Source organism: Falco rusticolus, chromosome 2 (genome assembly GCF_015220075.1).
Source record: "Falco rusticolus isolate bFalRus1 chromosome 2, bFalRus1.pri, whole genome shotgun sequence".
Lineage (NCBI taxonomy): Eukaryota > Metazoa > Chordata > Aves > Falconiformes > Falconidae > Falco > Falco rusticolus.
This window is the reverse complement of record NC_051188.1, coordinates 121,012,779-121,223,718: the sequence shown is the minus strand read 5'-3', so window position 1 is coordinate 121,223,718 and position 210,940 is coordinate 121,012,779. Positions and strand designations below refer to the sequence as shown.

Here is a 210,940-nt window from a genome sequence, read left to right as displayed (position 1 = left end):
TAGCTCTATTTGTCTCTTCACTTTGACTGTAATATTAATTTCTTAGCTTTTAATTTGTCAGTGGGAGACATGCTAGCACACGGAAGAAGATGCTGGTTTTGGCAGTTCTGGTGGTGCAACTTTTCTTTCCGCTTCACTTTTTGCTTGTGCCTTTTACCTGTTCTCTTTTTCTTCCTGACTCCTTTCTGGATGAATCAGATGTCCTGGGAAACCCAGATTTTATTCCCAGCTATGCCAGTACCTGCTGAGTGACTACATTTATTGGTGGGGGCGCATAGAGGGGATGCAACAAGGCTCTGCACTGCCTGTCCAAATCATGCGGTATGGAAATGCCATTTACTTTCCTGAAAACGCGTGCCGAGTGCTGATGTAGGCCAGCCCTAATACAGTCAGCATTTCTATCTCCTTTCAGCACAAGGGGAATGTTGCTGCAGAGGACAGACCTCCTCCTCATCTTGCATGGCTCTGGCCCATGCCAGCCAGCATCCCCCAAACCACCTGCAGGTCTAGCTTGAGGATCGGAATCAGTTCCCAGGACGCTATATATACATACACATATATAGATATATGGGGATGCCTTGCCTGGAGGGAAGAAAGGTTTGCTGGCATGGCTCTGAGCTGTGCAGAGCACTCAAATCACCGGCTCTAGCCCTTATCAGGTAAATGTATCTGGGTGTCTGAGCTGGGCCATTGCCCTAGAGCAAGTAGAAGACTTGTCATTTAACACCTTGATAACTGAAATGTTTTACTGGGTGGAAAATGATAGAAGTAATGGCGTGCTACTCCACCAAAACTTTTTTTTTTCCAAGTGGAACAGAAAATGTTGAAGTTCTAGCAGTAGACAAGTAGTTAATGATTTATTCATCACAAAGTTATGAATGTGTAATACCATTTTATAGCAGAGCAGACAGTCTGCACCACAACATGCCTTCACTCCACTGGGACAGAGTGTTGGTTGGAGTTGCCTGTTGTGTGGTAACCGTGACCCTTTGGGTGCTGTGTATTTGGCAGCTTGTTCTCAGGTTTAGAGCAGGTAAGAAATATAATTCTACTCCATTTGAGCCCTATTTGAGCTCTTTGGGTTCTTTTTCCTTTCCTTAAGTATTTAAACACAAATGCTGATAAACATTAATACATCCATGCTGTGCGCTTCTTAGGTGTAAACATTTTTCTTCTTACACTGATGTTTAAAGAAGCACCCCAAACTTTGTGTTCTGCTATAAAACAGAATAGGATGAGAAAGAGTGTCTGGAGTATTTCCTTAAAACGTGTTTACACTGTACATGATTCCTTTCAAAGCTTTGAGAAATGTCTTGAAATTTTCTTACTCTTCCAGTAGAAATCTGATTTCTTTTTCAAAAGACAACTCTAGCTAGTCTAGTAAATTATGTTTTAAAAAGGAAACATTCAGCTTTATATACATTTGTAAGTTTGCATGCATATAAGCAAAACATGCTGTACAGCACCTGTTCACGTTTTCGTTACAACCTGCATTATAGAAAAATTTATTGAAAGAATATTGCTTTGCATACTGGTAAAGAGATACTGGTTTACGTATTCTACACCTGCAAATCAGGTCAATGCACCCTTGTAAGACACTTCTGTGTACAAACTTGGAGCAGAAAACTGGTCAGTGTTTCCTCTGAGCAAAATACTCACTATATTGACATGATACAAAATCGTGCATGGACCTATATTCAAAATTTATAGAAAGAATCAGACCTTCCTGGCTGCTTGTCCAGCAGGAAGTCAGGTGTGACTGGATATGACTGGAGACCAGGAAGCCTAGGGAAAAGGTCACATGAGGACACATCAGTTTAGATTTTCTTCAAGAGATTTGTCAGATGTTTGTAAGCAGGGAACATACCTAAGGCCAAGAAATGGCACATAAGTAAACAGTAATTATTTAACACACTTCAGTAATAATCTACCTTTGCTAATATGTGTATGCCCAGCGCTTTGTTTGACTCGATGGAGCTAAACCCAGATGAGATGGGAGTTAACTCTCAGTGCAGCTTGGGGGTACCTCTGCTTATGCCTGGGATTTAGCAAACGAGCAAACGAGCTGCTAGGATCTGGATTTAAACTGCAGCTACTCAGGGGTGGAGAACACCTCCATGCCCACCCGAAGCATTGCCTGTTGTGCACAGTGGTAGTGTTTCTTCTTTATTTCAGCTTTAACCACGAGTATTAGCATTACCAGTTCCCATGATGTTTGATTAAAAAAACCCCAAGGGTTCATGACGACATAGTATTATGCAAAAACCTTCTAGTTTTAGTTTAAAAATATATATGGTCAAAATCAATGTGACTCTTGAGGTGATTAATGTCTGCAAAACTTAAAAGTCAAAGACAAATAAAAAGAAGATGTTTTCTGAATCTTAAAATAAAACCAGAACAACTCCATGATTTTAAGTCAATGCCACAATTACTGCAGCCTGATGAGTTTTACTGTGTGGGGGGTAGGCATGACTGCATTAGTCAGCTCAGGAATTCGTATTTGTGAAAGACAGATTTCCCTCTGAAAAAAGAAAAAAAACCAAAACCTGCTTTACAATGGTACATGAGACCTTGAACAGTAGGTTAAGAAAAGTTACCAGCAAGGACTAAATAGAGCCACAGTTTCGACCAGCATTAACAGATCCTGCGAGCATCATGTCCCTGTTACAGAGGGACTCTTTTGGGCTAGGCAAAGGTAAGGCTGATGCTCTGCTGCATGGGCAGCACGGCAGCTGTGTCTGCTGTGCCAGCTTCATGCTTTTCTGTTGTGTTGCTTTCAAAGGACTCCCAGCCCTGCCTTCCTTCTCACCTTTCCCTTTTCCTAACGCTCCTGCAGCTGAGAGGCAGTGCCCGCAGACACCCCACGCCAGCCCCACTGCGGAGCGTGCCCCAGCTGCCCCCTGACCCCCAGCAGGCAGCCCAGGCTCTGTGCATCCACACTAGTTCCACGGTCCCCTGTGCCAGATTATCCTGCTGGCACCGTCTGCCTGCCTGGCTGCTTCGAGCACGTGTCCACCAAGCAAGGCAGAGGCTCGGAGCTGTGCCACAGGTTCCCCAGAATTTTGTGGGTTCCCAATTCAAAGAAAGTGGGTGAGCCCCGGGGGCACTCCTCTGCCTCTTGGCCCCATGTGCCACACACCTGCCTGGCAGGCGAGCAAATGCTGCTGGGCAATGGGGCAACAGCTGCCCCCCAGACACCCACCTCCCCCAGACACAGCCTCCTCCGCAGCTGCTTAGCTTGGGCCACCCAGAGCTCAGTTGCTGGAGTAGTTTTCCTTTCCCTTCTGTAAGATTTCCAACTGAGAGACAACGTGTTTTGCAAAGCTGATGGCTAGTGGAGACGTTACCCAGTGACAGATAGATGTTATTCCACTATCATCATAGACATCCGGCTGTGATGTGGCTGAGACAGCCTGAAACACAAATGCTAAATAGCAACAACATGAGCAAAAGCCAAGTGATGCGTGCCAAAACCAGAATTACCCCTGCCACGTGGCACATCTCCTATAGTTTGCAATAATATTCCAGTTATATGAATCCCATTAAAAAGTAAGAAGTTGGGCAATCTTTTTAGTTTACAGTCAGAACATCAGAAATAGACAACAGCACATGTGTTCCTGACAGCCCTGTTTACTATTTAATTTTCTGGCTTTACTCTATTTGTCAGCACCGCAAAACACAGGCACCGGCATTTGCCAGGTCCAACGGCAGTCCTCATCTCCAGTTTTCTGCATGATTTCAATGTACACACTGTGCCCAGCGCTCAGGTGCACACTTTCCACCATGAACCTTATGGGAAGGGATCCCAGCTCCATCCTTCACCTGGGGACTGGGTGAAATTGACCGTGAGGAAGCCTTGGCCATGGACATCCCCCAGGTCTTAGGCTCATCTTTCAGAGCTTGAGGTCCATCAGCTCCTTCCCTGTTGAATTTTCTGCTGCAGAATACCCCTTAGCCACTCAAGATTTGCCAGTCTTTTTAAGAAAACTTAACATTTTCAGAGCTCACCAAATGCAGCAAATACCATGATGTATTCAGAAATTTCTAAGACTGCAATTTCTCTGCTATTGCTTATACTGTGCTTTTTTGTTCCCTGAAGCTGTGGCAGCCTACCTGGGACAAACCCGACAATTTCTGCCAAAAGACGGAATAAAAATGGGCTTTTATCCTGGAGTGTGTGTAGAGGCTATGGCTGAGATTGGGGCATGGGTTTTATCTGCTTTACCCTATAATGTCTGTCTTAAACGAGAGTCCTCTGCTGTAGAAGAATGGCTGCAGAAGCATGGCCTTAGAATCTCTGAAGATCTGCACAATCCAGGCCTGGTATCAGAATAGGCCTGTAATCAGAACTGTACTGAAGTTGCTGTGCTGAAGTTAACAAGAAAGATAGCCTTGAGCTATTCTTGAATCCTGAGACCAAGTAATTATGTTGTGCCAACAGGCCGTGGCTGTAACAAGCTACAGCTGCTGGGAAAGCAGGTGCAGGGCCAAGAAAGATAGGGAGCGGTATGGGAAAATAAGGAGTAACAAACTACAAGGCTGAAGCATAGCAACACAATTAGCTACATGGATAGAATGCTTATTTTAGTCATGATAATTAGGGGTGTGAGAACCGCGCACGTTTAGAGACTACTAACCAATTATATTTCTGCTTTACGAATATGCATGTGTATCGGTTCTATATAAGTAGTGTTAGAAACTAATAAAGTTGAGCAAGATGCATAACTCATATTGAGCGTCTTCTTGACCCCGGTGAACCCTTCTTCCAACACGCTGCCTGATTCTTGGATGCGTGAGTACCCTCGTCTTGTTACCGTCCTGGATCCCTCAGCACCTGCAGTCTGGGGACTTCTTGCTCTTGTGAAGTCCTGCCAAAGTAATCTGGGCTTTCACAGGTTTCACAGGTTCAACTTCTGGACTTCTGGAGCTTCCCGCTTGCCCAGCAGCTGCACAAAACTGCGTCTACCCACAGTGTTGTGGGAATGCAAATTCATGTCCGAAAGCTTTGACCCCACATCCACGCCATCTTGCCCACTAGGGGCAAGGAGGGACTGGTGACTGAGTGTATGGGTGAGCCTGTGGCTCAGGTATTTTTTAGTTGAAGCTCCAAATAAATCAAGTTTCTTTCTTTCCTTCATCAAATTACATAGACACATGCTTTTACATATGTGTTAATGAATCTATATCTATATCTATATCTATATCTTGGTTCTTGATTTATACAGGCACGATGGAATCTATGGTACCTCTGTGCTTCTGCCTCAGCGGCGGTGTCCGTCAGGATGGAGCCCATGTGCGCCCAGAGGAGTGGCTGGGATGTCTTTGTGAGACAGGGCAGTACAAGCCAGGCAGCATGGGCAGCCGGTGTCATTTCTGGGACATCCCCTGGTTTGGGAGGCCCCTGATCTTTCTCCCCTGCCCAGACCTGCTCAGCAGGGTTGGATCTGCTGCCAGTGATGTGGCTTTTCTTGCCAGGTGAGGCCGTACCCCTCACCCTCTTCTGTTGCTCTTTCAAATGAGTTATATGTCTGGGGAAGACATTACAGGTTTCAACTGTCTGTGGCCTGTTTCTTGCCAATTTGGCCTTGGTTTGAATTCCTCTGTATGAAGATCACAGTGACTTGAAAACCTGATTCAGACCTCAGTGGCCAGTGTTGCTGTGTCTGGATCTGCTGGTATTTAGGGGACACTGCCCACCTCAGCAGCCTGCAAGCAATGCCTGTCCTCAGCTCCTGCTGCCACTGGCACTGGGTGTGGATGGGTCACATTCCCTGTGCCTGGCACAGCACTGGCTGACTGGTGTCAGCCCCCCCTCAGCCCTGCTCCGCCGTCACTGGCGGGTGCTCCCAGCTGATGCTCGCAGGGTGCTGGGCCACCACGCATCTCCAGAGCTGGTAGGATGCCCAGCTCATGCCTTCCAGGCCAGCAGCCCACACTGTGCCCAGTGTGGCACATAGATACGCCGACATGTGTCAGGTGCACCTGTGTCAAACGAGCTCACACGTTTGGTCAGAAGGATGTCAAAAGAGCTGCAGCTTATCCAGGAAAATTTTGTTGGTGAAGACCAGGTACATAGAAACTGCAGGTCTCCTGTGCCATTTCCCTTATGGCAGGGTGGGTAGCACATCCAACAAACAATGACAGATTGGATGGGTTCATGATGGATGGGAATGTTTGGGCAAATGTTTTGGAAAAGTTGGCTTAAATAAAATAATCACAGCTGGGATTTCAGCACTGGAAACAAACCATTGTGATGACTCTGTAATTCCCTATGTTCACTCCTCTGGTATTTTGTATGGGATTTACTGAGAATTGCCTTAAAGAATAGAATTTACTAACTGAAGCTACTAAAATACATGAAGTAAGAATGTTTGGACAGGCATCATTAACTTGAAAAAATAACAAATGTTATTGCATTTACAAAATCTGAATTTTAGTCTCTTTTCCTGAGGAATGTTTATACTGCCCACCTGTCCGTTGTTCCACCTTCCTGGCAACTTGCTGACCAGTTCCAACTAAATTCACTAGGTGGTTACAGGTCTTAAAGTTCTTGAGATCTTATGAGTTTTGCACATTTAACTAGCTGGGTACAGAAGATCAACCCTGTAAGTCCCTCACTAGAGAAAAAGGCAGGGAGCCTCACTGTGGCGATGAGGAGGCTGGGGCCACATGGCCGGCCAGCCCAGCTGAGCCACTAAGATACACAGCTCTAAACTACCCGTGGCATTTCTCCTCTCCACCAGCTAGCAAAGTAAATATGTATATTTTAGGTACTGGGAATCTAAAGGTGGATGTAGGACACAGAAGTGGGGGGAGTGAGGTGGGATGGGGCATGGAGTGTGGCAACGTAGTGCTGGAGGTGTTGGGGGAGCTGAAGGGAAGCGCAGCAGGCTGTTGGGGTACAGAGGAGGTGACCTACTTTACTGCCAGCAGGTGACAGCAGGGTATATAGGGTAGGCAACTTCTCTAAACCTATTATTTTTGTTCCAATGTTGATGGAAAATTTCCACTTGGCTCATATTTAATTCCTTTTGTATATGATGTCATGGCTACTTTCCTTCACAGACTATGACAAAGGGCCTGGGTTTCTTCCCACTTGTGGCTGCTTTGTTTGTGGCTGCTTTGTTTGTTTCTTTAACTCTGGAGCAATTCTACTGAGGTTAGAATATTTGCAATAGATTTGAGATTTGCATCAGCAGGGGAAAAGGTACCAAACAATTTTATTTCTTTTGACAGTTCGCATCCAAGTAGTATGGATATGCATATACACCATCCCAAAACACTTTAAGATCAAGGCTTGAATAACTAAAAAGATTAAAAAATAAAGCTTGAATAGATACTCATGTATGAATGCATATGTATTCATGCATGAATGTAGCAACTTATTCCTGGGTCTCATCCATAAGAAGGAAGGCAGGGTCACCACAAAAGTAGTCAAACCCATGAGTCTAGACAGGATTCATTCAAGACTGCTCAGTGACCTGGCCAGTGTCATGGTGGGGCTGCTTTCTGTCACCTCCGGTGATCATGGGAGGCCACAGAGAACGGAAAAAAGGCCAACATTATGCCCACCTTTCAGAAAGGCAAGGAAGGGGCCTGGGGGGACATAGGCCAGTCAGGCTTGCTTCAGGCCCCAGAAATATTGTGGAGCATGTACTCTTGCAGTCTGTTTCCATGCATGTGAAAGATGAGAAGAGGCTTGGGAACAGCATGGATTTACCAAGGGCAGATCTTGCCTGGCCAGCCTGGCTGCCTTCGGTATGAAGCAACTGGCCTGGCAGACAGCTGGAGGGCAGCAGGTGTAACGTACCTTGATTTTAGAGACACCTTTGACACCATCTCCCTTGGCATTCTTCTTTGGCCGGTGAAGATGTACAAGTTGGGTGAATGAACCATTAGCTGGGTTAAAAATTAACAGCCAAACTCAAAGGGTGGCAGTCAGTGACTTGTTTGGAACATTGTAAAAGTAGAGCAACCTGCTGGTCAATACCAGGGCCAATATCATGTAAGATCTTCAGCAAAGACCTGAATGATGACACAGCGTGCCCTCTCAGCAGATCTGCAGGTGATGCTAAATGTGGGGTGGGCAGAGGTATTGTTGACACAGTTAAAATGGCAGAGTTTCAATGCAGAAGAACCATGAGAAACCTGAGGATCGTGCCAATAGAAACCTCACAGTGTCCAACAAGGACAAGTGCCCATCTCCATGGTGCAGACCAGGAACTTGCTGGCTGAGGAGCAGCCCTGCTGGGAAGCACCTGGGAGTGGTGGTGGGTGCCAAGCTGGACATGAGCCAGCAGCATGTGTTCATTGCAAACAAGGCAGCTGTGCTCTGTGGAGCGAGACAGGTCGATGGACGCTGGTACCCTCCCCTTCCTGGCACTGGTGAGGAGGCACCACCAGGGAGTCTGTGCTCAGCTTTGCCCCCTGTGCCTGAAGCTAAAAAGCCTTGGGGAGGGTCCAGCAGGATGCAGTGAGGACGGTGTGGGGCTGAGGGCAGAAGATCCGCAGGGCGCATCGGAGGGAGCTGGGCTTGTTCGGTGCTGTGCAGAGGAAGCTGAGGGCAGAGCCCATAGCAGCCTCAGCGGAGTGGGAGTTGCAAAGACCATTGAATGTGAACTCTTCTGGGTAGCGGCAGGCGGCAGCAGTCATAAAGTGCAGTTTGGGAGGCTGAGACTGAGCACAGAGAGACATGTTTTCCTTAGAAAGGCAGTGTGTCACTGCAGCACATTTCCCAGTGAGGATGTGGAGCCTCTGCTTGGCCTTGATGCCCTCCAGACATTCCTGCCACCTCACACTTTGGAGACATCGTGCCCTACTGGTCACCTCCTGGCAAGTGAGGTTCAGGTATGGGGTGCTGTAAGGCAGACCTAACCTTTGCAGAGCCATGCATCCTTATTTGTTCATAACTATTTCTGCAGAAAGAAAGTATCATCATGTCATGGCAAACTGAACCCTACAGAAAACAAGACCCACAGAAAGTTAAGTGACTTGGCAAGGAAGCCTGTGCCAGAACACGGGGAACGCTCCAGGTCTCCTGAGCCCCCCCCAGAACCCCGACCATAAGCATGCTTCTTAGTCCCGCTAATGGGACACAGTCAGCTGAAATGTAGTCCACATTAGCAAAACCAGGATGTTGCAAATCCTAATACCAAGCACAAACTTTCTGCCTGTGTGCTGTAGTATTTTTTCCAAGTGTTTGCAGCACTGCAACGTAAATTTGTATTAAGTTATAGTGGTATGGCGTGACATGAGAATGCAACAGGCTGCCATACTGTGTCAGGCCATGGGTCCACCGTGCTCATCACCCTGCCTTCAGACACAGGCAGTACCAGGAGCTCAGACATGGCAGGGGCTGGGATGGCCACCCTGTCCCATTCCAGCAGGCAGCAGGGCAGCTGCTTCCTGCACCAGAAGCCACATCCAACCCATCATGGTTTAGAGTCAGCAAAGGACCATCCCCCACCAATTGTCCAAACCCCATTTGGAGCAAATGTGTATTTCCCCCCCTGCTGTATTCTGGGGCATTAGGTTACCAAACCTGATTTCTGTCTGGGTAACAAGACTCTGGAAGTGAAGCTTTATAACCTTTTACAAAATTTCTAGGAACGGGGCAGTGAAAATAAGATAGATGGGAAAAAATACGGGCTTTTAGGGTTTCAGTGACTTCATAAGTATCGCTTGTAGCAGCTCAGCAGCTTGGGTTTAGACAAGATTTACCCAACTGCTTTTATTTCATTATAGGGCAAAAGATTCAATGAGCTTCTGTTCTCTCAGTACTATTTTAATTTTGAAAATTGGTCCTTGTACTAGAAATATTTGATCTGATATATGGAGGTTTTTTCCTTCTGTGCAGTTTATTTCCGTGAAGCCAGTACTTGCGCAGTGAACACTTCTGAAAGCGTTATAAAACCCCTTACTTTTGAACAGATTATTGTTGGTAAATACAGTAACTCCAAAGAAAAATGCAAACCTGATACTGTGAATGGCATGTGGGTTTTCCTTCCATTTCTACTTCCCCAGAGGAAATGTAAGGTTTGTGAAAGTCGTCAGGTTACCAGAGCGGATGCGAGGTCAGTGTCTGAAGGCAGAACAGCACAGCTCAGGAGTGCAGATCTTCCCGCACAGCTTTCCACCTCAAATGCAGAGAATTTAAGGAACGCACACTGAGTTCTATCTGTGCCTGTCTGGGATGGGGCTCAGAGTCAGTATCTGCTCCTGAGCAGCGTTTTGACAGAAAATCTATTTATATACTACTATTTAGCATTAGGATTCAGGATGCTTTCCATCAGCTAGGGTTCCATGAACTGTCTCAGCTTTCAGAGACCTTGCAAAGGAGTAAGTGCTGCAGGGCTGCTCCATGAGCCCTTCGCATTTCTTTCAAGACATATAAACTGTTTTTCAGGGCATGATAAAAAGTCTTTCGGATAGCTCAGTGCTGATGCCTGTGCCTCCCGTTTAAGAGAGGTGTTTCTGCAGCTCTAGCGTAAATAAAGCTATCTGAATTTGACATGAATAATGTCAGCCACTCTAAGATTGTGTATACAAGTATAAAACATGTTCTAAAAAGAACAATAACTAGTTAAATAATTGATGAGCACTTGTAACACCGAAAGACAAATACGTTACATGCAAACGGAAAATAACACCTGATAGAGTGTCACACCCACAGTACAGTTTTAATTCCCAATGAGGGCATGTGTATGTGAGCGAGTGCTTCTGTACTAAATGCGTGTATTTCTGCTTTTACAAACTTACAGCTAACACTTCAATAGCAATCCAGATGTGTTCCAGAGAAGGAAGAACTCCTACTCTAGAGCCCCTGCCCCCTCCCCCCCCCCCCCCAATTCTGAATTGTAATAAAAATCTGGACTCCCTAGCCTCACAGGTAATCTTAAATTACTATTTAAACAGTGTCTGAGATTCTGCATCATCCTAAGGAAAAAAAAAAAAAGTGATAGGAAATTGAGGCAGGAAATATATTTGTGCTACATTTCTTAGTAGAAAGAAAACTGAAGAGCCAAAGTCTTTTTTCAGTGGCATTCTTGGCACATGTCTGCTTTGCCAATGGTCTGAATTTCTGGTGGTGATTATTTTATTTTGCTTGGGTTTGCCTGAAACAGCATCCTATTTCATACTTCAGTGGCCTGCAGTTTCCTCAGTCAGGTTCCCAGTTCCCAGCAAACACCTCTGAATGGAGGTGATTCCAGCCCCAGATCCCAAATCAGCGAGTGTTGGGAGAGTGGTCCACCGGAGTCAAGAAATTACTCAATATGAGTTATGCATCTTGCTCATCTTTATTAGCTTCTATATATAGCTTCTTATATAGCCTCAATACACAAGCATGTTCCCAAAGCAAATATATTATTGGTTATTAGCCCCTAAGCACGCGCTGCTCTCACACCACTAATTATCATGATTAGAACAAGCATTCTGTCCATGCAGCTATTTGCGTTAGCTATGTTTTAGCCTTGCGGTTTGCTACTCCCTTTATTCCCATTCCGCTCCCTATCTCCCTTGGCCTTGCACCTGTCTTCCCTAACAGCTGCAGCTTGTTACAGCCACGGCCTGTTAGTACAACAAAGTTACTTGGTCTCAGGATTCAAGAATAGATCAAGGCCACTTTCTTGTTAACTTCAGCACAACAACTTCAGCACAATTCTAATTCCAGTACACTTCTAATTTCAGGCCTATTCTAATTCCAGGCCTGGATTGTGCAAACCCTCAGGGGTTCCGTGGCCACGCTTCTGCAGCCATTCTTCTACAAGCAAGAACATGGAAGGGCTGCGGAGCAGCCTGGTGTGAGGGAACGTGCTGTTATGCTGATGTGAAGCAGGTGACGTGAAGTGATGCTGGCACTGACACATTAGGAAGTCAGGAAAGAGTAAGAGTGAAGCCTTTCAATTCACTCCTGTGATCAGCTGGCCATGGACAGAACACTTCTGTCCCTCAAGAATGCAAATTCCAACACTCTTGTATGAGTGACAAACTTTTCTCCATAAAATCCACAAACACCTAAGCCTTGCTTTAAGGCTTAGCTCTGCCACATCTACAAAGCATAGAGAGCTGAATGGGACTAAGCACATTGTAGGCAGTGACAGCTTCTCTTCTGCTTCTGTGCTTCGTTTCTTTATCACTAGTCCCAATGGAAAAAAAAGCAAAAAAAAAAAAAAGCAGCAGCTCCAGTCCCTTCAAATATGAGAGGAGCCTTTCACCGTGCATTTCTGCCCCAGGATGGCACCTTCACCGGCCTGGATCACCCGCTGGGAAACCCTCGAGCTCAGCGTTGTGCCTCCCACACGCAGCCTTCGCCAAAGGGCTCAGATGTCCCATCCCCCCTGAAGTGCAGTCTTTACCGATACAATACTGATGGATACCGTCAGCAGCAGCTATTCTCATGCTACCAGGACACACCGCCAGGTGGCGACACAGGCTCACGCTGCCGCCGTCTCAGCGGGGTCTCGTCTCCCGCCGCGCGGCCACGGCGCCACCCAGCGAGTGCCCGGGCTGGGGGACACGGGGGTGTCCCGACAGTGACTGGGCTGGGGGACACGGGGGTGCCCTGGCAGTGCCCGGGCTGGGGGACACGCTGCCACTGACGGGGCTGGGGGACACGGGCAGGGGTACCCTGCCAGTGACCAGGCTGGGGGACACAGGTGGGGGTGCCCTGCCAGTGACCGGGCTCGGGGACATGGGTGGGGTGCCCTGCTAGTGACCAGGCTGGGGGTGCGGGGACACAGGCGGCGGTGCCCTGCTAGTGACCCCAGCCGGGGCTTGGAAGGACTGTATTCCTTCTGAATCCTAACCCTCCCTTTGAAGCCAAGGTCATGATGAGAGTCGGAAGCCAGAACAGTGGAACTCGGTGTTCACCATGTGCTGTCCATTCGTGGCACACATGCAGATGTTCTTAAGTCAAATAGTATCATCCCCAGTAATTATAAATGCAAATTTCCTTCATCCCCGCGCAACACGTTCACCTTTCTTTCCTACCATTCTGAGCTTTATAAACACTTCAAAGCTGCATGGTTGAATTAGCCTTGATTTGATAGCTTCCCAGCATAAACAATTTGAGAACAATTTCGTAATTGAAGCCATCCATTTAAGCTATTCATTGACTGGATCAGAAAAGGGATGATTTGATACTGTCTGGTTGGTCTTCATAGCCTACAAAGGAAATTCTCCTGATATTTAGCAGATTTTCCACCTCTTTACGTCCTATTGTTACCTAGCTATACCTTCATGTAACACAGGGGTCCTCAAACTTTTTAACCAGGGGGCCGGCACGCGGATGAAGTGGCAGGACGTCATCTGCGGCTGCTTGGTTTCCCCCCCCAACCCCCGGCGGGGGCGGGGCAGGGGGGGTCTGTAAATACCGGGGGGGTGGATTGGGGATCCTGGGGGGCCGTATCCGGCCCATGGGCCATAGTTTGAGGACCCCTGATATAACATATAGCTAGTGCATAGCTTTTTTTGTGTTTAGTCTTTTAGGATACTATAGATGTTTATGTTCTACCCATCAAGCACTAACTGACTCAAACTGGACCCAACCAGTGCTTCTTGCAATTCCTATTGGTATCTCCAGCACCAGAACATTCCTTCTGTTTTTCTACATTTATTCCAAGCTCATGCTATAACGTACTGAAGTGCAGATAATGTTCTCGGCGCAGGTGCTGAGCACTGTGTTGAGAAGCATGATTATTGCAGATGATACTTCTCGAGTTCCTTTGACGGCTTTTCAAAAAATCCCGTTCTGGTTATTTAAGCTACAGGGGAAGGTGCACAGAAGTTTATTAACTCAGAAGCCCAATGACCTCAAGCCAAAAGGGAGGTCCTGCTGCTGTCTGCAGCTCCCTCATGGCAGGTGTGGAGAACGATGGGGCCAGGCTCTTCAAGGTGTGCAGCTTTAGGGGGAACGGCAACAAACAGCAACATGGGAAATGCCAATTAGCCATGAGAAAGTGTTTCCGCCTGACACTGGTGAAATACAAGCAGATTTCTGAGAGAGGCTGTGAATACCCCGGGTGAGACTCGAGCAGCCTGGTCTCAGCCAGCCTTGCTGGGCTAGGGGACCTCCAGGGCTCCCTTGCAACCCAAGCTGCTCTGGGAGCCCATGACATCATTCCCTGGGAGAAGATCCAAATACTGTGCATTTGACATGAACAGAAACAATTGAGACCACCAATTATTTGTACATTTTGATTTTATGTGAGAATGTTATAAAAGTGATGTCTCTTTTTCCTTGTCTCATTTTCTTTCTGTCTAATGGCACTTTCCCAACCGTGAAGCTGCAGATTTCAGCAACTTCTCGGCTAATTGCAAGCAGCACACAAACCCTCATCCCCACGCCAGAGCAGCTGCCCACACAGAACATCTCGGCTGCTGCCAGCGGCGCGGGGCAGATTCCAAACAAGCCAAATGTTTCAGGAGACTCTCAGGTGGGACTCACTAAAACTGAAGAATTTTGTGGCTTAGTATTTGGGATATCAGTTCTGCCTGCCTCTATCAGCAGAAGGAGCACCCTCCTTCCTCTGAACTGGACACACCACCACAACCAGATGCATTCATTTTGCCTTTTAGCAGTTATTTAAGCAGCCTTGAGTGCATGCTTGTAGAATCACTGCTGGGTCAGTTCTCAGACCCGAGTGTAGATTTGTTTCTTATCAGTTGTTTAGACTTGCACATATCTGAAATTCTAATACGAGCATCATTTGATGTTTAAGTTAATAATTTAATCCTTACTGCCTAAATTAATAAGTGTGGTATTTATGAGCTCATTAGCACAAAGCTTGTGTTAGCTCGGATGGCAGCCTGTACTTCATTTGCTCTGCTGTGTGCACTTTCAAGTGATGCCTATTAAGTGTTTCTTACTTTGCCCATCCACTATGTAGCACACAGGGCATTTTATTTCAATTGCATTTGAATATTGTGCTTTTTCCTGCTTGTCTTGGGCATCTGTGGCAGTGATGGCTGCAGTGAGTTAACTCTTGGATGCCAACGAAACAGAATTCAAGCACAATAATCTTGTCAATGTTACAACAATTTATTTTTAGATGTAGTCAACTGCATTTTCCCTTCTGTTTCAGGATGAAAGTGGTTCATGGACAAGTCAGAACATTTTTCATGTTAAACTCCAATATACAACTTCATTGATGCAGTAGATTTATACCAATATAAACAATTTTGGCTGGATTCTTCTTCTTTGGAGAAATGATGAGGATAGAGAATCTGGAGAACCAAATCAGAGAGGAAGCTCGGAAGTGGAACGTGTAGCCGTATATTAACAAATAATGGTAGCTTTCATCCCACTCATTATTTCAATGCAGCCTCATGAAAACAATGGAGTAATTTTCTTTGAGTGGCACCATTTCACAGCCAAACATTGCAATCCAGTCTGCTCCACTGAAATTAAGCTCCTCTACAATTCTGTTTTTGGCATAGCGAAGTAAGTCTGTGTGTGTTGTTGGATTTACCTGGACAAGGCGGTATGTACCATAAATCCTAATGCATCCACTGCTGATTTCTGCAGACACAGCACTGGGATATTATCAGTCAACCAAAGTAGAAAAACAGGATTGGTGACCTCAGTACTGAAGTTCAGATACTGTTCAACATTATGAATATCAGAAAGTTCTTTCACCTACAGAAAACTGCAGCTGGGAAAATTTTGGAAGAATACTCACTAAAAATTTTCTTTGGAAGAAAGAACCCCTTATCCAATATTAACAATTACATTTTTTTTTATGCATGCTGGTGCTGTGCTGTGGTACAAGAAATGCACACATCAAATGAGCTGGATAATCTTATTTATAGATTAATGCACATGTACATGTAATGGCCAGAATGCTTTTGGTGTTTGGGACTTTTAAATTTGTTTTCTAAAACTGAGAATGCAATGAATCTTTGACCACACCTCCAGAGACATCAAGATCAAGAGCTAGTACATATGTACCCTGCCTGAAATCCAAAGACATCAACCATTTCAACTCAAATTACTACTACTGTCAGGTGTCAACCAGTACATATCCTCACACCTGCATACTGGGATAGTCTTTAATGGCATGGTCACATGGGATTTTTCCAGATGTCCATTACTTACACTCTGCAGTGCTCAAAGGATAAATTGGCCAGGAGGGAAAAAAAACCCACCAAAAGCTTATAGTTCCTCTGCTTCTTTTGCTGCAGAAGCTAGCGGGTGTGGGGGAGCTGAGCTTGGAACGTGTGCCTTTCTATGACATGATAAAAACCACAAGAGTTTCAGACTAGGCATCTGAAACCAGCTGACTCGTCCTCGGTCTCTCTGTATAGTGACAGTAGCATGAAGACATCACAGCAGGAGAGTATAGCAAAGGTGAAGTTTGTGGAGCGCTTGGGCATCATAACATTGAACATCACTGGTATACAGGCCCACAGGGAAATGAATAATTCAGTCCTCTCACCAGGGTTAGAGAAGACTCGAAGAGATAAATCGGGCCATCTCACACACCTAGCAAGGACAATAAACCCCCACACTGAATAGCTCTTTAACTGGTCACTGTCCTTTCTGTTCACAGTTTCAGACAACAATCCTGTGGGAAAACAGTGTGATAATGTGATTAAAGCCTTTATCATAGCGCCTGTATAGCATAACACTTCCCTCAAGAGAGCTAGATTGAATACAAAGCTTGTCTTAAAAAAAAAAAAAGATTTCGTCAATATTAAGTGCACAATTGTGACATTTTGTAGATATGAAGTTACATTAGTCTCTCTTGATGATCAACTCAGAGAGATATCAAGTAAGTCTCTCTTGACTGTAAATAAAAAGTATAAAATCAAGAACAAGATCCATTATATAAACTAGGATTTTTGCTTCCTCATTTAAGTAACAATTAAGACCAGTGATTTAAATCACTTAGATAAATCTCCCTAATTTGGTAGAAGAGTGCAAAAGAAATAAGAGTCCAAAAGTTGGATCTGAAGGCAAAAGTCCAGCCAACCTCTTTCATCCTCTGACTTCCTAGAAACTGTCAATGTTCCTGGTGTTACTGTTTCTTATTTAATGTTACTAAAAACATGGCCATCTGGTGTGTGCGTACATATTGGGATTCAGTATATTACTTTCCTTACTACCAGTATTTTTCCCCATAAACGACATTAAGAGAGGGTTAATAATTGTTTTCATGCTCTACCTTAGCAAAAATTGAAGATGACTCTCTTGAGATTCATGCAGAGTAGCTCTTCTTTACTTCTTAAACGGATTCTAAACCAATATCCAAATGAAAATCTTCTGTAAATAATGGATGTGTGAAATAGCATAGGCTTCTTCAAAGGCTCCAGTTTCTCTGGTATCTGCTGTCTGTAGCTACTTTTCTGTTTGCCTCTCCAAGGTTCATCAGACAATGGAAGAGTCATCTTTGTCCTGTATCAAAATGACAAACCCTTCCAGTCAAGGATCCACCAGAGTTGCCGTAGTTTCTTTACATAAATCACCTCTGGACACACTGGTGAGGGAAGAACAAGCATGTTGAACCAGCCTATGGTCCCAAGGTGAGCCTCCGTAAGAAATTCTATGTCCTGTTTGAACCGGCGCTGCCTTTGCCCACTGCCTGTCCTCAGGGCTTAGGGACCAAAGAGACACAAGCAGAGAGTGGGGGGTTTTGGCACACTGCCGTGATTTCTAGAAATAAGCAGTTGAAAGAGTTTGTGGGATATATAGGTGACATAAGTGAAGGGTATTTAGATAATGCGGCACAGAAAACATTTTTCAAATTTTGTATTTAACACCTGATGTTACTGATTCAGTACTGCTACGCTGGGATATTTGTCAAGACCAAGTGTGTTCATAAAAGCTTACAGGTATGCCAGAGTGGATTTGTCCTAGCACAGATTAGTCCTAAATCAAGAATGACAAAAGCCAAGTCCCTGGAGGACAATTTTTCTTTCTAGAAGACTAGCAAAATTTTTGAAAACAAAAAGTCAACATGACTGGCAGAGCCCAATACACCTACCAAGGAGAGTCCGTCCATTTTTCATGCTATCTTCTCGCTCCTGCTTCCAGTAAACATCATTGTGTGTTTTGTTTTGACTTCCTCCCCCAGGAACTGATTCCTGCTGTTACTGGTCTTTTGCAGGAAATGCTCTATGTGAATGCCCATTTCCCAAATAAATGAATTCTTAGATAATATTTGCTCATGTTTAGCTTAGTTTCTCCAGAAGACGGTAGTTGGCTGCTCCTTACAATATTTAACAAAGGTTTTAAGCTCAAATGCATGCATATGATAGATCAATAGTTATTACCATGGATCCATAGTTAAGTGATCTGGGAAAGATCAGGAAATCACTGAAACAAATTTATAATTGACTTTTTACTTCTACTTTTATTCCTTATTTTTAATTGAACTACCTAGTGCTGTGAATAGTTGCTTTCAGTACTCATTTGTACTTCAAGCTGCCTGTTGCTTATTAAAAAGCATTTCTAACGGTAGTGCCCCACAGGAGTCTGCAGTCTGAAAATGGCTGCATGCTGTTTGAGACAAGACCCTGCACGAGCCCCACTGTGCTGCAGGAGGGGGTGGGTCACTGCGTTCACCCTTGTTTGTTCCCTATTGCAGTGCAGATTCAGCTGCGGCTGGCAGAAGTTCAATGCTGCCAATACCTGCAGGCTGTTGTTTGGCTGAAGCAGAATTCATTTGGCATGTTGGGTGCCTAGTCAATGTGCATCTGAACTGTAATTGCCTGAATAATTCACAGAAATGGGTAACTTCACCAGCAGTCTTGGCTGAGAAAGGCACACACACAGCGTCACAAGGTTCAGAACGCCCCATTATGCTGTTCCTGGCATCGTTCATAAGGTTTATGGGAAGCCCCCTAAATCCTCTACCAGCTGTCAGCTCCCCTTTCAGAGGACAATTGCCAGTACACACCATTTGCCGGTGCATATCTGTTCATGTGTCTGTAGCCATTTTTTTCTCCTTGCAATCCCAGTCCATATCACCAGAGACCTGGACTGGAGCTGTGTGATTGCACCCGTGTCTTTCAGGACCACGCTGTCAGTGACCAGAGCGCTGCCAGCTGTGCCCAACAAAGAGACCAGGTCTTGAGATGCAGATGCAATCCCACCAGCACCGGTGCTGTCCTGATGGCAGGGCATTGTTCTGTCTTGAATGGAAGAGTCTGGGGGTTTTGTTTCATGTTTGGTTGTTTCCAACAGTAAGAGCAGCATGCAAATGTAAGGGCACAAGTGTGGTGAGCTAGAACCAGTGGAGTTTAAGATGTCCCCGCGCACTTGTTTCTGACCTGTGGCAGAGCTGGTGAATCGGGACATGCCAGTTGTCCCCAGGCTGTGGCTGTGCCCTGTGCCCCCAGTGGCAGGGGAAGGCTGGCACACAGGGTTCCTCTGGCTCAGCGGTGGCAGCCCCCAGCTCTGCACCACTGCTGCTGCAGCCGGTGGTTAAACAAGCGCACGTCTGGAGCCCAGGAGAACAGTAGAGTAGCTTGGGATCCAGGCTAGCTGTGGCCCTGCCTTGTGCTGGGTAAGTAACCCAAAGCACTTAGCATCACTTAGTTCCTTTGCTTATATGTTTATAAAAATCAACCACGCTGTAAATATTAAGCCTGCTACCAGTAAGTTTCATATATTGCCCTCTTGTACCAACAAGACAATTTAGGAACGACTGTCTGTCTGACATTTGTTACTCTCCCAGCGTTTGTTTCGGCCTCTCTAAACAAAACACCCCCTGGGTACAATCACACACTTGTGGTCACTGACTTCAGCAGTGCCAGGATTTCAGATTTTTTTTACTCTGTCTGCATACAACAGCATTTCCATTTTTATAATATTTACTTGGTTTTGTATTTCCCTTTATCTTATGCATGTTCTTATTGCACAAAATTACTATACTCTAGAGAAGATTCCCATCCATATATGCAAAGACAACAGTATTTTCTTTCACTGAACACGTTTACATTTCCTTGCTGCTTTATTGTCACTATATAAACAAAGACTGGTTTTGACTTGCAATTCTTCATAGCATCTTACCTTGGACTTATCCTCAGAAGATAAAATTCAGAATGCACATCAGTACAGAAAGTTAAAACTACTTTTTCCAGTCTGTGTCACCTTGCATTTTTCTATGAATAATTTGATCTGTTATTTTGCTGAATATTTGATTGACATTGTTAAGTCTCTTTTTGGAATTCTTCACAAGCTTCTCTAGTTCTGAGGTCCAGAATGATTTTGTGTGATCTGAAAATTTCTGCACTGGCCAGCAACAGTCACAACTTCACTGAAACATTTTTGTTTCCATGTGCAACTAAGAAACACAAATTTTGCAAAGAAATGGCTCTCTTCTCATCTTATAACTGGTACAAATTGTTTCCTAGGCCTTTCAGATCAAATAAAAACATGTGAAGCCTTTGGAGCATATTTCTTACATTGGTGTTGGATTGTCCATGGCTGGTCTGGTCATTACCATTTTGTTTCAAATATTCACTAGGTAAGAGTGAAGATGTAAACTGGAAGTATTTTACGCCAACTTACAGTATCTTGCTCTGTATATAGTTTGAGGAAAACAAAGAGAGTAGTCCATTTAGAATATATTGCAGTATTATTGATCAGCATAAAACATTAAAAAAAAGAAGAGCTAATCAGGTAGCATAGCTTGAGAAGTAAGTGTGGCTTACTGGTTAAAGTGAGCAAGCCATGTCACTCACCTAGATGAAACTAACCTTTCTGTTAATGTTAATCTTTAACATGAGGAAATATATATCCACATGATTATTAGTCAATAAATTCACCTTCAAAAATGTGAGCTTTGAAAAGAAATTATATAAGAGAATATGGAAGAGCTCACTATGGTAAAAGGCCAAACCTTTTGTAGGAAACACTGGGCATGGCCGCTGACAAAAAAAATCTCTCCATCACGTTGACAGGGCAGCTCACCAGCTCTAAGATAACCAAGGCAGCGTGTGCCACTGAGGATCAAGTCAAGTGTTGCTCCTTTCACCATGGGTTCCCATTACTGTGTCTAATCTCTGTGCAATGTCCCAGGGTGACATTTGTCCCATCTACATGGGGTAAAGGCAGTTCTGCCACCACTGTCGCATTTCATGTCCCCTGCTCTCTCACTGATGTCCCTATTACTGCCCTGGCCAGGCAGCTGACATTACAGACCCAGCACTGTATTACTGCTACACTGGTCCATGATACATGTTGAGGTGTTTAGGTTGTTACTCTCGCTTAATACTAGGCTTTAAACCCATGTAACAGTATTCCACCACCAGCATGACCTCCTTTTTATTGTCCTGTGTGCCACGTACCCTGGCATTACAATGTCTAATTGGTTATCTTTCTTCTAGTCAGTTACCAATATGCCTGTTATATATATATATATATTTTTAAGGCTAGTCGTTTCAGCCTGTCTTATCACTTAGACTTTTAGCATTCATGTAAAAGCATATATGTTGCTCCTCAGTTCTCTTCTTGCTATCCTATTTAAATATTACTCTGCGTTCTGTTGCCTATTTGATAGTTTCTATACTCTGTCTTCTGTATATTACATGTCTGCAGAGAACAGATTATTTCAAAGCACCATGATTATATAGCAATGTAGGCTATGTTTACTGCTTGTGCTACAGTTTTATTGGGACTTAATTCAAATATAATTGCAGCAAGCTTCTTTGATGGACATGCCCACAATTAATGGTGTCATGTGATTCCCCCTTGAACAAGGAGCAAAGTCACACCAACAGAGTCGTAGTTACTGTAGATGAATGCACGTTTCTCATCCTGCTTGCGCTAATGTAGATTTGGAGCAATTCCATCAAGGTTGATGTATTTAAGATTGTAGGAGCTTCCAGGCTCTGCCTTTTAAATGCTTTTATAAGACAGTGTAAGCGGAGGTTTATGATTCTCTTATACCTTGAAGAGTGTTTAGAAATACTTGTCTAATGCTGTTTCACTTCTTAACACTGAATAAAAGGGTTCTAAAAAGAGCAGAGTGGAAAAAAGAAAATGCATCCCAACTGCTGCTGGAAAAGGCCTGGTCGTAAAAGGTGCTGGGTATTCTCTGTTCTAGTTGAAATCAAACAACTGATGGATTTTCTAAGTCATCTGAGGGTAAGGAAGGTGCAGAATTCTGCAAAGAAGTTATTGCTTTGTTTTCTCTCTGTATTAAAGACTGCACACTCTAGCTTGCTTTTAGTATCAATGGAAATGAGGAAATGTTTTACAGTTTCTCTTATTTCCCTCTACTTTTTTCTCCTAAATGTGCTCCTACCAATATTTTAGTGATTCTCTGTTTCTCTATGCTCATTTGTAACATTATCTTAATCTCTGGAATTGAAAACCAAAATGCTAGGAATCACAGCAGCAATGACACCAGCTACTACCAGTGATAGCTTCCTTATGACACCGCCAGTGACACCTTAGACACATCTGACAAGGCAGATCTCCCCCAGACTCCTGGTGTATAGCTGTCCCTGTCCTACTGCACTACTTTTTGTTGGTGACATTTATGTGGACAGCACTCAGCTCTGCACAGCTGAACTTACTGCTGCCTAAAGCCATGAAGCCCCTGCCTGGACGCTTCCTTGTAACCATGTCGGTAATTAGACAGGGTAAGATTTAAAGTTGTATATATGGCAACTTTTACCAAAGTATCGGTACATAGTACATTCCTGGGCAGCTGTAAAGATAGTAGAACAGTAGAGAGCAATTATAATTAGTCTCTCCCTGGTTTAGCGCAATGTGATGTAGTAAATAAATGTCCTGTTACTGCTCACGCTACTGGTATAAACTGAGCTTGTTTGCACTGTCCCGATACGACACTGAAGCTGATAGCTTGTTCACTGGCACAGCAACACAGGTCTGCTGTGTGCTGGAAAAATTTTCACAGTAACCAAGGTATTCAACAACCTGTTTCTGTCAACTAAGTAAAAAGTCTTTCAGATACAGTGATTGCATCTATGGACTCAAATTCCTCATTTAGATATCTCCGAGATTCCTCATAACCTCAGCCAGAGCCCTGCATACAGCCAAAAGCAAGGAGTGCCTAACATTACTTGTTACATGTTATCTGTTAATAAGCAAAGAGCACATTCCTAAGTCAGTGCAGCAGTTAGCAGTAACACTACAAGGAAACTGCTTGGAGGACTAAAGAATGCAGTCAGATGCCTACTAGGTAAAGTAAAAATCACAGCCTCCTTCAAGAAACTCTTCTAACACAGTGTTACAGGAGTACCTGCCTTTTCCACGTTGTGTATTCAGCTTGTGTGCTGTGCTGTTTCTGATGGCACCTAACCAGTGGGTTTAGATCCCGATTGTTTCATAATTATGCTTTGCATTTGGCTGCAGAGACAATTCCTCTACAACTTTCAGAATTCGAACTTCATGTGCAAGCCAGAAAACATTCAGCAAAAGCTGCCTGGCTGTGGGCCACGGTGCTCCACATATATTTGCACAATCGTACAGCATTAGGTTCTTTATCGTCTCCCATCACTAACTACACATGTCCAAAAGAGCATGAGTGACCCACTGCTTTTCAGATCTACTTAGCACAACAGATGCCTGGCCGTCTGGAAGATCTGTTAAGGCTGAAGAAGAAGCAGATTTTAAGAAGCTTGTTTATTTCCCAGATAAAACCTTGTGCGAGAGGCTCCCTCCCACCAGATGTGCTGCTTAGTGAACAGGCAGGCAGGAGACATGGAAGACAGGAAGAGAAGCAAAGGCACTGAGGAGGCAGGCCCACACTGCCATGCTTCTTGGCCAGCGAAAGTTATGCTGGTATGAAATGTAACAGTACTTGGTGCAGAATTTTCTTGAATTAGTTTCTCACTACTGACAAGGGTAGGATTGCACAGCTGCAATGAGGGGGTCAGCACAGCACAGGAACAAGTTTGCCCTCTCACCACTGGTGCTGCCTCTGGAAGCTCTTTTAATAGCAAAAATTAGCAAGTCATGGACATGAGCTGTCCTCAGAAAAACTGTGCTTGCAACCTTCAGTCCTGCCTTTTCTCTAGGCTACAGAAAACCCACTTAGCTTAGTGCAAGGCAGATGAAACACAGCTCTCAAAATCTATGGATTTTAGCAGGCAAGAAGCTATTTGCATGAAGGGAGGTATGCCTAGGCAACCGAACAATAAATTGCTAACATCTCTCCAATTAGTTAGGAATCTCTGCTGTAGTAGTCACAATAACACTTGGAGCTACTTACAGAGAAGGAAAGCTTTAAACCACTGACAGAAGAATATTAAGTTCATGCATTATTACAATATGTGCTATCCCAGACCTTTTGCGATGGCTTATTATTATCACAATTCTAGATTTATTGATGGTATACTATTTTTTACATTTAAGTACTTAAAAGATAACAACAGTCTTCATTCAAGCTAAACATTCACTATAAGAAATTGCAGTTTCCTCACTAAGGATTTAGGACACTCATAACACTTCCCATTGGTCAAATCAATGTGGCATTTTATTTCAAGGTCACCACCAAAAAACCCCTTCCTGTCTTAGTAGCTTCTTTTATACCAAATCATAGACAAAATTATATTCAGGATGAATATCAGGAAAAAAATTCTGCATCAGATGTGGGAAAAAATCCCAGGGAAGTAACTAGAGCTTCATGCCTTGACACCCTTCACAATGATCCTGGATAAAAGCCTACAGGAAGGTATCTGCCTCTGTTTTCCCCCACAGCTCTGCTCGATTTTTGACTTTATATTTGCATAGCACGTATGAAATACTTGGAGTAATGGATCCTTCATTATTACACCACTGAATATTTTCTGCAAAGCTGTTAATTGGAAATATGTGAAAATTCCCCCATTTCCAAATATAAAGCTGCTTAGTATCAGTTTGATCTACTGAAAACTGAGGGCCTGTACACCAGCAGGGATCCGATCTGCAAACTCTGTGCAAAAAGTCCTGAAGTGATTATTACTACACTGATCAATGGATTATACCTGTGATTTAACACTGAAATAATGGACAGGGAACAGAGATTCATTTATTTAAAACTATGAGCCTTTTCTCTCTCTTTTTTTAACCCAGGCTACTCCTGATTAATCCTTAAAATGAGAATTTAGAAGAACAGGTGTAGACATTTTGCAGTCCTGCTTCCCTCTGTGTGTGTCTGACTGAAGTGCTGACAGGGCACAGCAGCCAAATCTAACCCTTAAGGCATGCTCAGGCAGGTCTTACCTTTGTCCTGCCCAGCAGAGGGTAATCATATGATCCTGAGATGTGTTAGCTAATCAATCCATTACAATGTGCAAATGAGGTGACTGTAATTGCAATTGCAATTGTAATTGCAATAGTTACATGGAATAATTTTCCTATTGAAAGTACTCCTTGTATTTTAAGGTGCTAATGTCATTGTTAGTGGTTCGTGAAAATTGTTTTGTGGTTGTTTTTCAAGTCAAATAATACTGACAGATCTTTTCTTGTTTTATCAGCAAAATATTGACTCCACACTTTCATTTACTCTACAGGGAGTTCAGATTCATATTCTGTATACTTTCAGATCACCAACCTTCAAGAAAAAAAACTTTCCCAAGTGTCTCCTGTTTTCTAGGTGCCACTGTATTTGCATTAAAAAAACTTACCACGTTTCAAACTCACAGCCTGCAAAACATTCATAGAAAACTTTCAGCTCAACCCAGACTTTTTCAGAGAGTATTTCCCTGTCTGCCTTCCCTAACTGTGTTAGAAACCTGTAAATATGTGAAACACAATCCTGCATTTTTCATGGTTTGTTCCATGTAGATCTCACAGGCATCTTGAACAATGGACATACCACTCCAGCTGCAGGTAGCTCGAAATAGATCATAAGCCAAGACCACCAGGAGTTCAAAGCAGCACCACATGCTAGCAAGACTGCATGACTGTTAAGAGCAATGCAGTGCTAGATCCTCTTGATACTACCTGCACGATGAGCCACTGAGGAAGGTTTTTGAAAGGAATTGAGGCTATTGCAGTTTTACACTACAGTTCAGATGTATACAGGTTGCTCTATTTATGTCCTTCTCATTTTCCAGGCCTATTGAACACATTTACTTAGCCTATGCACTGTGGCTTTCCTTTCTCTTTTCTAAGAACAATTTCAATTTAATTAGAAAGCAAAAGGTAAATCAACAAACAGAACAGTTCTTGTTGGCTCTGGGTCCAAATTGTATTTACTATTTCTATTATACGTTGGCTTCATCCTTTCAGAAGAAAACCTGTACCTTACAATGTTTTTTTAAATTTCCCAGCTAAAACTTCCTATAAATGGCAATTAGATCAAAAAAAAAAATTAGATGCTTAAAGAAAGAGGATAGGAAAGAAATAATTTATAAATATGTAACATAGGTACTATTCATAACACCCCCAGTACCAGCCTGTGATAAGAAGCACGTTTGCTTTCGGAGGTGGACAGGCATTACCAGAGTAGCAGCTGGAGTGCTTTGGTTAGCTGCACTGGTTAGCTGTTGACTCGGGGCACAGTTTTCTCTCTGTCTCTGTCCTGCAGCTTTATAGGGAGCTTGGAAGATGGGCCTCAACCTAGGCATTAACTAAGTTTAGTTTCTAAACTTAGGCTGTAAGTAAATATAAACCCTCCCCCTCCTCCATGCACCTTTTATTAATATTATTCAGTACAAAAAAGGTGAAAGCAATGTCAAGGGAGAGTGGAAAAGGGTTTCTGGATGTTGAAGTGAGGAGTAAGGGAGAGCACCTCGATGGAAGGAAGCATATGGTGGCTTGAGCACAACCTGTGTGCAAAGTGCCAGCAGATCTTTCCACTTTGTGACTGAGCAAAGTGGTAAGGGCCACTGTAGTGGGTTCTTGCCTAGTGAATGGGAGTAGTGATACTGAGTCACACATTCTCTCCTATGTGAGAAAAAACCCTCAGAAATTTAGTCAGGTAATTTAAAACACCCCTATTTCTTTATTCTGTTCACTGAACAAATATCTTTGTCTGTTTTGCCATCTTCATTTTTAATATGAACACCACGTCGAATTTCAAATAATCTGGTTTAAGAAGTGTGGTCAGATTTCCCTCGTGCTTTCATTTTTTCTGAAGATGAATGTGGTGGGTTTTGAAAGCTTGCAAGCTGCACCACATAAGGCCATGGGCACAATTAAAAGGGATGGCTGAACATCTAGGGAGAACACCTCTGAATCCACTGGGCATCATACATGAGACTTTCTGAGTGTCTTCAGAGACGTGTTGCAGCGGCCCTGGAAAGTTCTTGAAGTCTTAGAAATCTGTGCTCTCCCTATGAAGCAGAAAACAAGTGTCCTCTAGCATTGATAAGCCTCCAAGAAGAGCAGTCACAGTAGGTGCAAGGCTGAAGTTCATCACCACTGCTCCAGAAAAGGCAGAGAAAGTAATAGAAGTTATCTATGAAAGGTAATTTATACTATTTTGCTTGGAAGTTTATGTTTCTATGGGCATCCATTTTTTATTTGTAAATCAAATGTATAATACCTGTCTTTGTCAATTCCTTCAACTCAATTGAAGAAAGAGTATTTTAGAAATTATAGTCAGGTTTAGGAAGGATGATACTTGATTGTGTTGTAAAACACAGCTAGGCATTGTGAGGGTGGCTCCTTAAATGAGTGATATTTTCTAGTTGTCACCATTTTTTCCCCAAACCAAAAGTATTCTCTAAAGCACATCCCATTTAAATCTGAACACAGCTCTTAAAAAAAATTAAAAAAATATTGTTTCCATGTTATGCCAAAAACCCCAAGAAAAATGTGGTCTTGAATTGGAAGTGTGTTGACTTTTTACTAATTAAATTAAAACATCCTGCATCTAAGTATTGCAAATGTTAATAAAATGCTGTTAACAGCCAACACTGAGCAAGTCTCACCCAACATAAAACACTTTCAGCATAACACACCCCCCCCAAAAAAAATTACACATTTTATGGCTTCTGTTTTTCAATCCAGAGAACCCTAATTTCAAAAATGGAACAAAGCAAAAAGATCTTTTTCAGGTCATATGCTTAACTGCTACAGGAACAACAGTTTAGCCCTTATCGCCACATGGCACATATTGACCTTCACAACGCAGTGACCCTTGGTGTTCCCTGTGACACGTGGGCTTTAAGGATCTTGGAGTTTCTTCTTGCTAACACTTACGGAAACACCACTTTGATAACAGGCCTGGAGATGGCTGAAACATCAGTACAGAGGTACCAAATGTGAGCTGCCTGCAGCGCAATGGATGGAAGAGTCCCAGTTTCCAGATCACTTTTCTGTTTTTTTAAAAGTAAAGATTATGTTTATATTGAAAATGCCCAAATAGTTTCGCAGTGTTTTCCAATATTTATCACAGAAGCCCCTGAACCCACCGTTTACAACTACAGCCAGGTGCCACTCTGCGGGTGAGGAGGTGGGGGCGGCGGCCCGGGCCGGCCGCATCCCTCCGGGCACAGTGGCACCAGGCGAAGGCGAACACGGCAACAACCCAACCCCGCGACTCGCTCCCTACCCCACCGGGCATCCCTGCCGGGCGCCCGGGTCTCCCGGCACCGGGGCCTTCCCGGGAGGGCCGCCCGCGGGCAGCGCCTGGCCCAGCCCTGCCCCGGCCGCCGCGGGGCGAGGGGCCGCACCGGTAACGCGGGAAGGCAGCAGCAGCTCGGACCCACCGAGGAACCCGTGGGAGCCCCTTCCCGCGCCTTTAACGAGGGAACCGGGGAACCAACGCTTACTGCCTGCCGGGCAGCACCGGTATGCGGGAGGCGGGAAGGACGGCCCTCCCCGGGCAGCGGCCGCTGGAGGGCGACAGCGCCTGGCCAGGTCTACAGCACATTTCCCGCCGCAGCAGCGCCGGCCCGAGCGGCTGAACACCCACTCTTCTGAGCGAACCCGCGGCTGCAGCGGCCCGCCCCTCGCCTCGCGGCCCGCCCCTCGCCTCGCGGCCCGCCCCTCGCCTCGCGGCCCGCCCCTCGCCTCGCGGCCCGCCCCTCGCCTCGCGGCCCGCCCCTCGCCTCGCGGCCCGCCCCTCGCCTCGCGGCCCGCCCCTCGCCTCGCGGCCCGCCCCTCGCCTCGCGGCCCGCCCCTCGCCTCGCGGCCCGCCCCTCGCCTCGCGGCCCGCCCCTCGCCTCGCGGCCCGCCCCTCGCCTCGCGGCCCGCCCCTCGCCTCGCGGCCCGCCCCTCGCCTCGCGGCCCGCCCCTCGCCTCGCGGCCCGCCCCGGCCTGTGGCGTGGCGCGGCGCGGGCCCGCGCGGAGCATGCGCGCCGCGGCGCCGGGGTGGCGGGGCGGCGGGAGCGCGCATGCGTGCGGCTCGCGCAGGCCCGGCAGCCGCGGCCCTCGCGCCAGCCCCTTCCTTGCCTGCCACGTACGGGCGGCCGCAGCCGGGCGCGCGAGGGACGGGTGGCCTCCTCCGGCGGGACCGGCGCCACAGTAAGAGCGGAGCGGGGCGGCTGGGCTGGGCTGGGCTCGGCTCGGAGCGGGGCGGCTGGGCTCGGCTGCCTTCCCCGTGAGGGAGGCGGGCGGTCTGCGGCCCGGAGCAAGCCCCCTCCCCCGGTTCCAGGGTCGGCGCGGCCCCTGGTGGAGAGGCCGGGAGACCCCTTGGGTCCTCCGGCCGCGCCTGAGGGAGGCTGGGACCGCCTCTCGCCTTCTAGGGCCGGGGGAGCCCGGGGTGGAGGGCCGGGGGAGCGGGGGGTGGAGGGCTGGGGGTGAGGGCCGGGGGAGGCCTTCCCTTCCTCCCTGCGCAGGGGGAGCCAGAGGGGCTGCAGGCTCCTCGCTTCCCGATTTCTGCTCCCTGTCGGCCCACCCAGAGGAAAACGAAAGGACCTCTTCTCTTTCGGCTCCCCGCCCCACCGCCCAGGTACCCTGGAAGACCCCTCATGGCCCCGTCGGGCGGGGTTGGGCAGCTGTGCTGCTGGGCCCTGTCGCTGTGCTTCACCCTGCACCTTGCCGCTGTTCTGACGGGAAAAAGAGAAACAGGAATGCCTGTTCTTCCCTTGCTTAGGCAAGGCAGTTTTTCTCTGTTGCAATGCAAAAAGGGTAGTAAAATCCAGCGTGGTTATAACATCGTGGCTTTAGGTGGGATCCTGAAGTTGTTGACTTAGATTGAACGGTCACTGTCCACATGCACCGTTCAGATCGGTGCATGATGTACATAGGCAGTGAGCCAAGAGGGGAGGGAAAAATCTGTGCCTCCAAAACGCATGCGGTACACCGGGAAGGTTAGAAGGATGTCAGTGGGATTCTTACAAAAAGTAGTCTTCTTTAAACAGGATGACATTACTGTTTTTTTGTTTGGTTCGCTTTTTTCCCCCTCAAGAAAGTAGACACTGTTAAAAAGCTTCTTAGTGAGCTTCTGTGTCATCTGTGAAAAACCCACTTGGGAGTTGTCCATTCAGCTGTGTCACTTCAGTCTGTTCTGTTCACCTGCTTAGTATGTCGCAACAGTCTTTCCTTGTCGGGAGCGAGTACAGACCTTTTAGAAGGCGAACGTTTCATGCCCAGGATGAGGGGAGCAGCTGCCAGCCTGTGATAACCAGGGAGGCTTTGTCTGTTCTCTGGGGTTTGCTTGCTCTCTGCTTCCATCCTGCATGTCTTGTGCCTGTCTGTTCCAGTTTACTTCCAGTTGAATTAGAAGAGGAGAGCCCAATTTCATGTGGATGAGAGGAATCTACTTTTTCTCTCTGGTTAGCAGCAAATCATGTTACAAATCAGTGTGTGAGACAGACGAGGAGAAGAGTGCTGGGTAGGGTACGTGTGTCAGGTGGGAGGGAGGAGCACAGTTTTGTTCTCCACTGGACTGGTCTGTATACTAAATCATTGTCTTGTAGCTCTGGGCATTAAGCACTTGTGCAATCAGGGTCGACTGCATAAACTTCATGCAGCTCACCACATACGCTTTCAGCAGAAACCCCACAATCTTAAACTGAAATGAGGGCAGGTCATGTTTTTAAGTGGTTGTATATTTCTGACTGCATTTCCTTCTTGCCCAGTTCGGTGGCTTGGCCTGTGGGAAAGTGGCATTACTACTCCTTTCCTTTTGGTAGTCTGTCTTAATGCTATGCAGTCTGTCCTTGAAGACACACTGATTAATGCCACAGAAGCTTCAGTCTTAAGATACAAAATTGGCTTCTAGGTTTTTGTATTGCTAAATTAATCAAAGTTTAGGTTCTTTAACCTGGGGTTTCAAGATGGAGACCATACAAATAAATATTTTGGGACTGCTGGGGAAGATCAGTGTCCTGGAAAGGAACACATTACTGTTAATAATTCTTACATGCAGTTACAAAATTTATCAAAAATAAACTACTACTGTTATGAAAGTAAAACTCTGGTTCATGATTTGTTTTGGTTGAACTTCAAACTCTACAATACTAAAAAATTTAAATCTTCATATTACATACAAAAAATGTATCCAAAATGTTACAATATGGATAAAACAGTGACTTTTTTTGGTTGGGTATATTCACTAAGATGTTCTAAAGTGAAAGATGGATGTGAGGTATATAATTCTAAGGAAGGGTGACTGTAAATAAATATTTTAATTTTTTTTTTCTGATGCAGCTCCGTTTTCTGGCACTGATAGTGCATGACTGCTTATGCTGACTCAATCCTGAAGTGAGGTGGGAATTCTGTCCAGTAATCCAGCGTAAGACAGGCAAGGTAATGATAAATTTCTATTTGGAAAGAAGGTGAAAGAAAACCCTGTAGATGGATGCTGAAGTGCTTTAAATAAAAAAAAAAATCCAAACAACTTCTGCAAAACCCTGTGCTTGTACAGCCAACTTAAAGTGTTAATTAGATGTGAGCCAATGTGCTTGAAGTTAAGACTCCTATGTTGCAAAACACGAATAATGCATTAGAGAGCGTTAATGATATTATAAACTTCACTGTTTCATCATAGGGTCTCAGCAGCAACCTGGCTGTGTTAATTGCGTTATATATGTATAGTCTGCAATCAGACTATATCCATCTAACTCCTGTTATGCATGATTAGAAGAATGAGTTCTGTTCAGTAGTTTCTTGCCTCTTTTTTTGGATGTCATTGGGCTAAACAAAGGGATTTGCATGAAGTGTTTGCTTTATATCAATTACACAAAACCTGAGAAATTGAATTCACTCTAGAGATAGCATCATGCTACATCTTTTCAATGCAAAACTGTCATTGAAACAGCAGTTAAATATATGTAGGTGCGTCAAGGTATGACGTATTAAAGGCTTTAGCTGAGTGTCTTGTTTCTCTGGTAGGAGAGCAAAATTCGGTTTTCTCATAACGCACCGTTATAACATCCTTAAAGGTAAGGGAGAAATACCTGCATATCTCTACCAATAATTCTTTTTGCACAAGAGAATGCTTGCGTACATGTGGCTTTGGAAATGTCAGTTTTGATGTGTAGGGCTGCCTGCTTTTAAGATCTCCAGTATTTGTACTTCAGATGTTAAGATAACTGCTTATTTAATTGTGCCTCGTTCCAGATCTATTTTGGCCCTGTCCAAACAGTGAAGAAAGACGGGGACCTTTGATTGGCTACCATGTGTGTGTGTGTGTTTTTTCATTCCTCTGCTTAGTAACTTCTCTGTAGTTTCTGTTTTTCTTTTAAACATAAGGCTTTTGTGTTTTTTAACAAGAGAGATGCCTCATAGAAAGTGATAATTTTTAAATTGTCTTACGTAACGTGTTAAAGATGTAACTGAAGTATATGTTGTGTGTTGCTTGGACACAAGATGGCTTTGTTGCACTTCCTTTTATGTTAGAGTGGTTGTCCACCTATCTTAAAGCTCTGAGAGTAACCAACTGTTCTGACCACATGCACTGCATAACAAATTTGTGGCTCTAAGCCTAATGAGTAGCTAATGTATGGCCTATTGAACAGCTTTTAAAAATGTAAAATCTTGGTTATAACATCTCAGTCAAAATTTAGAAAAAGGAAAAAATGTGTATATTCCTTTCTGGAGGGGAACTCTCAGTGTGTTCTGATCATGCATATAATAAAAAAAATGTTTAGCTTTTCATTTATTTGTTCATGAAATAAGCATGATTCAACTTGATCCCCATAGTAAAGCCACCTTACTACCTATAGTCTTTGAAATAAGATATTTTGTTCTGGCAGTCTTTTCTTGATTGATAAAATAAAACCCCCTTTGCTGGTTGTCATAATTACGGGTGATGTAAAAATAATCTGATAAGGTGATAATGTAACCCATATAATGTTACATATAATGACTGCTTTTGCTGCAATTTCACTTTTCCTGAGAGACATGTATACGTGTATCTCAAAAGCAGATCCTAGGGAATAATAGTTCCTTTATAGCCTTTTTCCCATGGCAGTTTACAGCTGGTATCCCAAGGCTGAAATTTCTAAATGTCACACATATTTAAAAGCTGTCTGACTTTTAAAAATAATCTTTACTTTTGAATTCTGAGCACTGGGAACCATAACTGCTAATTTGAAGTGTCGGATCTTAGAGAGTTCTTTGCTCATGAGCTCAGTTTATGTATGATGCACTTTATTGTTTGAGAAATTAGTACATGATAAAATGCATCCAAGAGAGGTTCTCTGGAGAGCTTCCTAACAGTAATGTTTTCCAGAGATGGGAAGCTTCACAACTGTCATCAGATACATTCAAATAACTGTTTAGTTTGCTAAAATGTTTTTAATGTTTTGTTGTTATCAGGTCTGCAGGCAATAAGGAATCCACCATGAATGGGCAGCTGGACTTAAGTGGGAAGCTGATCATTAAAGCTCAGCTTGGGGAAGATATTAGGAGAATTCCTATTCATAATGAAGATATCACCTATGATGAATTGGTGCTAATGATGCAGAGAGTGTTTAGAGGAAAACTTCTGAGCAATGATGAAGTCACAATAAAATACAAAGATGAAGGTGAGGTTTAATTACTGCTGTTGTGCTGATGTGTTTTATCTATGGACAGAAACTGAAATTCACCTTTTCAAAATTGTCAGGATTCCTTGGCAAATGTGACTGATTTCTTGTGAAATCCTTTGAATGAGACAATAGAATCTCTGTCTCTTGTGGTTATGCTGTCTTAACGTAGTATTACCTCCAGTTTTTCTGAAATACCAGCTATCTGAAAGTTCATTCTTTGCTGTTGCAGGAAGCTAATGCTATGCTATGCAGCTATTGCCTTCTGTCCACTCATTTAACCATTTTTTGATGTGTTTTCAGTGATCAAGTGGGTTTGAAGATGAGGTGTGAATAAACATATATGATTATGTGATTTAACACAAGCTCTTACAAGACTTTGAAAACTTGATTTATGTACTAGTAATTCTTGATTATGTTTTCCTTCATCAGTAAAGATTAGAAGAGACTTTTAATTTGGTCTGAAATATTTATTAAAAGTAATATTACCCTTGGTTTGATGGTTTGAATCTGTTGGACCTTGGTTGTTTCAAAGAAATCTCAATCATTAGTGCTAAAAAAATTGAACCCTAAGAAAGATGGTCTTCCACAGAATGAAAAGGGCCTTGTTTGAGATGTGTAGAAAGAGTTGTGGTTTGGAGGGTTTTTCCTCTTTGAATGTCAGTGTGGGGCATGGATAAGCTACTTAATTTGGGACAGAGAGGTGGTATTCATAAAATGAAACTCAGAATGAAGTGATAAAATCCAAAGTCTCTTAGTCAGATCAAAGACACTGATAATTATCCTGGTGTACAGTAAAAGAGCTACATTACTGAAACGTTCAGGTTCATCTTAATAACATCAGGAAACTTTAGCAATGTCTGTGGTACCTGAAATGTCAAATGACTTTTGTTCATACATCTAGGCAATAAAATTTCACATTGAATGACCCTGAGACAGTTTTTTTCAAGTTCATTAAGCTTTTGAGAGACTCTGCTCATCAAAATTGATATACAATGAAGGGCTATTATTTTGGGTCTTGATCCTCTGGTGGGAGAGAGCTCAGTGGATTTGTGGTAGGTTTTTTTTTCCCCTTCTTATCACATATTCAGTTTCTTTTTTCTTTCTGGAATGAGAAAGGTGGAAGGGAACCAATGGATGCTTTTTCATTCAGTTAAAGCTTATAGTCCCTTTTTTGCATTCTTAGCTTTTCTTTAGTATAGTTCTCTGTGTATGCTTCTATCTGTGTTTTTTTGAAGAAGTGATGGAAGTTTTTTGGTGCGTGATGGAGACTAATTTCATTCTTTGGTTGTCTTTCACAGGCTAGAGACCTCCTACTTTTAATTTTAGTTTTCTTTGTCTCAGAATGTACTCATATTCCACTGTGATGTGAAATTTCAGTGTATGTTATCCTAGCTGATCATCACTACTAAGGATGTTTAAATGCTGTTAATACCAGAAGTCACAAGTGATTAAGGAAGAAGTTAACAGAACTAGGCTTCAAGCTTTGTATGAGGACTGTGGTATTCTTGACTTTGTTTCAACTAAACTAAGATTCTTCTTTAAATTATTTCAGTCATTAGAAGCGTTAGCTAGAATGTATATATTCCATTTCCCTTTTGTTACTTATCACTCCTGACCTGGAGGATCACTTGTCTTCATCGGTTATGAGGAGATACTTCAAGTTGGTCTAAGGATTTCCACTACTTCTACAACCTTCATCTGCGTCTTCTCACAACTCATATGCACACTCCTTGAGTGTTCAGAAGAATGCTTCATCTACCCCTCCTGGCTTTGTTTCTTGTTGTTGTAACATGTCAAGCTAGTGATCTTCAGGCCTGAATATGGGATTTCTTACTTAAAACTTGTAGAAAATATCATGGCTTTGTATGTTCATCAAACTGTCATGATCCTTGAATCTAATACTTTTTTTTTTCTTCAAACTGATATGCTTAATCACAGAGGCTAGGAAACTTTAAATCACGATCCTTCTGTCTCTGGGTTTGTGGACTAAGATAGTCAGAAGCATATTCCTAAGCTATATTTAGGTTATGTGATGCTTTTTTTAATTACCAGGGAAAAGAAGTTTCAGTTTAATTACGGCCTTGTGAAGTTAGGTTTTATATTCAAGCTTGGCATCTTTCAAACTTTGAACTAAGGAAATGCCGCTACTAGGTGTGAAATAATTTTCACGTCCTGCTTAAGGTTCTCGAATATGTCATAAAACACAATGCTCAAAAAAACCCAAACCCCCAAACAAACTAGTGAGGCCTGCCAGCAGTGAATTTGTATGAATTGGATTAGAACTGCGTCTTAAGCACACCATGTTATTTGAGTTACATATGCTAAAGCTCCTATGGAACCAATAGTAGAAACTTTTACTGTTTTTTAATTTATTTTTAAGTTAGGCTGGAATTTAAAACTAGAGTGCTAATAGAGATTGGCTTTTTATTCTTCCCCTTCATTACCTTGCAGTAGAAGTTGATGTCTCTGTGTCAGATCCAATAATGAGTTATTAACTCATACTACGTGTAATCAAGGCGGTGTGCTCATCAGTAATGTTCACTACCTTTGGTAGATTTACCAAAGTGAAGGAAAACTACATTTTTGGTGGTTGTTTTCTGGATTTTTTTTTTTTTTCCAAAAATGGAAGAGGGGGGGGAAAAAAAGGGTAAATAAAGCTAGTAGATGAGGAAGCATGGCTAGCAGGGCCAAGGATAATGAGGCAGATGTTTAATGTCTTAAACATTTCTAATTTATTCTAATTTCTAATGTCATAAGAATGGGAATGCTTCATGATGGTGCAAAATTGATGTGAAAGTGGAAGTCTGAATCCCTTGGTAGGTTAAAGTAGTCACTAGCTTTTACTAAAGAAAAAAAATTATAATTGGCCTAGCAGGGAATATTTAGGGTACATGGGAAATTGTAGAGAGTAAAAGCTATGTCTCTTGTAAAAATGAGAAAGGTAAGTTCTTGAAGTAACAACATTAATAGAGAAAATAATAGAGAGTCTGTTTTACTTTTCAGTAGAAAATAATTAACATTGTATATTCATATCTATGTCATATTAACAGGAATTAGGCTTCATTGACATTCCTTAAAATGAAAAGTTTTGTTTGATAAATCCAATATACTTAAATTGTCAGACTTTTGTGTGCCTCGACATGTACATATTTCTTATGAATCCAAGCATGTGCTCTGCTTGGTGACTGTCAATAGGAATCATAGAACTGACTTTATGCATCTGACAAAATTCTGTACTTGGTGCTTTTCAGCCTTTTTTTCTGCTAGCAATTTAAAATAGAAACATTAATCATTATTTTTAATGCCTTCAGAGATGTTCAAGTAGGTGAGGGAAAATAAGATGGAGTGGTCTGGATTGTTTTGACTGACATTAATCTGTATTGACATTTTCTTTTGGCTGTGCAGGATAAACTGTTTAGAACATGCACCTTTGTTCAGGCAGTGAATCTGAGTATTGACTGGTACGACAGAAAAGCATCACAAGATGGTCTGCCAGTGCTGTGCATTGGCAAGAGAAGTAATTATCATTTATTGTGTTACCAGGAGAATACAGAGTAAAGGGCTTTGTTGTAAGACACCAGTGGATTTTGGTATCAGCATTTAGGAAGGGTTACTGTGAAGCTGGAGGAAGTGTTTGAGCTGAAGGGAGCTCCTGCTGCGCCTGGCCCTTGCTTTACTGCCAACGAGAAAGGGCTGTTTAACACTATGGAAGTTACTTGTTTGGGATCTGATTGTCTAAGTCTTGTTATGGGTCATAACGGCAAACAGGGACCCTATTACCCTCCCCTTCCTGGCACTGGTGAGGAGGCACCACCAGGGAGTCTGTGCTCAGCTTTGCCCCCTGTGCCTGAAGCTAAAAAGCCTTGGGGAGGGTCCAGCAGGATGCAGTGAGGACGGTGTGGGGCTGAGGGCAGAAGATCCGCAGGGCGCATCGGAGGGAGCTGGGCTTGTTCGGTGCTGTGCAGAGGAAGCTGAGGGCAGAGCCCATAGCAGCCTCAGCGGAGTGGGAGTTGCAAAGACCATTGAATGTGAACTCTTCTGGGTAGCGGCAGGCGGCAGCAGTCATAAAGTGCAGTTTGGGAGGCTGCGCATCAGTTGTGGCTGGGAGGGCAGTGGGTCACTGGAGTAGGTTGCCTAGTGGGGTTTTGGAACCTCTGCTCTTGGAGACCTTCCAGTTTCTACTCAGTGAACCCATGACTGATACTGCTGTCAACCAATTTTTTTTGAGATGGTGAAAGTGCAAACAGCATGTAGGATGTAAAAAAATCTTTGGAGACAACAATATTTCTTTCAGGAAAACTTAAGAATTATTTATTATGTCATCAGTTTATTAGTATTTCTAAGATTTCTTATTTTGTTAGAAAGTGTTGTGGTTTAACCCCAGCTGGCAGCTAAGTACTGTGCAAGTGCTGGCTCGTTCCCACTGCCACCCCTAGTGGGACGGGGAAGGAGAATCAGGAAAAAGGTAAAACTCGAGGACTGAGATTAAGAATAATATAGTAATTGAAATAAAATAAACATAATAATAACAACAATTGTAATGAAAAGGGCAGAGAAGGGGAGAGGAATAAAATCTAAAGGGAAGGAAAAAAACCCCAAGGGATGGACTGTGCAATAGCTCACTGCCTGCTGACTGATGCCCAGGCGGTCCCTGAGCAGTGAGTGGCAGGCCCCAGCCAGCTCCCCCTGTTTATATACTCGGCATGAGATTCTAAGGTATGGGTTATCCTTTTGGCTGTCCTGGCTGTGTCCTCTCTCTGTTTCTTGTGCCCTTGCAGCTTTCTTGCTGGCAGGGCCTGAGAAACTGAAAAATCCTTGACTTGTTATAAACATTACTTAGCAACAACTGAAAACATCAGTGTGTTATCAACATTCTCATACTAAATCCAAAACACAGCACTGCACCAGCTATGAAGAAGAAAATTAACTCTATCCTAGCTGAAACTGGGACAGAAAGCAACTTCTTTGAAGACTGATAAGCATTGTTAGGTGTTACTAATGGTACTATACTAAGAAAACCTTCCTTTGCAGAGGTGTTACTTGTTATCAGGTATGACAAAATTAGGATACATAGTTCTTGAAATTTTGAGCTTTTCTCAGTGTGCCATCATGTGTCTTACGGCTATTTGTACTGAACCATTTGTTTATTTGAAAATTTTAACCACAACTTTATACCGTTGGAACTTTGTCACCCACACGTAAGGAGTAGCTCAGAATTTTTAGGCAGTAATCAGTATGAAAAACACTTTTCTGTGTCTGTCCAGAGAGTGTCCTTGTGACAGTGTTGTAGGGAGGAGCATTGGTAGCCTGGAGTTGGCTTTGTTCCAAGCTGTCATTTATCTAATGCTGTTGCTTTTGAAGGTGAAGCTTCATTAGACAGTGTCAGATTCAACTCAGTTCCTAGTCATGCTGCTCTGGAAGGAAGGGGTCGTACTACCCCTTCTCTTTCCCTTTGTCAGTACACACGTTTTCCTGATAATGCCTTCCAACTCTTTCCTTTGTGCTGCCTAATTTGTGTTCATTTAATCTATTAATAATCTGTTGAATATGTTAAAAATGCAGAAAATCTGCCCTGCCAAAGAAGAATAGTCTTGTTTTAACTGTGGTCTTGTTGAGTAAGCAAAGATGTTAATGTGGGTTGACTTGGGTTAAAAGCTGTGAGAGATCAGACTTAATGGGAACTTGGTACCTCTTGGGTATTAATATCATTAAAGGTGTTCAGTGCTTTATGCATAGCCCATGTATCTGAAGAATAAAGGATCCCATACAGTTTAGTATCGTTTCTGTGACTGATGGCAATGTGCAAATTGATTAGGATGCATTAGGATGGGAGTTCCTCTGAAATCTGACACAGAAATAAATGACTTGAGAGTTGAGACTTCATGTCACATTCCTCATTGAAGAGAAAATTCTTCTGAATGCTTGACATATTTATTCTTATTTGTGTTAAGGCTGATAGGTATTTTTACTATTCACATTTACACAGGAACTTTATTATCATTCCCTTGTTGAAAATTGGTTTCACACCTCAATGTTCTGAGTATAACCTGAGAAAGTGTTCTAGTCACTTAAAATTTTCCCTTGTTAGTGTGCGTGTTTTGTTTTTTCAAAATTGAACTGGGATTGCCTTGTGCTATGTATCTTGACTTTCCTGTGTGTTCATGGGCAGCACGGTTGTGGAGCCACTTGGAAGGCATGCAACTTTAACTGGAACCATTATTCTTTCTGGCATTGTACTTTGTGAACTCTCAGCTCTAATGCTTTATCCTGTATGTAGCATAAAAGAATGATGAGCTATATGGACCTTTCAAAGGGCTGATGCCAGAAGGCTCCCTTTAGGAGCCGGTCATGCTTCTGCCCTACCTTCTGCACATAATTTTCCTGCATAATGACTCTCGCACTAAAATCAGAAACTTTTTTCCTAGTTTCAGTTTGATTCCTAGAATCAAATAGGGAAAGTTATTTTTGAGTAATGAAGTAATTTCTCTTCAGCTCTATTGTGAAGTAGTATTGTGAAGTATTTATTCAGTAGTTAATAGGCTTTGCTTTTAATGTAACTTTTTCATGTTCTTTTCAGATGGAGATCTTATAACAATTTTTGATAGCTCAGATCTTTCCTTTGCAATTCAATGCAGTAGGATACTTAAGCTGACATTGTTTGGTAAGTATAGAAGATTGTCTTTTTTTGAAAACAATGTTTATTAAAATTCAGGCAGTAGACTTCACTGGGAGGTGCTAAAAACTTCGTCATTTCAGAAGAATGAGATCAGTAAGCTAAAAATAGTGGATTAATACATGGTATCTGTTTTCTCCCTTGATGTTTCCTGTGGCATCTGAACTTAAGGAAACAAACTATTTCTGTTTGTAAGATTGCTTAAATTATTTGGCATACCTATATATGTGGTCAGTGTTTTTTTCTTAATATTATTTTCCGTGTTGTCTTCCACTCTGTAGCATTTGTGAGGTTTTCTTTGCAGGTACATGAGAAATTTAAGATGGTGATTATCTTGCAGTGTTACTAGTACACTGCTAAAAACTAACATTAATCACTTGAAGTTGAATAGATTTTAACATTTATCCTTTGACCTTTGTGTAAAATAGTTATTTGTTTTCCAGGCTACTATTGGTAAATTAGCACATAGTTCCAAGGAATAGCAAGCAGCCTTTAATTTGGACACTGACCTTATTCATGAATTGCAGCAGTGTTGTGTATGCTGCATTAGTTCTAAAGGGACAGCTTTCCGTAACCATGTATGATACTTGTATTGTTCAGGGTATATTCATGGAAATGAACAAACAATGCAGAAATGTACCGCAGACTTCACTCTGCAGTTCTGTTCTGTGTGTTATGCTGAACTGAGATGACAGCAGAGGAACAGTAAGGTCTAGAATGTATTCAGTCTGTGTTGACTAAACGTTGGTACTTTTAGACTCTACAGAGGAGGATGATGCTAGAAGCAAGTAAAGGTTGGGAATTTTTAATTTTTTCTTTTCAATTTTAAACTGGATGTCAGAATGTTACTACAGTGTTAAATTTATCTAATTATTGTTTTGCAGTGAATGGGCAACCAAGACCCCTAGAATCTAATCAGGTGAAATACCTGCGTCGAGAGCTGATAGAACTTCGCAATAAAGTCAATCGTTTACTGGACTGTTTAGAACCGCCGTCTGAACCAGGGCTTTCCACTAATCTGCCTGAAAATGGTAGGCAGCCTGGCAAAGAATCGTCTGGTTTGATTTGCAGAGTTGTGTGTTGTTTAACAGAGTGAAAAACGGAGGCTTGAATGCCAGTTGTGATCATTCTTAATTGTTGCTTGATGGTTCAGAACTTAATTTTTAATGCTTCAGGTATTTCAGAGGCAGAATTTTTATTCAAATTATCTGGAGTAAAGCACTAAGTCAATTTAGGAATGAAACTTCAAAGTCTTGAGTTTTTGTTGCAATGTATGAAAATGCTGTAACTGACACTTGTGAGTCATGACAACATTTTGGGAGGGATTTGACCTGAATTAATAGTTTGTTGTTGCTGAAGAGGTCTTGGTCCCACCTGAGCAGTTCCACTGCTTACATTGGGCTAGCTCTGGTGCTTGTCTTGTCATGTTGCTAAGCAAGTTTGATTCACTAAAACAGTAAAAAGCAAATTCAGCAAAAATTATATCCACTCTTTCTGCCAAGTCAGGAAATTGAATCCACACATTTTGAGCTCAGACCAGCATCAGAGCTGTCTCAGGGTAAGCAGCACAGGAGTGCAGGTAGGGGTGGGAAGGGATTACTGGGGGAGGGCAAAACGGGTCTTACTCTCTCAGTTTTGAGGCACTTGTCTCCTAGCTTAGGGCTGTTGTACTATAAAAAACTATACCTCTGTGTGCTGAACTACAGATCTTGGATGAGCTGGACACAGAAGATAATGACACAAAGTCATGGGGTACAGTGTTCTGAGTAGAGAGGCAAACAAAGAACTCCAGCCTTTCTTTTAGGATACTTTTGTATTTTACTCTTCAAAGTTTTATTAGTTTTGTTGTTATCCCAGCCCCTGTTCCTACAATGTAACTAATTTCAGTGAAATACCGCAGTTTCTTGTTATAAACCATTTGGAAGGAGGTTAGGTTGATGATCTTAAGAGTGCAATCAAAACTATCCAGGCTAAACCCTATCTGTAGTTGCTTGTTTTTAAAAGAAAAGGTAGCACTTGACTAGGTAAGGGGTTTCTGAATATATATAGATACAAATATATGGATATATCTGTATGGTGGTGTTTCAGTGCCCAAGAATTAATAACTGGGCATTTTGTTTTGTAGGTGCTGTAGATGGTAGGGAAGAAAAGCCTGCTGCTGCTGACTCTAACGTTAAGCCATCTACTCAAGTTATAGCAGCGAGCATGTCTGCGTTCGATCCGCTAAAGAACCAGGATGAAATCAGCAAGAATGTCATGTCAGCATTTGGCTTGACAGACGATCAGGTGTCAGGTAAGGGCGTATCTTACAAAGAGGAAAGCAAAACCAGTTTGGAATTGATGACTCAAATCTTGATTTGTAATACAGCATTTGTATTTTGAATGTGTTAAGCTGTGTTCTGTATTCACTATTTCTTTTCAGAATTCTAAAACCTGTTACGTTATGGTATTGTGGCTGTGTTTGCTGACTTTTGTATACAAAATGTTAACACGTTCCTGTTGGTTTTAGCATTGTGTTTTAGCTTGGGGTAGAAAATGGGTTAAAATACTTTATTTGAATTATTTAATGCTGTGCTATAAAGTAACTTAATTAGTGTCTGCCAGAGAGAGAAAAACAGTATTCACTGCTCTGCCTTAGGGTTTGATCTTGCAGTTCTTGTGCTTCTACTGTTCGGGTCAGTCAGAATATTTTATACAACCCCATCTTTTTTCTTGTTTCATTTCAGAAGTAAATAGTGTCAACTTAGTGTTAACGGAAAGGAATAACATGTATTTATTCTTGAAGAGCTGCATGACTGTCAGCCCTATCTAGTAGTAGAATGCTAAACGTGTAAAAGCTGATTATACTAAACTGAATGCAGTCAACTTAGTACAGGATACCTGAAGTTAGAAAAGCAATATAGAATGTAATAGGGAATGTGATGCAGAATATTGAGACATGATTCTGCACAGAATCTTCATGGGTCTGGCAAGGTTTAATGTAGCATTGAAAGCTGAAAATAAAACTACTGTTAGCTAGTAGGATTTGCTGTGTACTCTCAGCTGTAGAGCAAGTCCATTTCATGTGATGTGTGAAGTAATGATACAGATAGACAAACTTATAGCAACTGGAGCTTGGTGCTACAGTACGACTGCCTTGGCAGAAGTGTACGGTGATAGGAATAGATCCCTGCATGATTGCAACCCTGCAGGATCCAAAGTTGTACCCGCGGACAGAGTGGCTGTCTTCAGATCAGGGTACTAGCCCGTGGATCAGGCCTACTGAGTGATCTTTTCCTCCATGGCACATTTTGGGTATTGTCACAGCATGGTTATTTAACAAACCAGATAAAGGTTTGATGGGAATTAAAAGCTTACAACGGGCTATCCTCTGAACAATGAAATGGCTGAGTATGAAGTACAACTAGCAGAAAATCGGAGCTAATTCTTGAAGAAGTGGGTTTTTCTTTTGGCACAAAGCCTCAGTGTCAGTTAATGCTTTGATTGTAGCATCAGTGATGCTTCAGTGTTTATGTGTCTCCATAATTCTTCTGACAGAAGGAACTGACTTGACAGTGCTTGGAATGTACAAAGAACTTAACAGAGGACCACTGAAGCAGGATATAAGAAATCCCATTTCTAAAGCTACATTCCCACAGTTACGTATATAAAGGCAAAACCAGAAGTAGGCAAATTTCATAAATTTCCCCCCTAATAAGGGTAACATGAAAACATAATTAAGGGCTTGACGGATGCATATTTATATTGTGTAAATATAACTAAATTGAAAGTGAATTTGCAGCAATTCTGCTATTTGTGCTTAACTTTAATCATGTATTTGAAAGTAGTGTCTCATACGTTGCATTCATGTAGCTAAGAGCTGTGAAGATCCAGGTTTAAGCTCCCTTGTTTCTAACAAAATAGTTTGCATTTAATTGTAGTAGATTATACCTGTTCACATGCATATGTCAGAACTTCTCTCTAACATAGAGAAAATCTGTTTCTGTGCTTTCTTTGGGTGCTAGCTGGAATATTTTCAGAATTATCAGAGCAGACAGTTGCTTTTAGACTGAAGCCTGCCATATCCTGTCCGGGAGTGCGATTTTAACAGCTTCCTTGGAGGTTTTCTGTTCACATGCCACATGACTATTGGTAAAACACTGTTGCCTGGGCCTGTGTGGGCCACAGTAGAACACAAGTGCATTTGAATAGTTTCCTGAAGCCTTTCACCTTTGCTCCAGATGAGAAAGAATAGGTACGTAACTGCATGTTCTGTCCAAATGTAGCAAGTCTTCAGTGTACACGTGCAAGGTTAACACTTGAAGCTGTGGAAAAAACATGTTGCCATGGAGGGTTTTGTCCCACAAATGGGTCAGGTTCCTTGGAATGGTGAATTTTAGTGACCTAGAGACAGGTGGAACCACACCCCCACCCCCACTCAAATATTTTCAAAGGACAGTCTACATGTGCAAATATGTTTAGTCTTAGCTTGGGTGTGACACCCTCTTATGTAAATCTGTGGAAAACTGGAAAAAAGGTTAAAACCTTTACAAAGGAATCGTCTTGTACTAGACTCTGTTCATTTCACATACTGTCTTTTGGTTTTGCTTCTGCAGGACCACCCAGTGCCCCTGCGGAAGAGCGATCAGGAACACCAGACAGTATCGCTTCCTCCTCTTCTGCAGCCCACCCTTCTGGTGTTCAGGCCCAGCAGGCTCCGTACCCCGGAACACAGCCACAGACTGGTCAGGTGGAAGGTAAGCAGCATGTTTTTCTACTGTTCAGGGTGTGAGTGATGGTGTTTGAATCTGGGTGATCGGTATCTGTGACTGCCAATTGGCAGACCCAAAGTTGATACCCAACTACAAATTCATCTCTGCCACTAGGCAGAAAAACTTTTTTCCTCACATGCTGTTCAAGATAGAAACGGCAGATGGAGCAGTAGCTTTGTTTAAAAGGGTGAGTGATGTAATAGGAGGAGGATGAGGAGGATTTTCATGGTACTGTTTCCTACTTGCATCTCTGTTCACTTTACTGTAAGGCAGATTTATATATGCTGCACTGTAAATCTATCTGAAGACCTTGGTTCGTCTCATACCCTGTGTGTCGTGTCAAGCTTTCACTCAGCTAACAGTTTGTTGGCTTGTCTACTGTGAATTGAAAATGTTTACTCATAGTTTCTAACAAAACAGAGCCGTTATTATTGCATTGCTGCTTTATTATGTATGGCTCTGTGCTCGTCAAGTTAAACCTTTTAACTATCTCACATGCATTGTGGTTTGCCTGTGTAACCCATGAGAGCCTCAATGGGCTCTCCTTTAAAGCCTGAGGCCTTTACAAAGGAATTTGAAACCAGAGTTCTTTGCCCTTTTACATGTTACTTGACTTGTAAGAATAAACCTGTTCAGAGGTTTGCTACATTTGGGCATCATTTTTCTACTGATATTTGCAAAGAGCACTGAGCCTTCAGACCTGCATAGTTCTGGATGAAACTGTGGAATGACTCGCTTTGGTATTTCTACCTCCCTACGAAGTACAATACAAAGTTATTTCTGTGTTAGCATAGAAGTAAGTTACAACCCTCTGCTGCTTTCTGTACTGGCACAGTGCTGAGACACGAGAGGCATTAGTGAGGGTGATGACAGTATCCACAGTCACTTGGAATGCCTTGCCTGAAGGGGTTCAGTAACATTTTTGATGGAGCAGCTTGTAGCTGGGTATAATATCTAAGCAGGCACCAGTGCAGGTGGTTGCAGCAGAACTTCCAAAACACTTGTTTTGCTGCTTTCAGGCTTTTTTTTTTTCTTTTTTCCTTGCTTGCTTCCCTAAGAATTAGTCAAGTGATACAAAGAGGCAGCAAGAGACATCTTTGTAGCTTATAGATAAAAGTGTTTGGTGTTTGTGTGTGGAAGCTACTTTTGGAAAAAAGTGCTTCAAGGTTCTCCTGTCAGCAGCCAGCAAACTTAATATTAAAAAACCAGACTCTCAGCTACTGAACCTTTATTTTATGAATTTAGTATTTTTACTTTAATACCATAAGGTATGAGGTTTTAAGTGTTGATGTTAAACTAGAGCTGAAACGAAAAAGCGCTTAAACTCTTAAGAGAACTAGCAGCGGTAGGTTGGAATTCTGAATGGATGCTAATACCAGGGAAGGGAAAAAAGTAGTTGTTTCAGCAAAACTCATCTTACTGGGGAAAGAAGTTGTCTAGGTTCATGTATCAGAGTACATGTAATGATTTTTCTAAATTTGGGCTGAAGAAAGTATGGTGTGTGGCTTTTTGGTTGGTGGTGTTTTTGTTTTTTTAAACACTTAACTGAACTGTGCTGTAACTCTGCCCAAGATCTTCTTTCACACATAGAAATACAACAGCACTAATTATTCAAGTTTTGTAGTTTATGCAGTTTTTATTATTGCCACTGAAATATTGAAGTATTGATTATATTTTCTTCAGTCTGGATAAAGATGGTTCAGTTCTTCAGAAGAGATCAGAAGTCATTGCACTCTGTTCATCAGAAATACTAGTGAGGTGCTTATTCTGTGCGTCGTATGCGTACAGTAAATAGCAGTCTCTTACCAAAGCTGGGTAACATATGTGTGATTGTCAGCCTCTTAAGTTTTTTTTCATAAACTAAGTTGCTTTTATCCAAAGTGTTCAAAGACTTATTTTGGAAGATGGAGTACTTTCCGTAATTCACTGTTTGATAGTATCTCGGTCCAGTGGTAATGTGGGGGCCTGTGTTGTCCCATCCTGCTCTCCTGCAGCTGAGATGAGAACCAGTGCAGGGCCGGAGCCCAGCCAGAACTTTACATACGTTTTGCTGGTTAGGTTTTCAACAGCATTAGCTCACACAAATGGAACTGCTGGTGCAGAGCATGTTGTTCTTAGAAACTAGTTTAAAATATTAGTTCATTTCTTAAAAAAACACCTTAAGCAGTGCCTCCCACCCACCTTCCCAGTATTTTGAGTATATAAGTAAAATGATGATGCCAGTCATGCGACAATCGTTCTGATATATTGGGGTTTATTTTTTAATGGCGTTCTTTGCCAATAAATGTTATGGTGGTCATAGCTGGCTATTATTTTTTGTTATTTGTGAATACCAAGTCACCTTACCTCTATGTGCCGATACAAATTAATGGCTTGCCTCCCCTGATAAAAGTTCTAAGCATTAACTAGTTTGAATTAAATCAATGTAACAGAGACATTTCAGCTTAGTGCTGTCTCCTGTGGCATGCCTGGGCTTTTGTACCACTAAATCCAGTCGCTGAACATGCATGAGAACCACTTACAGATGTGGACGTGTTTTTAGATTTTGCTGAAATTGATGTAAAAGTTCCTTCCTGCAAGCACTTAATGATCTTCTATGGAAAAGAATATACCTATTTGGTCTTTTTTTTCTGGATTGAGCTAAAATGGCTCTTTCAGGGTGCAGGAACAATGGTAAATGCTGGCAGATCCATGCCTGCACTGAGCACTGCTAAGTACAAAACCAGACACTGGTGCTGTAGCTCATCTTGTTTTCGGAGTGAAAAATGCAGTGAGGGGAAAACCGTACCGTGCTTAAGGATCCATAGGGTCCCCGAGTGCATTCATGGCTGTAAATTAAGAATGCTTTCTTGAATGGTGCTGGAACACCTCACCCCTCTGCTCCTCCCTAATGCTTCAGCCCTGGTGGAAGACAGCAAGCCGCCTCAGCAGGCTTGGGAAGGACTCCACGCTGTTTCTCTCCCATCCCTTTGCCTGTGGTCTCCAGCAGGTGCCGGTGCCGTTCTGTGTTGCCTGTAGGTAGCTGTCCCAAGGCAGACAGGCAGCCGCTGGGCTGTTCTCCCACACCTCCCTGTAACAACGTGAGTTCAAGAAACAGAAAGCATGCATTCTGGGTTTCTAATACCTAATTATCAAGCTAACAGGCTTAAATTCTCTTCAAGCCTTGTGTTTAGCACTCTCTTCATCCCACAGTAATTGCATACCAAATAATATTTTGAATAACTGCAGCAGTATAAAATACTTTGAACACCTTAGTGTGAATGGAAAATACCGTTGCTTTCAGCTGCAAGTAATGCAGAGAAAAGAAGAAATAAGGAGTTCTTTTAAAGCAGCATGCACAGGGGTCTGGGAGGACTTGGAGCTGAGCCGAGTTGCTTTTCTTGGTGCAGTTCAGAAGATACAGCCCAACAGTGTATTTATAGAGTCTGCTGATCTTTGCAGAACAAATAATAGTACGCTAACACTTTATAATACTGAAGTTTCCATGTCTGCTCCAGTGCAGCAAAGCTTTAGTTTTGAAATATAATTGGTTTTGTTCTTTGACTGTGCCTGTTGGTAAATTGAGGAACAGTGGAAGCGTAATGCCTGAACAGGGCCCACGGGTTAAGTCTAAACAAATATTTCTTGCCAAGAAATTGGAATCATCAAATTTAGGAAAAATGAGCATTGAATTGGAATACCCAAGTTTAAGAATGTATGGTTTTATTTTTGCTTTAGGGTGTATACTCCTGGGTCTCTCAAGAAAACTTGGCTTACAGCAGGTCAGATAATAAGAGATGGATGACGTCTGGAAAATGTGGTCAGAGTGAATAATGTACAGCTCTGCTTACAGTACTTTGATGCAGAAATGGGTCTTAAAAACTTAATATAAACAGACAATCTGAGGACACATTTAACTTTTGAAGTACTTTTAATTTACACTGTAAGTTCGGGAGCAGTTATCAAGATGTTTAAAGATTCCTGCTCCGTTACCCACCAGAATAGCACTAATTAAGGTGGGTGGCTTCTGGCATCCTCTGAAAACATGAAATAGTAAGCCTCACGTACCAGATTGCAACTGTTTATTCTGTTGGTGGTAGATAAACATAATTTAGTCTTCAGAACAGGTTTGTTCAGAAACTAAAATCTGTAGGTTGATTTCAGCTGATAATCAGGTGGAACATATAGTAGTCAAACTTCACCATGTTCAGATTTAAAAAAGTAATTAAAAGTTTTTACATGTTGTGAGAGGGTTTGTTTCTGTGATTTTTGAACTGTTAGGATGTTGCTCGCTGCGTGTTTTTAATATAGTGAGGGTACTGGGCTTCAACTAAACAAGTTTTTATTCTGTAGGTCAGATGTATCAACAGTACCAGCAGCCGGGCTACCCCGCTCAGCAGCCACAGGCCCAGCCGCAGCCCCAGCAGCAGTACGGTGTGCAGTACCCAGGTAAGCGGCTGAGCTGTAGCACCTCTCCTGTCCTGCGGCGCCCTGTGAGCGTCGGTTCCTGAACCTGTGGGGCTGGTCAGGGTGCTGAGCAGCCCGAGTGCCTGCGGTTCCGATGGGAACCGGCGCAATTTGGAAATGACCAGTAAGAGAGCGCTGTAGCTGTCAGTAAATTAAATACCGAGTTAGGGTTCCAGTATCTCAGTCCTACCTGATGGTGACCAAAAAGCAAGCTTTGTTACTGACCAGCAGGCAAGGTGAATCACCTGAAGTATGTGCAGTCTTCAGAATTAACTTCTGCGGTCTTGGGATTCTAGCAATTAAGTGACTAAAACATCCCAATTTAGCTTCCTTAAATATTGGAGGTGTATAAAGATGGCCCCTATTTCTTGCATTGAGAATGATCTCCATGTACAAAATTCAGTGGTGTGAACACTGACTATAGCTGTCATTTAGAAAATCCTTGGCTATTATCAATACTTTAAATTTCAGTGAAACTACCAAGTGACAGGGTTTTTTTAGCTGTTGATTTTGCTGATGCCTCAAGTGAAGGTGCCAGTAGACTTTTAGCAGAAGAACATTTTAGTGCACTAGTGGTTTATATGTGGTCAAGTATGAAAAGCTGGCTTTTGCGTAGACCCAAAATAAACTTTGACTTCACAATTTCAGTTTATTTGCTTTAGAAGCAGCCGGCATCTCATAATGCATAGTCTATGTGAGGAACCGTAATACAGCCGAAGTGCAGGTGTGAACCTGTAACAGCAGATGCTGTAACAAATTGCAAGTTGCTTTTAGAAAATGATACAAAGCTTTTATCATTCCTTGTTTTAAACAGTCTTCCTTAAATTAAACAAAAGCCTCCCATACCATCAAGTGTCTCAGAACAGAGCCTGTGCGGCCCTTTTTTTTTGGTGTGCAACATGTACAGTGAGAGTGCATCAGTTCTGATGTAGATGAGAATGCTTCCAGAGCTTCTGAAGAAATTCCATGTTTATTTTGGATAAGGACCCTAGAAAACTTGGAACTGAAGGTTCGTGCTCCAGCCCTTGTTCCAGTGCACCACGCGAGAGCTGGCTGATGTGGGTCTCTAAATGGTGTCTTGTTCTCTGCAGATTTCTCACTCCCACATTTGTAATTAGAAGAGTGACAGACTTTCTGAAGTCTCATTTCAGAAGAAGTAAGGAGCCTGTTGGAAGCAGAAGGGTTTATCTGCCTTTCCTTAGGCTTAAATCTGAGCGGGGGTGGGGGAAAAAAGAGGAGTTTCCATATGCTTTCTAGTCATATCCTACCATTGTCTAATCCATTATTTTACTGGAGAAGTTCCTGTGAAAGCTGCAGTGCAAGTTTTGCATTCTACTCGACATCATCTTAAGTAAGAATGAAACACCACCAGAACTGATCTGGGGCACCTGTTTCTCATAACTGGTTTCACAATTAACCTGATCTATCAGAAACATTCTTTTTTTCCTGAGGACCTAGCAACAGCAGCTTTTGAGGATCTTGACTCGTGGGATTTTTTTTGTTTTGCTGTTGCCATGAGTAATGTCTCCTTTCAAACCCCTGTGCCCCAAGAGCGGGATCCATTCCTGCTCTTGTAAGCCTACTAGGCAACAGTGTGGCTGTTCACACATGGTAGTAAAAGTGGCTCTTCAGAGGTTTGTCTCATGAGTAAATTTTGATCCCAGTTTCAAGGTGAGTTTACTCCAGTGCATTCTTCACTCCTTACCCTTTCTGTTCAGGGCTGTGCACTTGTAATAATTTGTGTGTCTGGTGTTTAATGCTGACAGGATTCCAGTCACTGGAGAGGTTTCATTGCAAGTAGCTGCAGGTGTGTTTCATGATGGATAAAGTAGCTATTTCTTCATAAAAGGAGTCTGTGTCATTTTTGAAGTGTTCAAGAAGAGAAATTCCTTTTGGGAGCTTGTTTATACAGAAAAGTCAAATTTGGGACATGTTTAAATGCAAGTTTTGCACTGAAGTATGCTGTTCTGCACAACTTTTTCATATTTAAAAAACTGAAAACACCTGTGATGTACTGGAAGGTATGACTTGCATTAAACCCTGACAGTCTTTCAGGACAGTTTAGTTTTTATTTGGGGAAAAAGGCTGCATTCTGCCTCGCTTGCCAGTGAAGGCCTTTGAGTTTTCATGCGACATGATGATAAAGTACTGATTGTCTTTTTTTTTTTTTCATGTGTGTCAGTCAGTCACGGGAGAAGGGTTTCATACTGTTCTCGGTGTTGCTGTGCTGCCAGGGTAGCGTGCCAGAAGCTGGGCAGATGGCCCTTTGCTCTCGGTTTGCCTTTTTTCCGTGCTTAGGGCATTGTGTTGCGTTTGTCACTGTAAACGAAGCAAAGGTCTTTCTGCAGGCGCCCGCGGCTCTCTGCTGTCTCTCACCCACCTCACTCTTTCCCTTCCCAGCAGGCTACAGCCAGCAGCAAACCCCCTCGCAGCCAGCCCAGCAGTTCCCGGCCTACAGCCAGCCTGCGGGGGCCCCGGCCACCGCCTTCCCCGGGCAGCCGCAGTACGCGGGGGGCAGCTACCCCCCGCAGCCCTACACCACGCAGGCTTCGCAGCCCGCGCCCTACAGCGGGCCCCCTGCGTCCCAGGCGGCTCCTGGCACCTACCAGCCGCGGCCCGGCTTCACCCCCCCACCTGGCAGCACCATGACCCCCCCGCCCAGCGGGCCCAACCCCTATGCCCGCAGCCGGCCTCCCTTCGGCCCCCAGGGCTACGCGCAGCCTGGGCCCGGCTACCGGTAAGCAGGTGGGCAGGTGGGTGACGGGCACTGGTGCTCCCATCCCCACAGGCTCCAGGATTTTTACTTGAGATTCTGGGACTGTCGTGAGGCACAACTGTAGCTGTTAATTAAAATCTGCCGGGGGGAGGGGGATGGATGACCAAACAAATCTTTCCTGCTTTACATTGTATCTGCTTCCTAGTGTAATTTGGGGCCAGGTTGTTGGGAAACACTACCTAAATGTCTGTAAAGTGATCGACGTTCTAGCTTGCCTTGCTTGGAGGATACGAAGATGCTAGTTGGAAGTTTAGCCCGTTTATCAGGCTTGTTTTTACTAATACCATGATGTACTAAATTAGATTCGTTCTGGAGGTAAAACTAGATATGATGTATTATAAATTGTAACGCTCACACGGGAAACTAATAAAACCCCTGAATCTATTAAACGCCTGGTCTTGGTTTATAGAACGTAAGTAATGCTGAACAAGATAACTGCAGCGAGACATGCGCTGGGTGGGTGGGTGGGTGCTGAGGGGCAGAGCGGGGCTGCGGAGGGGAGGCAGCTTGCCCAGTGCGCAGAGGGAGAAGCGTGGCTGGTAGGATCACTTCCATGGGCTGTGTGGCAGTGGGTGGGTTTTGCGCCTTCTGCTGCTGTAATGGCCATGTAACCTCTTAGTGCATGGACAGGGACGGATACCTAACGGTGAAGGTGATAAGGGGCTGTATGATTTCTAACAAGGGTGGTGTGTGTGTGGCTTTATTACTCAGAAATTTAAGCTAAATAACATATTTTTTCAAAAGAGCTCTTTGAAAGGAACAGCTTTCCACAGGTTCTTTGCCACCCAGAAAAACTTGGGAGTGCAATTCTAGTGACTCGATTTTTAGCCAAGAAAAAGCAGATCAAGAGCTGTAACGAATTCAGTAGACCATGTAACAGCCAAGGGCAAAACCTTCTCCCAGTTAGTATTTTCCATCTTATGGATTCTAGGAATACATTAAGTAGGGAATAAAAAAAAATAAAAAGAAAATGAACTGGATCAAGCTGGGTGTATTCTCATGAAGACAAATGAGGAAATGGAGTGAGACATTCCTACCCCTTCGGCCCCTTACACACTGCTGCTGCCACAGCGGTTGGACCTGAGACAGCAGGTGCTGTCACGCGGTTTGGCTTGTGCCTGTGTCAGATCAAACTGTGTCCTGAAGTAACAGCATTTGCCACAAAACTAATACTTGTTTTCATGTAAAACACTTAAGAAAAGAAAAGCATTTGATTAAAAAATATTTTATTAGGAGTACAGTGTACCTGCAATGTACTTTATAAGGCATTTTCTATAAATGACTGTTTCTACTATATATATATATGGGTGTTCCTGTTTCATATTTTTTCAATACATTAGTAATGTAATGAATAACACCTTTAAAAAAAACCCTACATCTCTTTATTTAGTTCATAAATGTTCAAGCAGTACAACAAGTAGCTTTGGGAGAGGTTTTAATCAAAATAGCTGTAAAGCACTTTTTAAGTTCAGTTACCACTACTTCCCCTTAGTCTCCAGTGAAAAATGTTTTAAACCCACCTTTTTTTAAAAAATAAAATTAAACCTGACCGACTATCATAACAGGCTTATTTTTGTTTCCTTTCTCTTTCCAAGTCCCCCTGCGCTGTACGTGCACATGGCTTTTGAACCAGTGACTGTCTTTGAAAGCTGTGTTGTCATGAGACACTGCTGCCGTGCAGGCCAGTTGTTGGGGCTTTTCAGTGAATCCCAGGCATGTCCGTGCCTGCCTGCCGCAGCTTGAGGAACCCAAACCCGGCACCCAGCCGCTGCAGGGACGGGCTGGGGGGCTTGGCTGGCTCAGCTGCCCCTGCCGATGTTTGAAAACCAACATGGGGAAAGCCCCACTGGCCTGGTGGGTAAAGCTGCGCGTACAGCAACCTACCGCCATGTCTTGGCAGGGTATGGACTGTTTGTACATGTGAAGAGAAAGCGCTTCAAGTTTACTGGGTGCAGGGTATCAAACATTGCAGGGTCTTTTCTGTAATTTACGACCGGGAGACATTATGGATCCATCTGGACAGGTAGCTTATGGCACTCGGGTTACAAGAAAACCAGTGAATATTTAAAAACTGACACACGTTCCATTCCATGACGACTGCTGTAACTGTGCCTTAAACATTTATTACAACATTGTGATAAATAATATACACACTGTATCTTTTACGATACCCTATAAACCGTACCTCAAGAATAGGGAGCCAGCTTCCCTACATGTTACTCTATGACGTGTCCCTAGCCTGGTTGGGATTTTTTTTAATCTAAAAACAAATTTGTAAAACTGGATAACTACAGTAAGCAGCCTACGCTATTACACAATTAATGCGGTATTGGCATTAGATTTGTATGAGCCCTTGCACACCAGCAAACTCCCCGAGGGGCCAGGTGTGCCGTACACGGCGTCGGGCCTGCGCTGGGCAGCTGCCGGCGGTGGCAGATACTGGGCCTTTGCGCCAGGTTCACATCGCAGCTACCACTTCCCAGGTATCGATGTTCCACACTCGTACCAGCGCACGTAGTTAATGTGAGTCTCCCCGCCTATTTTTCCGAATTTGACAGGTTCCTGACGAACTGCCCTGAAAAAGCCTGCAGGAGAGAGAGCGTGGTGTTTGCACGAGGCCCCCATTGCGCCTCCGATGCCCTGTGCAGTCAGCACGCAACTCGAGCAGTGGGCTACACTGGCCGCTGGGCTGCCACCCCCTGCCCACAAACGGGCCGAGGGCACAGCTCAACAGCTGCAACAGCTGCATTCGCCCCCCAACTCCAGGACATGCGGAAGCGCCTGGGCTGGCCGCAGCCTGGAGGAGGGGTGGGTGAGGCTGCTGCCCCCTCCTCCCCCTCTGGGCTGCTGCTGGGGTCTTCTCGGACGGACCAGGAGGCCGTTCTCCTCTCAAAGTTACCAGGATGAACTAGTCCTGCCGCAGCAGCCTTGGCACTGCAGCGACCCTCCGCTGGGCCTACTTCACATCACCGCCCCACTCCCACGCTGAAGGCCGTACCTCCCGCTCGCGACGGCACAGGCGCCTCCCGCTCAAACCATGCACGTCACGTTCATAAAGCGAGCAACTAGTGCCAGATCCAACCTGATCGCCAGGAACGTACGTGCAGCCAAAGCACGCGAGTGCACACGCAGGGATGCAAGCAGGCGCACGCACTGCACCCCCTGCCAGCCCTGGAGGCCCCTGCCCTGCCCTTGGCCGGGGAACGGGGCAGCAATGGACGATCCGTCTGCTCTCTCCTGGTCACTTACTAGAAATACAAGCTGCAGGACAGGTGGGAGCTTTTTTTCTCTTGTTCCGTTGGGGTTTTTTTGTTTTGTTTTTGGTTTTGTATTTTTTTAGCTCATGATTCCACTCAATTAAATCCAGTTGCTGAACACAAATAGAAGTTAAGTGTCTTTTAAGTGGGGGTAGTAAGTTTTTTATGTAAAAGTTTTTTTTTTATTGACTTTTTAAAAATATTTTGTAAATCTGGTACAACTGAGAGGGCTGCTGTCCCGGCAACGCCCAAGTGGATTCAGACAATCCCTTACACAAACAAAATACCTTTACAAGTGGACGAGGCTGACTGGGAAAAGAAAAGCAAAGCCCTCCTAAAACCTAAAAAAATTACATAAACACCTTTCAGATCATTCACCTACTTTACTTTAAGCACTTCACTTTAATCCCCCACACCTTACCCTGACACACCTCTGGCACTTCTGTGAGGTGCTTTATAAAGGAAGCACCGCGCACAGGAAGGTTTGGTCAACACACTGAAACTGTACTGAAAACCATTCCGCTCTTTTCCTTGGTGAAGTATTTTATGACACACTTAGCACGCAGGTGTCCATCGGCACAGCCCACAGGGGAAGGAACACCTCCCGCTGGCACTGCTGCCCACCTTCCGCTGTCATAAGTACCATTTTCTTATGCTCAAGCCTTGGCAACATGTGAAAAGTACCCAGGCAGGTCTCAGCTGCGTTTAGGACACCCAGTCCCATGCCTACTTAGACCAGAGTGGAATTCTGGGCACCCGGTTCAAACTAGTGCGCACAGAATGACTGCAGCATGAATTATATTTTCCAGTAAGAACTTTTTAGTTTCTCATAGCACTAAACAAAGCCCTTCGATGCCCAGCTGATGATTTACTGCAGTTTAAGTCAACCTTGCTAGTTTGAACATAACACTTCATGCCTCTCTGCAAACTCAAATTTGTGGTTGGGTTTAAATACGTAATACCAACGGTGAATAATCTCTTGGAATGTTTTAAACAGGAGACATGCTGTTTACTACCTAACAGGACCCGAGTCATAACAGTCTTTAATAACTCACTGTTTGTCTTCAAAACCTGCTCGACTCTCTCCTGCCTGCAAAGCTGGTGGTCTCTTCCCATCGCCCACCCCAGCAGTGGGTGCTGAATCCACTGGCAGGAAAAAGAAACACACAAAGGAACTGCCAAGGTCTGCTACAGCAACGGGCGTAAGGAATTACCGTCTTTGACTGGTTGATCTTCTTGCTGTCCTGTCCTTCCATCTAAGAATGAGTCCACAAATTGGCAGTGATCTTCTCCATGGCCCCTCTGGTCTCCTATGTTATAAAATTTTCCTGAAAGCAAAGAAGCAGCAATGTTTAGTGAGGCTATTTCCAAAAAGCACCGGAAGCAACGGGCTGTGCGCTTCGCTCCACGGGCAGCCAAGGCGAATGCCACTGGTTCTTCTCTTAAGACCTGAAGCTGTAATTTGACCAGTACGTACGTACTCACAAGTCGGGGGCTCAGGGGTAAAGACAGAAGTGCCCCATTCCAGGCCAAAATCTATGCCCGAATGTGCTTTTCCCCCCCCATACATTTCATACAGTAAGTGAAACCCTGTTATTACCTAGAACCTCAGCCTGGCTGTATCAAAACCGAGGTAAGTTTTGCTGATGATCCGAAGGGAAGGCAGGTTTGGCTCCCGCCCAGGAAGCCCCCAGTACCTTAAAAGATGTTTCCATAGACGACCTCGCAACACAGCCAAGGCCTGCTTTATAAATCATCATGTTTTTATGACTTGTGTGTGCAGTCTATATCCTTCAACAAACAGATGACCTCGGCAGAGTAACTGCTTATCCAGAGCACGGAGTGTGCCCGCGTATTTATGTGCAGGACTGCTTAACAGGACACTTGACTGCAACTGTAGAAAGCAAGGTCTCAAGTGGCCCATGCAGCGTGTGCTAATGTTACGGGCGGCTCCTCCTGTTAACAAGAGGACTCACTGTGAAGGAGTTTTGATGGAGAGATGTCTTTACTTAATTGATTTGTTTTGCAAGACATTAGTTCAGTTCAGAAGATGGAGGAAGGCACAGTGTGCGCTCTTCCTAAGCCTTGGCAGGAAACATTGTCAGGTAAACTTTCAGTTTTTCCAAACTCCTTTCACATCACTTGTTCTTACTATGTTCAACCTGTGGTTGCGTGGCTGAAAGGAGAGGTGAGGGCATTTACAAACAGGCCCAGCACTTGGGTATCAGCTACGCAGAAATTCCAGTTACTCAGGAGATGTTGGGTGTCCCGTAGCCTTGAAGCTGGGCCAGCCTGGCCATTTGGGAGGTGGTGAGGCAGCCTATAATACTGCTCCCAAAAGTGCAATTCCTAAGAGCAGCCTACCAACAAACTCATATTTTTGTGATCGGATCAATACTTTGCCAAAAATTCTCACCTCCAGTTGACGGTCTCTGTGCACACAGTTCTTCTCTAGCTTTAGAAAATTATTTATTACTATCTAGTTTTGGCTGCAGGCATGTTTTTTCCATAGCAGAACTGGTCAGAGGGAGTTCCTCTCAGAAGTTTTTGGTCTGAAATTAAGAACATTCAGGCTGCCCAAAATGGCTTTTTTTTTTTTTTTTTTTCCATGGCTGTTGAAGGTCACACTTAGAATTTATTTTTTTCCTCTCCTCAATAAATACCTTTTTTTTTAATTTAGGTGGCCTGCTTTTCTGGAATGCCTACAGTGACTGCTCTGGAGGACTGTTAAATGAGGTCAGCAGTAGTTGCTGGTTTATAGAACAGTCCTGGCATGTGTAATGTAGATCAGTTTTTCTTCATGAGAGACAGAATAGAACAGATTTTTATGGCTAACACAAGAGCAGTAACTTTCAGATCCACACATATTCTTCTGGCCCACAGCATAACTTAAGCGTAATTCAAGCAATTGCTATACATAAGCAGCATTCTCAGTGACTATTAAATTCTTACTGCCCAATCCTTTCCATAATAAAGGAACACACTTAAAAACATTTAGCTAATCAATGACTAGATTCATCTTTCTCATTTGGGGAGAGCTATTCTAGCAAAAAGTAATTTTTTTTTCCCCTCCAGTGTTCCCTTATGGGTGGTCTTAAGAAAATTAAAACACTTTCTTTTATACATTATGGATTCTGCAACACTAAAGGTATACATTCATGCTAAGATCCACCACGCAAAGATATGGTTGTTTGCCGCCTTATACAACAGCATTTGTACAATGCACCCAAATTTTGAGATTGTTACGCTGCTTAAGCAGCAAAGCTTTGGAAGGTATCGTCAGCATATGGTGGAACACGGCCCTTGGCGCGGCCTGTCACACGCTGCCCAGCTGGCCCTGGGGGCATGATGGGACAGGGCGCCACAGTGAGATGCATCGTTTGGCTGCAAACTGGAAGTCGCCTGACTCATGTATAGAGGCCTGTGCCATGACAGTCTCACTTAGGAGACCTTCTACATAAATATTTCAGTTCTTTCAACTGGTCAGCACTGGTTGTAACAATTCAAGTGCAAGAACCAGGCTTAGCAAGTATCATGAGTACAATGTAGCTACCATCATCTTTCTCCACCTAAGTCACATCGCCACGCTGCCAGCAAAAGCAAAAACAATCTAATGAAAATAAGAAAATGGGCTCCCAATATATTAAACTTTTCTCCTAAGATTGAAGTAGCTTTCCTTGCAGTGTTAATTCACTTGATTTAGGGCTGAAGTCTAGTCCTGCTGGATTAGCATGGGTATTTCCTCTGCTGGCTGGTTCTGCGATACGCTGTGCCTCACTGCCAGGGTCTGAAATTTGATCACAGCTGGTTAGTACAGCAACAGCTGAATGAATGATACCTCTGTTCAAACCAGTCGCTTTTATTCACTTAATAGCCAAGATATTATTTATGTTTGAGGTATTGTACTTACTATTAACGACAGGGCTTTCCTTCCTTGTTTGCTCATGGGCGAATGGTGCCGGCTGCAAGGCCAGGAGCTCGGAAGGGTCTCGGCGTGGGCTGCCCTACACTCCCCTGCTCTTTGCTTTCCATGTGCCTATGTACGTGAGACCAGAGCCCTGCTCCTGTCAGGTGCTGAGCTCTGAGATGGGGCGACTTTGGGTTATGAAAGTTGATTCTTTCAGCCCCAGTTTCCCCCCATTAATTCAATCTGATGGGATGAACATACTGCCTAACTTGCACTCAAAAGACACTTCCCGAACACACTTGTATTACAGCCCTCGTGCTCCGGGCACCACACTAACACCATTGTGACAGAGTTTTCCATGCAGCTCTGATAAAAGACTGCAAACAGAAGAAAGCCAGAAGCTTGGGATGGATTATTAGAAGTTAACATACTTCTAAATATAACTTGTACAATCTACATGAGACACAAAGTTCAGCTTAACTATCAACTAACTGAAACATGCTTTTTGCAGGCTGTTTCCCCAGCTTACACACAGCATGAGTCCCTTGATTCAGGTCTCAAATCCATCGCACCTTCATTACCTTAAGACATGGAACAAAACTTGAGAAGATAAGGCCAGGAAACTGTCATTAGTAATAAACCAGAATATATGAAAAAGAAGGGGGTGGGGGGGAGGGGGGAAAGAGATTATAAGCAAAAACAGGGAATGCGAAAACAAAACGAAAATGTCAAAGCAGGCAGTAACAACTGTTGACTAGAGTTGAAGTCATGGATTTATAAGCCTCACAGTGATGAAGTAACCAGATGTTTACCAAATGGGATGGGAATGACTGAGTCTAATCCTGGTCTAAAATTAGGTCCTAATCCTCTATCTAAGAGCTATTCCAGGCTACCCTTTAAATACAAATTTGGCATCTTTACAGCATAGGCTGTTCACTGGCAGAGACCTGATCTTTATCAATTTTCTGTATGAACCCCAGGATACTAGCAGGTATTTAAAATCAGGTTATCGTCACAGAGAAGTAACTCCTGAGTCTGAAAAGTTAGTATCAAATACATCAATGATTATGGAGCACAAGCAGTTTACTGTTTATGATTAATCTGCCTGTGGACTACATTAAATATAACTGATAGCACTTCAGCAGAGCTCGTCTTGTTAAAACTATTAGTTCTGAAACTGTGGTGTCTTTAAGGAGTGCATAATGTGGAACAACACTGATTTGAATGTCTCTTACCTGTAAGTGAATCACTGAGGTATATCTTGTATCTCAAAGAATTACACAGCTGCACACCTACAAACTTCTTATACCAAGTCCTCTTTACATATTGCTTCCCTTTGCATTCTGAATAGGTGTCCGAATTGAATGGGATTTCAGTCCAGATAGCATCCTTTCCCACTGCAGGAGAGGAAGGAAGAGGCTGAAGTATGACACTGAGTACAGACTTACATACAACAACTACATTCAAATAAATAGAATTAGACGCCTTGATGGAGCAGAACGCATCACGGCACCAGTCACCTGCATTCTGAACGTGAAAGTTATTTCAGCGAAGCACCAAAGGGTGCAGATACGACTGATGCAGTGAAGTGCTGCTGCTCTCTGTGTGTGGTGCCAGTTTGGAAAAAGATTGTTCTGGGACCTCGATAGGGGGAAAATGCCTGCGTACTGGCAAAACTGGCATTTACGAAGTTCATGACACAGTCACTGTTTTTCAGTGTGTTCAGGGCAGGACACTGAAATTGCAGCAAACTATGTGATTTAACAAATATACACATAAAAACTAAGTATCATGAATTATATGGAAAGAAATGGCGTCCCAGTCTTTGTCAGTGATGGCCATTACAAATGCAAAAGGCAGCCCAAGCTGCTTAAGCCATCTCAGCTCTTCTTCAAAATCCCTGTCCACCTCCTGCCAAAGACAGGGAGAGTCTGGTAGGTGGCCTAAAGCAGAGCTGGATCAAGCCTTCAGAACCAGAAATTTTTTTAAAACACAATGGCAGATAAATAGTATCCTCTGAGTTGTGCTCTGTTAGCTCACTTAGAAAGTGTGGAGGAGCTTACTTGTTTTACAGAGCTTTCTTTTGCTTTAATGACAAGGGTGAGAAAATACGAGGCTGTCCTTGGCTCATTTGTGTACGTTGGTTTGAAGCCACCCCAGTGCCATGGGAGCACGGCATCACCTTGACTGCATTCCGCTCAGGTAAACAGGCAGCCTGGCATGAATTCCTTACCAGGGGTATGGGTGGGAAGAGTGAGATCATGTGTGAATGCTGTTTGATTCCATAACTCATTTAGGTGGTGCAGTACAGCAACCACCCTTGTAATTATGCTATCTCATTTCTGAAGAAATTCATGATTAGAAGATGCTATACATAAAAGGCTTACTTGAAATTGGCTCGCTCACTCTTGGGTCCGCTGGAGGAAGAACACAAACATTCAATCAGACACTGAAAAATACAGTTTCCCAATATTTCAATGGAAAAGCATTGGTAGGTGATTTTCTACAGTTGACATGAATTGCAATTTGTGAAACAGGAAGAGCTTTGGAAGCAAAGTTCATTTTTGTATTAAATTAAATTAAATTAAAATATATGTATTTCTTATGTGAAAAGGCAGTATCAATGAGCTTTTAAAAACTTTACTTTGGGGACAATACCAGGCAAACATGGTTCTATGAAACCAAGTTTAAATCTGTAACAAGTAAAACCCCAACTTTACTGCATCTCTTTTAAAATTTGATTTTTGAAACTTAAATAATACAAAGGACCCCTCCGTAATACTTGCCACACAAGATTTGGCTATGAAAGCCCAAATGGATGTGTGCAATTCAGAAAAAAATAAAACTGACCACTTAATTTGTCCAAGCTAAATAGGAGACAGCACATAAGCCTTGTCATTCATGAAAGCTGCACTTGGAATAAACATTTTTTGTTTTAACAACCTAGGATTACAAAAAGTGTATTCACAGTTTTTAAATATGCGTGGCATAGTCTGAACTCCTCCCTGACTAATCCCTTGCTCAGCCAAACCTCTCATCCATCAGTGGCAGCACTAGATGAGGACTATTCTATTATTACATCTGGCTCGAAACACAGGTTGAGAAAGCCCTTTTAAAAAGGCTAAATTCCATTTTGTGTTTTATATGGTTCTTAAGTATTATCAAGCAATAAACACTTCTACACAAAAGATAGTATCTTGCTTGTATAAAGTCAACAAGTCAACTGTAGGCAGCCTCACGGGGAATGGGAACAGGGAAAGCCAGGGCACTCTCCCGTTCTCACCTCTGAGTCAGACAGGACCTAACGTGGGAACCAGCCAATGGCCAAACCAGGCTCGCATGCACCTCCAACAGATTCAGGAGAAAGTCAATAGGATGGAAGAGGATGTACGGGGACATTGACTCTTCCCAACTGCTATTTCTCAATCCTCATTTCAGCCAGAAGACATCAGTATTATACAGCAGCCTTATTGAACAGGCAATAAAAGTGCCTTTAAACAGCAGCCCAAAGAAGAACCTTATGTTCCTCATCCAGAAGTCGTTAACGGGTTTGACAGATACAAAATGGTTAGGAATATTAATCTGAAATGACTGAGCCTTCTCTAAGGATAAGGTCAGTTTCTTCATAACAAACACCAGGCAAACTCCCTGTGCTCCTTTTTCCCTCCTGCAGCCTGGCCATCTTGCATCCCCACACAGCAAAGCCCTGATCTCGGGCTGATCTTCCAGGCACTACTGTAACACGCTCAGTAGTAAAAAGCCACTCTGGAGACAATAAAGAGCAAGAGCAAATGTGCAGAATGAAGCAGGAGAGCCTTTCATATATCCCACAGCCGGGGATACTAGAGCCACCACAAATGACAGGCCTTTGGAAGTTCTTACCTGATTCGGTACTAAATGCCACAACGTTGCTACTTGGACCTTCACCAAGAGGGTTTCTAGGTTTGACATGGAATTCATAACTGGGGAATAAAACAGATGAGATGAAAATTTTGCAAATCAAGTATTTTTTCAGAGTCTGGAGCAAGCAAACTGCCAACACACACCTTGGCACTACTCGCCTCCTGGAGAAGAACAAAAAGGCCTCACTTCTTGCTCTGAAAACACCGAGACATTTTGTCCTACATGTGCAAGGCCTCTCTGAACACATAATTTACCAGACCTTTTGATAATTCTTTGCACAACACTATTAATGCTTGATGTGATACACCACTGGCTGAAGGCTCTCCCCTCACACGCGCGGCCTCAGTTTGGGCAACGGGAGCAGACCAGGTGAGGTCAGAAGCAATCTGATAAGCAGCGTTTGGGTAAAGCACGTTGCAATTTATTTGCTCATCTTTCATTCATAAGAACACAAACCGCCAATTCCATGCCTCTCAGCCCCACCAACAGCAACAGACAGGGCCAGTGCTGGAACACAGGGCACGTCTTCCAGGACAGGAGCTCAGCCAAGGCAAAGATCCAATTGCCTGAGCGTATGTCAATGGTACATGTATGAAGTAATGAAAAGACAGTGATGTTGCACACCACCAGTCTGTACTGTGGTTACCTCATGATCCCTTTTCATCACAGCTGTGCTGGGAACCAGAGTGCTCTGAAAACAAGACTGAAGGAAAAAACCCAAGCCAGGCTCCCCTGCTTAAGCCTCTCCCGCTCCTCAACACTTGATGAACAGTGACAGACAGGCAAGACAAGCTGGTTTCTAACTCTGCAGCTCAGCTGAAACTTACACTTTCAACTAGAAGCTGTGGGTGAGCAGCTATTGCAAGAGTTGCAAACCTGAAGATGACACCAGACGGATAAGGCAGGAAGGAGAGTTCCAAGGGCGGATGCTGGACGCAGCCAAGATCCTGCACCATGAGCAGAGCCAGGAACAGACGCCATTCCCTTCCTCCTGGCACATGCTATCCCAGCAAGCTGCTTCTCCGCTCTCCCGGCACCAGGCTGGCAGCACCTGGGAACTTCTCACCACTCAGCCATTGCTCAGCGCTGCTCCTGCACGCCCTCCGTGCCAGAGCACCCTGGTGAGCAGCAGGTATGCACCCAGTCAAAAGCACTCTCTTCGTGCCTTCCCCATGAGCTACAAGCAATAATCTGTCCCACACACGCCACCTTCAGAGAGACGTTTTGTACGGCCTGAGTGCACACGTGGTGGATCTCTCTCAGCACAGAGTGTTTTTTTCATCAGCGAGAGAGATCCATAGGATACAAGTCAAAAGGGCTGCAGGCCTGGAAAACGGGCCCTAACAGAGGCTAAACACAGAGCAAAATGGGAATCCCAGAAGTGGGCAATTAAACATCCAGCTCTTGACTTGTGAAGGACCACTCACCAATGATAACTTGGTAGCTCAAGACCATCACACAGCATTGTAACGTTCTGCTGAAATTGTTTCCAAACAGCAATTTTCTAGAGAGAAAAATACCCCATACCATTCTCTGCCTGGTTGGAAATTTGTGAACTCCATTTGCAAGTCCCTACAAGAGACAGAATAATTCAATCCAAATTTTGGATTACCTCTCATTGCTTTTTGGCTCCGGCAAAACCTGAACAGCTCGCTAATTAACCTCAGTGGACTAATCATGCAGTACCAAGCAACTCTTTTCCATCCACAATCCTTCTAAGACAATATTTAACTTTGAAATTGCTTACAGAAGCAATTGCCCTTATTTCTAGGGCTTTCTTTTCTTTTTTAAGGGAAATACAAAGATTAGTATGCTGCACACATACATTGTGGGTAACTCATGGGTATTTCCAAGTGAAACACAGGCTTGTTTTGAGCTTTAAAAAGTCTATTTGCAGTAATCTTAACATCTATTCAAACATGTTACAAGACCATTTTGAGCAACTCATATTACCCTACTGTAGGAGGGAGATGTTAAATAAATAATAAATTAAATGGTAAGTTCTAGACACAAGATCTTACTTATGATCAACTTCAAAAAGTTTAAACAAATGCATTCTTTTCAAAATGGGACCTGAGCAGTTAATATTCACACTGGGCGTGTGGTACAGTAACTTTTTGGTCCAGAAGTATTCTCAGCTGGTAGGAAAGGTTGTTACACAGAGAACTGTAGCAGAGCAGTTGGAGATTCATTCTGAAGAATCACTGAAGCATAAATGAAGATTTGCTAATACGTTGGGTGTTTTAAATTAATAGCTAGAAGATACATTTTGGACAATGTACAAATTAATGCACGCCTAGAGTTAAAAGACTCCAAAGAAGTTTTCCTGCTTCCTTCACAGCAGGAACACCTTACCTAGAGCTATTATTGTAATTTTGGTCATTGATAGCTCAACATGCCATGTTCTGTTGCTTTACTGGGAGTTTATGGTCTGACCTTACGGATTATAATTACCTGTTTATGTCTATTTGTATGAAATCAAAAGGGAAATATCAAAAGGACTGCCTAGGATTTCTGACCTGGAGTTTTTTGATTCCATAGGATTGCCTACAAGGAAAGGACAAAAACTGAGCATGTGAAATGCTCTTACAGAAATAGACTGGGCAGCCACAGGGATTCAGAAGATAATGACGCAGGCAAGTGTGAACTAAAGTTCAAGATCTACAGTCAGCGTATCTGGATCTCACCTGAATATGTAAGGGTTTCACAGATTTTGCAAGCTGGATTTACATGCCTATGTCAGGGAGAAAATCACAAGCTGGACAAGACAGTGGAGGATTTTGAAACAAATTTAAGTATTTTGCTGAATTTTGTACACATATATCACCCCCAAGAGCTGATATGCCCTATTTTTAATTGCATTAGGCAACATTCTTCATAGGAAACAGTCCTGTTCCCAAAAATCTTAAGTTGATGAACTTGGACCTATCAATTCTCTAACTCCATAAAAAGATCAAAACAAGAACTGAAGACTAAATATTTTCAAACAGTGTTTTTCAAATTGTGGTCTATGGACCCCTAGGATCTCTGCAAAAGATCAAACTGCAGCTGGGGAAATTACGGCAAGACTGAAATGAAGAACTAAAATTTACACATAGAGATTTCAGCTCATGTAAACATATAAACAAAACTGGAGAAAAGAAAAGTAATAAAGCAATGTCCGAAGTTTAGTTTAGTCAGTTAGGGGAGCCTTCTATTAATAATGTTAGAGTAAAATTTTTAAACTAAAATATATACAATTCCACAGTTTTGTGGTAGGTGTTTTTAGAGGTGCCCAAGCATCACAAACAAATTCAATCCTGAAACAACAGCAATGGCTGCAATAGTACAAGAACAACAAAGAACCACTTTTGGATATGAAGAGAAGCAACTAATTGACCTGAAGACTGAAAGGGAGAGAAAGGAAAAGTAGACTGAGCTCATGATTTGATAAGAGTTTACAGATCTAACTGTAATTTTAAAGCCACGGTCTAGCGCTCTTCATAGAAAACCATTTAAAGTCTCCTTTTTTGTGTGTTAGGTGAAAGATCTGAAAAATAAAAATAAAATGGTGAAAAGGGGAAAAAACGTTTAGAGCTTCAAGAAAGTATGTAGGGCAAAATTAATAAAGGGAAATAGCAAAGCTATATAACGATTATCCCATGTCTACCTCTTAGCTGGACTTATTCATGAGAAACTGGAGTCTGTATTCCATCTTTATATCTGCATGCGCATGATGGCGAAAACTCTGCTACCCAATATAGTCAGCAGTCTAATGTGTGTCACACCTCTAACATCTATAAGATTGCTATCCTGCAGACTTTGAAGACTAGGCCTCCCAAATCCTCCCAAACTATGTAAGACAATAAAAGTCCTTGTGCAGATTAAATGGACTTGACTTACAGTAATTACTGTGCAGAACGTATTTTTCCACCATAGGAAATCACTATTCCACATGGAACTTTGGCAGACGCAGCTGCTTCTGCATTTTTCAAATCATGCAAAAGGCGAAGAATGAAGATTGCAAAACTGAAAATAGGTGAAGAGAGATTTTCACCATAATAGGAGGACTGGAGCAGCTGAGTAGAGGCCTGGGATTTCAGGTCAATTGCTGAGGAGATGCTGGTGGTTAGATGGAAACCACAGAAGGCTGTCCTTAATGTATAGAGCTTCTCTGTCTCTGCAGTGTGCTTGGACAGCAGTATTAACAGTGCTGCAAAAAAAACTAGGTCTAAGAGAACGGAATGAAAAAAGAAAAAAAAAAAGAAAAAGCGCGCTGGATTTGTTTGAGGAGTCCTTCTGGAAGAATCAAGCTGGAAAAAGTGCTGAGAGAAATGGGAAATGTTTAGCCTCGAACCCCGACATCAACAGCAATTTAGTACAAAAACTTGTGTAATAAAAAGTACAAAAATTCCAGCATTTTATGCCACACTCTGCATTTTAACTTTCACTGTAGTTCCCATCTCTTGACCCTTGCTGTCAACAAAAGCTGACCTCTCTGCACCAGTATATTTTTTTCCTTGTATGTGATCAGCATATTTTGGGTACTAACGGCACTACAAAACAATACCAGATAATGGTAATAACAGCATGAGCAGGTGGGTAGAAATTATTGTGTATGAGTGCACAAAAAGCTTATTCAGTAGAGGGCTGAAGAGTTACTTGGTGTGGTTTTTCAGTAAATTATAGTAAGATTCTCTTTTTTGTTTCATATCTTTTGTAAGACATGAAAAAACATTTGGAGGAAATAATCTACACACATTATGAAAACAGTTTGGTACATGCATATGCTACATTTCATGTTTACTTCACAGTTTTGGTTGGTTGGTCGGTTGGTTGGGGGTTTTGTTTGTGTTTCACCATAATTATTAATTTTTTATAATTAATAATTTTTGGGGGGGCACCTTGGATTTTTTTTAACATGTTCTATTATTTGTATTCCTTGAGACCTCATGGCTGGAAACATACTTTGCCTTGGCACACAATCTAACCCAAAAGTCCAAAAAAGATCACTCAAAATGTTTTTTAAGAGGAGAAAAGTATTTTGGAAATCACCAAACTACTTAAGCAGGTAAAGGATCAGTACCTAAAGGGAAGTTTTACACCTAAAGGGAAGTTTTACAAAGCAAGCGTCACAGGCTTTTTTTTTTTCTTATTCATACTTTTTTTATTATGTATAATTATTATGCAGATTAAAAATCTATGCCAGCAGGCTGGTGGGACACAACCTCTAATGGCTACCAGAACTTCCCCAGAGCTATTTGGTAGTCTTAATGTTTTTCTTACTACCTTCCCATAACTGCCAACACAAACAAGCATGAGAACTGTTTTCAACAACATCAAGACTCTATTTGAAGACCTTGTATAGAAATCAGCGCTGCAAAGCTTCCTGGACACTAGTAGTATGTGCTATGAACTTAACTGCCCTTAAAAAACCCCACTAGAATGAAAGAGGAAATGTACACCTAACCAAAAAAATATTTCAAGATAGGGCAGGGATACAGAAATAGGAACTACATATTTTGGCAGCGAAAGCAGCAGACATAGCAGAAAAAGTCAAAATGATACTGTATCAGATTACTGGAAAAACTTAAAAAAATACATCAATTTTAAGGAGTTAGAAAATTCCAAAACTAATAAAAAACCCCCAACCAAACCTAAAATTCCTTTGGAAGTGGGGAGATAGAATTGGAAGCAAAAAACCCCACCAACATCTGCATTTAATATTCCAGGCCAGGAAAAGTCTATGAAGAAACTGCGTGTCAGTGAAACTGATTTTAACAATGGAGAAAATGCAGACGAGCACCATCATTACTACACAGGAGACAGAACGAAGAAAACCACCACCACAGTAAGCCCGTTTCCATCTCAGGCCATCCAAGGTTTATTACAAACAAGCACCTCAAGGAGGGAAATACTGAAAATTGTGAATAATGACCTTACCTTGACTCAGACATGGCAGATCTGTCTTGACTATTATCAAAGGAGAAGTTACTGCAATACTTCCTTTTTAACGGCAGCTTTTAATGTAAAACTAAGAATAGATGAAGAGCACAGAGTCCTGGGTATGCCAATGAAACTAGGAGTTCCAGCATGAGCAGCCTTGTAAGGAAACTCAAAACCAAGGGACCTATATGACAAGTCAGATGGAACATTACAGGTCTTGCTCCTCAGATGACTGCTTGGAAGCCAGACTGATTGCTTTGGCCAAAATGATTGGTCTTGTAGTTCAGCTTTGACTGTTTTCCAGCTGGAATAAACAGTAAATTTCTCCAAAAAACTGTGACAATTTTCTCAGTACAAAAAATGCAGAATTTCCATGTGGAGAATGAAAAATTAAATTGACAGATTAGTTTATACTAGTGTATCCCCTTCTCTCATTTTACTTTCCTAAGAAATGAATGACATTTGCATTAACATACAAAACCACCTTGGCCTGCATTAAAGAAAATAGGTGAAAATGAGACTTACAAGATCAGAAACTACGTCTAAGATATGATCATGCAATAATTTAGGTTTGAAGAGACCTATGAAGGTCATCTGGTCCACGTCCCTTTTCATGACAGGGCCAGCTTAAAAGCTACATTAGGTTGCTCGGGGTCAATCAACAAGCACAGGAGTTGCAGGCACTCACTGCTTGAACAACAGAGTGAAAACTGAGTAGCTCAGTACTTGGTTCAAACTAACCAGAAGAAAGAAGGATGAATGGAACTTGGCTATTTCACTCATTCAGCAAATGAAGAACTAATTGAAGGAAAAAGATAGCAAAAATTGCAGAAAATCCAGTATGTATTTAAATGTGATACTGAAAAGAAGGCTGAGTGAAATGTGACCTGGATCTACTCTAAAATTCTTGGAAATAACATAAAGGGTAACAAAAGCTAACTACATTACGAAGTCATAATCAACAGCTGTGTATATATGATTACTAGATCACAGAAGCACATCTATAATCAAAACATTTAAGCAGAAGACATCCATAAAACAAGAGAAAGTTTTCCTCTCCAGGCACCAGTTACATCCAATAGCTGTGTAAGAAGGATACATACAGTTATCTAGCTCACACACTACAACCATACTACATACTTTGAGAGATTTCAAGTAGAAGTTACAATCAAAAGCAAAATCCTTGATGACATTAAACAGAATTCTAGACTGGACGTAGACAGCAGCTTAGTGCCAGGAACAGTAGCAGTTTCAAGGACCCTGACCAACCAAATAATGAGTATCAAGATTGGAACTTTCCAGGTTACTTAAACTATGAGAAGTTTTCTAAGATGTGATAGCAAAATGCTGCAAGCACCCTATTTGGCAATTATTTGGGTGAAAAAGATGCCAACATACTCATCCTAAAAGGAAAAATCCTTTAAATGTAGGACAAGGCCTCAAGGACAAGAGTCCAAGTACTGATAGCCTGATGAATAGAGACTTGTTAGAACTTGTAGGGCACAAGCCCTGGGAGCAAAGGAACAAGCTAACTGCAGACCCCTGAGCCGTCACAGTTGAGGAGGCAACCAGACGGACAGAGAAACAAGTAGCCAGATAAGGGAACGGATGGCACCGATATGTAATCAAGAAAGCCGCGTAGAAAGAAACTCCCTAACCTTGGAATAGAAATTATTGCTATGTCAAGATAAACTAGTAAGTTCCTATTGTTCTAACGGTGTGCCTTAAATATCATCCAATCAGTGTTTTTTACGCTTAAGATTTAACCAATCAGTGTGTAATATGTAGAAGGTAGAAACGTATATAATTGTAAGAAAATCACTAATAAAGGGGGACAACTTGCTTGCATCAAGCTGCGTCCCGTCTCTTCATTCGCCGCATTTAAATGAATGTGACGTTGTCAACTGTCAGGTATGCCTTACTGTGAGAGAACAGCATGGCTACAGTGTGCCTTTTCTTGGGCAAAACCCCTAGAGATCTCAGTGCTCCAACAAAATCACATTGTACAGGAGACTTTACAACCTTTCTTTTAAAATAAAAAAGTAAAAAATCAAGCAGTTGCGTTGGAAAGCAGCTGACTGTATCCCACATTTATTTGAAGGGTCTAAGTCCTCACAGTTGGACAGATTTTTAAACCACTGTTTTACTTTCATCTCAGTCTCGATGTCTTGCAACCAAGTCACCAAGAACACATAAAGCTGGCATATATAAGACAAGCAAGAGATATGACAAAATCCCATAACATATATGACTTCATTTGTTTAAAAGCAACCCTCACAAGGTTTTGTATGCCTGAAAGTACATTTTCATTTCCATATTAGCATGAGCCTGTTAAAACCAAATACTTGATAACTGTACCGAAAGTCAGAACTCATTTCTTTGTCAGCCAGTGCATTTCTTCTGAATCTTGTCACTTTTCAGACAGCAAAATGGACACACAGCATACTACATGATAATCCTCTGACTCAGAGAAATTTGCATCCATTTAACTTCTATGTTTGTACTTACTGACAGTACTTACTGTAATTGCAGTCACACATGCAATTTTTCATGAGAGGCTCTAAGAGACTCTCACTGTTTCCTCCCAAACACTGTCCAAATTTCTTAATTATTCAAAAGTCTGGTCATTAGCTCCTGATCTTTAAAGGCTGCCTTGTCAAAATCCCAGCTCAAAGGAAGATGGGTGTCTGGCTTGCTGCAGAGCTTCCCAGAGGTGCAGCAGCATGTTGCATTTGAAAGACGAATGTAAAAGAGAAAAGCAAACAAACAGCATGATCTGGCAGGACCTGATGTGCCCAGTGTTCCCCTGCTGCTTGTTCTGCCCCCTTCACACTGAAAAGTTGTTTGTCTTGCTTCCCTCCTGATGGGTGTGGGGGATTAATTCTTTAGCTTCTGGGCTAGGCACTAACGTATCCTACCTGTTCTACCCCAACGGGGTGACAGACCTTGGGCAATGCGACTGCAGACCATCTTTGCCATGTACTGCTCCTCAAGAGCATACATCTGAAGAATTACAGGCTTGATCTGTCTTGCTGTCACAGGATCTTTCTGGTTTAAATTTACCCATGGAGACTGAGATACCCCATTCACAAACATTTTTACTGCTTTTAGGTCTGTCTGGTTGAGATCTGTCCTGAACTGTCTTCAGCTCTGGATGCACTGAACCGTCAGAGCAGCACAGGGATTCACACAGCCTCACTGATGGCTTCAGGAAAGCTGGAAAAAACAGACTCTCCAATTCAGCTTGTCAGCTTCTCCAAAGCATTTCAAGGCCAAGAGGTTCTTCCCCAGTTAATCCACCATGTGCTGCTAAGCACACACACTTGCTCCACCTCTTCTGCAGCTTTAAGGCTGTTAGGAAAAGTAATGGAAAAGTCTGCTTCCCAGTCTTAAAGTATTACCTGATGAATTTCCAGACATATCAGGGACTCTGCTAATCAATTTACTGAGCTGTTCCATTGGCTCTCTTCCTCCTATTTTCAGTCAGTTTTGTTCACAGGTCCGTTTCCATCATCTAGTGAGCAATTAGCTCTGGCCAGACAGGAGACTTTTAGGGCTGTATGCCATTCCTCACAACGCTGATACTGGCTATGCGATGCCAGCTGTCTTAATCACTTTCTTATCTTCCCTGTATTCAGTGTGCCAGCAAGCCTGGATTCAAATGGTAACAGTAGCAATTCCTTGTGCTTCTGCCAATGCTCTCAAGATGTCCTCAAAATTAGGAAATACACATTTTGAAATGGGAGTTTGATTAACAGAGCCACTCTGAGAAGGACTACATCATTTAAGTCCTATGAGACTCAAGAGGCACGCAGCACTGCAATTTATATCAAATGTTTTTGATTTTGGCAATGGCCTCCTAAATCCAGAAAGACTTTCACTGTCTTTCTCTTTTGAGGCCTGGGGGAGAATAACAGCCACCACCTCATCAGCGAAAAGTCACCCCTTTATATCTTAAGTCAGCCTCCACCAGTCAGTACTGCTATCTTCTCTAGCTACTAGTAACAAAATCCACTCTCCAAAAGACAGCTTTTCTCCATGGTCTTTGGTCTGCTTACCAAAAAGTTCTCTCATAGGACTGACAGAATTGTTACTAATTAAAGTTTAAATCCATCTTACCTGCTTCTGCATAGCTCCTGCCTTCCTTATGACACTTCCAACAGTTCTAGCTGGGTCTGCCTGCCTCCACCTTGGTTCCTTTCTGAACAGAGCAGTCTAAAAATGTTTTTCTCTTCTGGCCACCTGGGCATTGCTCTCAGCATCAGGGACTTTTTGCTTCCATGTCTTTTCTACACTTAACCAAATCCATCCCATTTCTGTCACCATGTATGGCACAAAGAGTTCAAGTGTGTAATGGAAGAGAGTCTCATTAATAACACAGTTCTTTTCAAGGATGCAACTGTACTATTTTAAAGCAGAACTGAAATGGAAACACAAACTGCATAGCCTGACAAGCTCAGCAGCACCTACTGCCTTTCTTAGTCGCTACTCCAGAAACATATTGTTTTGCTGTCTCTTCTTGTCTCTTCTAAGCCTTCTCAACTGATTGAGGAAACTGATTCTTGTTCTCCAATTGCATTGCTAATGTAGTCTAATCACCTCTTAACAAGACAGAACAACATAGCTGCAGCTCACCCTTTCACAAGCCACAAGCCTTTAAGAAATAACAGATATTCTTGATGCAATACACAGCAATTCTAGCCCACTTTAGGAGTTTTGGAGCCTGTCAAAGAAGCTCTTTCTGGGTATCACAATTTCCCCTAGACCTTCTTTTCCAATTCTCTTCCTTTCCCCTCCATTTTCTGCAATGGTTCCTCATTCCTCCTCCTAGGAGCTGCTGGTCACAAGTTCATGAGCTAAGAACCAACACCTAAGATTAAACCACACACTGCCTAAAATTAAAGGTTCAAGATGGGTTCTGTGCAGAATTTTGTGCTGTTCCCAGTTTAAGGATAATAATAGAAAAATATCTGAAACAGAATAAACCAGAAACAGAAGAATCCAGTTACCAAAGCCAAAGGGATGGTTTTACCAAAGGGAAAAAAAAAGTGTCATTCATTACACTTCTGAAGCAATCAATAAGCAACACAAACAAATGTTTTTCTTCCTTGATCTGATTTTTACCACAAAAAAGAATAATTTTTGATTTTTTTTTTTTTAAGAATGATAATGTATATTGGGACTAGTTGCATAAGATGCATTTTTAAATTGCCAGCTGTTTTGAGATACTGAAAGAAAACTACATATACGGGAGGAATGTATCTTTCCTCTCCATGGTGCAATGCAATAGTCAAGCTTCCTACAGTGGCCCAACTTGCATTCCAGTATTTCAGTGAACAACCATCTCAATAAGCAAGCAGCTTATGTCAGTTGTGCTGAGCATCCTTAAACCCCAGAGAGAGACAACTGTACATATAAATCTTGATCTCATATATCAGGCTAATATTTCTTGTGTTCACCTAGTTTCTTTATCTGCTAAATGGAAGAGATTTCTTGACAAAAAGCAGTATATTTTCTTACATTTGACTGTTACTCTTTCTGATAGGAAATTGTCCAGATTTAAATAGGCAGATTGTCCAGACCATAAGTACTCTTGGAAATTTCCTAAAGATTTCTCAGATGTGTCTTACCTGTTAACTTAAAAGAAAGCAAAACCAAAGCATACCTTTTCCCTATCAGAACAGGAGTAAACCCAATTTTGTCTTACATACATATGTATTTTCATTTGAACTGACAGACATCTGACAGTCTAAATTAGTTGGATTAACTTAGAAAATTATTTTATTTAATTACCTTGTGTCAGGTTTTAAGTTTTCCACAGTAGAATGGGTTTGATTTGTAGTGATAATCGATTTCTCCTTTTCACCATCACTTGCTCCATTTTCAGTTGACACAACCTCATACTCTGGAAAATTAAAATAAAGAAAAATTTGCTTAAACAACAGCTCTTGAGCTTCGTCATTGCTCCGTTTTCTCATCTGATTTCCACTCTTACTGTCCAACAGGCCATAAGGACATCTTGTGTGAACCAGTCTGGACATTAGTATGCTAAAATGGTTAGGAAAGAGAGATCCAGTTCCACATTACTGAGTGCCTAGCCCCTTTTCCTTCCTCATAATGAAATTATGGGATAGAGGATATTCAACATCTCACCTCTGCCCAAAGGTACATTAATGACAGAATGCTAAATACAAATAAGTATAAGCTTTCCGCAGTTTGAATGAAAAAGTATCAAAGATGAAAGTACAGTTTCTAAATGATTAAACCTTTATTAACTTAAAATGAGATCTACATTTTTAAGATTTCCAAAGGAAACTGGCCAACTAACTTGGATTGTGCCAGTTTAGAATGAAATAATTTTGCTAAAATTTATTTCTGCATTTGTGTGATTTATAGTCTCACCACCTTCTTTTCATCTCACTGTGATGTATCATCAAGCACAAGCCATGTTCTGAACAGGGAATTAATAACAGATGCTTGGGAAGAAGAAACCGCTTTAGTCATAGGCCTGTTCAAGATACAGTCTCTCTCTAGCAGGCAACCTCTGTCCCGGTTCATAACAACCTCTTCTAATAAACACACTGAGTGTACTGCTAATTTTCCTCTCTCCACAAAGAAATTCACAACCTCCCCAGCCCCTTCCTTTTCCCTTCCTAAACCCCGTCTATAATACCACGTGCAGCCTTGCCAACTGTAAGCCAGCAAAGGAGAATGTTTTCAAAGAACACTTGGAATGAGCATTTAGATCTACAGCACAATGAGTAACGCAGGTATTATACCAGGAGGATAAAGACCATCTATCAACAGTTACTAGAAAACAACTTACTTTCCTGTTTTTTTTTTCTAACAATACTACTAATTTTCAAGTTCTTGTAGGACTTTTTTTTCCCTAAATTTTTTAGTTCGCAATACAAGGAGACCCATTTGTTTCAACACAGAAAGATAACACACCTGCAATGAGATTCAGTGTTAAAAAGGAAAAAAACCCTCTTAATTGTTGCTGGACTGTCAGATCCTCACTCCTAGTAAATGCAGGACATGTGTATGTAAATGAGCATACACACACAAACTGACCTGATTTGACCTCAACTATGGCTTCCTTTGCAGTCTTCTATGCAAAGAGCAGCCATCAATATTGCTGTGTAAGACAATGCAATTAAATGGAAGTGCAGAACAGCCCTAAAAAATTATGTTCTAAAATTCCAAGTTTCTAAACCACAGCAATTCAATTAGAGCAATTATATACAAGTATGCACAAGTGAATGTCACGTTGACTGCAAGAGTTTCAAAAGGGGCCTCTACACAGCATCTTTTTATCTTTACCTTGTAAGAGACTCAGTTATTTAGAGCATATACAGAGCAATGTAAACCTTTAAAACAGGTTTAAAAGTATGCCAGAAAGTCAGCATGAAGGAAGGAATTACTGCCGATATCGAAGATTTCTAAATTTCCATGTTCAGAAGTCCTCCCCCCAGCAGTCACCTGTGAACACGAAAGGATCAACCACTGCCTATTAAAAACAAACTCATGGACCTGCAGGAATGGCTGTCTCAGATGGGGGTGGGGTGGGGAGCCACTAAGTAGAGAGCTTTTACTACTGATCATTTTTTCAAGTGGGACCCCAACGCAATGACCGAAAACATTAGCATTGATAGTTTGCACGTATTTGTGTAAAAAATATCTGTGTTTTCTCTCTGTGCATTTTCTTTTGGGAAACAAAGACCTTTTCCTATATAGCCACCAAGGGCTGAATGAACCATGGAGAAAAAAGATGTGCAAAAGCCCTTATTTGCCCTAATTAAGCCTCATTAGAGAAATCATTTTTATTAGGAAGCATAGCAGAGAGAGTGGATACCCACTGCCTTAGGTACATCCAGATAAAGAACAAGTAGGTAATTTACAGGAATTCATTCCTGCTGCCTTCTGCCAGCCCCAAGTCAGTATGTGATGTGAACTTTTTAATTCATTCAAGTTGGAAAAGCAAGTGCAGCACACACGAATGGGCATGCAAACATGTGCATGCACACACACATGAACAACTACTGAGTGCATCCAGTACCTGCACAAGTCTTGGTGTGCAAGACAACAAACTGCTCTACATTTCTGTGGCAACACAGCAGGAGTAGCAGAGCACCAGCAAAATGGTCTTGGTTCCTGGAATTTGTGGCCTTTATGAAAACAAGGAGGTAAGCCTGATCACTGTTCTCGTTATTATTAGTCAGACCTTTCCGTTACTGAAGTAAAAACTTTTTTTAGGAATACCCAATACAATGAAACCCCTTGTACACTGCTAAAAGTCAAGCAAAGTAACTGTTTCAAAAAAATGGCTCAACAAATTACCTTTTCTGTTTCCACAGTTCTATCTGAAACAGTGCATTAAAGAAAATGTGATGCCTAAATCAGATGATTGAAAAAACATGTATAAAATACAAAAATAAAAAGAGATGACAGAGAACTTGATATAAGTCTGTCTAAGCAAGTCAAGTCATGCTGGTGCCAATATGAAGTAATCACTGTTTTCAGAAAATGCAATTCAACACCTTCTCTTGAATTCAAAAGTGTCTTTGGATGAGTCATGAACTGTGAAATTTTTTGAAGTTAAGATGAAGGAGATAAGCTCAATGAAAATATTTGTAAGCCACAGAGTTTAAACATTTTGTATTATACGTTGAGGGGAAAAAAAATGAAGATGGTATTTATGGGAAAGCTGCTATATTTAGATAGAAGACAGCTAGACTGAAGAAGTTTCTCTCAGTGAAGCAAAATGAGTATTAGTCACATACTCCTCAGAAGGTCTGAATCTTTTTTTCTGGAATGGGGAAGGGTATGCCAGATGTCTCCATTATCACTGAATAGTCTTACAGAAGAGAAGAAACTTCATGGAAAGTTAACTTTTACAAACACTGATTACAACTGAACAGAGAAAGGGTCCCACCTAAAAGCTCAGAAGAAACAGCGAACATTGCTTGCTCTGTATTTCACAACACGCATTGAGAAAGAAAGGAAATAGCACCAGAAGGCAATTAGGCCTTGTTCTCATCATTAGATGATGTGCGCTGACAGTTTTACCAGCTGTGGTGGAAATATTTTTCTATTTTTGCAATACAAATGGTTGTGCCGCAGTGGGTTCATTAGCATACTCAAGGAAAACAGCAGATCTACTTCCAAGAAAACATGCAGACTAAATGACGTTATCTGACCTAATCAAGCTAAGGACTGGTCTGTGGAGGAGGCCTCCAAATGACAACAGCAACAAAAAAACCTCTTCCCGGAACAGAAAGCAGCATTGCAGAACCGCCTGGAATGGGGAGTGTTCACAGAGAGCCTATCCTTAGCCTAATTCTGAGGTTAGCAATAAACTCACACTTCCTTTTCTTCCCAGGATGAAGCACATTTTAGAAAGCAAGCCAAGTAACCATTTTTCTTTCTTTTTGGTACTTTTTATTAGCCTACAGACTCTTTTTATTCCCATTTCAATCCAGCAGAAGGGCTAACTTTCTTCCTTTTTCCCAGAAGAAAAAGGTGCAGGCTACCTTTTGTTTCGAGTGTCCCTTTGGTTTTGAATTTATTATTTTTCAAAATGGTGGGGAGAGCAAGAAAGATTAGGGGCTACATCTAGTAATTATTTTTAGAAAATCAAGGAAGGACTGATTTGGGGAAAAGAGCGGCCTTGCTTGTAACAGTCACCTAATTATACCCCTGCACTGAAATCTCCCACGACATGCATATAGAACATGTGAAAACACCCCACTTACATGCTAAAGTGAATAGTTAATGATCAAGTCTTAGTTCAAGTATTATCTGTTCTCCTCACCTGTAATGCAACACAGCCAAAACACAGGTCATGGCTGTGATGAGCCAGTGAATTTGCAAATCTAAGTTTTGTGTCCATGGTAAAAACAAAATCCATTTTCCTGACAGTACAGAAGAACCATAGTTTTCAGTTGTTAATTGATTTAAATGTTCAATTTTGGTAAGCTTGTTTTGATATACAGAAGTCAACGAAAAATTATGAGTGTTCATTTTGCATGCTTGCCTGTCTGTGTATTGATTCCTGCATGACTCATAAGGATTTATTCTCAATACAAAAACCTTCCTTTGGAAATGAAAAAACTCCCAAACAGCTTCTTTTAACATCGTGAACTTGGTGATCCTGTGGCGGGTACAGCAAGTATTACGCTGGCAGAGTTCTACTGACCTACTAGATGGGTGTAAGGTTTTGTTGTGTCCAGCCCACTGACCAACAACATCCTCAAGTCAAGAAAGATGACTACGTTATATGAATGCATCATTATACTAAAGACTACTGTTGCATTGCTGAACTTCTTGACTAGATCTTACTAGATCCTGTACAGAGAGAAGCCAGAAATTAGGAGAAGATACAGAGTTATACTTAAGTATTTTTTGTGTCATTGCTGACACCAATGATATATTGGTGAAAATCTCTTTCTAATCTAGTGGGATTTTTTTATTCACACTGGAATTGACAGTAGCACAAAATAAACGCACCAGGGTCTTAAACTCCCTTGGGATTAAATTAGTTTTCAAATGGCATAAAACCACTGTGAAAGTAAAAATAAGCTGAAAATACTGTATTCTGACCCAATGGAGGAAAGAAATCAAACCAACCAGTAACAGTGTCATTGTCTGGTTTTTCCCAGTCCAATATGACGAAAGTTGGACAGCCTTCAACAGTCACCACTGTGAGGTTGGTTGGAGGATTTTGTGGAGGACGAGTAGGTTCTTCCCTGCTGCCAGCTTCTTCTTGAGGAAAATGTTCAAGAGAGCTCGTGATAGAGCAAGGCACATCATCATCTTTCTTCATGTACTTAACGTGGGGGGCTAAGAGCAATAGGAAAGAGCCATTATTCAATACAGAGTGTTTTTACAAAATGTCAAGGCCATTTCACCTAGTGCACAACTTCCATCTCAGGGCAGCAAGTAAAAATCTGAACAAGTCAAACTTATATGTTTAAGAAAAAACCCCATATATTCAATATTAAGCTGCTTGTTAGGTTTTTTTATTGTTGTTAGACATGGAATCTGCTCTGACTTTACCCTCTTCCCATTGGGACCACTGATGAAAAAAACACTCTGAAGGTATTAGTGGTTTATTAGACAGTATTAGTTTCAAACACACTGCCTGAAAGAATTCACTTCTGTCATAAAAGAGAACAATTAACTTTAGTCCTTACATAGTAAAATGACACTGCAATTCCATTTGCAGCTTTTGAGTGCTATACTAATACAAAGACATAATGCCCATCACCACTTTGTTTCACCAGAAAGAGTAACAAGTTCAGTCCAGAGTCACTCCAACATTAAACTTGCAGTTTCTAAAGTGGCTGTCAAAATCGTAACCTTGTTCAGTGGTAAGGCACGTTGGTATTGGGGCACTACCTCTGCAGGTATGCTTGCAGGCCCACAGGAAGACTTTCATTTGGTTTGGTGGAACGCACACAGTGTGCAGTCGTACATACAGTGGCACACAGGAAGAGCCACAGCACGTTTGCAGGCAAGACTTTAAACTAGGAGGTAGCAGCAGAGAATAAAGCAGAAGTAAAAGTTAGTCAAGAATATGCTGATGGTCTGCACTACAGCCCTTTCGTCTGACACTGAAGTGAAACAGAATCAACAGTTTTGGCCTTCGAATAACCAAACAAGATAATTTTGATACAAGACAGGTCAGTAGTCATATATTCCCCCAAAATAAAAATACCACAGCTATTAAAATCCTACCTTGGTACCTTGGTTTGCCTGAAGAATCTGTTTCTGATGTAGGGCTTGAGCTGAAGACAGTTGCATCAACTAGGGGAAATACAGATATGATTTCATTTGCAAGAAATAAAAAGTTTCAGTGTTAGAACTGCAGCTTTTCCCTGTTCGTTTGGCATTTTACATCGTGGTAAAGCTCTTCCATGGTAGACCTTTGCTGCCAGATCTGTCTTTTCCTTTTAAGGATTCAATTTTGGCTGTGATGCTAGGTAAACCCCATACTTACCTGCTGGTGTAAAGATAGCCATAATCAAAACAACAGACTTCATTAGTGCTGCTGGATTCAATTAATCCAATATATGCAAAATGCTCTTTAGACTTTTTTAAAAGGATCTTTTTGCACTGTACGGGCTGTTTAGCTTGGAGCTTGCTTCACGTTTATAGAATATACAGCACTATTATGTTGACACATGAACCAAAAATAGCAACAAATTCTGTCTCCAGAGAGTACAACTTCTACAAATTTTGAAGGAAATTGAAGGCAAATCCACTGGTGACAAATATGTGCTAAAGCAGTCAGGATTCATGACACCAGTGTTGCATTAAACAGACACTATACTGAACAGAATCTTCTCTTAGATGCAAATACGACAATGAACCTCAACGGACAAAACACAGTGCATTCACAACAAGCATTTTTCAATAAATTTAGCACCCAGCTTGCTTTACTGAGCACTGAGGGTCACCGGGAGTTCATGAACATTATAAGGAATCAAGGATTTCAGTATTACTGTAAATCTAGGCAAATCAGAAACAGCATCATTTATGACAATGTAACTACAGCTGCATATTTTGGCCCAAAAATTCTAAGCGCACCCTCATCCAAACCCATTCCTGTATGCCACTTTGAGGAGATTTAGGTCTGAAGTTGTAGTTAATTCCCAATTTTATAAAGGGCAAATTACCAGCTGACAGCTCTATTTAATAATTTTTTTCTATTTAAATTGTGGCAGTTTCATCAGATAGCTGGGAGGATATCAACACCATGTTGAGAACTATCAGTCACTATCAAAAATAATTTGAATTTATCAGCATGCAAAAAGAAATGTTTAGGAAAAAATTGCCGTTTCTACTCCTTTCACAGATTTAAAGTAGCCACTGAATAGTATTGAAAGCATACTAAGCATGCATTGATTTCTAGGAAGATGGAAGAGATGTCATGTTCTCATTTACCAAGGTATGTTATCAGAAAACAAACAGATAAATTCAGTCAAGTTAGAGAAGTCGTAAAGTGGCATAAAGGAAATCAGAATCACCCCAGACAGACTACTTTCTATATTAAATATAAAATCCATTGATATAGTTCAGGGAAGGGAAGCAAAAGAAAAAAGGAAACCTTTATGTTAATGAAATAAAAAAAAAAGGAAAGAAAAAAAAAGAAACCAGAACTGTTTTTAGTATGCTTACTATAATACTCTGGAGTTGCAAAAGCTGTTGGTGTCTTGTATGATGTTCCTGTCCTCACAGGTGTTGTTGGTCCAGCAGGTTTAGCTACAGTGACAGGAGGAGGAAATTGTGACAACAAGGCATTCACTCTTTAAAAAAGTGAAACAGCTTTCTGATTTTCTAAACAGAACTTAGATTTGTGACAACTGCCTCATGAAGCAAGTACTTCCATTTAAAATATGATATTCCCTCAAAACTTATACAACAGCTTCCAGCTGGACTTAGGAAAGTTCCAAGTTGTTCTTATTGCCAATATAAGCTTTTCCTGAAACACAGTAAGAAAATTCTTTCCTACTTGGAGATTGTCTTGGAGGACTTCAGTCAGCTAGACCATGGCCTGGTTTAATGCACAGAACCATCCTACACGGGCTGGTAAAAGGATGCCAAATGACCATAATTGACATTGCTGCTTCTCAAATAAAAGCATACATTTCTTCAGGAGTTGTAAAACAGAATAGCTGAAGTCAGCAACTGAAACTTGGGTTCTTCCTTCAAATATAGTTAAGGTCCTTTCATTTCTACTCTCAATACAGCATCTATACTAGCAAGGCTGCAGCTGGAACATGTACAACAATCAACACTTGGTCCTTAACCATGGTCTGCATTAAGAGTTTAACCACAGAACAGTACTGGAGTTTTTCCACTAAATGAAATGAAGATGCCCTTCAAATGAAGGTAAGAAGAACGCAACCAGAGTCCAACTTTTTCAACATTTATAATGCTACATGACCCAAGGGAAAAGCTGTCTTTCTGAATTGATCTATTCTGTAGTAGGCGCCATAAGTTTGAAGAGAAACTGAGTGATAGAGACAATATTACCTCCCATAATGAAATAGCTACTTTAGAAATTATTTTAGATTATGTGACATTGCTTTTATGCCCCAGCTGTTACTACCTAATTAAAAAAAAATAGTTTTCCAAGAGGCAAACTATCCATGGTGTGGGATGTCTTGATTGCTTTCAAAATAGCTGTAAAAGACAAGAACTCCATTCACAAAACACGCAGACACTCCTAGATAACCACTCCATGACTGGAATCAACCTCCAGAAGTCAAGAACTGTATAATATAGTTACCTTCCCCACATATATGACACAGAAGAACATGATGACTGAGGGCAGAACTCAGGTGAACCAAATTTAAAACAACAAAAATCCCTACTTTCCATTAAATTCTTTAATAAAGTGGAAATTTATTAAGATTCTCACTAAAGTCCAGTTTCACAAAGGTTCTGGAACACTCTTCTTTCCTTTTTTTTCTATTCAGGAGACTTTAAATGTCTGCATAGAAACATCCCCATAACACTCATCCACTGGACAAGTAAGAAAGATGCAAGTAAGGAATTAATCACAGTGTTAATGAGAAAGAGAAACAGGACAGAATTATGAAAGGGAAAATCCAAGAACACCAAGGCAAATTTTTCCTGTTAGTACTGTGGAACAGTCTCTCCAGGGAACCAGAAGAAACTCAATTGTGATGTTTAAAACTAAGCTGGATAAAACACTAGGAAACACAGAAAAAGGAAAATCTGCTACTGGCCCCACAAGGAAGAACCAAATCATCTAACCAATTTATTCCATCTTGAATGCCTAGGAAGGTATGGTTAACTGCTGACTACCACATAACCTGGCCTCTAGAGTATGGAAAAAGTGTGAAATTTCAAAACAGTGGTAAATTAATTAGACAACGGAGAAAATTAGCCTAGACTTCATTACAAGCAAAAGAAAATGTATCAGGTCAACATATTTTTTTTGCTACAGCTTAAGACTGACAATGTCTTACATTCTGTTGTAGCTATTACAAAGGAAACACCACCAACCAACACAAGTATGGACACAACATTTCAATCTTGGCTCTGCCATTGAGTAAATATACAGCTTGTTTCATACAGCTTGGAGATTCTTGCTTCTAACCTGCTGCACAAAATACTGAAGAATTATTTAGGTCTTTATTGCCTTAATAGCACACAAAGCCCCAAATAAAACAAACCAAAAAAGCCAACAGAAAATACAGCAGAGCCAAGACCTTTGTATTTCCAGCAAACTACAGAGAGTAATACCAAGAGGGAAGCTTTTTTCATGATGCTAAACATAATGAGGTGGTTTCTGTACGTGGAATAACATTAGCCTAAGGATCCTTACATACAATCTACAGACAAAAGATACATAAGGTTACTGAATTATCAGCTTCAGGATAAAACTGAAATAAAATAGGAAATGTGAAAGTTTTTGTGTGCTCTGACACTGATACTGTAGCACAGGAATGAAGCTAAACCCTTTGCACGTGAAATAACTCAGCTTGCTCTACTTCCCAGTGCAGTTAAGTTTTCTGGGTGCCTATTAGCTCATTTGCAGTGGCTAATGGATGTTCCATATACACGGGACAGAATTTCTTTACAAATAATAAGTTGGGAGTATGCATTTAAGCATAATATTCAATATCTCCCATTTGACATGCACATTCAGTAACTGCAAATGCTATTAGTAGATGCAAAATGTTCTTAAGGTTGATCTTCTTAAAGGATGACTTGGATTATGCTATTTTGCTTTCAGCTCCCTTTCTAGGGATGATTTTGATAATTAGGTTAGGAAAATAAAAGCAAAATGGAGTTTATGTATGAAGACAAGGCCTGTATGTTCCAGAAGACTAGTTTCTACAGATATCACAGATTAAATATATCTATACTGTAAAATTCTCCTATGCCCTGCTAGTCAGTTCAGTATTACCTTACCCACACTAAAACGCGTATGCTGAAAAGGCTGAGATACCTGGACTCCCTGGTTTTCCAGTCACGGTGTTTGGAGGCAGGGGTTTTCTTCGCATTTGTGTAGGCTTGGCAGGAGGTATGGGAGGATGCTGAGGGCCAGGCGATGTAGTTACTGAATGACATTACAAGACAGCATTATTAATTATTTAACCTCAAGTTCCATAAAATCAGAAACCCATTACAAGTTATATTCTAACTTCTCAAACACTGTTTCATGTCTGATTTAGTATCACAAGCTGAGAAGTGAGTTTAAGAGCTGAAATGAACTGTATTTCAGCCTTAAATTCTTCAGAAAGTGTGTGCCATGGAGTTTTAAACCAAGTTTACCTGAAAAAAAGGAGCTCTCTTGGGATTTTGTACGAGTCTTTCAGTGATTCATTTTCTGTGTAGTTACTCATTTCTGTCAACGGTAATTTTTTGGCAGCCAAGAGGATACTTCTTCCCACGATAAACACTCTCCCAGTGTACCTGGAAACATCTTCAGTATCCTACCCACAAAATTTCTAATCTTTTGTACTTTCTAACTGATGCGCTGGTCACCCTCAGCTCAAAGCAAAAGATGTAACAAAAGGGAAATTATCATTAGGGACACATGACTCTATGCCGTTCAAAAGTAAGAAATGAAAAAAAGTCACCATGTGCTGACATGGCTAGAGACAGCTGTTGTGTTGGAAACTCCTGAAGCACCCAGCTAGGTTGCTGCAATGAGCAGTTCCAGCCAATACCTAGTAAATTTATCTGGTAAAGGTCCTTCGACAGTGAAGTCTGAAAGGACAGCCTAAGCTTCTTAATTCATACTCACAAAACATTTTACTGTATTTTCCAGGCAATTATAAAGGATTTTATTATGAAAAGGAAAGACGAAGGAAAAGATTTTTGTTCCACTGTTCACCTTTGCACTTCATTCCTTAAGAAAAAAACCCAGCAGATATGTGCAACACATTTATGTAACAAAAGACTTTTTGTACTTAACAAGGGAAAATCTTCAAGAGTAATGTAATTCTTATAATGCTGCCAATGTCAACAAATGTGCAAGTTGCCTGATACTGAGTTACTGGCTATACAGAGTGCCTTGGGCCCTACATATCAGACCTTAACTCACCCTATAAATAGAGTGACTGTGGGTGAGAAGGGAGCAGATCCAAAGACACATTTGGGAAAGCCTTTTTAGAAATACAACAATCAAATAGGAACATCTCCATCTTTCTCTGCTCCCTTTTCCTTTTGGACTTTTGCAGTCACTTATAAAACAGATTTTTTTTTAAAATCCCTCAGACCAAGACAGGAACTAATACTCTATCTAACTCAGGAAGACGTAATGGTTTTGAAAATAGCACTTGTAGGTTTCATATTCATTCTTAATCCCTAGATGGAGATGAAAAAATATGCCTAAGGACCTGAAAAAGGAGAATACATTTTTGTATGTATAAGTCATCATACCCTAGATATTACTACATGTAGCATCCATGACTCATTTCCCCCTTACCCATGTTTAGGGAATGGGATTGTCCGAGATATTTACGGAGTAAAAACATGCAAGTATTGACTCATCAATGATTTCCATTGTATCTTCTGAACAACACAACCACAACAGTTACATGCGAGTCAAAACATCCCATTCAGTGCACTGTGTCAAGGCAAATCTACTGTAGTGCACTCTGGAAAACCAAGAATCCCTACTCTTCTCTTCTACTATTACCACAATGATTAGGGTGATGGTCTATGATGCTACCAAATCTCATTAACAGTGTGGAGACTGAGCCTGTAAACAGGACACACAATAGTATTTAGGGATTTTGTGATAGCATAGATTTTTGTGAAGACAGTGGCATGGTGAATTATTAGGATTTATTTAGTCACAGGAGTTCTTTGTGGACCACAAATATATTTCATTGAGTCTGTCACTCTTCATGAAAAAGGAGGGTGTGCAGCCTCTTAGGACAGACTCTTAACATATCAAGCTTAATTCTTGTATGCTAACCTATCTTTTTCATTTCTCGTAAGTAGCATAAATGTAATTTTTTCAGTTAACACACACTTTTTCAGAAAAAGTAAATGTATTTAAAAGCAAATACTGGCTAAGTTATAGCAACACCTGATTAATCAGCCTCACTTCTTTGCCTGGTAAGATCATGGAAGATCCTCCTGGAAGCGATGTCAAGGCATACAGATGCCAGGGATGTGATTAGAGACAGCCAGCATGGCTTCACAGGGGCAAATCATGCCTGACTAATCTGGCAGCCTTCTACGATGGAGTGACTGCGTTGGTCGGTAAGGAAAGAGCAACGGATGTCACCTATCTTGACTTCTGCAAGGCCTTTGACACAGTCCCATGCAACAACCTTATGGCTAAATTGGAGAGATGGCTTTGATGGATGGAATATTCAATGGAAAAGGAATTGCCTAGGCAGCCCTATATAAAGACTTGCTGTCAATGGTTCTACGTCCAAACGTGGATCAGTAACAACTAGTGTCCCTCGGGGGTCTGTATTGGGACCAGTACCATTCAAAATCTTTACTGATGACACAGAGAGTGGGATTGAGTGCACCCTCAGCAAATTTGCGGATGACACCAAGCTGAATGGTGCAGCTGATACACTTGAGGGAAGGGACGCCACCAAGAGGGACCCTGACAGGCTGGAGAAGTGGGCCAATGCAAAGCTCATTAAGTTCAACAAAGCCAAGTGCAAGGTCTGCACCTGGGTCAGGGCAAATACCAGCCTCAGTACAGGATAGATGACAGGTGGATTCAGCACAACCCTGCAGAGAAGGAGTTGGGGATATTGGTAGAGGAAAAATTAGATACAAGCCAGCAATGTCTGCTTGCAGCCCAGAAAGCCAATGGTATCCTGGGCTGCCTCCAAAGTGCTGCCAGCAGGTTGAGGGAGGGGATTCTGCCCCTCTATTCTGCTCTCCCAAGACCTCACCTGGAGTACTGCACCCAGTTCTGGAGTCTGCAGCACAAGACAGACAGGAACCTGTTGGAGCGAGTCCAGAAGATGCTCAGAGAGCTGGAGCACCTCTCCTATGAAGACAGGCCAAGACAGTTGGGGTTGTTCAGCCTGGAGAAGGCTCCAGGGAGACCTTGTTACAATATTCAGTACTTAAAGGGAGCTTATAAGAGAAATGGAGAGAGACTTTTTACCAGGGCCTGTAGGGAAACAACAAGGGATAATAGTTTTAAGCTGAAAGAGGACAGATTTAGATTAAATATAAGGAAGAAATTCTTTACTGTGAGGGTGGTGAGACACTGACGCAGGCTGCTCAGAGAACCTGTGGATTCCCCCTCTCTGGAAGTGTTCAAGGCCAGGTTGGACAGGGCTTTGAGCAACCTGGTCTAGTGAAAGATGTCCCTGCCCATGGCAGGGGGATAGAACTACTTGATCTTTAAGGGTTCCTTTCAAATCAAACCATCCTATGATTCTATTTTTCTGAATTTTGATATACATAGTAAAGCCTCATGAAGAGAGCTGAGATCACAGAAGTATACAAGAAAATTACAAAACAGTAGTACCTAATTTTACAGTCATACCCGAATGTCTTTTATGACTACAGTTCAAGGTATTGGTTTACTTCAAAGTTCTAAAAGCTTAACTTTAAACATCTAATGTCATAGGATGAGTAAAAGCAGATGCAGATGTTCCTTCAAATCTATGTGCAAAATAACCTTCCAGTCTCTGCAAATCACAAGCTGGATTTACTTAAGTACACACCACTGCCTGGCTTTCAGCTACTAAAAATGCAGAGCACCATCCTTGTTTTCAGCTTACAGTCTGAATCCAGCTACTGCTAATAGTATATCACACCGGACTTAATCTTTACAAAGTACAATCTTCAGATTGAATGAACTTTAAAAAGATAAAACATCAGAACTGAGCTGTCAAGATAGACTCTTGTCTCTGTGCAGGTAAATTAGGTGCAAAGGAAATTCAGAAGAGATTAGGAGCAAACAGCCGTTTATAAACTAGAGACATATCTTTGTATCTGTGTTTTTAAATGTAATAACATGATTCCAAGGGAAAATGTAACCAAAAAGAGCAGCTGCAGCTGAATAGTAAATGCAAGGGTAAAACCAAAAAGATTTTATTTTCAGTCAGGTTTTCTGACAGTAAAAAAAGCACAGCTAAAACAAGCTCCATTCTTGGTCATGCTTATGAAACAAATCCTCTATATGTAAAGTGTTTACATGTTTGTGTGTACACATGTGGCATGCAAACACACTCTATACTACAACTTCTGAGTTGAAACTGAAAATTTCTAAAAAGCTGACTAGAAACGTGAAATACACAAAGTTTATTTTTGAAGGCTTATTTTGGGAGCTGTTTTTCAGCAAAAATATTTTGAAAATATTGAAAAAAATTTGAAAATACGACTGCAACACTTGCAAGAAAAGTAAAACTGACAAGCCTGGTAAAGCACACGTAAAAAACCTTGTAACCTTATTTACTCCACATTATTATTTTGCTTCAAGCCTAATGTTCTAATTTTCCCAACAATCCTGATATTCAACAAAACTTTCTGATAAATCATTCACTGTATTCTCCCTTGCTATGTAGAAACTATTAGTATGAAAAAATCAGTGTTTACAGTATTGTGGCTGTTTGACCATCAGGATACAAACTGGTAGAGGTCATTTTTAATACACGACGTATGCTGTTGACTAAGTAGTGACTACAAAATATTCTCACTTTTGTCACTTTTAGTAGCATCCTGAAGCCAGGAGAAGGTGTATTGATGAGAATGAATAAGAATTATTTTCTCTTCTTAGTGGAGGTATAGGAAAGATGGTGTTTTTATTTTTCATCACTGTTAACATTTGCTATACTGCCTTCTTTTATTAATCTTACCAGAAATTGGCTTTTCCCAGGTATCACTATATTCCAAAGGTTTTTCCACATCCACACCAATTTGGCTGGCAATATCCTCAGGTGTATATACATCATCTGTGAAACAAAGGAAATGAACTAAGTATCTACAGTGCAGCACCAAGTCACAGAATACTTGTATATCGCATACATTCAAACTCTAGATAACATTAATTGCTAAACTAGCACATATGGCCCACATTTGTTTTTACTGATAACTTAGTAATATCCTTTATCTTCCTATTCAAGTAAGTAGAAAGTGATCTGGGTCTAGTGAGCCTGCAATTTAATTTTAAACTTTCCTTGAGAAAAGTGTATTTTGAAAGAGAGAGTTAATAAGATTAAGAGATAACAGATGAGTTAAACCAAGATTATATGTGGAAAGATGAGTACAGAGAACATTCTAGTTTTTCAGTAGACAGAATACAATGTCCATCGATTCTGGGAAAGGGCAAAGTCTTTGTCCCCAGAATAAGATCCTCAGTTATCCTCCAAATTGAATGGCTAGAGCAATTCTGAACCAAACATATACCGTATTTGGCATACTGGAGGCAAAGTGTACATAAAATTCAGTTTGTATATAAAAGAAAGTCCTACTTAAAAGTTATATAAACACATTAAAAAAACCCTGAAGTAAATGGCATTAAAAAGATCAACACAATTACTCCTAGTATAGAACAACTGCTTCACATGCTGGTATTTATAGGACAGCTAGACTGTTAAATTAATATGCTTTCCCTATGTGAAACAAGTATATTTACTTTATAAAAGTTCTATATATGGTAGAGTGTGAAGATCCATTGCGATTTCATCATGGGAAAAACAAAAAAATACTTGTTTTCATGACATAATAAAAACCCCTTGAAAGTTAATGTATTTAAAAAAAAACTTTAAAATTCTAAAAAAAATAATAATTCTCAATATTGAATTAATTATGAAATTCCAACTCTAGTCCAACATGATCTAAACACTCCAGCCAAAAATTTCATAGTTTATTATCTGGTACTCAGTTTGCTTTGAGATTAAGATAGTATTTTAACAGTATGAAGCAGATAATTTTTCAATTATTTTACTAATTGGCCATTCTTGCTAGGCATACCTTAGGCATCCACAGTGCACAGTATGGATACATTAAATGATTTTCTTAAGATTAGTGAGGCTTGCAGTAAGCTGGGAACAGGACACAGGTCATCTGGTCCCTGTGACGAAAATTTCTAAACACACTAGGTGCTTTTGTATAACTGCAATATGTCTTCAGGTAACTGAAGTGGTTAATTACATCTTCAGATACACAAAGCGCCAAAGTGCTAATCAATGTTTCCTGTGGATGGTGTTCAAGGAAGAAGAGGCATGAGAAGATCAGCATCAGCTTTAAAAAGAAAAATGATCTTGTACACCATGGGTCATAGTCAGAGTATATTTAGCTTCTTAACTTCATCTTACAATAAACACATCAACAAAACATACAGCACATTGACTAAATCATACTAAATCACCCAAGTATCCGTTACAAGTCTAATTTAATTTTGCATCTTACAGTGTCTACAGGAAAGCCTACCTCTGTTCTGCTCCTTACAATCTAATTTAGATTCACAATCTTTTCTGAGTTACATCAGCTAGGAATGAAGAAATATTGTATACATTCTAGAGGGAAGTAGTAATTTTTTTTACCACCACCACCCCTGCGCTCCCCTGAAACTTGCACTGCTATTTTGCCATTAGTAAAGTAGTAATGAAAAATAAGTCAAAGTTTCAGCAAAAAAGCTTATCAAACCACACCACCTCCCTGTTGACAAAAATCTCCTTGTCTTCTTCTTGAATATTTCAATGCACTTTAAAGTTACATAAATGTTAGTGTTTTCAGACAAGGCTACCAAAGAGCTTGCATCACCATAGCATTTGCCTTATGCTAGCTAACATAACTTACTTATTTTAAGCATTTAGACTTACCATGTTCATCCAAACTTAACAGAACTGAGAATAGATGTATTACTTGCATGTGTGTTTGTGTCTTCTTTTACTTCTATCTTTTTTCCTTGAAATATTAATGGGACCTGGAACACCTTAAAACTAACCACTGCATCTTTAATAGCAGGAATACCTTAGAAGGGTGGCCCATTTTAAGAGAACACCTGGAAAAAGAGCCCTTGATAAAACAAACTGAAATACCTTAACGCTTGAGCTTTTCTAGAACTTGGTTATACACCCACAGTTTCAAAAATAAAAAGAAAATAGAAGGCAAAATTAATGGCCATTGTATAATGAAAGCCAACTACCACTTTCTTTCACAAGGGAAATGGAAATGTTGCTCTGTTTGTTTGGTGAAGGTTGTCTGGAAGCTTAACAGATCAGGAGCAGTTTTTAAATGGTTAGGATTAAATAAAAAAAACAAACTCCAAAATAAACCACAACTAAGAGAAGTTATAAACACTAAGACAAATACAAAAAGCCATCTCAATAAAATGAAATTCTAGAGAAAATGGCTAAAAAAAAGCAGAAAATTAAAAGGAATGTTAGTCATGAGGAGGTAATCCCTGCCTCTCTCCCCCAGTCCAGTTTACCACCTGGCACCACAGTTAGCCAGGAGACTGAGAAGCCTGTCAGGAAACCAGCTGCAACCCCACGTGCTGCTGCTGGAAAAACCAAATCCCACTACTTATCATCTGGGCGTGCAGCTGCCGGGCACACTGCACGGGGTGAAACATCTTTGCGCTGAGGCTAATGAGCATAGTCAGGAAGAACTGGAGTACATTCCAAAGCAGTGCCAGCCCAGCAAGGAATTAAAAGATTCATACTGCTCTTCAAACAACAGAGTGCCCATGGCTCTTCAGTAAATGTGCTCTTCTTCAGATAAAGAAAAAAATATGTAACATCTAAAGGTAAGCCTGAAAACATACTGTTCCTTACAGTTTAATTAAGGATTCTGATCAGCTTAGATCAGAAATTAAGGATTCTGGTAAGCTAACTACAGAAAACAACAGATCATTTTCATAACGGAAGATATAAACTTCCCCAACCCCCAAAATCATCCGGATACCTTGAAGTATTATCATTTCTCTAAGATGTCACCTCCTGAAAAGAAACGTTTTGATTTCGCTTAGCTGGGAAGATTCAGATTTATCTTTTCTGTCTTTTCTGCAGACTTAGGAGTTCTCTTTGCAATATGTTATTGCACATTGCTTGGGAGAGATACGGAAGATTTCTTCAATTGATTACCTGAACTCGCTTGTGCAAAATTGTTTTTGTAAGCACAGACAGCCTGGCAGGCTCAGACACTGCATTTGCATATGTCACAAAAATGTGACATACCTGCCTTACAGAACACTTGGGATTTTACTTACTGGTCATTAACGAAGGTACAGACTGAAAAGTTGTGAAAAGCTGCAGTCCTCTTTCAACCTGTCACGAACATACCAAACTCACTGGTGATTTCTCTACACTTCTGAGCAGAGAGGTGCAGACTCAGAAAGATACCAACGAGTTGCTACATCAGCAGGGTTGGGGGCACAAAGAACGGACAGCAGGCAGTAAATACCAGCTCTTCCTTAGTGCTGTGGACACCAGGTTTAGTTTATAAGGGCTCATTTGGCAGGACATAAAATCTAGGTAACACACATATTCAGGATGGTTCTATAACTTAAAGAAGAAAGACTTCTGTAACTGAGCAATGGAAAATACTACTAGAAGTATTGTTTTCCGGAAGAATTCTAAAAGAAGGTACTTATTCACCTGTGAGTACACATAGCATGTGCAGCAAGGTAATAGACTTGTGACGATTTTTGATATCATCTACCACACCAAAGCTCTAGATCTTCCTGGCAACTGGAACTACTATAAAGACATGGAAATAATGACAACTATCGGGCACTCCAACAGGAGCATTTAAAATAAGATTGCTTGAAACAATACTTTGTCAGTCACCTAAAACAGTGTTAAGCACAACAAACTGCATGTAACAATTTACATGTCTACTATTATCTACTGTTATGCTTATACTGCTGATTTCCTTACCAGGCATTTTTTTTTTTTTTCTTCTGTTTAATCTACAGATACCTCAGCCAAGGTTACTGCTATATGAGAGAAGGGAAAAGCTTAACATACTGTCTAACATATGTATTTATGCATAATTTCAGAATGTGATTTCAAAAGCCACTTACTCCTGGAGACCTGTGCGTATTCTGCCTGTTTTGGAAATCAGACATTAGGCAGCTCGCTCACAAGGATACTGCCAACACAACTGAAGAACAAAACTTCCTGACCCGCAACTACTGCCACTGGTCATTTAATACTGTCTGTCTCTGATAGTCCTGGAATTTGATGGGCTCTTTTCACCTGCCAGAAGGACTATAATGAGTCAAAGAGCACAGATCTCTAATGAAGGCGTCCACTCTGTATGTAATACAGAAGAGTATGCCATGTTCTGAACAGGCTATTTTTAATTAATTTTAAATATACAACCATCTCTTTTGAGGTTTTGCCACTTCGAAAAACATGGTGGGCTTCTCAAAATTGTGTGCAGGCATAAATAGCTCAAATCATACTAAAAAGTCAACAACAGGTATTCAATGGCCAAAGGTACTTTGGAAATCCCAGTACAGAGAAATATTACACAGACAAAAAAAGGAATGCATAGAGCAGATGGTATATTACTCAGGTTATCCTAACCTGGCTAGCACAGAGCAACAGTATGGGACACAGTAGCACTGTTAGCAGTGGATGAACAGCCAAGTTTGCTTTGAAGATGTGCATTATTTATTTATTTAAATTGTTTATTATTTTAAACTTGCGTTATAGATGAAGAGTCCTAAAAGTCTGTATTTAATTAACCAATGGCTATATTTTTTAAAAAAAAGATAATGGCTGTATTTTTTTTAAAAAAAGGTATTCGTAGTAACATAATAAATTCATGCTTTATTAAATTTTTAAAACAATGATTCTTTATCCATTAGCACTGACAACATTATTTTGATTGGATGGAAAACCAAGGTACAATTGAAAAAGGATTTATCATAAATGATTCTTCCCCCAGCCAACCCAAAATTTCGAGTAAATCTTTGTGGCTAGGGGTGTATGTTATCTCGGTGTGTAAGAATGTGTGAGTTGAAGTGACAGTTCTCACCCTTCTCTATCATCCATCAACTTCCTTGGTGCTGAAGTATGCAAGCCTGAACAGCACATAGTCCGAATGTGAGCAGGTCCAACATGAACACACCACATGCATAGCTAGTAGCTAGCAAGATACCTGGTTTTAAGGCTTTCTTACCAAGCCTTCTGACTTGAACTTAAACAATTGGGTAACCCTTTTCAGCAAAGTGTTTTCCAGCAATTATTCTGGACCTATCATCTAGAAAACAGCAGTAAACAGTAGCCACATAATTTTGTATCTGCAAGTTTACACTGACTGAGTGTCAATATCAGTCATACTGACAGTCAGGAATTATATAACTTGACCAGTAGCAGCAATTACACACAGCATTCTGAGGAATTAACTTCTATAATCAAGTACAATGAAATATTTTGCAGGGCTTAAGATGATTTGAAGAAGTCACAAGCCTGTCTTCTACTGGTAATTTTAAACAAATGCCAAAACTGCAGCTCTACCTGCTGTTGGTGCAATCCACTTTGGCAGTCCAGGTGCTTTTGTTCTAGCTGGTGCTAGTGTGGTTTTACTAAGAGCTGGGAAAGAGTTTAACAAGAAAAAAAGAAGAAAAAAGGAAAAAAAAAAGAGAAAAAAAGAAGAATAAAAGAAGAAAAAAGACGAAAAAAAAAAAACCAAAGAAAAAAAAATGTTCCATGAAAAGAAAACCCAACAGACTTTTATGTGATGCCAAAAATTCCACATTAGAGATGGAAAAGCAACATTTGCTGCAATGATACACACAGCTTTGGTTTCTTTCTTTTCTGATTTGGAAAAGCTTTACCTCTAGACTAATTAATTTAAAGAAAAATACCCCTTTTTTTCAGCAACACTTAAAATTCCACTGAGAATAGGTGAAATTAATTAATTCATTATCTCCTCCCCGTCCCAAACTGAATAAACAATTATTACCAGGTCTGGTCTGTGATTTATCAGATGGCTTTGGTCTTGCAGAAGTGAGACGTGTTTTATGAGGTGCTACAAGAAATAAGGTTCAGTTTAAATGCTATGTGTAAAAGGAACACAAATAGTGCAGTGTAATTTGCCAGAAAAATGGTCCATGCACCAATGTGATACAGCAAAATGGACATATGAGAATTCTATGAGTTCCAATCCAAAATGCACACTGAGAATGGTAGTTTCTTTAGTGGTCAGATGACTCCATCATGCAGTCTGACCAGTTACATTCATGTTTAGGTTTAGGAAAAGATATAAAATATTTACAGCCAGTTACCCAACTGTATATAGATACAGAGTTAGCTCTGCAAGGTATCCATGGCCTTAAGACATTTAATTAGGTTCTGTAAAAAACAAACAAACAAACAAAAAACCTCAAAATAAAACACCAAACCGAACACTGCCCAAATCAAATATTCAGATTAAAAACATGAAACATTGAAATACTGGAGAGAAAACAACTGGAAGCATTCAATGCAGACACTGTGTAGGGCTGCTGAAGCATACTGTCATCATCAAGGCTAAAATCAGAAGCCTTCAACCTTTTCTTATTGTTGCCTTTCCCTTGCCAAATAGTTTTGATATTTCAGTTGTTAGAGAATCTATGTGAATCACACTGCAAGCTGAAAGCATAAGCAGTAGTCACTGTTACCTTGTGCCAAATTATCAACCTCTATAACTCATTTTTTAAATAAATAGACCTAGCTATTTGATATTAATAACCATTCTACCCACAACACTTAATCCAGGCTCTCTGGAATGTCAGAGAAAATACTTATGCAGGAAAGAACGTATTACTCAGTTTTGACATCTACATTTGGGAAACGTTTTACAGATTTAGATTTAGTATTTTATAGTCAAGAGGTAGAAGTCAGTTACATTTATGTTTGCAACACTATACATCTGAGGATCCAATACACAGCATAATACTGTTTAATAATCTTTAATCTAATAATCTTAATAATTCATATAATCTTTGAGGCAATGCTGATTCAGCCTTGATTTTCAGAGCAATGAACAAAAATCGTTTGATAAGGGGAAAAATAAATATTCATGTGATATATTTTAAATAGTTTTAAAGGTAATAAGGAATAGATCATTAAACCTTAAACCGTACTGATTTTACTTAACCTCTACAGACTCTCAAAACAACAACTTAAGAAAATCCTAGTAATTACCTGTATGGAACCGTGGAATTTCAGTTGGTACTGCAGTTTTGGGCTTGGGTGAAATATGGTACGTTTCATTGGGAACTGAAAGTAAAGATATTATTGCTTATCAAATGCAAATTATTTCCTTTTAAACGTAAGATACCACAGGTGGAAGCGAAATTCAAACTGTCTTTGTGCAGACCATAAACAAAAAGAGCTGGTGCTAGACATCTGGCCTAAAATCATGCTTTTATACAGGTAAAAGACTTCTCTCGACTGGGAAGGACTGGGAAGATACATATCATTAGTAGGTCAGACAAAAGAAAAAAAAGATGATAAGGTAATGTCTTTTTAATATGTCTCCTCAGCCCTGTACATAAAGTACTTATTTCTAGAAAGAATTGCATGAAAGAAGAAATGGCTGGAAAATTAAAACCAGCAACATTTTGTATGTGCATTGGAAAGTGACTAACAATTGAACCTGACATAACAGAAATACCTCAATATATCTTTGATTAAAGCGTGAGTGTAGCCATATAGCAAAAGCAGAGAAAGTAAAGTTTTATGAAAAATAAACTGACATAATATTCTCATTACCCAAAGTCATTTTGGACCCATCAACAACATGAACTGTTATAAGGTTAATTGATCCCAGGTGTGTTGTCCTTGGAGCTAAAAGAAATAAAACATTGTTCTGTGAGAAGTGAAATTAAAGACGTTGGATTTCATTAAGGATCTGTGTCCTTTGTTTCCTACAAGCCCATCTACACATCTGCTAAGACAATTTTAGCAAACAGGAGACAGACACGTGTTCTGATTAGTCTGGATGTGTTTTCACGCTGACAGCCAGACAATGCAACTATTCTGCTGGGCCCCCACCAACTCAGGACAAATGCCCCAGAGGTACAGTTCTGGCAGTCCTTGGTCTTTCTTACACTGGGTGTATTAATTTGCACTTCCCTAAAAAATTTTTTAAAACCCTGTAGTAACGTAGTTATCTTTCAGATGTTCTTCGCTCACTCAAATTTGATTGAATTTAGTGAAAGATATCCAAGTTACTGGATGAAAAGGAGAGAGTGGCAGTCAGAGCCACACACTACATGCCTCTCTGTCTTACAGAAATCAGGTTAAAATATGGAAGCTGGGAAGTAACCTACTTACTAGCATGAAGGGCAGTGGCTAAATAGTATCAAATTTTTTTAACAACTTTCCTAACAGTAGCTTATTTGCATATATATCATTATAATTATTTAAAATCTAAAAGGAAAAGAATAAACCTATAAATTCTGTTCTCTGAAATTCTTTGCCTAAAACTAACTTTGTAGTGGTACCAAAGCATGGCACTTGTTAACTGACATGATTGGAAATAGCTCTTATTCAACCAAGACTTAGGATCTAACTTGGTTACTTAACAGAAAGCCTTTCAAAATAAGGCCTTTAGAAAATAAATCTTTTTCCTGGACTGTTCAGTTCCATTTTCACAGTAATATCTATGGACAGTTCTTGAATTACTAGCGTCTCTGCTTAAATTCTTTTCAGCTATATAAAAACGGGCTAGAAGTCTAAGGGAAAAAACGGGGGAAATGATAAAACCTATTCATTAACTTATTTTCTAAAACTAAGGCGATTAGATCAGAGTAAGAAAGATGAGGAGCTGCTCTTTTTTAAAACCATGTTGTCACCCCTGCTCTAACAATATTTTCTTGTCTAACCTTCCTACTTAGTAATTTTTAAGGAAATAGTTCACACCCAGGGTAAAGCTCAAGTATCATCATCCTTCAGTATAACTCTGCATCCGTAAATCTACTGTAGGTACTGCAAAAATCACTGGTATGAAGATGTATCTATATCTTTAGCATCTAACTATCTTGGACTGAGATTCTGTAACCCAACTTTCAAAAGTACTTGAGAAACTGAAGCAAATATATTAGGGTAACACAATCCCTCAAAGAAAAGAGCTTAGTGAAGCTGGCTACAGTAGTACATATTTAATAAAATTAATCTAATACCTCACATTTTTAATGGCTATACCTACCAATTCAACAAACAGTTGTTAAAAACCCAACCATCTTCACTTCTGCCCTCCATGGAAGGAAACAGATGCATTTCTCAGGCATGCTTCTTGATATAATTTATTAACACGCTGAGCTGAATAATGATCCTAATTTCTGACTACATATGCACGTCCCATGACTGCAGTACAGAATGACAGCAGGAAGTGTAACTAAGGCAGTGCCACAATAACAGTTTGAAAGTTACAAACTTTAAATTACCAGGTTTGGTCTGTGGTATGTCTGGCCCGACAGATGTTTTGGGTTTGAAAGGAATAAGCAGTTTTTCTTTTGGAGCTGAAAGAAACAGAAAAAGATTATTATTGTATTCTTCTGGAGTCATGATCCAATGTCATATTTAGCCCACAGTAAATGCATGACTCAAATGCCTGAAAAAAAGACAATAACAATCCCATGGCTTTCTGGAACCTGAAACAAAATGATTAACCAAAATGCAGAAAAGTCCTAGCGCTGAGCTGTAGGGTAAGTTGAGTTAGTGACTAAAATTCTTGCTCTAAAAGAAAAATTACACCACTGAATTTGGTTGCAGGTCTGATAAATATAGGCTTCCGAACAGACATGAGCTGAAGGCTATTTCTGCTTTACTTCTAGAACCGAGACCCATCTGTATTAAGAATCATGCACATATGTAAGCAAAATGAAGGGTAGTGGAATGATGTTACACGAAATAACACACTGGAGCATGTTCTCTAGCTATTTCTCCTGTTATATAATTAAAAATACCTGTATTTTAACTTTAAGGAAAGTTATTTACCCATTGCTGCCCTTGAATACTCAACGGTAGTAGAAGATTTTGTAATAATTGGTTGTGGAGTTGTCTGATGTATTGCTGTTAAGGAGAAAATGTGAAGAATCTTAGAATATTAAACTGTAATAGAAACAAACTAGCATTTGCACTATTTCTAAAACTTTCAGAATTCCCCAAACTAAAGAGTAGCAGACTATCTTATAAATCAACTACTGACAGATACCACTATATTTCAATTAACTTACCCTATACATCCCTTCTATAACAAAAATGGCAAGAGATACAGCCCTGCATAACTATTTTGAAGACTACTTTGTTTCAGTATAGCACACAACGTGACTTGCTAACCGTACAAGCACATTGCAAAAGACTTCTGTCACATTTTATGGATTAAAAAAAAATACTTAGAAAAGAAGCATCTCTGAAGATTATCAGGAAGTACTCAGACAGAACTCTGTCTATCTAGCCAGTGACATTTGTCAACACCCACATTACTACATATGTAACAGAAAGAAGGAAAAGCCTTTCTGATGCTATACTACAAATCCTACTATTATTTTCAGTGTAGTTTTGACATATGTTGGTTTGTTTTGACTGACTTAAGTGGAATGCATATGTTTCAGCACAAAACCAGCTAAGAATAATTCTGTTAAAAAGCACAAAACCTGGGGCTAAGGGAAAGAATGATTAAACACAAACACACAAAATGAAAAGAATGACTCCATTACCAGGTTTAGTGTGTGGCACTCTTGGTTTTTCAGATGTTTTTGGTTTGGTATGAATGAATTGTTTTTCAGTTGGAGCTGAAATCAAAACAAACAGCACCCAGAACAATAACTGAAAAAACACACTGCTTTCATAGTACAGAAGTATGATCTAATATGTAATAAGGCAAATTATGTAAGGGTAAAGGTGAAAATCAATCAGTTGGAATTCCTGCAATGAAAGGAAAACAAGTTAAATGGCCACTGACACAGACAGACTTACCAAAAATTATATATAAATTTGTGGCTCTGGATGAAGCAGTGAAGAATATAGTCTCAAATAGCATACAGAAAAGTAACAGGACAAAAATAGACTAGTAGCCTACAACTTCCACATCTGCCATACATGAGTATCTGAGGACAGGATCTATTTTTCATTCACCTTCCACCATATCAGACTCGATTTATAAATTAACTTCTTTGTTCTTATGTGGGAACTAGTCAGTACTAAATACTGTTATCTTCATAATGTTCAGTTACAAATTCTTGCCATGGAGGAATCATTTATGGAAAAGGCTATCTTAGCACGTGCTAGTCTGTGATCCACACCGATGTAAGATGTCCTCAAAATATCTGCCTTAGTTTGTGCACTCTTCATGCCCCTTGCACTGAAGAACCATTTTCTGCATATGAATATTGCATCTGATAGCTCCAGATGTGTACAACAGGGCACACAAACTTCATAAAGCTACATAAACAGATATCAAATTAACCTAAGGATCAATGCATACAGGGAATATTTAAATAGAAACATGATTAAATGTATTTTTCATTTCCTATTCCTCAAAAGAAAAAAAAAACATAATTTGAAGCTTATTAAATGGCTATTAATACTTCATTAATGATACCATTTCACTCTCAGAAAACCATGGTCAATGTCTGCCTCTGAAATGGGGGACAAAAACCTGATTATTAATGAAGATTCCTCAAGCAATACTCCTGCTGCCCAATACTGCTTGGATTCATTGGCCCTTATTTGGTCCACCATTTAAGTTAAGAAGAAAGAATTCCAGCTAACGTTTCATATATTTAAGCAAGTTTTCCCAACATGGATGACTAGTAGTTAGCAGAGAAGATGGCTTTAAAGAACTAGTATTTGATTTGGAGGGTCAAGTAGCTGGTCTGTTTTGGCCTATGCTATGCTACAGTTCCTATCTTCTCATTTTCTTGCAATTTTCTTCTGTAAAATCATACCGTGATGAGTGAAGCAGAAGAGTATTTTAGGATGTCAGTATCCATACCTCAGATGCAGAAATTACAGGAATCACTACATGCTCATTAAGTAAAGTCCCTTTTTACTGGAAAATATGTAACATTTGAAGGAATTACATCATCCTGACTGGAAAGGCTAGAAGATGAAGAAAAGAACCTTCACAAGTAAATCAGCTCATGCATTATTACCCTTATTGAGATCAAAGGGCAAGCAAGTATCTAGAACAGAGCAAAACTTCATTATTAGTTTTTAATATCATGTGATGAGCTCTCTCTAAGAAGAGCTTCTCTAACAAGAATGGAAAATAGAGTAACTATTCATGAAATACACATGATTACCCAACGTGGCCTTTGTTCTTTCAGGAATATGAGGAATCATGGTAGTATCTGGTTCATGGAAGGTTGGAATGATTTCTGCTGGAAAAAATGTGGATAAATGCACAGAATAATGAAGGGACTCTCCCTTTCCCTCCCACCCCCTTAAAAACACCCCAACCTTCAGCACTATACTATATATGCCGGGAAAGGGATGTTGTAAAACAGCAATGGGCATTTACCCTCAGAAATATGTGGTTACAAAGAGTTCAATTTTTTGTTTGTTTTAACATCTACATACTTAAAACCCAACAATAATAACCCTTCAGTGAAATCACTGATTATCTTATACAGGTCAATCAGATTTATGATGGGGAGTCTCCTAATCAAAATAAAACTGAAGGGAATCCTCAGCCTAATCTGGATGAAAATGTATATATAAAGGAAAAGTACTGCAACAGCTTTAGGAGGCTTCTCTCATAAAAGCTTCAAAAACATGGTGCAAACAACCGAAGTGAGTTGCTCAGATTCAAGCTGTGAACAACTTTTTATTATTGATTTAAACATACAAGGTCACCACTATTTCTTCTTCTGGCAATATCTGCATAAAATATATATATATATAAAAATTATATTGAACTGCTGCAGTTCCCTTCAGTGGCATGACTTAAGTGCAGCATTGCAGAGGTCTCTTAAGCTGGAATGACACCCAGGTACCAGCAGATGTACTGTTGACAACTCCCCCCACTGCCCACCCTGAAAGCCGTTTCTCAATTATCAACTGCAGCTTGACAAAAGACCAGATAACTTACCAGGCTTGCTGTGTGGAGCATCTGGGATGGGAGCTGCTTTAGGTTTAACGGGAGTACGCTGTGGTTCTTTAGGAGCTGAAAGAAAAGACCTGTTTTAAGAGTTTATACTCTTCAGAAATTAGACAGATTTATTGCACAGGTATTGCGTGCCTTGTGCTTGCAAAGAAAAACACAACCCTTACATGAAACACTGAAAAACTGAGTGTCAGATACACACTGGAATTTAAAGAATAAGAAAAACATGAAGGAAAACATGGGTGGGAAATTGATCAAGTAAGCAAAATCTGGAGTGAAAGAACAAAACCTGAAGGAACACAGACTGCTAGATTGCACGTTTCCATCTGTATCTCAGAGCTTATAACTGCAATACCCATGGCATGCTTGTCTCCTGCAGGTGTCAAAGGAATTACAATGTGTGTGAGAGCGAAAGAAATTTTCTGTGAAAACAACAGAACAGCTAGGAATCTTTCAATACCTGGACAGAGTAGAATTAAGTTCAGGAAGAAGAAAAGAAAACAAACCAAAACCACAGACAGGTGACATGAAAAACAGGCTAATGATACATAATCTTTGGTCCAAGAAGCAGCAGGGAAAAAGCAATAATGACCAGCCCAAGGTAACATCTTTACTTGTTGCTGTCTTTTATTGTTCAACTGTAAATATAGTAGGTGCCTAAACTTCATAAAAACAGGTATGTACACAGAATTAGTGATAAGTAAAAGCAAAAGGGTTAAAAATACTCTCTTTTAGATGCCTGATTTCTTTTCAAATTGTAATGATACTAAAACCAGGTTGGGGTTTTTACTGTAGTTATTTATTGGTGGAATCAGTGAATATGCACTCACTCAAAAGGAAGGTTCAACTGATGCTCTCAGAACCATCAGGAATTAGAGGTTTGGCAACTCACTAGTACCTAAAACCCTTTTAAGTATAATTTTAAGGCTCAAATTCCATTACCAGGGCACACAAAGATTTGTTTGAGTTACAGATATTCAGAGTCATACACTAAAGCCATCAGATTTGTTTCTCTTTAAGCATCCTTTGATAGGGACAGAAGAGATGCAGTTTCTTCCATGAACATTCTTACAATGTTTGTATGTTGTCTATCTTGCTATACAGGTTATTCATCAGTGACAGCTCTCATGTGGCTGAAAAGCATATATAGCTCATCAAAACTCAGCCATTAAAAATAAAAATCAGCTCTATCCTCCTTTAAATGTGTATGTAACGAACATTAGAAAATCTGTGTGTAACATGAAGAGATGTTAATTAACGCTTGATTCACTGAGGAAAGACAACCCAAAAGAAAGCCTGAATACTCAAGCACAACAAAACAACAATGTATTTACCAGGTTTTGTGTGGGGTACAGCTGGGCTTGGTGATGCTCTGGGCTTGGAAGAGACTCGTCGACTTTCTTTTGGACCTGTGAAGATGAGCAAAGTTTTGAACATGTTATTGAGGCTGATGCTTCAATGTCAGTCTTTTGATTTTCCTGACAGGAGATTCATTTGCTGCAAAGAAATTTTTTAGGAAGTATTTCTTCCATTTGAAAATAATCACAAAGAGATCTCCCATCAATGTAATCAATATTATGTTAGTGCAGAGACTAAAGACTGCTGTAGTTCTAACAGTTTGCCTAGTTACACTTCAGAAGCGTTTCATACTCAAAAAATCTGCTGCTCATTTAAATCAACTCTGCATGAAAAATCTCCAGCAAAGCAGTCAAAGCGGAAGAAATGTGGAAATTTACCACTAATTTTTAAATGGAGAGAACTATTTCCAAAGTTTTGAGAACAGGGAAGTACTGTAATTTTACACTTGTAAATGAATAACTAGAAAATACCTCTGTCACATTCTGTGGAAATTAAGATGCAGATTTTCCTATGAGCAAGGGCTCAACATAAGTGTTAACCCCCATGTCCCTACCATTATACAAGTTATCAACATGTACAAATATCTAGCTGATTATCTTGTTTCATGACAGCTATACAGCAAAACTTGATCATGACAGTAAACACAGCCTACTCAAGAAGTATCAGTGTACCTTCAAAGAACTCATCAGTTCTGGCAATTTTCAAACTGATAAAACTTTCATGCACTAAAGGGCAAAGTATTGATAGGCATACTTGCTCTAGTTGGAGGAACACGTGGACTGGGTGATGTTTTAGGTTTGGAAGGCCCATGATGTGTATCTTTAGGAGCTGAAAGAAAGAAACTGGGTTACACTGTACTAAAATTTTCCAAGGCATCAGTGTCTACTACCACTGTAACAGTCAACAAAAACAGAAAAGATTTGAACTGAAGATATTCTGTGGAAGTGATGGAAAAGAGAAGGGGTTTTTTTGAACAATATCAGGCTATAAAGAAAAGAAATAATCTTCTGTGACATAACATCAACTAAACATGTGGCGGAATTATTGGTTCTATTTAAAATGAGGACTTAAATAAAAAAAAGAAGAAAACAAAGTAAGTAGCTGAAAATACATACACACCACTGCTCTGTAATGGGCATTGTACTGGAATGATTCACAATACTAGCTTCAAATGATAAAAATGCCTCAGTCAAATGGATCTGCCTCAAGGGATCATATGACACAAAGATCACTGAAATGATTCTGTTCTGACAGTGGAATTGAAGTTGGAGTGAAACAATTATTTTTCAGACCTCTGTGAAGGACTGAATTTCATTCAGTACAACTGCAGGGGAAGGGAAGCAGAGAAACAAAGCTCGCAGCATGCAGCTCTTCTCACCCAGACCATATGACTAACTAGAACACTGCCACCTCTACAGTATGAGTGAGAACACCAAGTTAGGATTCTGTTCTCATCTGCCCTCTGCCACTTACCATTAAATACCAAAGGAATTTACCCTATGTTACATGCATAACAACTTGAAAGGCACAAGAATCCTCCTCAACTGTTTTGTAGAAAGTAAGAAAAGAGGCAGAGAATCTTGACTGTTAAATTACTAAAGGTGATAATAAATTATACAAAGAAAGGTGACAATTTTGTGCAGGACTACTCCTAATGACTTGTGTTGAAGAGGAAAGACAACATGACTATTGAAGTAAGAAAGCATCATTACCTACTGTTGACTTTGGTTTCTCAGTTCTAAATGTAATTGGTTACAGCACTGCATTAGCATGATAAAAAGCAAAACCAAGTATTACCAAGAACAACCAAAACATTACAATAACTACTTCCACAATGATCACAGCATCCCTGCTACAGCCAATGACACATGGTCACCTCTTGAAGCTCAAATACGTCACAGTATTATGCTGCTCAAAGTTGCCTCCAGTTCAAGGCAATAGCTCTAACAGAGAATAGAGCCCAAATATAAATCCAAAACTTTTGCAACAAGCCATAAAGAAACAGTGGGTGGTTTTCACCTTCAGCTTTGTACACTCTCCTAAATTATTACAAGGTTTGGATTCAAACAATAGGTGCAGACTTGGTGGGGGGAAAAGGAAGTTTTGTTATCATCTTTCTGCCCATTTCTCCAGGAGCACCATCTAATACAGTACATACTCTGGATACCTGTACTGGGTCTGGCTGGGGTGGAGTTTATTTTCTTCATAGCAGCCCCTGTGGTACTCTGATTCATGACCAAGGCAGTGTTGGTAACACACCAATGTTTTAGCTGCTGCTGAACAGTACTTGTTACAGCATCAAGGACTTCTTTGGTTTTCACTCTGCGCCCAGGCAAGTAGGCTGGGGGTGGGGCAAGATGCTGAGGCAAGAGGGGACACAACCAGGCCAGCTGAACCACACTGACCAAAGAGATATTCCTCCTCATATAATGTCACGCTTAGCAACAAAACTTTTCAAAGGGCCCACTGCTCCAGACTGGCATTGTCTGCTAGTGGAATGTGGTGTGTGGTTGCCTTAGTATCACTTGTTTTTCCCCCCTCTTTTCATCCTTCCCTTGTTAAACTGTTTCTATCTTAAACTATGGGGTTTTTTCCCTCTCTTTTGCTCTTCTGATTCTCTCCCTCATGCCACTGCAGAATGGAATGAGCATGTGGTTACTTGGTGCTCAGCTGCTAGCTGGGGTCAACCCACCACGGTACCTCAGGAATTGCTAGTGTGACTTGTATAACTTTCTTCTTCTGTCCTTACTTAGCCCAGGGTGGTATACTGCTCTATACTAAGCTGTGTAAACAACATTATAAAAGGTATTACACATTCTCAAATCTCTGAACAACTTAAGGGCTGTGCAAAAGTGAACTGAAAAGTATAAATGAATGATTATGCCTGGTAAAGAAAAAAAAAAAGTACACAATTTGAGCAATATGGAAAAAACCCTTCCTCTTTGCAATGACAGCCTTCCTTTTCACCTTCACATTCCCAAACCCCAAGAAAATTCACACAGAAAAGACCTATTTTCACTGACATCTGCACAGAAAATGCCCACTGTTGAAATGACTTAAAATGTAAAAAAGAACTGAAGATAGAGATTTTAAACTTACCAGATTGCTTATGAATTCCACATGTCATGCCATGTGATATTGGATTTTATGCCTCAAGGGATGCTCCAACATATACACCCAAGGGATGCATGTAACTATGAAGCTCCACTGATCACAGCAGAATTTGTAACACACACATATCAGTATGATAAGATAAAGAAACAATGTGCTTACCAGGCCTGGTTTGTGGCACCTCTGAGCTTGGTGATGTTCTAGGTTTGGAGGGAACCTGCTGTGTTTCTTTTGGAACTAAAATAAAAAAAAAATAATGCGACTATTAAAATCTTTCAAGGACTGAGACTGACAGAAGGCGTAGTAATAAAAAACAACATGCCTTTGGGACCTTCTGGAAACACAGAAAGCTTGTATGAGTGAGTAATGGAGACCTATGAGTGTCTGGTACACAAAGAAATAGCGCTGATGGAGAACCTCTGTAACAGGAAGGCATAAAGCAAGGCCAGGATGGATGGACTAGTATAAAAGATGAAGCAGCACATGACAGAAACTGAGTAGAGACACATGCAGTCAAAGGCAGAATGTGGTGCTTCCATCCCCTTTACAGCACACATGAAAAAATGAACAACATGATTATGAACTGTTAGTGTAAAATCACAAAGAAACTTACAAAAGAACTAAATTTAATAGTAAAAGAATATGACAGCAGAGTACAATGTAGATATACTTGTGGTGCTCAGTGTATACTGAGAAAAAAGCTAAACATGATGGTCCCTGTAAGTAAAACATTGTTGGTTTTAGTTGATCAGTTCTAAGCGCTACACATTCCAGGACCATATCAGAAACAAAACATAAAAGCTGTTATGAAAATTTAAGGGAATAACTCCACTTACAATTAGTATTCCTTGCCTAGTAACTGCATTTTGAACTATGTACTAAGTATGCTGCCTCATACAAAAACTGTTACATTAAATGGAGTCTCTGAGAAAGCAGTGTAAGCTGAAACAGCGTGAGCTTAGCTCTCCCATGGGCTTCAATGAGACATCCAAAAATCTATCACTCCCTTGTTCAGCAAATGGCTTTTTAGGGACAGAAATCTCTTCCCTTTGTGGTGTATTTCAAATGTAGTTTATATACGCCTGGAATCAGAGACCACTTGCTTGTTTTCTGGATGTTGTATTATTAAAGAGTGTTACGGTGTACTGCATTGCATGATCATATACTTCAGCTCTAAACTGGCATGGATCTGAAATAAATCAGGTGTTTAAGGGGCATCAGGATGTGAAATTGATGCTATTTTCTTGCATTTCTCACATTAGAAACACAGGCACAACAGAAATGGTATCCCTCTCTGTCTATTCTTCCGTATGGGTGGCAACCAACAATTCTTTGCATTTTTTAAGACAGTCATAAGATAAGTGGATGATACTGTAAAAAAAGTTCTGTATGTTATAGATTCTTGAAGAAACAGTAATTCTTTTTATAAAAAAACCCACACAGAACAGTAAAAACCTGTAACATTTGTATGACAAAACTATTTTTTGAGAAGGCCAGACTACCCTACCATTTTTGTTGCTGCATTTTAAGTTCTAGTTTGGAAACCATGTTTTATAACTAGCTGCCATGGTTAAAAAATTATGGGAGAACAAGGATTTTGACTGTTTCCTACATGAGGAAATAATAGCTGATAACATCAGATTTCAAAAATATTGTTCTATGTCTGCAATTTAAAGATCTTCAGTAAAGTGATTACCATAATTCTTTTCACAATTACCAAAAGGTAACATAAGTTGATATTTGATACCCTTATAATTTTCTGTTGATATTACCAACTTGATAGCAAAGGACAGAGAGTAATTTTTTCTGCCCATCACTGAATTCAACTGCACTCACATTGAATGACAGTATAAAATCCAGTGTTTTGGAATACAGCATAAATTATCATTAATGCTAATAAATATTAATATTTATTAAAAAATACTAACTATGCACTTAGTAATTTACTAATTAATGCAGAAAATAATAGTGTAATGAAATCAAGTAATTGCAACTTAAAAGGAAACATATTTATTCTAACAATGCAAAGCAAGGTGGTACAAACAATTCTTTGTACATAAGTAACCATAATAGGTATTTTGATTCCCACCTATTTGCTTTAGTTACCACTGTAATCTGAGTTTAACAACAATATTCTCATCCTGCTGCCATGAAGTAGCAAAGATTTATTCTTTTGCATGATGAAGAACACCTAGTAAATGTTACTACTTCTGAAAACTGCACACTGAAGACACAGCTGAACAGAACCTCATTACGTTTCAGCTGGCTCAGACAACTAAACAGCTGCTCAGAAACACATTTCAATGCAATATAAACTATATTAGAAATAATCACACAAAGCAGTTTACCATCTTTGGCCTGTGAGATACGAGGTTTGGATGAAGTTTTAAGTTTAGAAGGAACATGCTGAGTTTCCTTTGGAGCTGGAAGAGAAAATGTGGGTAATAAGTTGGTTAAATTGCACAGCAATTAGTATCTGATATCAAACTGAACACACAAAGAAACCTCAAACCTGCAACAGAGAAAAAAAGTATTTTTATAGGAAGTAGGAAAGAAAGCCAGGTAATATTCTCCGTGTGTTTACAACAATCTAAGCAAGAATGTGGAGTTTTAGTAATTTTTGAAGCTCAGGTTTTATTTTATAAAATAAAAAGCTGGGACAAGCGCAGACAAGCATAATTATGAGAAAGGTGATTCAGAGCTGCCAGCATAATTTTCTTAAAAAGGAGACATTCCAACTGTGAAGGGAGCAATACACCCAACTCTCAGGAACACCAAGCAAGAGAAATACCTAGAAGAAAAATGAAGTTTAATGAAACAATCCTAAGGCATAAGGCGATTAATTTCAGTGATGCTTTCTGTGATGAAAAAAAAGCAAACATGACAGTTTGCCACGGAAATATCATTACCTATCGTTGACCTTGATGGTTCAATTCTAAGTGTAATAGGTTCCAAGACTGCAACAGAAACAGTGTGACAAGGTAAGTATGGAACGTACTCCAGAAAACTTAAAATTACTCCATTGGTTAAGTATAAAAGCAGGTGCTAACACTACACCACCGTAACAGGGATCTTCAAACTAACTTTTACTTTTTAAAATCATGGACAATTAAACTTCAGGTTCAATAAGAAAAATACAATTGCACAAATTTGGTGGCAATGGAAGCAAAAATATGTTAAAAGAAGTCAGTAAATCCTAGAATAAGCAAGGGAAGAGATCATACAGCTTAAGTCAGAGGCATCGAGGGACTCATTATACAAAAATGTCAGATGTCCCCATACTGAAGTCTGCTGCTTCTTGAAATTGGCATGCTGACCGTGGCAAAACAGGTCGGTTTTTCCTCTAAGGTGAGCAGTCAAGCAGAGGACTAAAAGGCTGCTATTGGTACAGCTATATAATTACCCCCCAAAAAGCTTATTTGGAGAAAGCCTTTTAGTTTCTTCTCATTACATCCCCTTACAATTTGGATCTTAAAACAAACACATCATATCCTTTTTTCCTTCTCACAAACTATGCCAAACTAGGGGGGGGGAAATGGAGGAAAAAACCCATATCATGATCCTAAATAATGAAATGGTAGAATCTATAAAAATTTCCTGGCAGCACAGAAAATATATTAAATTAATATTAATTAATAAACTACCTTCTCAAGGCAGTAAGAACTAAAATAATATATAACATACAGACATATGCACCTAAAGATAGAACCTTTTCTATAACCTATACATACTCACTTCTCTCCCAAGCACTCTTACACATGTATTTTAAAATGGGATTTACAATAAATAAAACCACAAAAATTTGTTTGCAATTGATGCTTTTAATACTACAGTATTTCTTACACTTCTATTACCATTCACAGTATGATACAGCCTGGTATTAATATCGTTGCAAATAAGGAAAAAAAGCCAAAACGACAAGAATTAACTTCTTTCTGTCAACAACGGCCAAATACTGTACAGAAAACTTAAACTAGTTATGCTCACTACATATCCCTGGTATGCTATGACTTTGCCATTTAAATAATCAATTACCTTCAGAATTCAAATTTTAAATCTTTTTCTACAAAACATTTCTTTTTTCAGGTTGCCTTCAAAAATCAGTGAGTTCTTAGAAAACTTCAGATATTCAGAATAAAATTGTTCGGTCTGCAAATTGTTTTCTGAAGCAATTTCATTTCTCTTTCTATAAATATTATCCCAGAATGATGCATGACTTCCTTCTCCCCTCCTCCAGGAAAAAAAAGTTGAAGATGTTCACATTTTTACTTTCCGCACTAAAAGCAAGCCTCCAAGTACACAATCTCAAAAGAAGTACTCTATCAGATTTCACTTGTGTTTCAGTCTTAGCACATGATTTGGGCTTCAAGCGTGTGGGCTGTGATTTTGGATACCAGAAAAAACTTGGTTTGTAAAAACCAGTATTTAAACTGAAAGTAAATGGTGTCCCACAGAAGAATCACATTCACATTCAGCAATGAAGAAATGAAGTCTAGGAAATGACCTTCAGTTTGTATCAAGGAATAGAGAGGAAAAAATGTTGCTGTGGGTTTATGCATGAGGTATTATTGGATATGGACAAAACAAGCAGACAGAGCCTTTGAAGAAAGAGGTAATCAAAGAGCTGGGTGTTCCTTTGCAGCAAAATTAGCTTCTAAGAGTTTAGCCAAAAGCAAAAGAAGAGAGAGCTAAGAAATAATGCTAAGTAAACACTGTTACCCAATGTTGATCTTGACAAATCAAGGTAATTAGAAGAATTTTGAGAGTACTTTATGAAGCAGGACTTAGTGCAGTTGGAAACAGTGAATCTAAGTGATTTGTTGCTTATTAACCAGAACAAACTTACTCTATTTAGTAAAATAATTTAACCACAGACTTAAAGCCATCCTCATCCAGTAAAGCAGCTGACTTCATCCAGGTTTTAGAGTAAAGCTATACCTCTGAAAACATCTTGAGGTGCTTCTCAGAATACAATCCACACAGTAAATGCAATCAGTGACTCAAATCTTTCTTTGAATTAGATGTAACATTTCAAGGCTTACTGCAAAGGACACCTTTGGTTTTAGTATACAGTTATACCTATTAAACACATCACTAAACATACATTCCCATACTAAAAAAGCTAACTAGTTTATACAAACTTTCCTCCTCACTAATACTAGAATATTTTTTCCTTTCTTAAACTGAACACAAGTTTTCATGGAATAATTGAAAAGATCCAATATTTTCCACAAATTTGAGAAATTATCAAGCAATACTTGGTTATGTGCACCAAAGAACTCCTCCTTCTGCAGAAATGGTTCAGCAGTTTGTAGTTTTAAATGTGATTTTTAGATTATTTATCTTTAGTTTTATAGTTATTATTGCAATAGTTCTTATTATTCTTATTCTTTCTTCTAATATAATTGAAGTTTCTAATCAGATAGCTTTGAAGTGGTATACTGCCTTTTAGAAGATACTATCTCCATGCTAGGAACATGGAGCAATAACAAAGCACCAAGACTGTATTTCCATTTGCTGGGTTTGGACCACAGATGAATAAGCAAGAAGCCTGGAGGAAACAGTGTTCTCAACTGCACATGTTATCAGATCAGCAGAAAGAAGAATGACTGAAGGTGGTTTGTAATCATTACCCTCCGCAGTCTTTGGATGTTCGTATGTGTAGGGAGTCCTAGTAGTGACTGACACCGGAATGGTTGCTGCTGGAATAAAGAGAATTTTCTTGAAAGAAATACAGGTGTATCTGTCTCTGTTTCTCAACTTCTGGTATTACTAGGCTGCTCTTGCTTCCCAGTTGAAACCCACAACCTCTCTACTATTCAGATGGAAACACTGAGTAAGTAATAATTGTACTGAATACTCTTAAGCAACAGTAACTACCCTGTGTGGCTTCTGCTGCTCTTTGAAAATAAAAGGTGCATTTATGCTACAGGAACACTGTAGCTGGCAGAGGAGTGTGCTCAGTCTTCACCTTCCTGTTTTCCTGACAGTATTTTTTCCTCTTTATGGCTGTAGACCACTGAAAAAAAGACAACTCCAGAGAAACCTGTTTTCTTCAGTAAATCTTTCTATTAATTTTTCCGAGTTTCTTCCACAGTGATGCAAAAGTTAGACGTGAAAGATTTTAGGTGTAAATAATTGCAAACTCAAAGAAAGTAAGGCTGAAGATCCCAGTATGTTATCTAGTGTTACAGCACATTAGATAATAGAGTTAAAAAGCTTCCCACCTCTATCTAGAGTAATTAAGTTTGAAAGAACTCCAAAGACTCTGGAAAATATAAACACCTTTGAAGACAAAGTTGGTAGAACTCTTTAGTATTAGCATGACTTTACAACTTCCATTTTCAATCTTAAATACATCTCCAATCATTAAGTAAGCAACATGCTTATCCAAACCTTCAAACTTTACTTTGCTTGTTTACTCTGCTTTGACTCTTGTCAGCCTATGGTTTATTACCTATACTTCCTGGTGCTGTCTCTCTCTTTATCGTGATATAGATTTTAATCAGGAAAGAAAAAACGATTAATTAATATTGTACAGTGTGCCTCAGACTTTACTTTTGGACATACTGACAAATTGTCATGTTGAAATGCACAAACATTTTAAGACGCACAAGTACACTGATTTTGAGGAATTTACCATAGTACTTTTAAATGAAATAAAATCTGAGACCCAAAACTCTGCCAGTTTAGATACAAAATCACTTTATTAATTTAAAGGTCTCTATTTCCTTGCATGAAGGTTTATGATGAGGGAATTATATTTGGGGGGGGGATCGTGTTTAAGTTTGAAAGACTGAATAAAGAAACTGACGTATCTCATGCAAATTTTAAATCTTCCCTCATTTATTTAATGGCATTTGCTATAGTTAATAATTGATGTATTTGACACTGTTGCACCTACTCTAAGAAAACAAAATACTCCAAAATGTGTTCAGGATAAATAATTCAGGCAATTAAGTAAACTGGTTGCCCAGAGAGGTTGTGGAGTCCCAGTCCCTGCAGATACTGAAGGGACAGTCTGGGCAGGGCTCTAGGTGGCCCTGCTGGAGCAGGGGGCTGGACCAGATGAGCTCCAGAGGTCCCTCCCAACCTCATCTCTTCGGTGATTTTGTGAAAGGACATAGCAATTACCCAGCACTGTCATAGGCTATTCTGGATGCAAAAAGGCTTCAGGTTTTGAAGAAGCAGCTTTATTGGGAACTGAAAAGTTGGAAAAAAAATCTGACAACGAGCAACGATTAAGTTTTCCTATGTTGTCTGGGAATCAGATCTTTAAACTAACAGTTGCTGAGTAGGTAAATCTCTCCTCTGGACAGTTCCCTTTAAAGCCAAGTCATTTAAAATGGTAATGCATGAAGTGGCTCACATGAAGTGACAGCCCTGTTCTTTTTAAAAAGAAAAAAAGCTCAAATCCAACCCAACCAGTGCCATCAGTCCCTGCTCCCAGGGCTCTGGTACTAGGTGGGGTCAAAAGGTGAACAATGAGAATACACATAAGCAACTATGGAAAAATCCTTCACTAGTCTGATCTCTGTTCTTTGCCAAGTTCTCTGAAGTGTCGCATCTGGAAGTGCTGCTCTGTCCTGACAAAGATCAGCAGGGAATTCTTACCTATCTAACAACTGGAGACTTTTTCTACACATGGCAGCAGCGAGTACTGCATAACGTACCCATCCTCAGCACTACACTCTGCGCTAAATCCACAGAGGGAAACCCAGTAACAGGCATACTAACCTACACGTTAGGTACTCTGCACATTCTTCCAGAACTAACCTGGGACCATATATACATTGTAGCCTGTTTTTCTGATGATCTTGAATCACTCCAATCTGTCTTTTATTTTTAATTTCTTTGGTTTTTTTTCAAACAAAATTAAACATTGTCATCCTCCTCCCAATCCTGAAAGTCTCTGGTAATGGTTTATTTTCAGGTTATTTAAAAGAAGCTCATTAATAGATGTATAATTCACATTTGATGTAGATTTTCTAGACAAAAAGGTAGAGCTGGGAGATGAATTTCTTGGGATGATGACAAGAGGAGAATAAGATTGGGAGGAAATAAAACGCCTTTCATTTCCTCTGACCTTTGTGAAAACATAGCATCTAAATAAAACTCCCAGACAGTATAGGAGGACTGACACAAAAGTTACTCTCAATATTATTTAACAATTAACAATTAATTAACAATTTATCAGATGATTAGGTTGTAGGCACTGAGCAACCAGGTAAGCTGAGGCTGTGAAGGACAGAAGAGCCATGCACCAAGTTATCAGGCAGTTTCCACGGGCCGAGAAGGCATGGTCCTTGGTACACTGTGCTTCAGTAGATCATGTTTAGAAGTGCTTCCACGACCCTCACAGTCCTGGTAACGGAGATAAGACTGTAAAAGGAACAACTACACGTATGCACCAATCTAACACTATGCTATCTTAACTTCAGTACTGTACTGAGATTATGGAAATCTACAAATAGTAAGAACTAGCATTCTGTACTAGAGGCACAAGAGTGCAAATTTATAATGCATCTACAGGGGCTCAACAGAGTTTTGTTATAAAGAGCTGTTCTTACACTTTTCTGGAAAGAAAATGTTGCAGTGCCATTGGATGCACAGTAGAAAATTCATTAGCATTTCCTTTCCTGAAAAAAGGAAACTTCGTATGTTTAGAGAATGCTAACAACAGTACAAGTGAGTGCAATGGCTGGACATGATCACACTGGCAGCAAGAACTTTTTTTTCATGCAGGCAACAGAATAAAATACCTAATACCAAGAAAAAGAATGAAGCTGCAAACTTTCACTTGAATGTACAGTTGGTTGGTTGGAAACACTGAAAACTGTTTATAACTTTGGGAGTTTTTAAAATTAAGTTTATTCTCCACTCCAAAAAGAGAAATACTTTACCAGAAACAGTACAGAAGTCTTACTAACAATGAGAGTCAAATTAAACTTCCAGGAATTCTGTTTGACCCAAAGTGGGTCATTAGTAAGTCAGTGATCCAGTATCAACACGGCACATATTCCTCATTATTTTGATTTGTTGTTAAGGAAAGGTGACAACCACTGTCATGACACAAGTTTCTCATTTAAGCTGAATTTCCAGATGACGCTGGAATACAGAGGGGATCCTGCTCTTTGGCCAGCTTGCCACCTACCTAAAAGCCAGGTTATTCCCATGCACTGTATAGTTTGTGCCTCACATAATAATTCCTGAGCAAGAATATCACCATTTGTCCCATCAGAACAAATGCCAAATTCACAAACACCTACTTACAGCAAGATCATTACAAGCTTAATTATGATTAAAAAAAGTTTCTTAGGATTCCATCTGATGGATCAGTGAAAACACTAACAGGGAGAGGACAAACAAGAGGCACGCACACACATACGGAATCTTGTAGTTTTCTTTGTAGTTATATAAAACCCTGTTATATAGCTATAACATCAATATAGTGTTTATCTTGACAGTCCAAGGGTGTAAAAGAATTTTATGTAAGTTTCCAAATGAGTTGTTTTTATATCTGCTGTTTAAAAAAACCCCTGAAACCCAACCACAAACGAAAACCATGCAGGATTCAGATCTGTATTCAGACACTGGCATCTACAGCAGAGAGAAATGTGATAATTCTAGTAATAAAATACTGGATAACCTACACTAAAAATATTGTAGGAGCTGTAATCACCATGAAAGACTAATTATGTGCACTCTTTTGAGAAAATTCCAAGTCATAATTATAATTTAATTAACAACTTTCACAAGGAGTTATTTGGCCTCAGACAGCAATTATTTTTATGAGCAAAAAAATAAACCAGATAATCTGGAAAGAATTTAATAATACTGCCTGATCTCTTCCAAGATTAAGTAATATATTCTTAAAATGTACAATTATGCAATTTTAAGCTTTCTAACTTCATTACAAACCATGTAACACCAGTAATAACTTTGTAACTATATTCCCTTATTCTTCGGGTCCAGAAAATGCCACTTACCTTTTATTTTGACATATATCATAGACTAAATCTAACCCTGGTGTGAAGGTGCAATTTCCTTTGCCATCATAAAATAGGCCTTCACTACATTCCAGAGCAGAATTTCACTCATTTCCTGTTTCAGGTAAGTCTACATATGCATTAATGATCATTGAATCAACACAAACCCTATGGTTCTAGGCACGATGCTATAACCATCAGCAAAGCTGGAGAATTTGCATTTTCTGAACCCTGCACTGAACTAAGTTGGAAAACTTGTTATTTTGAAATGAAAAGCAGGAAAAAAATGCTTCAATGCCAGGCCATGCAACTTGTTGGTTTGGGATATAAAAATTAAGTTTTTTTGCTTTGCTTCAAATTCTTTTGGTTCAATTATTTCTCATAGAGCACAGCTCCCCTCAGTGTCCATTTTTCTGATAATGAATGCTGAGCTTCACATAGAATACATTTAAACTAACATATAATACTTAAGTGATACGTTAAAAAATATGTTTGCTGTGGAAGTTAGTTACCAGGTTTAGTTCGTGGCTTTTTGGGTCTGGCAGCTGGTCTAGGTTTAGATGCAGAAGGTACGAGTTTTGCTTCTTTAGGAGCTGAAAGAAATATACTGGATTATAAGGTTATCTTTTCTACTGTATCACATAAAAATCACATTCTTCAAGCCCAAAATGAAGCAACAAATGGCTACTGGGAACAAACGCAAATGGCAAAATCAGATTTGCTAAGAAGCCTTGTCAAAAATCTTGACATCACTACCCCAGCAAAATCTCTGCTTGTTCTTCCCTGGAAAAGTCAGTAATTAGATTTAAAATATGTAATTGTAGCTTACAATCACATCAAGATGTTCCTCTCATTAAGTCAGAAAATTAATTTTTGCAAGTGGAAAAATAATAATTCTGTTAATTCTTTTGAAATGCAGGTTGATTTTAAACTATCAATAGACGTATGTAGACCAAATATGCAAAGACGTCCTCGATTTTCAACACTGTAAAGAAATTCAATGCTGTAAAGGAATAAATAATAAAAAAGGGAACTGCTTCATATCTGTAGTCACTGAATTCTGTTAATAAAAAAGAAGTAGCATCATCTAAATGGTAAAAATTAAGAGCAACCATCCTAGAAACTTTCTTCCCCACAAATGTGCATGGGTTGAAACTGTAATTAGCTAAATATGACTGTTAATCTGACAATCTGAAAGCAAGTTTCAGGTAGTATAGTCAGTAATTTTGTTCATGTTTATAAAGCACTGCTATGAAACTGCTTTCTACGAAAAAGTTTCGTAACAATAGATACAGTGGAAGAGCAAATGACATTTACCAAAAGAACAGAGCAGAATCAGACATATGAAATGACCGAAGGTGTTTTTCAAGCCGAAGTGACATTCAGAAGGATTCAAAAAAGAACAGTAGAATTAACACATTCACCTTGTGCCACAGGAATCCTTCACTGAGAGTTAATTAGGACTAACATTCAAAATACCAACCTTGCACTTGGTCTTTCAATTTTATTTCCAGTGGCTTTCTGATGATTTTTACATGTAAAGGTGCTGCTGTAGAAAAACTCCCAACAAAATGGAAGACAATTCTGATCCCCAAAATTTTACTACACTATAGAAACAGTAAAACTGTATGAAAAAAACTCAAGTTGCTTTTTCTCCCAAGTTTAGAAAAAGCTGTTTCTGAATGCTTATTTCCTAACTTTTTTCCTGTCTCAGAGAAATGGATTAAATACAGTAAAAGCTATGAGATAAAGTAACAGAGTACAAACTGCTGCTTGGACTGCAGAGGAATGACCAACAGCTACAGAAACATGTATTACCTAGCGTTGCTTTTGTTTGTTCAACAGTCTGAGAAGTTTTAGGCTCCAGAACTGGTGGTTTAGGGGCTAGAAGAGAAAAATTCAGGTGTAATTGAATAGATCAGTAGATGTATCAGCAGTAAGCCAAAAGTGTATCATTCCAGTAGTTCAGGAGGTTGGTCTGTTTGATTTTAAATAGACTAGGTAAGCATGCAGCTAAGTCCTACTCTTATGCATAACACCCTATACTCCTTTAAGTTTTGTTTCCTATAGAACTACAGCCTGTATGCTCATGGCTATGTGTGGAAGTTTGCTTCTAAGGCTCCTTCCCCATATTTATATTCTCAGGACATTTTGAATCCATTATTTGATTCAATCCACAGCTACATTTCTTTTGTTACGGGGGAATAGTGAGAAAGGACAGATGAAGGCTCTGACTGAAGAAAAGATTGCTGTCCATAACAAATACCAGAGCATCTATACTGAAGGGGAAATGCCTAAAAATGTTGCTGAAAATCTTAAATCAGAGCCTGTAGTCAATTGTAAGACATCAAAGGCAACTCCTGTATTTTACTGACCTGCTATAAGATACGAGAACAGAAACATTTTAGTGCTCTAGTAATGCACACCATAATATTTATTGGTCCAGTACCCAAATCACTAAAGGAGACAAATACATCTCCCTTAATCCAAAATCAGAAGAAAATGAGTTCAGACATCTATTTTTTGATCAAAAAAGCAGAAAATAAAAAAAGACATGACATGATGATAATGCTCCCATGCTCAAAGAATGAATTTCACATGTATATGAAAGTTTCCCCTTGTACCTTGAGAAAGCTCTCCTACTTACACTAAAATGGCAATCCTTTCCATTGAGCTCCCTGCAGGAAGACTTACTGATCACACAAGTAGCAATTTACTTTGAATCAACAAACTATTGTGGCTAGCAAAGATGTCACCTTTGCCATAGTACATTTGTGTGAAAGTGGGAGATGGAGACTGGCAAAGGAAATTATAGAAATAATAATCATATATATTGTTTATGTAAGTGATAGAAAAAAACCAAACCTGTGCCATCTAGAAGAAGGTTTTTTCCTTTCCAGTCCTTCAAAAAGGTTACAGAACTAGTTTATATTTTTATCACTGGACCCAAACGCATGAAACTGATGTGCTTAACTCTTATTCCTTTTGTTAGGCAACATCAAATGTCCGATTTTAGAACGATGAGTTAGTCAAGACACTTATGTATTGCATAGCTCCTGTCCTCTTTAGCAAGTTTTGCTTTTAGTGAACATCTCTCTCTGCATACCAGCTTATAAAAATGGTGTGCACAATTACCCGGTTTCGCATGCTGTACTTCTGGGGTAGCAGACGGTTTCAGTTTAGAAGGAATAATTGGTATTTCTTTTGGAGCTGAAAGAAAGAGCTCAGTTTGCAATCAAAAAAGCTTAACAAGGGTTTCCCACAACAATCAGTGATGTCACAAATTTATAATGAAGAAAAGACAACTTAGTATGAAATGCCAAAGCTATCTGGTGAAATCAGTTTAAAGTGTGGAATGGTGATTATATTGAAATGCTGTGCATTGATCAGAAATAGATTTTATGTCTCCAAAACAATTAAAACGTCCAGTATGAAAGCTCTTCATATCAGAGAGTAAGATAGCACATGCGTGTGCATGAGAGTAAAAGAGAGAGACAGAACACTAACAAAAGGATGATGGTGTTTTTCATGCAGGTGGCAAGTTTTACTTCTCTGAGGACAGTAAAACCATTCTGAACTATGTTCTCATACAGAGATATATCAAGAAGAATCAGTCTAATGACAATGGAAGAACAAGACTCTATAACCAGGAAAAAAAATGATTATGCGTGTGAAATGATATGCTAGAAGAAATGAATTGATATGTGATGAAGAGCTCAAAACAAACACAGAGTTTTTCACTGGTTGAAAACAACATTACCTAATGTTACCCTTGGCCATTGAAAAGGACGAGTAGTTTTAGTTGTAAAAGATTCCACAATGGATTCACTTCTTGCTGTTGGAAGGAATGGTGACACAGTCATAAGAGAGCAAGGACCTAATGGAAGAAACTCTTCCTTCATAAGCAAAACCAAATTTGTTTTTACAAGAACAAATACTTTACTAATGCTTGGACACTTATCAGTTTAGTATGCATTAGACAGAAATTCAATCTTTTGAACTGCACAGAGCTTCAGTGACTATAAATCATGGTGTTTGTAATGGGCAGAAATTCTCAGTGTTCATTTTCTCCTGCCTTCACTGCAACTGGTCTGGATCTCAACGACTGTGAGGTAAGATTTTAAGTTGAGCATTTGAAAATTTGGTCCACTACTTAAGGGAGAAGGTATGGTGTAAAATGTAGGGATTTAACAAAGAGGTCATGTTGAACAACCAAATAGTCAGACATTAAAACCATAAGAAATTTGGAGTAGAAAGCTGACAACTGATCCAACTACAGCTTTAGTCCAAAAGCGCTGAGTGTCTATAACTGTTAACCAACTTCATGCTGTTAAGGATACACTCCCCTTAATATATTAAACAAAGCTACAGCAGCAGAAAGCAGCTTTCAGCATACATCACAGTGTTTTCAACAGCACTACTTGACAATAAATACTGTTTTCTCCATTATCTGTGTGGCACATTTTTCAAAATACTGAAGGAGAGTCACCTGACTATGAGTTGCCATATGCAGTGGAAGTGTGAGAAAGCACCAATTTCAACCATTAACATCTAAATTCAAAATTCAGGTGTTAGGCTCCAATCCAAATGTGCACAGAAAGCAAAGATTAACAGTGTACACATTTCAGTGAGTTTTAGAGTGTGGTTTAGGCTCCTGAATTAAGATCTAGGTAGATTATTGTACCTGGTACAGCATCTGCTATTTCAGGCTTACTAGGTGTCACAGGGCTTGAAAGAACAGGCTGAATACCACTGAAAGCTACAGAGAAAAGAAGTCATAGTATCTATAATTATTAATTCTACACAAAACTTTTTTGGTTTTATAAGAACAAAGAAAAAATGTTATAGGTTATAACATACCTAATTTGCAATGCAGAGGTCCACCCACAATAAGCATGCCTTACCTTGACAACGGAGCAGTGCTGGTTTAGAGTGGGAGATGAAGCCAGTGCTTAAAATGACAACTAAAACTAAAGTGTTGGCCAACAAAAGCTATTATTACTTTAGATAGCACGGTCTATGTAGTTTGAAGCAACCCCGAAAATAAAAAGATAAAAGAACTTCTAACACCATGGTTGTGAGCATAAAGCACTCCAAAAAAGGAGAAAAAATATAATCTAAAAACCCTAAAAAATACTGCAAACATATTTCTGTAAGAAAGACTATCTTAATTCTTAAATATGTACACATATAAAACAAGGTTAAAATAAATTAAAAAAAATATCACTGAACAGCAAGAAATAAGAAAAAGATTCCTATGCTGGTATAAACAATATAGACTATATAAATGTCTGTATCCCTCTGAGAGCAGAACAGTTAAGCTTGAAAGAAAAAAACAAGAAATTTTAAGACTCTTATTAAGCTTTATGCATTATTGTTATTACTATTATTATTAAACTAAGATTACCTCATTTTATACCTCCAAATAGCCCTAGTAGCTTTTTGAGAGACAAACGTAAGAATACAAACATGCTCAGGTGAGTTTCTCAGTAGTAAGCACAAACTGTCATGTAAAAAAGGGTACTTTGTCTGCCTATGCTGACAATCATGACTCAAGCAGAAGACACGTATGGCAGATGAACAAAGTATCTGGGATGAAAAGCATTTCCAAAATTGCTTTCAAAACACCTAAAGTGGTTTAGCTGAAAAACCAATGCATTGCTGTTACCCATAGTTGTTGTTAGCACATGAGGTGTTCTGGAAAGTGGAGGCATAGATTTTTCCAGGTCAGCTGAACTTGCAACTGCAGAAAAACGTAAATAACCCTGAGAGATTCATATTGGTGCAGAAATGGGGGTGGGGGTGCGTGGATATCAGAAAAATTAAGATTGCTTTATACTGCTTTGCAAGATGCCAATATCACTATAATACAACATCACGAGATTTCCAACTTGAAATGAACAAAACCTCACAGTTTTGAACAAGTCACACATGCCTGAGACACCCTGGCAGAACCTGTGGTCCCCCTAAAAGCAGACTTATCAACAGCATTCAATTGAGCTGCGCACATGCAGCATCAAACCCCCTGTGCCTTTCACTTCACCTGCACCTGTAGTAAGAGACCTACATACTTAAAACATATGCTAATATGAATTTCTGCAAAGAGGTATTACTACTGCCAACACTTTGCTTGTTTTGGTTTTACAGATGACAGTATTTTGAGTTATAGGTTTTAATATACTACACATCATGCAGTTTGTAATTTAAATTAAATTTTGATAGTTTATATAACTGACATAAGTTAACACAATCATTATGACATACTGAAGAGCCTGAAGATGAGGCAGAAAATTCAAAAAAATACTGTTGAAATATTGACTGGCAGATTTAGGATCATTTTCCTTCTCATCTCTTGCATATTTATACCTCTGATATGAATACAAATTTAATCTTCAACATCTATGATCCCTCGGTAAGAAAAGTTCCAAGCAGAAATGATAATATAAGTTAAAAAAATGCTTAGTAATCAAGAAAACTGCAAAATAACACGTATGGCATGACGAACAAAACATTGCCTAGGGTAAAATGTCCCAAAGAATACATACCTCTTTGCAACTGACACTGACTCCATCTAGCTAGTGATCCTCATATCTAATAGTTCTAAACTACCAAACCAATACCAATTCTTGTGGTTTTTCTATTTGATCCTCTACCACAGCATAACATTGTGTCGTTGTATGAGCCTAAATACCAAACACTGCAGACAAAAGCCCATTTCAGACAGCAGCAAGCAGAGGAAACAACCTGTAACTGTAACAACCTTGACCCATAACCAAAACCTAAGCCTCTATTTTTGATATTTCTGCAGATGCAGATGTTTGGGACAGGAAAGTAATATGATGAGAGTCCAGTGAAGCTGAAAAACAAAACAAAACAAAAAATTCTTTTTGGCATCATCTGAACCTATAGACTGAACAGGTTTCAACCTATTACTAAGGAACTATGGGCTTCAGAGAGGAAAAGGTCTCAAACGCACATAGAATGGATTTTCTACTGTAAATGTGTGAAGATCCACTAGTGATGCAAATGATGAAGAAGCTCTTGCAAGAAATACGAAGAAATATTCAAAGACATCTGACAATATGATGGAAAAATAAGAACATAAAAATTAACAAAAAAAAAAAGAGGTGAAAGGCAAAGAAAGACTTGCTTATGTCTTGCAGGACAAGACGTGACATACAAAAACTTGGTTTGAAAACACTATTTGAAATACAGGTAACAGAGGAGAGATGTACAGTACCTGATACACAGAAAGCATTTTCTTGCAAAAGAGAAGGTAGAAGGACCGCAAATAGATTAATATAGGCAAGAATTACAGCATTATTGGAGAAGACGCAGAACTACATGACACACAGTTGACAAAAATACAAGATTTCTCCAGTGCCATAAAAACACATTTCAGAATTAAGTTTCAACCTCTTAGACTGAGACACCAAGAAACACGGCCAGCCCGTCTGGTAACCTACGATTCAACTGCATCTCAATGGGAAGGATATGTCAATATGGTCATTACACTTCAACTCGCACTCAGCTTCACGTCTGTGGGTTTGCCAGCCTGTTCACATAAAGCTTTTGATACCTCATGGGCCAAAAAATACTCCCAGGCTGCAGAACTGGTCTTGTACACCTCCCAGTGTGCAAGACGCTATCGCCACGAGCATCGCCACCCATTGTCGTCACGGGCCATATCCAATGCCATAAGCAAACACAGCCTTTCACGTACGGCCATGCCATCTCTACGCTTGCACTTCACCCCAGTCTAGGCCCAAGAAAAATAACAGTTCAGCTAAAAGCTCAGCATATCTTGGGACAATTCCCATCTTGCAATGTTACCGGATCTGCAAGAAACAGCTTTACCAGATCAGGTCGGCAGCACGGCCAAGCACCAAAGGCTGCCGGTGCTTGAACTTTGAAGAAACGTGCTGAGGTTCACCAGAAGCTGAAAAGAGGCATCGTTCTTAAAACCCTAACGTGACCTCAAAAGCAGCAGTAGAGCAGAGCAGGGCACTCCCTCTTCCAGGTGACGGCAATGTAAAGGTGTGGGCAGATGACAACCAGCCACCTTGAGAGTCAGCGGTGAAGCAACCAAGGGCTGCACCCTTCGACCAGGGAACTTTGGCGGGCAGCTCAACCGCGGTGCCAGCCCCCTGCGCCAGCCCCACTCAGCCCAGATGCAATTTGCCTCCTAAGAATGCTGTCGTACCTGAGTGTGCCAGAGAAAGGAAGACCCGCTACCAAAACACAAAGCAGCAGGGGAATGGCAGCTGAAGGCAAAGTGCAAGAGTGCACCCCCTGCACAAGCCATCCCTCAGTCCCTGCAGAAAATGCCCATCAGCAATGGAAAAAGCATGGGACCGAACAGCAGAATCACAGAGCAAGCGCGGCAAGTGCTTTGGCAAGCAAGCTGCACCAACAGTTCTTCATACTCTCCATGGAAGATGACAAGGATGCCAGGTGGTTTGGGGTGGGAGGCGTGACGGGGAGCAACAGAGAAAGGGGGAAATGGAAAAAGAAAGGCTTTTTCTAGTTACCCGTCAGGGTTTTCTGGGTTGCCAGTGAGGAAGGAGTGGTGGACTTCAGCCTTGGTCTTCGAGTAGCTAAGATCAAACACAAAACCCACCTTCAGGTCCTCAGAGGGGCTATTGTTGCATGACTTGCATCAAGAGAGAGCTACAAACAAGGAGACGCGGCCCTGCTTGGGGCAGGCTTCCACGCCACAGCATCACCCCCATAGCAGCATGACACTACCTCGCAGCTGGCATAGGCAGCCCAAGGTAACAGAGGACACCTAGAAGTGGAACCCCAAAAAAGGCAGCAGAAAGCTTGCAGATGGAGCAATTCCTGACAACGAGCTGAAAGGGACCAGCTGCGGTGTGGATCACCTTTGAGGACACCAAAAACGTCTGAACAGGCTCATGGCTGCAGAGAAAAGCGTTGCCAAAGCCATCAGCATAGGAAGGGGATCACTGGCTATTTACCCATCACAGTCCTTGTGGTTCCCGGTGAAGCAGGGGAGGCGGATTCCAGGTCCAGTCTCTGGGCTGCTACAGACACACACGGAAATAACCTTGAGATGCCCTCACGGTCTCGCCGCAGCAGCACAAGCATCACTGATTCACAACACCCCAAAACTCTGCATTTAGGGCAACACACCCCTGCTCCTGGCAATAGCTCCTGACTCAGCGATCAAATCGGCAGCCAACTCTCTTGCCGTGGTTGAAACTAACACAATATTCTTAGAAATTCAGTAGCTAAATGCCTCTCCATCAGCAGAAAAATGGCTATATGTCTACTTCACCAAAACACTCCTTACATTTCCTTGAAAGATGCCCCAAAAGCAGTTGTTGCAAACTGAACATGGGAGCCAAGAGGCACACCTTTGTATTCAGAATTCAAGATGACAGGTGGTGGTTACATCTCATGCAAGCAACTACAAATACTAAATAGGTCCTTTTTCCAGAATTAAGGAATAAATCGCACATTACCATATTGGTATTCAGTCATAACTCCAAGTCTTTTTAGAAGTTCAATAATTTTTTTGCAAAAAGCTATTTTCTTATTGTTGTTACTACTCTTATTTTTGCAAAGAACCAACTACAGAATGCCTCACCATTCCCCATGACATCTGAAAATTCCCATTCCTCCTTTAGGTTAGTCTCTAAGCCAATAAGCACATGCCTATTCATTAAGTTTGAACATAAGTGCTTAACAAAAGGGGAAAAACGCATTGATGTCCTGTAAGGCATATATGAGACCTCTATACCACAGCATTTTTACTAAGAAGTAAAATTATGTTTCTGTCATATTGGAATATTTCATTCTAGAATTTTCAAAATAAAACCCACATCTAGAGACACATAGGCATTGCGTGACAAATTCTTTTTGCCAGCTGTCCCTGCAAAAAGTGATTTTTCAAGTGATGGAAAAAAGCATAGGCTCAAATGCCAGAATCATGTCATTAGTATGGCAAGTGTTTTCGCAAGCCAAAATGCATTAACAAACATAGGTATTGCTCAAAGCAGATGAAAATTATGTCAAGTGATGCCAGGGGAAAAGAAAAAAAAAAAAAAGAAAACATCATATTTACCCTCCACTGTGCGTTGGCTTGCAAGGTAAGGAGAAGTAGATTTCAGCTTTGGTCTCTGAGTAACTAAGACAAAACCAGAAAACTGCCTTCAGATATTACAGATGAAGAGGTTTTTTTCAAAGCAATGTCAGTACAGGCTTTTAAATGAATGAAGCCCATATTACATTCAGCTTTTTGATATAAATATTTGCATTCATTACAATATTATCACGTTTTCAAATCAGGGTGGCCTACTTGAGTTGTGCTGAATAGAAACAGTTAACCTTTTAGTGAACTAGTCCTACAGAGTGGAAAATTGCAACGAGGGATTAAGAAGTTTAACAATTAAGTATCTCCTTGTTATCATTTATATAAATGACTGACCACCTCACTAACACATCTGGCATTGCCATTAACAGGAAAAAAAGAATCAAAAGGTTTTGACTAAATTTTATTTTCTTATTTAAGTTTTGCCATAATGATATAAAATATGATGGAATCATTGTTTACCCATCACTGTCCTCATGGTTTCCAGAGAAGGAAAAGATGTGGGTCCCAGAACTGGTCTTGGGAGAGCTAAGATCAGAGATGGAAACTATCTTGAGATGTTACGGCACTCTCTCTAATGCATATGAACGCATCACTTTAATCACATCCAAATAAATCAGCATTTAAATTGTGGTTTCTTAGATACACTTTTCCTAGCAAATAAATCATACATCAATTTTTTGTCACTTTGTATTATCAAAAGAAACCGAACACTGCTCCTAGGAGACAATAATGGCATTCGTGATGTTCTAAAGCTGCCTTTTAACTGCAGTAAATGACAGATTCCCAAGCCCCATTTTCTAGCATCAAACCAATATTTTCAAACCATAAATTGAGAACTAGTCAATGAATGTGTAGGCAGAACTTCAGCCTTCAAAGATACTGTCAACTTTTGGAAATTACCACCTTATATTTAATCTGAAAAACAATTAACTAGCTCTAATTACTATATTCTTCACCACACTTAAAAATTTGAACTTTGGGGCTAAAATATATGTCTGGAAAAAAAGGAAAGAATAGCTTCTCTGCAGAAAAATGCATACAGGTGAACTTAATTAGAACTTCCATCAAGATATGAGCCAAATACTAGAAGAAAAACTTGTGATTTCTTAAACAAAATCTTTAAGAACCTCTAATGGAACAGCATTTCCTTGATTTACAGGAGTAAGTTTTCATTCTGAAGAGGTATGAAATACTTCAAACAGACAGAATCGCATATCCACAGTTAGAAAAGGATGGGCTAAAAGAAGAGTCACATTCATGTTCCAGGAATTAGTGAACAGATATGCAAACAACAGTGAAATGCAAAGATTGTGATAAAAATCCCTTTACTTGTATAAGAATGTTATTGGGAAGAAAGAAGCATAAAGCAAATTTTTAACTCAAGTAGAAGATACATCTAATTGTAGGTACCTCAGAAAATGAACAGAATTTTGAAACTGCCATCACACTTGCAAGAACACCTTACAGGAAAAGTGGAAAAAGCACAAATTTGATGGACCAAAGAGAAAATTTGAAACAGAATTCTCATTCTGAAATAACTGTTAGACTTCTCCAGTCTAAGCAAACAAAATCCTTCAACAATGCAATACAAGTTTGTAGACTTGACTGACAAGGGAATGGATTGAAGGTTTCAGAAATTTCTCACTTTCAAGGATCCATTTGAATACATTCTACTTTGTGGCTCTGGGCTATTTACCATCCTCTCCATTTTCATTTCGTTTGCTGAAAAATGGGAATAACAAGAGTTCCACAAATATGTTTGGAGCTTTACTATCACTGAGTTGAAGAACTTCTAAATACAGCAGTGAAGATGGCAAATATAAAACAGAGTACCTGCTTGTTAGTGTACAGGGGAATACTATAGAACATTTGCAGATATCTATAGAGGTCTGCAGTAGAAGACAAGGTTCAGAGTATACCAAAAGAAGAAAAGGAGAGTTCCAGTGTTCAGCATTAGATTTGTCCTATAGAGGAAGAAAAAATAGTAAAGTAACTGGCTTGTTTCTTTAGGATACATGCAGAAGACCAACAAACCTTTGTTTGGTCCCCAGATAAACATATATTTCTTTTTCTCCTAGACATATCTGGACTACCAGCTCTTGAGCTATTTAAAAAATAAACTGGACTTGGGTCTGCAATGCCCACTGTGCTATCATTCATCTCCCTAATTAGAATTTTGTCACTACAGCACAGCTTAAAGAGTTCTGACAAGAAAGATGCCTTAAATACCAATAACCACAAAACTTCACTATAGTAATAACAAAGTAAATACAAAATAAAAAGAAGTATAACTTGAAGTAATATAGTAGTTATCTGTATCAGGACACTCTGCATATAACAGAGAAGTTCAGGTTTATTTATGAGCCTCACAGGCACAGAAGTACCCAGGACATTATACTGTAAAATTCTATTATATTAAGTAATATACAATTGGTCAGTGGCAATTATGGATAATAGTACCAATTAGTATTGCAAAAGTGAACTATGAATGAAAAAAAAAAAGCCATAATCCAGCATTGTAAACATTATATACACTGCCTTAAACAAAAATAGTACCTGATGCAGAATTTTTATCTTGCAGTTGTCCTTATCTCCAAAGTAAAGAAAACTAACCCAACATTTCATCAGAAGCACACTGGGAACTCCTCTGATAATTCCTCACTGTCAAGAACCCTCAGTTTGCAAGAAATGCCATTACCAGATTGGACTGGTGGTATTTCTGGGACTCCAGGTGCTTTAGAAATGAATCGTGAAACTACTGGTGTTGCACTAAGAGCTCAGAAGAAAATCTGGATTTTAAATGCTGAGGAATCTCACTGCTGGGTAGCACAACACACTACCCAGCACAAGTAACTGCAAACACAAGCAAGATACTGAACACTTAAAAGTCCTCTCTGTATCACGTGAATAAGGAGAAAGATATGCAGCCCAATAGTGTAGCAACAGGATCCAATATCTGATGTTAGACAGAACTCCTAAGAATCTTCCCTTACATTTCATGGAATTTAAATTACACCAACAAGAAAATGAAATTGTCACAATTTGCTACAAAAGACTGGTCCTTTAGTACTTTGTACCAAAAATGCTTTCTAGCTGCTGATCAAGAAGTGACTGACACAACTCTTTAACAGGCTTGCCATTTAGACTTAGAAGCAAACACGTTTGCAGCAGCAAAAAGGAAGTAGGTGGCAATGTGATGAAAACTAAAATGGAATCCCTCACTGCCTCTACATCACTGTTCGTTTAGCTTCCAAAAGGGATGAGATGTACACCTGAGGACTAGCCCCCTGTGTAGCTAAATCAGATATGAAAGTCATCTTGAAATAGGCAGTCTCTGCACAAGTGATAGTACTGTGGTTTTAAAGGAAAAAAGGAAGTCCAGATTGAAAGCATTGTTCATTACCTAAATAACCACATTAGTGTTTTGGGTCATGTAGCTCTGTGGAGTACAATAAATGTGAAGTCATTAATCAGTCTTCAAGGAATGAAGAGGAATTCAAACAGGCTTGAAGAACTTTGGAAAGTAAACATTTGCTAAAAAAACCCTAACGTGACCAACTAAGCAACAGATTTTTAGAAAAGATCATTAAGATCACTAAGAGACCCACTCCAAGGAAAATAACGTGTAAGCAAGTATTTCACTGCAGTCCTTGTGTGGCTGGACTTCCTCACCTTCCTTTAGTTGAAAGATTCTTCTATTCACCCCCTTTTCTCCCCCTTCCTCCCTTCCCCAACACACACTAAAACCACTAAAACTAAACCCCAGAATTCCTTAGGTTATGCCAAGGAAGTCCTTTAAATACAAACAACTGCATATGCTAATGGTCCCGTTGCATATGAAGCCTATGCCTAGAGTATGTTAAGTAAACATTATAATCATTTTTAAACACATTTTTAATGCTATTTCAAACCTGGGACTTATCTTTGCATGGAAATGTTAATGTTGAATTCCAGACTAGATCAGGCATGATCTTCTCCATTCTCCCACACATTTTAAGTGTTGGGAAATTGCCACCTCTGGTTTGAAAAGAGTGCAGTGTAACTTTCTTTATAGGCAAAGCATGTAGAATAAAGTATTGAACTTGGATGTGCTATTGTATCGATATACAGAAAGCCATTACTGAAACTTTCTGTTAAGGCACTTGATTGTAAGTTATTGCTCAGTGTGGAAGATGCATTAATGATAAATATTGATTAATACCTCTGAACAATAACTGAATAAAACTTAACTCATCTCCATTTCTTGATTTTAAGAATGTTTAGTTGGAATCTGCAAGCTTTGCCGTTAACCTGCAATTACAAGCAGTTGGACAGCTACTAAAAGTTTCCTGTCAAATACCCACTTAGTCCACTTTTTACTGCGAGCAAGTTCTGGCAACAATCTCAAATAGATTTTGGATGGAATTGTCATTGTTGAAAGGAAATGAAATATTTCTTCATGCAGGGACAGTAAAAGAAGCAGAGCCTTGAGCACTGATAAAACTGCATTTGTTCAGTGTCATTTTGTAAGGTATGGTAAGTTACAGCTTATTTTCTGAACAGAGGAAGTAGAAAAATCCTAAAGAAGGCAAGGAAGAACAGGAAAACTATACGCTTTAGATTATTATATATTAACAATCCAAACACTTTAAGTGTCAAGAAAATAGCATCATCCAAACAGTTTAATTTTATTGGAGTCTGGTATAACAGGTTTCCAGGGTGTTGAAAGCATCACATCTACACATCTACGGAAGCACAACCTCAAGATCAATTTGTTGCAAATATTTTCTTTAATTACAATACGGTGCAGTTCAGTTTAAAAAGCTGTACTGAAACAATACAGCATAAGTATTCTTTTTTTTTCTGTTAGCTTTGGACCTATGCTGTCGTACTTACTGGCAGCAAAATGTCTAGCTTAAATAACTGTTTTAAATATATTCAAATAAAAGAACTTAAGGGTCCATTCTCCGCTATTTTGAAGACTACATATTTATTGCTATTGATCCTGTTATTTCTATGTGACTTACTCAACACTTTCAACCATTATAACAGTTTCATTCAGGAATTTAAACAAAACTTATATTAGCTTTCACTTACTTATCTGCAGTACTGCAACTTAAAAAGGGAACACTACCATATGTAATCAGACATGCCAAAGGCTATTATGATAAGCACAGCAATACAGATTTGTGAATATATTAGGCATGTAGGCAAAAATTAGAAGAAAGTATTTACTGTTTTAGAGCACCATAAAAAAATTGCTAAGCTAGTCTGGTATTTGAGAGAGCAAATTAATTGTAAGAGTCCTATAGTTACTCTGATTCATGTTAAACTTAACTAAAAATATACCAAAACTATGATGAAGTCGCTGTGAGAATTTCTATTTAAAATCATGTTTTCAAGTATTACCAGGTACAGATGATGGCATTTCTTGGATGCCAGGTGTTTCAGATCTTGAGGAAATGTGCTGCTTTTCATCAAAAGCTGAAAGAAAATTGGGAGTTAAAATGAGAACTGACTTCAGAGCCAGTATTTGGACAGCAGCTGTTGGGCAGTTCATGACAACACCGATGGGAGATAAGCAAGATGGCAGCAGCTTTAGAGATCAGCTGTGAAATGAGGTTCATGTAACACAAACGCTGAAGCTGTTGTGAAATCAAGTCGGGTCAATTCTGGTATCTCATGCTAGGTAGAATTCTTCTCACTGATCTTTTTGTTTAAGTACCTATTCTTTGAAATAAAATTGCAACTGCTGGAAAAAAATTGAAGGCAACATATGCTAGCAGAGTTCTTTTTGTAGCTCTTTACTTAGTCAGTGTGGCAAACTACTTTTCAGCTTTGATTATACAGAAATGGCTGAGTTGGTGGAGGGGAGTGAGCGGAAGAAGAGAGAAAAAAGCCTAACATCAAGTAGTCTTCAAAGCAATGTGTTTGGTTGAATCTTAGCACTGTCCGCAGCCAATGGAAGTGGTGGCAAGGGATGGAAAAGCTAATGGAATTATATGCTCTTTACCCATCATGCTCCCTCCGGTTTTCATGAAGGGATGAGGTGTGAATTTCAGGCCAGGTCCCTGGGTAGCTAAGATCAAATATGAAAACAATCTTAAAACAGTGAGTGAGATCAGTCTTTAGATAAGGTGATCTATGGCCCTTTATTAGCAGGTCCAAAAGATCTAAACTTATTCTAGATTTCTTGTATACGCACTTCAAACTGATATTTGTGGTAGCCTACTCCATTCTTTGCCTCGTGAGGTTTGGCATTTTTTTTGGATACATAACTAATTTTGAGGCATTTACTACCAGGCCAGCTGTCCACATCTGGCTTTAAAATTCTATCCAAAAGCAACAGCTCACAGCAAACTCCTCCTCCCCTACGCTTTAGTTCGGATGTCCCAGATAAGTCTTTTAAATAAGGAGCTGCAAATGCTTAATGTTATTTTGATATAGCACACAAGTTGGAAAACATATACCTCTGGCATGGAAAAAAGCCTGTAGATGACCTCTGACCTCTGTAGATGATCTCTTTAGGCAAAGGCACAGAGTAAATTAATACCTCAAACTACGAGAAACATTGTTTTGCCTGCACACAAAAGCTCAGTGCTAAGCATCAAAGTTATAAACTAAGTGATAAAATTTCTAAACACACCTGATGCAATGTGGGATACATACTAAATCCAGCTAGCCTGTACTTTTAGAAGTCATGTGGGAATGGTTTACTGCATAACAAAAGCACGTGGTATCAACCTGAAGGAGTATCACAGAATCAGTGAAGTACAGTGTAACAGGTTGGAAGGGGCATCAGTATGCTAGATGTTGAAAAAAAATTCCATCTAACGAACATTCACAGTGCAAACAACCTGAAACAGCATGAAATTGTATACAATTTTCAGCTGTAGAAAGAAAGCATTTCATTCACAGAGAGACAGGAAAATTGTCAGACTCATGACTATTATTAATCTGACCACACTATGTACGTGTTCTGTAAAATTGAACTGTTGAGGCTTTAGAGTTTATTGTAACACCTGAAATAACAGAGGCTGAAGAGTAAGTTTTCACAACCAGAAGCCAGTAAAAGAAAATACATTTGTGCTGAGAAATTATCATATTAAACATTTAGAAGACATCATAATAATTTACCCAGTTCCACTTTACTCAAGTCAAATGTAACAGGTTGCAAAGGCATTTTCACTGTTACTGTAAAAAAACCAAACCAAAAAAATACCACATTCAGCTTGAACCTGTCAAATCACCCTTTATCACAATAAATATTTCTGCCATCATAATTTTGAAGGAAAAGATTTTAGGGCAACTGCACTGTAGAAATGGAGTATTATGAGTGACAAAGTTCTGTTATTTATTTATTTATTTCTTCAGAATAACTATCCACTGGTGGCTGCTGGTGGTTACACTGATTTCAGGGAATCTGTTGATATGGTGCTTTTGCAAAATCAGGACAGCTGAATCATAGCAGGGCTAAACAGCAATGTAAATCAGTAATTATCCTATGAGGAAATTTATGTTTGACTAAAGTACAAATAAACAATGATAATCCAAGTCATCTCTATTCTTAAAACTTCCAAGAAAATGATAATTTGTGTGTAATTAAATGATATAAAAAAAGATATAACTGTAACACTCTGCTATTCTGTGTCATGATAATCCTAAAAGCACACTATTTCAATGTCTTTATCCCAAATGCAGCAATACACCACCTTCTTCCTCTAATAATATTAACCCCAAGGTAAAGAAATGTAAATTAACAATACAACCAAAAGTATGAGTACATTTCATGTGAGAATTCCTAACTCTAATAAAATTACATTTTCAAGAAATGTCATTACCAGATTCTGTTGATTGCATTTCTGGAATAGCAAATGTTGTGGATCCTGAAGAAATAGGTTGTGTTTCATCAGAAGCTGAAAAGAGAATCTGAGTTTTTAAAGTTGTGGTGGCATCAAAGCCACTAAAATACCACAGTACCTAGCTGGCAGAAGCTGTTCTGTAAAAGGAAACAATGAAAAAGAAAAAAAAAATCAAGACAGTAAATGGCCTGAGAGTCAGCTATAGGATGACTGACATAAAAACCAAGCCTCTTATGGTATGGATATAACATGAGTAGGGTCAGGGTGGTATTCCCTACCTATTACACTTTCAAGTCACAGAATTTGTATCCTTTTGAAAAGCTTAGGTAGTGAATATTTTGAATAAAAACTTAACCTACATGAAAATGCTCACATTAATATACAAATATGTTCTTCAGATATTCAGTCTGAGCAGATTACTTTCTACTTGCTAATAATAATAAATAGTTGACATGAAAGTATGGCACAAGGAACCTGAGAGAGTCACTTTGTTTAAAGATAACGACTTCTGGTCTTCCCACAGTCCAGCACAGTGACGACGAAGTGGAAACTATAATGCAACTATGCACTATTTACCTATCGCTATACATCCGGTTACGCAATCAGAGAGATGTTGATCAAATCTGGTCTCTGGGAAGCTAACAAAAGAGATACTGAAGCAGTCTTCACACAGGTGGTATCAAAACACTTTCCTCAACACAGTCAACAAATTTGATTTTGCCAAGGGATTGGATTTTCTCAACAACTGCCACAAAGTTTTTGATATAAACAGGATTATTGAGAAAGACCAGCCTTGGCAGAAAATTACTTAAAAACATCTTTTTGTTTTTATGACCATATTTGAATGAAACACAAATGCAAAAAAAAAAATATATATATCAGATTCTATCAGATCACTAAGACCACCATTTCCATTAGAAAATTTACACAACTGGCATGAAAGAAACATGCTCTATTTCTATGGGCAGTGATATATGAAAAAGTGAAGAGTAGGTGCTCTTGATGTTAAGAACACTCATGATTCATTGAAAGACAGTAAGAAATCTAAATAGCCCAACCCTTTACATCAAGAGAGAATGCTGTGGTAGTTCTGAGAGAACATGTCACAGAGAGCAGTAAAGTCACACCTCACTAGCTGCTAAAAGTTTTCCTTCTAATGAAGATGGTTTGATTTGACTGAAATGACCTTGGATAAAAGAGAGTCTGCAACTTTAAATGGAAACAAAAATACTGCATTGACACAGAGGCAAGATAACTGTCAGTACCACCCACGGAGTATTAACGCAGCTGCATCATGTTTGTGTCCAGTGTGAATTCTGCAACAGATAAAAGCTAAGGCTTTTCTAAATATATCTGCAATGAGAAAGTAGAACACTGACCACAGTTCAACAATTAAGACTAAGGAAAACAAGAACAGTGTATGTATGTTGTATTAAACTAATCTCCAGATGACAAAAGATGTTAATGATCGTTTACCCAATTCCACTTCACTGCTGTCAGATGTAACAGGTTTGAAAGGCACTTGAATAGGTACTGTAATAGAGAAATATGTCATTGTCATGTGTTAGGATTTTAGAGCACATTGCCTCTTACAAATAGATTGCTAACAAATTCACTTTGTCTGTAGCTATGTTTACTAAGCTGCACTTAACCAATACAGCAACAAATACAAGAAGCTGTCCATTTATAAGTTTTAGAATCATAAAATTGAAAAAATTATCAGCACTGAGCTGGAACGTGTAACTTAAAAGAACCAAAAACTTATACAGCTGTCTTACACTGAAGACTTCAATGTCTGATACACCCCTGTTCTGTACTTTGGGCAGTTACTCATTCCTGCACACAGTGGATAACCAACCAAATGGATTTCAGAGCAACTCAGCCACCTGTTCTACCAATACACCAACAAAATAAGAGTACGAAAGCGCAAATGAGTAGCAAACACAGACCTGAATTAATTTTACATTATTTGAGGCTTTTATTCTACTTTAAACATCCTGACCAAGGAAATATAGCCTTACTATTCTCAAAGCACTTTTCAGTTCATACCACTTAGCACTTTTGAACCCGTGCACTTAAAATTAAGGACCAAATCCTTCCAGAGACTCCTAATATTGTGTCTGTATGTTTAGCAAATGTGGAGTACCCACAGTCTTATGTTTTCATGTAATCTGTGCATGTTCAACAATTTACAAATAAAGATATTTCAATCAGGCCATAAGACATGCATCTTTTGACACACAAGCATTGTATAGCACTTACGTAAGTCTATTCAAAAAGAATAATGCTCACTGCTCTTACAATACTGAACACCACTTGTAAACATATCAAGAAGAGATGAAGAATAGCTTAAACTAATTTTTGACTCAGAAGCCAGCTTTGCACATGCTTGCTTTGTTTTCTCAGCATAGTATACTGCAGAATCAAGCCAACTAATTTTAAAGTTGGTCCCCAGAAAAAGAATGATATTTAATATAATAATGTAATAAAATATGACTTGCTTCAATCATCCTAGTGTGAACAGAAACACAGATGGGACCCCCACAGCAACCCTCTTTTTTTTTATGACTACATTCTGGGTAAAATCTCATGCTGAAATACAAAAGCACATATTCTGCCTACAAAACTATGTTTTCCATAAATATATGGGGAGAAATAAATGTAAGTTATTAGCAGAAATCACCGTAAAAATAATTTTTAATAACAAAATGCTGTACTGCACTGCGGTCTTTTGACTATTAGAGACAACTTTACGAAGCTGAACCAAATGTTCAACCAGCAAATCTCTTTAAAAGTGCCTCCTAGCTAAAGACAAAACATTCTGTCCCCAAGGGATAACTGTTACACTGACAAACCAAAATCCATCAAAGCTGGACAGTTTCACCTCTCATCTGCCGAATTCTCCCCACTCCCTGCCGCTCTGCCCCAAGCCTGCAGGAATGTGATACCACCCTCAAATAGCCGGATCATATCAGGATCACTCACTTGAGGCTAGAACTGCTGGACCCTGGCATTACAAACAATATGAAGCCTTAATGAACAAATGAAAGACCATGGTAGACAAAATTAAAAGGCCAGGACAAATAACAAACATTGGAATAGTGCTACTTAAACATCAAGAAAGATCAAGGATGGGAAATATAACAAATGCCATTTACCAGTCTCTCGCTCTGACATTTTTGCAGATGTAGATGTTTGGGGAGTAGAAGTAACATGTAGAAAGTCATTTGAGGCTGGAAAAAAAATTGTGGCTTATTATTAACAAAATACATGAGCCATCACACCTCGGCATCATCTGCAACCATGGACTTGATGTTTTGGTGTGTGAATAATAAAGAACTGAAAAAAAAACCATAAAAACATATTCTGCAAAACAAGCAAAATTTTAAAAAGAGAAAGGTTAATATGCAAAGATGTGCAAACCCACATAGATATGATGAAAAAATGAAATGGAACATCGCAAGTAGAATGGAAAAAAAATTCCCACAAGTTTAATAGGAATGTAAGGCTGAAAAAGCACAAGAACACTGGGCTAAGGGAAGCAAACAGAAAGCAAATACACAAGGTGATGATACTGAAAAAAGCCTAATTAAAAAAATCAGCAAAAATATAAGAATGTAAACAGACAACATCACCAGACAGGGAAAGAAATATCCTTACCCTAGTCAAATTTTTAAGTTTTGTTATAATTACAAATACCTGATTTCTCCACTGTAAAAACAAGAAAGCTAACAAAAGTCCTTTAAATACTGCAAGGCAAGAAATGTAATTTCCCTCTGAAGTGCATGACATAGCTGATATGAAAGCAAGACTGCTACAGAGAGAAGTGCAATAACACTCCAAGACACTTAATAAGGTTCATTACACTTCAACTCGCACTCAGCTTCACGTCTGTGGGTTTGCCAGCCTGTTCACATAAAGCTTTTGATACCTCATGGGCCAAAAAATACTCCCAGGCTGCAGAACTGGTCTTGTACACCTCCCAGTGTGCAAGACGCTATCGCCACGAGCATCGCCACCCATTGTCGTCACGGGCCATATCCAATGCCATAAGCAAACACAGCCTTTCACGTACGGCCATGCCATCTCTACGCTTGCACTTCACCCCAGTCTAGGCCCAAGAAAAATAACAGTTCAGCTAAAAGCTCAGCATATCTTGGGACAATTCCCATCTTGCAATGTTACCGGATCTGCAAGAAACAGCTTTACCAGATCAGGTCGGCAGCACGGCCAAGCACCAAAGGCTGCCGGTGCTTGAACTTTGAAGAAACGTGCTGAGGTTCACCAGAAGCTGAAAAGAGGCATCGTTCTTAAAACCCTAACGTGACCTCAAAAGCAGCAGTAGAGCAGAGCAGGGCACTCCCTCTTCCAGGTGACGGCAATGTAAAGGTGTGGGCAGATGACAACCAGCCACCTTGAGAGTCAGCGGTGAAGCAACCAAGGGCTGCACCCTTCGACCAGGGAACTTTGGCGGGCAGCTCAACCGCGGTGCCAGCCCCCTGCGCCAGCCCCACTCAGCCCAGATGCAATTTGCCTCCTAAGAATGCTGTCGTACCTGAGTGTGCCAGAGAAAGGAAGACCCGCTACCAAAACACAAAGCAGCAGGGGAATGGCAGCTGAAGGCAAAGTGCAAGAGTGCACCCCCTGCACAAGCCATCCCTCAGTCCCTGCAGAAAATGCCCATCAGCAATGGAAAAAGCATGGGACCGAACAGCAGAATCACAGAGCAAGCGCGGCAAGTGCTTTGGCAAGCAAGCTGCACCAACAGTTCTTCATACTCTCCATGGAAGATGACAAGGATGCCAGGTGGTTTGGGGTGGGAGGCGTGACGGGGAGCAACAGAGAAAGGGGGAAATGGAAAAAGAAAGGCTTTTTCTAGTTACCCGTCAGGGTTTTCTGGGTTGCCAGTGAGGAAGGAGTGGTGGACTTCAGCCTTGGTCTTCGAGTAGCTAAGATCAAACACAAAACCCACCTTCAGGTCCTCAGAGGGGCTATTGTTGCATGACTTGCATCAAGAGAGAGCTACAAACAAGGAGACGCGGCCCTGCTTGGGGCAGGCTTCCACGCCACAGCATCACCCCCATAGCAGCATGACACTACCTCGCAGCTGGCATAGGCAGCCCAAGGTAACAGAGGACACCTAGAAGTGGAACCCCAAAAAAGGCAGCAGAAAGCTTGCAGATGGAGCAATTCCTGACAACGAGCTGAAAGGGACCAGCTGCGGTGTGGATCACCTTTGAGGACACCAAAAACGTCTGAACAGGCTCATGGCTGCAGAGAAAAGCGTTGCCAAAGCCATCAGCATAGGAAGGGGATCACTGGCTATTTACCCATCACAGTCCTTGTGGTTCCCGGTGAAGCAGGGGAGGCGGATTCCAGGTCCAGTCTCTGGGCTGCTACAGACACACACGGAAATAACCTTGAGATGCCCTCACGGTCTCGCCGCAGCAGCACAAGCATCACTGATTCACAACACCCCAAAACTCTGCATTTAGGGCAACACACCCCTGCTCCTGGCAATAGCTCCTGACTCAGCGATCAAATCGGCAGCCAACTCTCTTGCCGTGGTTGAAACTAACACAATATTCTTAGAAATTCAGTAGCTAAATGCCTCTCCATCAGCAGAAAAATGGCTATATGTCTACTTCACCAAAACACTCCTTACATTTCCTTGAAAGATGCCCCAAAAGCAGTTGTTGCAAACTGAACATGGGAGCCAAGAGGCACACCTTTGTATTCAGAGATCAACTCTGACCTCAGTTTTCCCTCGAATCAATGAAGTCTTTCATTCTATGGGTCAGAAATCTCAGTCCTTGGCACTAATAAAGCTCAGTGACTCTGCAGGAAAGTGCCTGCAAACAAGTGACAAAAGGCAATTTTTCTGCAGAATCCTACCACATCTTTCAAGTGCTTACACTTCTACAGTCCATCATGCCACTGTACACTAAAGAACAAGGAACTTGATTAAAGTGACTTCCTCATACTCTTGTCCCAATTTTGCACAGAGAAAATCCACAATCTAATACATAAAGCAGTGAAAAACCTAGTTTGTGTTTAGTCATTTGCACTGCACATCTTCGCTTGACTCTGAATGTAAGGGAGACAAGATTGTTGGTGACAGTTTTCAACCATGCACAAAGATAAAGTTGGTGGCAATAAGGTAATGGTTTCTAGAGATTTCTGTGGGATTTTCGGATATTCCCAACCTTTGGAAACTGAAATTATTTTGTTAAGGTCCCTTCCACATGAACCTTTTCTAGTAACATTCAATGACTCACTAACCAAATTAGTATCTGGCATTTTCCCATGGTGAACAGCAGCTAAATCTTTTTCCACACATGAAAAAACTTTTGCATCCAATGTGCAAAAGGACCAAATTTGACATGTTAGAAGTTATTTAACCATTCCAAATAGCAAGCCTTCATATGTAAACAATCCTACACAAGAAAACCTGGATGACAACCCCGTAGGACAATCTAGCTAATCGTTCACAAACATAAGAAAAATTTATCTTATCATTCCAACATTTCATTCCAAATTTCTCAAACGTTGCAGCAGATACAACTCTCTCCAGTTACACTTTTATACAGAGCAAGTCAGAAACCCTCCTCCATTTAGCAAAGCATTGCCGTGTCTTTTGAGAGACTGCCTAGATGTCAGGAGAGCTACAATGAAGAGAGAAATCATTACCAGCTGAGGTTAGTGGCATTTCTGGCATGCCAGATGTTGTGGATCTTGAAGAAAGAGGTTTCCTTTCACCTAAATCCAAAAAGATAATCATGCGTTAAAAGGCTTAATTGCCTCAGAGCAACTATGGGTAGCACAGGACTCAGCAGACAAATGTTACATTGTTAGAATAGAAGCACAGGGAAATTTGCTTGCAAATCAGCTAGGCATTACTGTGTCTCCTGAACTGTTAAGCTGGTATGAAATTTAATGTGGAAAGCATGTGACCTAATTATTCATAATAATGAGAATTTTTATTACTACTTAATAATCTTAGCACATAAAGAATTGCAGGTAGTAAGAAAACACCTTGTGATCCAGGAAATACTCAGTGGGCCAGGCAATATAAAGCTAATCAGAACAACCTGATTGTGGAAAAATTATACAGAAATACATGTTAAGCGCTTAATTCCCTTTCAGTTAATTTCTCTCAGCACAGGAAAAAGAACCCCAAAACAAAACAAATCAAAAACTGAGAAAGGCAGGTCCACAGCTGGGAACCTCAATAATGAGAAAACTAAACCCAACCAACTAAAGGGGAGCCACCTCTATGCCCCCAATCCCCCATACACAAAGATGAATGATGTGTGCAAATGAGAATCTAGTTATTGGCAGCAGTAAGTGGTATGAATTACTGGGATGGTGACAACTAAAGCAACGCAAAGCTTCCAAAAATAGCAGCAAGGATAAAAATGAAAACAAAATATTTAGAAACTAAATAAAATCATATTATCAATTTTACCCAGTGCTGTTTCTAACAACTGAGGTTCTGTAGTAATTATGGACCTGGATATTTCCAACTCAGGAGTATCACTAGCTGCAGGAAAACAAAAAAAAAAAAAAGTAAATATACCTGAGAAATAACTTCATGTAAATAAATTAAGGAGGAAGATTTGAGGGAGAGAAATTTTACCTTCCATTTCTCTCAGAGTATTATTTTTTATTATTATTTATTTATAAAATTAAGCTTATTTTTTCTAAGTATTTAAATACCTTTACTAACTACTTAGCTGAAGATGTTACTCAAGTTTTGCCATGTGTGCAAATGTTCACAAAGACTTTGAAAAACAATATATAGTTTTACATGCATTTGCCTTAAACAGCACCTGAAAAAAACAGCTATACAACTTATAATATATCTTTCCATGAAGTTAAGAATTCTTCAGAAAACTTGGAAAAACTGTGATTTCAGGAGATGGAAGATTCTCAGTACCACTTCATTAAGTCACTCAACTCTATGCAGTTTCCTTGTTTTGGCCCATTTTTTTTCAATCAGATTTGGTCCCAGGTCTCAGGTCCCATATAACAGATTTGGTTCCATATAACAGAATGAACTAACCTGATTTAAAATAATTTCCTAGGATTAGGGTGCTTTATAGAACAGTGCAACAAAACTGAACTCTTTGAAAACTGTATTGGGATTGCCAAGAACCAGTAGGTTATACAGCAGAGAACTTAGTAGGCTCAGAGTAAGGTTTTGGGCAATGAACTGCTTTCCTTTCTCCTCCACCTTCCCCATTGCCCTCACCTCTTCAGCACGGCTTGAGCATGAACAAGTATGTACATAAAAGGCTTAAGCATTCTCACATGTCAAAGGCTACAGGAAAAACAACCTATCTCCAAAGCTAATACCCAAAGTCTAGCTTAGTCAGAAGGGGCTGGCCTGAGATGTGTTTACTTTCTTATTTTAAGACAATACATAGGAAAAATAACAGCAAAATGTATATGGACATTGAAAAACAGATAGAAAGAAAGAGAGAAAGAAAACAATCACAACTGTAACAGTCTTAAGCCTTGCAAAATTTAAATCTCTTCCTGACACACGCATTTGATCAATAGCGCATTATTCAGGCTCTGTGAGCTAGCTGCATTTTTGCTTTAAACCTCTGCTCTGCCAGATCCCAGGATTAAGGCTGCTGTTACAGGATTTGAAAAACTAATACGTAGGGTGAGACCCAACTGTCTGAAATCATCAACATGGAAGCAGTAATAAACTTTTCAGCACCAAACAAACAAACAAAAGGGTATGCTTCTGAAATAACATTACTATAATTTACCAGTGTCTGGTATTTCTGAAGCTGTAAAAGTTTGGGGAGCAGAAGTAACAGCAAGAAAGTCACGTGAAGCTGGAAAATAAAACCAAAAATCATCGCTGTATTGTTTTGAAGTGACAATAACCATCATGCCACAGCACCATATTCTTTTATGAGCTGAAGAAACTTCTAGGTAACATTTAACATACTACATTCTGCAGAAAGGTAGACTCTGAAATGTACATATTAAGTATGACTTGCAAAAAATTTCCAAAAACATGCATTAATGCACAGACACATAATACAGCTAATGACCAAACTGTTAGCAGAATTGCACAAATAGAAGTTGTCCTATAGAGCTAAAAAGGAGAAATACAAGGCTGCTGAAAAAAGGAGAACAAATTATGAATAAAAATTAGTGAATTGGGACTGCATGGAATTTTTGTCTAGTATTTCGAGGATCAAGAAGGAGGATATCCTGCTGCTGAAACTGGAGAAGGAAAAAGGATAACAAAGCAGGAACTGTACCAAATGAAACATATAAACTGTCTTTTGTCAGATATGAAAAAGGCTGAAAGTTGCAATCCTAGTAAAGGATTTCCTGCAAAATTTAAATTATTTCAAAAGCATATGCATCAGGCATTATACTACTGGCATGCTAAAAATGTGACATCTTTCCAACTGGCTCTCATCTCACTATTTTTTTTTCCTTTGGATAACTGTCAGTGGCCCCAAGTAAATAACTAGCTCTTACAAACTCACTTATAAAATATGTTTCACTTGTGATAAGCACATCATAGAAATTTTCTAAGGACCAACTAGCCAGTGTTTGAATCTTCAATGACATGTTTCTGTAGTGCCAGTTTTGAAATCTGGGCACTTAAAATTATATCTATGTTTATACAGAAGAGCTACGTTTTCAAAAGATGCTGAAATTTCCGCAGTTTCCATTCATTTATTAGGACTCTTGAGTATTGCAGTAAATCAGGATATTCCACTTATGAAACTCAGGTGTGGATAGGCTTATTTTAATTTAGTATTCACTGTAGGTTGGATTTCATTTTAAAGGTAAGAATTACATGCTGTAGCCAAATATGGAAAAATCTTCAAACTACTAGTTACAAAATGTCATAAAGAAACCTCCTATTTGATACGGTACTTCCATACCTGCAGTTATTCTACATTTATGTCAAACTGAACAAATTATTTAATGAGAGGCACTATGTCTCCTCCGAAAATTCTGTCAAGAGGATTAATCTTATGAGAAATCATTACTAGATCTGGTTGGTTGCACTTCTGTGGTACCAGATGTTTTGGATCCTGAAGAAACAGCCTTTGTTTCCTCAAAAGCTGAAAAAAGAATCTGAGCTTAAAATGCTGAGACACCTGTGACTTAATGGATTAGCATCAAATAGCTTAGTGAAGGCTGTGCAATTCCAGATGATGCTAATGCAAAGCTAAGCAACACGGCAGATGGCCTGAAAGTGAGACATGAGACAACTCTGTCATGGCAACAGGAGATGATGGCTTACAATACAGTCTTCTGGCCTTGAAATTTGAGTTCCACATGCCCAAAAGAATTCTTCTCAGTAAGCAATTTTATCTTATTAAATTCTGGAATAAGCGCTGCAGCTATACGAAAAGAAAGAAGCTAATGATGAGATACCACAACACTGTCTTTAAGCAGTTTTTAAGCCATTAACAAGTATGTTTGTCAGCTGGTTACACAGACACAGGGATGGTGAATAAGCAGTTCTCTGTGAGTGTTGGTAGCCAAGACTCTAAAGCAGATCTTAAAATTACCATTTGCAGTTCTACGTGATGCTAAAATAACGGAAAAAAATTATGGAACTAATCTGCTGATTACCCGTCTCCATCTCTCTGGTTTCCGCAGAAAGTATAGATACGGATTTCAAGGCTGGACCCTGAGTAGCTAAAAGCAAAAATGAAAAAAAAATTATGATACTGAGACACTCCCCTTGCAAGTCATACAAAATCTAATTTTAACTGTAACTAGCAAGTTTTTGTTTGGTTTGAATGTCTCTTCTTCGTAATAATTTTTACCCTATTCAAACTTAGGCATGCATTATCTAATCAGACTGAATCTATATTACTGAAGAGGTTTTTCCTCACAGCAAAGCAACCCAAACACAATCCATTTGATCTTCATAGCACTCACAGGTCTGTATAAACTGGTTACTATTACATGTAACTATTTCAAGAGGACGTGTAATGGGAAAATATTAAAAAAAAACAGCAGTGCAATGAAGTCAGTAAAATAATCATGGACGTTAGTTAACAGCATCTTTTATCTGTTATGCTGTAATGAAGACTATTACAAAGACCTTATGGTTACTTCACTTCAAAGCATAGATAACATTTCAAAGTATAGATAACCTGGGGTGTGCTCCAACTGAAACAGGGAATCAAGGTGGAATTGGGCATTCTTACCTAAAGGCCATCATGAATGAGTTTCCACCTCATGTAGGTTTTGTGCTACAGTCTTGCTTGTAAGAAACCGATCCTATTCAACTGGGTGAACAGGCCAGTAAGTATTTTCCAGTAAACTTATCTGCACCAGTCACTTGTGCCCATGTAGGTTACAATATATTTGAAAGAGAAATTTTCCAACTGTATTTTTAATTGGTCTTTACCAGGATGAGTTTTTTTGAAAAACAGTTAATCAGAATTTTTAAATTAAACTTCTCTGAATGCTTGAGACTGAGAAAAACATTCAAACAACTAGGTGTAGGGTTCATTTCTAAGGTAGGCTATATGAATATAAGCCAAAAAGTGAACACTTACTTCATTTATTCGATCTGCTTTCCCCTTTACTTTCAATCTAGCTTATCACATTAACAAAAATGATCTCAGGTTTCCATCCTGATATAGCTGGACTCAGCACTTGGACCAGATGATCACTGTAGGTCCTTCCCACTGGAACTATTCTATTCTATATTTATAGAGAAGAAAATTTCAACAACAAAAGCTGTATGACTCACAGCTTTTGGCAAAAGCTTCCATCAATCCATTTACATCCACTAAGAACTATGAGAGATCTCCCAAAGGCATCAGAACATTGAAGACATGTTAACAAAGCTATCTTTTCAGAAACATTTGAATTCAAAATATACCGACCACACAGAGAGTTTATAAAACAATGGAGATGTCTCCCTCTGGTACAATTGAGATAGAAAAATAAAGAAAAAAAGTCTTCAGGGGAACTAGGGCAGAATACAGGTCACACACACTCAAACTTCAGAAATTAAATTTTGCTTTCTTTGCTGACTTTATGACAGCAGGTGATTCAAGGCATGCAGAGGCACAGTGCAGAGAAATCTCCTCTGTATGACCCCCCTCCCCACTCTCACAGAGTATCTTTGACTTCAGCATTGACTTCATGGGGAGCACAGATGCTCCAGCTGACCCAATGGCTGGGCCCAGCCTCACACAATAAATCCCATTTTTGCTAAGTAGAACTACACGGCAGGAATGGAAGACATGAGAACAAAAGCAGAATAAATACTTGAATGAAAATTATTTTGCCTCAAGTGTTCTTACTATTTTACCTTTACCACTGAGACAAACATAGGATTATGTTCTTATTCCCCAGCAGAAAGCAAAAATACTTCCCATTCCTAATAATTTTCAGATTTTCAGTTATATTTACGCAAATAGGTTCTTAAATCATCGAGTCTCTCTCTCTCTCTCCAATGCTGTCTCTAACTGGATTTAGCCAAATTTCTTTCACTACAGTGAAAGCAAGTATGTATCCCCATCCACTCAAACATATCTGGAAAAGAGCTGTCAAAAGTTGTAGTCAATTAAGAACAAATTGTGAACGTAATTTTTCATGTTCTTGAGAATTTGGTTCAAATATGCATTTCAGAAAGAGCTATTCCTGGAAAATATTTTAAAATTTGGCAGACTGAATTAAATATAAGTATGCTGTCTATTACTTGATAACTTCTTGAGCAATGCTTAGTGAAATATAACTCCATACTGATCCAAGGTCACTCCAGTTAACTAGTGTAATTGCTGTTTATATAGCTAGCGCCAACAAGCATTGTTTCAGTAGGATGAGACAGCTGTGACTAACACAATGACACAGTGCAGAGAAATACAGGCCTGTTATGAAAGCAGAGGTCTTGAGAAGGGGAGACACCAGATATGGTGTGGATGAGTACAGGCATGGGACGCCATGCCATAAAGAGCTCAGCAATGATCAGTTAGAAAAACTACACACCTGGAGCCAGACAAAATTTACTTTAGAGGTAACAAGAACACAGAAATAGTATCTAACAAACACAAATGGCACCATATATGTTTAAAACCAGATTTAAGGTGTCTTTCAGCAGAAGAAGAGAGAGAAGGAAGAAATCATCAACATGAACGTCACAGTCCTCCCAACACAGGACTCCAGATGCGCATAACTTGCTGAAACATCCTCACTCATCACTAACACAAGCATGAAATCACCAAGCTTAGGACCCAGAGGTACACTGGAAGGGTGAGCAAAACACCAGGGGAAAAAGGCAGTAACTAAGAAGCTTGTGGGTTACTATTTTAATTATGTTACAGATATTATTGAGGCTTTTTCTGTATGGAAGTACTCTACATACATTAATATTCTTTCTTTTACTGCAAGAGTTAAATCGAGACTAATGGTGACTCTCGAATTAGATAAGAATCTTGAAATAGATAGATTTCCATTACACTAACAATAAATTCTTGGCTTTATACATATATCTACACACACATAGAGACATATGCATATAGGTAAATACATATGTCTATACATATAAACATACATGTAAATGTGTAGCTATATAAAAGATAACTTAAAAAAAAGAAAGAAAGAAAAGGAGTGTTTCCTCTTGCAATAAGATTTTGACCCCAACATTTTGACCCTAACCCAGGTAAACCTATTTTGAAAATGTGAGTACCACCATACTTCCTTAAATATCAGACCTTCCCAAAGTGTCCTGAAGTTCCTCGCCAAACAACTAATGAATCCAGAAACAAGCAAACTTTATGAATATTTAAACCACAACAAAATCTATAAATTATGGCACTACTTTAACCAAATATACAAGTATTTGGCAAACTATATGAAAACACACAGAACTGATGTTGGCTAGAACAGTACTCCCAACTCTGAAATACAGTCTCAGAAGCTTATGGGGTACTTCCAAGTAAATCACAAAACTAAAAGCAGCAATTTTAGCTAAGTATAAATTGCCATCATTGCTCCATAGATAAAAGTTAGCCCAAATATCCTCACGAGTTTTTGTTTGTTTGTTTTTTACAATGAAGCATTGATTTGGAGCATCCTGTCATGACAATAAAGCAAAACCAGACTTAGAATGAAAGAAGAAATTTGCTAACGGCTCCTACTTTACCTACAGAATTAGGTTATAGCAGCTGAAGCATTTAAACCTACCAGCCACAGAAACAACAAAAGAATTAGATAATTTTCCACTGAAGCTTACTCAAATTTACAAAGAAAGTAATTACCAAGTTCTGTCAATGGACTTTTTGGAGCATCAGAGATTCTGGATCCAGAAGGAAGTGTCTGTATTTCATTAGGAACTATGATAAAAGAAATAATCAAGGCTTTACTTGATTAAGAATATTACAAGACACAGTATGGATCTATTTTTCGGCTTATAAACCACTCACTCCTGAAACCAATGATTTTTAATGAAAAAGAAAAATAGTTCCAGCCTAGGAAAAAAACCACATTACGTTGTCAATTAAAAAGGTATGTGGAATATGAACAAAATCACGTTTTCCCTAACTGTAATATAAAGATCCATCAATCACAGGATTTCGATAATGAACATCCATCAGTAACTATGACCACCTAGTTTGAAATTAAGTAGTGACCCATGTTGATTACATTCCATATTTTCATCTTTAAAAGCATGGCAAAAAACAAGCAAGGCTGATGATGCTTAAAAGACCCAAAACTGATTCAACTTATTAACAATTAGATTGACTGATGATCTAGCTTCAGTAAAATCTGGAAATCTGCTTGCAACTGTAAATGAAAAAGAAAACAAAAGAGAGAGTATGACATTAACATGAATCAATAGGATTATGTAAAAATACATTTCTTGAGAAGCACTAGCAGTCCTCTTCATGTGAAGGTCTGTCTTTCAGTCCTGCAAATGCTGATGATTTTTAACTTTACCATACATCATCCTGTATATGCATGCCATCTGTGGTTTAGAAAAATATAATCAAAGTTTAGAAAAAACCCCAACAACCTCAAGTTTAGATTTGTGTTCATAATTTTGCATGGTTTGGGGATTAAAATTCAGGCAACATAATCAACATTGAGAATTTAGAATTCTGAATACCAGAAGTAAGTAGATGCTGCTCCAAATGATAAAACTAACAATACTACTATTTAGATCACAAATCTCTCATTCTGAGACATCTCTGAAAAAATATCAGTAGAGCTCTTTTTTTCCTCCAGGGTAAATACAATTATATAAACAGGCAATATAAAATTTTCCTTCTGCATCATTGCTGATGTTGCCTAAATGGACCTGTCTTCAGAAGAAAATCAATGAGGTCATTATTTCAATTCTATCATTGATGTTGATTTTACTGATGGAAATTTTATGTGATGTCAATCACGCAGGTCAGATAAACAGAAAGCATTACTTTGAAAAATAATATTGAATCACCCAGTCAAATCTGCTAGCAATAATCACACATATAACAGCCACAGTTCAGCCAGAGCTAGATGCATCCTGCTTTTTGTTTCATGTGTCAGCTGCTGGAAACATGAAGGGAACCAGAAATTTTAATTAGGACTTCCTTTGGAGTCAATACAAAGGGGATCCAGCAAGTAGAAGAAAAATTCTGCTGGAGGTGAAAAAAAGCATTTAATGTACAAAGAAGGTAAAAAGCAGCAAAATTAGTTACCCAGTATGTTTTGAGTTTGCACCAATTCGGGTTTAGGCGTCGATTTAAATTCCTCAGGTCCATGTTTTTTCTCAGCCTGAGCTAGAAAAAATAAGCTTTATTTAATACAGAATCCCTCTGACCTTTTATCTACTGCCCAAAGTTTTTCTTATCATCATTTTATGCCACCTGACTAGAACTATTTCTGCAGCAGCTTGACTACATCATGATTAGTATTTATTGTTGTTTTCAGATGCGAAGTCTATACGAAGTTGTGGGTTTATTTTGTTGCAGTTTTACATAAGTATAAACAATACCCATTACATTGCAAAGTGTATTTACAAATATTTTCCCTGCTATTTTGGAATTTTTTTAATCCTTGTAATATAAAAAATTATCAGAGAAAGAATAAAGATTCACCTGTAATACCTTTGCTCTTTCATTTTTTCTAGTAACAATATATTACGCTTTTAACTTTCACTCATTCTAATTCTACATCTTCAGAGTAAAGCATGAGCAGTTTATTAAACAGCCATTACACATATGTAAACTGACTTGCTGACCATATTTTAATAAACTAGTGCAGAATTACACTCTTCCAGCTGTTTCACATAACATTTAATTCCTATGGTATGTAAGTCACGATCACTTCTTTCTTCTCCCATCTTGCTGGAGGTCTCATGGCATTTGATCAGTTATACAGTACACAGAACTGGTAATCTAAGATTATAAAATGGCAAAGTTTACTGATACAGAACAGAGAGGACAGTAAAGTCTCAGCCTTGAATATGATAAGATTCCTTCCCCAGTGCAAACTGCACAGTATTTAGCACATTTTGGTATTTAGAGGTGATCTTTAATATCGGCGATCAGCACCAATATAGCACTAAGTTTTAGTATTCATTCAGTTTAATAAAGATTTCTTTTTGAGATACAATAGGAGAGAGCTACTTTTGTTTTTCTGGCATGCTCTCCTTGCTTTTTCCACAATCTACTGAGCATGTTTCAAGCAAGAACTGATCATGTAGGTTTATAAGCTTCTTATTTCCTGAAGAAAACATGCTGTTTTCCAGATTCTAAATAGCTGCATAGATGCTTCTACAGTTACAAACATTATAGAATTTTCTGTTTTGGACTGTGGTGCTTTTCAGTGTCACAAAAGCTGGAGTCTCCACAGATGCTGCTTTACTAGGACTCAATTCAGCTTCTGTCAGTTACAGTGCTGTTACTGTAATCTGTGGGAGGAGGTTTTCATTCTACAGAGAAGTTAAAGCAATTTATCTCTATGAAGCCTGTGGGAGAAAATTCACCCATGAGAGACCCAGAAACAACCGGTACCCATACCTCAGAAGTACTTCAAAAATTAACATTTCTGGTGAAATGCAATCATTCAAAAAACCAACACCCAAATAAGAACAAAACAAAGAAGAAAAAACAAAACAAAACAAAACAAACAAAAAACCCCACAAAAAAACCCCATAAACCAAAACCACCAAAAGCAAATACCAAAATTTAGAACTCATTATGCTTTGGGTTTTTTTAGAGGTCACATGGTTTACATTCTTATGGAGCATATCTCCTGTCAACTAGGTTAACTGAGCAAGCTGAACAAGGAAAAGCATGCCCAGAATTGGTACAAAAGAAACTAAGCTCTCCTCTGTTTTGCACAGAACATTGTAGGGATGATGTCAAACAGCAGCAGACATTTTTGTAACACAAGACACAGGAAGCAGAAAGTTTAGGCTTTAAAAGCTAAATTAGAGAAAAAGAGAGAAATGCCTTTGACTTTTCTAGGGCACCAGGTAAACTAGGCTTAATGTGTTGGTTCAATGGTAGCTGCAAAGTAAATGGTTAACACAACCAAGCAAGGTAAGTTACTTTACCATCACAGCATGGAATACAGCAAGAATGTATTTAGGCAACATTTCTTAAACTGTTTTTCCTCTAACTTCTCTTGACTCTCTCATTCATGTTCCTTTCTTCCTCCACAACTGGAATTAAGACATTCTGATGGAAGCAATAATCACTCCTCATGTCCCACATGAGCACAAGAGGAAGCCTTCTGGGGCCAGGAGGAGAACAGGAGGAACAAAACTTGGGAAATATGGCAACAAAGGAGTTATTCCTACTAAACATTAACCCTAGTTTGGATTCACAGGTGGTATTTTTCATTTCAAGCTTATTCTCTATTTTGCAAAACTGCTTTGATAAATTTCTGGTCCAATCCCTTACGTAAAGAAATAACTTGCCTTTTTTTTTTTTTTTTTTTTTTAAAAATTAGTTCTTCTGTGTCCCAGACAAATGTGCTGATATTTCTAACTGTTAGTTAGCTCCAATTTCCCTGTGAAGTTAATGAAAAGGCTCACATTTCACTCAACTGGGAGAAAAAATGTAGTGGTATTTTGAGGTATATTAGACAGCATTTTAAAAATTGAAGAGAGGGGGCAGGGAAAGTATTATGAACTTGTGCTGTTGTATTAAGAATAAATTAGTCCTAAGTGGAAAATACTGTAACAAGCCTGGCAAAAGAAAACATAAAAGAGCTTACTAACCAGTCTTTCCATGGAAGTGCATGCCAAGGGAGGGGAGGCCTGAAATTAAGAAAATGATGGGATGCCCGGCTGACAAATACACCCAAAAAAAGTCACATCACAAACCACATCCTTTGACAAGGACCCAGTAGAACACAAGAGCAGCCCAGCTCATGGAGCCTTTCACATAGTCCATTTGCTGAAATACTTCGAGCTCCTTTCTTCCCTTCTTGCATGACGGATGACACAACAGCTGCTCCAGCACAGAACTTCTTTTAAATTAGTGGTCTGCTGCCACTTCTGGCACCAGGCCTTAAACCTTTCACAGCAAATAATTGCTATGTCTTACTCAAAGAATCCAGTCTGAATGAAATAGAGTGAAGTGGATCCTATTGCTAAATGCAATTAATTGTGCCTCCACATTACCCTGCCTCTCAAATGCAATCTTAAGTTACTTGTGAAAGTCTGGCTCAAATGCTTATATATTCAAGTTATTTTTGCATGTGTAATGGCTAGACAGAAATTACACTCAAAGAACTTTTTTTCTTTTAAAGGATTCACTTTCCTGTTTCCTGCTACTTCCTTTTTTTTTTTTTTTCTTTTTAACTCAAATTCTGTAACCACAATGAATACATTCTTTAATGTAAATAGTGTGATATAGTCATATATGTCAGATATGACATACATGAGACACTGGTGCTGTGATCAACGAAGAATGACTGACAGGAATGGTGACCACAGAGAAAGAGCCACAGAAGCAAAACCATACAGGAAGCATGAAGTGGAAGATGAAAATGATTCTGAACATTTCAGTAAATAACTAAATGATGTGAAAGCAGTAAGAATATGTTTAGTTGTAACAAATAGTTATATATCATCTGTCACTAAAAAGACAGTACTTGCCAGTTATTATCATGTGTAATGAAACACGCTATCCAACTCCGTAAACATACATTTCTGCGCTGTGTCTAGATGACAATGTTTACGGTTACAATTACTGCATACCAGGTACATAAACACGATTACAGAACACAAAGGAAAGGAAATGGAATGGACTGATTCCCTCTTCCCTGAGGTGATATATTAATTCTGGTGTCACACTTCACACTGTTTACCTGATTAAACAGTAATTTCCAGCACAAGGAATGATGTATTTTGATTAGATGAATGCAAGCCTGAGGACTAGGATTTTGCAGGAGAGTCAATTACATAAATCTATGCATCCAGCTCTCACTTTCACAAAATAAAAAAGTTCTATAAAATATACTGGTAGCTTGCTTGCTCTGCAGTGAGTTAGACAAGGTAAATAATTTAGTAAAATAACTGCAGAATTTAAGTCCACAAGAGACCTCAAACTGTACATCAAAAGAAAATTGGGAAAAAATATTCTTTAATATTTTTAAAAAGCATCCACAAATTTCCAATTAAAAGCAAGCTGTTTATTACATATATGCTAAACTTGTAAAGTTCTGAGCCCCCTTTGATAATAAATTCCAGTGGAGAAGCATCTTTGATTTCCTCGTAATATTTAGTATGAACAGCAAAGAGATATCCATATGAAGGTTTTGCAGAAAGGAACTGATGGTTGAAACCAGAATTTGGCAAATACACTTATCTATGAAGTAGAAAATAAAATCTGCAAACATTTTCAGAGAAAAAAAGAGTTGGATTGTTTAATCTAAAAGATGGTTGCCAATCATTACATGATTTTGCTGCATTACTTCATCCTACATCTCTTTTATTCCCTACATATTCTTTGGGTGGGGCTTTTTTTTTTTTAATTTAGACCAAGTTGGTCTGATGATATTAAGTATGGTATATACTTACGGAATAAAATAAATGCAGTCATATTTAAGGGCAGTATCTGTGTGAATTGTGTGATGCCAATGGAATAATGTGCTACACTATTTCAGCCAGCCAGGAAATACTTTGCAGATGGAACAGTGTAATGCCAGCAAGATCACACAATATGACTAAAGTAAACCTAAGCAAACCTTCACTGTATTGTTTCCTCAAATTCTTTTTTCATTTTAATGTCTTGTCACCGTTCAAGCCTCCTTTCTCCCATTCAGCAAAGAAGTTGGCAGAAGCCAATTACTGCCTCTAATAACAGCAGAATCAAACTTCAGTCTCAGTGATAGGATAAAAGCCATACTACAGAAAATGAAGATAGGCATATTCCTACTTAAACAATTCCAAGATGTGGGTTCATAAATCAGGTGGAAAATCACTCTTCCTTCATTTGGTTCTGAACAATTTATTTCCCTCCAATCTTTTTGCCCTCATATTGCAAATGTTAAAATACAGGGCCATACTTCTCATATAACTCGATGAAGTAGTTTGTCTACGTTAAGCTAATTTGTTTCCTAAGCAAATGAAGGCAGTAAATCTTGCAAGTTCTAAAATTTCACATTATGTTTTTGAACAGTGTAAGAAATTAACATCTGAGTATGCCCTTTTGATTAAGTGATATTTTATTCAGCCACAAGTAGAAGATCAAAAACTTCCGTCTTCCAAATATACATGTCAACATACATTTCACGGACACATAACTTTGAATATGAGTCTAGGATCAAATTTCATATTCCTTTTCCACATATGTGAAGAGCTCCCGTTTACTTTAGTAGGACCAGTAAGTTCACAGAAAGAGCGTGGCAAGAATTATGTGTTCGAAACTGAACCTAAAAGGAACATCATGCTGTCATCCTCTGCATCTCTGAAACGGAGCCTGTTACTGTCTGTGTCTGCTCCATCTTAATCTCATGCATGCATTTTGCACAGTCATGGTCTTAACTCTGATTTTCTTCTTCATATATTTCATGAAAGTCAGAATTTCAAGGTGCATCAGAAGAAAACTCTTGTTTTGCCATATTTGACAATTTCAAGGTATCCAGCACCGCACAAAGATATGGTTCTAATTCTAAGAGTTTTTATAAACCTAACAATTGTATAATTTGAAATTTTCCTCCAAAATCAGATTCAGATTTTTATGCACATCTACCACTCATGGCTACTAATCCAGCTACATTATCCTCCTGTTTTCCAACTACAGCCTTTAACTGCAGATTAAGCGACACAAAGATGGATATAATCTTAGTTTGTATATTTGGCAAAGATATGACACAGAGTTTCTAAAAACAGAATTTTCATTACCTGGGAGGGACTGTGGGGAGATTTCTTGAACTTCCGGTGTTTTGGATTCAGCAGGCCATGCTCGAGTTTCATTCTTAGCTAAAGGGACAAAGACATTAGAAATTGCAAAGCTGTGTCTGCTCTGTCCTACTACAGATTTATTTCTGTCCCACTTCAGTTTGCCAAAGTAAACCAACATGGATAAATGTGGAAAGCTGAATACCTTTAGGAATCAATGAACTTCCACTGCACAATCGGTACAAGCATCTATCAAGCTATGTTAAATGCGTGTGGTTTTGGTAATTAAGATTCCCTACAAAGAAAATTTACAGCAAGGAATTTAATGCCTTAAAAATCATTACTTTCCCTGTGCAAAACAAGTTTCAGTAGTTTTCATTTGTCTAGCATTTGAGTATTAGCAGTCAAAAAAAGAAATTTTTAAAATTCAAAGTTGTAATACAGTCATAAGCGTTATACAAGAATAGTCTAATAAATTTTCAAATGCAATGGAATTGTCACACTAGCCATGTGCTTATTTTTGTTCACATTACTTCTAACAATTAGGTATGACAATAGCCTTCTATCCAACACATAAAAAGATATTCCAGCAGTGGATATCAGAGAATTAGAGAATAGTTTGGGCTGGAAGCGACCTTAAACATCACTGAGCCCCAGCCCCCCACCATGGGCAGGGACCCCTTCCCCCAGCCCCGGCTGCTCCCAGCCCTGTCCAGCCTGGCCTTGAGCCCTGCCAGGGATGGGGCACCCACAGCTGCTCTGGGCAGCCTCTGCTGCCAGCACCTCACCACCCCCACACTGAACCATTTCCTCCTCACACCTGATCTAAATCTCTGCTCTTTCAGTTTAAAGCCACCACCCCTGGCCCTATCACTACATGCCCCTGTACAAAGCCCCTCTCCATCCTTCCTGTTGGCCCCTTCAGGTACTGGCAGGCTGGTAAGGTCTCCCTGGAGCCTTGTCTTCTCCAGGCTGAACAGCCTCAAGTTTCTCAGCCTGTCTTCACAGTGAAAATTAATCATTTTTGAGTTAATAATACACTTGTTGGGGGGTTTTTTCCCATTATGGACTAAGGCAATATACTTTGTGGTTTTTTTCTGGACTACTACTCTTAAAAAAAAAAGTTTTTGTCTAGGTAAGCAGAAAAAAACTACTTTAAGAATTCAATAAATATGATATTCTTTGATGTATTATTTTGACTTTTCTAAATAAGACAGAATTAGAATAGTTGCAGTATTGTCGGCAAAACACAGTCATAACTTCACACACTATAAGCCTTATTGCATTTTATTGCAGACATACATCATTCTCAGGGATCATTGAAAGGTATCTGTAATAGATTTGGACAATATGACGTTTTGTCAATTATTTTATACATTTGCATTATTTCTCAGACTGTTTTTGCCTTCCAAGCAATGACTCTTCCCTGTTTGACACTCCTTTGAAATCCAGTAGTCCCTTTTGTGCACACCCACGTACTTCATGTTCTCTGGTAAGGAACATGTAGTAAACAGAATAAACATCACTTGTCTGCCCTGCTTATTTTCACAAAGTGCTTGTGTAATTTACCATAAAAGAGTGGCTCCAAACTGCAGTCACACAAGCCATCTACTTCAGAAGTAGCAGAGTGCTGAAATTTAGAAGTCCAAGTTCTATGCGCAGTCAGCTGAATAAGTTGGACATCTCTAGGAGAACTGAAACTACCTTTGGTTTTTTCCCCACTCTTTGCTTATAGTGACATTCTGCCATTTTCACTGTGCACGCTATTGAACCTTATAACCTGCCTAAAACCACAACATTGTTTTCCTGCAGAAGGATATTACTGTTAGAAAATGAATATTAAAGTTCTAAATACTGTAGTCCAAAACTAATATTGGAGGTCTTAAAATAGGTTTACTGAAAGTGGTATGAAAAACAGATTTGTCAAAATATGGTCTGCTGCTGAATTTTCATGATACCTTTGTTACTTGCACATCATATTTGTGTTACAAACCAAGCTAGTAATGATAAACACCTCTTCTTCTATGCTTCCTGTTCAAAGAAGGTATCAGTAATCAAGTTAACAATGTGATTAATTTTATCATTGTGACTGAAAACTAGTAATGCTCTGTAATGTAAATACTGCAATTAAGTTTTTCCACTTAGCTTAAATTTTCAGTAGTCACAGATGATGTTAACAATATTTGTCTGTCAGATGCTGGTAAACACTTCCAGAAACTTATTTCTAAGGAACTCAGCCTTAGTTCAAACATACTCTTAACTCAAAACACCAATATTATTCTACTGCGTAGCTCTACCCTTACACATACACAGTATCTTAGCAGGAACAAGCACTGCTGTTTTCTCACTGCAAAGCAAGCCAGTCTGAGAATGTGCCATGGCTAGCAATGGAGTGACACAGTAAAATAAACATAGCACAAATAAAGGAAAAAAATCTGACCCAGTTGTTCACGGTTCAAATTAAGTATTAAGAACAAACAAGCCAAAAGTCATCAGATCCATAACTCTGCTCTAGGAATCTGTGAAAGATGCACTGGGGGCATTATTAGGGGTTTTAAAGAAAGCTGTATTTCCCACAGTTATGCTACTCACAGATGATATGCTAGTTTATAAATCTTAAACAAAAGCCTCATTCTTTCTGCTGCAGGTTTCAGGCATATTCACAAGATACACAGGAAACTTGTATTGAAATGTTCTAATTTCTGGCTACCATTTTTTCATGGATTTAATTACAGATAATAGATAAGAATCTCTTCATGAAACAATTTCTCACATATGCTAAAGCCAGAAATCATACAATTAAAATTCACTGAAAATCTGGTCTTCCAAATGGACACATAAACTTCCATTTTTCAAGACATATACTGAAAGATATAATCTATGAAAAAAAAAGTTACGTTGTGAAACAAACCAAACCCCCTAAAGTCCATAAACATGACTGGTTTCCTTCCTTTCCTGTATGGATCAAAACTACTGCATATTCTTTTAAATGGCTGCAAAATACCTTAAAACTCTGTTCAGATATTTTTGAATAAATGAATTTCTATGAATCCTTATAAGTCCAAGCTAATCATTAATTAGACAAACAGAAAAAAAGAAGGTAAAAAAGGAGGGGAGGGGGAAATTACTTTTCTGCTTGCATACATGATCTCACATTGCTATGCTTATGATACTGCTCACAAACAATAGAAGCTTAGTTCATTTCTGCTTACCCAGTTTTTTCCTGGATGCTTGAGGTATGTCATCTATTGTCAGGAGAGGGGGAAGTTTCTGCTGAGTTTCATTGAGGCCGGGAACAATAAGGTGCACTACACAGAAAGACATGTGCCATTAACTCCAGAAAAGATGAAAATTATACTGTCTTCCCTCTGAGGTATATGAGCAATTACTACTGAACCATTGGGAGTTTAGTCTGAGTATCTGGGAAATCAGTGCTATTCAGTAATTATCACTCCCATTTGGTGCTATTTACCCTTTACACCACTCAGTGTATTATCGCCATTTCACGATTAATCAGAATTGAAAACAATTCAATACTGGAGCATACAACCCTGGAGTACTGCAGTATCACAGAGGCCAGGACATTCTGTCTGGTGGGCCAAGAAGACTTGACACCAAACATGGTTAGTAAGTATCTGATTCACATCAATACGTTAAAACCCACACAAAGTAAACTTAAGCTAAAGTTAGTAGTTAAATAAAGTATTTCTGTATATATAAACGACTGAACACCTTCCTGAATCCAAGAATAAACTTGTGACTAGTTTATTCACTAGAAAAACAGTGAGTTTTTCTGATGTATTTCAGGCAGAACAGTAGTTCACCACACTAAGCGCTATTATGATAGACTTTTCCCTATTTTTATGTCCTTGGCCAATACTGTGTATTCTTAACAGATAAACAAGGGTAGAAAGCATGAAACTGAATGGCTTGAGGGAACAGTTATCCCCAAAGATCTAACATCAAGCTTTAATTGCAAGGAAAGTTGTAATATGCATCACCGTAGCCTAATACGTCCGTGCAGGTTTGTGTCTGTAAATGGTATATTACCAATACCATCTTAAAAAAAACAAAAAGAACAACCCCTCATCTCAGTAAGATCTTTGCCACAGAATGTTACTTGCAGTATAAAAACTTCTTGGCTTTAACAGTGACGGTATCTTCTTTTAAATACTATGACAATAAAATGGTTCTACTTCCCTTAGGCTACATCATCCTTGAACCACGTGTACCACCATAAAACATAATAAATACTGTCTGGACCAGTTGCAAAATACCCTTTGATAGGCAAGGAAAGAACTATCAAGATCAAGAAAATTAGAAGTATTACAAAGTTGTAATTTTCAGCCAAACATAAGGAAAAATAACAAAAATATCTTCTAGTCACCTAATATCGCTCCTGGCAGAGAAGAACTATCCAATGTTTTTGACTGTGTCCGATTTTGAATAACTGCGGAAACAACACAGGTATATCAGAAAATAATTTAAAAAAATCCAAACAACACCAAAAAAACCCCAAACAAGAAACAGAACCACACCTAAGACAAGCCTCGGCATTCTGAAAACCTTTCCTCAACTTAATAATTGGAGGTAAGAACACCATCCTAGACTTTTCTGCATTTACATTCAATTTAAGAGACTGCAAACTGTTTCCTCTACACCATCTCTTTACTGTGCATCTCTTTTCCCCCTAGCATATCATTTTATATCCTTGGTGAAAAATGACATTCTATGTGAATGTTAATAAAGGGCCAGCTCCAGGTCATCTCATTACCCTGCTATTCACAAGACTTCAAATAAGATGCATTTGAAGTAAATGCCAGTACAGTCATATTTTAACAGTAATTATCATATTTTGTTTTCACACCATCCTCCAGTGTTTTCCTGTCCCTGAACTGTGAATACCTCCAAAGACAATCTACTTGATTTTGTTACTTAGAATTATTCATAATACAATTTGTCTGCAAGTTTTAATCCTCAGCTCATTTTCTATCAGCTATCTTTAAGTAGAGTTTTAGTTTAAAGATTACACTACTATACTACCACTCACTACTAGAGAGAAATTTCTAAAGGGCAGTATGTATAAGTCTCCTGTAGATGGATCTCTCCACTGACCAGGGAAAGGAGAAGAAGGGAGCCTAAATCAATGACTTAGCTGAAGGTAACCACAAAAAAGTTTGGTAGCGTGAATCTTGTTCGTACTGCTGCCCTTCATGCCTGAATCAAGTTAAGCTGGGAGATCAATGTGCCTGGACAATGCAGTTGAGAGAGAAAAAGAATGGATACTAGCAGAAATCAGAACAAACTGGTATCCATTCACTGATTCAACTAAGTCTTTGTTCATAATGCAAGGTAATAGCTCATTTTATTAACAGAGATTGGTAACAGCTGAACAGTATTTGTAATTAAAGGATACAATACTTTGTAAGGCTCCACATATTCTAAATGGAAACTTTCACGACATTCACATCTGAGTCAGAATTTTTTTTCTTTTCCATTTTAATTTTAAGTTACTCTTGCAAAGCATAAGAATAAATTAAAAAATGCAAATTTACCTTGTTTGATTATTGTGACAGGGACCAACTTCTTGTTATCACGCAGTGTAAGCTAAGAGAAGAGAGGGGAAAAAAAACCCAAAACCAAAGCCTTGGGATAAATGCCATAATAGTAATTCAACTTCCTGAGTAACAAAAATAGAGGGCTCTAATTCTGTGCTGCGCCAGGCCCATGTTAACACTGGATATGGCTCTGGCCATGGTCACTGAAGGTTACACTATTGCTTCAGTTCCCATGGGTTAGTACAGTAACATTGCATTTTCATTTCCTTTTTTCAGCTTGAGTATTTTGCTTCATAAAAACACAGTATTTGACAGCTTAGGAATCCCCAATCCTTTTTTTCTTTTAAGTATCTCTTGAATACTCACAGGGGAGTAGTCCAGAAAGGTATGAAAAGCTGAAAATTAACTACAACAAAAAATCTGAAACATGCAATTACAAATTCTGTCATAGGATATAATTATATTCTCAGGAATAGTACATTTAGAATACAAACTATTTCAGAACTGGGTGTACATTTCTAAACTATCAGCACTCCTGGGTGCACAGTCTACTTAAAGTAGATTAACCCAGAGTAATTTTATTGGGTGAAATTGTTTTCAAAGTATAATTGGCCAGCCACTCATGTTCTTCTCACATTTTTATGCTAAATAGTTGGACTTTTCTGCTGTTCACTTGCCTTTGACTGAGATTACTTTTTGCCCCAGTGTGAATGTTTTCCAGGATTTTGATACCACAAAAATAAGGAACTCATGAATGGACCCCACATTTATTAAAAGGAAGAAAGCAGCTGATCCTAAGATTAAAAATTAGTATTTACTACAACACATCGGTACAAGGAACAACTTCTGAAAGCTTAATAATACACTCAGGTGACGACAGGAGGCAGACAGTAATGCCAGCAATATAAAAATGCTAAATACAATAAAAGTGGATATTTTTTTTTTACAGTTATATCTAAGTTGCAAGAAAGAAAATAACTCAATTACCTCTCTTTGTTAAATGTACACTGCTAAAGTCCAAATCAGTTAATGTTCATTTTGCACTTCATGACACCTGGTCTACTTCATGTGAAAGAGCACTTGCATGCAAATTCAGCATTTGATGACAAAGCTTCAATTTTTTACCTAAATATAACTATTTTTGCTCTAGTCTAAATATTAAAAAAAAAAAGATGCTTTAAAAGCAACAGTTGGGTACACATACCAATGTCTAAGAAGCTGGAGGAAGGCAAACCTCAATATGTCAGATGGCCCTTTCCTCAGGGAAATGGATGGAGGCTGCTTATTCCATCAAAGCTGTTACTTTCTGCTACCCAGTAACAGTTTTGCATTGGCATGAACATGGTTTGAAATTAAGTGGAGGTTTCAATCATTGTCATTAATGAAGGATGCAAAATAATATTCCTTTTTTTAATTGCTTACTAATTTTCCTTTATTATTAACAAGGTTTTCACTTCTATTTTGCCTTCTGGTGAAAAAAAATGTGTTGCAGATGATCAGCTTTTGAAGTAACCCTGCTATTTATGTGACTAACAAGTGGGATAAAATGCATTTATCAGAAGGAGGTATTCATTTCATTGTATTTCATGTCAGGAGCCCTACAATCAAACAGCTTAGCTGTAGCTCACAGAGCCCCAGGAACTTAGTTAAACTGAAAGGGTGAACCTGCCAAAAGAAACACAAGCTGGTATGTGACCGATGTTGAAAGGGCAGAATGACTAGATGGATCAGTAATGCTGCATTAATAAACAGCCTTTAAAAATGTCTCCTTACAGAGAAGAGTTAGAACCATGCTGATATGAGTCAGTTGTGTCTTTGGAGAAGAACAAGGCAAAGAAAGCTTGACCTACATAACACTCACTCTGGCTTTGCACTGATGATGCGATTGCACCACTGAAACATACTCCACCTAATACTGTGGAAACTGAAGTAATAACATAAACGTAAGAGCGGGCCACTATCTGCTTCCCAGCCTTAGTTTTATGGCTTTTTGCACCACTAAAGTGAGAATGATAAGAGAATTTTTAGAGCAATCTACGGCATATTTTCATTATATTTCTGTGTAGGGTGATAAAGCAGTACTGTGCTGGAACTAAGCCCTGAGAAGCTGACTAAATGCACTAGATGCTGGCTTCAGTCCTTCTTTCATGTTTAAGCTGTGCAAATATTTGGAAAACTGTTTTAGCTCACTTTCTCAGGAATTCTCTGGCATAAATAGAATCTGTACTTCTACAGAAGCAGCACAACAGAGTCAGGGTCCTGGCACACAAGGTTTGCTAAGAGGAGTAAAGGAACTCAGCTTACAGTTCATATGCCAGAATGAATTACCTGATCTTGGGCTAACACATGTAACTTACAACACTTATGGGACCAATAGGAAGAACTGTAAAGTTGATTTCATCAACAACATAATGAGATGAGCACCTTCCTGAATTGCTAATCAACTGGCTTCATATTACACAGATAAAACATCTTCTCTTGAATATGAGACATGACTGTTTCCAATAACCTAAGCATTATACTGCTCTAACTCTGTACCTAATGGTATAATTGAAGTATTACTGGTCTAATTGAATACCTAATTAGCCTACAACTAAACCTATGTAATGGACCATGGCTTGATTCCTGCCATGCACACATGGAAACCATCAACTTCATCTTTTTTAAACCAGAATCAGTATATGTATTAATCTCAGCTACGGTTCTCAATCATTTCAACAACCCACATATATAAACAATTCTCCATACATTTATGTAGTCTTAGATTTAACAGATATTTTTTTAATATTTGCAATTTGTGGCCATGTCTTTCTCAATTTATTCTAACAGAAAAACAAAAACTTGGCCATACAAAATACATATCTGGTATAAAAAATAAGACAGTTTTGCATACCTGTGTTTGGGAATTAGGTACCAACTTGTACATATTCTGGAGTTGTCCATTTACTTTTTTATCTGATTTGACAGAAAGATAAATAAATACACAAAATTGCTTTTTGTTTTGTTCAAAGCAAAGCAAACCAAGTTTATCCACCTTTTTCAATAGCTAAGAAATTTAGGAGGCTTAATGACAAAGTATAAAAAAATACTATGCAACAGTTTTGTTTGGTCCTGTTTCTCCAGACTAGTAAATTCATCTGCAAAGCCTCCTCTTCAGATTTTGACAGAAAGGAAATGAAATATATTCCTGTTGTTCTACAACAGCGGGTAAGAGAGATGAAGTGGTCTTTGGGACTTAGTAAGGAAAATTCAGAGGTGCCTAAGAGGATTCTTTAATAACATTAATATAACCACAACACTAATATGCAAGGCAGAAACTTGAAAGAGGAATGTCTGCATCCCATCTGGCTAAAAGCAGCATGTTTAAAGATTTCCAGTAGTTAGTCTTGCTTTTAAGTGCACTCTTCTAAAAACATAAATACACATTTAGCAGTGGCTATACAGAGCAGGCATATCGCTTCTCTTTGGGTCTGACACGGCTTCCTTTATCTCAACAAATGAACAAAGTAACCCAGGATTTAATCTCTGAAATCTTTCTCTTAGGTTTTTCCTCTTAGCTTCTTAGTATTATAAGATTGGTATGATGCACCTGTTAAGTCCCTTCCAGCACCTCTTCATATTCTAGCATGATGCTTCAAACTTTATCTACATCTTCCACCTTTACACTTTTCTGCTCCCTTTGTGTTGATAGGTGTGTAAACAAGAGTCAAGCTACGTATTATCCTATTTCTTCACAATTCCATCCATAACAGATAAGCAATTGAAAAAAAATGAAACTATAGTGAAATACCAGTTGAGAGACATTTAAGTTCACATGTTATCCTGAATAAAACAAAACAACAACAACAACAACAAAATCTTTCAAAGTGCTTGATGCTTCTCAGGAACAGGACCTACTATTGGCCTAAAGACAAGGGAAAACTGACAAAAGTTTCACACAAACTTAATGAGAAAAATCATGTTAAGATGGTCAGAAATAATCTACTGTCATCTCTTTTGATAGATTTTGGTTAAATGTTGAACATTTGCCATGTCTCTTCTGTCTTCCCCAAATCCTGAATTAAAACCAGATTCTCCTCCCAACCTCTCCCAACAGGTTTAGCAGATAACAAAAACTGGACCAGCGCATTCAACAAATAAAAGACCATGCCACAGGAATTTCACTTTACAGTAATTTATACATTCTTCAGTGAGGAAAAAAGTTTACAGTGAAGGATGTTTGGTTTTGGTTGAGATGCTTAATATATTAAATGACCCTGAATTGCTGTAAGACAGTAAGTTAAAACAGAAACAAAGAGGCCATTTGTGCTGATTGGTAAACTCCTACATGCAGACAGATGGTTACAAATTTATAATAAATGTTCACTCTCTGTTTACTGCCCATGGTTTCTGTATCTACCTACTATGCATTGACAACACAAAAGCCTTGAATCTGAAAGGTGGTGACGATTTTCTGATTAGAAGACATGTTAGCAGTGAGCCAGAATGTAGACATACAAGGTAACGTCAAAGTCCTTGGATTTAGTTGCTGCAGAAGCATCCACTGAATATACAAGTCTACATTCTGGGTAAAACAAATCTCATCTAAATAGAATATGAACTCTTACAACAAAGTTTCTTTCAACTAACCTCAACCAGTCTCTGTCACTTACAAGAATGATTCTCCTGGCCTATTAAAAATGTATAGTGTCTGTAAGAAACAGCACTTAGAAATATACTATATACAAAGAGCAGATCTAGTCATGTCAGTGGATATATTTCAATCAGTCTTGAACACAGTATTAAACTATAAACACTATGCACTCTTCATTCCCTCCTATTTGAAGTGCTCAAATACATTCCAGAACTCACTCTACTCTAAAATACTTAAAATGTAGGGGGAAAAGCCATTTGCTAAGCCTGCTTTAGAGCTGTGAAGCAGTTTCTTTTTGTGATGCAGGTATAGGAAAAGGCAACCATCATTCTCCACTTTAAGCTCATTGTATAGTGATGGCACTATTCTGGACTGCTAAAATTACTCTAGGGTCACTGGGCTAGTACTTCAAAGTTACAGCTCTCTAACCTACGATGATACCCGCAAAGTTCTTTATTAGGGAGTATGAGTGCTTTTGCCATGTTACAAGCCAACCCTACTGCTCCCCTCCCTTATCCTCAAGTATCCCAAGCTGTAACTCACCTACAACTTGAAACTGAGGTCCAAATCAAATTTCTTCCTCTCATTAAATGGAGGAAGGCTCTGCTGCTGCCTATTTCCTCCACTGATAGCAGTGCTTCTTTGAGCAGTACCTGTTTTTTCAAGGGTTAATTTGACGTCACCTTGCCTGCATTGTCTTGGGACTTTGGAGAAAATCTTAAAATATGACTGAGAGAACAGCCAGAGATGCCATACACTGCCTCTGTGATAACCCAAACAAAAGCATACATGACAGCACATGCTTCAAACACCATTTACATAATTCCTTGACCTAAAATTAGCTTCAAATTCAACTTTCCAGCAGTCATAAAGGGCCCAGTGTGATGAATGCTGAATAGGACAGACCCTGCCTAGCTTTCAACCAGCTTGAATGTAAAAGTAGATATAAAAGAAGATTCAAGCAAGGATAATACTTTCCATCAACTGAAATTAGCAATGATCTTACTATTCAAGGCCCAAGGAAAAAGCCTGGAAACCAGTCAGAAGTATAAACACGCATACTCTACACTTCTATGCGTAACTAAACTAAACACTGTTAGAGTTCTACCAATCTGCAGCAGATTCACTATATGCAACAAGAACACCTTTCACAAGAGCAGGTGGCAGTTTTTCAAACACAAACTATTCCTAGTCTCACCAGTTCCTAAAAGAATGTTAGGTGCATAAGGGATAGCATTTAAACAATGAAAACCTGATCAGTAGCTTACTCTATGCAATACCACAACAGAGGAAAAAATACTGTCAAGCTGAGTTGCTATTTGATTAATTACTGTCAAATACTTACTAGACAGAACTGTCTTATGATTGAAAGTCTTGCTCCAAACACTATCCTCTACGTTGTCTTTAACTCCAAATTCATAAAGTGTATTTGGCTTCAGATTGTCCACCACTGTCTCTGTAACTGGGCAAAGCTGGAAAACCCATTTCTTGTCTTTACCCTTTTCTCTGTAGCGTACTGTATAGAACCTGTTTGACAAAAAAAAAAAAAAAAAAAGAGAGAGAGAGAGAGAGAGAAAGATAAATTCTTCACAAAACCTCACCACAACACAACCATTTTTGTTAGTAATTACTAAAATAACTTCTACCCACCATCGCTCTTGTTCTTTCTGGCCCCTTACAGTTATCAAATATCAGAAGACATTTCTTCTTCTGCAAATGTAGTGCTAGCCCAGTCACCTCCTAGATACATATATGCTTCCCATCACAGAGCCCCCAATATCAGGGGTCTTATACAAAGAGCAAAAGAACAGTCTCCTTATTCACAATCAACCATGTGTGTGAGTTTCTGACCACAAATTGCAAGCTCATTTTGCAAGCAGTTCCTGTGATTCTGACATATGCCGGAACTAGTCAATTGAATCATGAGTCTACTAGTCAGGAAGCCTCAACCAATTTCTCAAAATCTTCTATATCCGTCCAGGGGAAGGTGTTCCCCTCAAAATTGGTCCAAAAATATTCTCAAGGGAAAACCAGCAATAGTTGACATTTATATAATACATTCCTCATTCAGCAATCCCATTATGTATTGCCCACACTTGAAACAAGAAAGTAAACCAAGACATTACTTTCAGCAGTTTAAACGACTAACATGATGAATGCTAACAGATTATGAAATAAAAAAACATTTCTACAGAAATTGCCCAATTCAATCAAGCAGCACCACCCTGAAAAAGTATGACTGCAATGTAACCAGTGTAAAGCAATGTAATTTAAGTGGTGAGAGTTACGGCTCAAGAACTCCACTGCCTGATACAGTCTCATTTTCAATATTCATGCTGAATCACTGCCAAACTGGGGTGGGGTTTTCTGGTTTTGTAAAAGCAAATCTCAGAGACATTTGGCAACTTTTCAATCCAATTATTATTGAAAATTGTTAACATAATGTAAATAAAGCATATCCATCTCCATTTACATCAGCTGAAAAAGGATGAGTCAATCCCATTCAATTGTATTTTTCCACACTTAAAGAGCAATTTAGGGCCATAAAACAAACACAACTCTAAACCTCCAAGTACATGCCCAAGAATCTTTCAGAAGCAAAAAGAATAAGAAATTTGGGTTGTAAGATTGAAGCCAGATATTATATAGGAAAATATATGGAAAGAAAGGAAAGGACCTGAAGAAAACAAACCAAAAAGAAGAGTTCTTTAACCAACTGAAAAGGTGTCCAAAGTCCAAATTAAAATTACTTAATGGACTAAATATAATACTGCCACTGCATAAAGTTGCTTTTGCCAAAGTTACAGAAGAGCACTTCCAGAGTAGAGTATATGTGAAAGATGACTGGTGAGTACAGGGAAATTCTTCCTTCATTGTTACAACACAACCTAAGACAAGGTAAGTGCCAATCATGGAAAATATTTTCACACACACAGACTCACTTTCTTTACATATTTTATTTCATAACTGTCTAATTTGTCTTTTTGGCACCAAAAATATAAGTTCTCCTGTTCTAGTTGCTTCAGTTCAGCTCATTCAGGTATTCCACCAGCTTACAAAATTAGTATTTATATTGGCTCACATATCGTATTAGCTGTACTGCTTCACATTCAGAACAAGCCATAGTCTAACCCAAACCTTGGAAAGACATAGGATAAGTCGTGAATATCCTCTCTCTTCTTATCAGTTCCTGGTCCAATTCCCTATGTCAAGCAACAGAATTAACTATAAGTTGGAATGACGTTTTAAACAAGAAATTATTGGCAACATTAAAAAGAGTAAAATTTCTCCTCCTTTATGCTCTGAATCCTTTCATCCATAGTCACACAGATGTTGACAGTCAAGAACAGCTTACTTGAACTGTCACTGTCTTGCAAAGGATGTGACAGTAATAAACAAATCCCATCTGCAACACAAATTCATCTTGCTGGACCCCATAAAGTCTCTTGGTACAGGATTTTGAATAGATATAGATCTACGATCAAAATGTGAATCACAAGTAGAAGTAGTCACCTTCTTCCCAGCTTGCCTAAAAGAGGAAATTTAATTTGTTTTCATAGAATCATTTAGGTTGGAAAACACCTTTGAGATCATCAAGTCCAACCATTAACCCAGCACTGCCAAGTCCATCCCTAAACCATGTCCCTAAGCATCGCAACTATGTGGTGTTTAAAACACCTCCAGGGATGGTGGCTCCACCACCTCCCTGGGCAGCCTGTTCCAATGACCACCCTTTCAGTGAAGAAACTTTTCCTAATATCTGATGTAAACCTCCCTTGGCGCAACTTGAGGCAGTTTCCTTTTGTCCTGTTGCATGTTACCTGGGACAATCTTCATCCTTACGTTTTCCTGTCTGCTTTAGTTGAATGGGGTAGAAATTAAGTGATCATATGTGATGGAAAGAAAACAGTATAATGATTCATTTTAATTACTGAACAGTCTAAATGAATAGCTGCATCAGAAATTAGGAGGAAAAATAACCCACCAAAAACTTATTCATGATTAATAGGCTTTTACATGGCTGCTCCCACTTGCTTCTACTAGAGAAAATGTTCTGGTTTTGAATACTGTCTCCACACCTGCAAATTCCTTCTCCCTAATGTGACTTAAAATACAGATCACACTTGTATGTCAAAAAACATCTTTCACTAAAATTCAAGGCTATTAAAAAAATCTGACAAGATTGTCATAGTTAGGCCAAACTATGCCATTAGAAACATGCAGCATAGAAGATATGTGCTCTCAAGTCCAAGATTTCCAAAGCCTGTAAAAACTTCACCAAGGGTGTAATTATTTCAGTGGAAACTTGCCACAGCGAGTAGTAAAAACATGACTGCTATGACAGAACTTCCTCAGCCATTTCAATAAAAAGCAACCAACATGAAGTTCCATTTAACAATTTGCAAGTCACAATCATTTCAGTATAAAAATTATCCAAATTGTAAAAAACATGCAGTTTTGGGGAAATGCAATCTTTTGTTTATAGAGTATGAATTCAGAAATTGCAAGTTTTGTCATCAAAGAACAATTCACTGTTAAAACCAGACCAATGAGCTGCCAAATAAGGTGTAACTTCAGTGCCTGGCTGAGAACATTTTATTGATTAAATTTTGTTGTTATTTCTCCTTTTCAAACCTTCCTTTCAGAAAAAAAAAACACAATACCAAGCCATCCACAGATATAATTGAAGACACGAGAAAGCCATAAAATCTAGTTACAACTTGTGTATCAATCCCCTTGTGGCAGTGACATCGATGCACAAACTTTGCACAGCTGCCCTAGGGCTATGTGTATCAGAAGCTGCAGAACTTCTTCTCCGACTGCAAACATTCAGAGAAAACTTCTCCATAGATTCCTGCAAAAAATGATAGCAGGCAGGCTGAAATGGAGTACAGCCACAGTCACACGGGGGGGAAAGTTACGTTGCGCTATTTCTTAGATAGAACGCTTCCCATTATCTCTGTGAGGTAAGAATATGAAAAACTCATTGAGTACTGAAGGGCTCTGATATGAAAGTAATACACTATTCCAGTGAAGTGTAATTGGAACAGTCCCAGGAATGCTACTCACAGCTGTGAATGCTTGTTTGGCCTTTCAGCAAGCAGGTGGCACACCCAGTTACACTGGGTGAGAATTTATTTTCATCTAGATTCTCAGCATGTACAAAGACCTGGCAGTATTTCACTGCTTTTATTTTTGATTCTTGTTTGTTTTGGTGAGAGACTTGAAAAGGGTACAATTTACCAGAACAATGTTTATTGAATAGCACTTGCATTCCTATTTACAGCCAATACTAATCAAAAGATTTCAGGGTTCACTTTGCTTCTTTTCCAGCTAGTGCACTATAAAACATTAGAGCCCTTTTGTTAAGCTCCATAAAAACTAATCTTTCCCTGTCTCACTAACAGGCAATGTTTCACTCATTAGAAGACACCTCCAAGCAAACCGCCATGGGACTGTAGAGAAATTTTACCTCCTCCCTTTTTACTAGACAACTGAAAGCATAATAAATACCAACAATTTAAACAGAACATGTCATGAGCAGGTGAGGGGTACTGTTCCACACAGAGTTAATTGCTGCAATAAAGCCCCACCAAAAAAAACCCAAAAATCTGACCACAGTAAAGAAATAAAGTGCCATATTTAAAGTTTGCATTCTTGAAGCTCTCTCTACATTAACAAGCTTTAAGTATTCTTTCACAATATTCTGATTTCACTTGCCTCCACCTATGATGCACACCAGACATGAAATAATGGCAGAAATAAAAGAAGCAAAACCAATCTAATAATTTAAAGGAAGCCACCAGAGTACAATATTAATCCATAGGGCAACCACTATGGTGATTATGATACCTGCAAAATCTAGGTAAAAGATTATGAGCCCGATGCAAAAAGATGTTTCTATCCTTTTTACGTTTGGTTTACATAGGGCTGGCTTTTTAAACTCTACAATGCAAGGCAGCGAAACCGTTTCTTCCTCAGCTTAGAGCTAACCCTTTTATTATGCAAGAAATCAAGTTATGATCACTGTTTTAAAGAAGCCACCCACAGGGGTTTTGGTTTTGAAATTAAGGAAATCTTGCTGGTTGCCCAGAGAAGCAAAATTCTAGGATGGATAGGCAAAATGTAAAGTTTTTATATATCAGTATGAATGACACTGTCTTGCTAAGAATTCCAGTGCTATTTTTCCAATTGTTAACCAAATCTCTTTTTAGCCAGATTCCCAGAAAATGCTCGTACAGTCAAATATTTGTGCACAAACAATTAGAAACTAGTAATCTTATACAGCAGATGGTTTTAGGAGATTTCCAGACTAAGTCGGTTTGTACAAATATCATGGGTTTATTTGGAACCAGATCCAAACCAAAGTGCCAAAAAATTTAATCATTACTATTTTGGTCACACATAACACTAAACAATTAAGCCTTGGAGATATAAGGACATTCCCGGTCTGTGATTTTGTGTTTCCATAGATAAAAGATTATAAAACTACACTTTGGTGCATAGGAACGAAATCAGACCTTTAAAAAAAGACTGTTAACGTACACATATATTTATTTGTTTATAGTTGACTTCATTAAAAGCATAGCATCCATTTAGTGTTAGAAAGTAATAAAATAAATGGTTTGAACTATGATTTTCCAGATACTGAGTTTCACAAATCAGCACATGAAGTTGATTATATCGTTTCTTTTTTATTGCCAAGTTTACTTTAAAGTAAGATACACCGATGTATATAAAAGGATGGGAAGAATTACATTGCTGATGGCTACTAGTTAAGTTTGCAAAGTGCTTTCTAATTAGTTTTAACTTTTACATGATCACTAACATTCACTTTTTTCACTCATATTTAGTAGAACTACTGAAATTAATTGAAGCATTAGAGGTTGCAAAGAATGAGAGGCTGACCACCAATAAACCTTTCCATGTTTAAAGAAGCTTTTAGCATACATTACTTCCACAGAAGTCAAAAGCATCTGAATCTCAAAAAGTTTATTTGCTGCAGTATGTTTTCCTTAAGGAATTCTGTTAAGTTTAAACGCCATTTTCTATGACATTTGCAACACAAAGTATGATTAAGTTGGCAGCTGCATTGTGACACATATTTGTAGATCGGCACAAAAGTAACTACATTGCATCTACACATGTACATATCTTTCTGAATTTGGGATTTTAAAATCCCTATTTCTATGTGCTGTACAGCATAAAGAGTAAGTTTGGATTCTTTTCCTTTTTTTTTTTTTCTTTTTTTGTTTTTTAGAGCATGAGATACAAATTAAGTAAAATCTGTACTACTTTCAAATATGACATGAGGACATCTAAATTATGGGCAGAAAAGATTAAACAGTATAAATGTGAATTTCTTGAAGTTCTTAACTTAGATATTTTTCATTAAAATACTCATACCTTCAGGTTTTAAGTTTCTGTTTTACATGTATCTGAAAGTGTGGGGGTTTTTCTATACAATCCACTCGATAAAGTAAAATATAGTACTCCATCTACAAACCCAGTTTCTGCCTTGCAACATTTTCTGTTTCTTCCCCCAAATGCCCTTCCTAAAGAACTGAAGGTCAAACTCTGCCTTTTTCAACTCCCTGCTCCATTCTGGGTTCTGTGGAGTCGTTCTAACCAAAGGCCAAAAAAAAATGTCTATACTCTCTTTTTCAATACTCAATACAATAGTCTATACTCTTTTTCAGACCTAACCAGACAGTAAACATTGGCCCAGTAAGTTTGTTAGGACAGCTCTGCCCACTATTGTTTGGTTGAACACTGAAAGGCAGAGAGGGCAGAGAGGAAACAGGTCTCTACTCTCGTGTAAACATAAAAAGAGGAACTGAACATGACTGTGCAGCAGGTTATCACGACTCTGCCATCCTCCCTCATCAACTACCTCAAACTAGTGTCAGAAAACAAAATGCTGAGAAAGTGAACTCGACATTGTTGGTGGAACCCTTCTGGTGTTAAGTAGTTTTCATCAGTTACATAAAACCAGTCGCTTGAGGTTTTTTGGTTTGGGTCTTTTTGCTTTGTTTTGTTTTGCATTCTAGTGCTAAGGCTCTGACCAGAGATGATAGACACTTCAAAGATGCTTTAAAATTTGCCCTTGCAAAGAACTTTCATCCACAGAAATGGCAGTGATTACCCTTGCTTCCACATGGAATTAGGGTTTGGGGTTATCTTGCAGGAAATAGGTAGCACTCTATTGGCTTATGCTCTTAATCTCAAGAGAGGCAAGAAATCAAAGAATGGTTTGTCAAAAAATGGCATGGGAAGTTTTTCTTCATTGGAGTTTCTTAAAAATCACTTTGTAAGTACAGAAAAACAGTATGTGCCCTCAACAAGCAAGCAAGAACTTCACTGAAGCAATAAAATATACCAATGCTTTTTGAGAACAGGAACCTCTTACTCAAAACTCATTTGCTCACAAAACCAGCTCCTCTAAGGACTATCCCACGGAGGTCAGACTTGCACTAGAGAAAATATTGGCCAACAGATCCACGCTGTTCCAATGGTTTCCATCTTCTTAGGCAGTAACATATTCAACTAACTTGTATTATGCAACATTTGTACAAAGTCCAACATCCATTTGGGAATGGCAAAATCTGAGGCTGAGAACAGTGACTCCATTTCAGGTCATACAGAGTTACATATCTAAAACTTAGTGGAATATTAACCGGCAGAACTGAGTGAAAAGGTCATAATTGCCACAATACTGCCAAGGTCAAAGACTAGAGGTTAGTCACTACACAACAATCTTGAGGATGATTAACAGTGCATTTCAACATGTCAAAGTAAGGAGAATGTGCCAGATGAAAAAGGATCAAGTAAGGGAAGTAGATTACCCCTGCAATACACAGAAAAGTTGATGAATCTGTTATCTGATTTTAAGTCTTGTACTTTTAGCACAGTCCTAACTTGCTAACAGGCTAATATTTTCTCTTCATACATTATCAATTACTTAATCATAAACACAAATTAATAATTTTTCTTCTATACACTGACTAAAAATATATTTGAATCCAATCTCTGCTTGGAATTACATAAATACACACTATGGTCATGTGGAAAACTGTTCTCATCATTTAGACAAATCACAAGCATTTTGGTCCAGTAAAGGTAAACAAAATAAAAAGCAGCACTTAAGTGATATTTTTTTTCCCCTTCACTCCTATGCTTGATTGCAAAACAGAAATCTGCTTATGGGTATATACCCATACTTTGATATGGTTGTTTTTAATTTAAGTGGTTTTAAACTAGCTACTCATAAGTGTCAATGTGTCTTTAGAGTTGAAGTATAGGGAGATACTCAAACAAATGACCAATTCAATTCTTGTAGGCAAGTCCTCTTATGGGAGCAAAAGGGAAATACATGGATGGTACTTTAGTACAGCCTGACATTTCACTAAAATGGAGTCACATTAGAAGTAAACATCTGAGAGGAATCAGCTAACTGACTAAACAACACTTAACTAAGGAACAAGATTTTGGGGAGATGCATACCATTAGTTGACACAAAGATATGGTAAAACAAATCTCTCATACTAGAATAGCAAACATAGACAATATATTCTAAACCTAGAAAGACACCAGTAGCACTGCACTAAGTAGAAACATTACATACTATGTTTAAGAGTTTGTTCAAACTTTAAGTCAATGAATGTCCAACAAGAATATTCAGTTACTGAGAAGAAAACCTGAAGATGATGAAGGCATTGTGGTGGATACTATATGCCTTGAATCTCCAGGTAGATTAACACAACATACAGGCTTCTTCTGAAGTGTTCTTCCTTCCCACTGCACCATTGGTGCTGTAACACTGCTGCTGACACAGCACATAGGGAAGGTAAGTTCCATGGTACAACCAGTGCTAAAATTATTATGTGAGGAGAACACCTTACAGGCTCCTCCATGATCAGCTTGTTTCTTCAGTTTCTAACTGTATGAAACTATTTGCTTCTTTCTTTATTGAGAGAGAAAAATTAAACCCTAAACTAACTTTTATTTCTACTGAAAAAAATTCAATTAAATTACATGCTTGGACATTTCCTAATACTCCATAACAATTTCCTAATAAACATTGATGTTGTTTTTCAATAGTATTTTAAATTCTGGTTGGTGATGAAGATCCAAATTTGTTTATGAGAAATTTTTGATGATTGAAAAAGGGTTAGTTCAAAACTTTTGAGATGTAAGAAAAAGATCATATTGGCTACATGGGATGGCTTTTTTTTTTAATATAATCTGTGTTTGACATCCAGTTTAATAGCATCAATGGAGTTTTAATATTAACATCAAAGTAAGGAGCTTCAAGTCTAAATTAGACAGCTACAATTTAGTCAAAAATTTGACAGATAAGGGGAAAAAAGTGTTCTCAATAATGCAAAGACGCATTAAAAAAAAAAGAAAAAAAATAGTTGGAAACCAGATGTAGAGGCATCCCAAACATGGGTGCACAAAGTTCCTTCTTGGTTTTACAAAACACTGCTGAGTTGAATGGAGCACCATGATGTACATGAAGACAAAAAAATATTCTTCTGTCATAAAAGGAAAAATACAAAGAGAACACTGAAATGACAGAGCAGGGAAAACATCTGTATTAACAACTTGAATAATCACAGCAGATTAATTCTACTCATCTTCCAAGAGCTGCCTAAAATGTAATGGTGCACTTAACTGAGAAGCTACCAGCACTACGACTGCTCTTGAAACTGCTACTTGGTGAGCCTTCTGGAGCTCCCCACCTACTGTACCACTCATTAAATAATTACAGCAAAACAAAAATGTTATAGTAGAAAAGATCTTCTTTTACTTAAAACAAAAAATTAATGAAAGATGTACTGTATCAATATCAGGAAAGCAGTGTAGTGATAAGACCAAACACAAGAAACAAAGATCAAATCACACTAAAACGAGGACCATTCCGCTACCACAGCGGAGCAAGACTTCACTTCTCTTTGGCCATGTTTAAACCTATATATTTCCGACGACTTAACAAAGTTTCTTTCAGGTGATTCAGATACAAATGAAAGTAGAGCCAAGGCTGTTAGTTTAAGAAGAATAAAAGATCTAGTGTGAAATAGCAAGATTTGTACTTCAGCAGGTAGATGTCTGTCTAAATTTGCACTCAAGACAAGTAAAGACTTGCAAAGCGCTAATTAAGGTAAATGAGAAAACCTACTTCACACTCAGAACTATTGCTTCCAACTTTTTAGTTTCCACTGTCAAACTTATTTCAGCCACACCAAATAACTACACTGAATTAAAGCATTATCATCATAAAAAATGCTTTCCCGTTACATTACCTGTCGCTAGCACAGTTACTTGTTGAGGTCCAGTCATGTTGAGGGTTGACTAGGATGCCCCAAGAAAGGAACACAGAAGTTGGTGTGAGAGTGCCCACTACCAGCTGCAGAGGCTTTTGAGTCTTGGTCCGACCTACATAAGAAACATATAATTGCAATTAGAAATTAGTTTCTCTCTCCTGCATTATGTAAGGGAAAGTATCTGCAGTTGGATAATAAAGTAAATGAAGACCCACATCTCTTCTAAACTTGAAGGAAAAAGTAGAATGGTTCTCATTCCACAGTCACTATTTCTAATGTATGATTTACAAAAGGGGACAGAGACAGTGCCTGTGATCTGTTTGTTGGCTTCTTGTTGGGGCAAGCGAAACATCTGCGAGGAAGAGATTGCTTCTCTGAAGCCACTGAACACAGGGAAGAAGTGCAGAACAAAGCTGGCATAAAGGAGGGAGGATGCAGCAGAAGCACAGATTAGAAGACTGTTTTAGAAAGCAAGTATCAGACACACAGTCATCAAAAAAGACTATTTTTTAGGTCCCTTCTGGACTTGCATGGCATATGTTTCAACCTAGGAAGAAACCGGAAGATTTCATTTCCAGTCTTGCAGATCCAGGGTAACCTAAAGGGATACTTGCTATTATTTGGCTGGTTGGAGGGAGATTTGTTTACTAAACTTTGTTTCAATTTTGTCTTGCTACAGTTTTTCCACTATTCCTCTTTTTTCAGCCAATGTTCCAGTTAAGCCTAGTTTTTGAAAAGGAATGGTGGGTGGGTTTGCTATGCTTAGTTTAAGAATATGCTATATGCAGCTTAACTTCACAGCTCTGGCTGTCTTGGGCTGCATCACAGAAGGTGTTACAGAGTTCAGAACATTAGGAAGTCTCTCTTTGCATGTGACAGAAATAGTAACTTCTTGGCAGGATTCTTAGTAAGACTGCAATTATTTCTGTAGATAATTCATACTTTCTACAGCATTCTTGGTCAAGAGTAAAATAAAACCCATACAAATTCTTTTGCTTTTAACTGTAGGCAGATCTAGGTCAGTGTCTGTATCACCTACTACATTGAAAACATTCAGCTTTTGCATGATATGTAACTTTAGCTTTGCTCTGAATGAAGTAGCACAACTTCCTTGTGAAGAAAGAACTTTCTTTACAGAAAGTTTAAAAGGTAATAGTTGGAAATGAAGTCATGATCTAGAGCAATTATTTTGAACCCGTATTTTGTGGACTGCTTAAGCCCAAGGAGAACCTTTGGTGTTTGAAATATGATTATTTAAAGGAGGTTCATCTATTTTTTAACATCACATTACATACTTCAAAAATCTAAAGGATCTGTACCTCCTCAAAACATACAGGTGACCACAAATTCCCTAAAAGTTTATAAGCAGCTGATCTACATGTTATATTTTTCACTGTTGCGAAACAGATCTGACTTTCATTTCATGCCTTTTGAACCCTAATACCTCTTTATTAACAAGCCCCAGTGAAAGTGTGATTTGTACTTTCAACCAATGCATGTGTGTGCATTTAGGAATGTTAACCATGTAGGTTTTTACTTTGTATTGATGATGAATATGGTGACACACACACACACACCCCCCCAAACAAACAAAACCACTGTCTATCCTTAAGAGGAAGTATCACATGCTTTGAAATACTGTGGAACATACCACACTTCCACAAGGGCAAATGTCCAAACAATTTTCTAGTTTTCTGGCCCAGTTCCTATACTCTTTCCCAACTTTTAAAGAAAAACTTCATCCAGTTGGTCATTCCCCAAACTAACTGGCAAATCTGCTATCTAGAGCAAAATCCCTTTGTTGATCACTTTTTGATGAAACATGGAAAATACGTCAAGTTTTAAGGAAAAGAAAAAACAAGTTCTCACATAACTTGAAATCATCCTGGGTTTTGGGAGAACCTATGTATTGTTTTGATTATGACTCATTATGCCAATAGTTCCCAGTTACAGACTGTAATGATTTATCTGCTGTAAAACCAGGAATTACCTTGGTGATCATCTATATTGACCTATATGAATATAAACCATACAACTCCTCTGTATTAATCCCAGTTTGAACTACAGTGTCTCTTCTAGAAATGTAACTAAGTAACTAAATGTAAATTAGTACATTTAAAATTGTAGCAATTCAACTCTACCATGATTCTTGGCAATTTGTCCAGTTTAACTGTTCTTACTAAACCAACTTGCCATATATCTAGCTAGCATTAAACCAACAGCTGTTCTTACACCTCTGCCTGCTGGACTTGTTTCACAATCAGTTTCTGTAGACTTTATATAGAAAAATACTGATAAAGCCCAAATCATACATTGGGCTTTTTTTGGTTTTGTGTTTCTTGAGATATATCTATACACACACACACACACATATATGTTGCATCTGAAAGGTACATCACTCTTCAAAATCCTTCCAGGGTATAAAACAGGTATACTGTTTTACATCTAGCCAAGAGCAAGAAGAAATTAATCCCAAGCAGTTACCAGGAATTAAAAAAAACCCAAAAACTTATACAAAGATCACAAAATAGTTTGGGTCAGAAGGGACCTTTAAAGGCCATCTTAACCAACTCCCCCCACAGTGAGCAGGGCCATCTTCAACTACAGCAAGTAGCTCAGAGCCCCGTCCAGCCCGACCTTGAATGTTTCTAGGGATGGGGCGTCTATCAGCTCTCTGGGAAACCTGTGCCAGTGCTTTGCCACCCTCATCGTAAAAAATGTCTTCCTTATATCCAGTCTAAATCTATGCTCTTTTAGTTTAAAACAATTACCCCTTCTCCTATCACAACAGGCCCTACTAAAAAGTTTGTCTCAAACTATAAACATATACAAATATATTATCAGTTTATTCTGTGCAACAGTCCAGTGATCCTGACAGTTGTCTCCATATTAAAGGAATTAAAATCTAACAATATTAACAATATGATTAAGGTCATAATAGGAAGTCTTTGGAAAAGATGAGAATCAAATTTAGATTTCTGCTCTGCTATGTATAGTTTAAGCTAGAAACATCCCTTGTTACTTAACTCCTCGCAACAGCAAACTTAGTAGTAGTGATTTACAGATATATGTATAGGTACAGATCTATCCACATGCACACACATACGCACACAAGTTACCATTTTCCAATGAGAAAGAAAGAGCATTAACATGTCCATGGATGAAGGAATCCTTACAGATAGTTTGGGAAAAGTAACTTCAATACACTAGATCATTGTATTTCAAAACACTTACTTTTTTTGCATGCACTTGTGACCTTTTTAAACATCAGAAATCAGTATTCTAAATTTCAATTCTCATTTCTAAGAACTTTTTACGAGACCAGTCTTTAGGTACTACTTCATGTTTTGAACACCACCTGTGACTAGGAAATACTGTCCTACATTTCACCTGCCCATGTATGGAATCTGTGCACCCCGGTCAGACACCTGCAGTTACAAATACCTTTTCAGACAAAACCAGTAAAAGAGTCTTTCTTCCTTTAACTAGTTTAAGAGATGCAGTAACGATAAAATACCTGAACAAGATTTCTTGTTATTTGAAACGCGTGCTGGTCTTACTGAAACCAAATACCGTGGCTCAGCATCTGTAGATGAAGAAAGCAGTAGTTAGTACAGACATACTATTCATTCGAGAAAAGGATTAACCTATAATTAATAAGAAAATGTCCAATATTCAGTGAATGCCTGACACCTTAGCCAATCTTTGTGATCTTTAAGCATGTTTGCTTTAAGGTTTATTCACCAATCATTCAGAAATATTCGAGCAATTAGCAAAAATAATACACCATGCACAAAGTATTTGGCAATTTTTTTTTTACTGTGAGACAACAAATATGTGAACATGGCAGGACATACATGTAGCATTTCAATGCACACTTTTCTTGGAAAGTGAAAGGAAACGAAAACCCAGATGAAGAGGAAGACGTGACTGCAAAACAGAATAGTAAAAAGGTAAAGAAATAAGAGCGCAAAGCCTGAAAAACACAACCAGAGATAACACTGTTCTGACAGGAGCTGGAGGAACTTTTCCTACAATATTTTCTGTATTCTGTTTCAGGCTATATACCTTTGTTTTCCTGCTGTAAGCAGTTTGTCCATAAAGAGCTGACCTACTGTGAAAAGAATAGCCAAATGTATTGATCATCTAGGAGCATGTACCCCGATAGATTAATACTAAATCATTCAAGATTTGCATGACTTTCTTGTTTGCAGGAAACACCACAATTTCAGACATGCTTAAGTGTCTCCACATTGGTTACTGGCCTATTTTGCAATTAGGTTTACATGCTTTTGCCAGAGACATATTATGAGATTTAACTATCAAGTGCTTTGACAGTTTTTAATACTCTTTATGAAAATAAAGTTATTGCTAACATCTAAGAGCAAAAGACTAGTATTTGTGTAAAACCCACAAGGGCTGTGACTTTGACTGCAATCTCTGGGTACTGTTACACTAGAAATAATGTTGCACGCAGAAGCAAAGGAACGTTTTGAGTGATATTCTTATTCAAATAAATTCATCTCAGAAAGAAATTGTACTTTCCAGACTTCCTGACATCTACACTTATTTAAATTTTAATCCCTATGCATTGTCTCCCAGGAAAAATGAACCTTTGCAATATATTTTTCAAATCTTCACAGAAAAGAATCTCTCTCCACCTTAACTCCAGTTCAAACTTTTTTGTGCCACCTCCAATAAAAGGTTCAACTGCTTCATTTCAAAAAGCTAACAGAAGAGATCATATTACATTATAAAAACAAACAAACAAACCCAACAACCTTCCAAACACAAGAATTTTTATCTTTCAACTCAATCTTACCTGAATGGCTCAAGTTTCTTTTAAAGTACACAAGAACCACAGCCATTTGTTAGAATGCAGAGTCATCGCTAGCTGGGTGTCAGCTGGGAACCAGCTTGGAAAATTGCTGGAAATACTAGTCTTCATAGGAAATAATGAAATTAAGGACACCAAGTTTTACACAAACTATTAACACATTTCAGAGACATCTGATGAAGTTTGGATGACACAAGCACACATGGTAAGAGGCCACAAGTTCAGATAGATTCATGTTTCTGGCAGTCAGAGACAGATAACTTCACCCTGTGGCTTAAAATAATAAATGCTTTGATTAAAACAATGTTGAGATGGTGATTTCAGTTTGGGGAATTAATCTTTAGAAAGATTTTCCCTTACTCTTGACACCAGATGTCAGAGATTTCTGCTCCTCCTAATTATTTAAAACCAAGTTCTAGTCTCACTGAACTGCAAACTAGAAAAGAAGTTAGAGGAGCTCCTGAAGATATATATCCGTGGGCAGAGTTTGGTTCACTATACAGTGATCAAAACTAATTTAGCTGCATTTTCTTTTAAAAAGGATTACTTTATGTAAAATTCTTACTCTAGTTCAGATATATTTATCTTAATCTATATCTATGGATGAGACACTGAATGTCCTGCATCTCAGTGTAACAGATACCTTGAAGCCTACCAATTAAACAAAACCACTGAGAAATTATTCAATTTTTTCTTGCATACAGATTCCTGTAAGGAGAGAGGAAGGAAAACCAGTACTGAGTAAATCACAAGTTTGCTGTGCTACTTCAAAAGCTGCACTGATGTGGGGAAAACTACTCTCAACAACTTCACTGATTCTATGCATCTAAGTCACTGGAAACCCAAGCTAACTTTAATTGTTTAATTATTGTTTTTAAATGGGTTTCAGCTGCACCCAATATAAACATAACTAGGATGAGCATCGAAAACAGCTGCTCAAAGCAGTGTGGAAAAAAGAAAGTTAAAAAGAAAGAGCAATCCCAAAGTGTAAATCTCTCTTCATTTACAAAAAATGGTTTTCAATATTTAGGGTGGCACACAGTTCTTTGGGGATCTGTGCAATCATCTGGACATTCGTATTGAGATCTAAAACTAGAAATGTGACACTAAAAAATAATTTGTTTTCCCTGTACTGTAATCCCAGTTTTCTATTGTGCACTCATGCCCACTTGAGACTGTTTTAACTCTCACAAAGTACTAAGCCACCTTACCTTCAACAAAATTAGTTTCAAGCATCACCTTGAAAATTCATGAACTACAAAGTCAAGTCTTCAAAACTGCAAAAATGTATGTTTTAATCAACAAAATGCCCCAAGATTGTGAAAAAAAGATATCCAAATTGTTTGAAATAGCTAGTTTTGCCCTGCTCCACCAATGGAAAAATTAATTCTGGCTGAAGTATGAAATTACATACACAGCAGTATAGAAATAGATTATCTGTTAAATGAAATGTGCTAATAAACAAAGATTCTAAATGTCTGCCTGCACATGTCAAAGCTACAAAACCTGGTATCTATAAGGAATCGTTAGTTCTGACAGGTATTTTTGTTCTGTAACGAAGTGGTCTCAGCAGGAATCTTTTGTGTTGGATGCTGTTCATTATGCTTTTTCATGGATTTAGTAAATGTTGCCTTAATAAGGAATAGGACACTTAATAAAGAATAGGAATATAATAAGGAATAGTTCCCAGAGAACTCACAGCTCTTCTAAATCTAACACCATCTAAAAAAGGAAGTTATTTAGGAAAAGGGGCTAAGACTAGATGCTGGGAGAGCTCTGCTATAGAACAGGCAGGTTTGAAAAGTCCTACTTGTCTGGTTGCGAACCACTGAATTGAAGACAGTACTATGACCATTTTAACTAAAATCAGACTTTGAAATTATAATTACGTTCAATACCTGGGATACAACACCAAAATTCTATTCTGAACTTAACTAAAAACATATCTTAATTTAGAAATAAGATTTGCCATTCCTGTGCAGAACCACCCATGCTGCTATATAGGTGTTAAGAATACAGCAACTGTAGTTTAACTGAAATTCATCTGTTTGATGCGCAGTGTCAAGTCATTATGCATGGACTGAAGAACACAGGCCTTGAAATGCTTCTATTCTGGACAGAAATACATTCAATATCCAATAAAATGGAAACCAAGAAAGGCGGATAGTTTACTTAATCTCACATAATGACCTCTGATTCAGGTTTAGAAATGGGAGTCTTCTACTGCAATTTAACATTTCTCTCATTCAGTTCAGAAGACTGCTAAGTTTTCACACTGACTCAGTCCTCTTGCTGAGAAATACATGTGTCATACTCACAACATGGAAATCATCTGATGCTACTACAACTCAATTCATTTTCAGGGGCTTAAAACATTGCCTCACCCATGTATTAAACTCTATCAAGTTGCAAAAACTACTTATGATCATTTGGTGTTCCTTTACGATACCTATACATGCATAATCCACTGTACAGATCCACGTCTATAAGAAGCAGGAAACTTGGGGAGAGATTAGTAACACAGGAGAAGAAAAAGAAAATGCTGTGAAATATCCAAATCTAAATAAAACTGTAATTTAGCTTGTGCTAATTAATATTAATGCTTAAGGTATAATCTGACTGCTGAAATAAGAGGTAGGCAGCAGAAAGGTGACTGTCAGACCCATAAAAATATGGTGTTCTGACTCTGTCATCATGATTCACAGGATAGATCAACTATTTACACTCAAATATATTTAAAAAGAGAAGTGCATTTCCAAAATAAAATGATGTCAAGTAAAAGCAAATCAAACCACAGAGTACAGACAATTCTGTTTACAGCTGAATATTTCTTATTTTGTATGAACCATGTTTATTAAGAAAATGATAATTATATAATTAAGGTTGATGTTCAAATATCTGGACACAGATCTATGAATCCAACATCTGTCCCCTGAAAGCATTTTAACATACATCAATACATAATGGAGATACATACGATACAGATGCAAAATAGATCTGTCTATCTCTCATCTTGTAAGGATCCAGCATCTCATAACTGAAGGATCCATACAGCACAATGCAAACTTTAACAAATTCAGTTTAAAATACATTTGCAGATTTGCTATGAAAATCTCAGTGGTTCCTTGATGCTTAACGCATTCTTGAAGGGCTGCTACTATAAGACTAACATAATAAATCCACTTGTTTGAGCCTGTAACTGCCCAATTCCCTTTATTAAGGCTGGAATGACAAATGTGGTGGCTAAGAGCTCCTTTCAGCTGACACACAACTACTTCTTTATAAACCCCTTGAAGCTGCAGATCAGAAATAAAGTCCAAATAGTGACCACCTTCATTTCGTCAGTCCCAAAGTACTACAGGAAAATGCCAAAATATATCAGGAAAGTGCTAGTCAACAAATCCATGCCTAATTCTCAGTGTTATAATTCCCCAACCACAGTTGTTTTGACAATTCCACTGAGAGCTGCCAATATGATTTCCAAATTGCTCTTTCAAGTTTAAAAATCCACAGCTGAATAAAGCAATGCCACTTTGGACCAAAGCACAACACGTCCTGCAGGCATGTACACTGAACCAAATGAATTTTGAAGCAGGAGGGAAGGCTAGTTACACACCTGAGACACAAGTATTTGTAAAGCAATGGCATTTATATCTACAGCATTTGATACAAACAGTAGACACGCATCATTATGCATTCAGTATGGTTTCTTACACCCTCCCCTCCTACTTCTCAAAAATATTTGACCGAAGCATTCAGTCATCTTGTTTTAGCTTGTACACATCAAGGCTACTATTGCTTAATGAACCATCACTAATTAGGTAAAATAGTTTTCTGAACTACTTCAATTATTCAGTATTTTTTTATCCAGACAGCCTAAAAGACACACACACACTACATGTACACACAGGTATGTCTACAACTTAACTACAGAAGAAATATTTCAAAGACTGCAAAGTTGCATGTTAGTAAACTAGCAATCTGGTGTCATTAGAAAAAAACGCACTACTGTTTGACTAAGATTCTGTATAAAATTATTAAAAGAAAAAAAAAACCACCTTCTAAAATCCACCGTAACAACTTCAGGAGACAACCAGAATGTAACAAAATTACATCCCACTGACATAGCAAACTAATACAGGTAAGAGAACGTTTACTTCCATATGCCATGAGCTAGGCTACCAATCAGTGTCAGCAGGCAACTAACAAGCACTGCAAAACGCTAGCAAATTCTGCTTCTGTTTAAGCGCACTATTTTGATTCAGTTCAGGGCTCAGCCAATGCAGAAACACAGCTTAATAAGAATGAGCTGACTAAAGAACTTAGAATAAATTTTAAAATAAAGTGTTACAGGGCATTATTAGAATTAATAGACCAGCAGATTCAGAAATCAAATCAAAGTAATTTTTAGCTTCAAGCTGCAATTTGCTAATCTGAATTTAGGGATTCTTAAGGTTTTGCTATGGGATGTTTTTAAGGGCAAAGGCCAAAGGTGGAGAAAGGGAGAAATCAAAAGCGTTGTGTTGTAACAAGCATAGCAAACAACAGGGAAAGGGGATAATGGGGCTGGTGTGAATGAACCTGCCGCTCGTCAGTAGAGTTGTCCAGCTGAAGGTGCAGCTGCTGACCTCCTCACGGTCCTCCAGTCCTCTAGGCTAAGCTAACATGAGCAGTAAGAATCTGAGGTATTTTGGTAAGTTATTAGGAAGTGACTTCTGAATTTTAACGTTCACATTACTTGGCATCTTGAAAACCATGTGATTAATGTATCTGCACATTTCTGGTCACTGACCAGATATAAGAAATTGCACAGCAAGATCTTTTAGCTAAGCACTGCTCTAGCACACATCCCTGAATAACACTTTTTAAAATATGTTCAAAATGGTACTAGGATGATTTTTTTTTCTTTTTTGAGAGTGAGAGATATGCAAAATTCACCCATCACTTATGGTTGTTGTAAAGCCGGATTGCCAATACATTCTCTTTCACAGTCTGGTTCAGATAGAGGAAAGGCTGAAGCATGGCCCAACTCTGAGCTGGTTTTACAAACTGAAAAAGAAATTAATTTTGTTCACTTTGTTAGCTAATTGCTGTTCATTCTTGCAAAATTTTCCTGTCTCTACTTGATTTCTTGGGTTCCTTCAACAGTATCAACAAATTTAAGGAGACTGACTTGCAATACTCCTAACAAAGAAAAAAAACAGCACAAATTTCTCAAGGAAATATTGTTTCTTTACAAGTCATGAAGACTGAACTCCATGATTTAGGACTGATTTAGATAAAGGTTTAAGTCAAACTCAGATTTTTTGGATGGGTCTATGTGCCTTATTTATTACCCTAGCTGAATTTGTATTTTGATATCTTTTGACACAGTCTGAATAGCTTCCATGACCAATAATAAAGTTGCTTACTGTCATGTAACTTCACAAAGTACACTCAGCAAAACCACATGTATCCTAATAAAGAGGCATACTTCCCTGAACCGAACGATGATACAGCCTCATCACTGTTGTTTACCCTTCACTGTGATTCAAATTCATCTATCTAGCTACACACAAAGCTGCTCAAGAGTCTGATGCCAGCATGAGCTCATTACACGTTCAGGAAATCCAGCAGAACTCTTTTCTTGTGCATGCCCTCTGCAGTTGTTCCCAATTCACGGATAAAGTTATGCATCTGCTTGCTCATTTATATTAGTTGCAAAAGAAAGGAAAACACATATTTTAAGGTAAGAATCACTGCAGTGAGGTGTTGAATAGTTTAATAGATTAAATGTAGGTTGGATGTCATACTTTCTACAGAGCCGTACAGCTCTGCTGGAAATCCTAGGAAAGATCATGTCCTTACTGATTTCTTTTAAAATATATACACACATACACATGTAATTTCATAAATTAATAAATCTGCTGACTTCAAGTTTATTATTAACAGGGTCTTCAGAGGTGTGTGACCCAGCAGAAAAACTGACAATAAATGTCATCTTAATCAACAGTGAGAGGGTTGGAAATGTGGAAGTCACGGGCCTTAGATAGATAGATATATTATTGTATATATTGTGTCATTTATTTAATAAGTTAATCGTTGCTTCATTCCCCATACTCCAGTTCCAATTTCAGACAATTACTCCAAACAGAATACCAATTATGCTGCTCCATTAACAAAACCAAACATACAGAGCTAAATCAAGCAAATGTCTGCAAGGCACTTAATTCTGATGTGTAGACCTATACTGTTTGTTAGAAAGGACATATTAAAGCATTGCTGCATTTTAGGGAGGAAATCATGACTGACTTATAGGCAAATTCTGTTTGTTTACTTACATTGACCTAACTACTAAATTAAGGAAATATATTTTTTTTCTTTGAGGAGGGTCTACAGTTGATGGCATATCTGCATCATTTTCAGTTACTAATCCTGACAGAATAGACAATTTTAATACTACTAAGACAAGATCCGGTTTTGTCTAAATACACAGATTCCACTCTCCTGGATCTAGTCAGTCTCAATAAAGCAATATTCCTTAATCCATTGGGAAAAAATGGTAATTAACAGATGCTTTTTAAATATCCATTTCTAATCTTTACATTTAGTCTATCAAACCAATTTAAGGTTGTGACTGAAGTTCCTGAATTGACTGGGAAAGGTATTCTTTTTCCATGAACCACTAAAAATGACAGGAGAGGAGGAAGCATTAAACTGTATTACTCTTGGTCTAAATAGCCCACCATGTCTTTACACATTTGGGAATCACTCCCCTCACATCCTGTTCAGTAAAAGTCACAACCATCCACTGTTCAGTGTAGCCTGTAAAGTTCATCTGCTTTCTGTAAAAGTCAGAAAGCCAAATCACAAGAGGACCAAGAAGGAGTTCTCAGGGTGAAAGTGAGTATTTTTGTATAAACCTAGTTGTTCTGAATGTGGAAAAATGTGTGGAACCTACTGGAAACCTTTCACAAAGTGTACAGTGGCACATCAATCACTAGAATATCTAGAACATGGAATAGACAATTTTTAGTGTGAAATTTTAAGATTATATTGTTTTAATATGAAGATAGCATACTAGGCCAACTTCATCATATATGTACGAGGAGCACAAAGATAACGTAAGATTTTTCAACAATAGCCTCTAGGGATTTGTATCTTTGGAAAGTATCTTGAGAGTATCTTTATTGTCCCTCTACAATATCTTATTTTTTCTAACAACCACATAAAGCATGTGCTGACCCAAGTTCTCTGGCTGCCAGAATAAAACCTAGCCATTGTTCCTAAAACTGAACACCATCCTGCAATTCCTCCAGTTTGTGCCAGCAGCCAGTTCCTGAAACTGTGGGGCGTGTTAACTATCACCACTGTCTTCATTTCACCTCTGTCACACAAGTCACTCTAAGATAGAGCCAAAATAACAACTGATGCTTTTTGCTTTAGCTCACATTCCGGACACACTCAGAAAGTACAGTCAAAGCTACAGTTTAATGTGGCATTTAATATTAATGAAAAGGGAAAGATTATGTACTCTGCTTCCAAACTCCAATAAACAAGTCCACAAAGGATATAACCTAACCCTAAGTTTCTTAACTAAAAAACCAGCTCCAATAAATTTACTGTCAAGTGCCTTAAATAAATGCTTGCGACTTGAAGTACATATTGCTGTTAGCTTCTTTTATCCTTCTCCTTTCAAAGGTGACATCTTAGAAGTTGGAAATGCTAGTCTTTTTATCTGTATGATGTTGCATTTTTAGTTACTGGACACTCAGAAGCCACAATCATAGATTCATTGTCACTACGAAACTGATTGACACCCTCTATTAGCCAAGTGAGATAAAAGTTGAAGTTATTCACCTTTAAAATAATTATGAAGGAAAAGGAGAGTATTTCCTCACGCTTTTGCTCTTCTGTCTCTAGCTACACGAGAGAAAATGTGTCCATTTCACTACAGGCTATATGCATCAAGCTGTTTCTCATCTTCTGTGTTCATTACTACAAGATTTTGATTGCTTAATGGTAAAGTTTAATGAATACACAGGTGGGTAGCACTCTGATGCACTGCAGAACTGACAAAAGGTGTCTACATAGTTGACAGCCTTTAGCTATTGACATTAAAGTTACGAAATACCAAAATCCTTTATATTCCAGGTTACGTTCAGCTTTCTGTTTTCACAGAGTTTCAGAAAGCATCAGGTATTAAAGTTGCTATTAAATAGGAAGTGCAAATGATCTACACATGACATTACATTCAGTGATATTTCCTCTTTCCAAGGATCTCAACAGCACCTAAAAAATATTAATTCTCACTACTCCTGCAATACATCTACACAGGTATTACTTATGCCCAAATCACAGTATTCCATACAAAATCCTATACACTATTCTTAGTAAACCGATTCAAAAGTTACACATGGCATAAACCAAGTAATTCAGACACAGCTTAAGTGACAGTTATGAACTCAAACACTGGATTGGTGATAGAATTACGGAGTGATCCCAGGAGTATGAACTCATGAAAGTTAACCTTTGCCACAATGATCTAATGAAAGTCTCTAATACCTTATTTTTTCTAACATCTTATTTTTTCTTTTCTGCAGCTTTCAGCCTGGAGCAGACCCCACAGCATTGACTTAACTGACCACATCAAAAAGATGGTAATTATTAACTTCTATGCTTCTGCATCCTTTCTTCCCCCTTGTTTTACACCAAGATCACTGGCATTACAATAATGAGGGTAGCCCAGATTCATTTCAGGCTAGAAAAGATTAAAGAAAGCAAAAAGAAAATCCTCAGAGATTGAACAGATTTCTTAAAAGTTCAAATCCTGGTAAGTCAATGTTTTTATCATTTATTAGGCAATTCTAACTAATCCAGTTCTACTATTTTGCTGTCCTGTTCATACTGACATAATCCTAAATCAAAGGGACAACCAAATTCCCTTCTTCATCCCTATCCCAGACAACAGGACATCATGTTCTTGATGTGTTTTTTTCTCTTCCATAACCCAGCTCATGGGATTCCATCCATAACTTCTGACAGAAGTTACAGGTTGTTCTATAACATGTAGAACTGGAATAGGCCCCTGCCAGAAAAGGCATCATTTCGATACAAAAGTTTCTAGCAGACAGAATCAACCTCACAGTTCTCAAAACTGTTTCACTGTTTCTTGCACTATTTTTTAAAAACATGCATATCTCCCTTGTATTCTACTTTGTAACAGGAACTTTAGGCAAATCATCCCATTTGATCTGTGATGTGGTTGATATAATGAAATCTCTTAGTACAATAAAACTCCTCAAAACAAATACTAGTAGCAAACTTTTCCAAAAACCAAGAACTATTTACTCTCCTTGAATGATCTCCTAATTCCACTTTCATCTGAAATTCTTCAAAGCAACCCTAAACAAACACAAAGAAACCCTGGCGAACAATCCAATAAAATAAAAAATGAGGAAGTCCAAAGGCTGATATTCTCCTCACTCTCTTCCCATAATTCATGACAACAGTAGCATGCAAAGCAAATGTGTCTTACCAAGTTCTGTTACGTAGGTTTTTCCTTCTGAAGGCAAAGGAATGTATTGATTAGAGAAGAAGTTGCTTCCATAACCCAGGACAAAACCTTCCAGTTTGGTGTTTTGACTTGGTCGAAGATACCTCATGCAAACTGTGTCATCTGTCGCATTGATCTGAACTTTCAGACTCTGCCTTTTCACTGGGTAAAAAATAAATAAAAGAGAAGATCAGAACATATTGTCTTACATATTCAGTAATGTAATATGACAATACAGCAATACAGGGCTGTTTAATTTGATAGTCACAAGCAACTGAACAATTCCTGAAAGGTGGAGTCTCCTGGAAACTCAGTGTATTTAAAAAAACCAAGCTAACAGTAATGTAAAATTGTGGTTTCCAAGATGTTTGTTTTTCCATTAGTTCACTATTATCGTTAGTGGTGACATCTTCTACAACTGCAGTAGTAGAAAAGTGCATGAAATAACTGGGAAGAAAGCAAATATTTTTTCCTTTACACGTGACAGTTATAGTAGTATTAGCCATTTATAGCACCCATAGGTGAAAAACTTGCAATTTGGGTCTAGGGCTTTTTCTTTTCTCTTTAGTTAAAAAAGAAAAAAAAAAAAAAAAAAAAAAGAGTTTTCATATTATGTTAATCACACTGCAAAATTAGGGTAGAGCATAAATAGCAACCAGATCCATATAAAAATACTACCTTTTTTTTTTTATTTCTATGTTGGACTGGAAATGTAATTTTCCAGTTGGAATTACACCAGGACACCTAACTAACATATATACTTTACTCAAAATTACCAAGAAACTTTTTTAAAACATTTATTTTTATGCCTTCCAAGGGAGCAGCACATAAAGCAAGAAACATCTTGTATATCCATCTACAAAAACTTAACTTATAACAACACAGAATGACTTCATAACAGAATAATCAATGTTTTAGGCTACAAGAAAGTATTTCATCTTCTCTTGGTGGGATAAGGGAGGATTGGCTTTTCCTTCCTTGGTACTTAACAATTTTAATATTCCGTTTTGACTGTTACGCTTATCAGATTTTCAGAACTGTTGAATGCCAATGCTTAAAAAAAAAATAAAAGGTAAAAAAAAGGTAGTGACTTTCCCCTAAACTTACAACACTAGCACTAGTATAGTACATTTTGGGTTATTACTTCTCTTCTTCTCAAAATATACATTTTTATTCCAAACAGATTTTCCAGCATCTCTGCAATCACAAGGGCTGAAAGTAACTTCTCAGGAAAAAAATGGAAATTTGCAGAAAATCATTTTACTTCAGGAGCTAAACCCCAAAGAATAACAATGAGACATACGATCTATCATTAAATACCAGGGTAGAGTGACATGGAAATTCCTTCCTTTCTTTCTTTCTCTCCCTCACTCTAACTCCTCTCTTCCTTTCTCTTGCTCAGTAATTGCAGGCTGATATTCAAAGTTTCTTCAGACAAGTACATACTGATTCTCTGTTATCACCCCAGCCTGCCCTCCTCTATTTGTTTTGAGAAATCCTAATGACTACTGAGTTGCCAAGATCACAGTCCCCGATTTGTGAAGATAATTTAGTAGCACTGTTGAGTACCTGCAGTTGTCTGCACACTGAATGTAAAGACCTAAGCCAAACACTTTATGACTCTTCCCTTTATACAGAGAAGTGTACAAGTAAAACTGATGGAAAACACCTGCCTCTGATGAGACCCCTCCTTTATCTAAAGGCTGATCGAGTAAAAGCACTTAGCCAGGAAACTCTCACAATTTTCCGAAGAAAACTCTACCAGGTTCCAGAAGACTGCAAGGCTTCTAGAAAACTCAACACACTGACATTTTCAGCAGTACAATACCATCACAGGGGAAGGGGTGGCAGTTGCTTCTATATCTGGGAGACATCCTAACTTCTTTTATTTTCAGTATATGAATCTGCTATGGTTGTGCAACTTTGAATATCAACAAGGCTCCAAGTAGCAGAAAGCTCAACAGACTTTAAACCCTTCCAATATGCTTCATAGGGATGCTTAGTAAAAAGTGTTCCATGCCAGTAAGGTTTAGGATTAATACCTCTGACTGACAGTGAAATAGATTTCTTCAAATTATGCAGCCTGCAAAGCTCTAACCTAACTTTGGAGAGCTGAGCATAAACGAATGGCTGGTCTCCTGGTCTCCACTGAATATCAATGTCTAAGAAGAAAGCAAGACTTACAGTGCTTGATTCAAACATGATAATTTGATCTCTGTATTAAAATTCTTAATCAGACTCCAAACTGAATTTTAAAAAAACTTTGTTGAAGATGTTTTAATTTTAAATTTACAATAATGTCAACTTTCTTTTTTAAACACATGACTTTCTATATGTCTCTCACACTTTACATTAATTTGTAGACCTAATTCTAATTCAAGATTGAATTCATCTGGTTTTGATTCCAATTAGATAGATAACGTGTTTTCTTCATAAGAAGTCAATTATAGTGACAAGGGGTCCTGATTTTACTTAGGCCTAAAAACTCAGTGAAGTTTCTAAAAGCAGAAAGTCTAACTGGGATCCTAAGATGGCAACACCTTAGAGCCTTTCTTTATAGCTAGCATATCAAAACCGCCAAGACAGTGTTTAAACTCAAAGCCAGTTCTAGCAGAACATGAACAGAATATGTATTTTTAAAAATAGAGAATAAGGCAGAATAGAATAAAAGAAAAGGAGATTAACTTAAAATTTTTAAAAATAAATCCTTATCCTCCCCACCCTGTCTTGACAGGGCAGGTTCTTTTCCTCTAGTTCACTTTTAAGTACAGGATCCTTTCAGTGATGGCCTGGATGGCAACAGATACTGCAGAGTCCCTGCAGCGTTTAGGAAAAAATCATATAATCATAGAATCAAAGGTCTTTTCCAACCCAAATAAGACTATCGAGTCCAACTGTAAACCTAATGCTGCCAAGTCCACCACTAAACCATGTCTCTAAGTGCCACATCTACAAGTCTTCTAAATACCTCCAGGGATGGTGACTCAACCACTTCCCTGGGCAGCCTGTGCCAGCGCTTGACAACTCTTTTCAGTGAAGAAAATTTTCCCAATATCCAATCTAAACTTCCCCTGGCTCAATGTGAGGCTGTTCCCTCTTCTCAGGTCACTTCTTGGGAGAAGAAACCAGCCTCATCTCACTACAGCCTCCTTTCACGTAGTTGTAGAGAGGGACAAGGTTCCCCCCTCAGCCTCCTTTTCTCCTGACCCAAACACCTCCCAATCCTTCAGCCGCTCCTCATAAGACTTGTTCTCTAGACTTTTCACCAGCTCCATTGCCCGCCTCTGGATATGCTCCAGCACCTCAATGTCTTTCTTGCAGTGAGGGGCCCAAAACCCAACCCAGTATTCGAGGTGTGGCCACACCAGTGCCGAGCACGGGGGGACAGTATCTTCCCTAATCCTGCTGGCCATGCAATTTCTGATCCAAGCCAGGATGCTGTTGGCTTTCTTGGCAACCTGGGCATCCTGCTGGCTCATGTTCAGCTGACTGTCAACCAGTACCCCCACATCCTTTTCCACCAGGCCACTTTAGGTTGCTGTGACCCAAGTGCAGGACATGGCACTTCGCCTTGGCCCACTGGCCCAGCCTGTCCAGATCCCTCTGCAGAGCCTTCCTGCCCTCCAGCAGATCAACACTTTCCCCCAACTCGGTGTCAGGTGCAAACTGCCTGAATGCCCTTTATCCCCTTATCCAGATTGTCGATAAAGATATTAAACAGGACAGCCCCCCATACAGAGCCCTGGGGAAATCCACGTGGACCACCAGCAGGATGTAACTCCGCTCACACCGTGCTATGGGCCTGGCTGTGCAGCCAGTTTGTTACTCACCCCAGCCACGAGCAGTGTTTCCCTAGGAGAATGATGTGGGAAACTGTGTCAAAGACTTTAGTAAAGTCCAGGTAAGACATCAACAGCCTTTCCCTCATCCACTCAGCGGGTCACCTTGTCATAGGAGGAGATCCTGTTCATCAAGCAGGACCTGCCTTTCACAAACCTGCACTGGCTGGGCCTGATCCCCCAGCTGCCCTGCACGTGCTGCCTGGTGACACTCAAGATAAGCTGCTCCATGACCTTCCCCGGCACAGAGGTCAGACTGACAGGCCTGTAGCTCTCCGGAACCTCCTTCCTGCCCTGGGCATGGCATTTGCTGACCTCCAGCCAACTGGCACCTCCCTGATTAGCCAAGGCTGCTGAGAAATGATTGGAGGCGGCTCGCTGAGCACTGCCACCGGCTTCCTCAGTACCCTTGGGTGGATCCCATCCAGCCCCACAGACTGGTGCATGTCTAACTGGTATAGCAAGTCACTGGCCATTTCCCGTTGGATTACAGGGGCTTCATTCTCCTCCCTGCCCCCATCTTCCAGCTCAGGGGTCTGGGCACCCAGAGAACAACTGGTCTTACTATTAAAGACTGAGGCAAAGAGGGCATAAGTATCTCAGCCCTTGTCACTATGCTTCCCCCTGCACCCAATAAAGTATGGAGATAACCCTTCTTTCCTTTCCTCAGAGATCTACCTACATGGTCTGTTCCATGCTCTTGTTAACATAACTATCTTCATTCTACCCTTTCCGTCAGCTCCCTGCTCACGATTTCCTTCTCTCCACACAGCAGAAGCTCCCTTAGAGGGCCCAGCCGATTCCAGCACAAGCGCTCTTCTCCCCTTCCTCCTGAAGGTGCAGCCTGACCCAAAGACCAGCACGGGGTGAGGCAGACAAGTAACTGCCTTCACTGTTATTTAGCTGCTCGTTTCAAATGGAAAATAACTGTGCTAAAGCAACAACACAGGTGCTACGCTTTGTATGACAAAATGATGTTCCCTTCCATGGGCTGCGTGCATTCTCGGATCACTGAAATCGAGGGATGAATTTTAAGTGGTAAAACAGTAAGTATCAGAGGCTGACCAGTTTCTGGAAATGCATGAACAGAAGTGGAGCAACCAAGGCCAATGCTGTCAAGTTTTTCTATCTGATGTCAAAACGGACCTGAACAACAGATGGAAAATTTCACAAGAAATCTGTGGAAGTTGGTATGCTACAGAAACGTCTATTTACACATTGAAGTTTTTCTCTTTTCTTCCTCTTTCTCCCTACTGATGCGTTTTAGTGTAGTTACTTTACAGATACTAAAAAAAAAAAAAAAAAAAGAACGAAAAGCAATGGATCCCTTTGGAGCTTGTTATTATTTCTCTTATTACTACATCTTATTATCTTGAATCTTATTTCAACATCTCCTAATTACTTTTGATATGAAGATCACTCGGCTCACAATAAATGAGTTGAGTGGCAGCAGTCATGTTCTCTGAAATGAGGTATGCCTAACAGAATCAGGATCTGCCCTCACATTGCCCAAGGCAAGAGAGACCACTACATAGAATCGCTTATCTCTTCTACCACTAGTGCTACCTCAGCAACAAAGGCTCCCAGCTCAAGTCAGAACCCAGGTTTGCTGGGAACCATAGGTGTTTAGTGAGACCACTTGAGTTCCAAAGAGTGAAAGGCTACACAAGAGACAAAACCAAAGAAACAAAGGATAGAAGGAAGCCAACAAGCACTGAACATGCTCTCTCATGGCAGAACTATCAATGCATGTTAGATCACTCCTGGTATGGACTCTTTGTAGGGCATGACATCTCTCCTCAAACCAGGTCAGTGTGCTATGCAGTCATCAATCCAGCTCTTCTGCCTGCCAACAGATTGGCATTCCAACTCTTTCCAGAAGTCCTTGCACTCTTCCAAGTGCCCACTTTCGTGCCCACCTACACACAGTATATTTCTTACCATCACATCATAAAAATACAAACACAAAAGGATGTGAAGAAACCCTTTTTTATATAACTGTGTACATTATAAGAAAGTAGTTCTTAAAGAATTAAAAATAAAATAAAATTTAAATTACTCCAAGGAGGTCACATGAGTTTAAAGGGAGACCTGGACCCTTATGAACAAATTCAAGCATTTCCTGAATCTAAAAAGAAAAGGTAGCTTTTGCAGGAGACTGTAAATCCAACTCTGCTACACTGGTCAGAATTAAACAAAAAAACCTCCCATGAAAATGTAACAAAATGCAACTCATATTGAGGTCTATGAGGAAGGCCCACGTGGTCATTTGGAATCCTTGGAGTGGACAAGAGGCTTACAGGGAGCACACAGCAGTGCAGAGGGGCCTCTGCAGCCAGGTGGGGAGAGCTCACTGCTATCTGCTGCACCGACACTGCCAGGCTAGTCCAGGGAGGGCCAGCTTGGAGCAGGACAGATATAAAGGACTTCAGAGCAATTAGCTTGGTAAATGAGGATTGCTTGCTGGACCACAGTAGTGAAATAGATTTCACTTGTGTTGATCTCACAGTATTTTGAACAACTAACAGGGAAAGCAGGCATTGCCATTCTGAGTAATATCTCTACCTTGGCCACCACTGAGAAAAACATTCATTGAACATGATCGAATGGACGCGGGAAGTCACAGGAACTTGATTACTATGATACACTGGTAAGAATGCATTTGATTTTGAGAAAATAACTTTGCCATATTATTATTTTAGAATACCTTTTTCCTCCCCATCTCCTTTGAGATGAAAGACTCAAATGATAAACTAGACACCCTCTAATTCCAATGCAAAGAGATTCTGAAAACACCTTCCAAACAGAAAAGATTTGCAGGCACAGAGCAAGGCAAGGCAAGATTGAATTTTCCTAACTGATATTCACTTGTATCAGCTTTTGGCATGTGTTATTGAAACGCTGGCCTTAAGTATTTGCATTTGTAGAGTAATTCTGTTACACTGAGGCCATCTCCAAATGGAAGATTCTGGGACCCATAGCTACCTCTGAAAAACAATGTTTCCCTCCATGCTTGCCAACAAAAATTCCACATTTGCTAGTATTCCGTTCCATGATCTGCAAGTATTCTCTTCAACAAAATTCAGTTGATGGCCAAAACCAGCAGGATGAACCGTGCACAGCATATCCGAACTAAAAGCACTATGTTAAGTATATCAGACCACTTGCAGCGTTAGAATCACTCTAGGGAAAGGGCTCTTTGCCTATAAGGGGGAAGACTGCTAAAGACAGCTTAATGAATCAGCCGCATCATAAAGGAACCAGCCACCAATAGCTCTTCAGAAAGGAGAAAATGGCTATAAATGGTCTGAAGAATACAGCTGGGATCACCATGGTTCGGCTAGTTGGAAAATGTAAGTGGTCATGCATAGGCAACAGGAGCCAAGAGCAAATAAACATTGAAACTATAGAAAAAATTAACTCTAAATTACCTAACTGAAATTCACATCTTTAAAATGTGAAAGCAGCTACAGAAAATAAGATACAAAATATTTAGCTGGACACTTGTTTAAGCTTTGGCTCTACCAGGGATTATGTGAAGTATCTTATTTTTCTTACGACTTTAATTAATCATGGAGTAACAGAGGAAAAGAGGGGAGAATTCATAAGCACTGCTATGATCTCTTACTCATACTAGCTAGTTCATTTTATCTACAAGGCAGAGAACTCCAATTTTCAATTTCTACTTTCACAGCAAAAGTTCAGTCAAAGCCCTTTGGTTTAGATCTAACACCCCCTAAGAAATCGCCATTGCAAAGCTGTCTGAAATGGCAAAACACTAACTGCCAAGAAGAGATGTGTAGAATTCCTTTGCTATTTAGTAACTGTAGAGAAGGAGATAAATAGAAATGGTTCACTGGGTTAGTTGCATTAAAGCAGTATTTGTTCAGTAACTTAGTTGGGGGCAGTGATATTTCCAACCTATAAAAGCAAATAAAACCACCCGAGAGTTTACTTCCCAAAAAGAAAAAACAAAAGAATTTTGTTTCAATAACAGAGAATTAAAGCCTTTGAAATTCTGCGTCCTATGTCCCACTGTATCATTACAATACTGTTGGTAACAATAGACATGAAGTTAGTTAATATTGCAGGCTGGTCTGATTTTCCTCTGTTTCAAGTAACATGAGAGAACTTGGGTGATGAAGTGACTGGAATGTGAATTAACTGGCTCTTTTCTGTTTCTACCCAAACCCCTTGGCCCTGTCAAATAAAGTATCTTCAGCTGCAGAGCACTCTATTTCTCTCTCCAACTTAACAAGGTATGTCAACAGCTGGCTGATAATTTATTAACTAATAATTAACACATTCAGAAGTAACCCTGAGGTGTTGATATAGCAACAAATGTCAAGAATGAAGCACAAATGGAATAAAGTAACCATTTTTTGTTTTGAAATAAACTTATCATGGCAACTTAAATTTTGAGCTATCTGTTTGCCTGCTTCCCTGAAAGCTCAGCAAAAACAATACTGGGACAAGATGTTACTTTCACTTTTCTATGATTCTGCTGGTGCGCTTTAAGTGTGTACAGTCTCTTGTGATCAAATATCCTATTTTTTTGTTTTTATCCATAAAGTGAAAATCCTTGAACTCTGTGCTACAAAACTAGAGGGTGAATACAGCTGTACTGCATTACAGCAAATTTGGCTGCATCACCAGGATTCCTTTTGCCTTACATTGAAACTGTTTGGTTTGCACCAATTCAAACATTTTAGAGGGCATGAAGGCAAGACCTAGCACTGCCTCCCAGAGTGCTAAACAAATGAAGCGTGCCTTAAGAAAAATATATTGGCACCATCTATTTGCAAGCACCACTTCACTTACAACATTCAAATTGTTCACAGCAGGGCTTTCGTTTTCCAGATGTGGTGCCATAGTATCACCAGCCAAGATTTCACTGATAACCTAACACTGTGCAACTTTTATTTCTGGTATTTTATAATTTTGTATTTACTTTGGCTCCCAAACATGGAGAAATATCAGTTGGTTGGCTCAAGCCCAAATATAGCTTAAAATGGGAAACATTTTAAAATAGTTCTGTTTCTATGCCGTAGAATAAACAAAACACAGCCACAACCATAGAATCACAGAATAATTTAGGGTGGAAGGGACTTCTCCAAGTCATCTAGTCCAACCCCCTCCTCAAAGCAGACATAATCAGATCAGGTTGCTCAGGGCCATGTCCAGCTGAGTCTTGAACACCTCTAAGGACATAGATTCTATAACATCTCTGGGTAATCTCTTCCAGTATTCGTTATCTTTGTGGTTTAAAAAAAAAAAAAAAAAAGTAATATCTAACTGGAATTTCCCATGTTCCAATTTGTGCCCAGTGCCTCTTGTCTTATTGCTGTGCATTTCCGCAGAAAACGTGTCATCTTTGTATCCTCAGGTCAGGTAGCTGTGGACAACGTTCAATCAGCTTTCTCATAACTTATTACACAAAACACCAACTCTCCTAGCAACAAAATCCACATTAATAAATACTCTGAACGATGAAAATTTATGCCATGTAGACCATAGCCTTAAAAAAGGCAACAAAGAATACCTTATTAAAGAGATTGTAAGCAAAAAGCACTGCACATAGTTTTATCGTTTGCAACTGAAGTTCGCCAATTAAATATTTTTTTTGAAGTACCAGTATGCCTACACCCTCTACCAGGTCTAACATTATTTCAGAAAAATAGGCTCTCAACATGCAGCAGTTAACTTTGCAAAACACATACATACACGTCTATCCACAACAGTAGCTTAACTCACAAGCTTTCAACTTAGGCTCACAGGATCTCTTTGCTCAGGCAGCTTTCAAAAAAGAGGAACAAAAAGCAATGTTATTCCTACCTACAGACCAACATTTATTACGCTGAGATCTGCCGGCACAGCTTTAGGAATGAGCAATCAGAAGGGTTTCAGCAGTACAATTCCTGTTCTAGTCCTAACAGTCCTTAACATGAGTTTCTCTTTCCCCAGGGTACAGTTCCGTTCATTTCAAAGCCATTCTGTTGGTTCAAAGAAGCAACTGAGGAGCTGAAGCCATCATTCATTTTGAAATGCTCCTTTTTTCACTTACAATGACACTGTTTAATATAGAAATGGTAGATTTTTCTTATTTTGACTATGGTGCTTGATAGACAGGATGAATAAAGCTTGTTATTTTAAGTCTTATTATCAAGGCTTATTACTTTATTGATAACCAGAAACTAGTAATTGATTGCACCATACTGTTTTGAAGTTAGCCCTTCTTTTCAACTCCCACTGTAACTGAAAGGGTAGATATGACAGCATGGTAAGTACAACCTGTCCTATGACTTGCAGTAATTTAAAAAAGAAGAGATATTACCAAAGAAAGATCTATACAACCCAAATTCCATCTAAATTCTCATGTCTAGTAAGAGAGTTGGAAGCCTCTGAGGAGGATCTATGTGTTAAAGAGGAAGCCACCTTATGTCAGCCAACGGGAAATGCAGAATTTCAATTAAGTGTCTCTGGGAAATAAACTAGAACTAGAACTTCAAGAAAAAAAAAAATTAAAAAAATTATCTTATTTTCATGTAAGCCTCCATACTGTATTTTCTAGCTTCTCTTGATACTGAAAGAAGTCTTTTTGGCCAGTACAAGCATAACACAAACACTTGGTCCATGTACTTGTTTTCAGAAATTGCATTTAATGACCTGGAGTCATCAGACAGACATTCTGCGATCAGTTGTCTTGTGCTACAAGAACAATCTCTTGGAATTCCGATTTCAGTACTTGCAAAACTCCGAATAAAGATGTTTTCAAGAGATCCTGAAATAAATTCCTTCTTGTCTGTGCCTTTAAAATATTTTTATTTGAAAGATGGCAACTTTTTTTAGGTGTATGAACATTCTTAACAGACTATGTAAAGCAAATAAAATAGCATAAATTATAATTCCCCTCTACACATTTTTTCATACGATGCAGCAATTCTAGAAACTTCATTTATAATAGAAATTCACCACAAAAGGAGTACAAATATCTGAACTATCCAGTAGGAACCACCCTCAGTACTGGTGTTTGGCTGAAGGCAGTAATTCACTAAGACCTCCCCAGAAGATGTACTGTGAGGGCCCCGATTCAGCCCCATCCCTTCCAGTGCCCTTTCTCAACAACAGTCTTTGAGGACGACCGAGACCTCTTCCTTCAGCTGCAATGCGTATTTAGTTTTACTAATGCTAATCTGAAATGTGCTCTCTGTTTTTAACAGATACAAACTAAACAGATACTTCTCTAACAGATATAAACTAAGTGGATACTCCTCAGAGAAACTTTTTAAAGCGTTTATATTCCAAAACTATAGTTTTTAAAGCTTCCTTCACCAATTCCTGCCTAGTGACAACTAGTTCAGCACTGAGTTGTTGATGGCTGTAGCTCCCTGCTACCTTAGGACCAGTAAGCACAACGCAGTGGTAAAGATGTAGTTATCAGCAATTCCGGCTTCTATGTACCTACATAAAGTAGTGTACAAAAAGGAATGATCATTTGTAGGTTGACATCTCTCTCACCTCTTTTCAGGTAATTAAAGCACTTCTTTGAAGTTTCACTTCCATCCTTTTCACTGTCTCCCTCACAAAGCTCCTTATACATTTTGGTTTCAAATTATTTTTTTATTGGACTAAGCACAGTAACTATCCTTATTTTAAGTTACAAAGCTGAAAAAAGCCTGGATTTAAACTCAGAATCCCACTTCAGTGGTCCAACCCCCATTTCCAGCTTTCACTCTGCAGCTTATTTCCCATTATTTGTTAACACGGCAAACAAAATTGAAAACAAGCAAGAAAAATGTTGTTTGAGAATAACCAAGTCTGCAGTTCTGATTGAAAAGGGAACAAAAGTTAAACTTCTGAAAAGTTCTTTGGACAGAGTTTGAATAATCTGTCCCTGGGTCCTGTCATAACATACTGTTTTTCTTTTAAATCTTAGAAAATTCCACTATTTTCTTTGCCCAGTCAGTAAACTTGGTTGTGTTTAAAGGTCAAATACACATCCTAAAAATTTAATTTAAATTCAACATCGAACAATTCAACATTTTTGATGCGTAGGGACAGAATAAAGCGTAGCCATAATTTTCAATGCATAATGCCCCCTGACACCCCTTCAAGCTGAACCATTTTTGATAGATATTATTTTTCAAATCAATAGCACACAAACCACAAAACTTAAAAGGACATTATTTGTCCATGAAAAAACTCCTTGTTAATAAAACAACCTCAAACCCTTATTTCAATTTAGATTATGGATCACTGATTTGCTCTGTGATAAAGCTTGATTTGGATCTGATGTAATCACAATCTCCAGAGCACTGTTCCCCTGGCTTTATTCTCAGAGCTAGTAGTTGTTTTTTCCAGACTGGCCTGGCATGTCCTTTCCTGGGCTGATGCAACTCCACCTGATGAGACAGTGACTGCATCTTGCCCAGAAGAGCTGGTCTTTCCAATTCTGGCTCCTTCTTCTGCCCAAGGAAATAGGTCCAAGGCAACTCCACCCAGGCTGGACTATGAAGAAAATTGTGTCTTGGCCAAAGAACCTGACGGATCCTGAATAAAGATATTCAATAAAGGCATGTAGAAGACTGTGGGGAGCAAGAAAAGTCTCTCAAGTTTTATAGGTCTAAATCCCTTTTAACCCTTCAAAGAGCATCAGCTAATGCAAATATCAAGAGAAATGTGGTCTTTGCACATGGCTGCACTTATAAGGTAGTCATATTTTGGAGGTGATCAGCTGAATAAAAACATGGACTTTTTTTAACAACAGCTCCTCAAAAGGTACTAAGAACTTAAGCAGGTGTGGCATTTGGATGCTGTTGGTCTGGCTCTGCCCACAAATTACAAACAGATTGAAGTGATCAGTATTGAAGACCATGGACCTTAAAGCTGCAAGTTTCTTAAAAACATGCTCCTTAGCAGGTAGTACTGAACATTACCACTGCCCTTAACCTACTCAACAGCAGGCAGTATTTAGCATCACCCCTCCCTTAATCCACTTCTCATCTACAGACATCAATGCATTTTTGCTGAATCAAAAATCAAAGTCATTATGAAAAACAGCATCTGGAACTACAACTGCATTTGGTTCTGAAAGAAGAGTGACAATACTATACAATCCACGATTTTGTTATTCATTACTGAATGCACAGATAACGTACTACATGGACTGATGTTGTAGCCAGATTGCAGTGAGGTTCTCACACTGTAGCAGTCATTTTGAAGTCTGTTCCTCATGTATGATCACTATGCATTACATCAGAATACTTAAGTTTGTTTTTTTCAGTACATACATTTTGGATTGATTTGCTGTTTGACTATTCATCTGGGGATCTTTTGAAATATTTCAGAGTAGGAATCAGATTTAAAATAAGAATATGGAATAACTGATGGTAAGAAAGTATCATTTCTACTGTGTTAGAACAAGGCAGCTTTGAATTAGCGTTACAAACCCCAAGCAGTATTAAATTGATATTTGCATGTTTTTCTATATCCAAAGAACAAAACAGGCAGTCATATACTAAAATCCTCCTTCTGTGATAAGTATTATCTTCCTTGCCACACTCCTAACAGCTAAAAGAGCAAGTCTTTATCTCTGTATTCAGTAACATTGGCTTAGATGTTTTCATAGCTAATTTTGTTTTACTTCCTTCTCTGATTCAGCACATGGCTATGTTTTAAGGTCAAAACCGCTTACACGGTAGTAGTAGTAGTAGTATTTAGACAGCTACCTGGGTTTGCAATCTACACTAACAGAGTAAATGTGAAATCAGCACGTAGTTCCCAGCTCCTAAACTGTAAACTAATCTATGAATCTCAGAATCACAAACACATCTAGGAATTTCAAGACTGTTGCCTTCCTACTGTAAATCTAAAGAGCTGGCATCCAGTCGTTTTATGCACTAGCCCTCACTTCTAAAAAGATCTCTTTATCACTGATAAGACAGTGCATAGAGCATATAAAGTACACCAACTTGATAAAATCCAGGAAAAAAAGCAAAGTCAGTGACTAGAGGTACAGGGTATGTTACCCAGAAAAAAAGCCTGAATGAATAGGAGTCATCCAGCTTAGAGGAAATGTACGGAGATTGATTTGAAGACAGTATCAAAATGCACAAAAACAAATAAGCAAGCCCTGAAGGAGAGCAATATGAAAAAGTTCTGCTCCTTACCTGTGAAGAGCAGAAGCAACATAAACTCTAGCAAGGAAGGTAGCTGGAAAACTGATCGAGGTGGTGAAGCTCTGGAACGAGCTGCCTCAGGAATAAGCATAAGGGGGTCAAAATGATTTCAGGAAATCCATTTCAGCCCTGTGTTTCTTTGTAGAAATGAGTATTTTTCCACTTGAAGGCTACTGGGTTTGCTCCTGCACCTCTAAGTATGCACCATAAAGCCTCAAGCAGGGCTGCTCTCAACGCTATGCTTGAATTCCAACATCCTACTTCCTATCTCTAACATGTAGATGTTAGACATAACATGACAATCCAATAAAGCATGATCTCTTCAGTATATAGCTAAGCATAAGAGAACTGCCAGGGACAGGCAAGCTTAATTTGTCATGAGAGAACAGAAAAGTATCTCGGTGCAATTGCTTGAGCAAAGGCAAGAAAGAGCATCCAGGAAACGGCCAGCTGTTCAGCCTGCCCTCAGTCACCAGGAACAGATGGTCACATCTATGCATATGATGAACAAGAAGGTGATTCAGAATAGCCAGTACAAATTTACCAAGGCCAGACTGTGTCTGACCAACCCTGCTGCCTTCTGTAGTGCTACCTTCCTAAATCTTCTTTACAGAATGGCAGTGCAATTAGTGAGACAGGCACTGCTCCACTCGTGATGCATCAGTGAGTTTGAATGGTTTGTTCCCCTGTCAAGAGCTAATATTTAAGTAAACACACCCATGCCCATCGCATGAGAAAGTCCAGTCTGTGGTTAAGTTCACAGGTTCTCAACAGTAAAAGGTATCTAAAAGAAGGTATCTTTGAACAGAAACAAGTCTTTCATCAGAAGGTAATGTAATAATCTATTTCTACCAGAAACATCTAGAAACAGAAAATTACAATCTGCCCATCACATTGAGATTGCGCACGTAGGGACCATGCCCATGACAGCACAAGACATTTAACAATTCTTAAATGTATGCAAGCTTTTAAGAATGAATTTAGTACCTTACTACGGTCTAATAGGATTTGAGTTCTATTTATAAACCCTCCATTATATTATTTATACTTGAAACAGGCCTCTTTAAAATAACATGCATAAAAAAGATGAAAATCCATGGGATCATCCCTTCTCTGAAGTCACGATGGCTCTTCCCTTCCAACATTGCAATCATCATGTGATCACACAAAGTATGTGAGTTCTCTGCTCAAAATCTTCTTCTAACATCCAAGACAAACAGGACTTCAAATAGTGCAAGGATTAATAACTTTGGATGCACACTTGGCAATGGTGCCTGCAATATTCTGTGTTTTAACTTTGGAATAAGTTCCCTGCTTTTCAGCAGCAGACAACTGATAAAGTAATTAAATATCTGAAGCATACATAAGAATTCTTAGATGTTGCTGTATATCACTCAGAAAGAATAAACTTCATCAGTTAATAAAAACAGTGATCTATTATGAATGCTGTTATGCTTTGAGAACTGCAGTTTGGTCTCATCAATGCATTCAAGTCTATCAGCAAAGCTTTTAACCGGTTATTCCCTTTCAGTTTAGAAAACTATAGACACACACACAATTTTTTTCAAAAAAATTGCTCAGTGTTTCCAACAGAGCAGTCAAAATAAAGTGGTTTCACTGATGTTCTTGGCCTCCAAACTGAACATTTTCACACATGTCTATGACGCAAGCTGGATACAGCCCAGTCCTATAAGGGTTGATTCCAACTGCATATAGTTTTTCCAGCTGTTAAATGTATCTCATCTTGCACCATTAGATGAGATGGATCTAAAGACTGATGACCTGGCTTCTCATGGGGGGAAAAAAAAAATAAAAAAAAAATAACAGGTTAAGAAAAATCACAGGTGACCCTTTTTATCTTCTTCTATATTGTTCCACATTCTGAGTTTACAGAGATCAAAGAAAAACTGCTACAGTTCAAGCAAATGTCTGAAAAAAGAAGCAACATACTTCCGGTAAGTCTTAAAGAGCGTAAAACCACTAATAAAATAAATACTTGATGATTTTAGGAAGTAATACCAAAATCCAAAATTTGGCAGACATTCTGTTTTTCAGCGCTATTGCAGAATCACAGAACAGTCAGGGTTGGAAAGGATCTTTGGAGATCATCTAGTCCAACCCCCTGCTAAAGCAGGTTTACCTAGAGCAGGTTGCACAGAATCACGTCCAGGCAGGTTTGGAACGTGTCTAAAGGAGACTACAAACACCTCGTGAAGCTGAGGCATTGTTATCTTAAGAAAACTAAAATATGAAGTATGTTGTTCTAAATCAATGGATCAGAGGAAAAAGTGGAAAACATTTATAGTAAGTATACCACATGTCAAATAAAAGTTATGTGTATGATTAAGGGAGTACTAAGATAAGACACAAATAATTATTTTTGCTACTAACAAAGTATTTCATGTGTTCTCCCACCTGTTTCCCTTCCCACGCAGGCTATGACAATATAGCATTTATGTTGTCTGATTGCATTTCCAAATTCTATATCCATTACATCACCTGCTCCATTTCCAGTACATTGCCTTTTAGCTACAGAAATAAAAGCAAGCAGTGGGGAATAATCTCTGTTTCTAATCCATCTATGTCTATATTTACTGTTTGGTTTTTTTTCAATTCTACATTCAGTGTTTTATTGAAAGAAAAATGACAATAAAGAAAACTATCAGCTACACAAAAGGAAGGCTTATGCTAAGCCAAAAAAAAAAAAAAAAAAAAAAAAAAAAGGGAAGGCAAAAGGCAAAGTTTTTGGGGCAGGATAGGGACATGTACACCTGTGCACAGACCCATCAGCTAGGCAATCTGTGTATGACTTGACTTCACATTTTTACTTTTACTTCACTCAGGCATGCATCCAATTGTTTGCGGGAAATTTATGGTATGTAGAAAGTTAACGTCTCTCTCATCACTAATCTTGTAACCCAGTGTGCAGTAGATTACACTAATTCCCAAAGAATGTTCTCTGATTTAAGAGTATATTAAGTACATGAATATTGCTTCATGACTTCACAGAGTTTTAAAATGAGATGGTCTTTCCCATGCCTGTTTTGATTGACAACTGACAAGTGTTTTAACACTACAAAAGCAGATTAATGGAAAAGAAATAGTCCAGAAAAGCCAGGTCATGGAAAAAATATTCATAATGCCTGAGATTTCTACACTGAAACAGAGCACAAATAAGAGGACTCCTTTCCTTTGTGTGGTGGAACATCTGTACTTTTTTCTTCAGCCTTAATACTATGAACAACCTTACATACCCTTCAAGTAAATATACTAATAGCATATTATTTGCATTGCTAATTTCTGTAAGTATTTCTGATTGGAAAGGGGACACAATAAACATCTGTTATGTTACTGAGAAACTTTGCTTTCTAAGAATTCATTACTTCATGTTAACAACATACTAATGCTTTTGTCAACTCCTATTGACCATGTTACTAAAAGTGGGAGAGTGAGAGTGGGAGAGAGTACAGGTGAACTGATAAAAGCCTGTAAGCTTAAAACAAATAATTTTTGACACAAAGCATTTACCAAAAATGAACTAGATCCACAATTATTTTGTTTGTGTATGCACATGCGTGCCTCTCTGTGAGCTAGAGACTCTGTGTGAAATCACCCTCATGACTTGCTTACTTGCATGCAAGTTCAGTCTAAACATAAATCTTCACTGGAGAATAAAAAGTAATCACAAAATCAGTCCAAAATTCAAAGAAGTTCTCGAGCTCAAAAAGTTTGCATAATTAGTGTTTCATTCCTTAAA

General features: G+C 39.2%; 3 protein-coding genes across 7 annotated transcripts; 2 read left to right on the top strand and 1 right to left on the bottom strand.

Moving 5' to 3' along the window:
• The first annotated feature begins 924 nt into the window (after window positions 1-924).
• Window positions 925-28,174, top strand: ADGRG7 (adhesion G protein-coupled receptor G7). Its single transcript, XM_037377940.1, is given in 18 exon segments — window positions 925-1,033; window positions 9,857-9,988; window positions 10,761-10,888; window positions 14,286-14,434; window positions 14,948-15,036; window positions 15,320-15,442; window positions 15,527-15,575; window positions 16,306-16,440; window positions 16,723-16,772; window positions 17,364-17,444; window positions 18,588-18,672; window positions 18,961-19,117; window positions 20,359-20,471; window positions 21,026-21,051; window positions 22,265-22,423; window positions 22,426-22,580; window positions 25,471-25,683; window positions 27,986-28,174. Coding segments are annotated over 18 exon segments (2,142 nt in total).
• A 1,065-nt stretch (window positions 28,175-29,239) lies between these two features.
• On the top strand, window positions 29,240-52,863 carry TFG (trafficking from ER to golgi regulator). 5 transcript variants are annotated; one of them, XM_037378331.1, is made up of 10 exons: window positions 29,240-29,374; window positions 31,505-31,603; window positions 32,417-32,475; window positions 33,617-33,825; window positions 40,406-40,489; window positions 41,386-41,532; window positions 42,627-42,794; window positions 45,097-45,237; window positions 49,585-49,680; window positions 52,102-52,863. In XM_037378331.1, coding segments are annotated over exons 3-10 (1,185 nt in total). In that variant the 5' UTR covers window positions 29,240-29,374; window positions 31,505-31,603; window positions 32,417-32,473; the 3' UTR covers window positions 52,440-52,863. The 5 variants fall into 5 exon arrangements, with proteins under 5 accessions (XP_037234228.1, XP_037234226.1, XP_037234230.1 ...); XM_037378329.1 differs by having other exon boundaries at window positions 52,099-52,863; XM_037378330.1 differs by lacking the exon at window positions 29,240-29,374 and adding an exon at window positions 30,556-30,627 and having other exon boundaries at window positions 52,099-52,863.
• A 587-nt stretch (window positions 52,864-53,450) lies between these two features.
• LOC119143563 (ABI family member 3 binding protein) lies at window positions 53,451-197,481 on the bottom strand. The gene is made up of 56 exons (XM_037377939.1): window positions 197,271-197,481; window positions 193,149-193,328; window positions 182,312-182,380; window positions 178,774-178,906; window positions 168,813-168,994; window positions 165,728-165,789; window positions 162,832-162,883; window positions 161,664-161,726; window positions 160,489-160,584; window positions 157,280-157,357; window positions 151,617-151,697; window positions 150,195-150,269; window positions 143,387-143,461; window positions 142,609-142,677; window positions 141,249-141,314; window positions 140,802-140,867; window positions 139,077-139,151; window positions 137,395-137,451; window positions 135,898-135,972; window positions 134,070-134,135; window positions 133,466-133,540; window positions 128,537-128,602; window positions 128,048-128,110; window positions 126,939-127,004; window positions 126,492-126,557; window positions 122,645-122,719; window positions 121,721-121,795; window positions 121,096-121,170; window positions 119,779-119,844; window positions 118,473-118,553; window positions 113,605-113,673; window positions 110,881-110,928; window positions 110,320-110,394; window positions 108,134-108,208; window positions 105,614-105,688; window positions 104,836-104,910; window positions 103,487-103,561; window positions 102,699-102,776; window positions 101,112-101,186; window positions 100,390-100,464; window positions 99,837-99,911; window positions 98,161-98,235; window positions 97,591-97,665; window positions 96,368-96,433; window positions 95,920-95,994; window positions 90,301-90,396; window positions 85,455-85,565; window positions 82,649-82,732; window positions 81,206-81,274; window positions 80,096-80,308; window positions 75,260-75,371; window positions 63,521-63,600; window positions 62,026-62,055; window positions 60,874-61,035; window positions 56,946-57,059; window positions 53,451-55,059 (listed from the first exon to the last, which is right to left on the bottom strand). The coding sequence occupies exons 1-56, from the start codon at window positions 197,479-197,481 to the stop codon at window positions 54,944-54,946; spliced, it is 4,812 nt and encodes a 1,603-aa protein (XP_037233836.1). The 3' UTR covers window positions 53,451-54,943.
• Window positions 197,482-210,940: the final 13,459 nt, after the last annotated feature.

Coding starts and splice junctions, on each gene's coding strand:
- LOC119143563 (XM_037377939.1), bottom strand. CDS start 197,481: ATGGCCAGTGACTTGCTATACCAGTTAGACATGCACCAGTCTGTGGGG. Junction 140,868..141,248: donor AACCACAAGGACTGTGATGG/GTAAATAGCCAG, acceptor GTTTGATCTTAG/CTACTCGAAGACCAAGGCTG. Junction 134,136..135,897: donor AATGCAATCAACAGAATCTG/GTAATGACATTT, acceptor ATTTGATCTTAG/CTACCCAGGGACCTGGCCTG.
- TFG (XM_037378329.1), top strand. Junction 33,826..40,405: donor AATAAAATACAAAGATGAAG/GTGAGGTTTAAT, acceptor TGTTCTTTTCAG/ATGGAGATCTTATAACAATT. Junction 49,681..52,098: donor GTACGGTGTGCAGTACCCAG/GTAAGCGGCTGA, acceptor TTCCCTTCCCAG/CAGGCTACAGCCAGCAGCAA.